Here is a 275,761-nt window from a genome sequence, read left to right as displayed (position 1 = left end):
ACATGAGGAAATGTCCTCGCTCTTGACAGATGTCTTATGCATTATTAGCATATATTAGAACAGTATCTTGGTGAGCATATTTTAAAACTGGCATGGGGAAGAACTGCCTGTGCTCTCGTACTATTTCAGAAGAAGAAAACCCATTTACTTTCACAGTATTCACAGCGTGATGCAAAGTGCTCAGCAGTTAACATGTGCACATGGTCACCGAACATTATTAAATCAGCTATACAGATGCTTGAATGCATTATTTAAGGATATGCGATGCGCTATTCAATAAATAATTTGATGAATATTTAATTGTATTTAGCATCCCTAATTACAACGTGCAAGCATAATGTACTCCTGGCTGTAGATCCATAAATGGTGACAACAACATTAAAGCATATTGAAAATGATGTCTTGGCTCTGACAATGATTAGTGGAAGTACTTCAAAGGAATACTGGTAGCACTGAATGAGGTTGTTCCCACCTACTTATTCTCAAGTTTTGTGCCCGCAGTGCCCTTGATTTGGCTGTACTGCTGACTGGATTGGGAACTAACCTATGTTAAAGGGGTTTTTTTTGGCCAAATTGTTTTCACCTGGACCTGCTTCTTGATGCTTGTGCAGAGCAAGCATAGGAACAAGTGGCATGGGATCAGAAATCATCTCTTTTGGGGGTGTTGGTGGCTTAACCTGGCTGTGGAAAGACAGTCATAACTACACTTTCAGCATCAGGCTTTCTGAAGGAAAAAAAAACATTTGACCTAGTAACTATGCTGCTGCGCTAAGCATAGCAACCGCTGGCACGGTGACTGCTCCTCCTGAAAAGCCACTTCCGCTTTGGGAGAGCTCTGGTTCCATGTACTGGGATGACCGGCTTTACCCAGGCTTTTCTATGTGGTTTGAGGGCACAAACAACGTTGAACACCTTTGCCAAGGGGTTGACTAGCTCATCAGTGGGAGTGAACCCACCCCGGGCGCTATGATTCTCCTGCTTCTGGCTGTTGCTGCTAGTTCCACCCATCACCACTATGCGAGGCGTGACTTTCTGCCTTCAGGCAAGTAGACAGAAATTACGAATTCAGACTTCAGACCAGTTTCCCCAGTGAGCCCTGAAGATCAGAGTGCTGGTAGACTTGGCAATAATTAGCTGAACAGCAAACTTGCTTACTGTGGCACAGAAACTATGACCAGATTATGAACAACTGAGCAAAAGGCAAAGTTCAGTTGTCCTAACACAGTTACTTAAGCATTTGGGGGGGGGGGGAGGGGGGCTTTTCATGGCAAAGTTGAATAGTCTGCAGCCCAGTTAATTTTTTCCCCCAAATCTCCTGTTCTGTTCTTAGATAGTAAGATGTTAAGAGAGCCTATTAGCAAAAAATAAAAGTAGACTGTTGTGCTTGGCATGTTCTTTTAAGTGAAGTGGTTGCTTTCCCTTAGGGACTTGGCCATAGTAGAAGACCCTCCCTGTAAACCACGACACACGCTCAGCAGCACTGGAGATCTAGTAGATCACACTGAAGTTAGCTTGCTCTGATTTTCCAACACTTCAAGGAGGTATTGGCGTAAGTGAAGACATAACACAAATTTTATCAATTGAGTAACGCTGACTTTGAGGGGAAGAGGTGTTTCAACATGAAACAGAGCGCTACCCACTATAGACACTTGTCATTTTTCCTGAAAATGCTTAGCAATAAGAAAGCTTCATATACTGATGTCTGCATTTAGAGAGCGCTGGTTTTTCTACCAGCATTGTGCATGTCACAGCCACGAGCAACTGCTTCCTAGGAACGTGCTCGGTTTCTCCCATCTCCTCCAATCTCCTTCAATGTCATGAAGGGGCTGCTGGCTTTTGCTTTGTTTTTTTCATCTCTCACCATTACAACAGCCTTTTGAGATGGCAATTAATTCGAAATACTTGCCAGGCAATGTAAACACACTTTGCATTTGTGCATTGCCTGGTGGGAAGCGACTGAGTGCCAAGCTGACCTGAATGACTCCCGTCAATACAGCAACGGGGTGAGCAGCCCTCGTGCTCCATGCAGGATCTGGGCTCTGTTTTCCACCTGCTGCCACCCACCGCAGTTCCTCACCGAACATGTGAAATAGGCTGTTACACAGTTTCTCAAGACATCACACCCAGCAGGAAAGGTGGGTATTACTCGGAGCGGATTTTGAAGCGCTCAGTTCAGATTTCATAGACTGCGGCAGCACTAGGGAAACGGCTGAAACAGCCACATGGAAATCTGTGATGGAAGTAAACGCTGCGGCTAATGCAACAGTTTTGTAAAACCTAGGAAATGTCCTGAAACCATTTATCTTAGCAAAACATCTTCACAGCTGCAATAAAACATGCAAAGACTCATAATCCTTGGAGAAGTGTACCCTTCCCAGGTGGTTAATGCTAATGTACCTTTTGGCACGCTGCAGCTTTTTTGCGCTTGTCACGGTTTAACCTGCTGGAGCAGTGAGAGTCCTCTCGTGTGTGGTGTGTGCATTAAGCAGCAGCGATAATGCATGGATAGGGGGTGTCATGTGGCATTTCTATTCACACTCATAAAGGAGAAAACCATTTCGGAAAGTGGAATTAGGGAGTCCACAACCACATTTCAGCAAGCAACGCTATGGGTTTGGAGGGGAGATGAGGAGGGATTATTAAAGGAGGGAGAGTGAAAAGAAAGGAGGGGAGATGGGAGAGGAGGGACACCTTGGATCGGTGGCCAACCACCGTACCCTGGCCAATTCCCCCTGGTACTCTTTGCAAAAAGGAGCTGTTGGCGACAGCCACAAAACCCGAGTCCAGTGCAGCAACGCCTGTTCATTTTTCACTGTTTTAGGTAGTAGGTGCCAAGCTATTTACTCTCTCTTTTTGTAAGCTGCAGCTGACATTTGGTTTCCAAATGGCATAATGTCGTAACCGTGGGGTATGAGCAGCCCAGGGGAACAGGGCTTTGTGGAGAGCAGAGCTGTGAAATGAAGCTCTGCTCGACAGCTTTTGAAGCTTGTGGGTTAAATACAAACTAATTTTCCTTACTGTGAACATAGATCGGGTGGTGCTCAGCTGCAACGGGTACCCACACACTTCCAGGGGTGGAGGTAAAAATAAGAAAAAAACCAACAGAAATTACAACTGCTTCATGCCTCTTAAAAAAACTAAACAAAACAAAACAGCAGTCCATTTCCACACCCATTCGCTGGAGCCGCACAACATCGGGATGATATTGCTGGTAAGGGACAAAGTCTCAGTATACCTTTTTATTGGCTAGAACCACCCACTTTTATCTGTTTATGTGTCTCAGCCGTGGCACAGATGCTGCTGTTCTCAGGACCTGCCCGGTGCAGTCCTTGGATGGGAATTAAATAGCCATGCCATGGTCTAGTTAAGAGCTCCCTCACTGCTTCTCTGAATCATAACCAAAGCAGTGGAAACATGTGATGGAAGTAAGCGCTGCGGCCAGTGCAACGGTTTTGTAAAGCCTAGAATTTCAGAGCTACATCAAGATGACTGTTTTAGTACCACTTAATTTTAAACAGGTTTTCCAGCCTTTTAAAATACACTAGCATATCCAAACACGCAGAGCAAAATGAAGCCGTGCTGACCTACATAGTCATTGCTGTTGCCTTATCCCGGCCGATCCTTCTTCCAGCCGCCCGAGGTGCTGGCTCTCCCCAAGGCCTGCGCTATAATGAGATGCAACTGAGTCTTCTCTGAGAATTAGGGTCTGGTGGTATCTGGGCCATGAGGCACTCCTCAATTTCCGCACGCGACACACATCTGCCTCCCGCATAGCGGCACTTCAAATATTCATCCACGGCAACACGGAAGCCAGCCCAGCGCTGATATGACATTTTTCCCAACCCAAAATGCCGAAGCCACTTGACCCGAGATGCTTGCCGGTCCTTTTGGCAGCGTGCTCGGGCCTTGCCGTCGCTGGTGGGAAAACCGTGCCGCAAACGTGGCGCCACCAGCTCTGCCCCAGCACGGGCCACCTCGGCTCTGCCTCGGTGGGACCGTCCCAAGCACATGAGGGTGAAGGCAGCTATCCCGCTGCCAAGGGCTGAGCTAAGGAAAACCTTCTGCAATCAGATTTTCCACGCAAGGACACTGGGCTAACTGCACAAAAAAAAGGCAGGTTAAGAAATAACGGTGAGGAAGACTTTCTCCCCCCTGCCTTCACTGAGCAGGGTTACTGCAGCACCCTCAGATGACAGCAGGGCAACCGGAGCTGGTTATTATCAACACAATAGTCAGTGCTGCCGCTGCTCTTGGAAAAACCGTGATCAAATATGTGCAGCTGCTCACTTGGAGAGCTTTCCGGCTGAGGAAAGCTATCCACACCCATGAAGAGAAATCCTTCTCCATGAGCCTGACATGCCTTCTAAATTTATGCTCCTCTGTAAGTAGGAAATTTCCATGGTCCTGTCCAACAAACTATGCCATATGGTCTATAAAAACCCCACAATACGAGCAATCTTGATGTGCACATCCCAAGATGTTTAAAAAGTTGTGATAAATATCTGGATAATTGGGCAGTGGACACTGGTCACCCTAGACAGGCAATTGCATTAGATTGCTCACTGTGCCAAGGTAAAGCCAATTTCACAGCAGACCGGATTGTACATAGGCTATTTTCCAAGTCAGAATCCTACAGTTAAATCTTTTGACCGTAAATGAACCTGTGAATGAGAATGGTCTTGCCTCATCAGGCCAAGTGATCCAGAATCAGAAGGCTGCAAACAGATTTTAAAGGTTTTTACAAAGCTAGGGATACATTTCACTGCCTTGCTTTTTTTTCCTTTGAATGACCCTGCACCGATTCCTGGTAGGTATGCCACATCGTCTGCATTTCCGTTCCTACTCTGCCTATTTCTTACAGGGTTTCTGAAAACGATTTCTTAAGACTTTACCCGCTATTGATGCTGCTTCTTTCCCACCTGAGGTCAGTCTTAATCCTCTCATTGTAAATGACATCACAGCCACATTCACACGGATTATCAGGAACAAGCAGCAGGAACTAATGAATTTAAGTGAGGTTTACAATAAAGAACGTAGGTAAATTACCCCTAAGGATCTCCTGGAATGCTCTTCAGGTAGCATTAGCAGTGTTTTGATATTTGGTCGAGGGCTAACATCCTCCGAAGGATGACGGCAGCACAGCATTTTGCTTTTGTGGCACTGCATCAAATGGTGGCATCCCAGGCCTCAGTCTCACTTCCCAGCGCAGTAGCACTTATTGAAAGGTTACCTCAGTGAGGCACACAAGCACACATGTAATAGACACTTTGAAGAAGTAAAACTAATTTATTTTGTATTAATAATTATATAAATCAGTTAATATTTTTTCATAATTTTTTTCCCGTAAAGTAATTGCCTTGTCCCTTGCCTCTATGCTGTACCGTGAAACCCAGAAAGATAAGCCAGCTTTAGATGCAGCAGGGGAACAAGAGAGTTCTCTATCATGTCAGGCAATTACCATAAGATATGAAAAAATTGATCTTCTGAGAAAAGTTAAAAGGGTCACATCGCTCTCGTCAAAGAGCCTCATTTGTTTTAATGAAATAATAGTTTATTTGTGCAAAGGCTGCAGGAACTAAGTCAGGAGAAGGCACAGCTTGTCTCATTAAGGGTCACTTTCCTTCGCAGCCAACTTTTACTTTGCTAAATTGTGTCGGTAAAAGCACTTAGGATCGCCTGGGTGAAGAGAGGCAGAGAACCTCTCACTTTTACATCCCCGCTTCAACTCCAGCTTTTAGCCACTCCTAACACAAACGATGACGCGCCAGCACGCAGGAACAAGCTCTGCCTTCTGCCAGGCTGCCGCAGAGAGACGGTCCCGCGGCTGCGACCTTGGTGGCAAAAACGCCAACCCACACGCCGAAAAGACAAAGCATAACACGCACCTATTTTAGCTATGCACAGGGTAGCTAACGGAGGGATGCTATTTTTGCATGTAGCTCCATGCCCTCACTAGAGATTTGCAGTTCAGGTCTTGCCCTTTTGCTCCTATGGCTGAATGCAAAGCGAATATGGAGTTTGATTGTATGTGGCTCTTTAACTGGCAAGCAGGTTTGATTTTGCATTCATGGGTTATGGGAAGCAGTGGAAAAATCCCAGCTTGCCTGGAGGAGAAAGTGCACAAAAAAGTGTGTGCTGCGGGATAGTGCTTCTTTAAGACGTCAGGCGCACAGTGTGGCCTCCCAGCTGCCCCCAGTTGCAACAAATGGCTGAGTATAAAAGCCAGCAAAAGCCAGGAGGCCTTTGTGTGCTCTCCTTAGAGCAAGCTAAAGGAAAGTTCAGCAGTCTCTATGTTTCCAGGCTCTACCAGCTGTCTGTGGTCAGGTGAGCCTGCCTTGATAGGTGAAGGTGGGGGATGTCTTTGCAGCGGTACCATGGTCATTCCCTGAAGGAGGGAATGCTTTCAGGGCAGATGATTAAGCCTTACAGGTTGGTGAAAATCTGGCAAAGAAGGAGGCATACAGAGGCAGATGCCTCCTTATGATTCAAGGAGAATGGCAGGCTAAATGGTGTGAGCTTGTTGCAGCTGACTGAAAACCAAGGCCTGGCTTGGAACCTTGCAGCAGCCTCCTTCAGAAAGGCCTTGGGTTTCATGCAGGAGTGACTAAGATGCATGATACAGCATGCTTGCTTGTGGCCGCAAGTATTATCTTGTTCCTTGCAGGAGCCCTTGTGCAACATATGTTTCCTGGCCAGCTTGTCCCAACAGCTAAGAGTCTGTGATCTATCCGTTTCCCACAAGATACCCCGAGCAGAAGTTTTTTAACTGCCTTAAGTTAATTACCATGTGCCTGAAAGTTAATGCTACCTTGAATCTACTTTATTATCCTGCCCCATTTCCACTGTGTTAGACCCCATGTTAGTTTGCCAGTGCTCCTCTCGCACATAAAGCAGCCAGGTGAGCGCTAAGCTCTGTCTTCTTCAAAACACTGCACTAGGAGTCTTGTTACCCCCATGCCTACTAACAACTCTGACTTCCCTTGGAGGCTATACCGATGACTTTTTGACTACCAAAGTAGCGTATAAAGGTTTGGCATTTTCTTGGGGTACTGCAAGTATTCTGCGTTCCCTTGTGATCTTCTACTCTCCTTGTTCTTCTTCATGGGTCTCTTGGGTGTAGGTGACACCAACTAGCAAGAAGTGTACTGACACATGGGCTACAGGTTTCTCAGGCTATGCAAGAGGAAAAATGGAACACACTAGACAAAAATAGTGAAGCTTTGTATGGTGTGTGTAGTTTTTTTGGCACGTGACTTTGCTTCCTTGCCATTGCAGACTGCTCTGCAGCTTCCATAGAGTAACCTTAGATGTCAAACCTAGGATAGCCTCATTTCTCACTGAGCACTTGTCTGTCAGTCTTTAAAAGGTCTAAAGTCCTGAAAAAGCAAGTAGGCGAAGAAAAATAGAGTATAATGTTGCTTATCCTGTTGATCCTGAATGCTGTCCTTTAACTTCTCTGCTACAAACCAATTTAAAACATCTGGCTCTGAGCAGAGCAAAGCTGGGATGCCTGCTGCACCCCCATCTGCACAAGTCTCTCTTTCTCTTGATTGCCTCTTTCAGTTGGATTTTAACAACCTGCTATTTCTAGCTCTGTAATGATCTTGGAGCCTTCATTTCCTACGGAGGCAAAAAAGGCAGCAGAAAACAACATCCCCTCTAAAAGTAAAATGGAGTCGCTATCTGATGCGGTGACGTATATGCTGTGTTACTGTCTGCTATATTCATTTGCTAGAGCTTAAATAGAAAATCTTAACTGGCAGTTTCCATGCTTTTCTGCTGGCAACACCATCTCCAGTTGCTCTGTGTCCTCACTTCTAGCTAAGTGCCTTGCTCCTAAGCATTTCTAGCGTGGTCTTCCAGCCAGAGTCTGTGACCTATCGGTTTCCTGCAAGATACACTGAGCAGAAGTATTGTTAACTGCCTTAAGTTAATCACTGCATCAGAAATACAAAGGCTCTGTTGTGTGTCCCTTGAGGCTAGGCCGTATCTCTGAAGACCATACCAAAGAAAGAACTACAGGCTGTAATTCTCCCTCCCCTGGAATGAGAGAGAAACAAGTTCCAACAAATTTATAATACAAGAAAAAAGCTACATATTCTGTTACATTTGGCACTCAGAGATGACATATATATGCTAGGTAACGCTTAAGGGGGAGGGACAATAAAATGAGTAACTTGGACTATTATGCTGTCTTTTTCATCAACGAGTCTGGCAAGTTCTGGATCTCCTTCTCTTGCCTCCTCTTAGATCTGGTAAATAGTTGACTCCCCACTGTCAAATCATCCTTGTTCTTGGACACCTTCCACCTGTTACTTCCCTATAAATAAATTTAAAGAGCTATTGGTGTAAAACCACTTTTATCCTGGCTAGGTGGAGGAAAAGGCCCTTCTGAAGTGGAAGGGAGTACACCGTTTTTGAAATATGCTGTTCAAGAATACTCTACATGGGACAAAACTGTACATGTGCTAGCATGCCCAAGTCTTGACTCATGCTCCAGCCTGGCATTGGCTCTGCTTGGGTGAATGGTTTCACAAAATATTATGGAGTTGGACAGGATGATCAGCCTCAAGCCGTAATGCAGGTCTTGCTGCTGTTAAGCATTTGGCTGTGCACCTTCAACTGTCAGGAGATACCAAGCAGATGAGAGCTCTCCTCCCTGCAGTAAAGCACAACTAAAGACAGTGCCTCATAAAATAAGAGGCAGGATGATCTACATTCCAGATATAGAGCATGAAAAAGTCACATGTTTAATCTACCTATAAAACCTGCTTTCTTGTGCCAGTTTGTAGCAAGACAAGCTTCCAGACATCTGTGCAGCACTGATTTCTCCCCCCCAGCCTCCCACTAGCTGCCACGTTCTGCCTACACTGGTAAAATTAGCCCATTTCTCTCTTGAGCTGCATCTCTTGCAAAACGTGACTCTAGAGAGACTTGAATGAAGGCATCAAAGCAGGAGGGTTGTTATAGCTCTGCTGAGGGTTGACTGCTGAACTTGTGTGTTTGCATTGGAGGCACGTGGCCTGTCTTGCAGCCTCCTCTCCTTCCCGTTCAAGCCTATTGAGACTGCAGCCCCAAGTACTTCTCCCCTTGGCCAAAGCCCTGCCTATGTTGCTGGTGCTGCTGCCTTTCCTTTCTTCATTGCCTTTTTGCTCTGATAGCCCTGTGACTTTGTGTGCTGCTCAATATGGCTTTCCTTTCCCTTGCTTTGGACCTATTTTAGCTGAAGAGACGCTATTTAAGGCTCCAGTAACTGTCAGGCTGGAGACTGCAGCGACTAACTATCAAACGCTACAGAAGCTTGTATCACAAGCATCTTTGTCTTTGCGGCACCCTTGGGGGGTGTGCAAGACCATAAAAGTGTAGTGCAAGGCATATAGTCTATTTTGTCAGCTTTTGACATTCCACAGAAAAGGGGAAGGGGTGGGGAGGGATAGTGAATGAGCATATGGACTGAATGAGCATCTGGAACTGCAATTATTGGTAAGCTTCTCTAGAAGAGATGTCCCATGCTTGTCACATGTTTAACGTAGGTTTTTCATGGTAGCTATGAAGTGCTTGATAAAAGCTGCTCTGCAGAAATATGTAATAGAAATACTTCTGCTACTAATACATCTTGATCTCTGAAACGTGTCCTGGCCTCAGGTGTTAGGGGTATTTCCATAGCTCATTTGGGTCCCATCTGCTATAAGCGAACCTCTTTGGGTGAGGCGGTATCAGGACCTGATGCCCATCAGGGTGGAACTTGATGGGGGAGTTGACCTCCCATACTCCCATAAATTGAGGAGCTTTTCATCAAAGCTTGAGAAATGATTAGATACTTGAGGAAAGATGCAAGAAAGTTTCAATGTTACAAGCTCCTGAATACAAAATGGACTGCAGAGACTCAGCAGTCACACATTGTCATAGATGTACCTCCTACTACTTTAGCACTTGCGCTTGAAGCATTTGTGCAGAATACAGCTTTTTCCTCCAACACCACAGACCTCTTCCGCAGGCAGTGGTGATAGAAATGTGTCTGTTGCAAAACAAACTGCTATATGCATGCAATTCTCTTCCTTATTTTCTTTTTGTGGCCTTGCTTTTTTTAGGTAAGAGTTGTAATAGGAACTGTAGAAGCATGTCATGAGCCCAAACTGGGGACAAAACAGCAAGCTCACAAGGAGGCTGTGAACTCAGCTGCGAGGCTGAGGGTTGTGTGGAGTGCTCAGATCTAGGATAGTTAAGAAAAATACAGACTGAAAGCAGCCCATGGCTACTAAGGCCAAAAAATATCTGTAGCTCAAGTGCTCACAATACAAAGGTGTATACCTTGACTCGAAGAAAAGCCCATAACCATGGGCAAGTACTCTACCATTTCTTTGTTGCTCTTGCAATTGGAGATGGTCAGGCTTCTTGAATTCCCTTTCTGTAGTCCTGCTCATGCACAAATAGTTTTGCCAAACTGAGGCAGGAATGAGCACCTTGAAGGGGGTTTGTTCACCAGCCAGTACCTGTTCAGATGCCTCAGGTGCCACAAGCCTATATTTGGTGTTCTTCTATCTGGGATACGCCTGAGACCTTTGCCTTTCAGGTGGGCTATTCATCTGTCGTATATAGGCATATTCATCCTGATTTGATATAGTATCTATATGCAAGCAAATAATTGCTACCAGCAGGAAAAATGATGTTGCAGTTTGGCTAACATGCTAGGGCACCCATTCATTTTTCTTCCATAATTCCCAGGAGTAAATGCAGGAAGAGTTAGATGCATGTGATTCTCAGACAGTCTGTGGTCAGCTGTCAGTGCTGCTGTATACCTGATGATCCTCACCGTAGACAATTCTGAAAGTGTTGTGGGCATTTTGGGACTTTCTAGGACAAAGTAGCAAGAACACACTGCCACGTATATCTTTAACAGTGGCAAATGAGCCAGAAGGTCAGACACATACCTTGTAAAGTGAGAAGTGGAACTCTTGCGTGTTTTTTCTTTTTTTGTTTGGTGGTTGGTTTTTACTTTGGTATCTGCACTAAGAAATACCTATAAATCTTATTAGCAGTCTTGTAGAATTAAGAAAATTGCTGCCACGTGCAAGCATGAACAGTATAACGTTGGCTCCAAAATGAGAGTAGATTGAAAAGGGACAGTTACTCTGGAGTGAAACTTGGAGTCTGTTTTTGACAGTTTTGGGGACTGCGGAGGAAGAAGAGAAGAGCAAAGACAGGAGCTGAGGTGCATCTGGTCATATAAGCATAACTCAAAGCCAGACCGGGTCATTCTAACCTCTTCTCCGTTTTTCTGCTTTTCCTTTGCATTTAAAAGCAGATCCAAAACACAGCTTAGTGTCAAAAGCTAATAATGGGTTTGGTACGCTGCTGAAGCCTCTTCTCCTGCATAAATCTTCCTTAACTGCTTCAGCCAACTACACCACTTCTGGCAATGTCAGAAAGCTTAAATGTGGGCTGCATTCCTGACTTAGGAGCGTACATAGCCTACATAGCCAGTGCCTTCCCTCAAGGGCAGACCATGCATGCAATAGAAATGTATTAGCAGCAGTCTTCAGACTGTATCTGTAATGTCAGGCTTCTTAATATACTTAAATCTCTCTAGAGGGTGAACAAGGGTTTTAGTGTGGTTAAAACCCATTCACATAGTAACTTTTTTGGTACTGCAATAATGCCTAGAGGCTCCAGCTGAGACTGAGGACCTATTAAATTGGTAGGCTTTGCACACTCAAGGACAGTCTCTGTAAGCTCTCCAGGGGAATCTGAATCAACAAAGCAGAAGAAAAAAATATTACTTCTAGGTGGAAAAACCAAAATACAAAGGAGTATATCTCAAAGTTGAGCACCTCCAGATTGTGGCAGAATCTCCTTTGAAAGAGGCAATGGACCTAACTGAGAAGGATTTCCACAGTAAGAATGTAATCTGTCCATCAGTCCTTAAAACATGTTGCATTTACAGGCTTTATCTTTTCTATACCCTCACAGAACGTGAGGCTCATGCTGACAAAGAACTGACCAACTCTTGCAGTGTTAGATAAATTCTACACTATCACAGGTCTTTCTCTAGGAGAGGTGTACAAGTCCAAGCTTTAAATCGGCATTAATCTAGTTCTCTTCTTTCCATGAACCACCCTACAGGACTGTAGTAAATACAGACAGCAAGCCGGCGGACATCATAGATGGCATGTGCTATAATTAAAAAGCTAATCTAAAGGAAAATGACATGTTTCTATGTTATTCTTCCTTGGAAATAGCTCTGGGGGAGTTTTTCCAATGAAAGAAGATTTCTCGGAGCAGAGTTAGCAAGAAAGGAATTAGATGAGGGGATTTCTATTTCAAGGTGGCTGCTAATATTAAAATAGCCTTTTTTCAGAAGTGTATCTGCTCATATAAGGTAAAATGGGAGTACAAAAGATGTTTCATGCATTCTTGCTAAGCAGAACTTCCTAATGTTTTCTTTCCAACCCCATCTTGCAGGAACATAAGGATCATCTTCATAGCAAGCAAACAAACCAAAACTACTTGGTTTTCCTTTGCCCTGTCCCCTCACTGTATAAAGAACTCCAGTGTGCTACCTTCATCTTTGTCAAAACCATCCAAAGCTGTTGTGTCCCTTCTGACATCCCTTTGCTGAAAGGGAAAGTGCCTGGGGTTTTGGTTAGCTCAGATACAACCATCCATGTAAGGGGGTGGTGCGAGTAAGAGCTATCTACCTCATGGGGACTAGATGAGGATACTTATGGTGTGTCATGAGTCAGGTCCTAAGGTATAAAAGGCTTAGCAGTCATATCTAAATAATGGAGAACATGTATCCAGAGCCAGGAAAAAACCCTTCATAACTGTATTTTGCACCTTAGGTCAACTGTCTGGGCTAGTTTGTCACTGGCTGGACCAAGCCTGTCTAATGCTGAACCTCTCAGCAAATACGGAGCTACAGCAAACAGTAGATCTAAGTGCCCCCATCTATGCAGATAGACAGCTCTCTTGCATATAAAATGCTTGATGGAAGTCCATTGAGTAGGCTGCTCAAACACAAGCCCCTCGAGGCATCTAAGCATATGCCTGGCTATATGTGAATGCACCTGGATATGCATACACTTCAAAGTTGCCAGGGAAATTTTTAGTTACTCCTGGGGGGAGGGTGGAAAGGAAAGGTCCCAAGCACCATCAGCTTTACTCCAAAGCATTAGCTCAGGTCATTCAGTGTTGCATATTTAACATGCCAGTTTTCTTTCCATTCTTGAAGATTAAAGAGAAATAATAGCTTTTAAAAAAAAAAACTGCCTTCTCTCCCTAATGTAATTAGAAATAACTGAAACTATTGCAAAATCTGCATTTTACTGAAATCCAGAGAGCTGCTTTAAGTCTTGCACTGCAGTTAGTTACTAGAGTTGCTACGCTACTGACAAGAATTGACCCTGGGGCATCTAATAAAGACAGAATTCCTCAGAAATTGGGAATGTGGGTGTCTGGCTCCTCCTTGCTAGCAGAATAATGAAAAGGCTGTGGGTCGGAGAACCCAATCACCACTGAGTTATTGCATCTTTGGATGAAGGTATCAACTTTCTGGGCTAAGATCAGGTGCAATAGGTGAAGGAACAGTGATATTCTCACCTAAAATGTCTCTTATTATTGTGACTCCCCAACAGCACTCTTAAAAACGAAGTATTTTCAACATGTGACATAAAAATGGGGCTATTGTGTCTTTTCCCCAAGGCAATTCACTCATGTCACCCAGCATATACTGTCCTCATAAAACTGAGGTGACTGACAGTAAGTTTTTTTGAGCAGCCCTGAACAGCGGTAGCAAATCAGTATGGCTCTAACAGTAGAGGTGGCAGATCCTTTATGTCTGTACACAATTTATCAGAAATATCACTCAACAGAATTTGATCTACTATTTTCCCTGTTGCTAATGAAATATGACACAACACTTAAGAATTAGCAGAAACTGCTGATTTCATGAAACAGCAAAGGGAGGAGGGAAGGGAAACGAGTTTACTCCAAAACAGCCAAAAGCTACAGAGCAAGCTCAGCAGGTAGCAAGAATTAAATCTTCCATGTTCAGTTTTTGAAAAATAAGGTATGTTGCGGTATGTGCATGTGTACTGCAAACACTTTCCCATATGGCTACGGCACTCAAACACAGCAGTCTTACAGACAGAAGATCTAGTAAGGCCTTAAAGCAAGTGTGAATACACTGATGTTTTAGGTCAGATGTTTTAAAAGTCTATCTTTGCACTGTGGGTAGCTTTTTCTCCTTTGCACCTTTTGGTTAAAGAATCTGGCTTAATGTGAAGCAGAAAGCAGAACTCTGCATAGCCACATGAATGTTTTTAGTCACCGAACAATTTATGGTATGTTTCATGGTGGCACATGCAATCAAAGACTAACCCATACAGTATGGGGAGGATACATTTTTAGAAAGGCCTAAATTATATTTTAAAGTTTTGACAACATACTAGAAGCTTGCAAAAGCCATTAACTCTTTTTTTTTAATGCAAGGCAGACGAAAACTTAGAAGCATTACTGTACTCTGTAGCTTAGCAAGATCGCAGAATGCGGTACGGGTATTAATCATGTATGCTGTGCTCTTTTTGCCTAAAGCTACTGCCAAGGGACACCCTGGACCATCGCTGCGTCAGCCTTTCCAAGACCATACACCTTTCAGTCATTCCCCTAAAGACTAAACCAGCAGTAGCATGCGGGGTTGGCTCTTGCCAAGGAACAGGTTGCGGGGCAGGGGGAAGAATTACATGCTGCTACAGCTATGAGAGCAACACCACACTGCAGGAGGAACCTGCTGATTTGCCTGGGATAACAGGAGCATCTTAACGGGAGGAAAGCAATCAAATGAAGTGTCTACCCATAATAGCATAAATGACTATCCAAGCAAAATCCTTTCCTTCTGGTTCTCTTGCTACACAGCTTGTTCTCTCCATGGCATCTGACCGTCTCCATAACTCAAATGCCCTGTTATAAATCATTGCGGGGGGACGGGGCGAAACCTCCCAGACCTGCAGTGTGCTGACTTCAGGCAAAAGAGCTATAAAGATCCAAAAAGTATTGTTATGCTGCTGAGAATTATATAATCACTAGCCCTAGGGGTCTCTGCTTTAGAAGTTCCCCATTGGCAGTAAATCTCAAAATACTAAATAGTAACAGCACTCTGCTGACACAGGAATTGAAACAATTTGGTGATGCCTCTCTGAGCCCTTTGACTTACTGACCTGGACATATTTCTGGCTTACAAATACAAACCTGTGAGGCATCACTGCAGTTTTCCTGGATTGTCAAGCCAGTCACAAATTTCCAATTAACCTGTTGACCTAGCACTTGCAGATAGCATTGAATTGCTGATCAGATAAAGGCTTTGTCTGGGACAGCAAACAGTTATCTTGTGGAAGCACATACAAGCGCTAGCATTAATACTGCATTTCTTCCTTGTACAGGTAAATCAAAGCTCTGGGCAGCACTGCCCGTTGGGAAGGTTTGTTACCTAGCTTTTACATCCTAAAGTGCACATTCTGAAGAACTTTTTAGGTGCTGCTAAGCAAGGAGAGAGCTTGTTTTCTGACAACATACATGAAGGAAGTGCTAGCCTATTAGAAAGACTCGCCACCCAAAAAAAAAAGATGCTATACTGACCTAGCCTGGCAATAGTTTCTTAGGTCAGGTGATAGGGAAGATTTTACACCTACTATCTGTAGCCCATAATTTCAAATAATTTAATGGTTAGACCTTTCCAGGTGATGCTGGAACAGGACTTTTTGTCCTCAGTAGCTGCACAGGGCTTGGCACCTTCATCACATTTACAGTGTGAAGTAGCAATTAAAAAAAGGGAATTGGACTAACATGTGAGGCTTGCGTTTATCCTCAGCGGCACTGAGTACGCATGATGTACTATGCCCTGCTAAATAAGAAGCCCCAAGAAAAGGGCATCTCAGAGTTAAGAGCTCCTAAGCATTTACAAGACAGCCCAACTTCCCAGACATGCAAGCTGTAGAAGTCTAGGTTAGCAGAGGACTCTACAGTTTTCCTGTACTGACTACAACTCAAGGCCTCAGGAGTTGCCCCAGATGATCAGAGGGCACCCCAGCATTACAGATAGAAATGCAGATGATTTGAAAAATTGAGTTGCTTATTTTTAAAATGAAACATGTAATGATGCCACTTGTTTCAGTGATCTTTTTCATTCTGTACTTTCAGCTTGGTGCAGATTTATGTACTGATGACAGGGATTTTAACATAGAAATGCTAAAGCTGGTGCTGAAAAGCATCCAGCTTCTGAGTTTAATATAATGGAAGCAACTGAGTGGCTAAGAGGGTGTTCAGAAATGGGGATAGGAGCATGAATCGGGTATTCTGCAGAACAGCTGACTAAAATGTAAATTGTTATTGACTTCTCAGGTCATCTTGGAGACAAGTGATGCGGTTCACTTGCTTACTAGATATACTGTTCAACTCAGCTTGCAGGTAGTCACAGGAGCAGCTAGTGTCCCTGCTACCAGCCCGTTCCCTGACCTTGTTGCTAGCGAGGGCTCTGCAGATATTTCCTGGCAAGACTGCTGCCAGCAGTCCCTGCCTCCTCATGCTCTGGCGTCTCCCCAGTGCCATGTGCTCCCCAAGTTTTCCTAGCTGCGAGGCTTGTGAAACTTTGAAGCCACAAGTTACCCAAACCAAGAACTGGCCTAGGTTAAAAATAACTTAAAAAAAAAAAAAAGAAAGCAGCAGCTTTGCTCCAGGGACAAATATCCATGGGCCCACAGCTTCCATAGTGGGGATGGCTAAATTGAAAACACATTCTTTACAGACCTACCATTGCTTCCAGCCTGGTGTGTAAATGGCTGCTGATTCCAGCTTATACTATGAACTGTGGAAACTCAGGAGCAGATACGCTCTTGCCAGCTGCTCTGGCAGTGCTGGGAGCAGTAGCCTCTAGTGAAGGCCAGAGGGAGGAAGAAGCAATTGCCCACTGGAAATAAAGCTCCTTGTGATGGTGAGCCAGTGCTCGAGGCTATAGGCAGCAGTATGTCTCTGCTTCAGTTCTGCATGTATTTAAGTTTTTTTTTTCTTTGCAGAAATATCACTATTAAAATGAAATTTCAAATTCTGGAGTGCAGTTCTGTGGCAAGGGCTTGCACAGCAAGCCAAGGAGACTTGCCCAGTAAATTGGGTAGGAGTCTGTGGTTGTTTGCTTCTGCAAATATTCAATTTCCTATCACTTTTGAATAATTCTGGCTTGGTGCTGGGTAGCTTTTACCAGAGTTTTTCATCCCCTTAAAGCATGAAACCAAATTCATGCTAAGCCACAGTGGTGGTGGTGGTTTTCTGTTCAAATTCCTTTATATTAGAATAATAATGAAATAACTCCTCTTTCTCAGTCTAATAACTACCCAGGAGCCTTTGTTTTTCAAGTGGTTAGTTTCACATCACAGACCTGCCAATTAAACATTGCTCAGGCATATGGAGCTACTGTCACTGCCCAGCATAGGTAGGTCAGCAGAAGCCACTCATGCAGACAGCATTACATTGGTCTGGCTTGTTTCTGCAGAAGATGAGGAATGGGGCGGGGGGAGTTATTTTACATTATCATTACCAAGTATAGCTTTGCCAGCGTGGCTACATCCTTGCTATGACCATTTTCCTGGCACTGTTCCACTTATGTTGTGCGGGTCTCTCAGTGTAGATGGAGAGCATAAGCATCAGAAGAGTTTTAAGCAGCATGTATCCCTTTGAGTACTGCCTGATGCCGTTGATACATTAAAGTGCACATTTCTTCTTCATTTTCTTTTGTGAAGCTCTGGTAACTTCTGGCATACACAATTTGAAAAAGAAGAAAAATCCCAAATAACACCTCTTGCTTAATAGCCAGAACTCAAGTTTATTTAAACTTGCCAAAGCTAACCTAATTTTTATAAAAATTACAAGTAATGCTTATGTATTTAACGTCTCAGATCTTATTCTTGGGAGTGCAGCTTTAAAACAACCACCTCTAATGCATGCTGACAATAACACCAGTTAATCATTGTCTGTGTTCATATAATTAAAAAGAAAGGCCTCTACTAATTAATTCTAGTACACTTATGACAAGCTGTTTTTATTTCAGTAAAACTAAACTTGTTTTGGATACCATGTCTCTGACTGTCTCCAGATTTCCCTCTGCTGGGATAACAGCAACATTACTCCCCAGAAGTAAACCACCACAACCTGGTTGGAACAGTTTTGCAGTGAACGCTGGTTTTAAGTTTAGGAAGCTGCCCTATCTCCCTACGCTTACAATGCATGTGAAGACAACTGCAAATAATCAGACTGATCTAATATTAAGTTTCTCTGATGGCTTAGATGGCTGTCACTTTAGTCTTCCAAGATAAACCAGGATGTCTAGGGCCTAAGAGCAGATGCAGCAGAGGAGGCACTCAATGTGTCTCCGTGCTGCCACCAGTTTGAGGATTTTAGCTTTCTTCTCAGACAGGTGTAGTGTTAGCTGCTGCATAGCATGATGCTAAATCCTTGCCATCATGACCAGTCTTCTCCTGTTCCCTTTTTCTCTAGGGCATTACTTGCTCTGAAGGCCTCTTATTCATGTTCCTGCCAGCAGGACAGGCATCAGCAACTCTGGCTTTCATTCCAGTTAATGTAATTCCCTACTGGTACAAGAAGGTAACATTACACACCAAAAAAACCTGCTTGAGCTCAAGAAAATTAATAGGCTAGGTTCTGTTCTGTTTACAGTAACAAGAGAGCAGGGCAAAGGGGCACCACGTACACCTTGTGCAATATGCCGTTGATTCCTCTGCTGAAGAACAGCAGAGGAATGCTCTAGTAGTTAGTAGTGAATTCAGCCCAAGGAGTTTTCCAAACCTTTTTGGCTCAAAGTGATTTTGAAGGCTGATGTGTTAGAGGATGTAACCCTGCTGGGGAGGGAGTAGCTGGCAGTTCAATAAATCCAGCCTGACCGCTCCCATTTTTAAAAAAACTGTATGTGCCCCTTGTGTCTCCGCAACAGAATGAAATAGCTACGACACTGCACACAGGTTGGGAAATTGCTATGCTAATTATTAAACTAGATACTAGAAATATCTTTTTCACATGAGAACATCTTGCTTCCTTGTACTTTGCATTCTCTTTCAATTAATCTTTTTTGCCTCCTCTTGCCTTTGCTATAGAACAAACAGGCAGACAACCAGTTCTGTTCCTATTCCAACGAAGTCAGCATTTTCAGCTCTCCCTTGTACTGCAGCCAGCCAGGACGGCTCCTGAATCGATCTAGATCCCAGGGCAAACTTTACTCCTGCTCTGCTGAATGCAGGCTGCCTTTGTGCCACTTGGAGACTCTTCCTATGTTCACGCATGTGAACAGTCCTAGATTTGCACCACTAGATACCAATCTGATCCAGATATCATATTAGATACCACTTCTTTCTGTTACTTGCTGTCCTAATTTTTGTGTGCTCTTTCAGTTGCTTTCCAGCAAGTAACAGAACTTGCTCCGTTACAAGGGGATATGTTTGACTCCAGGATAAGGATCTATTCGCTCTTCCCTATACTGCGGCCTATGGCAGAGCTATAATATTCGGAAATGCATGTAGAAAGCATTTTTTCAGGTAGTGCTTTCTACTAGCTCCCATACAATGCTCCTTCCTTTAAAAGTGTTGGCTGATGCTCCGTTGGAGTTCAGATATTCTTTTCACAGTGCATTTTACAGGCATGGATTTGTTTTCAGAATTGCCTGGGAGTCTAGTTCTTCTGAGCTGCCTGGGAGAACTCATCTTTCACAAAACTAGAAGGGTGTGAAAACTAAAACAAACCCAGCTCAGCCTCCCACCCTTGACTTGCTGCTGGATTGCACAGCTGATCAAAAGCAAACTTCTTCCCCGTTGTGGGGTTATGTTAACTTCCATGGCTTGTTCAAGCTTCCATTGCTCTGCTCAGACCACCTAGGGAATTAAGCATCCTGATGGTGGGTTTTACAGCTAGGACAACCTATTCCCTTCATATCGGTTACAGGGTGATAGCCAATGTCAATAACTATCCATCGGAGTTTGGTTCATAGCAGTTGCTGATAAGGTATTGCATTTCAGAGCCCCTCATACCCGATCTCCTCTGAATCGGTGTTACATAGTTTGCTCTGGGCATAACCTGGCCACCTCAGGTAGGGCTCCTTCTTACGTTGAAGTATCACTAAATATTCACAGGTACGCTTACTTGTACTTGTCTTTAGTCTGGCAAAAATCAAAGTAAGCACGACGACAATGCCACAGCATGCTTCTGTAATATGTAAAAAAGCAAGCACAGTAATTTTGCTGTCAAAGGAACTGACTAAGGAAACCAGAGAATCGAAAGCATGACCAAATGCTGTGGCGTGTACTCAGAGATTACTTGATCTTGTTCTAAAATTAAAGGCTGAAGAACATTCACATGTCTCCGGTTGGATTTTCTGCAGCAGTGTTCAGCCTTACTTGCCTTTAATTGACACCACGGATGAAACTCCAATTAAGTTTTTTTCTCTGCTCTGCATGTACCCTTTAAAGTCCACATTCTGTCTTTTTTTTAAGAAGTCTGATATAAAACAATTAGGTCCCAGAATATTTCCACCCACAGGCTGTCATTAACGGGGCTGTTTTGTGCCTAGGAATGCTGTGGTAGACCATCATCAGGCAGGGAGAAGTGTGGCAACCTCTAAGCGTGTGGTTTGTGCTCACATCCCAATGTTTGCGCCCATATACATTAGAAAACCAGGTCTTATTTGGATTCCTATTTAAAGCTACCAAATAGGGCATTATTTTATTGTTGCCTCATGTTCAGAGCTCTCATGAACAGAACTCGGTAACTTTTCAGCAAAATGCGGTGCTTCTCCCCAAAGTAACACTGCATACCAGGCATCTCTGCTACAGGGAGTTAGTTTTGCTCTACAAAGCTTCAGTATCCATACCTTCCCTGGCCCCCCGAATTTGCAGCCCCTTAACTCATTAAAATCAAGTCTAAATAGTTTGATGCTGTCTTTCTTCACAGACCACCTCTCCTCACTGTGCTGCTCCACAGCTGAGATAAGGAGAAAGCTGAAGCTATGCCCTGGTTGGTTATAAAGAGTGCGAGATTACCTAAAGATACCCCTCCTTTTTTTTAAGGCACAGCCCCAGCCAAAATAACTTGAATCTAAAATGTTCTGGGCATGCTGCAAAACCCATCTGTTGGAGTGAGAGAGAGGGGGAGTTCTGGTTAGCACTAAAAATCTGCATTGAATGATACAGTGGTAGGAGGAGTAGAAGAAAAGGGTTTGCTTTTGCTTTTGTAATGATTCCTGCATTTTGTTTGCGTTTAAGGGCAAAGCTACCTGGAGTGAAAAAGCTTCTTTTGTCGACGTGGCCATCTCATTATCATACCTAATTCAGGATGCTATCTACAGACACATTGGTACCACAGCTTCACCTCTCGGGTATTTTCTCCAAATAGTTTTCCAGTGTGTTCTTTAGATTAGAAGCAGTCTCTTCATCTCTTCATGCTGGGTCCATCAGTCTCTAGCTTAATGCAGTGATCGGTATTGCCAAGGTACTGCTGGAGTTGTACAACAGGCACAGCAACGTTTCTGATTAGGCTTCTCAAGACCCTCACTATTTTCTATTTATATAGCATTGTAACTATCATTACTGAACCTAAAGCAACAGATAATTTAAGTCCTGGATGAGATGAGCCAAACCTTCAGATGCAAGTAGGCAAGTGTTAAAAAGCAATTTGCCAAATAAGGTCCAAGGTTGCCAGAACAGACCCTATATGTTTTTGAGTATTATGTGCATGTGCACAATCTTCATACAACTACTGATGGATCATGCATTGCCCAGTAATAAGACATACTAGTAGTGAGACGTTCATGTGCTTCCCCAAATCACATAGGCTGGAAATAGCCTACGCAAAATTAGATTGGTATCAAACTAATCTTTTTGATTTGTTACCAGTCTTAAATCTCTTTTTTACACTGAAATGACTCTGCCGGCTGCTCTGGAGTAGCTTATTTTTGCAGCGGTGTCAAGCACAAGAAAAGATTACACTCAAAATTCTCTTGAGGTACAACTAGGTGGGAAAATAAATGTCTTGCATTTTCTGTAGTTACTCCTGTAAATTATTCAGGAAGCAGGACACATTTTAGCACACTAAAACCATCATTTTGTTTCATTTCTAAAAATAGATAGGCTTGAACTAGAATGCCAGATCTCTACAGACATAAAAAAGAACAGATTCCTCCATATAAGGTATCACAGGTTGAGATTATCTCTATGGTAGTAGCAGCTACAACTTGGACTTTGGCGTCCCCCAAACGTTATATGTATTTTTAAGTTTAATCCTAAAAATTAGAAAACTGCATGAAAACTTGTACAACTTGACAATTTCTGGAAATGTACCAGACAACTTTCTGGGAAAAAAAAAAAAAAAGCAAAGCCAAGCAATCTGGCAAACTATTAACATTCTATACTTTTTGGCATTATTTAAGAAAGTCCTTTTCTATGTAGTATTTATCCTCCTGAAACTATTTCAAAGTGCTCTTAATGGAAACAACAAAGAGAAGGTAAAGCTGAAGGCACTATACGTGAAGAAATGTTATAGACCTAGATTTGGATATCAGAATCTGTTAGGCTTTAATTTAGCAAGACACTTCAGTGATGATCCCACTTTATTGCCTTGGGCAGATATTTTGATTTAGGGTGACTCATAGTCTAACAAGAAGCGTTAGACTCATTCTACGCCTTTCAGACAGTGGGAAAGAAGCCTTGCTTTTCACTTAGTTTTTTAGCTTCATCTTTGGATGAAAAATGGGATTATTTTTAAATTAGGTGTTCTCTAGCTTTTTAACCAAACCAGTCTGCCAAAACTGTACCAGTTCTTTCCTTTGCTTCTGCAAGGCGCAGTCAAATATACAGCCTCAAGTCTTCAATTTGTAAAGATAAGCAGGCATGACACCATTAATGGAGCACAAAAATTGGACAGTGTTTTGGAAGTTACAACATGCTACAAAATCCCTCTGGTGGTGCGAGGGGAAACAGAGGTAAAATTGTACAAATTCTCTCACCTCTTCTAAATTATGGAGTTAAGTGCCCTACTGATATTCTATTAGTGGTAGCTTGCCTGTCATAAACAATCTAGAAAGAACATTTTCATGTGTAAATGTTGAGTTTCTTAAGTTGAATCAAGCAAACCAGATGCCAGGGAGAGCTTCATTTCAGTGTTAAGAAAATCTTTACATTTAAAAAGTACCATTAAGAAATAAAGAGTAATTTCTACTTTTTTTCTTTAAAAAGTTATCTATACTAAAACTTGGATTTGGACAGAAAAGTTCAAATGCTGGACATCAATCTGATCGCCTAGTGAAAGACAGTTTCCCCACAGAGGGCTTAGAAAAGACTTGGTCAAGAAAGGAAGTGAGCGGATCATAGGGATGCTGCTATGGGAAACACAAGCCAGAACTCATCACTGAACGTCAAGCCTTGAGCCCACTGGTAAACAGCCAACTGCTAGTTGCAGTATAAGTTCCCTACTAATAAACTAGGACTTAATTAAGTACAATTGGCTGAAACTCTAAATCTAAGCTAGTTGAAGCCTTTGAAGTTTAGGCTTTTTTAATAATAAAAATAATAACAAAACCAACACAAAATTTTAAAACCCAGATAAAAATTCATGGATACTGTCAACTTTTAACTCCCTCATGCTTATCTAAACCCTGTGGCAAGTAAGGCTGTTTTCCAGTGAGGGTTTCCAACTGACATATAATTTGGGGTTTTCAACTGCTTTGGTTAAAATAATATTACATTGACTTTTATTAAATTTGGCAGCCATGGCAAACTTCCTAACCTAATACAAACCATGTGCTTGGAGAAAGTAGCTCCTAAATAGAAGAAGGAAAAAAGATAGTTATATACTAGCATTTAAATAGAATAAAGGTACCTCTAAAAGTTTGACTAGCTGATTCTTTCCATTTGGCTGACAGCAACTACTTTTTATACAGACAGTGAACAACATGAGTCATGTTGAGGCATGTTCATATTACTAAACATGAAAAATTGAAATTCCAGTGCATTTGATATGTAGTTATTACATGGTTTTGGAAATCTGGATACCAATAGAAATGGCTAAGTGACTGATGTCGTCAACTAGTATCCATATGCAAAGTTTTGAATAGGCATCCTCCTGAGAAAGGTTAACAGTCTCAAGAGTTGTCTGGTTAGGTGGATTATCTGAACTAGACAGACAGCCATGGCTTTTAGTCAAGTTCTCAAAAGACATCCCAGCTTTGTTTTGCTTCTTGTATTCTTACCCTGCCTCATTCAGGATCTCTGTTCCTAGAGATCGGACAAAAAGGATGAAATGGGATCCCATTCAGAGGGACCTGGACAGGCTGGAGAGGTGGGCGGAGAGGAGCCTCATGAAGTTCAACAAAGTCAAGTGCAAGGTCCTGCACCTAGGCAGGAATAATCCCATGCACCAGTACAGGCTGGGGGTTGACCTGTTGGAAAGTAGCTCTGCCGAGAAGGACCTGGGAGTGCTGGTGGACAACAAGTTAAACATGAGCCAGCAGTGTGCCCTTGTGGCCAAGAAGGCCAATGGTCTCCTGGGCTGCATGAGGCAGAGTGTTGCCAGCAGGTCGAGGGAGGTGATCCTGCCCCTCTCCTCAGCCCTGGGGAGGCCTCACCTGGAGTCCTGTGTCCAATTCTGGGCTCCCCAGTACAAGAGACACATGGCACTCCTGGAGAGAGTCCAGCGGAGGGCTACCAAGATGATTAGAGGGCTGGAGCATCTCTCCTATGAAGAAAGACTGCAAGAGCTGGGCCTGTTCAGCCTGGAGAAGAGAAGATTGAGAGGGGATCTCATCAACGTGTACAAGTATCTGAAGGAGGAGTGTCAAGAGGATGAGGCCAGCCTCTTCTCCGTGGTGCCCAGCAACAGGACAAGAGGCAATGGGCAGAAACTGAACCACAGGAAGTTCCATCTGAACCTGAGAAAAAACTTCTTCACTGTGAGGGTGACAGAGCATTGGAACAGGTTGCCCAGAGAGGTAGTGGAGTCTCCTTCCCTGGAGATATTCAAAAGCCGTCTGGATGTGATCCTGGGCAATATGCTCTAGGTGACCCTGCTTGAACAGGGAGGTTGGACGAGATGATCTCCAGAGGTCCCTTCCAACCTAAACGATTCTGTGATTCTGTGATTCTGTGATCTCTTCAAAGCCAACCAGCTGGAGAAAGTGTAATTGTTAGACAGTGAATGATCTTGAAGAGTCAAATATATTTTTTTCCAAAAATGAACTGCCTGTGGTAGAAGTAAGCAAAAAAACCCTTCAAAAAGAGATGTAATGCCCTTCACCTCTTCTTACTATCTAGAGTTACTTTCTATAAATACTTCACTTGCCAATTTATATCCTTTGCTTCTTTGGTCCAGCTGCTGGTGACTTTTACAGCACTTCCATTAGGACATAAGAAATACATGGAAGCAGAGTACTAGAGAGCAATAATTCCGGCAATAACAGATATCCCTGATTGGCAGTAAGTCTGTAAAGCTGTCACTGCAAATGAGCAAAGGGCAATGAGAACAGTTGGGCTGTTGGAAAATGAGGATGCTGCATGTTGTTATAGGGTAAGAGGCACCTGAGAGAGGAAAGCTGGATGGCCGTTTAGGGTGGAAAAGATTTGAAGATACAATTCAACCGCATCACACACGTGCGCACACACAGATTATAGGGTTTGATTTAAAATTTCTGTATGAGGAAGGGAAGGAGAAACAGCCTAACTAACCCGTCTACAGCCTTCTGGGATTCAGCTCTAAGTATCATAATGCAGAGCGAGATTCAGGTAAGCTTCACGTTTACTGCAATCAGTAAGACTAGGAGTTAACTCTCCAGTAAAACCTCAGTTGCTCAAAAACACTCCAGACAGCTAATGTCTCACAGGTTCTTACCCCTCTCAGGTGGCTCATGTTATATGACCTTCTGCCTTTTGCTTCAGAAATGAATTGTGACATTTCTTGAAATAACCACCATGACGTGCACTTAGCTTTTTTTATTGCTTAGCTAATGGCTGAGGCAAAACCTAGCTCTAAAACTGACTTTCCAACTTCTCAGACAGTCCTGCTAGACAACAACATATTTCCAAATAACTGCAATGTAAGACTTCAGAAATCTTCTTTCTGAGAAAGCAAGCGTTATGTTTAAAAAAATTGCTTTGCTTTTACAATGACAAATGTTTACTCTCCTTTACGATGGAATTCATTTAGCACAGTCTTAGCTTATTGTGTAGCACAACTCATTGCCAAAGTAAGCAGAGATGTATTATTCTAGAGACCAAATCAACAAAATGAGGAATGCACGTTTGAGATTCCTCATTTTGAGGAACCTGGAAGTTATGTTTGTCTTTTCTCTCTGCTAACGGTTAGAGCAGTTCCCTATATTTGTTGTCCTATGGCAGCCCAGGAGGAGATTAAGATAGATTTCTCTTCATCTGCCCAAGTCGTAGGCTGGTCATATATTGCTTTTCTTCATCCCCAATTCCCGCAAGCGGTCTACATGGGACCAGCAAGGTCATAGCGTTGAGCCTGTGTGAAGGATTTATGCCAAGAAGATTCTCCTCCTTTGCCTCCCCCAGGAGACTAAATCCCTCGGTCCTTGGTGGTTTTTGAAGCAGTTATAAAGAAGGTAACTCTGGGTTAGGAATGCGAAGCCAGCACTGTTCAGATACTTCATTTTGACGTTTACAAATATCCAACACCTATTTTTAAATTACATTCTATTCAGTCATCAGAACTTCTACTGATTCACAAGTTGGACTAATACCCTGCTCAGGAATGGACCGGCGATGTCCAAGATAGCCAACTGAGAGCATTAGCCACTCCATAGCTGTGGCTGATGTTTGAGCAGACCGATCAAGGATGTGTACCTTTGCCTGAGTTATATTAACATGCATTTCATTTAAATAGGGGTGGATGAACGATATGGAAAGTGCACTTGTATAGATTGGAAGCCTATTCTCTTAGATGGCATGATCTTTCCTAGGAGGTGACCTCAAATTAAAGCCATGTTCTTCAGGATTAGTTCCAAGTCAGTAGTAGTCGTTCTTCAGATGGGATGCTATAGATTTTCTCTTGTATATGCCTTCTCCAGTGCTTCTTCCCTTATCTTTATTGCATCTTTTGGTAGAGACAGTCCATAGGCCACTTGCTGGGTCTGACTTCTATCAATTCTTCTGTTTTAGAAACCATTAGAACAGAGTATCTGTGCATGAGATTCAGAAGTCCAGCCTTTTTAGTAGCTGGGGATTTCTTTTCTGATTCACGATCACGTGCACGGACAGGCTGAAAGATATTTTATATTTAGTCTCCTACAAAGTCACTCTCTGCAGACAAAGGCTTACTGGAGTTTAATTGACTTTCTCTCAAATTGTGTTAAAGTGTTTATTGAAAGCAATCCATATAAGACTCATATGAGATTAATTTCTGCTTGTAAGACCTAAGCTCATTTAAAGGGAATCTGAAGCTCTGTGCTTCATCACACAAAGTGGACGTGTTTTGCCAAGAATGGAAACGTTCTCCATTTTTGTCATTATGTGCTATATACAGTGTGAGAAACAAAAATCCTGGCCTGATTCCCACCCATGTTGCTTAAACATCAATATAGCCACTAGGTTCACAGTTTTGTATTTAAGGAAAATGCAGTATTTTTCCACTTTAAAAATGAACGTATGAAGCAATCAACCCCTACTGCTTTAATGTTCATTTACTTCTAAATTGTTACCTTATGAGAGTTTGTAGTAACAAAATCATTCTTTGTAAAGATTCTTTCTCCTGATTTGACTGAGGAAGCTGGAAAGTGGGAGTTTTTTATGGAATGCTAATCTGTTTTCTTTTACAGTAGAGCTAGTGCTCTACTCATGTGATCCAGAGGATTACCTCTAGAATAAGAACGTTTAGGTTGAACTGAAAAAAATCTAGCATTATGCTCCAATATTCTCCTTGTCTGACTCATTATATGAAAAACAGAAGCCAGTCCAATTGTCCAGTGTCAAAGAGGAACTTTTCCTATTTATTGAAAGGTGAGACACATCAATGTAAACTGCCAGTTTATATTTGCAAGTAAATGGGTTTTTACAAACTGTATATACTAACACCTCAAGATTGTCTGGTATTTGGTGGAAACTGCACTGTGTGAGAGAATGGTGGGGACTTCTCTTGTACATAGCAGATTAGCTGATGTTGTGTGGTCATCTTTTGGGGTTTTTAGGCCGATGCTTCTTCAGAGCAACAAAGTTGTCTTCCCACCAGCACTTAGAATGGCAGGGGGCATAGGTGGAAGAAAGACCTGAATCCCTGTCAGGGATTTTCTTGGCACAAGCAGGATTCAGGAAGGGGGCATTTCTTACCTACTAGTTTTACTATTTAGTAACTTCAAAGTAGTTTTGGTTCAGTCAGGGCTTCCTCTTTCCTTTATCTACTCCTTAAGCTTGCTTCCGTGCTAAGCACAGTATGAAATTGCCAATGACATCATCTACCTTTGGAATCCAAAGCATTAAAATGGTTTCCAAATTGGGCAACATTAGTTAGCGTGGCCTTAACGTTAGGTAAAGGAAAGGTGAAGGAGATAAGTTCAGGACTGCATACAGAATATAGTTTGTATTACATATCTGAAGTTAGGGAATGCATGATGTAACTTCTGCAAGCACTAATCCCTTACTTTTATTTGAAGCTGGACACTCTGAGGTTTTAATGGACCCTCCTGGACTGTGTGACTTGCACTATGCGGAATGAATAAGTAGACATGATATGAAAGCAGCAGGAGAAATTGCTTTTTCCTGCATGTTTCATGTTGCAGCATTTAGGTAGAAAAGACAGTAGCTAACTTCCCTGATTTATTCCTGGGAAGCCCACAGAGACTACAAAAAGCAAAGTGAGGAGAAAAGGAAAATCTAAGTAAAATCAGCCCAGCTGAGCTTGTGAACTCAAAATGCTTCAAAATATTGAAGATTTAAGTCCTTGGGGCGAAAGCCTGCAGGACTCCTAAGTTCAGATCTGGAGAGGGACTTCTGAGGGGAATGGTGTGGAATAGCATGCATGTTCCAAATCTGGTGCTGAATGCAGCTTCAAGACAACCCCCCCACCCCAGTCTCTTGGGGTGTTTGGTTTTTTGTTTGCTTTTGTTTTGTTTTGAGTCAGTACCACCCTTCAGAAAACCTGAAAGCTACCATTAGTAGGAAATGAAGAATGTCAGTACTTCTTGAAAAACAGGTAACCACATTTGGCTGTACATACCTTAAACGTTTAACTATGAAACTGTGGTAGAATTCCCATTTCACTGGCATAGATACAAAGTAAAATAAACTCAAGTTTCTGGAAGAAGAAACTGCTCTAAAGGAACAGGAGATCTGTGTCAGATCTATAGTTTCTATCTCTGCAGAACACTGTACATACAAAGTATTCCCTTAACCAATTACTGTTTAAGAGTGACGTTTTCTTTTGGTGGAGAGCAAAACATGTAATCATAGCAAAGATCAGTCATCACAAAATTTGTAAGACTTTTCTAATTCAAGGATTTTTTTTTTAATTGCTTGCTTTTGAAAGTCTTTCTGGTCCTTGTAATTTCAAGCAAGAAATGCTAATCAGCCTTTAAAAACTATTTGAAACTTGACCACTATCAACTGCAGTTTACCTATTAAGGAAAAATACTTAATATTCAAAAAATTAATATGCTAGTCAAAAGCTTGTGTTTTTTCTCCTCAGCTAGCATTACTCAATCGAATAAAAGATATTACTTCACCCTATAAAGCTTTATCTGTAGATAGCATTAGGCTAGAAGCAGTGGTTTCTTGGGAGACTGACAGGTTTTATACCACAAGTTTGCCCAGGAGTTATTTCACTGGGCCTTGATTTTGCAAAGTACTGAGAGATGAAACTGATTTTTAGATGTGGGCGTGGACTTATGCTTAGAATTAGACATGCAGCTAAGTGCTTTAACTGAAGCCCTAAGGTGCAGAAGGCAAAAAAGTTCATAGCAGAATAGTGAGTTCATATCCCATCTAGAAGATCTTAAATTTACAAGTAGATTAGAGATTATTTTTTATTCCAGTTACTTGATACACATAGTCTTTACCTCAGGCGAACATCATTTATGTCACACTTGAGAGAAGGGAGGAAAGAAAAGATACATTGCAGAGCCAGAATCTAATATTAATGGGAGATGAGCAAATCTACTAGAACTGAGTTTGGATACGCATCCAGATAGCTAAATAGTTATTGCAAGCCACTGCAAGATCTTATCTTTGTAATTCCTGTCTCTACTAGGACCTTCTGGGGCACTAGCTCTTTTTGCTTTTCTTGCCACCTTAATATTTCTCTTTGTAGAAACAGGAAGTGGAATGATATATGATTCCAAGTCAGTCACACTTAACTGAATGTCAAGAAAAGTTTACTTTGACTCAGGTTCAAGATCGCAAGGACTTAAGACGGCTCCTATATTTATATGCGCTGGTCAAAATAGCTGTTAAAATTCATTTAAATAGAACTTTTAATTACACAGTTGTGTAATAGGGAAATTAATTCCATACCTGCAGTTCTAGCATAAGCACAGCTCCTCAGTTAATTAGAGGTTTTGCCTAAGAAACTGCAGAATAAGTCTAATCGCATCTTTCATAGAGTCTCCTTGAGAAGATTAATGAACGGGATTGCGAATCCATTTAGCCTTTTGGCTAAGACGTTTTAAATTAGCTAGTGATTTTAGAGACGATTTTGAAGAAGTGCAACTGGTTTCTGAGACAGACGTTTCGAGACTGTAGGTAAGGTGTCCCAAACCAATGCTACTTGAAAAAAATTTCACTACTGTGAAATTTCATGAGATGAACCTATAAACATATTTTCTATGGAAAGTAAACCATTTATGAACAGTTTTACTGGGAATAAAATAACTTAAAATACAGTTGGAAGACAGGTTCTCAGTTGTCACTGTTGAAGCTATTAATATGAGGGAGAAAACAGTCCATTTGAATCTTGCAAAAAATCTGGAATACTTTCACACCATATTATAGAGATAGGTCCAAAGATTTGACATTTTACAATGTTTATGCATCATTTCCTGCATATTATAGTTCTGTGATGAAATGTATATTTAAAAATGTCAAAAGTATAAATGTATGGGAGTAGAGGCACACACCCAACATTTTTTTTTGTTGGTGTTAAAGATCAAATATGAGATCACTACTGAAAATGGTTTATTAAGCTATTTCTTAGCATGCTATTCAAGAGGAAAACAAAAGCCTTTTACATAATCAGACTACATCTTCTGTAACATTCACTAGTTAGCATCTAGGACTTTAGGGAACCACAAGATGCACATAGGTTTTTATAAACTAGAAACAGTTTTGAATTAAAGACCTAAAAATTTTACTTTAATCTCTGTAGCTATCAGACAACATGCACTGTCAGCTAGGCTTTCTATATATTTGTGTGAGAACTGGACACAAGAAGTCTAAGAGTGTAAAAACCGAATATTGGTTTAAATGCTGTTCCCTAGTTAAAGTTGAAAGAGTAATGATGAAAATGTTCAATCCATAAAAACTGAATATTATGATTAAAAAATCCTGAAAGACATGAATTGGATATAACAATTCTGTGTATAATTGCAGGGAGGGGGAATCATGCAAACCTAGCTAGTAAATAAGGCATGGACAGAAGAAAATATAGGATAATGTTGTTCAGTCTCCCATAGGTGTTTTTAATTGCTACATAATATTGCAAAATAATGATGTAGCAGGTTTTTTGCAACACACCTGTGTAATTTTAGTTTGTATCTCAATACAGTCATTGAGTTGAAATTACCAATATTTGTTGTTTGCACACAAAATTATACCATGACTCCACATACAAAGTGAATGCATGCATAAAACATGTAAAATTTGAGCACCTAAATTGAGCACCAACAGTTTCTTATACCATCTTCCAACGATAGTTCCACTTCTATGCAAATTAAGTCCATGGACCTGGAGGAAAGGGGTGCATAGCATAGATTTTTTTCTTTTTTTAATCCACTGCCTGTATAAATTATGTAACTAACATCCTGCCAGACCAGCAGATTTAATGAGAGGTTCCCTATTGCCCTAAAAAGAATTAGCTAACTTTGTAAAGATGACTGATTCACAGATTTAGAGACATGGAACCTGTTAGCCTACATAAACACAAGCCATAAAACTTGCATGCGTTAATTTTTGTATTAGATTTACTAGATAGTTTAGCAGATCTTTTTTTTTAAAAAAGATGCCCAATCTTAATGTTAACACTGCTACATCTTCCTGAGGCAGATGCATGCCTAGAAAGTCTATGTGAATGCGTGTGTTGTTTCCCCCCCCACCCCAAGGAGAGGGAGCACTATACAAATTTAAGGTTGGAGCATTTCCATCTGACCCAATCAAGTCCTTAAATAAAACCTCTTAGAAGAATGTCATTCATGTACTTTGGACCATTCATATATTCTGGACCAATCTGTCCTTCTGTTGCATCAATCTGTTCTGCTGAAGTGCTGTACCTGAAGCAAAAAATTCATCTTGTTACTTCTTACTTCCTTTGTATGTTTGTACCAGGCGACTAAAACTGTTCCACTGGGGCAAGAATTCTCTCACTTTGTTTACACTTTACCACAAATACTACAGTAAAAAGAAGCAGGCAGCAGGCCAGATTCCCATCTATTAAAGCACTGCTTATGTGGAATGGCTCCATTACAGCTGACAGGCTCCTTCTGGATTTTCAGACTTGTCACAAGGATCAGCATCCGGCCGCGGGCCTCAGTTTTTAAGAGAAGGTGAAGCCTGAAATCACCAAAGTCAGGCTTGCATACTGGCAATTAAAATAACCAATGTTTTGCTTGGGGATTCGCAAAACAAAGCAAAAACAAAAAACAAAAAAAACATGGATGAGCTCAATAGCTGCATTAGCCCTCCTGCCTCCCACCATAATTTCTGGGCAGCCTATGTCACTTTCTACAACTAAGTTACAATTTGGGGAATTATCTCAGCATTAAAAATGCTGAGTTGTCTTTGAGGCAGGGATATAACATAACAGTGACAGAATTTGGGAATAACTTGATGTAGCCATTTAACCCTGCATTTCATGTGGTTTGGCTAAGTTGTATAGGGAATCAAATAAATGCAAGAGCAGACAGCCTTGCTCTCTGCAGTACTTGAGGCTGTGGATTGTGTGTTAAACAGTAGTTACAATACTATGCATTGCCTGGTGGGAAAGGACGTGTGTGGTTTAGCTAATAATCCTGACTTCATTCTGTGTAGGAGAAGAGTTTGACTCATCAGTACAAGCTGAATACAAGATGTTCGAAAGCGAGATGGTTGCGTGTTCTCCCAGTTATTGCCTTTGCAGAATTAGTAGGAATTCTGAAATATTCACAGTACTCTGGAATATTTTATCAGCTCTGCGTAACAACTGTTTGTGAAAACAGATACAGGTAACGGACTTATCCATAGTTTTTAATCAAAATCTCAGAGGGACAGAGGCCAATTAATTGCTACAGCAAGACAAGATTCAATTTTGGCTTAGTATCCTTTCAAAACCAACACAGGATGGAAGGCTGCCAAACAAAACACATGTATTTGGCACCCAAGAAAGAAGGAGGTCCTTCAAGTTAACAACACAGTAAACAGACTTTTGATAGTTTCTCAAAGGAATAGGATGCTAAAGATGCAGTGATGATCCTGCTTTCCCTTAGTCTTTGCTGTAATAGCTGATATGCTACTAAAAACCAAGATCTCTTACTTCTTGATGAGTGCTTTCACCAATACCCCATTCTAGGAGCAGCAGACATCACAATCAGCCCACAGCGGTTCCCCTGCTTTTTCACTGCTGAGGATCACTTTCCCCACTGACAGCTATGGTGCATGTCCTGGTTTGGTGTGTCCTCCCTGCTAGCGTGAGCTGCGGTGCTGGGCTTTGTGCACATGCACTGTCTGCGCTTAGCACAGGAGTGGGGAAGTAAGACTAGGAAGGTTTTTCCTGAGGATTATAAAGTTCTGGTAAGGATGGACCCCACTATTTGCAAGGTAGAAGCACTCAGCTGGGCTGACCCTGCGTTTTGCTGTAAACCTCCATCACGCTGCATTAAATATTCTCAGAGCAGGTACTCCAAGCTGGGCTTCCCAGTTCACCTCAACACAGCACCTGAGCTGTTTGGACTGGTGCATTTTCTGAATACCTGTGCTAGTTTTAAAGTTCCCTGTGCCCTAAGTGTGGAAGCAGCCAAATGAAGTCACCTTTTCCCTTACACTACACTCAAATGGAGATGGCGTTGCGTTTTAGCGCTGATTATGTTTGAGTCTTGCTTTAGATGCAATAATGGGCTACAGCATCTAGTCAGGCGTTCTCCGAGATGACAGAACGTTTCAGAGAACTCTAGTTCAAGTGAGCTCAACGTTAAGAAAACGGGGTACTCTCTCCTTCTTTCTAGATTTGTGTAAATAAATCATCATCATGAATCATTAACACTGCCTAAGTGTAAACCATTTTAGTAAGGCAATAACTGTCCATTAGGCTCAGGCTTTTTACAGGTGTTTAGGAGCCTAAAAACAAATTTACAGTGATCTTTCCAGAAGTATCTTTGTAGGACTTGCCCTTTTCCAAAGGTCTCTTCTGGAACCAGTTACTTAGGCAAGACAAAGCGCAGCTGGCCTCAGGACATGCTTAGGTGAGAGAGATGTCTAGAGAAGGAAAAGGAAATCTTTTTCAACTTCTAAAGACACGACTGAAACCCAATAGGCACAGGGCTCTTTATTTCATGTCATCCCTCTTGCCACACATTTAAAAATCTACCATATTTCTTTTAGAAATACCATTACACAATACTAAATACTGTACACGATGTGTGTTTAACAAGTGATGAAAAGAGTCAGAAATCAGTTATACAGACACACGACATTGGAATTGTTGGAAAGGACGTGCCTTTTAAATGTCTTATCAGTTTAATAAAAACTTTATTAGCTTCAAAAGAAAAAGGCCATGATTTCCAAGCAGTTCATTAGCTCCGTGCAAGGTACCTAATACCTTCAATACTGTGCAATTTTTTAAGTCTAAGGTACAGAACAAAACAATGGCTAAAATTCTGTTTTCCAGGAAAAAATGTGTATAGTTTTAAGCTCACAGAAACCGGGGCAGGGGAAGCAATGTGACTGAAAGTGTGCTAGGAATATTTTTTAAGGTAATATTTTTTTAAGTTTGTTTGAATTTGTCCTGTGATGGAAACATTCTTGAGGTATCCTCTAGGAAAGCCTGCTGTTAGTCTTTGAAAGATGTTGCAAAAATGCAGCAGTATGTCAGATAAGCAAAACTCTCGGCTACAATTTTCTTTTTTTATTCTCTTAATACTAAGAAAGTTTGCAGAAAAGATGTGGGTTCTTTACTTCTCCCACTTAATGCAGGTGGTCTTATTTCAGTGTCCTTAAACATCCATTATGTAAAGCTAGAATCATGGTCTTCCCTGTACAAGCTCTTCTATGCAGATATTTCAATTACACAGTCTGTGTTAAATATCTATACTGCTTCTTTAGCATGCGAGTTCCTCAGTCATATGAGATATTACGCCAGTGAGGTAAAATTATGCCCACTTTTCTGAGAAGGAAATGAGACCGAGCTACCTACAAGTATCCTGCAGTACCTGTATCCTTGTACCACAGGTACAAGTATCCAAGTACCTGTGCTGAGAATCAAACCTTGATTTCTCGGGTCCCATGCTAATGCTCCAATTGCCACACAGGAATTAAAAGCAGTATCACATACATGACAGGCCTTTTTCTAGCTAGCATCAACATAAGGTAGAAAAAAAAGCACACGACCAGTACTGTGACAAGGTACTTGCACTACAAGTACACCAACATGCATCTTCCTTATTCCCTGTGCTTCAAGTCTGAAGGCCTTCAGGGGAGGGACAGCAAGAAAGGCTAGGTCCCTCACTGAAGTTTTTACTGGATTTCCCCCCTTGTTTAAGAAATATATTTGGTTAACAACTTTCTACCACCATAGTGAATTTGCATAAATCATATAAGTAAAGTTCTGATTAAGTTTTATCATCTCCAACATGTTTTTTCCTAGTAAATCTATTCCAATGGGTTATATGCAAGTATATTGCTTAACCAAAATATATTTGCAGTTTGGTGTTTTAACAACAGAAATGCCTCAAGATGTCTTTCGTTATTCTAATATTCATTCCTGTTTGAGGGTATTCTTAAAAACTACTACTCCGTGAAGAAAATAAGGGTTATCTGTCTTTAATTGCTGTATCAGGAGGCCCATAAGATACTGTTTCACACTGTGTAACCGAATGTCCTAGGACAGGAGCAGAAAGCCAATGCTATGACAAATTCCTTGCGGATAAGCAACCAAGTGTTGCAAAAATAGGAATGCTAGAAAGAATCAGAAGTCCTTCAAGACAGTTTTCAGCTGGAACTAGGCCGCTGAATGATAGCTTTTGATTAACATTCAAAAGTTTAAAATAACCCCAACTATTTTTTCCCTGAATCACAAAGATCTTTCTGGATAGCGAGAGTTGACATTACAGAAAGAAATCACACTTTCCTGTGAGAGCAGAAGCTTCAGATTGGTTACAGATCTATTTTTCCAGAATCTGTGGGTGTCTGAGCTTGGCATTTCCATTCGAAGCTTGACTCGGAAGGAAAGCTCCGCTGAGGCTGATGGATAGAAGTGTCAATGGAGTGAAAGGCAGAGCAATGAGAGCTCCAGCTTGCTTCAGAGCTTACTGAGGGGGCCCGTCCACTTTCCACAAACTGCTGGATTTCAGTACGTTTTGCATAACAAGCCTACCTTTGTCCAAGGTGTGTAGGTGTATAGCTTTACACGGCCGATTAATCTAGGCTGACATTTCCCCATCGACTGGTAGGAAACGTCTTCTCAGCCTCTACAAAAATTGCTGCGTCAAGTCACCAGAAGTTAATTGTAAAGCTTAGCATATTCACGTCTGTAACATGCAAATATTAGAAAACTCAGCTTGATAGTGTAAGGGAGGAGGAAGTTATGTTCTGCTTCCTTTTTCTGCTGTAATATGAGAAATCAAAATTTCCCACTGTGTTGGTGGCACAACCATAAATAGAATTCCAGTTATGTAGCCTCTAATCAGCGTATGCTGGCCTTCTTGGTCCAGCTTTCTTGTGACTAATGTGAAAAGGGGGAGGAAACAGTAGTTGTATGTATAGCAACCATAGTTAAGCCCAGTAACATGCTGCCTACTCAGCACCACAGCACTGATTTTATTGGTGCACAAACAAATGTTAATTTGTTAAAGAACCATTTTTGGCCTACTCCACACACACTTTTGTACTGACATAAGTACTTTAGGACAACAATGGGTTTTTGATGACTTAGCTACACTTAGGACCAGCTGATAAGCTTTGGCACAAGATTAACGCAAACCATCAGTCCTTTCTGCCATCCTTGCAGTAAGGGCTGTATATGGGGCAAGTAATTGAACCGATAACACCTTAAACCACACCATCTCAATCCACTTGAGGATCCTAACATAGCTGTGTAATGCATAAATAGTCATAAAGTCTGCTGAAGCTTGTCTCCTTCCTTCGCAAGCTTATAGTAATATAGTTCCTTAACAGGAGTACGACTAGCCAGCACCTGAGCTGCTCCACTAACTCTGCTGGCAGCTTTGGAGGCGGCTAGCTCACCCCCTTGCCGAGCCCTAGCTGGCAGCAGCAAGGGTTGTCACTAGGAGGGGCTGGTGCTGGTGCTGGTGCTAGGAGAACTGGATTCCAGTCACAGCTGGAGGAATTGCTAGATAAGGACAGTGACGTTAGCTAGACTCCACTTCTAAGGTGTTTTACAAAGGACAGCTAGGGAAACAAATCAAATGGAATGACAAAGCCAAGATATTTTTTGATGGTTTAGAAAGAATGCAAAGGAGGCATCAAGAACCCTTGGAGAAGCTGCACCTCTTAAGACAAGGCTGAGCCACATCAGATGGTTTTTTTTCTTGCTTCCTTTCTGAACTGCTGAAGAGAATCGCATCTCGACAATCTGCTCCATTATTTATGGTAAGTTTCAACCCCACTTAAAGTGCTATTAGGACATCATATAAACACCATGATTTTTAAATGGCATTGACACAATTGCTATTTATTGTATAGCGGCCAACAAGCTGCATCTTCCTTGGCAGCAGAGATGTGCCTTTTGTTCCCAGTTTTCTTCTTCTCCAGTAACAAGTCAATACCGCAAGGGCAAGGATAGCGATGGTATGTTTGGGAATATGGATGCTGTACAGAAAGCATAAGAGAATATTTGAGTCACATAAGCTTTTATACTTGCAGGCTTCCTAGGACATGCACTAGAATTTATTTCCCAGTCATGTATCACACATATCCTCTCAATATAATTTGATGTTTCCCATGGTAGCCTCAGCCAAAACACAGAATAAGCGTATGGGTGACAATGTGCAGGAACACGTTCATCCATTTTTAAGTTTAACAAGATTAAGTGAAATTAGAGTTTTTCCTCATCCCCTGCATGCATCTCACAGGTGACTAGTGTTTACATTTTAAATTTTCATGGCTTTTATTATGCATGCTACACATTACAGAAACAGCTACACAACGGAAATACAGGCTAGACCCTCTGTATGCTCCTTAGATTCCATAAGGTCATCCCAACTGAGATACATGAGAGATTTAAAACAGTCTCTGTCTGAGATACAGATTCTTTCTAAATCTTCAGAGCTACAGTTCTATCTTTATCAGAGGCTTCGTGTTCGAGCTGACAGAGCCCAGTGAAGAAACTGGAACAGAAGAAAACTTCACTGTTGGAGTTAAGGATGTGAAAAATATTCTGCAGTGCTTGTAACATCATAGGATATTACAAGCTGTGCTCCTGCCCAAGTTAAAAAAAAAACTACAGGTGAAGAACATGTACTGCGTGTTTAGAGTAATAAAAGGAATACATTACAATTTTCTCATGAAACTAGGTTGTTAACATTGACCAGGTCAGTTTGTGACCTTGTTCAGCAGCATTTTTTTCCCCATGCTGAAGCGAGAAGAATAAACCGAAGCATCTCATGCCATCTTTGATGTCTACTAATTGTCCTTTGTTGGGGGATGTAGTAGGTGGAAGAGTGTTTGCTCAATAAGCAGGTAAGATTTGGGGTTACCCCTATTTAAATAACGGATACAGGATTCCACCTCAAATATTACAGCTTTGCTGCGTACTTGGACAACAAACAGGGTTTCTGAGCTGCCCTTTTCTGCCTCCATGAAGTCTTTGTTCCTTTTAGATAACTGGAAAGCTTGAAAGCATTTTACAAGAACCCCTCTCTCCCTATACATATGTGGTTTAAGAGGGGCACTGCTAGAAAAGAGGGATCTAAGCAATCAAGTTGGGCTACTGCACTCTGCCAGATTGTTAACTGTCATGGTACTGGCCACACTGAGCACTTTGAACCAAGCAACTACAGCCTGAATGACGGCGTAGAGAGCACCTGCCCCTTTGCCACACTGGGCCATCTGTTCAGCTGTGCTGCGGGAACTTGTGTGCCACAGGCCTGTGAATCAGTTCAGAGAATTATCACAGCTAAAAATAATCCTGAGGAACTATAGACTTGGAGTACTGCTTTTCCTGAGAACAATTAAAAGCGAATACAAACTCCAGCACGCAACCTTTCTGCATCCCAATGCCTCAATAGCCAAGGGGTGTTTTCAAGTTGCTGCTAAACATGACTTAATGGAATGTCAAAGTAAAGGAAGGTTGATTTAAGGAAGTGAAAGATCTTCAAAGAATTACTCATAAACTAATCATGCTCTATCACTTCACACAGCATTAACCAGGGAAGCATGCTTTAAAAAAAAAAAAAAAGGATCAAGCTTATTTCTTCTGAATGTTATGATTTTCCCTGAATTTTAGGTTAATATGAAGAGAATTGGAAAGTTCCACTGAAGTCCTCAAACAGGTACGTTCTTTAATCATTACAGTTTCTGAAAGCAGTTTACAATAATCAGGACCCAAAGCCCATTGGGGACCAACAAAGAACTGTCATGCACGCGTACCACCAAGTGATTGTATTTGAAAGGTACTATTTTCAGGATGCTATTCCCAGCGCTTTAACATTGCTGGTTGAGCATACGCTCCTCTGTAGTGCAAATCTGCTCTCTAGTGGCAAAAACTTGCACAGCAATTTGATCAAAATCATTTCATGGAAAAATGGAAAACTTAATCCTGATGTAATGAAGTCAAGTCAGTGCTGTTTTGCAAGAGTGGGTAATAGGGGAATAAAACAGTTTAAGGAAATCAAAATTTGAGCAACTGAAACTAAGAGTAGGTAACTGTTTGCATCTTTTAATGGTTCTAGTTCATTTCCCTGTCAGGAGAGGATACATCTCTTGTAATCTAGACTTCACTTACTTGAAATATGTTTGAGGTAGACTGGGTAATCACGCAAAGGACCTTAACAAAAAAGAGCTCATTTACTGCTGGCGTGAACTATGCAGAGTTTTATCAGGTTCAAATCAGGAAGCTTGGAAGCTTGCAAGGCTGGAACGTCAACTCCCAAGTATATGCACGTTGTTACTAGTCAGTAAGGTTTCTTTTCCTTTTAGCTAAAAGTAACCATAGAAATAGGTGATAGCAATGCGATTAAATCATTTTAATCATTTCCCTGTTATATCTTTCTTTGCATAAATTTTAAAATGTTTTGTCATTGTGGGGCTTAAAATTCTTCAAACACAGCGTATTTAGTTGGCAGCACTTCCTGACAAGGAAGCGTTAAGAAAAACTCAGTGACTATTTCTTTTTAATCACATATGTGGAAGATGTTAGTGGAATTAAGCAGAGGCTTCACGGTAGACAGACTGGGAAGAAACATTGCACGATAGAATTTACAGAGCCTAGTCATTTCACTTTGGAGACCTGTAAACCTTATTATTGGTTTTTGAAATCGTGCTTTTGTTCAGAGATTAGCCTGAGTTGCACAACCCTTTCAAGCTATTCAGCTACTTGGTTTTCAGTTTCATAATTCACAGATAAATCGGTGTTTACTCACGAACACTGGGAAATTAAACTACGAGAGCTAAATTGGCCATGACCCCCACGTTTTGGTACTTCATTGAAATCTACACTTGAGTTAAGAATTGAACTGCCAGTTTTCAGCCCACGACATAAAGGCTACCCAAAACTGGCATTTTAATATGCACAAATTCAGCAGCAGTTGTGTGTGCATTTTCAGCTGAGGGCAGAGATGAAGGTGATGACCAGTTCTGCTGTAATCTCCAATGCACCTGAAATTTGAGAGCATATTGACATGATAAAATTGAGTTCTCTGAGAGCGACTGTCTTAAGAGGAAATATTTGGAGTTATCCTTATAGCAATGCATTTGTATAATTGTTGGTAGATTTCTCATTTCACGCTCAGAAGGAGACTAAGAAGAGTGGAAAAACAAGTGAGCTAACACACAGAATGAGGTTGGCCTTAAAGACAAATAGAGCCTTCCCAGAGTACACCGACATTCTTCATTGCCAATCCTCAAATGTGGGAAGGTAAGGCAGACCCATAACTATTGTAAGCTATCTTTCAAGGCACTGCAGTGAAAGCTTTATACCAGTCGAAGACCTGACCCTAGATTTTCGAGAAAGATACCTCTTCAGATGTGCGAATGCACGCAGCTACATAACCTGTTGTGCCTGCAGGGTGGTCAAGAACACCTATAAATAGCTAATCCTTTAGTGCTCTCCCCCACCCACTATGTTTTTGCACTGTGAGAGCGCACAATAGTTTCTGGTTGTGCATTAGCTCTCCTTATACTGTAACTAGGCAACAGCCCTATCTAAGAAACAGCTGATCCTTGCCCCAAACAGCTAGCAATCTCAAGGAGCGATGAGACAACAGCTGAATATAATTAACAGCGTGTGGGAGACAGACAGGCTGGTCTGTATAATAGCAGCAGTCACAGTGCAGCAGCTGCTTAACCAGCAAGAATGCTCCATGTTGGCACTGTGTGGGGGACAGTCCTTGGGGGGGGGGGGGGGACTGAGAGTAGGCAGTGAGGTTGTTCTGTGTTTATGTGGAGCTTCTTGTTCCTTGTATTTTGCAGTACTGGCAGATTCCTACTACAACCAGGTGACTGTATGAAGGCAATAGAAGTTCTGTAAGAATCACTGACAAAGGTATTTGGTTTTGCATACAGGAAAAAAAAGTAGCTGTGGGAAATGAGTGTCTGTGGAAGCAAGCCGTTTGCTCTGCGAGAACAGGGCACCTTGCTGTTCTGGCTCAGACATGCTTTAGGCAGATACTCTACAAGCTGCTGTTCATATTTCTACCTATAGTTTTATTTTATGCCATGAAAAAAGTATCTGCCATACCAAATTCAAATCATTCTCAGCTCAAGATTATGTTAAAACGTTCAAGGGATACCAGTTCAACTGTCAGTCCACAAATACCTATGTCAGGACTGACATTAAATTCAAGACAAAATTGTTTAAAAACAACATGTTACAATTGACAGCACCATCAGTCCCATTTTCTGAGACAGCTATCTTAAATGTTTTTAGGTAAATTACTTAAGAAAAATTGAAGGGTATTTGTTATGAGATATGTACTACAAAATAAACAGTGCAGACGACTTAACTAAATTTTCTAATTGGATTGCCCAGGACAGTTAAGGTTGTCAGAAGTAGATGCACCTGCTGTTTCCTGAGTTTAGTTGATTTGTGTGCATACACACAATAAGCATATGAGGGGAAAAAAAAAATCTCATATTCCACACTCATAAGTAAGACAACCTAGTTCAGTCCCAAATTATACAAAGTCACACTTTTCTATTTTTAAGCAAAGCTAGCCACCTCTACTTGCACCCTCTGATAACGGAGTATTACTGCTTCCTATCATCCCTTGCGTAACCATGAAAGATTTGCCCCAACTAGGCCAGTCCAAAGCTATCACGTTACAAAGTCATTGCTTCACACTTGTAGTTTCCAATAGTAATGAGATTAGTACTGATACTGCCTGATGCTTCTAGGAAACATTTGGTCAGACACAACTGCAACAGTTCCAAAAGGCTCCAGAAAACAGAGGCAAAGTCTATCACTGCGTGGCTAACTACAGAAACTGTTCCCAACATCCTTAGCGAGGGTTTTGCACCAGGTCAAAGGGGAACAGGAATTCGTGTGCTGCAACATAGGTATGTAAATTGAGCTTCTATTTCGGGAGCAAGAGACTTTGTAAGACATCCATATTAAGCCTGGGAGGGTGGGGGTGGTAGTCAAAAAGCAGAAAGAGCATCTGAATACTGGAGGAGGGTGGGAAGGCCTCGTGCTTATGATAACATTGCTCCCAGCAGGACAGTCAGGAGTCCATTACTAGCCACAGAAAGAATGTAGGGCGGTATGTCAGATCCCAGAAAGATACTTTTCCAGTGAGATGGTGTTAGTATTTAATCCTTTCTGGCGTAATTTTTTCTCCCTCCTTCGTCTTTTTAAATTCTAAAATATTATTGAAAAGTCACCCCTGACAGTACAATATAACCAGCAGTCTTGGTCAGGGATAAGAGATGATGGCTTTGGGACATTCACGCTTCCTGTCCTATAAGAAAATATAAAGCATGTTTCACAAGAATGGAAAACCGTCTTGACCTTCCAACCCTGAAAACTGGGCCAGGAATTAGATAATAGCTTGACTTGCATGCTGGCCCCCACTTCATTACCAAAAAAATTTGGCAATTGGAATTTAGATTCCACTTTTCCTCACCCAAGGAAAACGTCCACTAGTTCCTTGACTAGAATGTGGATCAGTGGTGCTAAAAGGAAAAATATCAAACAATTCTTCCCAGCAATTCTGCTCCTGAAAAAAAAACCCTCCCTGAAGCCAAGAGACCCCTTTAGTTTATATTAAAGCTACATATATTAAATACCTACTGAATGTTTGTGGGCCAACTGCTGTAACTAGGATAATAAAAAGAGCTAATGAATGAATTACTCTTTATATGTTAAAAACCCACCTTAACACCTTAATCTATTTCCTTACAACCCCAGCAAAAAAGCCTTCTGAAAAGTCAGCGAGTCCTTCCATTTCAGCATCTTGCATATCCCTCAACAATCACCTGGAGAAGATGACCTTTCTTTTCCATGTGTGTTCTCACTCAGCACCTATCACCACTGTATCTGAGCTCCTTCTACGAAGGTTTTAAACAGCGTGACTAACATCTGCCATATGTTGTTTATACTCTCATCCTTTCCCCAGGGAGGAAATGTGCAGTAAAGAGTTTTGTTTTCAAAGGGATTTATTTTTTTTTTGTTTTGGTTTGGTTTGTTTTTTGTAGCATATGTGAAAAGTTAACTTATCTGAGCTTTGGCCCCAAAAAAGGAAATTCATTCAGACCTCAGCCTGACAAACATTGCCCAGTCAGCAATGTTGCCTCTGTGGGTGGCAAGCACACCTCAAGTGCCTCTTGAGCTCGACTGCAGTGTTACAGTGTGGGCGGGAGATGGTCTTAGCCCTTCTGGTAGGAGTGTTAGAGATCAAAACCCAATACTCTTGAGTTTCATGTGGAAATCCAGAAAAATGCAGTTCCTTCAATGTTGTGTGTACTTGGTGCAAGACACCAAGCACAGACAACACACGCGTGTTTTGAATCCAGTTCAGTTTCTACGCAGTATTAAGCTTTATGCATACTGCTTTTTGTGGCATATATGACTTCTTTGTTTTTCATGACTCATTATACTTTGACAGGAAATACACTTAATCATAGCTGCCATCTAACAAGATCATCATCTAGCAAGAGGTATGAGTCTGAACCTTCTCCTAAAATGGATTTTTTTTTAAACCAAGGCCAGCCACATACAGCCTGGAGCACTTGTATCGTTTCCAAAATTTGACGATCCTTTACTCGTGTAATTATTCTGTCAGCCTTCTCTAAAATTGCTTTAGCTAGCTCAACTTAACCAGTTCTTGACTGCCAGGATATTTGAATCGGTAAGGCATATGTAATGCTTTACTGTATACACTATTACAATGTAATAGTGAATGCACTGAAAGTGTTCAGCTGAGAAGCCAGAAGATGTTTGAAAGAATCCCTAGGGCAGGCCTGAGCAACCTAATTCTTTTTGATGGCTTTTTTCTCTTTGCAGTATCTTGTTTGCCTCTTGACTTTTAGGCTAGCTCTGCTAACTGCCCTTATTAATAGGAATACTCTTACTGAGAGAAAACGCACTTTCTGAGTCCCAACAAAGAGTAAACACCACGAAGAAAGAGAAATGTATTTCTGGAAGAAGTTTTAGCAGTTGTCTAATGACAGATATATAGGAACACATTTTCCATACGGAAACTAACATAACTGTCATCTGAAAGGTATATAATTACAAACAAAAGAGCACCCAGGAATCATTAGTACATACGTTTTCCAGTGAAGTATCAGCATGCCCCTGATTTGAAACCACTCTGACAATTTCTCCCTTTCCAAACTGAATAGAGAACAAAAAGTCTGTCAGTATGATGGGCACTTTTTACATCTTGATATGTTTAATAGGAACTGGGTCAAGACTGCTAGCCAACCCTATACAAGTCACATATACTTTAAAAATAATTTAGTTGTGATGGGACCACCCCTAGGTCAGACTCAAACTAATTTCCTTCTGATCCTTCTATTAACTCACAGGCAGAGATTTTTCAGTGGAGGAGCCTTCTAGTATTAGAAGAGGGCCTTGTTTGGCTGCATGAAAGGGCTTTTAAGATTTTTAGGGACTGCAACAGCTTTACTAAAGAACATAAGCATAACTTGAAAGAGTTGCTGAAGCGTGTGGGTAAGCAAGCCCTTCTTACAGCTCTCAGGTCAATAAATCAAGAAATAAGAGTTGCTTTGGTTTTTCAGCTTCCCTCTCTTGCCTTCTTGCTTCCCTTTCTTACCATAGGGGAAAAAAAAAACAAAATCCCAAAACACCACCAAAAAGTCCTCAGACTTTTCCTGAAATACAGCATAAAATGTATAAGATAAGCATAATGACCTCTGTTGTTTTTACTTTCCCACAGCACTATTGCATGAACTCTAGTGGCTTCAGTGCATTGCCACTCTCTGGCAGTAGAGGTCCCCTTGTGCGCATCCCTTTGTAAGACAGGCTAGTAGTTGCAAAATTTCATGAACAGTTTTGATCTGCTCATCAACATAATTTTCTGACTTTACTCGTTTCCACAAAGGTCTGAGAAAATCAGAATATGTTGCTTCTATGTTTTCTTAAATGCAAGACTGAAGGATTGAGAGGCAATGTCAAAAATCTGTGAATTGCAATTTAGTTTTCATTTTATGCCTTCAAACAAATAAAATTAGGATGATGATTTTGAGTTAACTTTGCCAGTTTCCCATAAAAACCATGAGTCAATCTATAAAAGACACTTCTTCTTGACTGGGGTTTAAGTGCATTTCCTCTCTAACATGAAGCTTGTTTCTCGTAATAGAGCACCTAAATATCCACTCTCACTGCCTGGTTTTGCTAAGTTAGATATATAAATGAGAAAGTAAGTAAAATAATTGCAAAGCTTTGAATTTGATGTCTTTTTGCTCTGTATTTCTGAGGAGAGCAGAATTCATTTCTGGACGTGCACTATTTTAAGTGTGCACAGTTTCAGTTTTGGGTACTAGAATTTTACCGCTCTTCTAAAATAGTGGGAGGAGAAGCAATCCTCTTAAGTCAGTTATAGGGGATGGCCACTGCTAGCTGTCAGAGCTACTTCAGTGAAGTTATGGAAAGTTTACACCACTTACCAACACTTGCCTTGGTGGGGTGGCTGAGGATCCAGCCAGTAATGATGTTCTTTCAAAACCTGCAATGTACTTTGGCAAATTCTTGGGGACAAAAAAAATCCAGTGCAGATGTTTTGCACAAGCTTCTCTATAAGGGGCCTAAGTGTGGTTAAGGGAAAAAAAAAAAAAAAAGCCTTACTTCTGTAGCTAGCCACACATGTCCAATTTTGGTTAAAATATTTAACTAAAAAATCATTTGGAAAATAATTTTGCAAATGTTTTTTACACATTTGTTACTCCATATGGAATAAAGAAATGTGTCTGGGAATGCTGGTACCACAACTCCAAATTCTTATTGTCTCGCTCATTTCCTGATACGATCCATACACAAAAATCCTTGAAATTGACTGTAAACTACTGTTGCACAAGCCACTGGATTCCTGATAAAACTTCCAGGTAATTTAACAGTATATTATTCCTGTTTCCCCAGATGTGCTTGGACCAGGAGGAAACACAAGTAATGTTATAGCATTAGAGAACAGAGTAGAGAAATTTGAGGAACTACTAAAGGAAAAATGTGGCAGAACCTACCTAATGCTTCCCTTTTCTTTTCTATGTAAATACAGACATGAATCAAAGAACTATACCGAGGCATTTTAACTCCCAGGTTCAGAAAGAACTAAGATTTGTTGCATCCTTAGAAGTACCTCGGTATGTTCTTAACGTGTTTCTCTCTTCAATGAAAAGCAAATGTGTTAGAATTGAAAAACACAACAAACCTATCGGGAAAGAATGTGACCAGATTAATTTATCCCTTAGTTTTGACAGCAACTGTCAAAGCTGATGAAGTCGATCAGGTTTTTTTGCACTGAAATTTGGCCAAAAAAACCTTTTTCAAGCATGAAACATTTGCCAGACTTTTCCCTAGCTGTAATCATTGACACCTTCTCCCTCAGATAATCAAGTATTCACATTTGCTTCAATCAGTGGTCTCTGTTATTGATACTAGTGGGAGAAAGTAAGCTCTCAACTCACTTCTCAACTTGGTAAGTGCCAAGATAGTCACCATGTCACCACCCTTCCTCTCTTTTGAAAAAAGAAATCAGACTCTTTGGAGAGCTGGTCCATTTGGTTACTATGTTTAAGCAATGAGCAGCTGGTTTTAAGATGCTTTATCATCTTAAATGTAATTAAGACCAGCATCATATATTTAAATAATCAGTCAGAATGTAACCCAAAGGAATGAGAGTAAAAGTCACAAAGAAGAAGCAGCCACTGAAATTAACTAGCTTTTTTCCTAAAACAAAAAGGCTCAAGCTAGAAAAACTCCAATCCACCACCTTTTTCAGAAGACCATTTTAAGACATCAGCTGTCCTATTTTTAATATGAATTCTAAAGTAAAACAATGGTGTATGTGGGAATTTATATTTAAAATATCCTACCACAAAATTGCAGTCATTTCCTTCTCTCTCAAGACAAGAAAAAAAACTATTAGGATAATCACAGAGCATATTCAGAGAGAGCACAAGCTAAGATGTGCCAGTTTTTTCCTTTGCAATTGCACGAGAACTTCAGCGGCTGACGCAAACAATGGTGTGCAGCAGACTTGTCTTCCAATGCAAATGTATTACAGAAGCTAAGCTACAAAAACATTGGGCATTTCACGATGCTGAAGAGCATACGGGTACATTCTGAAAAGCTTCAAAAAACAAGTTAGTCTCTTCTTTGATTCTAGTAGACGCTCACTAGATTTTCAGAGGTGTCAGAAAGATCAGAATCCATCTTACAAATGCACAAACATTCACCGTATTAAGAAAGACTGCTTTGTTATCGCAAATCCTGTTCAACCCTACTGTTTCAGGTCCCTCTAACAGAAATATTTCAGCACTTACTGTGTGCAGACAAGCAGGGGGCTGGTTTCTCAGTCATTTGATTTTCTGAACTTAGCATTTTATCCAGTTTATTTATCTTTTCAGTGTCAACTGTTTACGATTACTTAGTTTTGTGCAACATCTGGGCCAACAGTGGATATTTAATAATGAAGAACATGCAGTTTGTATTGCACTAACTCAGTTGAAGAGGGTAACTGTATTTTCACTCAGGCCTTACTCAGGTAAATTTATATGGATTAAAAGCCAGGTAAGAATTTCAAAGCTTGAAAGAGTAATGCTCTATTAATTAAAAAAGATATTTTTAGCTACATCTGTTCTGAATTCATAGCAGTTATTTTGCAACTCTCTGGGTAGCAAATATATGCAAGGTGTTGCCTGTCAGACTTAACTAGCTCTGCCAACACATTCACACATGTTTAACCTATAACCACAAAGAATTTCAGCTTGTGTTACGTGGATCTGTAAACACTACAGTGCCTTTCTGAACTTCAGTATAGAGGCAAGAATGATGAGTTGCAAGCAATTATTTTGTGTTTTTCTAGTTGAAATATAGTCGCTTCTTTTAGATGCAATTTTAGAAGTATATCTTCAGGGAAGCAAACTCCTTCTGGTGAAAGCCATGCTTTAAGATGCTGAAGTCAGCATAACTTTCCAAACTTCTCTCTACTCTGAAAACTCCATCCAAAGTCTCTTGTTTTTAAATTCAGGTATGCTAGTAAGAGTTTTACAGGTTTTACAGTCACATACTGCAGACCACATTGTTACCTCTAAAATGCAGAATCACCTAAATAGCAAATGAGGTGAACTGAAGAAAAGGAAAAAAGCAACATCTGTCGAAGGTGTCACAAAGTCAATGAGTGTATTACTAACGAAGGCTCGCTAGAACCAACACAATGGAGTTACTGAGAGCACTGAACATTCTGCAGACCTCAATGAAGAAACTCAGCCAGAAAGGAGGAAAAACAAAGGTCATGTCCTCATAGCAGCTCAGCCTGCTCTCAGAGTTCCTGGAGATGGTTTGTGAAAGTTTCTAGCTTGCTTAAAACTTGAATTAAACATTCTGCTCTGGGCAGTCTGAGAATATTAAGACAGCACTTGATACTAAAATACTTAATGCCCCATGATACTACATGCATGTAAGAAACTACCAGAAATTGAGCCCTGCGTCCCATTATCAAGAGATGCTCTTGCTTTCACTGAAATCAACAAATTCTTACTGTCATTCCATTTTTCCTCAAACTTAGAAAACAGTGATTTCATAGAGCGCAACTCCGCCGCAGTTTTGATGTGTTCTGCAATACTGCAGACAATATTTTTAGATTGCAATGCCTGTAAAAGTTTAATAGCCTTTTCTACTTTTCATCAGAAAGATTTGTTGACAATTAACAATGGAAGTACAAGGAGGATAAATCTGTTGTTAATATTCGAATATGATCTGCTACCTGGACGGATTTAACGTGTATTCAGATTTAACACTTGGACCTGAACTTGTCGTACTCGATGGATCCAATGCCTATTTTTTAAGGTTGGTGCTGGAAGAGAGGTACATTTTGTGGTTTCTTTGTGTGTTACCTGCAGTTATTCCCATTAGAGTGGCTTCAGGTACAAATCTGCCCATCAAGTCTACCTGCCGAGGTATACTCTGGAGAAATAGCTATTAGTCATTTAGCATGAGCAAAATATGGGACAAGAAGTGAAGAACACTAATTCCAAGTTGTCCTATTTTAATACATTTCTAAAAAACGTGATTTAGACCATAACAATTTGGACATTGGTTATACTACTTAAGGCCAGACATCTCTTTGTCCTGCTTTCTCTAAGATCCTGCAATTATGCTCCAATAGAGTCCCCAGGTTCTCAAATTCCCTTCTGAAAAAAAGTACGTTGTGCTATTCTGGTCACTGTACCTAGGGGTCCAATTGCATCTCATTCCTATTTTATTGATTATATATCCAATATTGTAGATACCTGTGCTGGCAAAAATTATCACCAGTAATACCTACCATGTTAAAACATTTGTCTAACAGTATATTATGCAAAACTGCTTTTTGATACTATGATTAAACCGCAGCAACCAGAATGTGCCAGAGGAACACTCTCTTTTTCCCCACAGGCCTGATTTTGCAGTTGGCAAGATGCCCCCCATTTTTACCAACGTAGGCACAACTCCCATAGCACAGCAGACTGAGAGAGAGGAGTTTAAGGTGCAATAATGTGTTCTATCCTGCAACCAGCTTCAAAGTTTAAACTTCTGCATGTTTCTGTTATCATAAAATAATAACATTATCTTTTGTTTGTTTCTTTTACATCAGCGGCTTTAAGCCTTATGAGTGCAGGCTACTAGCACTTCAAATATACTGCAGTTTTTACTTGATTTAAACAGCTAGCATAAATGGTTTAGCCCTTCTATTTGACGTGTTCCATTACTGCACATTTGTAAATACTCGTGACATATTTTGACCAAGGTTGACAAGTTTTTCATTGATTTGTAAGCACCAAAGAGAAAAGTAGTCTCCAGGAGAACCTAGTCCAGGAGAAGGCTCTGGACTGCAAACCCCCAACGTGAATATGCGTGAAGCTTGAATAAGAGACGTGGGATTTAGCCACACAGGATACATTAGCTAGCTCTTCAGTAGCAGCATTACAACACTGCATATGAGTAACCAGCCCTCTCCTAGGCAAATACTCTGTTTTAAGCAGTGTCTGTTCTTTTAGTGGTCCTAGCGGCCTGGCTGAAAGAGATATTGATCATCTTCCCATGTTTGCTGGCTTACATCTTCTGGAGGCTCTTAAAAGTTTCTAATACAAGTATTCTTTGGCCATCTCAGAACTGGGCCTGCCTGTTGTCAGTTCAATTTTAAGGCATTTAATTCTGTCACGTATTGGAAACTCAGGTGCTTAGCCCAGTGCTGCCAAACTCACCTGGGTAACAGGCACTGAAAATGAGAAATGTAAGCATACAGAGTTACTGTGCCTATAGCCCTGTGCTAAGTTAGCTTTTTGTTTCAAAAGTCTACACGTGCTGAAAATGCTTTGAGAAGAGGATATTTAGGATGGTTGCTCTCACACAATTTAAATAGTCATTAACTCCAAACAGTTGAGGTCAGGTTTGGTCCTCACTGTATGCCAGAAAAATATCACATTTTCACTCTATGCCATATGTCATATTTGTTCATGATGCCATGATACAGTTTGGGATAGCTAGAATGCACCACTGCTCTGACCAGGAGGTGCCTTACTCAGACACAAAGCTAGTATCAAAGGTTGCAATTTCCAGGCGTTTCCTAGACAGATCTAAGATAGGTTTCTGTCGATGTAGGTAAACTTATTAATAGCTATTTCACTACTGAACTGGGATTATGCACACTTCCAAGATGCAGTGGCACATGGCTTCAGATAATACTAAATTTATCCTACGTTCCACTTGCCTCATAAACAATTATTCCTCCAGGTGTCAGGTACATTATGGAACTTGATACTCAAGTTATTTTTTTCTTGGCACTTGTACAATACTCTTTCACAACATCTTTCTGCTTCCCACTAGGAGTTGGGACATATTTTTGGGGCTTAAGACAGCTCCCAAATGTGGACATTTTCTGTGCTTGCTGCCAGCATCATCTTGGTTGAGTATCAGGTTTCAAGACAAAAAAAAAAAAAAGAATAACCAGTATTATCCTGGTATTCTCCTTGCTAGTACAGGATTGCTTTCCCAACGGTTTAAGATAAGGCTCTTTGATTATTTTTTGAGGGTAGCCACACAGTTAACAAGTTACAACTAGGCACACTAAAAATACAAGAATATAAGCTAAGCTTTGCCACCCAGCCTGTGTGAGAATGGTGACAAAGACTCCCTTGTGTCCATATTTCCTTTATCATCATCCCTCTTCTGTGCGTGTGGGGAGGGGGGATTGAATGACTCCCAGGATCGGTTCCCACATTTCTCTTCCAACTCTCTCCTCCACGTGCATATCTCCAAGAGAGTAATGCAAGCAGGAATGCCAGCAACCACCGCCATGCCCTACACAATTACGTGAGGTTAAAGGATGGTGCATCCTACTGCCATTCTCTTCCCTTCCCAGCTGGTAAAGTATCAGGTTGAAAGGAGCTGGGGGTGAGCCCCAACACTGTAGAAGGAGGGAGGTCTTTATTCCCTCTTTTCCATCCCAGCCCCTATTCTCTCTAACTTAATAGAATATGCATGAATAAGATAGAGGAAGAGCTAATGGAGGAAAGAGGGAGGAAGATAATTGGTACTGGCTGCCCCTGTGATATTTAGGAAAAATAAAATTCCTGATAGCCCTATTAAGGCCCTTTTTTCTGCTTGTGGAACGATCAGAGAACAACTTCAGATAACTGGCACACAAGTGCTGTTTTGGGGGACCTGAGCTGGAAATTTGAAGCAGGATGGGGGAAACGAGTGGGTTGATGAGGAAGGTCTGGAGTAAGAACAGCTTAGGAATACTGCGCAACTGGAGGATTTGGGGTAAGATGAAATTTGACACTTCAGGAACAGGAATATCCATAGGCTTATCTCAATAGCTTTTGTTAGGGCTTTAAGTCCAGATCTAGACTCAAGACTTTTTTTCTTTCCCCTTGCTTCCTGGCCACAAACTCTGCTACTGCAAAGGACTCCTCCCTTCACCTCCCCCTCTTTTTTCTGTCAGGAGTATACCAGCCTTAAGCAATTAGCAGCAGTTGCTTTGCGTTGGAACAACGAAACTACTGAACAATAGGGATAGGCTCATTGTTAAAAGAGACCCAACCCTAAAATAATCCAGACCAGGAACTCAGATTTCACTGCCAGAATTACTGGTTAGTATGTTACTAACTTCACTGCATTTCAAGATGGAAACAGCTCAGCCAGGATCTCCCAAAATGGCCTTCTTAGTCTCCCAGTCATATACGCACGCTACAAACATCAGAAGTCAGAATCTGATGTGGAGCACAGCGAGTACACCCTAATCAGCAGCCCACCGAGACAGCTGGTGTGGCAAAGACAGCTTCTGGGGGCAATTTGGGACTGGGCTGCATACTGGTCTTATTCATAGACGCTGGTGGCAGCAGCCATCTCCCAAGAGCCCAGGACGCTTGTCCAGCATGATGCAACGGCCTCAAAAGTACTTAACAGTGACCAGAATAATCTTTGTGAAGCTGAAAAAACCAAAGGGACATTTATTGTCTCTGTCTTGACTCTTGAGATAGCCTCAAACAGCCTGTTCTTCCTCTTTACCATGCAAAGCCCAGGATTTGAGAAGGGTATCATTAAGTTCAGAATTTGGGGGAAGAATAGCTATTACACGCTTTAGTCAACAGTCAAAATGAAGTTAACCGATTTTAAAAATTAGCTGCTGTAAAAGTTTAACTTACTGTTTGTTTGTAGTTAGCCCCAGCACTGAAGGTTTTCACTAGTGTCTGTTCTCTCACCAGTTGCTGCCCCGCGTTTTTTTAACCATCCTGATGACTAGTGAGCGAAGCCCCAAGGAGTGCAGTTGCACACTGTGCTCTCCCAGAAGACAGTAAGAAGCCCTCTACTGCTGTTTTCTTTCAGAGAGGTATCTCCCAAATGTCTCCTGGAACAGCAATGTCCTTTGTTCCCTTTTCATCAAACTCACTTGCTGAGCAAACTTCTTTCCAACTCGCCTTCTCTCCAGGCTCCTTCTGAAAGTCCTGTGTTGCTGTGTGCTGGGCCACAAATCAGCTCCCCACATTCAGGTGCAGCCAGGCAAGTTCATGAAGATCTCCCTCTCTTCTTCTTCATGGCAATTATCTCCCTCCAGCATTGTTCAGCTTTTGTGGCTGTTCACTTTGGCAAGGTTTTTAAAGTTGTAAATGCTCTATTTAATTTCAAACTTACTTCTGTTGTACTCCGATTTTGCTTTTGCCATTAAGTTTACTAACCAGTTATCTCAGCAACTGTTTTTTGCAGCATCAAAGTCACCAATTTTATATATATATATATATATATATATACACACACACACATACACACACACAGACATCAAGTATAATAATGTGTGTTAATCAGGTATTGAAGAACAGATTCTCACTCTCAACCAATTTCAATCTGATACAGAATGCAGCTGAAGAAAGCCTGCAGGTACTGGGAAAGTTAAACCAAGATCATACTGTGTTGTTTAATACACAGTACTGCTTTTGAAATAGAAATGCTGGAGCATGTACAAATAAATACACCCAAGTTTATGTTCTCAGGTAAGAAGTTCAGTTTAATTATAGTTTCTTTTTTTACAACACTTCTAGTCCAGCCTCCCTCCTTGATCAAGGCCTCCAAAGAAAAGACAGACTGTAACTTGTGATGACACTGAGGAGAAACAACCGCAAAATTATTTGTTCCCAAGCTCAGATTTACACCAATACTATCAGGAAAAAACATACACTTATAAACCACCATTACAAAAAAGCAACATGAAAACATGCTTCAGAACATGAACATGCTTCAGAAAAGCAACATGGCACGTTCCCCTTGGGATTTCACATGCAGCTGGGGGGCAGGAGGGGCGGTTGTTGCTTGAACTTGTCCGGCAATGTACATGCGCGTGCTTTCTCAAAGCAGTGAAAAGCCTTTTTTGCTGATGGTCGAGACTGGCATAGCCGCTATAACCTTTTTTTTTCCCGTGCTGCGCGGCTTGCGGAGCGGCCTAGACCCCCCCTCCTCCCCCGACCCCGCCGCGGTGTCCGCACAACCCTCGGGTGAAGCCGGACGAGCAGCGGGGCCGCCGAGCAACCCCTCACGGCGCAGCCCGCGCCGCCCCCCACCCGGGCATTTCGCGCCCTTCCTAACGGCTCTGCGCGGGAGGCAACCCCGCCCTCGGCCGCTGGGGGTCCCGCAGGCCCGCCGAGCACGGACACCAGCGCACCCCTCACGGGCAGGCGGGGGGGTGCCCAGGGCATGACCCGCCCGCCTCAGCCCGCGAGGGCGGCCGCACCGTTAACGGACGGCCGTGGCTCGCGCCTAGCCCGCCTGGGCTGCCGCCCCCCCCCGGTGGACAGCCGCCTTCCCCACCGCCCACCCGCGGTCGTGGCGCCGGCAGAGCCGCGCTCGACCCTGCCTCCTTCGCGCCTCCCAGGTGGCGGCACGCTCCGGCCGGGCGGGAGGGGGCGCTCGGCCCTGGCCCGGCGCCCGCGTCCCCGCCCCTCACGCCGGCGTACGGCGGCGACGCTCAGGCGCGCCGCAGACGCGGAAGCGGGCGAGCGCGGCCATGGCGGCGGCGGGCATGGGGCAGCAGTGGGTGCTGGTGGAGATGGTGCAGGCCTTCTACGAGGTGCGGCCCGGCGGGGTGCGGGTCCGGTCCCGTATCGGCCCCGTGGAGCGGGGGGGAGGGCTGTCCGGTTACCGGCGCGGGGTGGGGGACGCGGAGCCGAGCCGAGCCGAGCCGGCCGCGGACGGGTTCACGCGTGCCCCGCGGTTGCCGGAGCTTGGGTGAGGCGTGTGAAGGCGCCTTGCTGCGGGGATGTCTCGTTTGGTAGTCGGTGGGACTGCTTGTTCCTCGAGTAGAGGATAAGAAGGTAGAAAGCAGAGCCCGTGCTTGGGCTGGTGACCGGCGAGCTTTGCTTGGTCACGGGGAGAGGGGTGACTCGGAAGGGCGACGCACCCTGAAACGCAGAGCGTGTCTGTCTTCAGTCCATGTCTTACCTTCGTTGAAATCAGCAGCCTTCTTTGAATGAGAGCCCTTTTCCTTGTTATGTAAAACTGCTGCTGTAGAAGCGTGTGTGTGTATACACACACACTAATACACGTGTTTTCCTATATTTCAGTTTATAAAGTTATACGTGAGGTTTGTACTTGGCATTAAAGCTTGATAAGATGATCTTAACGTACTGCATTCTTTGAGTACAAGGTCTGGGTTGGTAGTTTATAAGTTTTGTTTGCAAAAGAAGAAGAACCTTTAAGTGTTTGTGCTTGAGTCCTCTTGGAGGAGATCGGCGTGACACATTTGTATCTAGACTTTGTTTCAGAATATAAAAAGCATGTCCTAATGATGGGCAGTATATTGTGTCAACAATCCACTGCCTTTCCTTTTTTTCCTCTTAAGTAAATTGACTGCCAGGAAACAGTATCGGCTTTTGAAAGCAGCAGAGATTGAATAAGCCATGTATTTTACTATGACAGACCCTTGGAAAGATTGCAGTCTGTGGTATTGGTGTAGTTTGTGGACTAAAGGAGAGCAGCGTAACTAGTGCTTGACTAGCTTCTAGTTAGAAGCTGTCCTTTCTGAGTCTTTGCTAGGTGGTGCTTTAGATTGCTGTGGGATAACATGTTCTTCTCCTTTTGTTGTCTGTGGTTTTCCCAATCTATAGTTAAGGAGCTCAGCAGGGGTGATTCTAATGAGAGAGTCCTCTATCTAATTTCTCTTTCATCTGCAAAACTAGGCAGGTGGAAAAGAAACAGCAGAGCCCTGAAATACAGTTGGGGGGTTCATGGAAAAGTTTATTCACAGAAAGTTTGATGCTTAATTTTACTCTGTATTAAACGTGATCAGGTAATGTGACTCCTCAGAATTAAAGCTCTGGCTAGTTTTGACGTTGTTTGTAATACTAGGACTAAATGTTGAGTGCTGGCCTAATAGTTCCCAAAAGATGACCTCAGGATCTGGCACTTAACGAAACAGTGTCATTCAAGAACATGGTGCTGACAACATCTGTTCCTCCCACTGAGGTTGCCTTCTCAGTATTGTATTGACCCTTTTGTTTTGTAAAACAGGGTACATTTTTAGCCTGGTGCTCCAAAGGCAATGACTGATAACTTTTAAAGATATTTATACTAGGGTTTGCAATATAAGCACAGAAGTGCTTCGCTACCAAAGCTAGTAGTACAGCCTACTGCACTGAATTCAGGATAACTGTAGGTATTGAGAAGCGTGGGAAGGTAGTTTGCATGGACCTCAGTTGCTTCTCTATTAGATCTGCTTGTGTTATCCTGGAGCCTGTACCACAGATGTATTCCTGATTTCTTTGCTAAACTGAAAAGTGCTCTACAAATGATAATTTTATTGTTTGTAGTCTAACATACTGTAGAACTCTTTACTAGTTTTAAAACTTGATGTTCAATTTCCTTTTTCTTTTCCTGGGTGTGTGATGCATTCCACTTCCTTTCTTTGCATGTCAAATCCTACTAGAAGCTGTTGATACTTGGGAACCTTTCCACTGAGTTTAAGATGGAGTATGCTAATGTATATGCCCTTTGAGTCCTTTAACAACAACTGACTTCCACAGTGTAGACTGGAACCTTGCAGAAATGGAATAACTAAACCAGTCATTTAAACTAGATGTCAAGTACTGATGCCATAGTTCCGCGTACGCTTTAAACTGGCTTGGCTGCCAGAAGAAACCGGCCTTCCTCGCTCCAGCCATTCATAAATGTTGTGTCCACACAAGAGAGCAAGTGGCATGGGGGCAAAACTACTTTCGGCGACCATGCTGGATTAAACCAGCTCAAAGTGGCTATCAGACTAAGTGTTAGAGTGCAAAAATTGGCTCTGTGGGCAGGATGAGGTCTCTTTGTAAATAACAGTAGCTTTTGCTGTCTGTGATCTGCTAGTGGACTATATAGTTGCGAGAATCTGTGCTTGAAGGTGGTGGTGGTGAGACAGACCTTCAAGCTCTCAAAAAACTTTAGTTTGCTATTGTGAAAGTTTTCTGCTTTCACAGTTACTGTTGCAATTTTTAGGGCTTATCTGCAGTACCTCTACTCTCTGTACTCAATTTATTGCTTTAGTGGAGTTGAAACTACTTGTATCATTTTAGAGTAGTTTATTGACAAATAGAATAAATCCATTCAAACTCAAGTTAATAGCTACAGGGAGCAGCTGCAAAGCAGTTCGCTTTTAGTGATTCAGCAATATGTATCAACAGGTGCAATGCAACCTTGTTTGTTTTAGAAGTATAATCGGTGAGAAAACTGTTGCAAAATATCAGACCTATTCAGAAGGAATAGTTTTATTTTTATGCTTTATTTCCAGGCCCCAGCTTACCATCTCATTTTGGAAGGAATTCTAATACTGTGGATAATCAGACTCCTTTTCTCCAAGACCTATAAGCTTCAAGAACGATCTGATCTGACACCTAAGGTATGTTGGAAAAATATTCTTCTTTAGAGTATCAGTTTATAGCTGTTCGTGTGTTTGGACGTCAGTGAGTTGAGCCACTGTTGCATCACAAATTGGCCTAGAGTTTTTTTGTTGTTGTTGTTTGTGTGTGGTTTTTTTTTTTAATGAGGCTTTCAAAGAGTTTCTTACTTTGGAGTAATTAACTGCTTATTACTTAAATACTTGAGATCTTGCTCTTAAAGTAAACGCTGTAGTGGACAACTTAAGTATAAAAGAATGGATATTACCATAGAAGGACTGCTGAGCTATGAAAACAATAACTCTTGGAATTTAAAGTGGTAAGTGAATTCCAGGGATCTTTTGTAGTTTATTAGGGGGAGGGTGGTGGTCCTTTTGTAATGCAGTTGTCTCAAACAAGGCTGTAATAGTGGGTGCAGACTGAAATTTCTCCCTGAGTTCTAGCTGGAGACTATCAGGAATGAATAGAAATTGTTGTCGAGATTTCCCAGGACTAGTTTGTCTGGGGCGTGGTCTGCAATTTGGCTTGCTGCATAATGTCAGAGGATGCAATTGGGCATATTTGAAGGATGATTGGACATATTGTCTTAATGTGAAAATACTGAGATGAGTAAAAAGTCATTAGTTTTCTCAGTGACAGATGTACTATAGGAATGTACTGCAATGTGATAATCAAGCTGTTTCTGTGAGGTATTGCTCCAAAGTCCCAAGTAACTAACAGCTTAATTTACCAGAAATTAAGAGACTGGTATCCTTCATGAATAGCTTAAAAGACTGGAATTTCTTTGTGATGCAGAGGAGGATTTGTGAAACAGATTCATGGAAATTTTACATCAGCACTTTTTATACCTTGTAATCCCTTGTAATATGTATGTAAGCACTTGCATGCTTTGATGTTACTCACACTAAAGATATATGTTAAGCATATGGGCTTTACAGTACAGTGTGTTTCAGGATCATTGAGTAGGATGCAAGGTCTGTAGACATAGGGCTGCAGAGGTGAGCAAATCTGCAGGAAATGTGCCCCTTAGAAAAGGAGTACTTACTAAACAAGCTTAGAGTGTCCTAGCACTGTAATGTGTTTTTATATTAAAAAAAAAAAAAGGTAAGAAATGAAGTGAGTGGGAATTGAGCAAAGGCGATTAAGTTTTGTGCTTGAAGAGGCTTATGAATTGATCATCAGATTCTTGATGTTGCATTGTTTATTAAGAATGCAGAGGAGGAGTGAATGCGAGGAGAACTCCAGCCTAGTGAATCACTGAAAGTTTAGATGATCTAGGAGGACGTACTTCAGCTTTTTAAATAGCCCCTGATTATCTTCAGATCTACTAGGGAGAAGGCCACTCACAAACTAGGCTAGTTCATTAAATAGAATCTTCTTGTCAGATGGTTTTGATATCTAGTATTTTGGAGAATTACTTTTTTCCTCTGAGAGAGTCATCCTCTTTGCTGTAGGTGGTGGAAATAAGCTCTTTGCTACTCTTGCATCCAACTGGATTCAATAATTGGTGACCTGAGCAAAGCTGAAACCTGTCTTTTCCCTGCAGCATTGGGGATTATACGCGAATAGTTCTGTGTGTGTGTTGAATGTTATCATCTGGTTGCAGGTGATTTCTTTCATGCACTGGCAGACCATTTTACTGAAGGTGTTCACAAAAGTGCTCAGACAAATCTGGAACAATGGTGGGGGGGGGGCGGAAATTTTGCTCTGCATCTTTTTAGCTGTGTGCAGTAAGCAATTGGGAGATTGCAAAGGCAGCTTATCTGTTACAGCTGAATGGCAACACGGGCTCAGAAGTGGGGGAAAAAGGAAGGAAACATTTGGAAATGACTTGTACTTAATCCTGTTTCTGCAGGGTGGTGAGAGTGAAGTCCACTGGCAGAACAATGATAGCAGGCTTTCTGAAGAATAGAGGCATGCAGGCATATTATTGCTGTCCTATTCTGATGAGATTTATGTAACCTTTTTTGAGCCCAAGGGGTGGAAAGGAATGTGAATGCTAGCAAGAAACTAAAGTGATCAAGAGTTGGTTGTACAGATACTGGATGTATTAACTCACAGTCGCAAGGCACAGAAGAAAAGAATATGCAGTATGCAAAGAGGTGTATTACAGCAGATGGTTTGACTTAAGATGTTGGAAATGTTACCACCCCTAGCTTCTTGTTTTCTGTATCTTGGTAGTGAAAAGAATATGAGGTGAGCGTTCTTTAGTCTGATGGCATGGTTAAGCTAGCGGACAATCGATGAAGCTAGATTTAAGCTAGTCTAGTTGACTTTGCTTCTGCCTTCAGAGCTGTGAGGTGGTAATTTTTTCGCTAGGAAGAACAGTGTTTGGAAGGAAATGTCTTGTCTACAGCTGTTGTTTATTGAAAATAAGCATAAATACAGCAGTGCAGTGAGTGAGTGTGTGAGCAAGTCTATTGCAATTGGGGAAAGAAATAAGGAGAATAATATATAATACGTTAGAAATGTGGAGTGAGTCAGTCCCTTTCCTTGAATTAAGGTTAGAGCTGTAAAAAGAACTTTTTAATTTTAGCAGTGGAAACCCCTTAATCTTCACTAAAAATCCTCCAATAGGTGACACTGGTCTGTTTTATACAATATGGGATCCCACATAGAGGCTTCTGTGTGCATGTTGAGCTGCGTGTTGTAACATGTCAGCTGCTCAGCAAGGAGAGCCATGTAACTTGTTTTAGTTTGATTAATGCTGTGGTGTCCACTCTCTGCCACACCAGAAAGAATGACTGGGTTGTTTGGGTACAGGCATTAAAGATGGGCCAGATCACACAGCAGAGCTCTGACTACCTTTGTGTCAGCCAGCCGTGTAATAATATTTGGAGTTTTTCTGTGAATTATTGTGGGGGATGCTGCCAGAGCAGAGCTGGATCCACGTAATAAAAATTGCCAAAGAATACCACTGTTGCATAACATGATCTATCAGGACCAGCCTATCCTGGGGAACCAGAAGTAGGTGATATATTGTGCAACCTAGTGAACCAGGAGTCATGCTTCTAAGACAGTGAAGAAAACCACCCTAAAGGTGGGTTCTGAGTTTAGTCAAATGTGTAGCAAGAGTGCTTCCAAACCTGTCATCCTTTAATAGAAACATTTCCTGAATCGTTAGCTAGAAAGGCAGAATGCTTCTCTGTGACTGTCAGTTCTTGATAGCTCAGGATTTCAGGAGGTACAAAGAGACAGACAGGATGCTACTTACTTAGATTCTTATGGACTTCTCATCCAAAATGGAATCTCTAGCAAAGTAGCCAAGTGCCAGTGAGCAGTGGAATGGGTTACAGGAGACAGCTTGTAGCAGAACGGTGCAATGCACGCTCTCCAGCCACCAGGCATTTGTATGAAAGAAGCAGCCTGCCAGACGTGACTTTTACTCTGAAATAAATGATACTGAGCTGCTCTCAAAATCTCTGAAGTCCTAAGAGCAACGTCTTATATTTATGTATGGGAGGAAGAGTTGTTTTCTTTGGTTTCAGAATTTCCATTACAGCAGTAGTATGAGAACAGTTTTATTACACCAATATTAGTCAGGGTATGAGGGAGTTCCTGTCAGAGAAAAATGTTTAATATATAGCCTAGAAATGTTGCAGGCTGTGAGAGCTGTCTCCTGTACACATAGTGTGCAGGCATTGGATGTTCTGCAGAGAAGAACAGAGGTAGTCTGTTCTTGTAAAGGCTTTCATTTGCTTTGAGACAAGGCTCCCTACATAGGTAAAAATCCTTTTAAATATTAGTGCAGCTTGAAAGAGAAATGTCTAACTAGTGTGCTCATTGTTTGTACCAATTTATGACATGCTGGTATATTATACTATGATTCTGTAAATACCAAATTAAAGACCTATCTTTTGAGGAGTGCAATGACTGCAAATAAAAAGAAAATATATGCATATTGACATAGATATGTGTATTACACTGTTTCAGAGTGCTTGTGTTACCTAAGAGCTGTCTTAATGAAGGTAATTATTTCCTTGTTTGAAAACCAGGGTCAGCAAAGCAACTTGTTTAAATAATTTGTCTTGGGTGTGTTTGCACCCAAGTACTTCTCTTACCCTAGGTATCTGATATATGTTGAAAATGTCACAGTTGCAAAGTAAAAATTGATTTCTTTGTCTACTTGAAAATTAACATTCTTATTCTTTATATTGATCTGAAGTTTGGTGCATCTGTGGAAGGTACAAGACAGAAATGCTGTTCTAAATGTGAGGTCATTGGAGTAAAGGCTTTCCAGGACAGTCACACTATGAAAGTCTGTTTTTGCTGTGTCTTAAATCAGTAGTTTTTGGTAAGCGAGAGAGACGCTCATAAGCATTTACTCTGAAAGATCAGCAGAAAATGCCAGCTGACTGGCCCAGCTGTCATTTGGATGGCCTGTTTAGGTTGAGGTTGGCACTGATTTCAATCCTCAATATCCCCAATGCTTCACCATGATAAAGATGTTTTTGTCATAGAACTTTTGGTACCCTACTGCCTGTGCACTACATGCAGAAATACATATGGAAGGAGAAGACATAAGACAAGAAGGTGCAGATGTTTGTCCTTTATGTCCCTGTGTCCCTTTAAAAGCAGTGATGTAGCAGATCAGGGAAGTGAACGTGAGCTAAAACTAGTGAAGCTTTGTTTTTGAGAATGAGGTTTACCCTTCTCCTGTGTATTGTATTTTGTGTTGAGGGGAAAAAAAGAAGTCGAGGTATTGCCACATCTTGCCTGTGATTTGTCACCTATGCTGTGAGTTTCTGTGTGCTCCACGCGTTTCGAAGAATTAATCAAAGCTTCTTACAACTTAGTATGAATAGGAGAGAGAGAAGTACTAATTAGGAATTGCATATTACCTTTATATTCACACATCTCAATTACAATTTTACTCTGCTGATTTATTGTAGTTATAGTGTCTTTCTAGAAATATCATTTTTCTTTCTACTGAACTCCATATTAAAAAGACTTTAATTGAATTTCTGCATTTAAATATTTAAGCTATTCAGTGCTATTTTTATACCTATAGTTCAATACAACTAAGACAAAAAGAAAAAAAGCTAAGTACTTGCTTGCTCTGCTCAGCTTTAATTCTGCCCTCTCAAAAGAAGAGGTACGTTATATTGCCTAGCTCTGCCTTTGAACTACGCTATAGAAAAAAGCGTTTAAAACTTCTTTACTTTCAAGCCTTGAACCACCTCCGTGGAACAAATGCCACACTTCCTAAATCATTCCCCTTTAGGTGTTTGATTTTCTTGTTTATCCTTCTGTAACTGACAGGCTGCACCGTTTCCCACCTGATTTCTGCATTAGGAAATGGCATAAAAACTTTTTTGTGCTCTAAAATGAACACAGAACTGTTGATGGGAGCTACGCAGTACCTCAGGGATTTGAGGCAGTTGAATGCCAACTGTAGGGGAGCAGATTGAAGGCTGTATGAGCATGTATCCTGACATCCTCTTCTGGTTTTTCAGAAGTCTCTTTGGACTCTGTTGCGGACAGGTATAGGATACTACTGGGCAGCTGTACACAAGAATATGTGGGACTTTTGCTGGATTATGTTGAACGAAGTTTGATTGATAATACAATGCAGTAGTGAAGAGTAGTCAATAGTATTCACATACAGCTTTGTTTGTTTGGTCAGTTCTCCGTGCTGTTATTTATTTTGATTGTTTTTAAATGAAGCAGTCAAATCTGCTATTCGACATGCGTATGAGTGGCATTGGTATAGAGCAAATGTGTAACCCCTGCCTTAATGCTTAACTGTTTCCTGAAGAAACGGAGCAGCATTCCAATGCACGTGCTGCAGCTGCATGCTAGGCTCAGTGGTCTGTCTACAGTGGATAAAGGAACTAAACACCTCTTCTAGCATAAGTGTAGCCACTTCAAAATATTGAATATATTTAAATTTAATTCTGTTGCACATATTAATGGCATGTATTTCCTTCCAAATTTATGCCCCTCGAATAAAGTTCTAGTAAAAAATCCAACATAAAAAAGTAAAATAAAAAGGTATTTAAAGGACATCTGCAAAATATTAGAAATATAAGTGACTATGCTCCCATAAAAATTATCTTTCCTGAAATACAGGACTATTGAAATTTCAATTTGCATTTTGAAACAGACCTTTACAGAGCTCTTGAGATATTAATTTATATTGCAGAAATACTTCAAAATGAAGTTATTCATTAGCTTAGTAAAAGGAAAGTGATGAAAATGCAGGAGAGTTCAACATTTATTATTGCCTATAGTTTCCTTTCTCCTTTTGATTTCTAACGCCCCCCCCCCTTTTTTTTTTTTACTTTGAAGACTTTGAAAGACATATTTGAAAAAAATCAAAACGAGAAAAGTTATTGCTGAGAAGTTTTTAACAATCAATGATAGTATTAATATTTAGATATTGAAATAAGCAGCCTTAAAGGTTCTACTGTTTTGAGAAGTAATAGAGAAATGTAACACCATTGTAGTCATAAAATTCAAAGTCAGCATGTTAACAAATATTTTATCAGAGGTGTCTTGTTATACTGGTAAATAATCCTCTGAAAAAGTTCTTTCATGTCATGAAGAAAAATTTGGATGATCTGTCTTAGTAATTGCTGATGTTTTTTGTCTTGTATCTCATTTCTTAAGAAAGTAAGCTTATGTGCAACTAGTCTAATGTGTCTGGGCTGCTGGTCCTCTGCATGTCCTTCAGGAAATTATTGAACTGAGCTTTTCTATATATTTGTAAAGCACTGTGGAAATGAATATGCTTTTGCTCTTCCTCCGTGGTTAGGCAGGGATATGTGGATTAGTAGTAGTGGTGCTCTTTTTGAGCATTTTGCAGTCTATATTCTCCACCACGTCCTGCCCATATATGTGTTACCTGGCTTAGCATTTTAGTACCACAGTTGTTTACTTTTGAACATTTTAGAATATGAAGTGAGGCAATTTGTATTCAGTTATTATTCAGTTTGTATTCAGTTACTTGCATATACTGTAGAGGAGGATTTTCATAGTTAATAGACTGAATGAAATAGTACTGATTAAAATTTGGCAGGGAAATCAAGTTAGTTTCTCTTCTTTTGATTATCATACCATAAGATCTTTAATGCGCAGACTGTTGGGTTGTCTTTCTTTACATCTCATTCCCTTTGAAGAATGCAGAACTGCTCAGTTGAACGTGCTGAGATAATACCAGTCTTAAGCATCTCAGAAACGTGTCATGTACTAGTGTGTTCTCATATATCTATTATCAGCTGTTTATTAGAATATAATACATTTTTCTAATGGAAATCTTTTCTGAGCAATATATTTTTTTCTATTCTGCAGGAAAAAGAAGAATTGATTGAAGAGTGGCAGCCAGAGCCACTTGTTCCTCCTGTATCGAAAGATCACCCAGCTCTCAACTATAACATTGTTTCAGGGTAAATTTAACTGAAGTGAATTATGTTTTTATTTCAGCTCAAACACTTGATAGCCATATTTTTAAATGTGAGATTTCTAAGTAAGGATTTCAATACCCTTAAAAGTTTTCATGAATGAATTGCCTTTATAGATAACAGCACAATGGATTTGCCACTGAAGTTAAGGTCTCCTCTGTGCAACCTTATCAAGGCAAACTTTTTAAGATAATATTTCTTAATTTATATGCTTTAATTCAGCAGTTTTTAAGATATTGGTGTTATCTTTGTGTTTATTTTGGGTCCATATTGTTTGATTTTAATTTGTCTTGTTTTATTTGAATATTAGCGTAGGCTTAGAGGTCCAAAGGTGGTTACCGACTTTTGCAGGGTTGGGATTAAGGGGACCGTATCATCACAAAACATTTCAGAAGAAACTAATTTTGTGGCTAGCCATTTGGTACATCATCATCAGTAGTTCCTTTTAAAGGTGGTAGATTTGGACAATCCAGATGGAGATGCTTGACGGCAAAGTTGTTTTGTAAGGAAGTTACGGGTCACCATTATTTTCTTATGTGTTTTGAGGCTTATAAAAGCATCTATTTTAGCCAAAAGCCATGATTTAGCCACGAGTCACAGAATTTCAGAAATTGCTTTGAAATTTCTTTCCCAAGCTTCAGCTTTGTTTATGTTGGTAACTTAGAAAATGTAAACATTCTTAATATCCTGCCAGTCACACTAATATTTTAAAATAATCTAGTGACAGAGCACAATCATTTGCTCTCACAAGGAGCTCCATTTTGATGGCTCAGCCACCACAGTGAAGAAATGCCTACTGTGAAAAAAGAATGCCTGTTTTAATTGACTTCTGTTATATGAAGAGTGGATTCCCCCCTTCCACCCCCCCCCCCATTATTGTTCAGGATTTTGAAGCAAGCAGTACCTTAGAGTAAAAGGAGGGTTTCGATGTTCTGATCTTTTTATTGAAAAAAACACAAATAAATCTTTTATCAGAAAATGCGTAAATTATTTAGAACCTTCCAGTGCAGGAAACATTGCGATAGAAGGTTAATATGCTGTGGCTGTTAGACTTAATAGCAGCTATGGGGACAACTTGGCATCTGTCTGGTAAAGTTTAGTCTGCCAGCTAACCACCTTCCTGTAAGCTGCGGAACAGCCATGAGTTTGAAACTTGGCCTATAAACTTAGGCCCCATTTCAGTTAATACAGAAATGAAAGTTTCTTTATTCTAATTGCAACTCAAGAGCATTTCTGTCCCCTTTTTAATTAGCGTTTTAGGAGGAACCATATTGATGCTAGTGAGGCAGTCCTCTTTCCCTGATTATCATGTGTTAGTATCTTCTATGAATGGTGACTTAGGTATGTCTTAATTATATTAGTTTGTGGTAGTTTAATACTGTGTATTTGATGTAATATGTGAATTTGGTTTGTATAGGCTCGTGACTACTCTAGGAAGTATTAAATATTTTGGTAAAATCTTAAAAATTATTTTGACCAACCAGAGGGAGGGGACAGACTTCTTCCTCTCTCAATGTGTAAAACACCTTATGTCTCGTGTTTTATCTGTTAACATGCTTTTTTCTGCTCACCAATTTTTTTTTACTTAAACAAGATTCCAGTGATGTATGTTGCTGAATGATAAGCAAAACTGTGATAATACAATGATGTCTTAAGAAATATGTTATGCTTGGGGAAGGGAGATGAGGGAAACTATGAAGAAATTCATGTTTTTTCCTCTTGCAAAGACTTGTTCATGTTGTTTTTGAGATTGCGAAGAAGGCTTTATGGTATCGTTAGCATACATATTTTGGGTATAATTATTTACTGGACTAAATTTTTCCATCAGTGGTTTCTGTCTAACCACAAACGTTCCTTTAGAAGACTGGGTAAAAATCTGATAGCGAAATATGGCCATGTTTTGATGAGGAGTGCAGCTTTGTCCTGGGCAAGTTGTTTGTGAACGTTAGTATATGTTCTAGGGTTGAGAAGCAGTGCTGGGGAGGCAAATTACTTTACATTTACCAGGTTAATAGTGTTCTGGGAATATACTGATCCTTGTGCTAATGCCCAAATGCATAGGTATAGACCTACTCTAACAAGCATCTGTGAACCTAAGGAGCTGTTTGACTTCAATAGGGCATCAACATGCGGTACAGCTGATTGATGAGCCAGACTGAGGAACTGATGCAATTTTAATTTTAAAGGCGATTGGCTCCCCAAGTCAGTTTGCTGCACATTTGTATAATGTTACTGCTGTGCAGGAGGTGCATTTTAGTAATGCAGAACTGCTTCTTTCAGCTTTGTCAGTTTAACGTGATAGAATGACAATGATAAAGGTGTATGGCACATTCAGTACATTAGCTGAAAATTTCCTGAAGCTGTTTCGCAAGGTTTACGGTTGCTTGGTCAAAGCAACATATGCTTAATCTTCAAAGTGAACAGGTTAAAAATTTTTTTGTGTGTGTTGTTTTTTTCTATTGATGTTCAGCCTCTTCAGCATTGCGAGTAACTTTGGCTTAAACTTTGTGTTTACTTGGCACACATTGACCAAATGTACCCATTAAAGTATTGTCAGCAACTAGATTTTGAGCAGCTGTGTGCAGACATTTGATATTTCACAGAATCACAGAATGGTTGAGAGGTTGGGAGGGACTTCTGGAGATCATTTAGTCCAAATCCCCTGTTCAGGCAGGGTCACCTAGAGCACATTACCCAGGATTGTATCCAGACAGCTTTTGAATATCTCCAGGGAAGGAGACTCCACAACCTCTCTGGGCAACTTGTTCCAGTGCTCAGTCACCCTCACAGTAAAGTTGTTTTTCCTCATGTTCAGATAGAACTTCCTGCGTTCCAGTCTGTGCCTGTTGCCTCTCATCCTATCGTTGGGGAGCACTCTTTAGTTTTGAGCAGCACTGCTTAATTTTGATTGTTTATGAGAACTGCATGATGCCACTTTCCACATAGGAAAAACTTGTTGAAACTATTGTTTTTGAGAAATACTATAGGAGCTCAATATTTGACAACACATTTGGAAATGGGCAGATGTAAGGTTTTGCATTCAGACATAGCTTTGAGACTTCTCAACACTTTGATTAATTGAGGTTTTGAAGTTTGTAAATGTTAAACTGCATAGTTGTTGAAACAAGGTTGGTGTTGGAGTACAGAATATGGGTGTGATATTTATATTTAAAGGGGTAATAGCTATTTTTCTTTATTCTTTAAGTCTTGAGTAATTGTTTATCTAAACCATAAAGTAACTCTTCACTCATAACTGTAGATATCTCTAATTTTTTTAGTCCTCCCACTCATAAAATCACGGTTAATGGCAAGGAATGTATAAACTTTGCATCATTTAATTTCCTTGGACTTCTGGATAATGAAAAAGTGAAGGTGAGTGCTTGCTGTTATTGTGTGCTGGTTCTTTTAGTTTGTGTGCTAACTTGAAATTAGGGATGACTTCAGAAAGCATAAACTTTGTCAAGGAACTTCTTGCTACTTTTAAAGTAACAAGAAAGATTATAAATCTTGTAATTTTGTGCTATTTACATTTGTCTTTTTTTCTAAAATTTTATCTGATGTGCCTGTTTGGAGTTGTCAGTTGTCACGTTAGATTAGTATCTACTGTCAGTTGTCAATAGAGCACAGTGAATGATGCTTAAACATTCATGTAAAGTAGCTGTGGTGTGAAATATATTCACAGAATTCAGTACACTATTATACTTTCTGTGAAACTGGTTATGTTACAGTGCAAGAACTAGTACACGTACACTAGCATGAAGTTGTGTGAATTGTATACAAGCGTTGGAGATCCATTTTAGGAATAAATATTTCATGTATTTCTCTTCTGTTGAAGAATGCAGCCCAGGCATCCCTGAAGAAGTATGGTGTTGGCACCTGTGGACCTAGAGGATTCTATGGTACTTTTGGTCAGTTACTTTTTTAAATTTACATTTAAAGCTGTTCAGATTGGGTTAGTGACTTGGACCAAACAGTCCTGTATATAGACAGCAAATTATTCCTCTCCCTCTGAAGAGCAAATATCCTCTAACAGTGTGGATTTTGTTTTTACTGTAATGGTAATGATTGGCGGCATCTATCACTGATAACAATGTTTTTTATTGATTTCTATGCTTTTTCTCACTCTGTCCTTTCAGTATTGCTCTTGGAGGAAATTTACAAAGTTAAATATAGTCTGCTTTAGTTTTGACTGCAGCAGTAGAGAAAAAGAGTATATTAGAGTCTAATCAACTATGATGAATTTGTGAGTGCCAGTTAGTAATATGCTTTTAAATAGGCCACACGAGGGCAGTCTGATCTCTGGGTTCTGTGATAAAGCTTATTAGTTAAGTTCATCTAATGCTGTAGTAAGAATGAAATTTTCTTTTATTTGTGACCTTAATGTTTTAACTAAGAGGTTTTTATGGTGCAAGAGGGTGTTGCTGAAGGTTTTTTTGTTCTTATTAAGAAGAAGCAACTTAAATATCAGCCTCTGGAAATGATTCTTTATAGATGTCGGTATTTTGAAATAGGGACTGGAAACCGAACAGTAATAAATGAATAGCTGCACAGCTGTGGGCTAAAAGCATTGATTTGTTGTCTTGTGAGCTTTCCTGACACTTCCCAGAAGTGATGGAATTTGCAGCATGTTTATACTCAAATGATTTCATAGAGCTAGACTTGACCTGAATTCAGCATAAGACTAACTTGGATTTTTTCAGTTAATCAAGCTAGTCTTTTCCATGGTCATGCTACATCTATTTTGATTTGATAACTACTCTATATATCGGAACAAAATTGAGTCTTTGACCATCAATCTTAAAGACCATTCATTAGTCTGGAGGTATAATTCTTTTCTAAACAGGGTCATGGTAGCCTGTTGATTACTAGTGAGGTTTTAGGAAGCTAGGTTCCCTCAGTTGATCACAGTTCAGCAGTAATCTCTGGGAATTCATTCAGTCTCTTTAAAAAAACAAACAAACAAACAAAAAAAAACCTGAATAGCTCAAGGGAACTTGTGGACTAATGCTTCCTGCTCTTTAAGTGCAGCCTGATTCTAAGTTTAGTGGAATCTTCCACTTTGGTCCTTCTTTTTAGTAATTATTTGAAATAGATTGTGATTAAAAGTTGATTGTCTCTAGTGAATGAGAGATTCTTCAGGTTGTTTCCTGCCTCTTAGTACTGTTCATTGGCTTTTGAATTCATTACGTAAATGCCTCATTTTACAAAGCGGGAGGTACAATCTGTGGTATTGCTGCATGGCGTCACTAGACAAGAAATGATGTTATTGACCACTTTCTGATACTGTGTTTTACAAATAAAGTAATTGAGAATTGGTTTCAGATTTGAGACAAACACCCACTACTCTGATTAGATCCCAAACTGGCTTCCCATTTCTCCTTGTCATTAAACATTAAAGTATTGCAGGATTATTAATCCTGGATATGAAACACTTGTTATTTCCATGATGTTGGACCCATCAAAAGCTTTTTTGCAATTATTCATGCATTCTGACTTTGGTAAGTGAGTTATGTTGTGTCTAGAGCTACATAGTTTCACACTTGCTCCCAGTATGGGATTTAATTGATGACTGTCAATAGTTCTCGCTCGGAATTAGTCCCTCTTAGGGGCTGATATCTCATATCTCACTAGCAGCAGTCTCTTCTTCTTGGAAAGGTAGATACCATGTTCTAATTTATTCTGAGTGGAAACTTGATTCTTTGTATTGCTGCCTGTTTGAAGAGTTTTCTTAGATATAGTGGGATCCTATTAAGAAATTTTTGCTTTTTACTCTGCTGTATCCCTGAAGGCTGCATTCCATGCCTTTATCCCATGCTAACCTTGAAATGTCACCATATTCACGCATGACTCTGAATCTGTATGGTAATTTTCTCCATATTGAGAAGGTGAGGGTTTGTTTGAGGGGGAGGTCTTTTTTTAAACGTTTTTGTAGGTTGCCTAGCAGCCGTCACTTCAGTACTCTATGAAAATGAGGATAAAGATGGGCTAGCAGAAAAGGTATATAAAAGGAGATGTGGGCTTTGGTCTCAATAGTTTTACTCTTGGCTTGAGTGCTAGCGCATGCTAAACTCTACACTGGCACTTTTCTGCAGTTGTTGACATTACTAGCTATATTAAGGTTTCGTAAGTATGCAGAAGGATCTTCTACTCATATCTTGCTCTGTGCAAATATACTGTAGTTAGTGATTGCAGCTCTCCCGTTAGGTAAGCTAATGCAACTAATGTAACCTGACTGAAATAACTAAAGCAAATTATTTGATTGAAGAATAGATGAGTTGGATGGTATCCTGTTTTTATTATGATGGAATGGCAGTGAAGCCTTAACTAATGTTGCCTTAGGCTTTTTGAATTCACAAGTTTAACAAAGCATCCGTTTTCTTATTTGATGTTGTATCAGCTGTATTTATGTTGTATCTTGCACTTACCTGCAGTTTTTGCCTTCAGTAGACTTAAGTATTCTTATTCTTGGCAAAATTTACCAGGCTTGTAAAATTCCTTTTTTTTTCCTTAGTAGCATCTGATTATATTTGCTTGCTGGTTGTTGCTTGCAATATTTCTTTTGCCCGCTATTTTATTCTAGCCCCTACTCAGTGCGGTGTTTGTTATTGAGCGAAAGCACAGTGAGGAGCATGCAAGTTTTCATTTTTAACTGGATGATGATCTCTTCATCTTTTCAGATCAAGTATATTAGTTGAAAGGTGTAGGTCATCTTTTACTCTCAAACAAAGTATTTTTTCCCATTAGACACCAATAACTGGTCACTCAGAGTAATAGGTTAGTCCTTATTCCCCTTGATTTGTGATTCTCAGCTGACAAGGCTTCAAAAAGGAGCGCTTTGGGGTGAATGTTGTTTATGCTACATGTTTTATATGCCATGTGGCCCGCCTCCTTTTTTGGTGCTTGCTGCCAGAAAAAAAGATCCTTCCTGGGCTTTTGGTTCAATAATTGAATCAAATTTCATACTTTTTAAAGCCTGGCTGGAGATTCAGTTTCAGTTCATAGGTCCTGAAGTTCGTATAGAAATGAAGAAAAAGATACAAAGACTCTCTCAGAAAGTAGAAGATCAGTATCCTTCCTTTTAAATCTTTTGGAGAAGAAAAGCTATTTTAGGTTTCTCTGAATGTATTTAGTTTAGCTATTACAGCTGGATCAAAGTGATAGGTAGAAAAAGAAAACGTTAAAAGAAGAATAGGTGATTAAACTTTTGCTTTCAGTTAAAACAAAATCAGAGAAAAAACAAATAAAAATTCTTCTTCATTCCACTTTTGATGCTCAGCTAAATATTAGGAGAAGATAGTTAAAGTCTTACAGTGTATAGACTGTAGATAAAATTGCTCTCGACTGTGACTGGGAGTCTGATGTTTCAAGATATATCCTTTGCTGTTGTTGTAAATATACAGGTGAATGTGCCCTTATGGGGAAGCGATATGTTATTTGTGTTTCATATGGCAAAGTTAAGATTTTTACAAAACCCTTTCTTGCTGCACCCCTACTGGCTAGAAATAGCAACACAGGAGTAACCATGCCTCATAGGCTATTGAAGGATCTGTATGTTCAATTGGTGTTTGTTCATTTGAACTTAGTTTTGATGCACTTTGGATAATTGCAAAAAGATAACCTTTGGCCGGAGGTAATCTTACAAGTCACACTTGATCTATTCTAAGGACCTCTATTGGCCCGTAAGTCCCCCGTCGTTTCTGGTTGTTAAAAGGTGTAATTCCGTGACTACCATGTTTGATAGTAGAAGCGCCTGGTGGCAAGATAGTTGCATAATTAAAATAAGTTTGGCTGATGTAGGTTGTCTTGCTTAGGCAGAGTACTTAAGTCTGTGGTCACCTTTCTGCTTCTGCCTGCTTCTGAAGTACCTCCACTCACCATATGGTATTGCCCTTAATCTTTTGATTCAGTGTTTTGTTTCTAACCTGGATCATTTTGACTGAATTGATTTGGGAAATGTTTGTATAATTTTGTCAATTGATCTTAAGGGTGAGTAATCTCTGGCATTCGGATGATGACCTCTTCAGTTAGCTGAATTGCATTCAGGACATGGTATGTGATTGCAGCCTGACAAGAGCAATTTCCAATTATAGTGATAGCCATGCTAGGTGCAGTGAAAGCTTCAGCTTGGAAAAACTGATGGTCTGCCAACAGGACCTCGTTAACTGCTATAAATTAAACTGCTGTTTATTGTCTGACTGTAGTAACTGTGCTCCCTAGTCACAGACCAGGAAGCCTGCCTCATGTGCTTGTGGTCTAATCACAAATAGACTTTTAATTACCAACGTGAGAGCACCACATTACTTAAATATTTTCATATCTATCAGAGCTTCTGATTAATAGTGGTTTACTTGTCAGTTTAAGTAAGAGTGGATTGACTGTAGCTGTTTTTTGGTAAGTTATTTGTTGTAATGCTGTTACTACAATTAAACAATCATTAGATGATTATTGAAGCAACCATAATTAGTCTTTCTGATAGAAAAGCAATTCAACTGTCTAAGTTTGCTTTAATTTTTCTCTCAAATAGATGTGCACTTAGAATTAGAAGAACGACTCGCAAAATTCATGAGGACAGAGGAAGCTATTATATACTCATATGGATTTGCAACCATTGCCAGTGCTATTCCTGCATATTCAAAAAGAGGAGACATTGTGTTTGTGTAAGTACTGTTTTCTTCTTAAATTCCAGATTTAGGAGTCCTCTTTTAAATTTTTTTTTGATTACTGTGGGTCGTATTAATTTAACCATTTAGAAAATAATGCTGTTTATATGACAAAATACTTAAACAAAAAGCTCCTTTTTTTTTTTTTTTAACCAAGTACTCCAAATACAATTCAGTTGCTGCTTTTTCAAGGACGAGCAGACTTGGACCCTCAGCTGGAAAGCAAGGTCTGTGTATACAAGGGTGTATGGAAGTCTGATAGTAACTTTCTTCTAAAGAAAATGTATAGTCGTATGTGCTTTTCTCTTATTTACTGTTGGCTTTTCACCTTTCTTGCAAGCCAATTGTTCCCCTCAGGCATTTTTGCAATGGACTAGTTGGATAAATATCACTGTGGATTAACATAGTGATAGAACAGCTATACTGGGTCAAATCAAGGATTCAGCAAGCCCAGTATCTGTCTGGTTGCTGAGAGTAGCCAGTAGCAATTTGTCTAGGGAAGAGTAAAATACCAGGAGAAACAGAGTGTAAAAACACTTAAAACTTTCTGAACCAAAGGGGAGGTTTTTGGGTTCAATAGATCTTCATGGATTTTTCTTAATTTTTCCTATTGTTTTTGAACCAGTAGAAATGTTTACTATCCAGAGTGCGCCTCTGGCATATAATTTCACAGTTGAACTGAGCATTGTATGAATAAATATCTTAATGTTGAATGTAACATCTACTAGTTTCAACTGATGTGTTTGATTTTTATAAAAAGAGACAGCGAATAGTTGTTGTTTGCCCATCTTCTACATACCACAGATACTTTTATAGTTGTCTACCATAAAACATTTTCAGTTATCTTTTCTAAGTGTAAGATTCCTAGCTTAGTAGACTTCTTGTATAGAAATTCTTTCATAACTTTGATCATCTTTTTTGGCCATCTTTGAACACCTTCAGCTTTTTTTTTTTTTTTTTTTTTTTTTTGAGATGAACAACGAGAAATGCACACAATACTCGAGATGCAGGTGCATGCTGGATTTAGCTGTCGTCTTATTGTTTCAGTTTCTCACTAGCAAAAAGATCTTCTTCCCTTGTTTAAGAAGCAGCTTGGTTGAAATTATTGCATTTAGCATGTGCAGGAGGTTTGCTTTAGTTGCCCCTCTTAAATAATTATTGGGTGTATGCCGCTGTGAAATAGCCACTTCCCCCACCCCCTTCCCCATAGGAATACTGAGATAATAATTCCCAAAGAGTATTAAAAATCAGGTTTTGAATACTCTGAAGACCACTGTAAATGTTATAGGCACATCCTTGTGCTTTTCTGCTAAGACCCAGAGCAAATGGAAAGAGAGCTTTTGGGATGATTACCAGGGAATTGTACCCAGTCCACGGAACGTTGTACTCAAATGAATTGTTGTCACATACAACCAAAGGACCAGTGCACGCTTCAAGAAGACCTCTGGGTTTGTTTTCAGTAGTTATAGTGTATAGAAAAGTTGAGAAGCTTTGGAAATAAGTTTTCAGAATGTAAATAAAATATACAATGCTTTAACAGATCTGGTTGTAACTACACCTGAGTATAGGTATTAACTCAAAAGAAGAACAGTCCTAAAAAGATCATTAGCCAGCTTTCTTCTTTGAATAAATGCTAAACCGAGTGCAAACTTAGTTTACTGTATTTACAGAGATGAAGCTGCCTGCTTTGCTATTCAGAAGGGATTACAGGCGTCTCGTAGTAACATCAAGTTATTTAAGCATAATGATATGGCTGACCTTGAACGACTGTTGAAAGAACAGGAGACTGAAGATCAAAAGGTACGTTTCCTTTGAAATGTTTGTGCTCTTTTGTGCCCTATCACCTTTTCTTTTTTTTTCTTACTGGGTTCTCTAATTGAATGGACGCAGTGCTTATAAACAGTTATCTCATTTTCCTAAATCTCTGTTGAACAGCTGATGTTGCTTATGTAATTAAGATCATTTTTTACATTTGTCATTATAACTACTGGAAGTAAACTCATAGGCTTTAGCGGCAGGGGACATCACTGTGGGCAGATGACTGAAGTATGGAAATTCTTTGGTACTCTTACATGGTTTTTGTCCTTTAGATACTTGTATAACTGCTTTTACCTAAAAATTGTACCCATATTATCCGTTTGAAAGCCATACAGTAAAATCAACACAGAAGCAGTGATGCTAGTCACTGTGATTTAAGTGTGATTTATAGAAGGAATGTAATTTTGTTTGTTTGTTTGTTTTTTCTTTCACGTCTCCTCAGGCAGTTATCTATCTTGCACTGAACTCTTACGATGTTTTCTCTCTTTAAAACCTATATTTGGGGTCAGCTTGATGACTGACTTCATACTCTGGCAGTAATACAGAGGGGTATCCAAAAGCAGCTACTAAAATCAGCCTCAGCAAGTCCAGATAACTTGTGTGTACGAGTTTTAAAAGAATCTGCTGAAGAACTAGCTCCGTTACGTCCCTCAGTCACAGAATGCTGGGGAAGTTGAAGACGACTGGAAGAAAGCTCATGTTGTTTTAACACTTAGAAAAAGTAAACTAGATAAAGTGGATAATTGTAAGCCAATCAGCTTAACATCAATCAAAATCAATAATAGATCTGATTAATAGCAAATTTAAAGAAGCTAGTCTACATGCGTTTATGGAAAATGCATCTTGTTAAATAATCTTTACATGAGATTTTAGATTTAGTTGACAGAGTAGTGTTGTGATCTGTCTGCATAACACACTTGGTTTGTTGGAGCAGAGTGCTTTGGCTAAGCTATGTGATTAAAGTTTCTTAATGTAGCTAGCTGAATGTGAACGTAAGTTGGGGGCCAGCAAGCTTAATGTAGTCCATATGTGTATAATCAAGACATCCTGAGTAGGAAGGGGTAGGTCTTACTGCTAGAGGTGGGGCAGCTTGAAAAGTGGGCTGTACCTGGTTTTGGTACCTGCCACTTAGGAAAGACAAACGTTCTTTAAATCTTTTCCCAGGAACTGGAAAAGGTGATAAAGCTTAAATCCTATTGGTATTTTCTGATCTAGGGCATTAAAGTAAGTAACAAGGGAACCATAATTTGAACATCCTTTCATTTTATGTAAAGGTTTAGCACAATCAAATGATAAGAAATTAAAACTGGGCAGTGCTGAAGAAATAAGTGGTGAATATTAATGCTGAGGGTAGTGTAACCCGTGGAACAACTTACGGTTTTTCCATTGCTAACAGTTTTTGAATAGAATGTCATTTTAGAACAGCAAAAGTCAAATCCTACGATCACAGTTTAAACAGAAACCAGTGCAGGATATTCTTATGGCCTTTATTATCCAGAGACCAGACTGTGACTTGAAAGTTATGAATACTTCTGGATCTTGTCTTGTGAAGTCAACTGCTTCTAAGAGGATTGTGCTGCATTGAGAATCCGGTTGCATAAACCAGTTGTTGAAAAGCCTTCTAAATGCTCCGACTAATGAGGGAACAGAGCTGTTCTGAATGTAGTAGAGACCTAGATTTGCAGTATTTGTTCTGTACTGTATTGTTTCTATTTTATGCGTAATGTTCAAATTAATTGTTTATGGTTTAAGTTTCCTTGTTTTGTAACAAATTTTGTGTAAGAGTTAGAAGTTTTAAAACTATTAGAAAAATGAAGAAAAATAGTCCAGTGACACATTTCAACCTCTGTTACAAATGATAAATACTAAATTTAGACTAAAGTAAAAACTGACTTTAAAAGGAGACATTATCTTCCTTCCCTTCCCGTTACCTCCTTCCCAAAAAACCGTCAGAGCTTCATTTGTTAGTAACTGTTGATATGAACTGAAACCGTATCTTTCTCTGAAGAATCCTCGCAAGGCCCGTGTAACTCGAAGGTTTATTGTGGTGGAAGGATTGTATATGAATACAGGAGATGTCTGCCCTCTTCCAGAATTGGTAAGTGGTTTGAGTTTGCTTTTTAAACTTTGTGTATGAACACACATGACTAATAAAACAGTAATATTGTGCAATTAAGCCTACAAAGAAAAGCTTTGGATATAATTTTCAATTTATCTCCTTTCTTTCTCAAACATTCATGAAATGGGGATCCCAGACTGACGTTTTATGGAAACTCCTGATCAGTAAGTAGTAATAGACTGGGAAATAAATATCAAGTTAAGGTCTTAGTTTTCAGCCTGTAAAATCTACTATATTCTCAAAAGCTATGTGAAACGGAATTGTTAAACTAAAATTATATCAAAAAAAATACAGAATTTCAAAGAAATCTTCACATGGCGGTAATAAACAGTGACTCCAAGGAACACGTTTATTATTCAACATAAATTGGCTTGTTATGCAGCCTGTAGGTCAAGAAATGCTGTGAAAGCGTATTATTTTGAAAGTGTTTGATAAACTTTGTTTCTTCTTGATAGGTTATTTTTTTGTACGTGACCTTTGGCATTTATGAAATGTACTCTTTCTTTAGTGTTAAACAGCGTGGGAACGGTTAGAAAACTTTTTCCAGGTCTTAACGACAGAACTCAACTCTAGAGCCGACATCTTTGCAGTATTCAGGATACTGTAGTTGCCTGTATTTACCTTGTCTCCCCCACCCATTTTGTTACCAAATTCTGATGGGTTTGTCCTGTGTTTTGTATTATTTTCATTGTTTTAGATAAAACTGAAGTATAAATACAAAGTTAGAATTTTTTTGGAGGAGAGCCTTTCCTTTGGAGTCCTTGGGGAGCATGGACGAGGAATTACTGAACACTTTGGCATAAATGTAAGTGCCATTTTCTTGCATTTTTTTTGTTGTAAACAAGAGACCTGTAGAGAGGCAAATTCTGCTACTGGTTTCTTGTGGCATTAACAGTATTTACTAGTGTATGACGGTATCCTTAACATGCTTTTCCCTCTGTCCAGTTATCAGCAGTAAAGTGTTCAGGGCTTGGCACTATTTTCTTTCACCCACTTACTTGAAATATTTTTTTACAATATGTATCTTTAGTGAGGAAGATAAACAAAGGAATTTTTACAGTGCATAATTTTATACTTTTTTTTGGTGCTCAGTGAAATGACGGTTGTAATGTTTTCCAGCTCCATATGTCTTTGGGAGTTAGGGGTAAGTCAGAAAAGTCTTCTCAATGGCCACTTCCCAATGCCCACTCTGGTCTACTGCCTTGACTCCAGGGTAAAAAGAAATGGGAGAAAGCTTTTGTTAGTCCCTTTTTGTTAGTCCTTTCAAAGGTGTTGTCCTACTCCTTTACTGGCAGATTCAGCCAAAATATTTTCCCAACACAGCAAGTGTATCTTTTATGGTTTTTCTTCTGCTGAGGAGTATTGACCTAGAATGATTTATATATTTTGGAATCCTTGCAGTTCTTTTCTGCCACAACCACCTGAGCTGGGGAAAGAAGAAATGCTCTTTTGGCAGCCAGTGTCTCCTCAGTGTGGAGCATCTTTTACTTGCCTCCTCAGGGCAGTGTCAGAGTGCAGCTAAGAAGTCGCATATCTAATTATGACATTTCATCTTCTCCCTGCTTTATACTCCTACTCCTTCTTTGTTTTCACTTTAACTGATCAATCCAGAGTGTGAAAAAGTGAAAATGAATGATAAACAGCTTTAGAAAAGGAAACAAACAGTGCTGCTGTGATGCTTGCCAACCACAATCTGATTAATTGGCTTATATGTAAAATACTTTCACACACACAGTCTTTCAGTCTTGTCTACTGAAAATAGAAATTTGTAGTGATGGTCATCTGTATGCATTACAGAGCGTGGCAAAAGTAACTTGTTTGTTTGCAACTAATGAGTGAAATAAGACAATTATGTCTCTGAGGTCCAAACTCTGATTTAACTAGGCTTGTGCTCAGTTTTAGTCACATAACTTATTGACTTCTGTGGGACTACTTAAATTTTTAAAGGACACCTTGCCAGTGAGTGCTTTGGAAGAGTCGTGGTCCATATCCATATAATTTTTTTTTTTCTATTTGTGTTCTGTACATTGCAAAGCCTGAAAGAGTGCTCTGGTGTAAATTATATACAGAGCTATAAATGTTAATTTCTAAAGTCCCTTTTGTATAGTTTGAAATTATTTCAATTGCAGCTGCACTTGAATATGTGATTTCATGCTGGACATTCTCTAGTATTTATGATAATACGAAATAAGACACGTTTGAATGTATTTTATAGTAAGTCTTGATTTGATCAAAGCCATTTCTTAATAACTTGTTAATTTAAATGGCAGATTGATGATATAGATCTTATCAGTGCAAACATGGAAAATTCACTGGCTTCTATTGGAGGATTTTGTTGTGGAAGATCTTTTGTTATTGATCATCAGGTAAGCCAAGTCTTATTTTTATATGGCAGGGCAGGATTAGTTACTGAGAAATAGGAGTGGTTTATTGACTTACAAGCTATGTTATGATACAAATTATTACACAGCATTTGATTCTATATAGAAACTTTCTTGTTCTGCAAAACTTTATAGACTGATAAGAGACCTACTTTAAATTTAAATACATTTACTTGTAAAACATTTTCTATATTGTTATATTGTTACAAACAAAACAGTGGATTTTTTTTTCCCCCCCCCAGCGGTTGTCTGGTCAGGGCTACTGCTTTTCTGCATCCCTACCTCCTTTGTTAGCTGCTGCTGCTATTGAGGCTCTGAATATTATGGAAGATAATCCAGGTACTTAATTCAGGAAAATCCTATTCTTCAATCTTTTTTTCACCCCAAACTAATAAATTGTATTTCTCTGTACTTTGATTCTTTACCTTTCTTTGTTTATATGTTCTCTCTCTTCAGCTAATCAGTTTTACACTTATAATTATTTTTCTTTTTATAACTTTCCCTCCTGCTTTTCTTTTTAATAACTTTTTTTTACCTCATCCTTCTCCCTGATGAAAATGAATTACTTGAGGCCAGAAGGGCCAGAGAAGGCAACTGTTGAGCTCCAGATAAGAAGTTATTGTTCTGCTTTACAGACTTATTGTCTGCTCCTTCCTTGAAAATAAGCGTCTTTAGGACAAATGGAGAAACGGAAATTTAAAGACAAAAGAGTAGGGAAATATTTCTTCAGAATTAAAAGACTCTTTCCTTTCCGCTTTCACTCTGGTGGTGGTGATTACTGTCGTTCTCCAAGTGAGCATCCAAGCAAGTATCTCAGGCAGGATTATGGCATAATCACTTCACGTTTTGACAGGACTAAGTACAGGACATTGGGATGAAGTTGGAAAGCTCTTGTTTCTAGAAGCTAAGAATGAATTTTGGGGGAAAGCGGTATAAGCAGAGACAAAACTGGCCAAATTGTGTTTGGTTTTTGAGATTTTTTTTTTGTCCTCCTTCATTACTACCAATAGGCCAAAGGAGATCTGCAGGGAGCTGCAGTATTTGATTTGTCACAAATAAAAAAAGAAAGAAAAATCCAAGCAGAAGGGTCCTCTGTAGTCCCTGCCTCGTCCTCAAAAGTTAAACAAAAAATTGAGAGTAGGTTTTGGGATTGCTAGCTGTGGTGAAGGGCTGACTTTTACTTAGGGAAGGAACCACGGTTTGCAGATACAGGAGTCAAAATTTCCTGTTTGAGAATCAGCAATAAGCAGGTGAAAGGATCAAGGAGCAGAAATCTGCTTGGCTGTAGATATTTTGTACAAATGTATAAATTGGATCAGTCATTTCAATCCCCCTGCTAAGTGTTTGTGTCATCCTTTCCCCATGATCATGAATGGGGAGCATTCATGCAGCAGGAGCAGAGATAAAGGGAAATAACGTGTCTGTCGGATCTTAAAAAGCCTGCCGTTTCATGGCAGAAATGGGAGTTGAAGAACATTATGAAGAGTAGTGAAGAGAATTAGTGCTTTAATAAATTAATTTTCTTTCCAAATGTTTTTCTAATCTTAGACTTACAGAAATGTAAAGCAGAAACAAGGTCTGAGTTTTTGGGAGTTTTGTTTGTTTGTTTGTTTGTTTTTTGTCTAGACATTTTTCAGATTCTCCAGGGAAAATGCAAGCGAATTCACAGAGCTTTACAAGGGTAAGCTGTTTGTTTGTTGTTGAGGATGGGTTTGGGGGTTTTTTTTGTTTGTTTTGTTGTGGGGGTTTTGTGCTGTTTATGGGAGTTTTGTGCTGTTTTATGGGAGTTTTGTGCTGTTGTCAATCTGTCCATCCCTTTATAAGCCCAACTTTAAAGAACTCTCCTTGCCCAAAAGTGTTTCTGATGTTACTGATGCTTAAACTGGAATTTTTAGATGTATTTTCTAAATCCCTCTATGGGTATTGAAATAAGAAGTGAAGAAGATGTTTACAAGCTCATAGATATTTAAGTCTTCAAGAAGGTGCAGCGATTTTTTTGATGGTGCTAAGTATTGATAATCATGGTAAAAGAAATGTGTAAGTAAAAGCATTTGATACGATTATAGTTACGGGCATAGCTTAGTTGATACTATTTCAAATGGAAAAAAGCACCTTGCAATCAACTTATATACGATATTGTTGTTAGATATGAGATTTGAATGTCTAATAGTATCAGAAGTATTGATTATTCTGAAGGCATAAAGCAAACTGCTAGCGTTTATCTGAAAAATAGGAATTCTGTTTTAAAAGGTGGCTATATTGACTAATTGTATTTTTTTTCTGACGGTATTTGATAGTAAAAACTATGGACTTTTCCCTGTCTATTCAATTACTATAGTTTGCAGATTAGATATATAAAACGCCTATATTTTACAATTATTTTTCTTCAACGTATATATTTCTGTTACATATACAGAAATGCATAAAAACTAAACACACACACTCCAAATCTATAATGCATTATTAATGGTACTGGCTTTTTTTTTTTTTTTAAACACATTGTTCAGTTATTCAGTATGAGTTACTTGTTATCTCAAACAAGCATCTGTGTTTTGACAGCAGTTTACTGCTTAGCCCAATTTTTATGTTTGCTTAGCCCAATTTTTATGTTAGAACTTTTGTAACTCTCTTTAGCAACATTCAGTTTATAAGGAATAATCCTGCCATAAAATAATCCTAGTCTCCTTTTATTATGTTTTGTTTAAATAGCGGTTTGAAAACTCATAGACTTCCACATCAAAAACATACAGATGCTCCAGAATTTGAAATATTTTACAGTCAATTAAAAATTGTTAGTGTCTTTTCTTTACTAGTAACAGCATCTTATGAATGAGGTGAAAGGGAAAGTAATTGTAATGTTCTTCTATACTTGCCATTGTAAAGTGGTAATTATAAATACACTTAAAATGCAAGAGCAAACCGTGTGTAAGGAAATGATCAACCTTTTATTTGTTAATATCCACTACAAAACAGTACTGGATAACACATGGCTAACGCTTGATTATCCTCTGACTAATACTATCTTTTTTCCCTTAAATTCTTTCAGTGATGACTATAGTCACAAATTAACGAGTGGACAAAATAAGTGTCCTTAACAAGTGCCTAAGTGTCCTATAATAGGATTTTTCTATTTCTGCCTTATGGAAAATAGTGTGATAATACACAGGTCAAATTGCAGAAATTGCAAAGGGAGTTACTTCTTGGTCACGCTGGAAAAGAACTTGTAGGATTCAATAATATCAGATGATTGGGCGGCTTTGTAGCAGGTGAACTATCTCAGCAGGTGTATAAAGCAATATTGGAGGGAATGTTTGAACTAATATTTGCATGATCCAGTGTGATGTAGGCTTTTGTTTTGTTTTTAATTAGTAGCCTTGCTGCAAAATATGTGCAACTGTTTAAACAGAAAGCAAAGTTTTCAGAATATGTTTTTTTTTTTAATGCAGTTACATTAAACACACTCTTCTCCCTCAGTAATCCCGGCTACTGTTTGACTCCAGTTTTTGGTTGTGCTCTCCCTGAGATAGAATAGAACTGTCAGTTTAAAAGGGAGCATAAAAGGAGAATAGAACTGTGCACAAAGGAAGTGAAAAAGAATGCACAGCTTTTCTTTTTTCTCATAATAAAACAAGTGAGAGGAATAAATTAAAAATAAAGAAAATTTGTCTTTAGCCAAAGTGTAACAAACCTGTATGTTTTAGAGCTTAGTGTGTAAGGATGGGTTCATGAATAACCCCGCCCCAAATTTTGATCTCTGTATGGGCAGTGGAAAAAAAATAGTGTTATAAGTTAAAAGAATGACTGGTGTTTCTTCCCATATTGGGTACAAGCCAAGTGCTGGTTTATGGAAGGAAAACAGTTCTTCTCAACCCCTCAAAGAATTACTTTCTTACTGTCTGTGGCAGCTTATATAGCATAAGAAAGTACAGCAAGCAGTGGGATGCTCAACTAACACAAGTTAGGGATATTTCTAGCTTTCTAAATAGTCATAAGTAACGTGGCTGTCTGTGCTGTACTTAAAAACCTGTAGGATCTTTGTAAATAGAAATGAAGCAGCTCTGGTGCATGGGGACAGGATAGAATGGGGACAGGATTTTGTGCTTGCTTAAAAATGTATAAAAGCAGTAAGTGATATTCCTTAAATAGTTCATAACTCACTGCATATCCTAGACTTGGCTGAGAATTTTATTGGAGAATTCTCAGAATTTTGCAGAATTCTTGAAGGCTAAGACTCTAGCCTTGTTGCTCAGTTTTGAGGCTCAACCTCCGAACTGAGGTGCGGAGAGCTTTGAGGTACACCCTTTCAGGGAGCTCCGTGAGGTTACATCTAAACTCGTAAATTAAGGCCAGGAAACATTCCTGGGCACTGGAACTCGATTGTCTATACTATTACATTGTTAGAATGGTCTGTGGCATGGTTTTGGTCCAGGCCAAATAGCACTCTTTGAAACAATTCCTGGATACAGTTCAGAAGTTAGCATGAGCCAGGAACCACTCCCAATAGACAGTTTAGATGTGGCCACCCTGACTTGGCGACTCGCATCTTGAAAGTATGGATGTGAGTAATTCCATACCCATTGGCCTTGGAGCCAGAGAACAGTCCAAAGCATGTTTAATTGACTAATATAGAAGTAGCCTTAAAAGGAGCCTTGCAGTTCAGGAACCCAGTTTTGTTCCTTTGTTACTTAAAAAACAGATCTTTCAGACGTCTTTTGTTTTTGCGTGACATTTGTACATTTTTCTTTCAGAATGAAGCCTTTCTTTTTTTGCAGCCTTTCCTGTGGAAAGGGAATTGTGATTTCAGGAAACTTAGGCATGCGTGCATTGGACTTCAGAATATTTGTTTGATTTTAATTTGGCAAAGATTCAGGAAAACATAGTTAATGCTCTTTGTGAATGTTAAAATACTGTCATCAGAAAATGTTATGTTAAGCTCTTGGTGTTTCTTCAAATAGTTAGATGGGAAGAATTATATAGTTCGGTTTACTACAGCTGTGGCTGACAGAAGAAGTTTTTAGATTAAACTTAAGTTTGAGACTTGTAAGCAGGCTCTATGAGGAGGTGTGTAGCTAATAAAAAGCATGTTTGGGCAAAGGCTTGGAGTTTGAACGGAAGTGACACAAAGCTTGCTTCCTACCCATCTTTTCTTGTTTCTTCTTTGAGGGGTGGGAGGAGGTGGGAGGGAGATGCTGTTTATGATTACCTGTTTTAATTGAAGACTGCATGGTGTATAATTACAAGCTAATAGTATGTCCATCTGAAACAAAACCTAATTGTAGTGAGTAGTTTCTGATCTTTGTAGTTTATCAAATGCATATTTTGTCTTAAATTCATTTGCTGGAGAACAGAGTTTAAATTACGATAAAGCTTTGTGTGACTTTTACTGTCACCTCCCTACTTTTAGAATTATACTACTTAAATGTGAGGTCACTCTTAGAGAACGTAACAAATAACTGTTGCGTTATAGTGAATATTCCGTTTGTTTTTCTACTTTGTAGATGGACCTTGGACTGTTTTTCCTGGTTCCTTGCATTATCAGACTTTGTCTTCCCTGATCACTAGATATGTACTGTTATAGTGGGACACTTGCACTGTATGTGCGTATGCATTAAAGAAATTGCTTCCGTTTTCTTTGTGTGCAAGTGTAGGTAAATGACACCAGAATGTTTGCAATTTTGTAGCCAAAGAAGAGGATGCCAGTTTGACCTGTCTTTCTGGACTGGACTGTGAACTGACATAGTGTTGTAGAAATAATGCAAGATGCTTTTCATGTTAGAGTACATTTTTGTTTTTTTTTTTCAAGCTTATAATTGTTTTAGTGTGTTTGCAGTGTCCATTCTTTCTCTTGTAGGCTCCAGTTTTACGTTTATGGGTTTGACATCTTTTCTGTTCTGAGTGGGTTTTGAGCTTTGTGAAAGTAAAGACTTACCTGAAAATAAGAGGATAAATTTACGTGTGTCTGTGCGATGCAAGCTCACCAAAGTCAGGAAATCGAAATTATGGTGGATGGTAGACATGTGCATTTATGGGATCCGCTAAATTTTGAGCGTGGAGGTCTTCCTTTAAGAACCTGTATCTAACACCCAAGCGAGTAGTTCAGTCCTGTGTATCACAGAATCACAGAACAATTGAGGTTGAAAGGGACCTTTAAAGATTATCTAGTGCAACCCTCTTGCTCGAGGAGGGTCGCCTAGAGTATATTGCCCAGGACCCTGTCCACATGGCTTTTAAGTATGTCCAAGGATGGAGACTCCACAGCTCTGGGCAGCCTGTTCCAGTGCCTCTGTCACCTTCACAGTAAAGTTTGTCCTTAGATTCAGAGAGAACTTCCTGTTTCAGTTTGTTCCCTTTGCCTCTTGTCCTGCCGTTGGGCACCAGGGAAAGGAGTCTGTTCCCATCCTCTTTAAGTGTTCCTGTCAAATATTTAAATGCATTGATAAGATCCCCCCTCAGTCTTCTCTTCTCCAGCCTGAACAGGCCCAGTTCTCTCAGCCTTTCCTCAGAGGAGAGATACTCCAGTCCCCTCATCATCTTTGTAGCCCTCCGCTGGACTCTCTCGTACTGGGGAGCCCAGAACTGGACACAGTACTCCAGAGGTGGCCTCACCAGGGCTGAACAGAGCGGGAGGATCACCTTCCTCGATCTACTGGCAATGTTTTTTCCTAATGCTGCCCAGGATACCATTGGCCTTCTTGGCCACAAGGGCACATTGCTGACTCATAGTCAATTTGGCCCCCAGGACCGTCAGGTCCTTTTCTGCAGAGCTGCTTTCCAGCAGGTCAGCCCTAAGCCTGTACTAGTACATGGGGTAAACAAGCTGTGGGGTGTAATGAGGTCGTGTTTCAGCACTGTAGCAATCAAATTCTAAAAACCTAATTAACTGCCGTTTGCACATACGGACATGGGAGTTGTTCTGTTAATGTAACTGGTTTTTAGAAGAGCTTTTGACCCAATAGTAGAAGATATTCTAAAGATTTTCTGCAGAAATAATTAAAAATCAGAAGTATTGCCAAAAATAGACCTTATTTCCTCTCATCTCATAAGTAGGCAGAAAGATTTATTATTACTGATTTTCCTAATGCAGATTCCAAAGACCTGAGTTAGGTAGCTGTATTGTTATCAGCAAAATGTAGGCCTGGCATTAACAATTCTCCTAGATTTTGGAAAAGATCCTTTCAAAATCCTTTATTTTGAATCCTTGATCTGTTTTGCAAAAGGAGGAGTTGGCTGTTGTAATACAAAAACGTACTATAGTGAGATTTAGTGAACTCCTTAGGAAAGACAAGTTTCTGTGGGATATCCCTCTCTTCTCACTCCTTGCCTGGAAAGTAGAAGCACTCACTGCCTAGAACTTTAACACTTTGTTCAGGTAGGATGTATGTTAAAAGTTTCTTATTTATTTTAGGATTTCTGGCTTAAAACTAGTGGGAGAATCTTTTTCTCCAGCATTGCACCTACAATTGGAAGAGAGCTGTGGATCTCGAGAAAATGATGTGAAGTTACTGAAAAGAGTTGTAGATTATGTAAGTGTCCCCACAGTGTTTAAAATATATCATTGCCTTTTAATTTGAATAATGAATCAAGTGTATATGGGTAGAGTAGCCACCCTAGTTTTTGGGTAACTTGCTGGAATGTCTTGCAGGAATGCCTGCCCTGAAACCCAGTTTCTTTGCTATCTATAGGGCTGTATTAAATGCCATCTTCTAACCATTTCTGGCTGCAGATGGTGTATCACTCGATTAAAAAAAAATATGCCTTTGAACTTTGTACTGCAGAAAATGATTATTTCCTATTATGTACTTCAAAGCTCAGGTTAAATTTACGTTTAAAGCAATTGCTTAGGAAACTGATGGTATTTGTGGGAATACAGGCTATCCCTTGAACAGAGTTCTGTTGGTATATTTGAACAGTTGGAGATGTAATTTTCTGTAATATTGCTTGTTTGAGTCCATGGATATGTGAAGAATCTTGTTACATTTTGTACTTAGTATTTTTTCCATCTTTCATACACAGTGGTTCTCTTTCTCTTATGTGAAGGAGGTGGAGGTTGATGAGAATCAAGTATATTTCAGGTGGCAGGTAAACAAGACTACACTAGAGGAAGAGTATAGTTGATTCACCTTTAAAATATATTCAAATATGATTTAATATTCTAATGAAAGACTTTTTGTACAATCTTCAGAACCTCCATTTGGGAAAGAACTAATGATTTTTCTGATACCAAACTCATGAAATCTTGGTGAATGTCTTCAGTGATCGCAAGGATATGTCACCTGAAGTTCGCAGATTGATGACTGCTGTGTTTTCTTTATCTGTAGTGCATGAATAGTGGCATTGCATTAACTCAGGCCTGCTATCTGGAGAAAGAAGAAAAGTGTCTTCCCCCGCCTAGGTTAGTAGAAAGTCAGTATATTGTTACCTTTTATTGGATATGACTCTTTATCTCTCTTTTCATACAATGTTGAGGGTGGTCTGTTAAGTAGCTTAGATTGAATAGTATGTTAGGTGGGAAAAAAACCCTGCTTTTTGAAGTATATTTCCAGTGACTGTTATAGGATGGCTAATATGCTGAAATAACTGTATGAAAACTACCCAAATCTTAGATTTCAGCATGATATTGTCCTTGCCTGTTTACCAGGCATATTTCCATGAACTGCATGTCTGCAGGTGAGAAAGAGACCGGTTAAAATTACGTGTTTCTTGTGTGTTTGGAAAAAAGTAGTCTGACCATTTTTGTTTAGTCATATATCTGGCTGAATTTAAATTCATAATCCTTTCCCTGGAGTTAACAATTTTAATGTGTGTTAAAATTAGTACAAGAAAAGCCTAAAACTAAGGACTGCTCTGTGTTTTTTTTTTTTTTTCTCCTAGTATTCGAGTAGTGGTAACAGTGGAACAAACAGAACAAGAACTGGACAAGGCTGCATCACTTATTAGGGAAGCTGCACAGTCTGTACTGAATTAGACTGCTGTTTTGGATACCTGTTTTCCTCAAATTATCAGGACACATTGTTTTACACTGTATAGCGTCTTGGCTTCCACTTCAGATATTCAAGTTCATCCACTGATGGCACTGAAGCCTGACTGAGTAACAAGATTGTTCCAGAATAGTACAAATGCAGTGAGGGAAAGAATGCTGAATTTCGGAATTGGTGAATGACACAGGGTATTTACAACTTCAAACTCTACCATTTAGTAGCTCTCCTTAAAATGTAATATCGAAATCGCACACAAGTTCTTATAAGTTTCATCTTAAAAAGCCTTAAATATATTTTCTCACACCATTGGATGTTTTCAAAAATATGTGTAAATGTTCATTTTTTCCCCAAAAAACATTTAAAATGAATAATTTTCCCTGAATTGTCTCAGAATATGGGAACTGAAATAATTTTCAGGGATTTTTCTTTTTCCCCAAAAGGAAGATAGCTTGTTCCTCATACTGCCGAAAGGGAAAGAGTAACACGTTAAGAGATATTTTTCAGCTATATTAAGTTCATAGTGGGAACTTCAGTTCTTATTAGTTAACCATTTCCGGAAGCTAGTTTTTCAGAATCTCTGGCCGGATAATTCCATTTTCTAAATGACAAATTCATATTAAACACTATTTGCTTACTGTGTTTCGTATGTAAATATATGCATGTTTGACATACTATGGGTAAGGTTTTTCTTGTTTTTAACTTAAGTACTTAAAATGAAACCTCTAAATTGTGAAATTGGTGCAATTTCATTATAATATGTTCAGTCAGGGCGACTTTGCACCAGTCTTGAAGAGGAGGCATAAACAACATGAGGAAAGAACCAAAGTTCTGAAACAGACACTGAATATCAGCTTATTCAAACAGCGTTGAAGGACTAAAATGTGTGTGCCAAGTTGCATCTCTAAACAGCTATACCTTAGAGGGGAAAACTCACAAATAGATATTAAGATTTTAGGTGCTACAAATACTACTGAAATGCAACTCAATATATACGCCTAAAATCCTCACATCATTGGAAAATAATTATTTGCAGGTTATGCTATAAGGATTTTTGATAAGCACAGATGAACAGAGACGTTACACCAATCCCAGAAAAGTGGTAAGGGAGAATGACAGTAAACTGTAACTTTTTTATAAAATGGAAACTATAACTGTGTATTTCAGGTTTTTTTGTTTTTTTTTGAGAATACCTGTTGAAAAACTTTGTATTCTATCTGATCTGTATTCTGGGTTGTTTTATAATTATGTGCCTTTTTGGTTGCTGCTACAAGGACTACAGTACTATTTTTGCGAAAGAAAATTGTTAAAATAAAATGTTAAACACGTTTAATTCAAATCTTCATGTATCATATGGTTGAATCATGCTACCAAATCTAGTTATATTTTGTTGAATGTTGTGCATTAGATGCCTATAGTCTGTGTTGTTTCCTTCAATTCGTAGTGACCGAATTTGTACTGACTTTCCAAGCTTCTCACCTGTGTACATTCAGGTAAACCAGCTAAAGTTTTGTTTAGGCACTTTTGTGATTGTTGCTGCTGGTATCAGAAATAGTGACTCTGAAATAGTGACTCTGCTGTCTGTGCAGCATAAAGAAACCTTCACCCCAATGTGAATGAGTATTGCTATTCCGTTGACATTTATGAGTCTCTCTCCCTTAGGAGAGAGAGACTTTAAGAGCCTGTGAGAAGCCAACAATTTAAAAGAGCAAAAACATGAGGAAGAAAGCTAATTTCCATTTTACAGGTTGGAACTGAAGTGCAGAATAATTGGCTTTCTCAAGGCCCTCAAAGATTATGACAGCTGGAAATGAGAGCTGCTCTACTTTGTGAAATGTCTTTGTTTTTGATTATGCAAATCGAATTGTCAAAGACAAACTCAAGCCTTTAATGTATAAGTTGGGGACAAATGAGGTGCTTGGACCCTAACACAGCTTAGTAAATGGTTTTGGAGTTCAGGGTAAGCCTATGAAGGCAAACAAATCACTAATTAACAATGAAATATTAGGTTGCAAAATCTATGTTCACTGCTCACATTGTGTTTCAAATTGTCTGCAGACGGGGAGAATTTTTGTTGCTGCTATTGAGAGCTAGAAGCAAACTTTAGGTGTGTGTGTGTGTGTTTGGTTTTTACTTTTTTTTAAATGAAGTGATGGCACCTAAATTGGCAGGAAGCAATGGCATTTTGGGGAGTTTCAAAGCCATGACTGAGTGGTTCTGAGCACACAAAAGTTCAAATAAGTCATTAAGAGACATTATCCACCAATTCGTTTAGCAAACTTATACCTAGCATTAAAACATTGGTAAAACTGCCTGTGTCTACTGATGCCGCGTATAGTGCTTAGAAAATCAGCGCTTAGATCACAGTGAAGTATAATGACTTATGGTTAATAGCAATTGAAGTATTTTCATAATGTGTGTTCTACTGATGGGCTGTATACACGGTCTCTGGTAGAAATTAAGAAGCTCAGGCAATCTAGCTGGTGGAGAGAGATATTCCATGTCAGCTTAAAGATGTCTGGCCCTCTTCATTTTGGCTCTTTTGAGAAATGTCTCTGTTTGACATGGCAAGCAGATGAAGGGAATGATGGCTGTGGGGAAGAAGGGTTGGCTGGGGTTAGAGAGACAGCAGGTGATTCTGTTTAAACTTTTGACATTAGGAAGTCAGACTGGAAGCCTGTTAGAGTGCTTAGAATCTCAATGCTCTCTCTAGGCTGATAAATGTATGAATAAGCCTGTTTCAGTTGCTTTGTGGTTATGTTTGGGTGAAGCCAGACTTCTTCTCGCATTCCATCAGATGTGGGAGCGAGGCTGGATCTTGGTAAATAAATGGAAAGCTATTCAGCAAGATGCTGTGAGGTGGATCAAACCGATAAGAGCCTGATCTTGAACTTCAAAGTTTCTATTTAAAATAAAAGTCCAGATTCTTGATTTGAATTAACTAATCTATGTATTTTACCCCTGCCAAGGACTGGGATCAAAGTTTCAGCTAAGTGGGAGCATCAGGATGGTAAATAGTGATCAACAATAAATGTTATTAATTTTTTACTAAAGATTAGTATTTATTACTTGAGAAGCAATACATTCTAACTGTGAAGTGGCTGTCTGTTGAAATTGTCCTAATAAACATAGTAGTTTGCAATACATAAGGAACTGGAATAGACTGGAAATAATGTATACTTTGAAGATATTTTTGCGTGAAGAAACATGTCTGCATTGGTGTGTGTGTGTGTATATATATTTTTTTTTAAGTAGAGGACATATTTTCCTTGAACATTTAAAAATAATTGATTGTCATTTGTGTAGGCTCATTGTTTTTTTAGGAAAACCTACAAAATGCCTTTTCTGTTTATTATAGACATCACTTTTTTTGGATAGGAGGTGAAATGCATAAGGAAAGTATTAAGAACCAAGTGGAGGTAAGGCTGAATAACTTTGATTTTTTCACTTTTGAAATACGATCCTGGTCACTGCACAGAATGGTGTACTGTCTCCTTTCTGTCATTCCATCTGGACTTTATTATTTTAAACAGGGTTGTGGAGTGTTGGCATTCACTGATCTATGAAGCTGCTACCGCAAAAGTATCTTGCATCTTAAGATGACTCAAGAACTATACATGAGCTGTAAATGCTGCTTAAATAGAGGAAATATTTAGAACTAACACAAAGCCTTTGTGCATTTAACTTTTTCAGTGTCTCAATAAAAGGAAGTGTCTGGAGAACGTTTCTTGTTGTGTTTTCACGTTCTTTGGCAGTTTTCATGCTAATAAGATAACGAACTTCATCTGTCTTGCTATTGATGGACTGTTCAGACATTAGTTTCCTGTCCTGTGAGTGCTCAATCATTCCAAAATATGCATAATAAAAGTCACATACACTAATAAATCAGCCAAGCTACAGACTGGCAGAAGCTGGAAGCATCTACTAGGGAAGAACGGCTCTGTACATGACCAATTTCTGATACTTAGGTAGTGGATACTTAAGGAAAACTGCTGTTGGAAACTGGACACTGGGCCAGATACGCTTTTGCGGTGACTTAGAATGGAATTTCTGATGTTTCAGTAAGCCCTTAATTCCAGATGAAATATGCCGTAGACTTGAAAGACCTTTACAGAAGAAAATAATGCAATTTTCCCTGTCATGTTGTGTAGATAATATTTCTCTATTTACCCTTGATAGTAAAGGTGTTATCACCTGGCTTTGAATATGCTTGGGATAACTGAGCTGCATTTTCCAGCAGGGGATACAGTGCTGGTAAAAGCCAGTAAGTGTTGGATTCAGAGGAGGAACAAAAGTAGAATTGGAAAGATAATTTAGCAAGTGGATTACACATTTGATGCAGAACCAAAACGAGAACATGTATAGCTGCAGAGACTTAAGATATGGGAAGACAGGAGACTTAAGGTATGTAAACTAAATTCTTCAAGAGATATATAATAAGATCTAGGTGGAACCCCTATTTTTACCTGTTGGACTACAAACTCTTAAGCCTATTTTCTCTTTATACGTTTGTATACCTGATACTGGCCAGGACTCTGGTTCCAGTGCAACATAACTGCTGTTTCTATTACATGAATAGTTTGGAGGCAACTGGAATGCTGAAGAACGCTCATTACAGCGTTACTGATCTCTAAATATAGTATGACACCTCTTACCTTGGTATATGGCCTTTAATTTTTGAACGTGGGAGTATTTGTTAAAAACAAACAAAAAAAAAAAGTGATGATAACAAAATTACTGCTTATGACTGTTCAAACAGGAAATCTTAGTTTTGAGAGAGAATGCCTGATCAAATAGGTCAAATTTTGATCCACCTTTGAATTTCCACAGTCAAGCTACACATAAAGAATTGTTAGCAAAAGGTAATCGACATCTTTTGAATAGTAACAAATTTCCTGAGTTTTTCATGGGTGTAAAAACTCTTCATGGAAGAAGTTAAGCTAATAGACATAATCGTACGCAAATTGTTTTGCTGAGATGTACTAATTTTTCAAACTTTTTTTGTTTAGCAAATTTTGAATACTTTCTACTTAAATTGCTATCTTGAGGATACCAACTTTAAAATGTTTAAGAATTTGCAGGCATCAGAACTCTTACCAAAAAAAAAAAAAAAAGTTACTATCATGTTCTTCAAATCTTTCATCATTTCATGCATCTTTCTTTTTGAATCTTCTGCCTGCTGTCTTATTTTGTATTGGGTAGCCACCGAAAAAAAAAAAGCCTTGCTTACATAGTTAATTAAGCAGCAACAAGTGTTTGATATACAATAGACCTTGTTTTCAGTGATTATGTCCACATCTTGTAAGTGTGAAGGCATATTTTTGTCTACCTGGTGTGAGGCAAAGTATGTGCAGCAAGTGGGATTAGATTAGGGTGATATGATGGTCTCTACAAATGAGTAAGTTGTATGAGGTGATCAGTCCAGTGAAAATGGTATAACTTGGTATCAGTCTTTGTTCAACTATTTGCTCAACTAATCTTATGTGTATAATGCTGGTGAATGCTGTGCAATTTACAATAAATATATTTAAGCTTTGAAGCATAAGCTGAAATCTGTGGAGCCGCATAGTGACTTAAGTGTCAATGGTCACCTTTAAGACAGAAAAGGCAAAGGCCAGTTTTGTAATTTCAGTCGCTTGTCATTTGAACCCATATAATTGAGTAAGTAAGGGTGAAATATCATAGCTGCGATATCAGACGTGCTAGAATTACAGGTTAAAAAGGAAACATTTTTTGAATGACGTTCGGTGAAGATAGGAAGGTTTTGAGAGAGGTGACATTTGTTAATAGAGGAGGCCCTTGGGCTGAACAATAATACACAAAACATAAAACACTCATTAAATGCTTGTTAAGAGTAATACACTATATGCAGATAAAGAATGTAAAGTGTTCCAGTGGGAGAAAGTGGACAGCAGGATCCTAGTTACTGTTAGTAAAGAGGCTGTGGTTATAGAAGTTAATTATCATCAAAATTGTTACTGCTTGTCTAGCCCAGTCTAGCGAATAACAGTGCAAGTGGGAGAATGGTGAGCCTGATTCTGAATACTGGAAATTGTTGCATGTCAATAATCGTTTTTATTCTTAAGAAATAATTTCGTTCCTAGATGTGGTGGTAGTGACTGAGCTCATGGCAAAATTAGATGCAACTGTGAAATCAAATCGTATAGAAACTACTAAATGAATGAAGTATATACGTATCTGTTGCAACTTAGAGGCGGAGTACAACATATGTGATAACAAAGGGAATTTATTATGTATCCAGACATCTCTCTAATGAATACAATTGCTATGCTGGGCTAAAGAAAGAATTGAAAATAGCTAAGTGAAAAAATAATTGACCTCTACACAGTTCTGCGTGGATCTAAGAGAAGGTATCAGGTGGCGAGGTTTGAACAAGTTGTGGCTGCTTCAACCCTCAGAATTAAAAAGAAAAAAGGTTCAGCAGACATAACTGCTTTGACCACATAAATTCTCTGTGCAATCAGCAGGGCAAAAGAAAGGTGCAGTAAGCCAACTCACGGGTGAAGGAGTTATTGTTGTCAAGATGGAAAAATTGCAGCAAAATTTGCCTTTGGGATGGTTTGTTGTGGAGCTGTTGATGGACAGCATGAAACTTGCCCAATGCCTGATCTGTTTAGTGTTTGAATTTCTTGTTCTGTGACTGAAGGGACTGTGACAGTCCTTTGCTTCTAGAAAACAGAAGTAGCCTCAGAACAAAGTCTTAGGCTGCTAACAAACATTTACCTCTGTGTGTTTGTTTATTCTCCCTTAAGGCAGGCAGGCAGTATTGATGGATTTAAGGAGACAGAGTGATCTCCTCCTCCACTTATGTGGTCTGTCTCTATTCATTAGTACACAGTCCCAAAAGCCCTTGATTAATCCTGTTCTCTTAGCTCTCTGCAAACATCACAATATTGCTTTTGCCAGACATTAATGGCAAGGAAAAGTGTGGAACATCTGTATTACAGGTAACACTAGTACAGCAACTTCTAGAAGAAAGGATAATTTCATATGGATCACTGCCCATGTATTTACTGCAAGAACCTAGAGATGGAAAGAGATTAACTTTCAGGCTTTCCCAGAAGATCCAGGTGTGGGTCCTGCCTGCTTGTTACCGCATTAAAAATGTCTACTGCCTTGACATTATGAAATGATCACTGAAGTTCCTGCAAGAGCAGGCTGTGTTACTGAAATAGCCTGGGAGTGTTGTGCTGTGTTTCGGAACAGTCTTAGAATGCATGACCTCCCTACTACCTGCAGCTTTCTGCTCACCTGTTTCTGTAAAGCACTTCCGATATGCCAATTTCCCAAGAACTATGTGTAACTAGGGGATGTTCCTGAGCAGTTAATCAAGGAATAATACACAATATAACCGTGAAATCAGGCTATGTGATGTTACATAGAACTTCTTAATTTAACAAGGCAATAACTTCTTTCTGGGCTGCTCAGTAACTGTGTTTGTGATGTTTCCTGCTTGACAGGCACTAGAGGCAGTATACTTGGTAGTTAACACAAGCATTTTGGTGTGGTCTTCTAAAAGTACTCATTTTCATGAATCCTACATCTACTTGAAATGTCTTAGCCTGAATGGACATGTGAATTAGTACAGAGGGGTGGTGTTTGTTATTCATCACGTTGTGTCGGTGTTTAAGAAAAGTATTTTGCAACAGACAAGATGTTAAAGCTAGTGATGCTAGTAAAGCTAGCCATTGCTAATGATAAGTAAAAAATAAATAGAAATGCATATTTCTGTGTATGTGAGAGAGAGAGAGGAAAAAAAATACTTTGTTATTGTTGTTTGTTGCGTCTTACGTTTTTCTTAGACCAGTAAGCGTGTAAGGCATGAATGGCCATTATGCAAAAGCATATTTAGCGTTGAAGAAAGTGTAGTTAAAACTCTACCTGCCGTTAATAAGCAACTATTTTCTGAAGACTTTGATTTACATCCGTATATTTTGTTTAGGGATCTGCAAAAAGCAGCATATAGTCTCAAATGTTATCAATGGCTGAAACGTCTTTGGACTTCAACCCAACTCAGGTGCATAAGTTTGTCAGAGAAATGTATCTTCAGCAAGAGTTTGCAAAGATCTAGCAGGCTGTCAGTTCAATCATAAAGAGAAAGAGAAACCTTTAAAGCCAATAATGAGATTACATAATGTTTATTCAATATTTATGTTCACCTACAATTGTAGGGTTTGTGTTTAGATGTTGAAAGTCAATAAGTCAGTTTAACATTAGCCTTTAACTTAGCTTGTGTTAAAGTTTATTTCAAAATACCAAAATAATGCATGTCATTTGTTTGGGGGAATCCTTAAAACGCAGTATAAGAGAATTCTTTGATGTTTTGAAAAAGTTTAGATTTATTGTTTTTATGTATGTTTTGAGTACATGAAATACAACAATGACCAGCCTCATCACATAGTTGAGTCAACGGAGCATACTGGGGGATCCTTACTTCTAAGTATAGTATTGATAGCATTTTATTATTTTATCTTTGTAGTTTATTCCATTATTCCCAATTCATTTTTTGACTATATGTTCATTGTTAACTTTTTCTAATAATAAAATAGGTTCTTTTTATTAGACAGACAAAATATTTGACTCATCAGGTATCATTATCTTTAAAATTCAGATCCTGGACCGCTATTTCTGTTTGACATAGCAGTACTTTTCTCCAGGTTTTGCAAAGAGCTGTGCATCACAGTAGAACTGCATGAAACTGTTGTTATAAGTGTATGTATTTATGAGCCAGAAACGTTTTACTTATTTCCAGTGTTAGCCAGTAGCAACTGAAAGAGCATCAAAATAGGGTGTCCCAGGCCACTTTGGCACACTGCATAAGGATGTAACTAAGTGGGAGTGTGGGTTGTTTTTTTTTTTTTTTAAGTCATGATTTAACAATCGTGTGCACTTAATTTACTACTGCTAATACTCACCCCTTAAGGAAAGTAAGGTAGTGACCTTGTGGGGTGTATAGATTATTGGTGTTGATATATCTGTATACCCTTTTAACTAAGTATACTCTGTATGACTGTAATAATGTAGGACCAGAGCATTTTTGTTGATATTCTCGTCCTAATCCAAAATGGTAGCTAAAACTGATTGTCTTTAGTGTTAATGCTGCTTTTTCCCATCAGCCTACAAACGCATCTAATTCTGACTGGGACGTGTGAACCAGCATAGCCTACTGATCAGTGCTGAATCTTTACTTTCAAAGGTCTCTCCAGCCTCCTTGTTTCCTTTCTCCTTGGGTTTTGGCCTGTTATTGTTATTTATCAGTCTAAGTTAGAATAGCTTTTCAGTAAAAGTAGGCAAAACCAGATTTATTTTTATGAGGTGTGTCAAAGGTTATTGAGAATCTTGAAGGCTATGAAGCAATAATTGATGTTGAATATTTTGTTGAATCCTGTTGGTATTAACTGTTGCATTGATTGGCTTAAGAACTGTAATATGGAAGGCAACTGTAGTGTAATAGTTAGATCAAGAAAGCAATACTTTTACCCTCAGGCAGGTGGTTATGTTTTGACCCAATATAGCTTCTTTAATCATTTAGCTATACAGCAGATCTGAGAAGGCTCCAGATGGAGGCTGAACCTACGACCCCCTAACATAAAAACATCTATGATACCAATTACACCATCTGTTGGTCATAAAAGCACATTCTCTATCTTTTCTTGGCTCTTGTGTTATACAAAAGCTAAAGGGTGATATTTGGGACTGTTCTAGTTTATCCATGCACTTTAATGCAGAACACATTTTCACAGAGAGAGAGAGAGAGAGAGAGAGAACAAAGCACAATAGCACTAAAGTTTAATTTACATTCTCAGTCAGTGAAAACAAAAATGAAAATAAAAAACAGTTGTCTGAGTCATTATTTATACCCAAACTGTGGCTTTAATTGTACTTTTTTTTCCAATGCTTGTGACAACCCCCCTGCCAACAAAAACAGAAAAAGCTCCCCAAAAAACAAAGAAAAACCACCAGCCCACAGCTTCTGAAGGTCCGGAGTAGAAAGATGATCTGTAATGATAACAGGAAATTATGGCATTATTGAGGGTTATGCAGATCACGCTCATAGATGATGCATGCCTAATACTCTTCCTAATTTTTACATTTGGTGATTTGTGTTTGGTGGTAGTGATCGGGAATGTAGTGACTGTGAGTGTGGATTTGGAATATTGTTATGCCAAAGATTCACCTGGTCCACTACAATTACCCTCAGAATCCCTCGGAATTCACATCTCTCCCCTTGTAGCTCATTGTGCAGGCTCATCAAACGGGTGCTGAAATGACTGATAGACTTTGAAGCTGGATCCCAAATTTTGTCCTCCTGTAGGTGCAGCATTTAGCCTAGGTGATTTATTTGCATGACCTCTGGTACAATAACTGATGGTTCTGCGCTCGGTGATCAGTAAGGTCCCTACAATGTTGTTAAAAAAAAAAAAAAAAAAAAAAAACCTTATATTCTTTAACCTGCTCTTTATCTGTTTAACGCCAAAGTAAATTACCATTATAGTGGGTAAGTAGCCTAGATAGAGTAAGTGGGGGAAATATTTCTTAGGAGAAAGCCTAGAATCTCCAAACCTTCTGTGTCCTTTTGTGCCTTGGATGCTGACCTCTCAAATTGAAAAGGAGGCATTGAATAAAGCAGTTTAGTTTACTGTTAATACATTGTTGTTTTCTTACTGTCATTCTATCATTACTTTTTGATAAACCATATTTTTCTTTCGTAAAAATAATATCTAGAGAAATCGAAAGGAAAGAATTGAAAAATGGAATTGAAAAGTTTCTCTGGAATCTTTGTCATTAAGGAAACTGAGCAGAATATTTCTGTTTTCTATTTTGATTCATCCCTTTTGTGTACATCTCTGTAGGATTATACCACGGATTTGGCAATTAAAAGTCACTCTGTAGTAGCCAGAAGGAAGAGGAAATGAATAAGTACATACCAATGAGCAGGATATATAATGTGACAAAAACACAATTCAGATGTTTTTCTTCTGCCACCAGAGTAATCAAACATACTATCACCAGAAACCTTATGGTTGGCTAGTGCTAACATGTCCCTTCAAAAATGAGTGTTTGATTTTCATGATTGTGATAGAATCTATATTCTGAAAAGTAATACTGACCACAGCTTATAGCAGGAAAAAATTATATTTTATAAATTGTCAATTTAGTCTCAACTTTGTATTCATTTTCACAGATAAATTTAGGTACGTCAGTGCTTGTTCATCTCTGTGAAAAGATTGTATTTCATGTGGCAGAATTTAACATTTCATGGTAGTCACATTTTCTTAATACATTTCTTTGTTTTTAATAGTAGTACCCATCCTGCTGATTTAAAAAAAGGCGGTCTTAGAAAAGATCTCAGAAAGTCTTATAATCTGTTCTGAAGCAGAATCAGGTAAGAGGTGCTCTCATGCTTCTTTATCATTCTTTATATCTTTTTGCTTCTGTTAAATACTCTCATTAATAGCCTTTTTTGGTTTTTTAATTCATTACCAAATAAGCAAGATCTTTACCTTTATTTGGATCTCCTCTTCTCCTGTCGAGAGACAATTGCATCAAAGGTTCCGAAGAGTTTTAAGATGAGACGCACCAGGTCATCTTCTGCAATACACAATGCTTTCCAGAGACCTTCTCATGCCTTTGGCAGAAGTGTTGTTGCTCTGGGCTGGCAGTATTCAGGGATAAAACCTAACGTTGTAATACTGGGATTCTGTTCAGCTTTTCCATCCAGGAGGCTGCTGCAGTTGATAAATCTCCTCAGTGCGATTCAAACTCAGCCCAAGTTTTGAAAGAGGGAAAGAGGCAAGGTCTCTTGGCACCTCTTACCTTTCTTGAGAACGAAGTACAGAATTTTGCCCAATGTAAACCAACTTCATATTGGTGCTTTGTAATAACTCTGTTATTCTGTATTAGGTAGCTGTTGTTATGAGTTCCAGGCATAGAAATCTCAACTGAAAGTATAAACTGAAATTGTACAGTGCAAAATTATGTGCTTCTTTTCCCATGCTTTCATAAATTTCTCTAGCTCTCAAGATGTTATGAGTAATGCAGATGGAGTTCTGAGTTGAAGACTTTACTTCTGAAATAGAGAAGAAAGGATTTTCTTAAAGATGAAGGCTAGTCTTCAGCTGAAGCACCGTGTGAAAGTCAAAATGGTATGAGTTTTTTATAACCTGATCTGAGATGCAGGTTTTATTTCCAGTACTGTCGTAACTTCTGTGAAATTTTGGTCAGCATCCCCATGGGTTTAGCTTCCTCCACTCTTTTTTTTTTTTGTTTTTTGTTTTTTTTAAAAGAAGCTAACATAGCTACCTTAACTTAGGGTTAAATGCATTCATGTTTCCATAAGACTTTAAAAACGTCTGAAGCAGGAAGTTATGTAGTACAAAGTATTTATTGTAAGGCAAATCTCTGTTTTCAAGTCTTATGTCTTCAGTTACTTTCAGACTCTGTGCTGTCTAATTTACAGTAACACTTTAGATGTCTTTGGGAAACAACTTTCTTCTGAACTCCATCGTAACTTCTGACAGACATGTCTAAATACCAAATTAAAGGAACATGTGTAGGCATTAATATTAAAATTTTTTAAATAAATTCTGTTTTGAAGGTTGTAGTCATCAGTGTATGTGTTTTGGACAGAAAAGTCGCTCTTGAAGCTTCAAAAGACCAAATAAAGCTAGATGAAGTAAAGCTGATAGAACTACATCGTAAATGTTAATGTAAATATAGTCGTCTTGGCGGAAAAGAGTTAGTAAAAGATGACCTGATAAACAGATATGTATTGGAAATTGTTCTGTTAATCTGCTATGCATTTTTTTAAAGTTCAAGTGCCGTGAGATTGCACCAAGTATTCCTATATATGGTAGTCCTAAAAAATTCTGACTGTAATGTTTAATCCCTTTGTTGGAAGGTATGCATGTTTTTGTTTATACAGAATTTAGTTATATTACTTTTGTTAGACATGTCTGATTAAAATTTGCCAAGAAGGTTGTAGAATAGTTCCCATGTGGATACTAAGTTTCTTTTTGTAACATTTCAGATTTTATTGTTTCCATAAGTTTTCAACTTCATTCAACCCTTTGTTTCAAGTCTTCCCAACAAATTTTAGTTATTATTGTTCAAATCTTCTTTATAATATATTGCACCGGGTTTTAAAGCAAATGCTGACAGCAGCGGTATTAGACCCTACATACCAAGCAGATACCACATGGTTTGAATAAGAGGCACCCCTGTTGAGCGTGGATCAAATCAAAATCCTTGCACAGTCATTGTACAATGCACTGATAGAAATCTGTCTTTAAAACTGCTTTTTGATGTAAAAATGGATTCTTCTGGAGTTTATCCTGTAACTGATGCGTGCATGTAATTCCCACTAATGCTAATGCAAGTTGCAGACGCTTATGGTTTCAAGTAGTCCTAGAAGTCACCTTGACCTTTACTTAGTACCACTAAGTAAATAAAATGAACCTCATGGAGTTTACTATTGGTGTCTGGAAGGCTAACTTTAAGATCTTAAAAATCATAGTCTTGTCTGCATTATTATCGATGCTAAAGATGTAAGGGTTTTTTGGATAGGGTTTGGCCCAGAATTCTTTTCCATTCAGTTCCATTTTTTCTCCTATTCAAAATTGGATGGTCAAAAATAAAAAGAAATAGCAAAAGTTTAAGTTTCCAGGAGTAGCGTTAACTCTGTCGTGTTGTGTAAGAGGAACATATCTGTTTGTATTTTAGTTAAATTTCTGTTGGAATATTATTGCCTGAAAATGCAATGATAGATAATTTTATGAAATTGCAAACAGAAACAAGCAATATAGTCCATCTATGCAAGTTTCCTACTCCTCCTTACGTTACTAATTCCACCATCTTTGTTTTGTTTTAATGAACTATTTTCCTGCGTTGTTTCCAATGAATGTAAACCAAAAGGAAAATAATGTAGATTTGGGACACTGATGGCTGGTTTCATTAGAAGATCTTGTGAAGTTCTTTATTTCAGTAATATCCACATATAAGTGCTTAACCACGTGTGTGGCATATCATTAATAAAATATGCATACACCCAGTATACAATTTCCATGTTCCAATAAATCAAGCTCTTGTTCACAAAGAAACTGCCTGAATGGGGCTAACATCCAAGGCAAGCTGTAGGTTTCCCATTCAGCCGCATTGGCAACAGTTCCATTCAGACATATTCCAACTTTCCCCCCTTTTTACAATGGAAAGAATGATTCCTCATGGTTCAGTCCTTCCCCCCCCAGATATGTTATTTAGTTGGTTTTATTTCTAGTGCCATGTGTGGTTCAGAAATCTCCCGGTCAAGCAGTTTGCAGCATTCAGGTTCAGTTCAGTGCAAGCAGCCCTGCGCAGTGTATGTCACTATATAACAAAAGTCTACTGGTTCCTTTCATACCCTTTCAACAGTGCAATTACCTATGCTGTCTTTTCCCCTACCCTGTTTGATTAAAAGCTATACATGTTTATAAATAGACCACCTTCTTATGTTTTATGCTGTAGATTAAACAGGGGCTTTTAAGATAGCACAAAGCTTTTTCTGCACTCTGGTCTATGCCTTCTTGTCCGACTTAACTGAAACTACTAAAAATACTGAGTACTTCAGAGCCAACTACAGTCAGAAATGATATTATCTTCCAACTGTCTTTATTTTTCTTATTGTCTTTCACTTATGGAGAGAGAATAGTGTTCGGACTTTCCCCAGTTGTCTTTTTTTCCTAGTGGGCTTCAGCTCTAAAAATGGGGTGTTCCATTTCTCCAAGTGCTGTTTTTCTTAGCTGGGTTTATTCGTAGCGCTGTATGTTTGTTCTGTAGTGGCTGAGAACCTGACAGAGGACAGTTTTGCCCAGGGTCTGCGTTTTGCCCGGCCTACGTTGCATAATGTCAGCTGTTGCACAGTGCAACAGCTGGCACATGCTGGGGCCTTTTAAATGAACTCTTCTCCACAAAAATGACACTGGTGTTTCAGAGATATCATCAAGTCTCTGCAATGGCTCAGAGCATCTGAGTCTAATTTAACTGTGCTATTTAATGTAATTACAGATTTGTTGCAAGTACTATGTTAAAGTTGACTGCTGCTGCTGTTATAGTTGGTTGGGAAAGAAAGATGTCAAGAACTGTTCATTTAAGAGGCTCTCACATCAGACAGGTAGACACTTGCGTAGCAGAGCAGCTGATGTTATGCAAGTGATATTAAACTCCATTAAAACCTTTGGCGCAGTGATTTTGGAACAATGGAGGAACCAAAGCAAGTTTCCTCTTCTGCTTGAGCTTGGTCATATTACAGCTGTTACGGGACAGCAGTAATGACTGATCTAATAATCCATTCTTGCCTGTCTGTTCAAAGTGAGAAATGTAAACTGATACCCATACTAGGGGTAGCGAGCCTTGCAAGTGGAGTCTCAGACTAGGCAGACATTCGATTGCATAAATGGGAGTCAAAACTGGAAGTGTGTTCTCTTGATCCCTGAAATGAAACAGGAAGTGATGCCACCAACGTAGCTGACCAGGTACAAAAATTTAATTCCTTAAAAGGTGTAGCAGCTTACTTTCCTTCAGTCCCTTTTCTTCTCTCTGTGTAGTATATGGAGATAACTCTCCTGAATAAAAATGTGTTATCTGATCTGCCCTTAGGGTGGGGCGATTACCTATCTGCTCTTGCAGATCGGACTGAGCCTGCAATTTAAACCTAAGAGAAAAAATAAATCACTTTTCTAATTGTTGCTAGTCTCCAATCTTGTCATGTCTGTTTTGTGAACGAGAGATGGAATGTCAAAGGGATGATAATGAGATATTCAAGGAAAAAATATATTTGGGTAACATTTTGTTTCCTGTAGCATTTAAAGAACACAGCCCTACAGTAGTGGCAAGATAGGTATTTAAAAATCCACTTTAATAAAAAACAAAAGTTCTAGAAGAGAATAAAGTGATGTAGCTTTTTTTTGTGTAGTTGCGTAGTCTATTTTAATTGCTTTTTAATGAAGAATAGCTAGCTATTCAGGTAGTTTCAGTTCAGTAAAGGGAACACGCAGAGATATAGATCATATTTAAGTGAAGTGTCTCACTTTTCTATTTTTTTTTTTTTTTTTTTTTGTAAAATGCATGCTTATGGGCCTGGGGCGCAGACGAGGAGAAGGTAAAACGAAGGAAAAGTACAAAATATTGGGTAGCAGCACTGCAATATCAAAACCATTGAATGGCTGACTTGGATACAGTACAAGCTTACAATTATATATAACAAAAAAAAAAGTCAATTTTAAAATAGTTCTACGTGTTAACATTATGTTTTTATTTAATAGAAGAGCACTTCAAAGATCCCTATGGGAGCTGAGGATCCAGTTTCATTTTCTTTCTAACTGATTGGCTTTGCAAATTCTTTAGAGAGAAAAGGATTTATATAGTCTTGAAAATGTTTTAAAAGTAGAATCCAGTGTAGTCTCATCTTCTTCAGCAGACTTCTCAGTCTGAAGTATTCATTATCTGTGCTGGTCATTAATTTTGTGCATGTGTATGTGTTAAGTAGTTTTATTCATGCTTATAGATCTATTCGATCTCATGTCACTCTGAAGTTTTTATTCATGAGCACAGAGGTCTGAGAATGCTGTAGAATAAATTATTTGTTTAAAGTATCATGGCTAATTTAAAAATGATCAATATGTTGAATTTACTTTTCACAAGCCTAAAATTCAGAACTCGGCTACAAACTAAATAAGGTAAGTAAGCTAAATAAAAGAGAGTGAAGTCTGATGGGGGGGTGGGGGAAATGTGCATAATGTCTTCCTCAATGTTAACAGACCCAAGGAAAAGCTCACAGGAACGTATACTGAAAGCCAACAGTACTCATCTGCTCCAGCACCATGCCCCAGAACACAGCGGCCCTGAATGGATTTAACTTGTATAGATGTTCCCATTACTGTTTGTGTGTCGTCTTTGAAGTTTTTCCCATGGTAGCTATCGCTCCCTTATGTGTGTACGCCATATGTGCCCGTGTGTTGCGGAGGGGGAAGGAATTTAGCTTTACCACACAACTGATCCCTAGTGCAGGATTGCATGTATTTAGTTTGGCTTTGCTGGACTGAGTTTGTTGTCCATTTGCGGGCTGCTTTCTGACCCTGAGGAATTGCGACAGACAATGTCTGTGGCGTAAGAAATAGTAGCTTGGGCTGCCTGCTTCTCGTTTTCTCCCAAATTTTGCCACTTTCTCCAATATATCCATCTATTTTTTTTTTCAAAGCCAAGACATTCTTTGCGCTTTTGACAAGCTACTAATGAGATGTCTCCCATCTGGAGACCTCTTAAGTACTCTTGAAAGCAGAGCATACAACTTTCATTCCTGTTTGATGGGGCCCTTAACTATGATGTGTCAGTGTTGAAGCCTGCCTGTCCCTTCGCTAAGACCAACTTTAAAACAACAACAGAAAAACCCCAAACCTCCACACCTCCTCTTTTTCACCTCCCCCCTGCAAGTGTCACTAAGACACTGACATTCATATCAAGTCTCTCAGAAGAGCGTTCTGTGTAGTCCGTATCCTTTGTTGCTGGCACCTCCATGGCCAGGTGCTTTCAAAATAATACATGGTTTTGAGGTGACTTGCAAAGATCTAGTACATTTTTAAATTAAACTGGTTTTTAGCCTGTCTTACGTACCATTTTCTAGTGTCTAGAACCACTGAGATAGTTATATCTTCCTTGTTGAGATAAATGTGAATTTTTGGTTTTGCTTTGTGTACTGCAGTACTTAACTCAGTGTCCCAGTACTGAGGGAGATTTTGCATTATGGCTTTATAGCTTTTTCTGAACTGAACAAGTAATGTGGGGTATTAAGATTGCTTAGATACCTTTTTTACTTTCCGATCTGTGGGACTGGACAACCAAATATGTGAATGATTTTATGTTCAGGCTTACTAGCTACAAATAGAAATACATTGTTTTCAGTTTAGTTTAACAGTTATGATTCTAATTGTTTGGATGTTATTTACAAGACGGAAGCATTCTAGTGCTGTGATGATGGGAGACATGAACAGCTAAAATGACTACACAGAAGTATTTCAGTACAATTTGCAACAAACGATAATAATTGAATTAAAAACATACTTCAGTTTTATTTTAGGGGGTACAAGAGAATAAATGCCAAGATCATTGCTTAGCGTATTGATAACAATTTCAAAGATTAGTTTAGCCCTACCTTAAATTAATTCAGACACTTTAAGCTCTTGTTTTGTGTGTATAGAAGAAGGTAAGCCCTGTTCTCTATTCAGATTCTAAGCTTCAGCAAGTCACTCTCTCTCATTGTTTTACCTAGAGGAGTAACTGATGGAGAGGAGGATGAAGGTTTTCCCTACTTTCATATTCAGGTTTTATGACTGAGAGGATTCAGAAGACATCAGTCTAAAGACACCTCATGTTGTTCGGACCCTCAGGTGAGCATGGTTTTTACAAGTTAGGCGGATCAGCTCAGTTTTTCAGGGTGCTGTCTGAATCATACTTTAAGAAATAAATGGAAAGCTGTATGATTGTTTCTTGTGCTTTTGGATATGAGAAATGCCCATGGTGATCTCCTTTTAAGAAGAGCGATGATGATGTAAATGCTTGACAGATCTGTTGATTCTGTCTTTGGCCAGCTTCTGCAGCACTACTATGTGACATATTTCCCTGTTGGGGATAGGGGGAATGCAAGAAAAGAGATGCCTTGTGTGCCTATTTGGAAAAGGGGGGAGGCAGAATATTTCCCACAAAATATTTATTGCCACTTACTATTTCAATAGGCATATATATCTCTAAATATAATGTATATTTAAAGCATAAGAAATAATGATCTAAAAGTGTCGATCTAGGAAACTGGCATTATTTTACTTCTATAAGAGAAAAAGGTTTTGTGATGAGTATGTTTTTAGCTTTTTTTTTTTTTGATAGCTACAGGTTTTATTAAAAAGTTTGGAAACTTGCAGATAGACTATGAATATGGAAATAGTTCTTTATTCCAGTGCCTTCTCCAAAGTTCTTTTTAATTCAGTGATTGTGTAACTGTAACATTTATCAACATGTTCTGACTTACAGACTTCTCATACCTTGGTTAGTGCTCTAGCCATGAAGTTGAGCTTCTTGTGCTTTTTTGTTTCCATTCCAAGACTTACATTTTTTTTTTTTTACGTACAATGGAACAGCTTCAGTAAGAGGAGTAGAGAGTCCTGCTCCTCTGCATAGCGCCGTGTGGCTAAGTCAGTCTCTAAGAGAGGATTTGAATGCCTTCATGCTGAGAAGATCCAAGAGCCTAGCTCTTCATCTCTTATGCCTCTAACTGCTGGACTGATGCATAAAATTGGCCACCATCAAAGCTGTGCCTTTCAGGAGACAGCAACTAACATTCTTTGGGTGGTGAGAATTGGGCATGCACTAAACATTCGTAGAGGATTTGGGTTGTCAGAGTTGTCACAATGCCTTAAGCATTGTGCCAGTTAGCTTCTGGATCTCAGTGGAACTGGACATCTAGCTGCTGTGGCAGGGGCGGTTTTAATCACGTATAAAGGTTCAGGCATATAAGGAATTTTTAAGCAAAACCGGAGGCAGCTAATGACACTTTCCAGATTAGGTAGATACTTTTGGAGGGTTACAAATTCAGACGTGGGTGTCTGAAGCCTGATTGACTCCTATTGTAGATACCTAAATCCCTTTTCCAGTTTTTGTCCTTAGCAGAATTCCGTGGGATGTACTTCACTGTTTTTGTAATAAATACTGTAAAAGAGAGACCAAGGGTTGAGCCTCCAAACCTGAAGCATGTAAATAATGTTTGCAATGATGTTTGCAGTCCTGCTTTTATCACAGGAATAGAAAGATCAGATGTGAAATGCCTTTTTGGAGTAAGGACAGTGCACCAATTAAAACTTATCTAAGCTTATAAAGTGATTATGGGAACACTAAGACCTTGAAGTTTGACCCACATCAGATCGTACTATTTCTTTAAAGTTATTTCCATTATATGTTTATTATGAAAGCAGATAACACATGGTAAACAGAATCCAAAATCCAAATTCTGTCAGGAATTCCCAAACAGGTTCAGGCCAAATTCCAGCTTTGCCTGTCGCTTTCAACAGCTCCTATCAGGCACGTACCATATGGTCGTGCAAACAAATACACGGACAGCTTTTTCTTTGACAAACAGTGACAAAACAGTTTGGGACCATATGCTACAGAACACCAGTAAGCACTCTCATGGCTTACATCAGTAGGATGAACAAACCGAGAAGAAATGTATGCTTGCCCATCCTTCTCTGCTTGTTGTATATATTTTTCTACAATCAGCGCAAGAATTTGTTCTGTGGTTTCTTCACTGTAGTGATTTCACCTCAGCTCTGCCAACTGATTCTCCCTGCATGCATATTCATCAGTGAAATATGAAATGGAGGTTTTTGCGGTCTGTGACAAAATCTTTTGTGGCTATGAAGGAGACTTCAATGTTCAATATCTGACTTGGTCAAGTACTTTAGCCTTCATAACCTCAGTTTCCCCTGGCAAGTCAGAGTAATAATTTACAGCTTAAGTTTCTGTCAAATGCTAATTAATTCCCAAATGCAAAAATTGCTTAGATCCGTATCCTAATTATTTTGTAAGATTCTTCAAGAGCCTCAGAGAAAAAAAGCAAAGTATTATTTTTATGGAGGATTGTGCAAAACATATACTAATTTTATGCAAACAGTTTTATCCACTTACCATGTTTGCAAGGTAAGAAACTCAGCTGAACAATCGTAAGTGCCAGAGGAACACAGACTCGGATCTTGTGAGGCTTTAGGCAGGTAACTGCTGTGTGTGTTTTACTTGATTAAACTTTGCTGAAATAGTCACAGGTTGCAGCACTCTCTCTCAGCCTCCTGAGCACACTCCTTTGTGTACTGAGTTCATCAACTGCCCTGCACTAGAACAGAGGCGACGATGTCCTGTTGCCCTAGCTGGTATTACTGTGGTGAGGAGTAACCTGGTTCATCAGATCTGGTGTGAAAGGACTTGGCGCTGCAGGTTATAGCCAGCTCCGTGATAACCTTTAAGGAGCCTTTCCACTAGCACCTAAGAAGCAGCATGCTTATCATCACAACCAAACAGCAGATATTGCCAGAATTCTGGAAGAAAATAATGGGGGAAAGGAGAAGCAACGCATTCAGTTGTAGGCCTGGTTATGCTTTTTTGTTTAATTGATTTGTTGTTGTTGTTGTTGTTGTTGTTTTCACTAATTAATCTACTGGAACAAATGCAGTACCAGATAACTGGAAAGTAGCAAATGCAGTGGCTACATGTAGCTAGTGTCAAGTATGGCAAAATAATGACCGGGGGTGGGAAGAAATTGCCAGGCCAGACATTTAGAAGTTTTTGCAGTTATTCTCTGCTGTTAGGTATACATTGGAAACAGCAGAGGAAGAAAAGGATGCACATTTTCTAGCTGATCAATCTGTAAGTTAAAAAGGTGATGTAATCTTCAGGATGTATCAGAGAGTCTTGTCAGCACAGAAAGGAAAATACAAGTGCTTTGCGAGGGAAGTTATCTCCAGTGCTGTGCACAGCTCCAGCCGTGCATGTTCAGAAAGATTAAAAATCAGACTGCCAAAAATGCATGGAGAAAGACTAAGGTGATCAGGGAATGAAGAATCAGTAATTTCAGAGGAGATTAGAAAATTTAGGCTTGTTTAGTGTAACAAAATGAGGGCTGAAGAGCTACTCTAGTCACTTTATGCAATAGAGAGGGTAATTGGGAAGCTGCTTATGCAAGAAGATAATAGTGGCACAAGAGATAAGGGACATATACTGGTCATGAATAAATTTAGGCTGGAAACTAGGCATAGGCTCCTAACTGTCAAAGATGCAAGGTCCGGAGTAGCCTTTTAATCAAGAGTGGAGCTTAAAAAAAGATCCTCACTACTCCTAAATTAAGTTTCGTGTGTTTATGAAAGGGATTATAAAATGTGTTGCTGTGATAGCAAGGGACTGGATTCAGTCAGATAGTCCTACGCTTCTACCGAAGAGGGATCAGGGCCCCCCTTTGTCATCTGTAGGTGCCAGAAGAGTTTTCAGTATGGAACTGGAGACCTGAGAGGCAAGAAACTGGATGCAGGAGCGCAAAGAGCTGCACTGTTTCCCTTTCTTTGAGGTAAGGAGGAAATTTCATTCAAAACAAATCTTATTGCAAGAAAAGTAAATTTAGAGATTGATTTAGGGAACAACTTGTATGTATTCAGCACCACTCAGCATCAAATCCTTAGAAATAAAACCTAAGCAGTTAGGAACATTGTGTTTATATAGAAAGCCTCTGACTGCATTTTGCAGTATAAATACATTTACATTTAAATACAAAAAATATTCAGGTGTCACTAATATGGCAGAGAGATGTTTTTGGAGAGTTTGGAGAGTCTGTTAGCGGTAGCTAACAGATGGCTGCTCGTGGTTCTGCATTATCCTAGTGGACTGATTTCTTCAAACTGCAAAAATGTGAACTGAAAAGGATTTCGGAAAGCCTATTTACGCTGTGCTCAGAATGTCCTTCTCTCACATGAGAAATTTAGGGTAACAGAACCATTTCCTACCCCGTAAGGATAGAAAGGAAAATTTATTTTTGATATTTGATTGTAATTAAAAAAAAAAAAAAGGCAGCAGCAGGGGGCTCAGGAGAGGATGCCAGCGGGGCCGTACTTGCCTCTTGGAGTAGGTGCTGCAGTGCTAAGGCGTCGGGGCGTTTCGGGGGCAAGAGAAAGGGGTTTCGATCGCTGGCTGCGGTGCGGGTGCAAGAGGCGTCAGTTTTGCGGCGAAGAGGAAGGAGGCGAGGCAGCAAGAGGAGGGGTCGGCCGGTTTTTTGGTTTCCCCCCGCCCCCCCCCCCGGGAATTTTTTTTGGGATCGTTTTCTGAGGAAGCTGGAAGGCTCCCGCAGCTTTCGGAGGCAAGGCTCGCTCCTTCGCGGGGGGACCACCGCGGCTCCGACCTGCAGCCCCTCTGCCCTCCGTGCGGGGCAGAGGAGGGCGGGGGGGGCTGCCCCGGCCCGGCCCCCCGGCAGAGGGTGCCGGAGCGCAGGGGCCGTCCGCGCCTCTCCCCTCCCCTGTGTCGGATTTGTCCCCAGTGACGTTGGGATGCTGGGGGAGGAGGAGGAGGAGGGGAAAGGAGGGCCGCTCCCTCCGCCCCCAGTCGGGACAGTCCGCTAGCGGGAGCGCAGGGCCGGCGGTGCCAGGGCCGGCTGCACACGCCGCACCTCCCCGCCCGGCGGGGCCGGGGCCACCGCCAGCCGCCGCCGCCGCCGCCCGGGCGAAGTTTGCCGAAGCGCCGAGCCGCCGCCGCCGGGCCGGCACCCCGCTGGCCGCCCGCGCACCCTCCGCCAGACAGGCACCGACCGCCCCGCGGCGGCGGCGCTCCCTGCCGCGCAGCCCCCGCCCGGCAGCATGGTCTCCGCGGCGGCGGGGCCGGCGGGGCGGCGGGGGGCGGCGGGCCGCCTCCTGGCCCTGCTGGCGGCCGCCTCGCTCCTGCGCTGCCGCGCCGCAGGTAAGGAGCGCCGCCGCCACCGGGCTGCGCGGGGCGGGACGCGGCATCTGCGGCCGGAGGATGCTGCTGCTGCTGCTGCTTTTCGGAAAGGGGTGTGCGGGGAGAGAGGAGGCGGGGAAAGCTGCGCTTGTTTCCAGAGTCGTGCCTATCCCTTCGGGGCTGGCGGAGCCTCCGGCATCCCCACTTGCTGGTTGATGTCTTTTTTTTTTTTTTTTCCCCTTCCCCCCCCCCTTTTTTTTTTTTTTTGTTCTCCTTTGCAAAATCGAAACCTGATGTTGCATTTTACGAGGGGGGCGGGGGTTGGCAGGGGCGAGGGCAGCGGTGGCTGCGCTGAGGAGGGCTCGCTAAAACTCCTGCCCCAAGTGCATCGCCGGCTCTGCTGTGCCTCTCCTCGGCCGCCTCTGCCCGCCGAGGCTGGTTGGTGGCGATCGGCGTGGGGGTGGGAGCGGGGGGGGGGGTGGAAAGGGAAAGGAGGAGAAAACAAAGGAAAGTTCGGGGTTTTGTTGTTGCCCAGGGTGGATAGTACTGAGTGTGGAGCCTCCCTCCTTCCCTCCGCCCGCCCTCCAGCCCTCCCCTCGGAGTGCTTATAATAACGTGTTATTATTTGGGCTGTTGAGTGTTGCCAGAATCCCAGCGGGAACGAGGAGGGGGGGGAGGATTAAAGTTGAGTGGGCGAGGGGGCAGCCACGGTGCTTGCTTGATGGAGGCTCAGCCCCGAGTCTCTTGCTTGTGTGCTTTTGTGCTTCGGAGGGTCCCACGTCCCGCGGGTACCTGGCCGACCCCCAGGGGCAGAGGAGGGCAGCCTTCGCGCTGGGGAAACGCCAAGGCTCGGCTCAGGGAGGTCCGCGATGGCTTTTAGGGCTAAATAAACTGCCCTTATTAACATCTGACCTTGCGCCGTGGCAGCGGCGGCTGAACAGTGCTCAGTCTTGCTCGGCATCCCCGGGTCCCGCGCCGTGATTTAGAGGGACCTCGGGGAGCGGGCGCGGTTGGAGAGCCGCGATGCTGTAAGAGTTACAGTTCCTGCGAAAAAAGCCGCATAAACTTTTTTTTTCCTTTTCCCCTCCTTCTCTCTCCACGCACGTTTAAGCTATGTGGTGTTTTCAGGGCAGAAAGGGAGAGGTTTCACTTTTTCATTTTTCCTGGGATGTGAAATGCGCTGGGGAGGTAGGAGCTGCCGGGTTCAGCTCTTTGATCTGTCGTGAAACCATTCTCTGGAAAATTGCCCTCTCCTCCTTTGCAGCAGATAAAACTTTGCTCACAGGCTCCTTCCCGGGGCGCTTTGCCCAGGGCCTGAAGGAGGAATGACAGGAGGCACCACTTCCAGCCAGGTTTGTGACCCTTCCCCTGCCCCTCCTCTGCCGGGCAGTGCCAGAGCCCGGCGGGCGAGCGGGCAGTTCTCCCTCGCCTTTCCTGCCTTTAACTTAATTGCGCCGAAGTGCAGGAGGAGACCGATGATGTCTTTAAGGAAAAACAGTGATGCTGCAGATTAGAGGGGACTTGTTAATCAATTGCACGTTTGAAAGGGCTTTTCTTCCCTTTGTTGCTCTCGCTAATCCATTTACCTCTCCCCGGGAGGTGACAGATGCCTATATTTCCTGTTATTCAGCTCCGGGGTCCTGGGTCTTGCCATTTGTTGCACTACAGTGAAGAGAGAGAGTCAGCAGAAACCTCAGAGGGGTTGGGGTTTTTTTTTGTTTGTTGTTGTTGTTTTGGTTTGGTTTTTTTTTCTTTCCGGGGGGAGGGCAGGCCGAGAGCGTGTTACACCTCGCGGATTTGGGGGCAGTTCCCGTGGCGTTTATTTTCCTAGGGCCTTTATGGCTCCCTTTGAAGGGGGCCCCGCTAACAAATTGCACGGCGTGCCCTGCCGCGGGGTCCCGGCCGCGGGGGCTCCTCGGCCGGGGCGGGAGGGGGACGGGACGGGGACGGCGGGCAAAGCCCGCGGCTCCTCCCGCGGCCGCCGCCAACCTGACGGGCTGTAAAGTGAGATCCCGTCCCCGCTTTTCTTCCCTTTTCCCCGAGCAGCTGGATGTGTTGTCAGGACTCAGCGGGACGGTGTGCGGGATTGCCAAGGGGTTTCTGCTCTTGCAAGGTTTTCCTCAGATCGGGAACCGAGCCTCCTTCACCCCTTTTTTCCCCCGGGGATCGTTTCCCACCCAGAGCAGTTCGCTAGCAACGGTGAGACCCGTCCGCCCCGCAGGCGCTTGGCCCCCCCCGGCCGCCCATGCATACACAGAAGTTTAGGCGTCTGCCATTTCCAGCTCCTTTCTGCCCTCCCAAGTGCCTGCCCCCCCGGGGAGGAAGAGGAGGAGGGGGGGGCTCCCCGCAGGGGATCCGGGGCGGGGGGGGGGGGCGGCGAGGGGTAGCGCCCAGCGTTTGCCGCTGAGGCGGCGGTGCCTGGTGGCCGCGCAAAGGCGGGAGGCGCCGCCGCTGGCAGCGCCGCGTCCTGCGGGGCGGCGGGGACCCGCGCAGCGCCGAGGCCGTGCGAGCAGGCCCGCACCTCTGCCCTCCTCCTGCTCCCCTTGCCTTGCCGATGCCCTTTCCTGTTTCCTCCGGCTGTAGCTATCTGCGGGAGAGATGCCAAATGTGCTTCAAGTGCCTGAACCTTCCTGAAAGAAGTATAACATCGCACACTGCCCTTAAAAGAGGACTTGGGATTATTATTTCCCCCCCCCCCCCCCCACGGTGCTCTCCTGCGGGTGGGTTTGTGCTGATCGTCTCAAGCACCTGTGAAAAGTGTCGATTCGCGGTACTTTTCCCTACGCATGAACTTTAAAGACTTTTTCTCTCTTCATATAACGTGGAGCAGAGTGATTGGAGCTCATAATCACAGTAATAAATACTTGTATCGTTCTATTGTTAAGCAGTAGTCTTCTCTTAAATTAGATTTGCTTAATGCTAAACAGAGTATTTGCTCATCTACGTTTTATTTCAGCGTTTATTTTTGAAAAGGTCATTTGCGTCTTTTCAGCGACCACTTTAAAATACAATTTTTCGGGAGGTTCTAATGCAACAAAAATTAGGATGGTGGTTTGTAGAAACTAGTGGTGCGCAATTTACCACGTTTACAGACTACACATTTAGATTTACCTAACTCGCTTCACCCCCCTTACCGTTAAATAGGGAGCGACGTTTTAGTCAACCTAAAGTTAATACTCACATGACTTGCAAAGCACGCAGAACATTTTTTTCTAAGATTTCTGTCAACAGTCTGTGGGAGTGAAAACCTAATGGTAACCCTGTGTTATGATTTTGCAAACCCTGTGGTGTGTTAACATCTAAGTGTTAAGAAGAAAAAAATAATTTCTTAGAGTACAGTGTAAGTGGAGAATTGAGTGAAGTACAAAATGCTCCTGAATCCCCTTAAACGCCTTACAACAAAAAGTAGTAAGACGCTTGAATCTTTAAAGTTGCATTGCATTTAGCTATAGCCCTCTGCTGACTTTCGTAAATGTGATTCAGCTCTGGAAATTGTATTCAGGTCACCTGGTAAAAGCCCATACAGCTTTGAATATGAGAAATCTTAATACAGCTTTTAATAAATGCCATTGACTACACGGCCTTTTTTTTTTAAGGTCAAACTTGAATCAAGCCTTTTCTTGCGATAATTAAATTGTCAAGTAGCTAAATGGTGAAGTTTATCCTTGGGTCAAGAATTGCCACTGAATGTCTTTTTTTCCCTCCTTGAGTGTCTTGATTATGTTAAGTATTTGTAATGGAATTGCTGTTTTCTCTGTAATCCCTTTTCTGCTATAAATAGTATAGAAATGCAGGATGCAGGGAGAAAAGGACCAGTTGACAGACCTGGCAGGTTAATCCTATTCAGTGAGCTTCCAGTTGTTTGCGAGAAAGCTGATCTTTTTCTAAACTCACTGCACTTTGTCTAAGGTGTTAATAGCTTTCAGAGCTGTTGTTTGCATGGAAATATATTTGACCGTTATCAGAAAACTGATAGTCTTAGCCCCACTAGCCTATGAGAATGGAATTGAAAAGGAAAGAATGATATTAAATACTGACTTTTTTTGGTAACTGTGTGAATCTTCTATATATAAAGACGTGTAGCATCCTCTTCACAGTTTATCTTCAAAGCCTTCATTCAAATTTTGTGTGCAGTAAAAAGTGCTAGCTAAAAGCAGTCAGCATATGAAGCTTTTAATCATTCTGTTGGCTAAGAGAGGATGTAATTTTCAGAGCCTCTTTTTATTATTTTGCACATTGCAGGCAAAGTAAAAACATTAAGTCAAGAAAGTTCCTTTGGTTTTTATACATAAATATTCCTGTGGAAGTTCTGTGTTGTCTTGTGCTGTTACTCAGAGGGGAGAGATGCTACTTAACAGTATTTCACCTAATTTATAGTATCTGTCACTATGTCTTCTGTGCAAAGGATGGTTTGCCATTTAAGTCATTCATTGTGAGGCTGTAGCTTTGTAAAGGAAGTTGTCATTAGGCTCAGCATGTCTGGAAAGTATGCAGGTTCTCAAGTCTTCTAATCCAGTGATTACAAAGTAGTTAAAGCTACAAAGAAAAGGAATGGCAGGATTTTGGTGCACTGAAAGAAGATGCATTGTTTGTTAATCCTGTTTTTTTTTTTAATTGTTATTATTGTTACTTATACGGCAAGCTTCTGCGGCATCACCAGGAACCTTTTGGGACAAAAAACAATTTAACTTAAATGATTGTCTTTCCTCTTGATTTTGTCTGAACGTGCAAATAGTTGGAAATGAAGTATCCTGTACCATCTTTTACATTTGCTTTTTCTCAAGCTTTTGCCATGCACCAATATTCATTTGCAAACATCTTGCAAGATAGTTTTTCTGATGTTCTCTGCAGACCTCATGCACAAGCAACCTTTTTTCTCTGCATCTGTTTGTCCTCCTCAAATAGTTTGGGGAAAGATTTCCACTTTCATTTCCTAGCGATGTTGATTGTTGTTCTTTTTTGAAACCACAAATAGCTGCAGGTTTGAAGTTGGCTCGTATAGATCTACACGAGCTGTAACATACACACAGCACGTCAATAGCGTGCACAGCTTCCTGAAACAAAGGAGCTCTACCGCTAGCTGCAGATTGAATTGGTCTTCGCATACACCAAGGCTTTCTGCTTTTGCTGTATAAACCGTCACAATGCATACCTGTGTGCGACGGTGAAAAACTGTGGTCTGTAACAGTTGATCAAAGATGAAGGATGCCACGCTATTCGTGATTCAGTAAAAGGTATGTGAAGCATGAGTGTGGCGTTATGTGCCTCTTCCCTCTGAGCGCCGAACAGAGCAGGGCTGACATCTCCTGGCATTGTGATTGTTAGGGTGCAGTTTCATGGGCACCTGAACCTCTGTGCTGCCATGGAAAGAACGACTTCCACCCTCTTCCTTTCCCTGGCCAGGCAAGCGTGTTCTCACCCCCTTTCTTTGTGCCATCCTTAATGCTTCCGCCACTGTTCAGGCAGTTAAATCAGCAAGCTGAATCCACTGAAAACTAACAGTAAGGAAAAAGGATTGCGTGGGAGTGGAAGACTACATTGGGAGAGGTAAAAGCAGAATTAGCAGGATGGAAACAGATAGCACCTTTTCTGTCTCACTATGTTGATTTTGCTGTAGCATCGTGAGATTATTTTCTGATGGTACTGCTTGCAGGAACAGCAAAGCAAAGCAAGCCAATGGGCTACTGTTCAGACCTCAGTTTGCCCGGAGTGTGGTTTTAAGCATGTGAGTAATACAGTCAGGAATTTGTATCTGGTCCCCATAAGTATTTTGTCGCTGAAGTCTCCCACCAATTTCAAACAGGAGCGATGCACATAAATACCTTTTAGATTTGCTACTTCCCCTTCAGGTACTGCAACTATTTAAATAGCAACAACAAAAAAACATTCAGCATTCTCTCTTGTAAGAAAAATCCCTGTGTGTATACTGGCATATCTATGCCACCTCCTCTGAACTTAATTTCTGTCTAATTGCTCTGTTTGAACACTTCCTTTAATATCTGTAGGATAAACATTTTATTCCGTAACTCCAGGTTATTGCTTCTTGTCCTCATCAGCACTGCTCCAGGCCGTTCATTTAAGAGTTCCTCTGGTAAGTATTACTTCAAGATGAAGTGGCTTCTATAACAGATTCTTCTAGCTTTTGCTAGTATAATGCTTTAAGGTTACCTTTCAGCAGTATTGTGAACATAACTAGAGGGACTTGACTTGTATGAAGAGAAGATAAATTCCATTAGAGTTCTGCAAAAAATTGTGAAGGCTTACTTTTTGGCATGACATACACAGCTGCCCATTTGAATCATAAATTAAACTATCAAAGGAATAATTCCTTATCAGAGAAATAATACAGTCAAATATTCAGTTGTAGGGTAGATAGAGGACAAATAACTTACAGAGAAAGACAGGAAGAATTTTATCAATGTTTCTTAAGAAAAACAAAGTACAAAGCCTATGGTTGTAAAGAATATTAAGACTTTGGTTTTCACGTGTCAGACATAGAAACACTCTGTTCTTCTAAATCATATGAACGGTCCACCAAACCAAATTCACTGTATGTAAGTCTGAAAGAGGAATCATGGAGCTATACCCTAATGCAAACTGTAGTGAGACTGGTGGACTCTTGCGTGGTGGAAGAGCTTTCTTTCTCTGCTGTCTGCCACAGAATAGGCAGATCTCATACTTCTAGTTTGGGTGCACAGTGGACATCAAGGATTTTTCTGAAGACCAAGGTTCAGGGGCAGTGATGACCTGCACAGAAGAATTTTAGGAGCAGCTTAACTCAGAACACAGCTCAGGCATTTCAGCTATCTTTGACAGGAAGATCTTAGTGTTACTGCTTTGTGTATATATATTTTTTTTATTTGTAAGACATTAATCTTTCACTTTTAAGGCCCTTAACAAGCTGTAGATGTTGTAATTTTTTGTTACTTGTGGACGGACATCTTCCATATCCACCTGCACTGGTAAAAGAGGTTATCTCCTTCCCCATCCCCAGCTCTTCATCATTTCCCCCCTGCCACCTTCCAGGTCTGCTGTCAGATCAGAGGGTGGATATTCAGCCATCTGTTTCAGGCCAAATTAGCATAAGTCCTGCGGTTCAGTCTGTCTAAGCTAACCTGTTTGATTTTGAGTTAGATGGATCAGAGATCTCTCACGAGCAGCTTTGCTGATAGGCCAGAGGAGGCTGTAACCTCCGCAGTCCTGGTTGCTAAGCTGGGATTTAGCAGAGAGGTCACCTATTTCACTAGCCCACCTAGTGGGTTTTGATGAATGGATGGGAAAAGGATGGTAATACTAGCATCTTCCAAAAGCAGAATTAATGAATCTCCACTTAGCTCACAGTGTCCGTCTCTGCTACGCACTTTCCTTCCTATTTGCCTTCATGCTTCATAGGATCTTCCCATAAATATCAGAAAAACTACTCATTATCCTTCCTTTCTGTCATGTCTTTAGAAATCCTCATGTAATGGTTAGGTTAATTGCGTCTTGTCGTGCTGGCTGGTATCGTCCGTTTCTTTGTGTGCTCTGTCTTAGATTTGTCTCAAATGGCAGGCTGCTTTATACCCCGTGGAGGACGGAAGAACCCTGGTCAATGACTGGATTTCTAGTATGGCACAGGTATATAAGGAAATAACAAACTGTGACTAGTACAGTAAGTCCATGTAAGAGAACTACATTAAAACTGGTTGTCTCTGGGGCCACCAGTGCTGGCACAAGGCAGGGAGCTGGGATGCGCAGTGAGGTACAGGAGGGGGGCTGAATCGCAGCAGCTCCGTCTTCAGGCAGATGAAGGTGCTCTTGAACCTCTCTGATCTGTCCTTTTGAAAGGAGAGCAAACAAAGGTCTAATGCTAGAATAATAAGACATTCTGAATTTAAAAAGTCAAGAAGGACAAGTCTGGGAACATTCAACAGATTTGTCTGGATTTGCCTAAGAAATTACTCTTACAAGCGTGTCAAAAGCATTGCTGAATAGAAAAATATCAGAAAAAGAAAAAAAAATTATTAGTGGTGCTTCTTGGCAGCCTGTAACAGCTGAATTATTTTAAAATAGGTTTTGTGAATCTCTCATTTGAACTAATCTAATAAAAACTGTTTGAAAGCTTAGAGGTCCTGAAGATATATGAAATTTTCTGCATATTTGATGGTAGTAAAGTTTCAGAAGGAAGTTACACAGTTTAAAGCAAGCGCTGAGGTTTCGTAGTGTGTAAAATGAGGGAGTCTATGTAGTGGGAAATAAATTAACAAATGGTTTTGTTGTGGTTGACACAAAGTAAAAAGTCCAAAGAAATGTCTAGTTTAGAAAGGTGACATAGCAGAGTTATATTGACTGCAGAAAAAAAGAAAAACACAACAACAATATTAAACCTAGTAATACAGCATTGATGTTTCTCTATATATTAATCTTTATCTGTTCTTTAAAAAAAAAAAAAGGGTGACAAGGAAAATGAAGATTGTGCCAATAGATTTTAGATATCCGATCCAAATATAATGTAGTATCCTGTTTTATTTTACATGGCAATGGTCATGGGTGTTCTGATTTTAAATGCACATTGGTTTGTACTCTTTGCTAATATGTTAGGGAGGCGTTTTCCTTTATGAACGATTACCTTGAGGTGCGTCTGCCCTGAAGTGATTGTCACGTAATGTGAAGTTACCCAGACTGGATATCAGAGAGCCAAATGGCCGAAAACTAACCCTACAAAATCTAATCTGTTCCTGGCGAGGCTGCCTGAGTTGGCTTACCTCCCAGGCGCTAGGAGTGTGAATACTGGCACAGGGAGGAGGTGGGACTGAATGGCTAGAGGGCTGGGAGAGGGAGAACAGGGTAGCCCTGGCTTAGCACAGCTTAAATTGCCATGGGATTGTACTCACAGAGATAGAAAATATGATATGCAGAAATATTTACATAATTGTATGGGCTAGAAATTTTGAAACATTTTCCAAAATATTCTCATAACTGGTGGCTATCTCGCATTCAGACTCTGCAGAGCTGAGTCTTACTCGTGTCATTCAAATAAGAAAAACCTCACCTGCCTCAAAAGCCTAATCTACAAACAAATAGTTAATTAATTGCCAGTTAGTTATTCTTGCCCCAAATACCCTTTTTTTATTTCTTTTTGTGTTCTAGCAGTGGAATCGCCAGCAGTCATTACTTAAGCTCAGTTTTAGGATTCCTATGAGTTTTGTATTGCATTGTACTTGGTAAGAACGATTACAACTGCATTAATATAATAAGAGGTTTTTAATACAGTAAGCACATGTGAAGTTGGTGTGAAATACAGTTTTGAGAAACATATCAAAGCTTTAACTATGAAAGCCCACTACAGCGCTCAGTTTGTTATTTGAATGCAACTATTTGGATATACTGAGTTCAAAATAACAAGGATTTTGTAGTATCAAGCCATAATTACTCTTTTAAGTCTTATGAGTTTCTGATGAAAAATCATACTTCTTTGGAGGGCACTTGAAACTTTTTTCATGAAGTTGAAAAGAAAAAAGGGGGAGGAGTCTCTGCCAAACCAGAGAATTACATTCATATAAGGATTTTCTTTACTGGGGAACGGGAAATAAAGATCAGTTGCTGTACCCTTGGAACCCAATAGCTGAAGGGTGACCTTAAACATTAAGAACTATATACAAATATTCTGTAGTTATATTGGTGGTTAATGATGACTCCTTTCATGATAGACCAGAATCCCTTACAAAGGGGAAAGTGATATTATATAGATAAAATTACAAGCTTGGACAGGATTTGAACCAAACCTACATAAGGAGACTATATCTGCTGTTGTTTTAATTTTAAAAATAACTGCTTCCTAGCACTGCCTGGAAGCAATTTAAGGCAACAAGTTGATTTTTTTTTTTTTTAAAGTATTTCCAGCCAAACCAGGAGCAGCAGTTAATAAAAATCTTGAGAAGGTGAGTCTGTTCCTTATGCTTGGTTTTGCAGACTCAGTGGATTTGGGTGGTAATATCTCAACTTGTAGATAGTTATCCAACCTGTCTCATTAAAGCTGATCTCACATTTATTTTGTTTTGTCTGTGTCAGTGTAGAAATAAGATTCAGATCTGTTCCCTCACATGTAATAGAAAATCTGTAACAAAGTCCATTGTCTACCTATTGTGGTTTTCAAAATGCCAAGGAAAAGAAACGTTACTTGCAGATTTTGTGTCTAGAAAATGTTTGCATAATGTTCCTCTTCACAAAAATATGCATACTTTTGTCAATGTATTATTTAAAAATATATTCAACGAAGGCAATTGTTCGTCATACAGAAGATGCTTTGAATAGGATCACGCCAGTTGAAGATAAGAAGAGCATGTAGAGAGAGGAAAAACAGATTTCAGAAATTAGCCTATTTTTCAATCCAAAGCATGTAGAGCTAGAAACAGTTGTGATTCTAGAACTTGGGGATGGATGTGTTTACTCAGGCAAGTAAAAAAGCAAAGGTGTAAATTTACAGTGCATTTTCAAAATTGTGAAAAGTGGAAAAAGCTACTTAACATTTACTGAGCGCTTACTGTGTTCGCTGAGGTAGTTATTAGCATGTACAAGTTCAGTGTGAAACCACAGAGTAAGCTAGATGTAGTAACTTCTTCCTGCAGACAAGCATTTAGTGATCAGTGAAATACTTGAAACGTCATCTTTGTTTGTGTTGGTCATTGACATATGATTTAACGTTTCTAGAAATGAACTGAGAAAATCAAATTGCGATACGGTGCTGCTAGGCTCTCTAGAAATTCAGCAAGTGCTTTTGCATCCGTTTTATTCGCTAGAAAGCTCAAGATTTTTTGTAATCACAGTATCATTAGGAAGGAAGAGTTTGAAGGGACCTTGAGAGGTCAGATTATCCGTTCCTCAAGGCAGGATCACCTCTGTGGAGCATCACCTGTTCTCAACCAGTGTCAAGAACAGAGTTTCAGCGACTTCCATAGGCAAATGTTCAAGGGCTTAATTATCCTTGGTTGTAATATGAATTCATTACTTACTGTTACAGTTTATTCCTCTATGCTTTGTAGCTGTCCTTTAGGATTTTTTCAACTTTTGAAACATCTTCTGAAACTTTGAAACAAACCATTTTCAACAATTTTATATTGTTTCCTTGTAGATACTGCTCCTTAGGGAGAAAAAACCCTGTTCTCTCAGCCTTTCTGAATCCCTGCTCATGCTCACTCTTCTCCTCTAGACTCGCTCCAAAACATCCTTCTTGAAGTGTGCTAACTGATACTGGCATATTCCAGCTCAGCCTGCACAGAACTGAGTAAAGGAAAAGGATTATTTCCTATATTTAACAGATGATATTTTTATTTTCCCAAAGTGATGTCTGCCTCTTTTGTAACAGTATGGCATTGCTCAGCTTATGATCTACTCCAGACCTTTTATGCAGAACTGTTGCCAAGCCTGTTAGCCCTCATTCTGTATTGATGTAATTGTTTAAGCACAGAACCCTGTGCTTATCTTTACTGAGTTGCACTTTTTTATCCCCCCCCAACCATTTTTACTGATGTTTTCTCTCATTTGCCAAGATCAGTGTATTAGCAGCACATGACACCTCAATGTTGTCTGCAGAGTTCAATAAACAAGATATCAGTAGCACCGAAACTTGTGAAACTCCACTGTTATCAGTTAATCATTGATAGCTATTCTGAGTATAGTTTTCTAATGAGTTTGCACTTACCACTACATCATGTTTTCATATTTTGCCTATGAGAATATCATGTGGGACAGTTTCACCTCAAACTAAATACCACTACCATTTCCCTTAGGTGGCTCAGCTTCCTGCTATCATTCAGTGCAGGATAGGAGCTGTCATATTACAGACCTTGGGAGGTAAACTTCCTCTAGCAGAAACTTGTGTGACATGTCTAAGTCTCTGCTTCAGTCATTTCTGCTTAAATAACTTGCCTTTCTTTAACTTAGTATGGTATGTTGTCATAATTGTACCAGAGAAGGAAATTCATCAATTTGAAAGGCAGAGTTCAGGCATGGCTATTTCTAAAGATTCGGTTGATTTTTTTTTTTTTTTTTTCCCCCTGAGTTCAGGCAAAGTTCATAGAAAACTTTTTTCAAACTCTTTCTCTCTTAAAATCATGCCTGCACCATTTTAATGGATTAAAATGCTATCCTTTAATCTTATACTGGTTAATGTTCTCCTGCTTTTCCTTGCTGTTTAAAAATCCTTAGTGTGTGAGTAGTTGCATGTTGCGAGACCATGCAGTTAATTAAAACTACTGTGCCTATTGGAGCATATGGTATAATCTCAAAGTTAAGTATTAGTATTCATTTGAAATAAGTTATGGACTTGGATATATCAAAATAAGGCATGAGTAGATCGATACATTTCTCACTCTATTTACAGGACTTGTCTTTGTCTGTTCCTGTAACTCCCATCATCTTGTCTCCTTCCTTCATTTTACTTCCCTGTTTCTGTACTTCCCCCCCCCCCAGCATATTTTATCCTAACAGTTTTGTTTTGTTTTGTTTTTGACTAATCCTTTGCCTATGACCTAGCACTTCAGATCATGGGAGCTCGCAAATATCTTGCCATCAATGGTGAAGCGCCTCAGAGTGATCCACCGTGGCTGCTTCTGACTGTTTGTAAAAAAAAAAAAAAAAAAAAAAAAAAAAAGTCACCTGAACAGCAAGCAGGGTGAATACCTCCAAGCTGATGCTTTTCTGTGACTAACCGAGCCCTTAGTGCCAGTTGGCGGCTGCTTGTTAACTGATGATGCCCCAGCAACTCCACTGGTATCAAGCATTTGCACTTTTTTTGCATAGGATGCCAGGCATAAGACCAGGAAAGGTGAAACGGGGAGCACAGCAGTTACGAGGTGGGAGTAGGTGGGGGAGTGTGAGCACGGCTGAGCAGAGGATTTGGGCGGGAGAGTGAGTCAGGAGAGGGACTGAGCCAGTTTGTGAGGATGGCAGAGGCCTGTGGGGTGAGGAACTGGGATTAGGGCAGTGAGGAAGTGGGATGGAAGCATTGGGGAGGCTAACTAGCTGGTGTGCGTGGACTTGAGAGAGTTAGAAACTTCTACGACCCCTTCTGCCCACATTACCTGTGGTGCAGGTACCATAACACAGTACTAAGCTGTATTTGGAAAAATCCTTACATTTGGATTACTTCTCTGTTCAGCTGCAGCTCTAAGCAATGGCTGTGTCTTTCACCACGTGAGCTGTAGAGCAGGTCCTACTTAAGGATGAGAAGGGAGGTGAGTTTGTGTCTTATTCTTAGTTAATGGCTACTGTGATAGGTGGACATTTCAAATATATGAATGCTATGCCCAGTTTGAAATATTCAGCGTTGACAGAGACATGAAGGAAGTTGTATTCTGTTACCAGTTTTACCATCTGCAGGCTCTGCCACTTTGAAAGCTACGAGTAGTAACAATAGTGGATGGGTTTCTTTGAGAGAGACGCGTTCTTTTTTTTCTTCAAGTTAAAACTATAATTATGAAATACTGAAAATCATGACCTCCTTTATCATTCCACAGTGTCTGATATATATAACCTCTTTGTGAGGGCTGTCTGTCTTTTCTCTATACTGTTATCCTAGTGTTTTTCCTCCTTGAACTGGTGAGGCAACTCTCTCTGGTAATTCTGAGTCCATTAGGTCAGACCTAGGCTTTTCTCTGCAGAGACTGCCAAGTTTTTCTAAAACGTGTGGTGGTTTAGGGATTTGGATGAATGTCCAGAAGGGACTTGCGACCACCAAATGTCTTTAAATTAAAACCATAATTTGGAATAAATCCCTCTTGGTCCCGAGAGAAAGAAGCCAATACTTTCATTTGTACTAGTAGTTATCATTCTCCCCACCATCAGGGTTCCTCTCCTTTCTGAAAGAGCTACAGTTTGTTTTGCTGCTTTAACAAAAATGAGGTTGGTTGATTTAATGTTCTGTTTTGTGATGAAGTGTCTTACCTAGGTCATAGTTTAGCTGTTAACAAGATATTTATGAAGTGGTAAGATTGCTCTGCTCTGTGGTGAATTTAGTCTCTGGAGTGGGGCAAAATGCTGTTTAACTAGCAAATAAAATAGTTCAGCTCAAATTATATGTTAAAATCAAATGCAACAATTTTAATCTTTTAGTAACCACTTAAGTGGAATATCTGGAACTGCGCAGAACTGGTGTAATTTGACCTCGACTATAGGAAAAGCTAAAGCTGTTTTGATAAATTAGTATTGCAAGTGGCTATTCAAGGAAGGAAAATTCAGATTTAGAAACCAAGTTGAATTCATATTTTTATTCCATGTGTAAACTATAAAAATATAACAGAGGACAAAAAGGTGATTTTTGTGTTTTTTTTTTTTTAAGGGTTCGAGGTTTATTTGATTGACTTGCAAGAGATTTTGCACAGTATTTGATAAGTGCTTGAAGCTGGCATTTCTGATATTCTGCTGGGAGTGGGTTGTGTGACCGGCAACCACTTGTGTTATCAGCAGTATGTTTCCCTTTTGCATAGTTTTGGTTGGTGCTTAACAGGATTAAAGCCATAGTGCTTAAGTTCCAAGCGGTGGGGACCTGCATGTTCTAGGTATTCCCCAGGCACACAGTGTAAATATAGTTATTATTTATAATAAGAAATCTGATGTCAACTGTGGCTTCACCAACAGCAGTTTTGAAAATAACATTGGTTTGAATCGCAGCTGCATCTGTGAACGAGTAGTGGTTTGTCTTTATGCCGCTCGCATGCGCTAAGAAATTACAGATGTGCTCCTTTTCTTCCTATTTGTATATTAGCAGATTTTTTCAGGCTGCGATTTGAGATGTATTGAGTTTTATCCTAAATAATAGAATAGCATTTACATGGTAAGTAAGTAGTGCCCTATGTCACTGATTACTTAAACGTTACATTAAATATTGACCATGTTTAATTAGCTCAAGAGTGTCAGCCCAGCTTAGTATAAACCACTTTTTTTTTTAGCTTCTCAGAGACCTCATCTTAGTTGTACTTCAGTTTTCAGGAACATCCGTTTCTGCAGAGTCCCTGTTTCTCTTTTAGTCCAGGCAGGCCTTTGTATATGATTTGTGTGTGTGTAGCGTGGTATATAGTTCCTTCAGCCCCCATTATTATTTTATATTTTGGCTTGTATAATTATAGCTCAGACTGAAAAAGGAAATTTGTTTTCCTTACGCTAAGGTGTGTTTTTGCATTAGGATGGGGTCTAGTTCACGGTACAGTTTTATTGATCTCCCAAACTACATGAGCAGACACAAACCATCTAAAGCCAAATTTTGCTTGTCTCCACAAAACTGCACTGTGAAGGAAGTACGTGAACCAGGAATTGCTCAAAAGTGAGAACCTATATAACTGTTTTGGTGGAAAAAAAAAAAAATCTACAGACTGTTTCGCTGCCTTTCCCTAAGCAGCCGTGTGCTGAGCTGAAGTTAAAAAGGCCTGGTTCCATAAACACATTTTGCGTTTTACTTGCTTGTAAACCAGTTATCATCTATTGCTAACACTCTTCTAAATATGTTAATCATTAATAGTGCCACCACAAGCCACTGGCAAAATTGCTTTATTGAAGATGATGGCTGCATACAGATTATATGAATAATGAGAAGCCTCTAAACAATATAGGAGTCAAGAAATTAATAAAACCATGGTGCATAAGAACTATTTCATCACTGTTCTTTAATGGAATTGGTGAGGTTCATCTTTCCCGTATGTAATGGTGTTCTGAATCACATGAGAAGCAGTGCCATTTCTTAGGCAGTCTCTACCTCTTGTATAAAACAGATAGGAAAACTCAATTTTCAGTGCACAGCTGTGGCCTAATCTCACCCGCTGGTGTTCTCCAACATGTAGCTGGGGAGACCAGTGTCTCTGTTAGTTGTATTTTTTGCTTTGTTCCATGAGCTCCTTACTGGTAAAGCCTTTTTTTGATAGGAGTTGGACTAATAGGAAAATAATTCAACAGGTAAAGCACAAGGAGTGCACAAAAATGTGCTTTTTTCGCTCTAAAGATTACTATATATTTTTTTCTACAGCTTCAGTAATAGCAGACCGCTGTTCTACAAGAAAGCGAACAAAGTCAGCATTTAAATGTCTTTGTTGAAGGTGATAATGAGTTTTGAACTTTGCAAGAAACCAGATTCTTTCAGGGAACATAAAGTCATTTTTTACCTGAATAGAAGATCTATTAAAAAAGAGCCAGACCTATATCATTATAGTATGGCTTTATGAAATTGGAACTGAAAGGCGTTTTACTTGCCAGATCTGAATTTCTGTGTTACTCCTTCAACTATTAGTGTCCAACACCTAAAACAGAGCAGGGACTTGTAATTCTTAGACACAGCTGTAGCTGTTAGTGATAGCGTGTGTTGTGGAGTTAGTAACACCTCCAGAAACTCCTGTTGCAAAGAGCAGCAACTTTATAAATGCTGATTAATTTTTCAAATTGCGTGAGAAAGTGAAATGGTCTCATTTATTTTATAAATAAGGAAACTGAGGCAGAGGGCCGTTCCATGGAGCATGCTGAGATCCAGAGAGGTTTGTCTGCACTGTGATTGTATTTCAGGAGTGTTTTGCCTTGTGCTGATCCTAGTCTCAGAATGGAAAGAAATATTTTGAAGCGTGACCTTCTGAAATGCGTTTGGTAAGGTTAGAATAATACCAGTTTTGCTTCTGTTGAGGAAAATAATTAACTTTTTTGTTTTGTTTTGTTTTTCCTGAGGGAGCATCAGCCTGTTACTAAATTATTGTGTTTGAAGAGTTAAGTGGGAGCACCTCATGTTTTAAGAAGTCTGCTTTAACAACACATTTTATTGATTTTTTTGCTATCAAATCTTGACTGATTCAGTTTATCCAGTTTATAGGTGGAGACTTGAGTAACAGTGCCTGATATTAAAAAAGGAAAATGCGCCAGTTCTGTGGACTCCTGTAGATTTGTGAAAGCAATTAGGAAAAAAAAAAAAAGTAAGAGTAGGGTGAGCAAAAGAGCTGATGAGAGACTGGCAACTTAACAGGCCCTTGTGTCTGATTTTTAAGAAATAAGTTAATCAGATATAAAAATTTCTGAGGATCATTTAAAATTTTAATATAATGGTGTAGGCAGTGGATGGTTTCCGAAGGGGCCATAAATCCTCTAATCTCCTCTGAAGAATTTTTTCAGGCAATTTTACATTACAGATGTTAATCCTGCATATTGTGTAAGGAATATGTAGACGCTATTTAAACATTGTTTTATGCCTTAGTATTGTGTTTGTGTGCATGCTTATGAATATGTGACCCCAGGCAGGATTGCGCATACACATAATATGACGTTTAACGGAGAACTTGCTAAAGTCGTAAGAAGAAAAAGTAAGGGATGAAAACGCTAAAATAGAAACCCCGTGTCAGAAGTTCTTGTTGTTCATTGGGATTCAAATAGAAGTAGAAGCTACTAGCTTACCGATATTTTTATGTGAAGGAATATGACGTTGAAGCTCTTCTTATAGCATTTAAATTTCTTGGCATTTAGCTACCTTAGTGCAGTTAGGTAACTGTGGGCTACCACCATGGTTCTCTCTTAATGAGCGCTGGCTAGAGAAAAGGGGACAAGCAACACAACATAAATAGCAAAACTTATGAAGTTTGTTTGCTCTCAATGTGTGGGTATACTTTTTGAGTTTACGGGAGGAGGTGCAAACCAAGAAACAGGCGTACCTTTAAAAGAAAGAGCAAGACCGTTCCTTTTCTCCAAGTGGGTTTTTTTATGCAGACTACAGAAAGAAAGCTCTATACTGTTAATAGGCACCTTGTCTGTACTTTCATTTTTAAACTTATTCTTTATTCTGTTTTTATGAAACTACCAAAAGTGTAGTGCCTGGCTTCTGCTGGTGTAAACTGGTGTGATTCTGCTACAGTGAATGAAGTGACACTAAGGATGTTACTAAATATTCAAACAAAGAAAATTTAGGGTCTCTTAGAGCTGACAGATGATGTTGCTAATTGCTAAAGATGTTTTAGATTAGAAAGCCTGTGTTCAAGCCAGCTGGCCTCCCCTTGAAGCAATATAGATGTTGTAAATAACAACATTCCTTTGGCTACAGATCAAGATACAGGAACTGATTTAATCTTGGATTTTTGTGTGTCTTTGCAGTTGCTTATTATTACATTTCAAAATAGCTGCTTTTTTTCTACTGTTAAAATTTAGTTAAGTGATGCCTAGATGCTATTGTTTGGTTTACTTTATTACCATTTTTAACTGTTCATTATTTGCTTTGGTTTTGGAAGTGTAAGTCAGAAAGGTGAGGTATTTTAGATTGCCAGCAGGATATGGACTCTCTTTGATGCTAAAAGCAAACTGATTAAGATGAAAGATCACTTTATAAATTGCTTTATGCCTCTATAATTTGTGCTATCCTGGTAGATATGCTAATGAATGTGTGGATTTTTGCAAACATAGGATGGGGTCCAGGCTTCCCTGAAGTTCATGGTAGTTTTCTGGTACAGTTTAGTAATATATTGTTCTGTATCTGTCACTCTCAGGTTCGTGCATCAGTCTGAGGATCGTGAAGACAATGTTTAAAGCTAGATTTAACTGTTGCTTTTTATCTTACTGAAGGAAGGATCACAGGAAATTTCTGTCTTGAGTCTACGTTAATTTACTGCAGTGAGCTTATGTTCACATTTATCTCGGCATTTTTGCTGAGGAAACTATTTCTGAGAGCCCTAGAGCACTTTAAATTTAGAGCCCGGTCAAAGGTCGCATGTGGGGTGATTCCTGACAGACTGGATTCAAAACAGTGGTCAAGCAGAAGGGGCAGGCGCTCAGCCGTGAGATGAACCGATTACGGTATCTAGTAGCGAAAGGAATGACAAAGTTAAAACAGAGCATTGCTTAGACTGGCCACGAGACAGATGAATGAAGTGGTAATATGCATCATCTGGAGAAAGAGAGATCACAGAACAACTAAGGATGGATAGGAAAAACAGGGATTTCACGAAAGCATTGTTCATTTCTTTTGGTGGGTCTGCTTTTATCTTTACTTTCTCGGTGACTGTTCCAAAAATCCTTGAGTTTAAAAAAAATCCGTGAGTCAAACTTCTGACTATAATGCTCGATGTGGACTGACTTGACAGCCGAAGGTTGCCAGGTACGCTTTACTCTCTCTATCTGCATGATATGAAAGATACTTTGACTCAATGGGGAGTTAGCATCCTCACTGTCCAGTGCTTTGAGGATGGAGAGTTGCATAGCTCTCGTTACTAATACTGCCTGACCTCAGCCCTTTCCATTTAACAGGCAATGTATTTTTTTCTAATTTCTTTTATTTGCACTGTATATGTTTCAGAAACTATTGCTAAAGAGTTCCTAGTCTTGAAAACTCTTCTCTTTAAACTGCTCTTGTTACCAGTTGCCGTAGAGCTGCAGGGCCTGAGCTGACATTATATTTGCTTAATATAATATAGGCAAATACCTTGCTACCGTCTGTTTCTTGGGAAGGCTGGCAAATCTGGTAATGGTTTCAGGTGTATTACTCTAGTCTTTGATTTTTCGTAAGAGTTCTTTTTCCATTTTCTGTTGTCAGCAGAGAGTGTTTAAGGACATGCAGTTTTGAGTGTAAGAGCAGAAAGGAAAAGCTAGTTCCCTACATTGCACTAAGTATGAGCTATTGCAATGGGCTTCTTGGTGCATTTTGCACAAGCAAGAAGCATTTCTGCCTGTATGCAGTGCAGTTCAGCCAGAATTTTCTAACTTGGATGTTCAAAATTGCTTCTTAAATGTAAGTGCCTGGATTCTTAGAATTAGGGAATAGCTGCAGCTTTCATCGGAAAAAGTATTTATCTATGGAATTTTTAAGTATCCTTTATGGCTTCCATTTTTTCCCCTCACAGTGTCACATTATATGTAAGAAGAATATTTCTGGTAAAGGAGTCTCCTCTGGATAGCCGTGAGCCTTAAGAGTCTCCCATGAGAAAGCTGGCTCTCTTCCAACATGCTTTTATTGTAACTGTGGCAGGCATAAAAATTAAACACAAATTAAACAATCTTTTTCCAGTGTGCTTACAATGACACTCTTTTGATTTTGATTTGCAGCTGGGTTAGGGGCCTAGGATTTTAGCCCTGAATGTTCAGGCTCACTTGGAAATCTGTCTTGCTGATTCTTGGCCAGTTAAAGAGTTCCAAGTGGATGCAATTTAATAACCCTTGTGCTGTTTTGATTCGCCTTCCACACCATCTGGTCTATGTCTCTCTCTAGCTCTCTCATTTTTTTTCTTTTCTTTTTTTTTTTTTCTTAAAGGATAGTATTTTTTCAATAATTTATACTTCAGGCATGTCATCTTAAAATGTAACGTGCTCTGAAACTTCCCCGTATGATGCGTTTTTTGTGAAAGAAGGCTCTCTATATACAGGGGAAAAAAAAGACAGAACATGAACAGGAACCTGTGGACAGGTTGGAATGGCAGGAATGTGGTGCACAGTAAAGATGTCTGTTCCTTCACACTGAAATATTATTTAACCACCTTTCAAAAGTAAAATTAATTCATGGCTCTGAGATCTCCTGGATGGCTCTCAGTATTTCTCTTCTGGCCTCTTTAGCATATTTAATTATTGGAGAAGGACAAAGAGATGTTTTAGAAATTCAAAGTTACTCAGCCTTTGCTGATCTGAAAGTTAAATGCTGTAATGAAGCTTGTAGTCTCTTACCTGGCCTTATTTATGCTTGGTTTAGTGATGATAACATAGTGTGGTGCTGCTTGAACATAGCTCTGTTTGTCATGAGGTTTGGAAGTACTGTGTCAAAAGATCACTTGTGTTGTGTGAAGGCGTAAATACTTAATGATACGGTTTTAAATTCTGAAGGATCATTTGCCCACGTAACCTGGATGCCTGTCCTTTAGTCTTTCTGCGTGTTTTAAACACATTGCTCTATTGGGAGTTTAGATCCTTTCTGATTTATGGCTGGGTTTTACTGGATCGATGTCCGTGTCACGTAAACCAGGACGGTTCGAGTGGCAGCTCGTGAGATGATATTGTTCGGCCGGCCGCCGGTGCTTTGCAGGAGCCGGGCAGTAGCTGCTGGGGAAGCCCGCGCAGCCCTGCGGGTGAACGCACCCACCTCGGCGGGACGTGGCCCAGCGTTGACAGCGCCCGGCTGCCCTGCGAGGAGGCAGGGCGGAGCTGAAGGGGCCCATCACGCACCTTCAGCCCCAGGGATATCATCCCTCCACATAAAGGTGACGGCGGCAGCAGCACGCAGTCCCTGGCGCTGCACAGACGTGGCGCAGGTGTTGGGTCCGGAGCTGGCCGTGCCGCTTCGTCTGCCCGTGCGTGCGCGGGGTCTTCCAGCTCTGAGCCGCCTTGTGTCCCGGCGGCCTCTGAGGCACTGAAGCCCCTCTGCGCCAACGCTTTCACCAACCGGTGGGCCTGCTAGTCCCTGTAGATGCCCTCTGGCATCGCCACCTCTGCCATTCCAGCTTTTGACACTGATGTGAACTCCGATTTTTGTTCCCTGAGGGTCTATGGCTGTTGTCTCAGAGGAGGAGCTGGCTCTTTTGCAGTAAGCTCCCCCCCCCCCCCCGCCCCCCAAATCGCAGGCTCATGATGCATTCATGAACTGAAGTCTCAGCATGACTTAACACTTTCTTCCCCCTTAACAAGTCTTAATGCTGTATTTGTTCCCAAGTCAGATGGGAAGCTGTGTGTCCCTGCCCTACTGCTGTCCCTGTGATTAGAGAGGTACAATCTTAGGACGGACTGTCGGCGTACACGCGCTGTCTCAGCTCAGCCGTTTTCTCCAGCGTGCTGGATGTCTGATGACGTTTTGGCACGGTCCCCTCTATTTTTTTCTTTTTTTCTCTCCAGTGGCCTGGCTTCCCTCATCAAAAGCCAGTTCTTCGTTTGCCAGACTAGTGCTCCTGTCTCATCAATCAGCTTGTGCTAGATAAAGGCTTGGCTCCCAATACTGCCGCAGTGAAGTCAGTTTATCCTGAAACACAGATCTGTAGGAGCCAAAAATTCTGTCTGGGTATGTGCCATTGCTGTAAATTTGACTGGGATTTATTCGTACAAATTATTTTGCCATTGGAATAACTTAGCATTTTATTTTACTTTTTTGTATGTGTCATGAGTTTCTGGCATGTTAACAATATTTTAAAAAATCGACCAGGCTTACTTTCATGTAAATATATCCTGTAATTTTCTCAAGTCTCTTTTATGTGCAGTCTCTAGTTGTTATCCCTGTTTTTAGCCAAAAACAAAAAAAAAAATTACATAGCTAATGGAATTTTTTTAAATGCCATATGTACTACACATTACTTCCTGCCATTTTCTCCTGTACCCAGGACTTTAATTTCAGTTTGGTTGGGAAGGAATTCCTATTAAATCTTTTCAAAGACAAGTTTTCAAGTTGATTCATCAGGATAGATTTCACCAGCTAGTCCTTATTTAAGAATAGAAATAGCTTGGGTTTTTGTTTGTTTTGTTTTTTTTCATTCTGTTTTGCAAAGAGACTTAGGAACTTGGTCTTTTCTGTCTCAGTTTTGTTTTCTTTGGGCAATTTTTGTACTTCTGCTTTTCCAAACAATAGGTTGTTTGACTTTTATTCCATATATGTGACCTGGTCTTTGTAGAAAATCTAAGAGTTCCTTTTCCACGCAGATTATATTAATATTCTGCTTCTCTCAAATACCTAGTAAACATTTAGCTTGAAGTATGCGTAACACAATGTGCCTCTGTGAAATGGGATTTCAGGAGAAGCTGTTTTGAGAGGCTTGTAGCCTTACCTTAAGTTAAATTTGACATTCCAATTTATTAAGTAAAAATGGATCATACGCTAGTAAAGGACATTAGACCTTTCAGTTACTTTCATGCCTCTTTCTTTTGCGTGGATGTCTTTGAGCGATGATGACTTGTTGTGCATTGCAGGCAGGTGCATTTCACGATGTATCTGTGCGTTCTGGTCTCCAGATGTGCATCGCAGGGTGTCCTGGTTCCGTGTCGGAGTTGAGACCTGATGTGCACTTTTCCTATATAATCTGTTTTCTTTTTGGAAAGAGACAGGACTGGGAAGAAATCAAGCTACACACTATCGAGATGCACGCTAAATTCTCTGCTCTGGAGACACAGGGTATTCTGTAGAGCATCCATATCCTACAGTGCAGAGGAGAGAGTCACATCTCCCTCCTGTGAATCGGCTTCCTTCCAGGGGCTGTGACATTTATGATGTGATTGAGAGCCACAAAAATATTTTAGGGTCTGAAAGACTTGTTGAAACAAAGGCATATAGGAGCCCAAGTTTGATTTTGGTGCTACATTTATCATCATGATATGCAAGGATGGAGCTGCGGTAGCAGCGGGCTATCTTCAAGGTAGTGAAGTTAAAGGGAAGTCCATGAGTAAAAGAGTTCTTGACATTGTAACTTAAGAGCAACTGCTTTTTTTAAATCTCACATATCTCTTATAAAGAAAGCTTTATTGATCATTTATTGATGTTCCATCGTCCTTCTCCATCCTGATTATTATGAAGGGATCAGCACTTAGAAAATATTTAGCAACAGAAGTTCTGTGAGGTTCACCTGGATAACCAAGGTGCCCTACTCCTTATGAACTCCTGGCTGCAATTCATAATTTCAGTGAAGAATATTATATGGCAATAGATCAAGTTAAAATGGAGTGTTTTGAAGAGGAAGCTCATTTCATGAGTTCTGATTAAATTGGCTTGCTGGGGATGCTGGAGTACTCTATAGAAAATAAAGCAAGTCCCTGTCCTTTCTGTCTGGTGAAGCACTGATTCCACTCTCTAGAGACTGTCATGGCCTCCTGTTAGTAGGGTAGGTGATGGAGGAGTGCCCCTCTCTCTTTGGCAGGCTGTCATTTGAGGCTGGGAATTTTGCCAACTAGTGACCTACTGTATCCAGTTTCTAATTTTGGGGAAATGTTACTGAGAAGGTGGTGGCCTGACAGCTCTGGCATTTCCTGGGGTTCTCAGATTACTGTGACACCATCTGATTGGTTTTGGGGGCTGGTATGAGCTTAATGCAGATTCAACTAGTTGTATTGCTTGATCTGCTGAGAAATCACCCACGATTTGGAGTCTGGTAATGTTTTAATTGTTGCTGGTCATGTATTAGTTTTGTTCTTGAAGTCTTGGGGAACATTTCAGTGTTTATAAGTAGATATGACAGCTCAATTTCTTCTCTTCTAAAGAACGCTTCACCCTGCTTGCCTTCTGAGAGCCCAGCTCTCGAAAGTTTATATGACTTTTTTTTTTTTTTTAACTGTTTCTGTGCATATTATTTCTATGCCAGTAGAGCATATACTGAACTAGATGCTTTTGAAACACAGGATTCCTCGCCATCTTCTTGATTAGAACATCGTGGCTGTATGTAAACCTCCAGGTGACGAGCCTGACCTTGGTTTAAAACCTTACTTTAAAATCTGATTCCTTCGTACTTGGAGCTGAACATCTAACAGGTTGCCCCTTTCCCTGTGTAGTATCACTTCCACAGTAACCATTATAGATGCTTGGAATGAAGCATTTTTTGTTTAAAAAAAAAAAAAAAAAAGGCAGTGGCTTCTGGCACTGTGTTCTCTACAGCTGAGCCTTATTTTAAGAACTCCTTCCCAAATTTGTTCAGGAATAGTTTTTTTTTATTTAACTTCCTGTACTGTGATGCCTGATTATCCAGGCAGAGTGTCTGTGGCCATGTATAGTGGCAGGAAAGCTGTTACCTAAAGGGTGGATATGGTCAGCAGCCACTTTAGTATTTTTTGTTACTAGGGTGAATGTTAATAGATGGCCTACCAGAGCTGCCTGAAAGGCATAGTCAGCCTCCAGCGTTCTGCAATAGGAGTATAAACGGGCTCAGGGTCAAAACGTAGAAAGCCTGGTATATTTTCTGTGACAAATGTGTGTGTGTGTTTGTGTAAATGGTGGAGTACTGATGGTTTTGTGAGCTTGCTGGCCATTTCCATTCTCAAAAATACCCTAATACCAGCTGGAAACACCAGCTGGGTGTTTTAGCTGGCATTTTAATATTAATTTTGACATTCCATATTCTGAAATGTATTTTAAAGACCCAACTCATGCAATGTTACCTGGGAGTATTTGAAAATAATACTTACTGCAATTTGAAAGTACTTTGCCTTCTAAGGGGAAAGGAAGTCTTGAATTGCACAGAATCTTTGTGGAAGCCGTTGCTTCGTTCCATCTCAAATAACTAGCGTTGTCCTTAATTTACGGTGTGCATACTGATATAAGAACAGTATAAGCTTGATTCAGTTTTCTTTTTCTTTCTGCTGTGGTGGCAAAACAAAACAAAACTTTTGCTTTCAAAGTAAGGAAGCAAAGTTTCGTCTTCAGGAGAGAAATGTTTGGAGTCAGTGTTGATTCACACTGACTGCCAGAGGCCAGACTCTCCTGCTGGGATTTAAAAATATTACAGGGAAGACCTGTATGGGTACATAACTTGGTTATTTTACAATGAGCTGTGGTACAAAAGGTGGTTTTTAACAGAACAGCAAAACCTTTTCATTAAATATATGTGGCTTTTCAGTGTTCTCATCTACGGTAACAGTCTCCTATTCTGTAAATGCCAGTTTCTTCTACCTTTTGATATGGCAAAAGCTTTTAAAATTTGTTTCGAGGGTGTTTTAATCAGAATTTTCAGTGGATTTCTTGTAGTCCATGGCAAATATAATAGAGCTTTTATTCTTGCCTTCATTGGCATTTGCCTTCATATAAACTTTGTAACAAAGTTCACCTGAATTGGTGAAAATTATACACGTAAATCCTTTTGCTAGTCCTACTGATTAAAGTCGAACATCAGGCTTGGAATTTTGATAATTTATCTGAACAAGAACCAGAAGGTTTATCTTCAACCTGAGTGAAAAATGTTATCTCTGACAACAAAGCAAACAAAGTATTAAAGATTTTCCTAAGCAAAAGGATTTAAGTGTGCCTTAATCTGTTTATATAATTGATTGAAATAAATGAACCCCCTTTTTTTCCCTAGATTCCTAACTATTTACAGTTGTTTAACAGTATTGATAAGATTGTTTTTATTGACTTCTCAAGGCAAAAAGCACTTATCATTCTTTTTATTTTCTCAACAAGAACCCATAATGTGTCAGTTACTGTGGAAAGGCTGCGATCAAAAGAGATTTCCATTAGGCAGCAGGCTGAAGTTTGATTCGCCAAGTATTGAAGTTACTTTATCTTGGAAAATGTTACAAGTAGTGCTGCCCTTGTAAGGCATGGCGAGTCCTGTGTTTTGGTTTTTTTTCTTGTGCAAATTGTATTTGGTTTAAAAAATCCAGGCACCAGGCGATGAATGTGTCCTAGTCTGACCAGGCTGCCTGACATGCTGACTCAACATTGCTTTGTTTGTTCAACTAGCTACTGTGTCTAATGTGCAAATGAAGTACCAACTTCACAAGACGTGTGTGGCTGCCAGCCTGTCTCGAGGAGGCCAAAGACGTTTGCGGCTCAGGAACAGGAGTTCTTCGTCTCGGGCCCCCGTTGCCTGGAGGTGGGTTCGGCCTCACCTGTCAACAACTTTTGGTGTCACAGCTTTACCCATCTGCTTGGTGTATTATTCATAAAATGAGCCTGCTCTATCCTGTTGGTGACGTGCAGTGTCTGCTGCTGCTGCAGTAATGACACGCAGCCCCGAGCGTGCTAGCGACCTGCTTTGAGAACATGAGGCTCTAGGAGCTTTGGGAACAGAATTCTGTTTTCTCTTGCGATTCAGAGAATTCTGTATTGGAAAAACACCACTCAAAACACAGTTGTATGAGAGACATCTAATTTATTGATTTCTACAGATCCTTAAGGGAATTCTTGGATTTCTCTTCCTGCCTCCCCTCAATCACTGGAGAAAAATGTTGTATAAGTGTTAGTATTCTTGACTCTCTGATCCCACTTTTTTTTTTTTTTTTTAATAAACACAAAATTACTTCACGAACAGCACTTCCCAGGGGGATTAAGACCTTGTGAGTATTTCAAAGATTTTTTTTTTAATTATTATTCAGAAATAGAAGTATGAATGCACTGTTTATAAAAATCAGAAGGCCCGTGTAAATTTGGTACCTATTACAACCATAAAGACATTCCAGTGTAGAGAAAGAAAGGATTAATAGCACATTTTGCATTCATGTCTGGGAGTATTCACTGCATTTTACAACGCTCTGTAAAACTCTTCAGGCCTAAGGAACCCTACAACCGGTTCTTTTCTTCTTGAGCTGCCCAGCATGTGACCTGCGAAAGGGATGGGTTGTTTCGTGTGCTCGGGACCGGCGTTCCTTTGCATAATAGTGCCCAGGATCATGTCGTACTCTGTTTCTGTACGAGTTCATAGAGAAAGAGATACGATTAATTCCCTTAGTTCTCCTCTTCTGCCTCCGCTACTGAAAAAGATGTTTCAGGTTGTTGCAACATTTGAGAAAATATTTTCAAAATCAAAAAAAGAAAAAAAAAGTGAGTCACCCCGCTTTAGATCAAACCATAACGGATAGGAAAGCGATATATAGCTTTCGATATTCCTGTTCTCCGGGGTGGGGAATCATATTTTTACGACGTAGAAGGCTTGCTCTCTGATTAAAAACTGCCTCTGTAGATCATTATTAGTATTATTAGAAAAATTCCTGTGTGTTTTTTTTTGTATTGCCAATAGGATAGTACTCATACACTAGAAAATCATCTCTCTGTTCTTATGTATGATCATACCTGTGTTGTGGGGGCTGAATTCCTGAAGAGTGATATGTGTAGCACAAGAGCTATTTAAACTGGATGTTTTACCTGTTCGCTTTGTAATCGTTTTGTTAAAAACAATGTACGAGATGATAAAGCTTGGGGAATCGTGGATCTGGGGCGTTCTGTCCAATTTAGGTGTTTTAAAATGTTCAAAATACTTTAATGACAAGCTAAGGCAATTGACTTGCCAGACTAAAGCTTAGGTTTGCAGCTGGTTTGGCCAAAATTCAGATTGAGCGAGAGCAATATTTGTGAACCAAACCAGAATTCTGCTTGTGCACCAATTATTCGACCTCTAATTTAACCCTTACAGAAGCCTGGAGTCTTGCTCTGTAGTGGAAGGTATGTTTGGAAATGAAGTATGTTACCCAAAGGAAAAGAGAGGTTATGGAGAGAAATGATGTGTAGTAGAGCACGACTGTGTTTGCTGGGGCTAGGCCAAGTAGAAAGTAGATGCGTGTCGGGGCTGATTAAAGAATTTCATATTGTAAGAGAACAGTATTTTAGGATGATAGTGGAAGGATGGGAAAGTAGTAAGAAGATGGAAGGTTTGGACAGAGCATTGTTTTGTTTTAATCAGTTCCAAGTCTAAAGAAAAGTAGAATTGCAATAGGATTAAAACAACATTTAAAAAAAAGTCCTCTTAAGCTAGTTTGGTTTAGATTCAAAGTAGCTTAAAATAATACGGTATTTCTTTTGCTTCTTAAGTAAAAATAACAATAGTCCAGATGATGGGGATGGATGGGGGAAGTCTGGGGACTACCTGAAAGTAAATGTTAACTCTTTTATAATTGTATTTCCCAATAGTAATCATAGACTTAAATATTAGTATAGATAGAATGCAAGCAATTATTAGAAATTAAGCCCTCTTTAACAGCTATTATGAGTAATATTATTAAAAACGTATTTCTCATAAGAAAATTAAGGGAACTAGCACTGACCTGTGATTACAATAGAGGTGTTACCTTTGATTTTATATTAGCAGCCAATTCTATAATCATCCCAGAGCTTTTTTTTTTTTTTTGCCAGAAAACATGTCCTCCTTTTAACATTTGTTCCTTAAATACAGCTAGTTGTCCACTCAAAAAAAAAATAGTAGTAAAGAAAAGCTTTTTATTTGGTACAAAAAGAAAGGAAGCCTTGGTGGCAATTGTCCAGAGGGGTTGCAGCAAAACTGTACCCTAAGTTCAGTAGCAGATCTTTTAAATCTGTACAGGAATGTTTTGCTGAACAGGGAAACACAGCGAGGTAGCCAAGGAAAAGCATTCTGAGGAGTCGTAGGAAAAGCATTTCTGCTAAATCAAAAAAAAAAAAAAAAAGGCAGAGGGAGCAGCATAAAGCTTCACTTTTTATTGAGTGCATTTTAACCGCAATCCTGGTGACTAAACTAGCAAACATGCTCAGTTCTTTCAAGCTTGGTGCTTGCAGGAGTTAGTCATCTGCTTGTTTCAGCCCATGTCTTTCTCCCTTCCCTTTCTGTGTACTTTGAAGACTGTTTGCTCAGTGCGTGTGTCTCTATAGCAGTATAGCCTGCTGCATTCATTTGTTGCAAACTGCTTTTTCCTTCTGGAAGTAGCTCAGTGAATCCCTGAACCAAATGCAATCACCTGGAAAATAATGTTTTTGAAACATGACTCACTGAAGTTGCTTCTCCCTGTACGTTTGAAGCTTTCAGAAACACGTGTTATGGGTAACCCTCGCCTATTGTCCGTCTTGTTCCCCAGATTACCCACCTCATCATCTAGCCCTGAAGTCTCTCATTTTATCACGACAGAGGTTTTTATACATATAAAGCAATTGATAGCACAGGTTTTTTTCCTTCCTAGCTGTAGATATAAACACGCACACAGAGCTGTGTATATTCCTCCGTGAGAGAGGGAGTCTTTGGGATGTCGTGGGCTCACGGCCTCGGTTATTTTGAGCTCTGCACCCACACTGGTGTATTGACAGGCGATGCCTTCAGGAGTTCAAAACCTGTTGTGGAAGTTGTGGCCTAGTTGTAGGGTATGACTTGCTTTTGGCCACAGAGCACTAGTTTTTGTTCCCTGTTCCCATGTGACAACCGTGGCGTTTGCAAGCACGGAAATTGCTGTCGGAGGAGAGCTGCTAACACGTTCTCCCTGTAAATTCCCTTCAGGCTCCTTGGCTATCTTTTTCAGGTTATATGTCAAGTGCCCATCCCTGAAATAGTGTTTTGAGTTGTTCTCGGAGGCCTTCATTTAGCGGACCAAATGAACAAGGCCGACAAATCTGCTGTCATGCCACGTTATTACCGCAGTGCGCGGCGGGAAGCAACTTAAGGGGCTGGTGAAGAAGGACCGATGGCCTTTCGGGTCACGCTGTGTCGAGTGCTGGAGCTGGCCGGGGCTGGTGGTGGGCTCTGCTCCTGCTCTAGTCAATGGCAGAGCCCCTTTGGCTCCCCTGAGGCCAGGGGCAGGCCACCAGCTCGGAGGGAAGGCTCAGAAAAATCTCGTGCTGTTCGAAGCCTGCAGGAAACAGTGTTTGGAGGAGATTTCTCCCAAAAGTGTTTTACCCTGAAAATTAGAGGCTGCGATGGGAGGACGCAGGCAGGTCCAGGAGTGCTTGTGCTTAATTTCAACCTTGGAAAGTTTCAAACCACCCCTTACTTCAAATTAAAAGCAAGGCTGCAGGGGCCGCAAGGCTGTTTGTGTTGTTTCTTAGCCCAACTTGAACGTCGTACGATAACAAAAAAATAATTTCACATTTCATTTTTAAATTGGCTTTGGGATTTTGGAAGCCTGCAATGAACTTTCTGTCATATGCTGACAGCCTGCGTTCTGCTTTGAAACGTTACTTTGGCAGGATCTTAATTACAGCAGGAAATGGAGTTAGAACATGCATTCCTGGAGAAGTCCATTATAGTTAGCAAGCTATTGCAAAAAATAAACTAGGCCTCAAAAAAAAAATGGATTTATAAACCTCCTGCAGCTCCATTTTTGTTTCCTTTTCCTTTTTCTTTTTTGAACAAGAAAAGTAACAGCTGATTTTTGTGTCTATGCAATTACCAGTATCAGCTGAAAAGTGAGTAACTCAGTATTTTGGGGATGTAGAAGAAGAAGAATTGAAGGCTCATCTGGAGATTTAGGACTATCCTAGTGTTTGTAAGTTTTTTGTTTTGTTTTGTTTTTGCCTTAAGTGCTGTCTGACATGGACGTAAGAATGTACTTCCGGGCTTCCACGTGCCCTTGGGTTAGTTTACTGGCTATTTCTAAAAGGTGTTGAAAGCATTTATTTTCTTTAAACTGAAATCCTATGGAGTCGCAAAATCATGCCGTAGGTAGAAACATTGAGATATTTTCAAAAGGAAAACTATAAACCTTATTTTGGACACATTTTAGGGAAGCTTCTGTGTGCTGTTTTTTTCATACAGTCTTTGCTTGCAGGAGAATTTTGTTTTGGGTAGTGTGAGACTACTTAGACATGTTGGCCCGAATACTTGAAGAAAAATTGTTTGTTTATGTGAGGCTCTAACCTTTTTCAGAATAGAAATTCCTTGCTTGAAAAGGGTTCAGTAAGATTTAGCCCAGAAAGAGTATTTTGGGGCTTGGAAGTATTTTCTTTCCCTTCATTTTGCTGCAGTTCTAGCTTTCCAGATATCAACTGGTTTCCTCTAGGCATGTGTACCTACCCATTTTATGTTGATTCCTTCTTTGCTTTTTTTTGTTAGTCCTCTAAACTTTCAGCTGTCAGAGTGACCATCGGGCAGCCAGTGTGAGTTTATGCAGTCAGAATTAAGGCTAGTGCTAGAATCTTTATTAACAGTTTTTCTCTCTGTGTAGGGGTGTCACTAAGTCAGTTTAACCTTTTTTTTTTCCCCTTTTAAAAGGCGTTTTAATTTTCTACAGTCACTGTGGTGTGTTCTTCTGTTTACTTTGTAATCTATGTGTTTTCTTTTTTTCTGGAAGTGTTGTAATGTCTGCCATGTGCCATGTGATGTTTTGTTGTTGTAAGCTTTTCAAGACTTCTTTTAATCTTCCAACCAACTGAGTTGAGGTCAGTTAACTTCAGTGTGTTTAGGAGTGTTTTATTATATACTGTGCTATACTTCTTTCATTTTAGCATGTCTTCCTAAATATGAAATACGGTGTTTTAGAAACCTTTGAATGAAGTCAGTCGAATAAACAGTGAGGCCTTTGTGATTCTTGTCAGTTGTAAATAACACCTGGAGCATACATTTAAAAAAAAAGAAAAAAGTTGTTCTATAGTGAACCTTTCTTTTCTCACTCCAGTATGAATTAATGAGCAGTATGTTTGATGCTTTTTTTTTTTTTGAAAAAAACACTACATCGGAATAGTTGGCTTGGAGGCCCTGGTAAGTCTTGCACCGGAGCTTCTCTTTCTTTCTCTCTTGCTCTGGCTTTCTCTCTTCCGTTCTCCTCACCCCTGCCCTCCTTTTTTCCTTTTTTAAAATGAACTTTTCTTTCTAAATACCTGTGAACTATCAACTATAAATACCGAAAGCTTGTTTATCTGATTTGATTGCTATGGAGCTGATTGTTGCTGTGTCCAGGGAGACGCATGTAGTTGTTTTCCAGTATCGTGAAACTATCTTAGATTGTTATTATGAACACTTATAAGTTGAACATAAATATGTCTAGAGTTTTGAAAACATAACTTGATGACCCTTTCTTAATTCTACGTAATGAAAGCTGTTGTTTCTTGGACAGTGGTTAGGAGATCTTTTTTGAGAAAGGGAGCTCAGCTGTGAAGTGATAAGGGCCCCAAATTGCTGCAACATACAGAAAATACTTAAAAATAGGGTTTGTTTATATGGAGTTAGAGAGAAATCTTGAGCATCAACGGTAAAGAGTTGAATAGTGCGAGTCTGATCACTATTTACCCTCATGTGTCTGAAGGTAGTTCAGTTTTTAGAGGCAGGGTGGGAAGGATGCAGCTGAAGAATAGTGCCTTCCTCTTCATCTCTCCCCTCACCGACACTTCCTTTTGCTTGGATGTGGCAGTGCACTGGTTTCCTAGCAAGATCGTAAATGCTCCTTTTGGCTACCCCCTTTGGGGCAGCAGCTATGCATCCATCAGGATGAGCAGGATGCTGTGTAGCTCCTCAAGTGTGATTGACTTGTGTAGGATATTGATGAGATAGATCACACAGAAAATACCTTACTACTCCCAGGCTGTATCTTTGGGGTGCTTCTCCCTAGAGAATAACTCAAGCTCCTGATTTCCCACCTCTTTGCAGCTTTTGTAAGCCATGGGAAACTGATTAGATTCATGGTAGTTTTACTGCCCGTGGTGTTGCAGGCAGCAGCTGTAAACTTACTTGGAGTCCTAATATTGCATTACCTCAGTTGTGAACTTGGGATGGAAGCATTGCATTTGTTTCTTTGGAACGTAATCTTTGCAACCATAAGGGTTTTGTTTTGTAAGCAGAAGGTGGAAGGAGAAGGAACAGGCAATGCGCTTTAAAATGAAGGCTTATAACAGGAAGAAAAATTTTGCTTTTCAGGCTTGGATAGCATATTGGTAAGTCTTCTTTTTTTTTTTAACTGATGTGAAGGATTTTCAGGACAGAAGATATGCATGATTCGGTGTTTTAAGAAAGCATGGATTGCTCATCTTTTTTGATGGCTTTTTGGAATGATGGGTTTATGTTTTCCATTATGCGCTAGAAGTGTCTTTTTTGGTCCGGCCATGGATTGTGAGTGTGTTTTTCATTGCCAGCGGTCAAGGCTGCTTCTGCTGCCAAATGAATTGTCAAGGCAGTATTAAAAAAAAAAAAAAGCTACCACCAGCAAAAAGGCAGAGCTTTGCTTGCTTCTAGATCCAACAACTTCTCAGCAAGCAAGAGTATTATCCCATTGAAATGCTAGTGTAATCTTTCTTCTTTTTTCCCCATTAATCAGGGAATTAAAAAGGTGGCAGACTGGTTATTTCTTAATATTAACAAACAGGAATTTACATTAGATGATTACTATCTGATCTTTCAGAAACCATTGCGGTAAAACATATTAACTATGTCAGGATAATTGAAAACATTGCTTCCTGACTATTCTTGAGAATGGATCCTCAGCAATGTCCATTTTGGCCATTGCTCCTTTTTGCTTTTTAATGCAGTATTTCATTTGTGGGTTATAATCATTACTCTTTATGCATCTGGCTTCTGGTGAAGTAAGCAAAGTTTCTCATCTCAACCCCTGATATCTGATAAATCTAAAAAAGTGGATGAATAAACTTGTGAGCTCTTAACATCTCCGACTTCAACTGTCTGTCAGGCTTCCAGCCTTTAAGCAAAATTGAGAGGTAAGGTGGTGAAAAAGTTAAAGAGTCTGATGACTCTCACTTTACAGTTCTTGGTCCTTCTGCAGCGTTTCTGCTAGATGTTTTTAACAGCATTCTTATTAAAGGCTTCGTCATTTCGTATGGATGCAATAGCTTCTGCCCCACAGGTGGTGGTAGTCTGGATGGAGTCTGAGTTTTCCCTCTCTCTGCTGGGTTAGTCTCCTAATACTTCTTTAGGCAAGTGAATTATCAAAGATTGTTCACTGTCACCTCCTTCTCACTTCTTCCAATTTTGCACTTTTACCCTAGGGATTCTCACTTTTATGAAAGCAGCCAACCTACTTAATTTTTCTACTGCCAGAGTCTGAAATTAAAGATCAGGAGTTAAATATTCATATGTTCTCTAAAAGTTGGTGCTTCGTATTTTGAACCTACCATGTCCTGACTCCCTCAATCCAGTGTGTTCTTCCACACAGGAAATGAAGAAAGATATCCAAGAGATCCTGTTCAGCAGTAAATCTAATTACATGATCTTCCATCATCTTGTTTGGAAAATCAGATGTGGGGACTGTCTCTAGTTTTTCTTTTCTCTATCCACTTCTACTTAAGCTGCCGCACTTGTGATCCAGTAACACAAATCCACTGAATGGCAGTGTAGAAACGAGTTTTGTTTCCAACTCTGATGCCTAACCCTGAATCTCCCTCCCAAATACTACTAATCCAGTGAAGCCTTGTCAAACAAAGTCACCTTAGAAAAAATAGATCAAGATTTATTGTTCCTCACAATTAATTTGGGCTTCCAAAAGCAGCTGTGGGTCAATAGAAATGGATAAAATATTTTCAGAAACGCACTGATGTGAAAGCCATTTTATAAATTTAAAATTGCCTACAATGTTTTGTAAATTAGAAGCATAATTTAGAATAAAGTCTACTTTTATTATTCTCAGGATGCAGTGTAATTTCAGTGACTAAAGGTTTGTTTTGGTTAACGATATAATAGTATAAAAATGTCTTTGGTAATAATGTTTTCAAGTCTTTTCATCCTTAATATTACATATTCCCGAAGATTATATTCCCATTGAGATAATCTCAGTATGACTCTATGTCTTCTTCAAGGCTCCTCAGAAATAACAGGGATTTTTGGTGGTGGTGGACATGCTGTTTTTCTGTGGTTTTTTTTTTTTTTTTTTTTTTTCAAATTTGCCCCTCACTATTATAGAACGAATTGTATGACTATTTTTGACAGTTTTTGTAGCAGAGTTCTTGTTAGCTTTCCTGGCCACGTTGTCATTTTCCTCTTCCTCAGCTTGGGGTGCCTATTGATGTAAAATATATTGCAGGTCATAAGCAATGAAGTATGGTTGTATACTGGATCGAGTGTAGTCCAGGCAATGTTCACTGGGGGACAAGAAATAATGTCTTTAATGCAATCTTAAGTGGCATCTCTGGTCATCTTACATTAGAAGACCAAATGAAAGTCAATTTGTCAGAGGTAATTTATAGTTTGGGCTTTTTCGAGAAGCAATTACTCCAAGGAGCATGTGGCTAAAGAGGAGGACAGCACTGATGATGTGCTGAGGATGCTTTTTGACGTGGCTTGAGGCCGCTGTGCTGCAGTGCATAAGTCACAGTTCCATCAACAATTCACCCTTTACTGTTTTTAAGACAAAATATTTTATTTACATAGGAAAAATACCCATTGCTTCCCGTGGAAACATTGTAGATGCCATTCAGAATGCAGAGTGTGTTTCAGGGAACTCTTTATGGATTTACTACCTTACTACCTTAGCAGATTTTCATTACCTCAGGATTAGGAGGGAATCTGTATGTACTTCAGTAACAAACAGAGCTCTGTTAATGAGGATGAGAGGTGAGGAGGAGCATAAACCATACTTCAGCTCTGGGTACCTCTGAAGTGGCTGTCATACATTATTGCAGGAAAGAAATATAGTCAGTGAGCTGTACTTTAAATGGTTCAGATTAAGTCTGCATTAATTACAATTAATTCTAATTGTGTCAGATAGTCTAGTAGTAAGATGCAGGAGGGAGCCAGACCAATATGAACAGGGAGAGAAAAGTGGGAACTGTATTGCAGCATAGGAATGTATGTTTATTTATATATTAAACTTTCCATAAACGAAGAATGTTAATACGTTTAAATGTCTGCTTTCCTGATAAGGAAGCACTGTTGATTCCACTCTTGATTCTGTGCAGCATCACACACCCTGAAAGTCCAGCATTTGGATGTTGAGTTACTGCAAAGCTAATACAACATATCATGGATGCTTGTTCTGGAAAGAAGCGTTGGCGTGTATAAATAAGTCCATATGTAACTCAGAGAGTAGGTTTAAATCAAGAATATTAAAACCATAATTATATGTTTACATCTTAAGTATATTAAACACTTAATGGGGGAAATTTAATTACAAGTATGAGGTGTATAAATGTAAATTGTCATTGTAAAAATCATACTGAAAAATATACCATGAATTTAGCTTTGTAGCAAGTTTGACTACTTTATGTGACTCTCTTAGGTGCTAATTCAATATAATATTTCTTTTGCTAAGTTTTGCTCATGAAGTTTAAATAGAAGCTAATATAAATATAGTAAGTGTCTGCAGGTACTTTCAAGGATTCCGTTGAACATACTGCAAATACGTCCTCAACACGTTTGGTGGCCGCAAATCTGAATGCTGCTTGGATAAATATTTTCTCCAGGTGCACAAAATATTATGCAGACCAACACCGGTTTTCATTTAAAGTCTACTCCATAACTACAGCCAGAGGCAGTTCCCGGCTGCCTGATATAATGTACTCCAGATTGTCCAAAAAAAAAAAAAAATCCACCCAAGGGAATTCTCTTCTTTTTGACATCTGTAGTTTGAACGTTCAGCATTTTATTCAGCTTTAAGAAGTGTCTTTAAGCAACCAAACACGTTTTTCATATAGATAGTGACAAGGTAGTCCTAAAAACTGCTCTCTTGGTGCTAGTGATACAGAGAAGGTATTAACTACAAAACAGCCCCGGCTAGAAAGTCTCAATGGGGAGCTCAGTGTGACGAGTGATGGACCTTGTCATTTTTAATGGCAGCAACCGCTACTTACCGAAAGAAGAAAACGCTTGTGTGTTTTGCAGGGTCTCACACCCAGCAGGGTCCTTGTGTGGGGTCCTCCCTTAGACTCTCTTTAATGGGGAATTTGTGCCTCGGTTCCCTTTCCCCAGTGTCCATCATCTTTTCACACCCTGAAGCTCTGGCTACGTCCTTACGAGGTCTGGGTGGACGCTCGGCCACGGGCCCGCGCCTGGCTGGGGCTTAAGGAGGAGCGTTATATATTTTGAGAATATTGATCCCATGTATGTCAACTAACATAACCGGAAAGGTAGCATCTTTCCCACCTGCTGTCCACCCCAACCTTTTAATTGTTTTCCCGGCTTATTTGGCAAATTGAGGTGCTGGTCTCTCCAGAGTTTCTGAAATAAACGGCGTCTTACAAAGAAAATGCTGCTCTAGGAGCAGCTATGCATAGGGACAGGCTTTGGGAGTGAAAGTCAAGATCACTTTATAACTGAATAGTTATGTTCTAGGCAGCGCACGTTAATGAAAACAAACATGATCTTAGGTTTATTTAATTCGTCTTCCCAGTCTGTGATGCTAGCGCAATATTTGAGGAATGAACAATTTTTCACTTGTCAGTGCTTTAGTGGTATATTATCTAGAGTAGTAATTGAGAGGAGGTCACATGCCTACGTTTTGCCTCCAACGTTAACCCCTTTATTTTCTTATGTTCAGCTGCACAGGATTTATGCCTGATTAAGTTACTGTCTTTTATCATAATTAAAGAAAAATGTTGTGGAGAGTGAACTAAAACCTCCGTTCAATGAAAAACAGATTGTTGTTCCTGTAGCGAAACAAAAGGGACCCTGTCACACGCAGTGCCTTCCCCTCCTCCTCAACCCTCCCAGAATAATCAGCAGTCAGAAAGATTTATCTGCTGTGAGAATGACTCAACTGTCCCGAGCTAAGGGTGTGGGGCAGAAGGACGCTTATTTAAGCTTTTCAGAAAGGAAGCAACACGCTGCAGAGTTTGCCTGAGATCACAGGAATGGCAGCTCGAGCAACAGCGCTTGTAACCTGCATCTGTAAAAACCCTCTCGCCCGTTTGCAGTCCATGCCAAAAATGGGTTGGTAGATTTTTAACAATATCTCTCTTTAGGACTGTAAGTGAATTACTGTGCACACAGTGCCCTTGATTTATAAAAGGTTTCTTCTTGTGGTGCCTCAGAGTCTCATTTTAAATAGCAAGGCCTGCTTGCAAAAAAAAAAAAATATTTTTTTTTAATGTGTATTTCTGGCAGAGTTAACTCTACTGTTGTTGTCAACTTCCACCAATTTGTAGTTGCTTTCAAGCAATAACACGTGGGATGGAAATTTGTCAGAGAACACTGAAGAGCAGAAAAAGTATGGAGGCCAATCGCTGTTGGATTATGCAAACTTATAGGCAAAATATTATATTCACCTTTAATTGAGAAACTGTAACAGAACTTTGGCGGTTGATCATAATTTGTTTCGGTATCTTGAAGAAATTTGATCTGCTACTATTATTTAAAGTTGGAAATAAGTTTCTAGTTCTACCTAAGGAAAAGTGTTTCCAAATGTCACATCAGAGAAAATAAATTACAGATTCTGAAGCCACCTTCAGCTTTGGCTGCGTTGTGTTATTGCTTTGTACTTTTCTCATAGTACATTGAAAAATAAATATAAATAAATACATTTTATATATATATATATATATATTTGTGTGTGTGTAGATATATACATATATATATATATATATATATATGTATGTAAGTGATCTAATCTACATGCAGTGTAACAGAGAGTAGGAAAAGCAGTATTCTGGTCCAGGCCATAGAGGATTGTTAGTTTGAATTAAAGCTTTATCAATGCTGTGCTGACAGTTGCGCAGATATTCTTGGTATAATGTGAGCTATTTCATGATCAGAAATTATGGCTTTGGTACATGAGCATATGCTAAAAATTATTTTTAAAAATAAGCTATATTTCTCCTCTTGAATGTGCCAGCGAGGACTGTGATTTGGGCTTTTGTTCTTACGTGACTGAAATACAAGTCAAATTGTGAGGACCATTGCTGATGTTTTTCTCTTGGTTGCTGCAGTTTTTGCTTTGTCTTAGGTCTTTGGTTCGCCTGTGAACTGGGGACTTCCGAGCTCGTGCTTCGTGACCAATTCAGAAAAGATTGTCCAAAAAAGACAGGCAAGACGCACTATATAGTATTTTCTCAAAATTTCTAAAGCTGTATCTCGGCACATCTTGTCTTCTCTTCCTATAACAATAGTAGCAGCTTATTAGTATTTCATATTGAAGTCGTTCCTTGTTTTATAGCTGAGTCTTGTGTAGCGGTAGGGTGAACGGATCTGATTGTATGCCCAAGGATTTCAGTGCTGTTGCTCCGTCTCTCACTGCCTAGTCTCTCGGAGACCTCGAGCCAGGAGTGGTCCCCTCAAGGCAGAGACGACACTCTCTTCTGCCTTGGTAGGGGACAGGCTCATCTTTTAGCTTGCATATGTTGAGAAAATTTTGTTCCTTTTGTTTTCAAGCTGGTGGAGAAGTCTCTATTTAGCTATCTGGTTCGCTAAAGCGCAGTCTTCTGCAGTAGGGGCGTTTTTGCTGTGAAGTGGTCACAGCAGCGGGGCAAGATGTTTTGGAGAAAAAAGGTACAATGTTATCCAGTGCTAGCATACTGTTTTTAGATGGGGAAAAATCCTCTGGTTAATAACAGGAAAGTGATGGATTTTATTTCATGTTTTGTCTTGTTCTCAGTAATACAGAAATATTATCAGGGCAGGAAATGAGCAATGGGAAAACAGCAGGTTTTTTTGCAGTTGGCCTGGTTTATTTGGTATTTATGTTGATTGGGAAGCAGATGGTGCACATCAGTTTCTGAGTCATCAGCTCTGACTATAAAACACAGAAATTTCACAGGTGTCAAGACTTTTTTTTTTTTTTTTGAGAAATTGTATATGGCAGAAAGGGAGAAGGACATATTCTTCATTAAGCATGTCTTTTGCTATATATTTCACATGAAAACAGAATCTGCACTTGCACTTACTTATCAGCCCTGTACTTTAGGTGGCTAATACTGGAAATTATTTTCATTTGCTGGATATGAAACTATGCGATACTGATAATGCATGACTTGTAATAAAAAGAAAGGGTACTATATATGTTACCAATTTTTTCTTGATACTGCTATCTTGAAGCTGCAACTACTTAAACACTTTCATAATTTTGCAAATGCATAACCCCATTGGTTTCATTGGGGCTACTTGCATTTGGCTGTCCACAGGAGTCTATAAAGGTCTATTTTAGGCGTTTCAGGAAAGGGTCATCTTTTGCTGAAGACTAGGTTTACTCAGTTAATGAACTTATAGGGAGGATACCTTCTCTCTTAACTCAGCACTTAGAGTTATATTTCTTGCCTTTATTAACATAAACTTGTTTATTCCCTTTTCTCACATTGGTCTTTTATTGAGCACAGTTGAGGTCTTGATGGGGGGCTAAGGCACAGTTAAACATCACAAACTTACCAGATTTTAACAGGTTATCACATTTTGTCTGAGACCCTGATCTATGACTTTATAGTCTCAGTTGCGAGGCAATGTGATTTGGCTTTAAATTGGTTTCACTGGGGTGTAAGTGGTGGCTTTGCTTCACCATGGGGGTGAGCTTAGGATGCAGCCACACAGTCAGTTTGCAGAGAGCTGCAGCAGCGTGCTGACTCCACAGCACCCAAGCGGGGGCCACCTTCTGCCATGGAACGTGTCAGCATTCCCTATCCGTTTTGTCTAAAGTCATGTCTGTAGCCCCAGCTGAGCTTTTGGAAATGAAACTTGGGCTGATGGGCATCATTGAAGATCTGGAGATGATAATGTTTCAGCTAAGCCTAGAAGAAGACATCTATCCACACTAACACACAGTTATGATGGTAACATGCGAAGCCTGCAACTCTGGCATGCATCTGAATTGATTTTATGCCTCCTTATGATTCATCTCTCATCAGGTTTGCGATCTGTGCTGTGCTGTTGGAGATGATAGCATTTCAGGAGTGTCACAGATGGCAGAACTTCGAGTATCTGCATTCTTGATTTTTCTGCGGGGAGAAAGTCATTCAGTTTGGAAGTCCAGTACTACCAGTACTGGACTCACTAGGTCAAATTTGCAGGGCTGGAATGTAAATTGAGCACATTTGCTTTGAAAATCGGTGAAGCAATAAAACCAGGAAGCCAGTGATGCCTTTTACAAAGCTGCTCAGAGTGGAACCTTTATTAAATTGGAAAGTCTTAAACGAAGCTGTTCTTAAGTCCTGACTTTTTTTTTTTTTTTTTCAGTGGGTCCATTGATTTGTTGTTGTTGTTAAATTGCCTTTCAAAGTTTACAGACAAGAAGTCCCATCAGATTTTTGGAAGAGTTCTATCTTTAAAAAAGCTTTCTTTTCTTCTTTCCCCGCATACGCACAGTTTTAATATCCATACTGAGGTATCATTCATTAGTGGGGAACGGCAGGTGATATGTCACTGTTAGTTCCTAATTTGACTGAAAGCTTCCATGATATAAATAACTTTCTTTTAAAGCTCATCTGTTTTGCATTTAGCAGGGAGTTTATATACTATCATGAGATTTTAGCTTGGGAGTTGCAATGGAATATGTGTGCTTCACTTCTTGTGAATTAATTGCAAAGCAGGTTTCCATCAACATCAAAAGAACTCTGTCCCGTAGAGGACTAGCCTGGTCATTTTGGGATATAACTGGTAGTAGCTCTTAGGCAATGAAAGATAATATCCTGCTGGTGATGTTTTTCTTTAAGTATTTGAATTAAGTGGGGTTTTTTTGTTGGGTTTTTTTTTTTTTTTGGAATGTGTTTTCTCAGGCACTGTCATGATCAGATATGATAAAATGAATCCGTTTCATTTGGGGGGAACTCTTCTGGCTTATCTTTGGCTCATCCACCTGTGTAAACAAAAGAATCTCTCTTAAGACAAAGGAGAAAGAAAAAGAAGGGACCTCCTGTTCCAGGAGGATAGGAACTTAACTGACTTTCTTCTACAGTTCAGAATTATTTGACATGGAAATGAGAAGAAATCAGTGATTAGAACTGCCATTCAAACTTTTCATAATATGGATGAAAAATATTGCTACGTTAATAAAACTTTGGTCAGGAGGTGGATGAGTTTTTGGAAGGATACGGGTAGGAAGGCCAGTCTGACAGTCTCGCTTTCTCCTCCCGCTTGCCTTGTTCAGTGGCTCCCATTTCCAAGTAGACTGGTCTCAGTGTGAATGACGGGGACAAGAGCAGGCTTCTCCCCCCAGGAATTCTACTGGGAGCTTTGGGATGCGGCTTTCTCTGCCGTGGGCTGTGGGATTTCACAGTCCAGCCTAAACCCACGTTGCCACCGTTCGCCTCCAGCAGCCCAAAACCTCTCCCTGGCCAACGTGCACTTCACTTCTCTGCCTTTTTGCTAAAGAGGGAGGGATCTCTTCTGGAAAAGGTGGAGCGTAGCTACCTACCTTCAGCCCTTCCCCTCCTCTGTGCGGGAGCAAAGGGGCAGTCCGGGAGGGGCTGCAGAAGCCAAGGCAAAGCAAGGCTGAGTGGTCCAAGTAAGGCACCAGGTTAGCACCGAGGATACTGCTTAGCACCGTCACTGCCTAGTAACAGTGGTAACGTGGGTTTAGAATTAGATAGAGTTTTGACTGAAGAACGTGGATTTTTAAGGTCAGCGTGTTTGTGTATGTTCTTATACTGGCATCATTCTTTATAGCATCACTACTGTAGTGGAAATGATTAATAACTTTCCTAGTGTTCTTGATCATATTAGAATAACAGACATTTTAAAATGTATGGGTAGGAAATTTAGAGGCAATTAAAAAAAATCTTGTTTTGCTTTATTTGCGATGTATAGCCAGTCTAAAGAGTAAGTTTCTTTATTGAGAAGAAAATTACACTTAAACATTGCTTAGCAGGGACTCTGCAGTTTCAAACCGGAACTGTGTGACGCTATCAGTTGTAAGCAGATAAAATGATCAAACTAGTAATAAATTCACCTTGGGGCAGGGAAGAGAGGGTGTCACTATCAGGAAGCCCACACTGCAGATTTTAATTATTCCAGAGTTAAGTGCTCATGGCAGTGAGCCATGTGGATACCCACTTTGATAAAGTAGGTGAGGAGAAAAGTGGGGCTTAAAGCTAGTAACTTGAAACAGAGCAAAACGTAATGTTTATTTCCATGTAACACTGCTTTGCTTCCCCACCCAGTGAATATTATTATTTTCCTACTGAACGTTTTTCCTTCATGATAAATGAGGTCTGTATTTAAATTTACCATAAGTTAGAGAATTTCAAGTGAAGGAAGGTCTGGTAGCTCATCGTTCTGTGTGGGTAATAAAAAGCTTTCTGAAAAGAAAAAAAACCCCAAAACCAGAACTGTTTCCTACCCTGAGATTCACCTGTGTTTCATTCTATGTTTCTTAGAATTGGATGTGCTTCCACAATGTGGTTTCCGAGTGAGATCTATGCCATCTTTAGAAATCTCAGTTGTTTCCAAAGAAAACTATCAGAAAGTATTATAAAAGATATGTCAGGAACCAGCAGAAATAATTTTTACAAAAAAAGAAAAAATACCGAATGGTCCCATCTTTCCAGTTCTGGTCCCCTGCCTTCCAGTTAGGGGGCTTGTCAGCTGTGGCAATATGCTATTGTATAGCTGGACCACCCAATGATCAATGTGGTGTGTAGAAAGCGTGTTGTGAGAACATACAAGGAGAGTATGGATTTCTTTATGTTTGGATCACTTAGGAGAGAAGCTTCTTAAGGTTAAGTAGCAGCGTAGCATGTTTTCAGTGGAGATTTGTGTCAGGTTAATAATTTTAGGTGAAAATCACCTAAAGCTGGTTTCAGTGCAGAAACACTGAAATGAACTCTGCTTTACACTCTGTGTTTTTGGCAGTGGCTAATGTATTTTGGTGTTAATATTGAAAACAATAAAGTATTAAACTGGATTGTGGAGGAATCTGAGCTATAAAACAGATGATAGAATAGTATTGGCATGTGAAAGAGCACTAATGTTAACAGGATGTTAGGATAGAAGTGAAATGGCCTCAGGTCTAATAATTTGAGGAGAAAATGTCTGTATAATGACTGCAGAATTTCTGCTGTGGTGTGTTAGATCAAAGTGAATTTATTTAAGTTATATAACAATTTTTGGAGGAGGGATCCAGAATGGCAATATGTCATCTATCAATGTAAGTGCTGGTTAAGCATATTTAAATGTTAATCTTTGTCTATTTAATAACATATGTCATTTGATGCAAATTTCTGACCACTTATCTAGGAGAAAGCCATGCTTATTTTATTTATACTTTACCATTTGTTAGTTGCATCACCTTGGGAGATCATCTGTATTTGTCAGTGGAAAAATTCTCCTGTAAAGTACTGGAAACAAAATATTCCACTGTACTGCTTTCTGATAATAAGAGACTTTATGATGTATTCACTTTTCTATAGTGCATGCAAGCCTGCAGTTTAAGACTGAGTTCTTATTCTGAAAGCTAGGTCATGTGCTTAAACCTGGTTTTCAGTAAATTCACCCATCTTTAAAAGATTTCAAGCCTCACCTCTTTTCCAGTGCAAAGATGGATGGAAAAACTAAGTTCAGGAATTAAACACACTTATCTCCTCTCCCTTCTCCCAGATTAAAACATCATCTGGACTGTAATCAGAATTTACTTTCTTCTCTTGTCAATATGACTTTAGGCATAATCTAGGCTCTCTGGGTGTCTAGAGGTGACAACTGCATCTTTGCTCTTTTAGAGAGGGAATAGGAGTGAAGAGACAACAGAATATTGCTCATTGGAAAAGGCGTCTCTTGACAGCAGCTCTTTAACCGCTGCTAACGCCAAATTCAAGCATGTTAGATCAGGAAAGGCTTTGGAACGTGTTACTGGCTTCAAACATGGAAAAAAATGAATCCCAGGTTCTTACTAATTCTGTAGTTTTCAAGCGCTTCATGTCTGCTTGGGCCACACAAAGATGATTTTCCTCATTGTTTTGCTTGTGGCTGTTAGAGGAAAACTTAATCTGAGTTAGGGCTTTCCTCCAGGATCTGAGGAACAGTATCTCCTTACTGCCAGTATTGCAGCTTCCTTAAATTAGGCATAGCTACACCCCTATTCCGTCAGAAGCTCCACTGTCTTCATTTTGTCTTTTTTTTTTTTCCTGTGAAATTCCTATTTTGTGTGAAATATTTTCTGTATCTCTTCTCTTTCCTCTTCCACTAATTTAGACCCAAAGTTTGGTAGCTATTTCCTTTCCATCAAGCTTGTACCTGGGAGGAGGAAGCTGGTAAAATAATTACCTAGGAATTTTTGAGGAATGAACTTTTAAAATATTAGGAACTTAGGCTATGCCACTTCCATTTAAAAGGGAAAAAGTCTAGGTACATTGCTGATATTTCAGTTGTGGGATAAAAATGACAATCAAGTGAGTCAGGGTTTAGAGAAAAGTGAAAGCTTAAAGTAAACAAAAGGTTATGCTGTTCAGGCCCATGCTCAGAAGCAGGATATGCGTACTTAGGCCATCTCTGACAGATGTTTATCCTGCTCCTTAAAACATCCAATGAATACATGGCCCGTTCCTTTGCTTAGCTATCCTCAAAGCAGGATATATTTTAATGGCATCTAACATAAATGCTCAGTGCTTGAAATAAAGCTGATTTCTCTTTTTCCTTCATCTAGCAGAAATGAAAAATGATTTTTCTCTGTCCTTTTTGTAACTACCTTTTACACATTGGAAGAATGTTTACTTATGCCTTATCCTTTTAGACTTAAACCTGCTCGTGCAATTTTTCTTTATAACTCATTTCCTGTTACTTTTGGAACTGCTAGTTGGTCATAGTTTTTTGCAGTGGTGCCCAAAGTTGGACAAGGACCTTGGCACTTTATCAGCAGAATAGTTACTTCCAGTCCTCACCAACATCCAGTAAAGCAAATTAATCCTCTCCAGTATCTCAGTATGACACCTCCACTAAAACTTGCTAGCGTAAGATTTCCTTGGGTTGTGAGTGTTAAGGACTCATATTCTACTTTTTGGTTGACTGTAGCAGCCTGATGTTTTTCTGCAGAATTGCCACCCAGGTAGTTTTCCCTCATTTTGTACTTCTCTATTTCCCCCGCCCCCAAATCTTCCTCCATGTCATATATTTCAGAAGCTTTTTAGAGTACATCTTTTTGATTTTGGGACCCTTCCTCCTGTTTATGAGAGTTATTTTGAATTCTGAGCTGGCCCTTTAAAATGCTTATGGTGCCTCCTGTCTGGGAGTTACTAGCAGATTTTGTACTCTAGTCTGTCATTCGGGTTATTAATTAAAATATTTTGTGGAATGAAATCCAGGACAGTAGACCTGCAGCATGCTACTGCAGATGCCCTTCTGGTTTGACAGTGGAGAGTTACCCTTGTGAATCCACCTTATGGTGATGTTTTGCCTAGGCTACAGTTCCCTGTTTCGGAGAGAAGGCAAGAAGGTGCAACTTGTCAAGACGTACGACGTTTTACGATTTCCTCCTGCGTGTCCAATTTTGTTGTCCCGGGCAGGTCACAAATGCTTCCTAAAGGTATTTGAGAATGCCAGTTCATGGTCTGGGGCCATGCGTGTGTTTCTGCTGTGCCCAAAAGGGTGACATGGTTCACCGCATGCCTCCTTGCGTGAAACGAGTTTTCACCTCATTACGCGATGTGCCCAGCACATCCCGCGGCTGCTGCACCACTGCCGTTCAGAGGTGCGTCCCCAACTCTGCCGGGCGCGATCCCCTGCGGACTCACAGCCGCCGGTCACCTCGCCTTGCGCACGCGCGCGCGGTCCTGCCTCGTGACCGAACGCCCGTCTGGCTCTCAAGGCACGTGGAGGTGAGGTGGGAACTTGGGGGCGCTGCCCGTCCCGGTGGGCCCTTGAGAAGGAGGGTGGTGGGAGGATGGCTGGGGGCAGACGAATCGTTTGGGCCCGGTGGGCTGGATGTGGCCAGGGAGCTGCGGAAGTTGTTTGATACAACTTGTTCTTAACAACCGCGCGTTGGCTGTCCCTCTCGCCTTGTTACTGAGAGGCTGGTAAGCTGATTTTTCCTATGGATTTCGGAGTCAGAAGTTAGACTGACTTGTTTATAATTTCTTATATTCCCTTCCCTTTTCTCTTCTTAAAGACTGTTTTCCGTATTTTATCCTATAGTGTCTTCTGGGATTTTCCCCTTTTCCATGAGTGCTTAAAGGTAACGCTGATGTTTCTCCCCAGATGTGGATTTTGCCAGGGCCTGATGATGACTTGAATAATAATTCCAATTTATATAACATTTTCTTGTTCTTAGTTCCAATTTATATACCCTTTGCTTGTTCTCTCTCTGTTCAAGCTTGTGCTCATGTTTCTTTGGCGAAAACATAAGTAGTTTGCCACCACCAGTTTTTGAAAACAAGTTTTTGAAAACAACTTCTGCCTTCTTTTCTTCTATTGTTTGCTTTCTTTCCCAGTTAAGTATCGACTTTACTTTTGATTATTTTTTAAATATATGATTTATAGAGAACATTTTTCTAACTGCCTTCTACATCCCTGCTGCCTGTAACTCGTTCTGTGCTTTGGCCTTTCTGATTTCACCCATATGTGTTTCAGTAATTCCTCTATACTATGACTAATCATTCATCATATGTCCTATTTCTGGATTTTTTTCTATATTTCCTTTTTGATTTTCAGATTATAATGAAGCCCTTGTACAGCTGGGTTGGTCTCTTGCTGTGCTTCTTGGTTTTGTTTTTTTTCTTCTGTTTTGGGATAAATTCTCTCTTCACTTCTTTTTTACTTAGATTTTCATCCCCAGAGACACTGGTGCCCTCAGCATGTTATTGTAGCCCTTTCTGAATACTGCATTCCTTGTTGCATCTTTTCTTTCCTTGTTCCGTCAGTCTTGTTCCTTTCTTTCCATAGAATAGGGAGTTTACGACTTTGTGCTGGCTAAATTGCCTTCTGCTTCCTGACTCAGCTCTCCCTTAGTTAGAATTAAATATCAATCAGCCCCACCTAAGACATTTTCTCAGCAAAGTTAACTCCAGTATGTTCCAAAACCTGTTGAACTGTCTAAATGTGCCTCCCCCCCCCCCACCCTGCCCCCTCTCTAGTGGCTTTTGTGGTGCAGTTCCCATTAGTACCAAACACTGTAGTCTGGATGCCTCTAGTAATTATTTAAGAGAAAAACCTCATTCATTTCTCCCTCTGATTAGGTGGCCTATAGCAGATCCGTAACAAGACCTGATTATCCTTGCTCAATTCAATAAGTCTGCTTCTCACCTCTTCCTGAGCTTCAGACCAAGTACATACATTCTTGATTTACCATGCAAGACCCCTTTCCCCCCCCTTTTTCTGTTCCCCATCTCTGTTTCATCAGCAAAGTCTGTGTACCCTTCCATACCAATATGCCAGCCCTGCGATTTCTCCCAAGTCTCTGTGATGTGGATTCAGTGGTAATTTTGGTCGGTACTAAGGACTTCAAAGTTCTTCCTGTTTATTCTTCATACTCCTGACATTTGTGTATAGACATCTCAGATGTTTGGCACGTTGCCCTGTTATTCTCCCTGTTCTCTCTCCTGTGACCCTCAAAATCTTGACTGAAAAGTAGTTATTTTGAATACTCAACTTCAGGCACTTCAAAGGCACCCAGTTTCATGAAACTGCTGAGCGCTCTTTGCCAAAAGTCAGGCCTATGTCATGTTGACTATTCCAAAGTGGAGACGTATCAAATCATTAGTTCTGAAAATATCAGCTACAAATGTAGAGTGAACTCTGGTCTTTTGTTTTTAGTTATTAAGACTATTTTGTTAGTTCCCAGCAAAACAATTACGGTTTAAGGATCCAAAGGCACAGTTTAGTGTGAGTCAGAATGGAGGCAATAGCTAGAGCTTTAATGGTAAACTATTTTAGTGATTAGTGGCTTTTAAATATCTACTAGGTTCAGATTGAATGATTTATGTTCTGTGACACGTTTTCCATATTTTGGTTAACATAGTTGCTTATGGTTTTCTGGGGTATGATGTTAAGTATTCCCATCCAGTGTATATGGTAAGCTGCCAAAAAAGGAGAACCAGAGAAGCCAGAGCAACGTAGGTAGTACTCTAGCTCCTGTCCCAACTTGCCTTCTGGGCAGGGGGGACAACCTTTCAGGGGAATGATCAGTAATTTGCCAACTGTTTTCTGCTGACTCAAAACCGTTTTGAGGCTTATTTGTTGCACAACTTTGGAAAGCACGTTTCTTTTTTTTTTTTAACCCCTCTTTTTTTCCTCTCCCCTGATGTACCCTTTGGAGGGAGGGTGTGTGGCAGTGCAAGCTAGAGGTCTGGTATGTATGCAAGTAGGGGTGGGTAGAAGAATGGAAGCCAACAAGGGTAATGGTAGAGGTCCAGAAAGTCTGATTACACAAAAATAGTACTTCTGCTAAAGGGCAGTTTTAGCCTTTCAGCTCCTAATAGCAGACTTTCAGCCTTACTCATGGGGATGGGTCTGTGTGGAACCTGGAAACGATTACTTAAATGGAAACATGAAAGGACTATATTTGTCCTTTTTTTAAAGAAAAAGAGAAAGAAATGGAAACTTTGCAATACTTACAGTAGCTCATGCCAAGTGGGCTTATTATCAGCATTTTTTTTATTTTTTTTACAAGAGAAGATTTATGAAAGTAGGGATTTAATGATAAGTCTCTAAACAGGATAGCTGTTTGAAAATGATTTCTGTTGCCTGAGTACTCCATTAGAACAAATATAGATTTTAAGATTTTTCCTCTTGATTTCTGGATGGTGCTAGTTATTTTTCAGCATGTTGCCTGCTTGTGCCTTACTTTATTCTTCTTGGGAGTGCTTCTTTCTCCTTGTCAGGTTGCAGAGGGTATATCTTAACAGTTACTAAGGCAGCTCAGGAAGCGTGATACCTGTGAGGTTTTCAGACATTTCGTTGCATTTGGTTCCCTTGTTGCTCCAAAGCTTTCATGAAGGTCTTAAGTACCTGTATTTCTATGTGCAAAAATACCTCTTAAAATGTGGCTATAGACGTCTTCTGTTAAACACCCTCCCGTACTGCCCTGGGAGAAATGCTGTGATACAAGAGTCCAGAGCTCCCTTCTGGGAGGCTTTATACAGCAACCAGTGAGAAATTATTTTTCCTTTTCTGTTCTTTACATCTCTGCTGGAAAATGGCCCCATTTCTCTTCCTTGATCTCCAAGCTGGATCATTTTACTCCTTTTTAAGGCAGTTTTATGAGCAGTTTAGGGGATTTCACAAAGAGGAAATTAATACAGAGTAATATAAACAATGTAATGAGAAAAATAAAAATGTGAATGAGAAGCTTTATTAAATGCACGTAGCTGCAATGTGAAGTGACTGCGTGGGGTGGATTGAGGCCTCAGTTTACAGAAAAGGCTCCTGGCTTTTGCAGCACAATTTGGAAAGCTTGCTGTAAATACGCTATGCTTGTGGTTCCTTGCTCAACCAGTGGCGCCAGGAATCGGTCCAAGGCGGGGGGGGGGGGGGGGGGGTGTCTTTTTTTGTTAAAAAAAAAAAAAAAATGGCTTCATATCTTATTACATTAAAATTTTAAGTTCTATTGTTCCATATTTGTATCATCATGGGCTTCAAGGTGTGCCTTGCTCTAAGAAGCATGGATCTCATCAGGATCCTATGCAGTGTGTGTTTTCTGTATCTTTATTTTAATGTCATTTTTGACTTTCTGCCCAGGATTTAGTTATTAGGTTTTCCTCTCTGCTGAAACAGAAATGAATCTAGTTTTCACTTCGGAGTGCACAAAGAAGCCTTCTCTTTAGTTTTGGTGAAATGCAGCTATAGAGTATGTAGCAAAGCGGAGTGTTCTTGTTCTGTGATACATCTCTTTTTTTTGAAAAGCACAGCATTTATGAATATTTCATTTACAAAAACAACTTAAAGGTGCATTTTCTGTAACTAAAACACCAAAATGACATTGACCATATATCCACTCTGTTCATTTTCATTTTTCAATCTGTAAGGTATTCTTCATGTCCACACTTCACTTCTAAAGAGAAATTTGTTGTGTTGTGTCGTGCACAACAGTCTATTCCAGGCTAAGAATACCTAAGAGGCCTCAAATAAAGCTGCTGGGAACCAGCTCCTAATGGACAGAAGGAGCCGAATCTTCCTGCATCTGGCGGCACAGAGCTGTGGATCTTGTTGCGAAAGGATTTTAGGAGCACTAAAATGTAGTTTCAAGGGGAGACTTGGTCAGGTTCGTGGAAGAGAACTCTGTTGAGGGTTACATGAAAACTACATCCAGCTCAGGAAGTTTCTGGGCCTGAAAATAAAACTATGTAGCTGAAAGAGTATTAACGGGAAGCATCATGCCTGAATCTACTTCAGAGTGTTCTTGGAGATAAGATGCTGAGCTAAATGGTTATTTAATATGATGCAATGCGTCTGGTCTCGTGTTCTCATGTCTTTGTTATCAAGATCTTTTACTTCAAAGATGTTAGGTGGAGTAAGCATCTTGTTCTAGTTCTGCACAAGGCCCATTACAATTTGCAGAGGCTGTTAAACACAAAGATACCACCTTTAGCTCAGAAAGTCCTTCAGCTGCAGTTGGCGGAAAGGTCTGAGAATATACTGGAGATACCATTATAAACTCTCCTGTGTCGGTTAATTCTCTTTCCTAGGTAAATGCCCTTGGCCACTGTGAGAGACAGGGTACTTGGGCAGATACATCCCCGGTCTGGCACAGCCTGGCCGTTCCTATTACAGTGTACCTGAGCAGCGCCTTACTGATGGTATAATTGTGTGGGTTTCCAGGTGGGTTCAAGGCTAAGAGTTACAGTGTGCACTTTTCCATACAAGAATCTGTAGTTTTCCTTTGTGCTTGAGAAACATCTAACGCATTTTACGTTCTTCCGCAATAAAGAAGGATGAAGAAAGACAGAGTGGTGTGTAGCTGGAGTGATGAAAAGGAAAGAGATTCTTCTCAATATCTGGATGCAAAATTTGCTGGAGTAAGTGTTTTGAAGATGACAGTGGTCTACGTTGCCTTTGAAAAAATTCTCCCTTTTATGTCTACGTTGACCCTTAATTTCACTTTCTGATGAAAAAGTTGTGTGGATAGTAATTACTGCCCACCTTCCATGAGTAAAAAGTGACATTGTTATCTAGTGATATTCTTTTTATAGTGGTAACTTTTAAGTCTGTTACTCTTCACTGTCAATATTTCATTTCTGAACACTAATCGTAACTTTTTTCCCCTTAGACTTTGGGGACCCATATCACAGCCGATGCTTGTGCAGGGAAACTCTACATTTGTTGAAAGGAGGAGTGGTGCTGATCTGTTCTTTGCTTCTTTATGATGGATTAAGAAGGTCTGGAAACTTATCTCCATTTCTCTTTCTCCACCAAAATTGCATTAGGGTTATTTTATTGCTTCATTTCAACAAAGAAATACTTTGAAAGGTGGATGTCAACTAAAGAAAATAATCTAAAGCAACATTTGCTCGAAATCAGCATGCCAGGTCCATGATCCTCAATATAAGGCAAAATATAATAAATAAGCAGTATTTATTTTGCAATATCTGCAACAGACCAGTAATAAAAAAATCAGCAATATGTAAAGCGAATACTGGCTAGTTCATATCTCTTGAGTCTAGGTGAAACGCATATGAAGCAGTCCTATTTCTGTGTGTTGGTTAGACAGCTGTTGGCATATGGATAGCATATAGTTTCACTGCATCATACCTCCTCTGACAGAAGAGACCTTTTTGCACCTGGAGCTCCTTGAGATAATGCTATGAAGTAACACTAGTTAAAGTGGCTACAGGTGCTCTGGCCTATGGTAAACATCCTGTCCCTGTCCTTATTACTTACCAGGAACTGCCTGACAACTGAATTCAGTTAGATGCAAAGCAAGATAGGGCGCACTTTCTTCCTTCTCACTGGGGTCACCGATTGCTTGCCTCTACCAGCTGCACTTTTTGGTATATACACGTTTTGATAGTTCTCAAGATGATGCAAGTAGAGCTAGCTGCTGAGAGTTACAGTATAGTCCTTAAGCTTGCCCCTTGCACTGTGCTAAGAGTCTTGTAGCCATATTTTCAGAAATGCATCTCCAGTTTCAGATGCTCTGATTTTCTTCCCCTTGAAAAATCACTGCCTTGGTAGCAGTGCTGCCTTTAGTGTTGTCTTTCACTGTCTCTTTTTTTCCTGAGTATACAGACGACCTCTTCTAGAAGCTGAAGATCCTGCTTTCATACTCTTGTTCTCCTCTGTGCTGGAATATTCTAGTGTCTTGTTGAATCTTGGTGATTTTTTCATTTGATATGTTTAAAATGTAAAAGTAAAGCTTAACTCATAATATTAAGTGAATTCAAATCCAGACATTTCTTTTGCTGTGTATTCAAGACAATGTTTAAGAAAACTGTGGCTTAATTTAAAATATTTTGTAGTAACGTCTCAGTTGCATGGTAGATGGCAGTCTAATAAATTAAACGAGAAGGCACAGCATAAGAGCTTCTCAGAAGACAGTTCTTCTTTGAATATGATAATGCATTATAAAATGCTGAATTATAAAATGACATCACTGCTGGAAAATGTAGAGGATCCCCTTTCTGCATAAATCCAAGACTAATGCAAGACACTGGACTGAGAAATCCCTCTCAGAAGTTGGCAGTTCACTCCTTATGCAATTAAATAGATCAGTATTAGTGGATGATGTGTGAATTCTTATCTTGTACAGTAATGAGTTGTCTAAATTTATGGTTAATTCTTTAGATTGTGGTGAAGTAGAAGTCATAGAAATCCCAACGAACTCTAGCTTTAAGTGTGGTCTGTCAAAGGTGCCTATTTGAAATTGGACTTCTGTGTTTAAATACTATGTTCTATTAAATGCTATATCATATGTGCTTGGATTATATAGCATGTGTGTACACATACACACCCCTACATCCCTTACCTACACATACACACACACGCACCCCGACAGCCCCTACACACAGACACATTCCTACACACGCACACCCCTCACACCACTACACCCCTACCTACACACACCCCCTACATACCCCTGCTGTGCACCCCTACTTACATACACCCACACACCCACACACACACACATCCCCCCTTTGCTACGCACCCCTGCTCACGTGCATGTAAACACATGCCCACCTGCACATGCCAGCTTGCACAGCTGTGCACCCACACAGCTGCACACACATGCACCCACACGCCCCTACACACTTACATGTGTGCTTACGCATGCCCTGATACACACGTGTCCCTGCACATGCGCATCTACGCACAAGCCTGTGCCCCTATACATGGGTGCACCCACACATCCCCCACAAACACCCACTGCGCACTTACACGCCCACCCACAAACACCCTCCCATAAACAGGTGTGTGTGCATGCTAGCTCTGTAAACTAAGCTTGGGTTTAGAGTCAAGCTTGGGCTTTACATTTCACATGCTATTAGAAGTGGTATGTTATGCTATGACTCCATCTGTATAACTCTGCTGCCTTTTAAAGTTTGATGCAGGTTTACTTATTGCCAGGTAGTAAATAAGAACAAAATCCATCCTCCACCTTGGCTTTTGGGAATAACTTGGGCTGAGTCATAGAGAGCTTTTATATTCCTCACTGAGGTGAGGAGACCGGGCTTTACGTGGCTGCAAAGCGCAACCTCGTGTCACGTCATGCAGAGACACCTTCAGCAGCCCAGATGGCCCAGGGCGGTGGTATTCTTCTAGCTACTTTTGCCCATCGTTGATGTGAACTATGCCGCGCTAATATGTAAAATTTTTATACGGGTCACTGTGTTGTGTTGTTTCATAAGCACATCTTTGATCACACTAAGAGCTAAACCATTGAAATTAAAAAAAGAAAACCCTAAAGCTGTTAAGGAGGAAAAAGCATTTTTAGGTTCAAATTTAGAGTAGAGCCATACGTAACTCTTTGCTAATGACAGACCCTAATCAATTATATTCATGATCACATAGAAGGGTTCAGACAACAGTTTAATAATGTATATAGAAAAAATAGAACAAAGTACAATGTAGTTCTTTATGTCAACCGAGGGATTCCATTGTAAAATGTCGTCACTTAAAATATGGTGTCTGGTGCTACACAAAAAGATATTTTACCTTTCTAGCGGACTGTGCAATTTAAGGGTCTTAGGTTTTGAGTGCAAGTCAAGAAGTATTTCCTGCTCCTTACCCAGGTGCAAATAAAGAGCAGAGAGCTGCGAGTCTGACCTTTTGCTTGCCTTCTTTAAACATTAGGCAGGAAAATAAGTCCTTGCGTCCTGAAATCCTGAATGCTGCTGCTTTGTTCCCCCAGTCCTACATGGTGTAGCAATCTATTGTACATAAGGAAAAGTCAGGAGAATATTTCTCTAGGTCTTTGTGATGGTTTATGGAGGGTAGTTGCCCCTCAAAGGAGAGAAGCCTGTAGCTTGTTGTGGACTGTACCATTGGGATGGTCCCTTACAGGCAGGGTGACACTTGGAAATATCTGGCAAGTCTCATGTTCATACAATATAGTTCTGCACAGCTGCTCAGCTGGGGAGCCATGGCCTAAAGTCAAGCAGAGGAACAGGAAAGACGTAAACGTTTCCATCTTAGTTTTGGGTATTGCGTTATCCTCTTCTAGTTAGTGAGAAGGAGTAGAATGAATGTGATTCTGTGAATAGGTGCTTTGAAAATACCCCAGGTGTACTCTTGCAAAGAACATCCATAGGAGGAGGAGGAAGGGGGATCTTCTATTAAATACCCTACACTTTTGTTTGAGCAAAAAGCTGTTTTTAGAATAAAAGCTTTAATTCAAAAGGCAACCCTTTCTGACTATGTTCTGCTATGACTGGCTTGAGCGACTTTTGCCAGTGGTACAATTACTTCATTCTGGATTGCTTGTGCTTTTAATTTTCACTGGTACAGATGGAAGTGGTTAATACAAACTTAAATTAAGCAGCTATTGTTATGGTATACATAAACGACCATTTTGTGTGTATTCTCTCTCTTTTGCTGTTTTTTCTTTGAACATTACGTTCTAAACGCTTTTATGATATATGAATACAAACATGTATGTAACGAACGGCATAAAAATTTGTGGAAGAATTCAGGTCCCAGTCCTGCAAACAATTACTTTCATTAGCTTGTGTATGTGAACAGATATTGCAGAATAAAGGTCTCTTTATGGATGATGGGCTGGAGGTTGTACTGAGTTATTTATAGTAAGTCAAGTTTTAAAATAATTCTTACTATCAGTTCCTGTCATGCCCTGTCAGCACAATAAACTTTTCCTTAAAAAATAACGAAACAGCCCCACAGATTATGAATGTAAGTTTTTTTGGAACAGTAGCATGACAGAAATTTTTATCTAAATGCCTGCTTGTTAAGCTTTCCTTTCTAAAAATAATTTTCTTGGTCCTAGATTTAGATTCAGCCTAATCTTCTCTGAAACAAAAGAAAAAAATCAATTATTCCAAAAGAGAAAAGACGAAGTGAGATTATGAAAGAATAACTGTATTCTTTTCTGCTCTGGTTTGTTTGAAGTTAAGAATATAGATTTACAGAGACTTGTTGCTAATTGTCTAGTTTGTTTATTGAAGACCTGGTCATGTATGAAATATCTGTCTTGGAGACCAGGAAATACCAGAGAACAGACTTCTAACTTAGGGAAAAGCAAAATAATTCAATGTAAAAACAAACAAACAAACAAACATATTTCTGTCTTACATTCTTCCTGTGAGATCATGTATTTTAAAATACTTAAAATATTGTTTAAAGACACTTAATTTCACTGTTATTCAAATGAACTGATATTATGTACTAGCTTTGCACCGCTTCTTATATTAGAAGCGTGGGATAACATCCCATACAAACATCACTCCCATGGAGAGTTTTACATTTCCTTTTCTAGGCATCAGCATGCAGTGAGATAGCATTACTGCAAACTTTGTGGAAAGAATTCAGCTACTGTAGTACAAATAATACATTTGTGTAGAAGGAGACTGCAGAGTGCGGTAGGATGGGAATCTTTACCTGTTGCCTACTCTCTCTCTGTCTCTCCTTCAGCTGAACTGAAGAAGCTGCTCAACTGTTATGTCACTCAAAATTAAAGAAATCTGGATCTGTAAAAAATGCAACGGTCATCTTTAATTTCAGTGTTGCTTCCTGGTTCAGGTTCAGAGACTTCATCTGTGATTCCCTCTGCTATGAACTCCTCTTTCCAATTGTCTTGAACATCTCCCAGTGTCAGAGCTTAAAGCGCAGCCCCACTCAAGTTGAAGAAAGTTGTTGAGGAGGATCTTTACCCTGAAAAGATCTTCAGCTGCTGTGAGTCTGGCGGAAAGCCTTGCTGCAGTTGATAGGCCCACATCAATTAACACAGACTGGAAAACATGGAATGTGTCTCTGTCTCTTACACTTTCCACATATGTTCACTGAAGCACTTTTTCTACCTGTGAAGGAGCCACCTGGCATCTCCAGTGTGTTGTCTCTCCCACCTTTGTGTCTAACCACAGTCGCACAAATGAAGTTACAATGAAATATGTTTTAAAATATTGCAGCCCCCTTAACTCTTGAAGTGTGTCAAGTAGTGCATATGGTCTTTCCGTCATGTTTCTTTGGAGGCTCCTTCCTCCCTACTGTTTGCCCCAGACTTTGCTTGATTTTGATGAGACAGCATTATAAGGAAAGGCTTTATAAAAGAGATGACTCTTGTACTTAGACCTGATTATGATATAACTACCTGATCTCCAGCAGCTTGGAGTTTTAGAGGTAGAATTCAGTTTCTTATGACCTTTCTCTAGGTTAAACTCGCCTTCAAGCTTTTCAGAGAGGAGAGTAGGACAGGACTTCAACTTCATCCTAAAATGAGTAAGCAACACATGTGGCTCAGGGAGCACTGTGCTACGTGTTCATAGCCATCTTTGCTGGTAAGTGAATGTGGCTCATGAGTTTCAGATCCCTCAGATGAGTTTCATGTTTGTTCTCAGATAAACGGTTAAATAATCTGTTCTGGAAATGAAAAACCTGTAGAAGACAGCGGCAATATTTTCCTTTCAGAGCAGAGGTTATGTTTTCTTTTCTAGCAGAAGAGAAATAGAAAGTGGATCTTTGTCATTTGTGAAATCTGTGTGGGTTGGACAGCAAGATTCAGTGACAGCTTAGTCATCAACTCTCTTGATGGTCTGTGCTCAGATGGGCAGGTGACACCTTAGCAAATTTATTGGATATTTTCTTCTTCAAAGCAGTTTTTCTGCTTTCCTCAATTTAGTTTGAGTAGCTGCTCTTAGTCTAAGAGTGTATGGGTCCCATGGCATAGACAGTTTGTTTATAGTATAGATTGTGTTGGTGGTTGAAATAGAGCTGTGTCATCAGGATATCGCTCACAGCTCAGTGCAAATTCATACCTTGGAAATATTTCTAGACCCATGAGTCAGAAAAATAATATCCACTTTCACAGGACAATACACTTGAGGAAGCTAAGCATCCTTTGAGTGGAAGGCATATGTGAACATGATGATTCCCATGTGCTATAGGCATCAATGCAACATATATATGCAGTTAGAGGAGTTCATTTTCATATGGTATTTAATGTTCCAGCCACTTTTGGTAAGCACTTTAGGTGAATAGGCACCAAATCTTTATATAGTGGCTGGCTGCAGAGATCAAAGTTGTGAAGATGGACATGAGATGCTTGACAGCAATGATCAAGCAGGATTTAGCAATGTATCAGTAAAGAGCTGAGATTAAAAATACAGGTTTTCTATATCACAGGTTGTTATATTGACTCTGACTTTACTGAAGTTGCTGGTGACTCCAGGGAGAGCAGCCCTGGAGCAATAACATTCACTTTTTCAACATCTAACCTACTCACCTTAAAGTCAATACCTCTTTAAGAAAAGAAGAAAGTACAGATCCTTGTATCTCCGAAGGCTCTGTGTAAATACTCTTGAAGCTTTCACATATTTTCCTGCTTAAGAAATGTTTGAGGTTACAGTTTTGTACCTACTTTGCAAATACCTTATTTGTTACTATTGTTAGTATGCTCATCAGATCAGATGACTTCTGCTTCCGGAACTGAGCTTCTGACGTCTCTTCTGTCTCTCCCTTTAAAATTGCCCTTTTAAATTGTCTAAAATAAACCTCAATTTTTCCTTCTTAAATCTCTATAATGTCTTTTTGCGGCTCACATTTCTACTCTTTCTCTTCACCTCTTAGTTTTGGCTTTAAATCTTTCCTGGTCCTCCTCTGTGTCTCATTCCAGAGATATTGCTACATTCTCTCTTTATAGGATGCTGAATCTTAAGATAATACAATTTCTACCTTTTTTTCTGAGTCCGTTATTTATCTTTCAGGCTAGATTGAGCAGCTCTTTATCTTATTGGCCCTACATATGCCAGAAATATTGCTACTTCTGCCTTTATCTTCGTGTGTCTAAAATGTCTCTTTGTCTTATGTTATTACTCTGTTTTTTTTTCCACAAGTATACTTTTTGACGATAACATTTTTTATCTCATTGCTTGAGATAGATAGTCTCATTTCATTCTTAGCAGTTATTCTGTATGCAAAGCCCTCTGAAAAAATACACTTGATGTATTAATTCCTCTGGCACTTGTGCTTCCTTTAACTCTCTACATCTTCCATTTTCTGAAGTGATTTGTGTAATCTGTCTATTGTCTTGTATGAAACCTCGAGCTCCTTAGGTTAAGTCTCTCTTGTTTCTTTGTTTTGCAGACAATCTTTTTACCCAAAGTTAATGTTTTCCCTCTTGTTCATTTGCAATAAAAACTTTCTGTTGTGCAGAATAAGTTGCAAACAATTAACAAAAAAATCTAGTGACGAGTGAGACCGGATGCAGACAGAATTGTGTCCAAGAAGAGCTTGACTTTAAAAAATGGCCCTCTCCCAAGCCTATATGAGGATGGCTTCCCAGAGGTAATCTTCATTACTAAGTTGAATATCTGGGGGACTTGGAAGTAAAATGTTTTAGCTAAATAAAGGCCTCCAAATGTCTATGAAATTGCTTTGAGGAGAGAAATTTAAGAAGGCTAGTCTTAGTTTGGTTGTGTGTTAGACATTTATCTCCAAAATGTCTGTTATGTTCTTCGTATTAGTCATTCGGGAATCTAATTTCTTTCTGGTGCTATTTCATTATAAACACATTTGTTATAAACCAGCTCAATTCTGTAACTTGATACAGATTTGTCATAATAGTATTCTGGTCCATTTTGATTTAGTAGAACTCTGGACTACTACTAGTAGTCTTCTCAGTTTAGGATAAATTGTTAATGAGGCATGGCTTCACATGTCTTTCTGCATTGGTATTAAATCGTAGGAAGTGCTTCTTTCCAGGTGTAGATTAGCACGTCTGCTCCATTTGTGAGCAGAAGTGTGACCTGAAGAGCTGTGGGGATGGAAAGATTACTCTGTTCTGCTTTCCCTGCTGAAGCTGTTGGAAATTGTTGAAAGATTTGTGATAACGCATGTTTTTTTGCTCACGGTCTGAAGGTGAATGTTACTACCATGGGCTTATTTTAACAACTGAGTCTAATCTTTAAGAGACCCAGGGACAAAATTGTTTTTCTGATGTAATAGGGACATTTCAATTTAGATGTTCACATCTTGCTTTTTGTTTTCAGAAGTTCAGAGGTTAAGCTGTTTTCCCTTCCTCTGTCTTTCTTCCTTGGACATTTTCTTTCTAAATTTTCCATAACCACATTGGTTGCCGATGACTATTTCTCCCATCCATCACTGTTCTTGCAACTGTTCTGGCATTTCCTCCTGAAATGAGTCTGCTCTGAAAGGCCCTGTAATGGAAGTATGTCCAGACTGTTACAATGTTAACCCCTAGCTGGGCAAATCCCAGTGAATTCGTTGGAGGCATGTAGCTTAACGGTGAGACGCTTTGCTTTTGTGTGCAGGAAAAGGTGAGATTTTCATTGTAGTCTCCACTCCCTGTGCTGGAGATACCGAGAATACTGGCAGCACGTTGCACGCACAGGCCTCACTGGTGAGAGCGCTCTGCGGTGTCCTGCAGCTATACCGCTTGGCTAGTTTGAGTGGCTTTCTCCTTTGGGATGAAACAATTTCTTTTTCTTAGCGAATGATGCTGTGATACATTATAGGGAAAGCTGGAAGGCTCTTACCATTTGCAGGACTGGTTTTGTATTGCATCAGTTAGGAAGGATCTTCTGCGGTAAGGTGAAAAGAGTTTTCCTACAATAAACCACTGAGTGTATGGTGATTTTGACAAAGAGAGTACATGGCAGCTTTAACATTGCATAGACAGTTAAATAATTCATACGTGATTGTGGTTTGATTATTGCAAACCTCGTTCTGATTTGAATAGAGATGTACTAAGTTAAGTGCGAGCTATAAGGGGAAGAAAACAGTAGCTTAGCAAACTTTAATATGTTACGGTACCTTCCTTGTTTGTTTGCTGCTCCTTAAAAACTAGTACAACAGGTATGGCAAAATCTAGGACCAAATCGTAATCCTAGCACCATTATCTGAGGCCTAAACTTAGCCTTTGAATCCTCCCATTTTAGCCCACCCATAAACAGAGAAGTTGTTGCCAGCAGACATAAGGCAGAGCAACATTCTTGGGTTGAACTGGAAAAGCAATCATTTCCTGGCAGAGAACACACTTGGTCAAGTTATAAAGTGGTTTCACTTGAACAGAGCCCATGCTATCAACTTTTATTAGGGCACTGTTTATCTTGGGCCTTGTGGGAGTCAAGAGAAGTTGCTCAAATGGAAATTTTAGGTAAACCTTTATGCTGCATCTAAAGGTTCGTGCCTTTATGAAGTATGGGGTTGAGGAGAAATGTTTTACTTACTTTCGAAATCACTTTCTTTTCCATTCAGAAATTGCCCTTTGTCAAAACAGCTTGTTAAAAAATAGAACAAAAGGAGAGTAGTTCTGTTTCAGAAGTCCACTGCTGCTTTGATAGATGGGCTGGCAAGAATTATGTGATGCTTGTATCCGAATGTGAAAGGTAAGCTGCGTGCTTTTAAAAAGAAACAATGGTCATCTACAGTTTTCATTACAACACTAAAATATGTGATCTATGTGGTCTAGGGCAGTGTTTGAGGTTCACCGAGTCCCATCTCCTCATCTTTAGCCTCACCATCCTGTCGCCCCCGAAGTCGTCACATCCAGCCAAGGACTTGCCGTGTGTCCTCACTGCAGCTAGGTCTGGCACCATGAGTGCTGAGATTAGCTCCTAAGCTCAGCTGGACTGTGTGACTTTTCAGAGCACTGTTTAGATGTCTTCAGATAACACTCCCCAGAGCCCCCAGAGCTGTAAGCACAGAGCAGAACCACCCAAGCTGGTCTTAAACTGAATTAGCCCACATCCAGCACAGCGTGTTTAGATTTGAAGTGGCGGTTAAGCTGATGTTATGTTGCTGCTGCTAAAAGGGGCAATCGCATTCCCCTCCGGCCCTGGCTGTGTTCCCTTGCTGCTGTTTTTGGACGAGCATTGGTATACCAGGGTCACATTTGAAACTTGGACGAACCAAAACCCTGCGGCTAGGGTGACATGCCTGTGACCTTCTCAGTCAGGCAGGACTCATCTGCGGTGTATCCTGCTTGCTTCAGTCCACATCTGCAGGATGAAGTGTGAAGCACATTGCTGGCTTCTTATTTCCTCCTCATTGTGGCGTTAATCTTTGTGGCTCTTGGTGGTCTTATTCGGTACTGTCTCAGGGACTCTGTTTTCACAGCCAATAAGTTGCAACAGGGATCAGCTGGAAGGGAAAGAGTGGAAGTCCAAGTTCTTTATGAGCTATTGAACCCAAGAGGGAAAGAGCAGGCTTCCTAGGACTATAAGGAACCTCCTGCATCCCTGAGCAGTTTTCTGCTGTTGGAGGCACTGTGCCATACAGCTCCTTCCTTAAACTTATCAAGCTCCACATGAGAAGCAGCTAGTATTTTCTTGCCTCTGCTACTCCCATTGGAAAGGCTGTTCCAGAACTTGATTGCTCTAACAGCGAGGAATCTTCAGTTCTGAGCATATAAATTTACCCACTGCTAGTTTCTATGTATTTACTTTTGTGCAGTTATCTTTCATCCCTGGTTTGCTTTCCTCAAACTTTCCATGGACAGCAGACACGTATTCTCTCAGGTTTTTTTGTTGCGTGGAACAGGGTAATTTTTTATTTCCACGTCTTCTATGAATATTGTCTCTCAATTCCTTTTTCTGCATCCATCCCATTTTCAATTTCTTTCTTTAATGTATGCAATCAGAAGTTAAATCAAGGTTCTAGATAAGGCATTATACGGTTAGTTGTTCTTTATTGTTACAATGCCTAACCTGATATGTTTTAGGATTACATTTTCCTATTTCACACTAGTGTTTGATTAGCGCATTCAGACCCATCTTCATCTCAGCTAACTGATGAGCTCCCGGTGTACTATGGAATTTTGTCAGTCCCTAAACTCCATGATCTCCTGCTTTTTAATAGTGCTTCATTCCATTTTACTGATTCAGGGCTCGAGGTTGTTCTGAAAGATAGGCTAGTCATCCTTCTTAGGTATTGTACAGTGTCTACACATTGCCTTGTGGTTAAAGGGATTTCAGTATCCAACTTCTGATATCTGTTTCAGCATTATCAGTGAAAATACTAAGCAAGGTTGGTCCAATAAGCAATCCTTGTGGCACCTGGGATCTCCTGTCAGTCTTATGCTCTTCTTGTCAGTATTTCTTGTCACCATCTCTTTTTTAGCTTGCTCTTGTTATACCACATCATTAGTCTGACACTCCTCATAGATTTCCATACATCAAATGCTTTGCTTGAGCTCGGCTAGAAGTCTGTGTTTGTACTGTCTAGAAAATCAATGCTGATGTTAAAGAAGGCTATCAGGTGAGTGTGATAGAATTGTTACAGATTGTTGTAATTTGTTGTTGTTCGAAATTCACCTGCATATTAATTATTATTTCCTTTAAAAATCTATTGCAAAGCCTTGGACATTACTGAAATAGTGGCCTAGAAGCGTCTGGATCATGTTTTTTTTTTTCTAATTCATCGCACCCTAAATCCTACCCATATAAAGCACAGTCCTGTCAATTACTTGTTTCACATATCCGATTACTTTTCCTGTTCATATTAGAACTTTCTCCTTGCTTTCCGTCCTCTGCTTATTGATATTTATCTATTGCTGTACTATTGTTTACCTAATTTATCTTCTCTTTTGTATTATATGCAGAAGTTACATATGCATCCCTTAACCTTTTCGCTGTTGCTTAATGCAAAAGTCATCTGATTAGTCCTGCCAGGCTTACTCACAGAAGGCTGTTTCCCCAGATATTCAAGTGGAGCTTAACCTCTAGTTCTGCTTATCTTTATATTGCACCTAGCTACTGGTGACTGACATCCTGAAAATAGCTAAGGTAAATCCAAATCAGAGGCACTCTCATAGAGGTAACTCTCCTTCCTGTAGCATCAGTTACAAATTGGTATAGGAAGGGTTATTTATTGTAGGGCCTGTCTGCAGTTCCTCCTGATCAGAAAGGGCGGGGAAGCAGTAATGACCACCAGAATCGATTTGATCATAAAAATGGTTTTGTTGCGCTATGACACCCTGCCGTTATTGTTTCGACAGCTCAAACTGCTTGCTGATTTTTGAGCTGCTATTTTTCTTTTCCCCTGTCCTTTAAAGACAGGAAGGAAAATGCCCAGAGTGTAGGTAAACCCGTCAACCCACAATTTCAAATTGAATTTTCACTAATTGTAGTAAGGCAAACGTTGCCCTACAGAAGTGTGATGCTTTGGGAAGAAGCCACACAGAATGAGATCTTAAATGTTTTCTTAAGGTATCAAAAGAAGTTTTCTTTATATTATCAAATCATACAAGAGGGAGCACAAAAGAAGACGGTAAAGCTGCCTTTGCTGCGCCAGCAATGAAGCCTGTGCAGCCATTTATTTAATGCAAAATTGGCAGCAATACGATACACTAGATCGGTACTGGCTGATTCATCTGGACGGCATTATGTCCATGGTGCATAACATACCCAAGGTTTTGCAACAGGCACAGGCAAGTTTTTATGACATAGTCTGCTTTGTACTAAATAATCACAAAGCTCTTTCCATAATATTCTTTCATCTTTGGATGGGCGAGAATATATTTCATGCCTTCATTACCTTGAGGGTAAGCTGTTTCTGTGTGCTGTGCTTGAATTAACTCTGAAGATGATTGTTTCAGTTAGTGCAAAATGTTTTGAGGATCTAGAGAGAGGAAATTTTCACTCTCTGAAAGAGAAAATAATTTAATTCTCTGATCTCTAACATAGATGACATACTTCAGAATGGTTGCTTGTTTGATTATTCCATGTGAAAGCAAACACAGTCACAATACGGTCAAGTCACAGAGACATTGGAATCATATATTATTTTGCTTTTACAAATAACAGTATTGGAAAATTATAATTCAAGTTGCTTTCTAATTTTCCTATTATTATTTTAAATATTTGCATCTGTCTACAGGCAAAAGAAAATAGCATTAAAATGATGCAAAATAGGTCTTAATGACGTTAATTAGCAATGCAGTTACTAACTTGTATATTATGGAGTGAAAAATACTCAATTTTCCACTAAGAAGTATTTTAACATTTTGGTTCCATTTTCTGAGGAAAGGTGTGAAGGGCAGACTGTGTCCAATTACTGCATGAATTAGGGCCACAAAGCAGCCCGTAAGCATTATCCTGGATCAGGAGACTACTGAGAACGTACCGCAGGCTGTGAGGAGAAATACACGTCGTAAGATGCCGTAGTCAAGAAACCATGAGAAGCTAGAAGAATGTATTGCAGAGAGTAATGAGGAAAGCAGGAAGAGATTAGAAAAGGGTAACGTAAAGGGAGAACGTGGTGGCTAGAGAAGGAAGAGACAAGTACAGTATATGGGGTCAAGAGACTTGAGGTGGACAGTATGAACAGGACAGCTGCCTTTCCCGTCCGAGGAGGGCCTGGAGTAGGAAGGGGGAATGGCAACCTAGGACATCTCAGAAGAAAAGGCATGTAAGTCGCATCCCCTTCCAACAACAAATTTATATTTTGTGGTTTTGAGGGGGTTACATTTTTAAACTTACAAGGATAACACACAAGTAAAGGTCTGTAGGTTCTCAGAACACAGTTAATAAAAACAGTATGATCGGTATGAACAGTATGATTTTCAGTCTCATCACTTGAAAAGATAATCTTGAAAAGATAATTGTATCCCATGTGATCCATAGACATTTCTGAATCTCAATTAACATAAACATATACATATTTTAATGAATCAGTGAGAAAGCTTTTCTTTTTTTCTCAAGTTTTTGTTTTGTTTTGAAGATCGTAGTTATTAAAAGATGTGGTTTTAAATAAAGAACCTCTTTTTTCAAGTGAGGGATTTTTCAGAGTTACCATATCAGTGATCCTGCTTACCTACGCACAGCCGAAGTGACAGAAAAATGTTCCATGAAGAGGAAGGGGAGAAAATCTTACGCTAACTTCACCGGTGCAGAGAATACACTGCCTTCTCCTGCATTTGCAGATAAACATGGCTTTATTTGGAATACGGAATAAAAATAGAACCTCTCACCTGATTTGGTCCATATCTCATTTGCACCAATTACTGTTTCTTTACACTTCATCACAGTGCAGGGCTCCGGGGCCAGGAGAAGCGGGAGGGCCCTTCCAGGCACTCTCTAATAAGATGTCCCTCACATATAATTTCATGACCTTATCCTTTTTTGGCTGTGCCATTTTGCACAGCAGCCAGCTCAGGACGGAGGAGAGGAGGACTGTTTAAGTCAGCATAGCTTCTGAAAGAGAGGTCTCTGAAGATGCTCGAGAAGGGCTGGACTGGCAAATGCACTGCGCAGAAGTAGTGTTTTGTGTGAAATGATCCTTTTTCTTTTTGGTGAGGTGGGGAAATATCTGATTTTATTTATTTATTTATTTATTGAGGAAATGAATTTATCATTACTGAAGAGGTATTAATGAATTGTAAGGATTTCAGAGAGGAGCAACAGAAATGATCCAACCCTGTGTATATGTATGCACGAGGAGAAACGGCTAGATGTGAACGTTATGAGATGATGATTGCATGGGAAGGTATAAGCGCGGAAACATTTGCATGGCGTAAGCACTTCTGGTAGTAAGCGGTGTATTGTGGTATGTAGTAAAATAATGAGGAACAATAGTAAACTTAAGGTAGTGCATTTATTTTTCGCTATCAACGTAATGTATTTTACAATCGGAAGGTTTTGTCACTGTCAGGAATACTTTCTCAAAAGACATCCCGTTACTTGGAACCTGTAAAGCTAGGCTGCATTAATATAGAAAACATACTGTCTGCAGTGATTCAGTCCTGGGAGAGAGATGAATGAGCGATCTGTTATGTATTTACGTTTCTTAGCAACTATGAATCATAGGTGGCAAATGCTGTTGAAGACCACAGCTGAATTTTGGATGAGAAATTCAAAATAGATGCAGATACGCTCTGCACCATCACATTACTGGTCATGCTCATTACTTTATCTGCTTGCTGGTTCCTTCAGATTGCAAGCAACTGTAGCTGAGATACTGTGCTGGATGCCAGTGAGGTTTTAAGCTTATAAACTCTGGAAAGCTGTTGACATCAGAGGCCAGTGTGTTATAAAAATGTTAAGCTACACTATCTGCTTATAAAGGGAACCTTCTCAAGTAAACAGAGATGGTGGTGATGGAAAAATTTAAAGGCAAGAATTTTCATCTAATTTCCTGGATGACGATGAAAAGATCTGTAGCTTTATTATTTTTTATGGTAGCATGGATACTACAAAGCATTGCCCTTGTACTGAACCAGTGATACAGATTTTTACACCCTGTACAATACAGTTACTGATCCCTTCTGGTACTCTAGGGCTGTAAATAACTGATAGATTATGACTGATCTCGCCAAGCAGTCTGTGTGAGGATCTCATTCTCGTGCTGTTTTGTTTTCCTTGGTTATGTATGTAATCAAGGCATTTGCAATGGTAAAATACTATAAAATAATACAAATTCCCTTGATAGCCTGTACTTCTGTTCCCATTTGTTCCTCTCATGTTTTTAATAGTAGAAATATTAGAGATGAACTTGAAGGGTGAATCTGAATTAAATTTCACCTTTAGTTTGAGTTCAAGCTCAAATCCTAGCTCTGATTGGGCCTGGCTTTAATTATGCTGAATTCCTGGAAGCTGCTATCAGACCATTTCATTCCCAAATGGTAAAATTATCATGAAATCAAATTACCTTGTAAGATTACGTCTGTATCTGACTCAGTTCTGGAAAAAATAGATTGCATTTGGTTTTTGGATTGGACTCCCATTTCCTTCCAGACGCCAAAGAGGTCTAGATGTTAGGCTTGCATTTTGACCCATCTGTATTAAATATATAATATGAAGATATGATTTGAATGTAATTTGGTTATGGTTTGTGTGCAGCTATGGAATTTGAGAATCATCTAATAATTTTCTCTTTAAACTATGTTATGTTTAACTACCAACACGATATGTTCCCATTCCCGGAGACTGCGTAATTTTATATTCCTCGCTTTTGTCCAACCCATTTCTCATCCCTCTTGTGTGTTTGCTAATCCTGACATTTTCTTAACATGAGGCCTAATTCTACAGTTCTTAACACGAGTTGCACTTAGTCACCTGAATAATCCCACTGATTGTAACTCAATGTGAAAGCTTTTGGTAGAGTCAACCCTTTTGACTATATTCTCTTCTGATCTTTTTTCGAACGCGCATTTGTGGATGGTTCAGTAAGAATGATTAGCTTTATCCTCTTTATGACAACATGTTAGTGAGTCTGGCTTTCACGCAGGAGGAGGAAGGGTAAATGTATTGATTTTGTTCTGACTTTGATAGTTCCAACAAGACTGTTTCTCCTAGTTTGGTATATCTTAAATTCCCTCCAATTTCCTTAACAAATTCTAATGTATATTTAATTGTTCTTGTCACAAAGAAAATCACACATGTTAACTGCTGTGACTCTTGACTGTGCAGCTGATGCTTGATGTTGACTCAGTTGCCTTCCTCTGTAATGCAACGAAGAGGCAGACTGTAGCCATAGCATGACTTGGGGAAGAGATAGGGGCATGTGTCAGCAGTAGAAGTTAGGTTTACTCTTGTCTTTTTTTGACTGGATACTCTTGCTTATCAAAGGACGATATTAGGAGAATGTCAGAGTCACCTAATCAGATTAGATTGTAGAGCCTGCATTCAGTACTTATTTTACTGTAAGTTTGTGAGCCGCGCAAACCATAAAAGGTGTCAGGAAGTCCTCTCTTTAGTTACAGGTATACTAATAACCCCGTAAGAACTTTTTCCTGGATTCCGCCCAGCTTTACTCTGCGCTTGTTTTTTTACCTTTTGTATCCAAAGATTTTTAAGTAAGCACTACATTTTAATTTCAGCAAGCAATAGAAACTGAAAAATGCAAGAGTCGTTTGTGATATGTTACTCAATTCTGTTATATATCTTTATTCTGTCCGACCTCAGTATTGAATCCAAAACATTCCCTAGTGGCGTATTGTGAATGTGATATCCTTAACTACTGTGTTTGGTTCAGGATATTTGCCAGGCATGGTTATTTGGCTATTGTTCGTATAACAAGCGGCTTGAAATTATGGTGCATAGCCAGTTAGGTTGATAACTGAGGTACTGTCTGACGTAAAACAACACACTGAAACGTAGTATCTTGATGTACGTGAGGTAAGTCATGCCACTGTGTGCCAGAAGGCCTCAGTGATTTACTCCAGTAATATGTGGGCTGCATCTTTATCGAGTCTTCAGTTAAAAAAAAAAAATACCAAGGCATTTCATTTCCTGTTTCCTCCAAAGAGAGAATGAATATATTTCGTGCAACTGGTAATGCTTTTAATGTGGTAAACACTTGTAGATTTTGGAAGGAGACATGTAACAATTAATTCCTTAATTAAACAATGACTGCAATTAAATTTCAGATCAGCAGAGGCTGAATCCTTCCCCATGCTCAGCGTGCTCTAAACACTGCAGCAGCTAAAACGAGCTTTCTCAAAAATCTTCTGCGCTTTCCAAGGTTTCTGTTGCTAGTCTTAGGTTTCTAAAAGCAACACAATTTGTAGCCCTCTTCATTTAAAGCACATCCAGTTTTTGCAACGGAAGGCAGATGAACAATTCCATTTAAGGTGGTTTTGATACATGCATATATATATACAGGAGCCAAGTGTTTGGCTGTGTTGTTATTAAACATGCTAAGATTGAGCCTTAGTTGTGCAGGAATTAAAAAAGCCTGTCTGGAAAACAGCCTTCAATAACCTTTGCTGCCAGAGTAGTCCACTAACTAATTGCAAACACATGGGAATATTTATAAAGAGCAGGGCACGGGCTCGGAAAGTGACTGATCTCCTGCTCTGGTTCAGCATACGTGAATGACAGCCCTTGGTAACCCTGTGCCCTGTCAAGGAGCTCTGCCCCACCAGCCTGTGATGAAGTACAGCTGCTGCACAGCCAGTGAGCACCCCAAAATATTTCCGTGCAAACAGCTGATGCTAAGGGGAATATACCTTGAAAAACCCATTACCTTGCTAAGAATCGAAAAGGCCAGTCTCGTTTAAGTTTCTATCCTCTATCAATGCATTATCTGAGTTTGGAAACCTGAGGAAAATGTGAAAGCCTTAAAATATTCCTATTGTCTGTCTGCCCAGTGATGCTTGATTCTTAGCAAGAATAACTAACGGTTGTAACACAAGTGTTGGCTCCTGCGCAGCAGGGCCCTGACATCATAGCTTTTAAACATCTGAACACATCATTCATTTTTTTTTCTTACCCCGCCTACTCTGCTCCTTCTGAAAGGCTTGTGTTTAGCATAAACAGAATTTGGCAAATCTAGAAGAAGAAAAGACTGTCAAGTTTCTAACTCTTTCCGTATGAATAATAATTTATTCTCTGTGCAAGAGCTGTTTTTTTTTTTTAATGTAAAGTGGCGAATATGATGATGTGTAATTACAATTCTTTTGCAGCACCACTGTTTTAAGGTAAACAAAACTTCCATTTTTAGCACTGTTCAGTTGGGTTCTGAGGATTCTTTTCATTGATTTTGGGGAAAGTCTCCCGCGTGCTTGCTGGTGTTTTATTTAAGCCAGTGTCTCAAATTTTGGGGTGCTCTCCTGAGCAGTAGTCCAGCTCTGTAGAGTCCTTGGGTGTCTAGAGAACGCCTCCTGAAATCTCTGGAGGACTGGAGATTTTGAAACAACTTTTAATGGTATTTGGCATTTGTTCAGCTATCTCTGTCATCACCAGCGAGTACAAAGTTACTTTCAGGTACTTAACAAGAAAGGTTTTGAGAGAGAGGTCCAAGCTGTGGTTTTAGAGTGAGGGCTATTTTATTTTATCCTAACTGGAGGGGGGAAAAAAAAAAACACCATGGGCTATTACCAAATTTCCTCACAAGTTAAAGACTTGTACATCTACTGGGTTGTTTTGGAGATCTGAGTGTATGGTTTGATCGATCAGAAATATGAGTGCTCTAGTAACTGGCGGGCACTTTCCTTCTTGCTTCTATTATTGCTGTTATTCCCCATGGTATGTGTGATACCTTGTAGCGGAGGCCACAGTGCTTGCAGGGCTGATGTGTTGCAGGAAAAATTACGGGTGGGAGTTTAGGAAGAACAGAAGCCCCGTAGACAAAACTGTGTCTGTAGCTATAATAACACCTCCCCAAAATTTGACTTGGTATAGTTAAGCTTTCTTAAGGTTGGACTTGAAAGTTTCCCAGTTTTGTTTGCAGGCCCAGCTCTGTCATGACTTGAGCCTGGGACCTTCTGCCGTAGTCAAACGGAGTTGGTTTGCAGAGCATGCCCCGAATTACTGCTCACATTTCCAAAGCTCTGGAAAGTAGATTTTTTTTTAAAGTATTAATTATAAATATCTGAGCTTGGGAACTCAATTTATTCACTATATGATTAATCTGTAAGTTTGCTTTACTTATTTTTCTTGTGATTTTTGAAGTATTACCTTTTTAGACAAAATGGCATAAACTATTTTCTGTAGTGTTAGGAATTCTAGTCTGCTACTTATTGCCAAGACTCTGGTAGTTTTTTTAATTTTAATTTTTTCTAGATTTAACGGGAATGCTTGTATTTTTCTTCTTTACAGGTGAAACTATTTTTCTACCATGCTAGGTATATTTAGAGTAGAACATAAGCTGGTTACACTTGTGGACTGTTAGTGGAGTAACAGGTTTGCATAACCTGTTTTGCAGGCTATTTGCAGGTCTGGATTTGTATCTAGAGTACCGAGATACTCTGTGAAAATCAATAAAACGTAGTCATATTGCTTTGAATTACCGATAACTGAAACATTCTCCGTGTTATAGAAATTGTATCTCTCTTCTTTCTGCTTCTTACATCTAATAATTGCAATGTGTTATCTTTAAATACTTAATTCCGTTTGTTGAAATTGTTCTGTTCGGGTTTCATGCAAATCCTGTCAAAATCAATAGGAAGTTCCCCGTTGGCTTTGGTGCCTTTGGGTCAGATCCTGAGTTTGCTGGAATATGTCGAATATGCAAAGTTTTTATCAGGATGCTGGACTGTGTGGCCTTCACAAAGACATGGCTTAGTCTCAGTTTACTCACAATCGGATAAACCTCCTTTCTGCTTATTTAGACTTTTGCTATTGCGTATGCAGTAACTAAACAGATCAGGTGTGTAGCAGAGAAAGAAAAAATAAATAATCTTCACAATCTGAGCTTGTAAAAGAAACAAAATACTGCATTTGTTGAATGGAAACCTGGGGCACAATTTGTATTTCTCAACGCAGCGAACATTGGTAAAAGCAGATTAAAGCATAATCAAATGAAGCGAATGAATAAGAGAAAAGGTTAAACAATCGTTTTTATTCCAGTAAGGGCTTGAAATTGAAGCGAACGAAGAAACTATCTGGAAAAGATGGGACATTTTGTTAGATTTTGCCAAAGAAAGTGTCCTGTTTAGCCTCTGAGATGCCGTTCCTCTATTAGAGCCGATTTCCTCCTCATCCTGCACATAAATGGCATCTGCACTGGGAATCCTCACCTGAAGAAAACCTCCCCAATGGTCTATGGGCATGGTCTACTGATACTTTGACCTTTGTCATTTTGAAGGCCTTAGATGCAGCATGATCTCTTTTCCTTTGAAAGTAACGCATTTGACTGATTTTGCCACATTGCAGTCCAGTCGACTACCGTTAATGGTTTACTAACGCTAGTTTCTACGACGAGCACCGTCACCGTGCGCGTAAACATGGGGCCCTACCCAGCAAGACTTTTTAACCTCATCATCTGCAATTTATCAGTATACTTTCCCAGTTGTTGTTCTGTGCCAGACTTCTGTGTTTTCTTACCTGCCTGGCTTTATGGCTGTTAAAAACTGGCTACCGTTTTTCAAGACTTTTTTTCTGAAGTGCAAGAGACATGGGGTTGGAGATGAGGAAGCAGAGCAGGAGGAATGTTATCAATGTATAATGTAGATATGGAAAATATGGAAAAAATCAGAAATGGATTAGTTTGGACCTTTAGAAACAAATGGCTTTTGCATTTTTTGTGAAGTGAATTTTTCATTTTCCTTCTACCTTTTATAGCTTAGATAATTCAGCAGATATATAGTTTTATGGGGAAAAGTGAAATTTCTCCCTTTCTTATAGAAAGGCCTTCTGAGCTACGCTATCATTTATGAAGTATGTTAACACCTTCTGAGTGGTTTAATATTTTAGAGCTCTTCAGGAGGGATAGGAATGTTTTATTTGGGAATCCGTGTTCCTGAATCCTTTACTCTTACATTCAGGACTTTACATAAAGGAAATGTAAGGCATGTCAAATACCTGTCTTGTTGGAGAACTGGAATGCTCTTTGAGAGCATGGTTAACTTTAATTTATTCATTAAGGAAAACACTCACAAAAGCAGTTTTGAAAACTATTTTATAAAATTTGGTAATATTTTAAACTGCTAAGCAGTATTTGAATTTCAATGTCAACAGCTGTATGATTGTTACTTGATAATGTCTTTGGCAAATTGTAAAAAAAAAGATTACAGAATATGGGTAGTGCCACTCCAGAAGAAATGAGGGGCTGTTTTCCTAATTACAGAGTAAAATAAATGTATTTATGTCTGAAAGTTTAACATCTGCAACTTTGTAATGCTAACATTCTGCTGTGTGGCATACATCTGAATAATTAAGGGGAATTCATGGTAAAGGAAGAAATTTATATAAATTTTTGTTGACATTCTTGGAAAAAAGTCAAACAAAGTCTGACTGAGAAAAATTACAATTTTTTTAAAAGGTTTTCAAAGGCTGGATTCATTTAGTTTGGCAAAAGCTACAAAATGAACATGTATTTTAAAAAAGCAAAGACTTAAGTGATCACAGCTTTTGGCTCTTAGAAAGAAGGAAATGCCTTTAAAAATTCCATAATGCACCAAAGTTCATTCTCTGCCTCCCCCTCTTTCTAGCCCCAATTTAGTGTTGTGTGGAACATCTGTGGGAAAAAAAAAAGAAAAAAGAAAAAGGCCAGAAACAAAATTTGTGACTCTTCAACTGGTAAATGTCCAGGTTTATTGTGAGACGGTTGCTCTCTTGGGGAGCTAGTGTATTTTGGGTGCCTTTTACTTTTACTTAAAAAAAAAAAATTGCCTTTCCCTCATCTTTTTTTAATTTAATCTGGGAAACAGCAAAAGCAAGGGAAGGAAAACAGTAGACATTGGAGAGTCTTTCATTGCTTGAGGGGAAACAGGAGAGAGCAGGAAACTTCTGAGAAATAGGTGCGGGTGATAGTTCTCCCCTCCCTTCTTATCTGCCTTGTAGGGATAAAGGTCTATACGAACTCTTCCGCATCTCAGAGTTGCAAAGCTGCAACTTTGTGTGTATATATAGGCATATTTTAAAAGCTGAAGATGTTCAGCATCCAGTGTTGTAAGCATGAGTCATCCCTGTAACCTACCAGATGGGGATTCGTAAATAAGAGATGTGGCCTTCCAGATCTGCAACCTCTACTTCTTTTGTCCTAAGCTGGGAATATTCCCAGCCATTGCACAAATATTTCCAATTATATGTATATCTTCAACCACAGTTCCCTGTCCCGCAGCCTGCTCCTGTATCTTTTATTTCTGGTGGCCAGAAATAAAAGACCCTTTCCCTGGAGTCTGTACAATGTCTCCTGCTGCTGTTAAGGTGATAAACCTGAGCCACACAGCCAAACTTTGGCCCATCCAGAAGGATTTCTTTGTGGCAACTGAACGCTGCTCTTCCCTCCCCTGCAGGAACCTGAGTTCCTCTTTAGCTAATGTCCCCTCTGACGTGCTTTTGGTTAATTCTTCTTTAATTCTGTTAAAATCCCTTTTTCCACCCAAGCCCACTATTGTTGACTGGCACTACAGATTTAATTAAATTACTGTGTCTGGGACAGAACTAATGAGGTATGCTCAGGAAGAAGAGAAAGAACTGGATTAATGGCATGCCAGGGCTGTCTCTCTTCATGTGACTCTAGACACCTCGCTTTGGCTTCTGAAGACCATTTTTAGTCTATATTTGAGAGGGGTTCTTTGGAAATATTTGCTTAAGTGCATGAGAGTTTAGCCAATTTGTTTGCCTTCAGCTCACCTCCAGAGCTAGCGTAGCACAAGATTCATAATGTTTTGCTAGGTCTTTAGAAAACAAATGAGCAGAAAACTTTGGTTAAAAAAGAACAAAGAGTTAAGAATAATGTTTTTGTTTAGCTAGATGTCTACTTTGTCTGTTAAACTGTGGGTCTTTTTAGGCAATCTCTAATGAATCTTCTAAAATTGTTGAATATCAAGGTAAATGTGTTATAACCACCAAGATTCTAGTCTCTATTGATGGAGCATTCTTGAGGTTATAAATGTTAAAGGTTATAACCAGGTAATGGGTAAAGAGAAGACGGTTGTTTAATTTAGATAAAGCTCTGTTTAAGTTATCAAAACATAAAATGAAAGTATAGAGGAGAAGAGACAGAAGAGGCATTGCTGACTCTAGAGCTCCAAGAACCTCAGGCTTGCACCAGCCTGAGCCGTTAAATCCATCCTGTACAACGTCATCATGGCCTGCATGCATCAGCGAAGGGCAGGAGTTAGGGCATGGGTTCATAACCTGGACTATCTCCTCTGCTTCTCTTCAGTGGAACTTAGTCATAAGCAGTATAAATTTTGTATTTTTGTTGGAAAAAAAAATATTTCGCGGTAGCTATATTTATCGCATGTGTTTTAAGTACTGTAGGCACTATGAATTTAAATTCCACCCTTAGTAAGATAGTCTAAGAATTGGATGTAACTAACTACCTGAATTTTTTCCTTTGCTTTTATAATTGTATTAAAAAAAATAGTATTTTACAATTGAAAGTAAAACTTTTATTGTAAGACTTCACTAAATACTCGATGCTCAGCAGCTGTTGTCAATTCTACAAAAAAAAGAGTTCAGGGATGCTGAATTCTGTTGCAGATCTGGCCTTTAGCTTTTAATCTTCATTTTGTAGTATACACCAAGGGTCAATTTTCGTGTTTATCTCTTAAGAGTATTCTTTGTATAGAGAGAAAGAGAAGGTATTTCTGTTTAACCAGTTAATTTAAAATATCCATTAGATACCTCTAATTGATGGTATTTAGAATCACTTCTACTGAGTTATTATGGATTGCGATTGCACGTTCTGCTCAGATGAAGGAACAAGATAGGTACTATATGTTGCGCTGTACTTACTATTTGATTAATTACTGATCTTTCTTTACCATTCCTTTTTTAAACGTGAACTGTCCCTGTATCATTGTTACTACTATAATTATAATGTTGCTGCTGCATAATTACAATACTGCATGGTTTAACCAGTACTTACCTGCTTGAGAAAACATTGAGAACTGAAGTGTGATGATCCACTGATTGTTAGTCAGACCAGTGTGACATCAGTTGTGGACGCTATCAATTTAAGTCGCGTATGGAGCAGTCCTATGCAGGACAAGGAAGCCACACATTTAAAAAGAAATATGATTAAAAGTGTATTAACTGTTAGAACACGTCACAGATGATGTTTCTATTTCAGTTCAAGAGTGACTTTCCTTGGTTTGTCTGGGGATTGTGGAAGAACAGTTATTGCCACAAAACGCAGGCCGTTTTATCACTGTAAATTGGCTTCAGCTGCCGTATCTGAGCTACAAAGGTTCTGGGATCAAGTCACTATTGCTGTTACTTCTGGCTTGTGTTTGTTTATCTGTTCCATTTAACCGTATTTCTGAAGTGATTGTGTAAGGCCCGTTTCGTCTATACCCAGCTGAAGGTGAATTTGTCCTCCCCATCTGATTTCAGATGTTGCAAGATCCATGTTCCCAGGTACTTCTACTCCTTGCCTCCTTTTTTTCATCTAAGTGGTGTCAATTTCTGTTGTTCTCTGCTGGATGCATAAGAAAAATAATCTGTCTCGTGGTACCAGGAAGGAAAACTGCTGTTGCTACCTCACTCGCACGTGCTAACTTGTGGAAGCCAGGTTCAGTCATACTCTATTTGGTCAGATGTCGTTTCACTTAGTACTGGGTTGTCAGGGCTGTGACCACTGAGGTGGTCTCTCAACTCTTAACATATTCCTGCCAACCCTCTAAAACCTAATGGTGCCGGTAACCGCCTTTCCTGGCACCAGGGGTGAACGTGAGTGCAAACCTTTTGCGTCAGCTGAGGTTCACGTTATATAAGCTCTGGTAAGCCAGTGTTTTCTGACTTGAAATGCCAGCATGAGGTGGGAGTTGGGTACTTGAGGGCTAGGATTTAGCTTACCATAGTGTCAGTTTTGGAATAAAAGCCATTTGAATTTGCTCAGATTGTATCAAGCTGAAAACAGCTAGCTAACATGGGTGCCGGAAGGAGCCAGCTAGAGACACCACGGAGGTAGGAGTAATCAAGGTGCAACCCTGTGGTGGCACAAATGGGGTTAGGCAGAGCCATTATAAGCGATGGCCTTGAGATGAGCAGAACCGGTGCTTTGCGGCATACAAATTGGCAGAAGCAATGGGAGCAGTGATAAACCAACAGCAGGCAAGAACACACGTACCAGTTTAATCGTGGCAATTTAAGCAAACTAAAGCAATTTAAAATTGTGCCATCATCTCACCTACCTACGTCTTCAGACATAGCTCTGGCTGCCTAGGGGCAGTCGATGCTCTAGTATCCTGTATCAGAGTAGCTGCTGGTCTCTGCAAGAGCCTAAGATAGGAAGATGTGATTGCCAAGAACACGTTTTAGGGTATCTGCGTTGATCTTCAACATGTTGAACATAAACTTGAGGGGACCTTTGCACTGGGTTCTGTGTTAGCACAGATCTCATATATTCACGTGCCTCTGTCACATATAGGAGATTTTGTTAACTGGCCTAGTCATGGGAGTGTCCAGAGCAGAACCTCACTGCAGAGGGAGAGGAGGTCCCTTGGAGATGATGATCTTCTCCTGTGACCTATCTGGATCACTGCAGGGCCAGCCTTGGCACATAATGGCCAGTTTCCTCTTCGTAGCTAGATTCTCCATCTGGTGAGCCTTGAGCCCACAGAGGGCCAAAGCGTAGACCATCCAGTCCATGTACAGGAACACAAAGGGAAGGATGGGGCTGAGGGGAAGACTGGCTCGATGGGGGCAGGCGAGCAGCCAGACTCCGCAGGGAGCAGCGCTCAGATCTGTGCCATGTTCTTCCATTCTTTCATCCCATGTCCCAAATAAAAGTTCTACCCATGACCGATATCCTGCTATTGTGGAGGTTAATGTGGGACATCTTGCAAAATGCCTCCTCCTGGGAATGGCCAGGGCTGCATGCAGTGCGTGCTAGGGTCACATAGTATTGCTGGGAGGGAATGGCTTGAAAAGCTGAAATACTGATTAAAAGGAGAGGGTTCTTGCTGTGGTACTGCATGGTCTTCATATAGCCAGCTGTGCCTTGGATTTCCTCTTTTGCTAATCCTGCGAGCAAGTAGGTGGGCCACAGAGGTGACTGCCCGCTGACAACCAGAATGTCTGCAGGGAGACCATGCGCTGCCGAAGCTAGTGGTGGGCATGTATTCAGGTATCTGCTATATAAAACCTGATCCTTTGTTTTCTGCATTATCAGATAAGCTGTCTGAATACATTTTCTTCACTTGAATGGTAATGAAAACTTTATATTAAAAAAGATTTTGAAGGTGTTTGGTGGAGCTGATGAGACTTTAAATGAATTGTGTAATATCACATGCTCTATGCAGTGGTCAGATCAAAAGTGTCAACAAAACTTCTTATGAAATATATGCCAGTGAGCATTGCAACAGGAAAATAGATTAGAATTCAATATCAAGCAGAATAATCTAGGAAAGCAATCTTAGAAAAGAGAAACTTGATTAAATTTATAATGTAATGGGGAAAAAAACCCACAGTAGTGCTGTGTTTTTATTTGAGAACGACTAAGTTGTATCACAGTCTGCCTTTTCCATTGTTAAAGAATTTATATTTCTGCTTAAATGATGGCACTGCCTGGTTGAAACCAGTCCAGGCCTTTGGACTGGAATCAGGGACACATCAAGTTATCTGAGCCAGTGTTGCAAGTTTTTTAGTAATTACAAAGCTGACAAAGCTAGTTCTGCCTGTGGTGGTTGTGGTGGTTGCCTGGGTATTCAGATGGTGAAATATAGATAACATTGATTTACTTCTTTACTTTCCACAAAGGTATCCTTAATACATTTATTAGTGTTGTTTAATATCAAATTCTTTGAATCTGGAGTGTTAGCTATACCGGATGCTAAGGCTAGACCAGTGGTTTGAGTTGGTCTGACTTCATTTGTGCAACTCGGCTACTGCAGAAAACACCTCCTTGTAGTCTAAATGGGCCCTTTCAACTACCTGCTCATTCCCCTCTGGCAGGAAACTGTAGATAAGTTCATAGCATCAAATGGCTTAATTATGCCTGCCCTTCAAAAACTTGACAGTCTTTTCACTGTACAATTTCAGTAATTATGGAAGTGTTGATATATATCAAAGGGGTGATTAGGCTCCCAGCCCTAAGACTTTAAAAAAAAAAAAAGACATTCTGTGGCCTCAGATGAGGTAGATTACTGCCTCCCTCGTCCTTTTTGCTGATACATTTTGATTTTTTTGGCATTTCCTCCATCCTTTCTCATAGAGACAAAATGCTCCGCTATTTAAAGGTGGAGGGCAAATATTGCTTCCATGGCACCAGGAGGGGAAGAAATTTGTTTCAAAACAGAACGAAGCCCTTTTTAATTTTTTTTTTCCAGATAATGGGGAGTGGAGAGGTAAACTAGCAATTCCCGCTGTCAGCTTTTTAGATCTCTTATATCTAGCACTTTGATTTTATCAAATGAAGAAAATGAAACGTTGTACTCTCTTCCCAACAGAAGCAATCACTGCTCTGCCTCAGGACTTCCTTCTACTGCTATGCAAAGCAAGAAACCTGAAACGCTTTTAGCAGAGGGGCTAGGCTGTTTCCAAGGATTGCAACTGGCTAGTCTTTCCTCCAGGTTGTAGGCAAAGATGGTCACGGCAGCTGAATTTAAAGTAATGTAAGTGCCTTTAACTGTAACTTAACCTAGAAAATGGGAAAACCTTTGGTTTTCTTCTGTTCATTTTTTTTCTCCTTAGGGAAAGATTGGTTTTCTTAGATAATAATTAAAACACTGAAGTTGCCTCAGTACATTACTGGTATCTCTTTTTGCAAACTGGGGCAATGCACTTTGGCAGTAGTGTAGCTTAACACACATTGATCCATTTTTCTCATTTAGCACAAAATTTAAAAAGTGTTAGCCTAAAAGGTGGACCATTTATTACCTCTGGTTTATGCTGTTTGGGCACAACAGCCATAGTAAAACAAAATCTATCTTTAACATGCATATGGAAGAGGAAATAACTTTCTGAAAGTATGTTTTTAATTTGAAACATACTAACTTAGTAAATACAATATTATCTGTAGTAGTGAATTGAACTGATTGTTTCTCTTTACCATGGGCTTCAGGATTTTAAAACTGGATCTCAGCCTCTCACCTCATTTTTATTCATGGGTTGTAAGAGGAAAATAAGGTTTCCTGCCTTTTAAAATCCCAGTTGGTTTTTCAGCTTTGAATGAAGTAGTTGAAATTTGAAATGAAGCAAATATTCTCTATGCACCTGCGGAATAGTCTGCTCCTGTCAAAAACTGGTTTAGCGTTTCAGCGTATTCTGGCTCCAGCTGCTTTGTCTTTGGCTTCTGCATTTTCAGAGATCTGGCTTTTCTTTAACACTTCAAATACTACTGAATATTTTTGTGGTTTGAATTAGCTGCTTACTAGATTATTTCACAGGATGTCATAATTTCGTATTTAATTGTAAATGGATTGTTTTAAAAGAAAGCATCTCTAAATAAACCAAGATCCAGAAGCTAGTTATTTTTTAAGTTCTCCCACTTTTATCCACCCTGCGCAGATCCATGCAGAGAACTGGAAGCATGGCTATCTGAGGAAAGCAAATTTGATAGAAAGTACAGATACATTTTTCCCATTTCACTGAACAGTTTTGCGTGCCGCTTGAAAAGCAGACAGTTGGCAGGGGGGTGATGTGTTTTCATTGTGTTGACCGACCTTTTATACACATTAATTTTTTGTCCAAGTGTTAAAATAGGAGCTTGAGTTCGAACTACCCTGCGACCAATGTCTGCCTTGTCGGATTTTTTCACTCTGCCCGGAGCTGTACACACGCTGCATTTTTGCCCCACAACCTGATCTGAAGCTGACCTGTCTGTTCGATGAATACGTGATCTAGGGCGTGCGCCCAAATAGAAGATTTCTGCCCTGTCAGGCAGCGCAGGTGTTGTTGTTTCGTGGCCAAACGCAAGGGAAGCCCCCGGCCGCGAGGCAGATGCTGTAGTGCAGAATTGTGCCTCTCACTGGTGACAAACTGACTTTAACGTTAGGCATCTTTACAGCCTGTTAAGCGAGGGATGGCAGGCTTCGTTTTGTTCTGCAAAGTAATTCCAGCTTCGTGTAATCCTTCTTCCTTCTTTCACAGTGTATTTTTGAAAGCGTTTTTCTCCCTTGATCCGGAGCATAGAAAACTTTTAAGGTCTGCATTGCTAGGTAGAGTTTTTGTATGTTTATGACTTCTATCACATAATTTTTCTTTTAAACTGTGTGTTTGTATAGAGGCGAGCTGGAAAATTGAGTGTTTCTAGAAGGCTGCCTGACAATCAAGGTAATGTCATATTTTCCAGCAAGAATACCAGATCTATGTTGTGTGTGATTTAACCAGCAGTTCCTGCATGCAGAACAGTGTTCACTTTGTTTATTGGAGGATTACTGAAAATCCTATAATTCATCACTAGTCTGTCAGAAGCAAGTTTTGGCTGATTTAGTGCCTCATTCTGAATTGAAATGTACATATTTTACCTTAAACGTTGAGTGTTCTGTTTCAAGTCCTACCTTCTAGCTTTGTGTAGAATACAAATAGCCTTAGTATATTTTTGTAAAATGACAAACCTTATTAATGATAGAAAATGCTTTGGGGCGTGTTGCTACCAGGATAAAACGTACTACTTGCTTATTATAAAGCTGTTCTTCAAAAGAAAATAACGTTCTGGACTATATGGTTATTATAATGAGTGATGAGGGACTGTAGTACTTTTTCACATACACACTAGCATGTGTAATATTGGAGATCTGGAGTGGTCGATTTAAAGAGAAGAATAAATGCCTGTATTTAATATCCTATTTCTTACATCAGTCACACAACTCTTGCTAGGCAGTAAGCATAGGCTGCTAAGAATCTGGCGTTTGAAATACTTGCTTCCTTAAAAACCTCTTGGCTCTGCTTGCTCTCTGCTGGCACTTATTTTCTTTAGTTGTGTAGTATAAGCAAGAAGATGAACGTTTGTGGGCTACTGGTATGGCTGTTTTATCCAGAGTTATTCTTTCATTTTCCATAGCAGGAGAAGCTCCGTTATTCTGAGTGTGGAGCAGTTGAGTTGCCATAGGTGTTTTAAACTTGTGGGTTATTTCTGTTTCATGCTGGCACAAATACCTAGGCACTCTTTTTGACTAGAACATAAATTGTTGTATGTACAGATTCCATTTGCTTATGACAAAGGCAAAGAGATCAGGTATAAACCATTTCCACTTTTTCCTTTCTCTGTTTCGGGGTCCTCTTGCTGTCCGTTTACCCTCCTAATCAGGAACTGAGGGATGCTTTAGATACGCTCATGTTTCCTCACGTTACTAGCAGGAATTTGAATGACTTTACAAAACTAGATGGCAAGCTGCTCGTTCAAAACCTGTGGTTTTTTGAAATAGCTTAGCCTGGCTAACCGCTTCAACAAAAGATGAGTTGCAGCTTACCACCTTTTCTGGTTATTAATTGATAAATTTAACATCTCCAGAAAGGGATTATCCATCTAATGTTTAATTATTCTTGTAGTTAACAAGTATTTTACCCAAATATCTGTCATTCCTGGCTGTAAATTAAGCTATTAATGTTTTCTTCTAAAAATAAATCTATTGCAATTGCTCATGCAGAATCAGTCTTTTCAACCTGCGGTAGAAAAGTAAAGCAAAGCAGCACTTCAAATTAGGAAATGTCCTTGAGCAAAGTGGTTGTGTACTTGATGATGTATATCGTATCGATCAAATGCTTTCAGGTTGGAACCACCAAACTTTATTTCAAATGTCACAGATTATTCCACTCTAACTTTTTTTCTTAAATCTTCTAAAGACCTTTCCAAGAGTCTTGTGTTCCTTTAACCTTCCCTTCTCTGATCCGTGAGAGTGAGGTTAGAGTAGTTCAGGCTGCACAAGCCAAAACTGGATGCTTAGGTGATGTGATTGAAGGAGATAGACCAGGCTTAAATTAATCAACTGAGTAGATACTTAGCTGAGCACTTCATTCACCAGCTTGCTTGCGGCTGCCTCTGCAGGGGGACCTTTGCATCCTAACACCCCCAATCTGCCCCCTCCAGCACCCAAGCATCCCCTATTGCCTCCCTCTGTGCCCATACCTCTATGTCTGTGTTTTTCTCCTACAGCATCATGCACTCCCTCCCTATCCCTTGGCTCCTCCTTCCCTTCTGAAGACCTCTCCAAACCTCCTCAGGTCCCCTGCCTCCCCTTCACCCTCCTGCCTTTCTTTTAATTCCTCTCGATATGGAAGTCCTCCTATTTTTCTTTTGCATTTGATTGGGTTCGCCAGAGCAAAGTTGTGGCACGTGTGGCTCGGCAAGGGCATAGCTGATCCGGCACAAGAGGTCCACATCCACCCTTCCTGGCTCACCAGCTGGCAGTCAGAAGACCTGCAGGTTGTGAGTGCCTTGGGCCAAACAGCAGTCTTCCTCTCAAACGTGGTAAGGCAGGATTTTAGCTTTGTGGGCCACATATGTTGTAAGTCTGAGATGTGTCCGTTTACTTAATGAAGAAACAGTGAATGACAGAAGGGATTAAAAAAAAAAAAAACAAGAAAAACCCCGCACCTTCTGTTACCCAGAATACTAGATATCGTTTGCTTCATGGTTGTGTGTGCTTCCTGTATTTTTCTGGTGCAAAGTGTCCTGAAAAAGATTAACCAGATTGCAGGTATCGTCCTTGTCTTGTTCTGGTTGTGCAGGTCTTCCTCCGCGTTGCCTGCTTCCCCCCTTCCTCCACACCTCCTTTCCTTCGCTTCCGCAGCAGCAGATGTATTGTCCCAGGGGCTGCTCCTGTGTAAGCGGGCGTTAAGAGTGCTGTTCTGATGTCGTGGCTCATTAAAGGAAATGGAAATCCCATCTCTCTGAGGTCATAAACACTCACCTTTGTGCCGGGTACGTGGTCACTACCGGTGTTTTCGTGTGAAATCCCTGACTTCTTTCTTAAGAGGCTTTTGAAGTCTGAGACGTGAGATGCAAATTGTTGTTTTATCAGCTTTTTGAATAAGCTTTCAAGAAATCACTTACATTCCTACATTTTGGGGTTTCTCTTAAGAGATAAATTCCTAAAAGATGTTGGGAGAAGGGAACTGGAGGGAGGAGAGCATCCGAATTAAAATTTAGTGTATGTGCCTATGCAGGCACATACAGTGTATACCCACGTACGTTAACGCTCTCTTTGCAGCATAATATGGACTACGTGTTGCTCGTACAAAGCCCCGGCTTCCACTTACCTGCAAAGCACGATCGATTCTGTTAACGCTGTCAGCCTCGACAGGAAGCGCGCGCTCAAAAGGCTAGAGATGAAAAGACGCGCAAGTTCCAGCTACTTCTGTGGACTCAGTGAGTCGGGGACTCGGGCGATTCGCCGCGTTCCCAGTGCTCCCAGTTTGAAAAGGTTCAGCCGCTTCTATTTGTGAGCGCTTGCAGAACGTCAGCCTTGGTTTTAAGTTCAGGTAGGGGATTGTTTAGGGGGTAGGTAATAACTCTTCCCTAACGCGTTTCTCCGGAGCTGCTTTTTACACCTGGGCAAAGCTACACCTTTTTCAAAATGAACGCAGACTTGAAAATGTAGCAATGTCGTCTTATAGGTTTAACAATGTTAAGATTTAACAGTGAAGCAACATGACTAATAGAGGTGAGAAATAACTTAATCCACATAGTTTGCTTGCTAAAACCATTGCAAAACATTTTAGAGAAAAATGCTGTACTATTATGACTGTGAAAATTTGAGTCAACTTATTATGGTTGCTGAAACTTGATTTTCTTCAAATACGTAAAATGCACAGCCTATCTCTGCACAAATGTGCAATTCCTAAAACAACCCTGTTACTGTTTAAACAGCTAGTATAAATAATGAACCACTCCATTACCAAGAATATAAATAAATGCAGACAAGTAAGAGTTCTCTAGAGCTGAAAGTTTAGGTTATGCAAAAACTTCGACAGCTGTAATTTGTAGGTCCTTGTAGACTGAGGGGTGTGAGTGATGTAAACTCGAGAAAGCCGACATTTAATGTATGTCTATTTTGTCATTTTGCCAAAAGGCAGTCTTTCGCTGTGTACAAATTTTGAATAGGGCAACATCTGGCAGAAAAAATTCCACAAAATGCATTAAGCTGTGCAGTGCTGTAAACAGAGCATAGTGCTGTCCTACATTATGAGCGATGAGTCAACATTTTAGAGAAGTCCGGTCATAAACATCTTTTCTCTGGGTAAAACTAACAAAGCAGAGAAGTAGGAAAGCAACCATTATTCGTTAAGATGTATTGCTTCACATGTTAAGCTTTAAAGTTAATTGAATATTAAAAGCTGGTCAAGTCAGAAGCGCGTTTGTAATTGGAGCTTAATCTAAAAACGTTCATTCTTACGCTTAGCCAGTTGAAGAGACATAAGATTTTCAAATCCGAGTCTTTAAATCCCCATGTTTGAGGACCTAAATGGAAGTGGCTCGGCACCATCCTAAAGCAACCACGCACCTGTAACTCCAGCGGACCCCCGCGGAAAATGGCTTAACCAGCACCTCAGCGACTGAGTCCATTTCTGCTGAGCACTTAACTTTTTAAGACCTGACTTTAAGCACACACATTTAAATATTTTTACCAGGGTTAGTGCAAGCCTGTTGGCTGAGCTCGTTAAAGTGAAAACATGGGGAAAGTTAAGAACTTTCCTTTGGGGGAGAGAGGGAGGGAGCGAGAGCGCCTTGTGAGTGCGCCAAGGTGAAATGTGTCCTTGGTTCAGGGAATTTTTTATATAAACAGAGAATGGTTCATACTTTATGGCTCTTGTCCAGAATATTTACAGAAACACCGTAGTCTATACTGTCAGTTAGTCTGAGATGATGACCACACAAGTAATCATAAACGGCCCATGCGGTACTACGTTAGCGAGGGGAGATGCAGAGTTAAGGCATGGTGCTGGTCTTAGCTGCGTGATTTGAAACGCTAACAGTGAGGATCTCCATTAGTTCACAGGATTTTTTTTTTTTTTCCTCCGTAGATGTGCTAACTTTTTGTTAAACGGCCTATTTTGATCAGCCTGCTGAAGCTTCACTTCTGTTTATTTTAATGCGACAGTAATGTTCTTCACTCCAAGCAACTCTGCTGTTTCTGAACAGACTCTCCGCTCAAGTTTGCAGGGACAGGGGCTTTCACTCGGGCATTCAACCCCCTAGAAAAAGACAACTAAGCGGGTAAATGGAAATAAGAAGCTCCTAGTAATGATTCAGGCGGTATCAGGGATTTAGCAAGTACTTCTGGGATGCCGAGTAGCAACTCCAGAGGTGCCTTGAATGAGGATGCAGTGTTGCTGTCCCCTTCGATAATCCGTACCCAAGAGATGCAAGACTTGCGGCATGCACAGAAGAGGAAAAAATTGGCTAATAGGGTTCCTCCCCGCCCCCGCCCCCCTTTTACATCTTCCCCTTAGAGGCTTTCTGGACGGTCTATAGGGGAAGCATAGCTAGGGGTGGAGGGGGCCGAGCGGTTCCCCCCTCCCGCCGCTGCGGCTCCGGGGCGGCTGGCGCAGGAAGGCGGTGGGGGCCGCCCACACCAGGCTGTCTGCCCGTCGCTGTTGGGCTTCAGCCCGTGCTCGGGGCTCGAATTGTGACGGCTGTTTTTCCCCTTGTCCTGCCTGGCTCGTGCGCTCCCAGGCTTTGCTCGGAAACGTTACCTAAGACGGGTGTGCCTACAGTGTTTTGGCTATTCGGATTTCTTAATCATTTCTGTGCGGAATAACGTCCAATTGTTGGGAGTCTTTGGGACAACACAATGACCTCAGCTGTAGCTAGGGGGCCAGAGGCACAAACAGGAGCTAAAGCATTTTTGTTATCTGGATTGAAATCAAGACTTTAAAAAAAAAAAAAAGAGGTGAAAGAATGACAGAGGCAAGAATTACTGCACCAGATTGTCCTGACAAGCTTCAGCCTGGGGTGAATGGATATACTCTGGTTAACGCCTCCGTTCTGCTCCCCACGAAGAAAAGACAAAAGTTTGTAACGAAAAAGATTAAACCCTCTCTTAACTGTAGCAACTGCTTTATGCTAGCTTAATATCAAAAGGCACGTTTTCAAATGCTCGGGACGTGCTATTTGTAAACGATTACATCTTAGTGACATCCAGCATACAGTGTATGAAAGAATATAAATACAAGTGCTTTTCTGAAGTTGTCTTATTTTGAATGTTTTGCTAGGTGGATATGAATTTTTTGAACTACTTTACAGTACAAAGTGCTTCTCACTTGAACAACTAAGGCTGGACTTTCATCTTCCATCTTAAAGACTTACTTCTGTAGGCCCCTGACACAGTGTAGACCAAAGAGTTAACGCATAAGTTTTTGACACAAGCTTCTTTGTTTCTGTGCCTGAGCTCTGTAACCTTCTTCATTTCTCAGTTATGCACAATGTTTTAGCCTTTAAAAGGTTTCCCATAATTAAAACATCTGAGTGTAGTTGGCAAATTGCAGCATTTAATTCTAATGCTACTAAAAAGACTGAAATAATGCTGAATTGAATAATTCCATTCTTATTAGTATTGAATTACAGCTTACTCTGCAGACATTCTCTGAGCAAGTCTTAATTTTGGTCAGCTGTATTTATACACTAATTGACTGAAATGGGATGAGTAGTAACCATAGCCTTCGATCCCGCTGCTGTTTGCCAACCTGTGGTTGTTCTCCCACAGTTCTTGCTCTTGCCTAACCTTGGTTAGAAATTTAGTGAAGGGGACTTTCAACCTATATGGCAGGCTTCGCCGTATTTTCTGGTACTCTCTTTGGCTTTACTGCACCTAAAGAGTTTCTCCTGAATGTTCAATAACTGGAACGTGGGAAAGCCACAGAAATTGAATCATCCTTGGACCCAGACCTGCGACAAAAATTTTTGGTCGATATACCTGATTAGGCACACTTTTGTAGTGATCTGACATAACTAGGTCTTATATTAACCTAACTGGTAGACTAATTATAGCTGATACGGTAGCACCCTGATGCTGGTGTTGAGTGTTAGTTTCTTTATTTCATAGGCAAAATACATCTGGTTATTGATTTGCTTGTTATCCTCACACTGCAGATCTATTGAAAGCACTGTATGAAATCTCTTTCTGAAAATAAAAGTATGGACATCAGAATGCAATAAATCAGAATGTGATCTAGCATGGTGTGCTAACTAAAGCAGCAATGGACTATTGCACAAGTTAAATTTTCACATAAATTATGAGTCCACTAAGAATTACTGTTTTATGACTCAGGCCAATAAGGTCACTTGAAATCTGCTTAAAAGCCTTGCTACAGTAACATAATACAGTGTATATGTTGCCTCTTTTGTTTATGGAGTAATTTCATAAAGTCCTGCCAAGCCCAGTGACTGAAAGTCTGTTGTGGCCTTTGTGCCATGAAAAGTAATTGGTAGAAAGGTAGAGCTGGATTATGATAAGGGAATTCAATCCTTCTGTGACCGCTAAAGGTTGAGTTGCTGTGCTGTGGTGAGGATAGGTATTTCTCAAAGCTGGCTTTTGCAGTCTATGAATCTCCTGCTTTGTCATTATTATTTCATTTTACTTTTGCCATTTTGTAGACCTTTTCCGGGAAGGGGATTTATGCCAATTAAGGACTCAATCTGTTATTGTTCTCAGACTACTACTAGTAGTTTTGAGCATGCAAGAATTGCAGTGCCAGGTACTTCAGACCTCTGTTATGCATCAGTTGTGAGATTTAGATCTTTTTTCAGGTTTGAGGGGCGAGAGCTTGAATTTTTGTGTAGTTATTTTTGTGTGGAAGAGGAAAAAAAAGAGAAAAGAATACATAAATGAAGTACAGCTGGTTTTGTTTCCTCTATACACAAATTAATTTTGGTTCTGTTCATTTATTTTCTTCAAATTGGTATGTCATGTTCGTGTGTTCCAGTTTACCACTGCTTCCCTCTGTTACCAAGTTTGGCTTGTGTTACGTCAGTGAGCCAAGCATAAGGAGAAAATGGAGTTCATTTACCTTTCATTATAACTAGGGTTTTCCTGCAGTACAGAATACAGAATATATTTCACATATTTCCTGCAAGATAGCATACAGAATATTTTCTTTTTTTGAAGAATAACATCATTTACTGCCATGTTTTCCTAAGTAAGAGAGATTGAGTTGCACAGGAGAAAATGCAAATAATATATTTTCATTTTAAGAACAGACCGACTGAAATTAAATACTTTAAAAATATGTTTCAAATGTGACTTTCATTATCTTAGTAGTTACCATAATAGGTTCTTCTACTGATATTTTTCTTCTGACAACTCCTACTAGCAAAAAATGACGTCTCAGACATGCTGCATAGCCAGAAGATACTAATGGACAGACAGGTAATTGAGCAGAGCACTTAATAAGCTATTATACATCCAGTGCTTACTTTATCAAGCCAGTGAAGTTAGGAATTTCAGATTAATATATACAAAACACAATACAGAGACAGAGCAGAGAAGAACACACTAGCAAAGACTGACAAGGTCGAGGGCAATATATCCATGTGCTGGCTTTCTGGGTCATAGTAGTTTTAAATATTTGAGAAGCCATTCCAAGAGTAATACAGACTTCTTTGTTTTGTGTTAGATCTTCGACCAGATCTTATCTACGTTCATAGTGCTGGACTGTAAATCACTGAGTCTCTTTCATGTTAGCTGCCTTGTAGAAAATCTAAGAGGCAGCGCATAGCGGAAGGTCCAGAGAAGCTTTTCCCTGGTGCATTCTTAATTTGATATCTAGTGATAGAAAGTGCAGGGCCTACAAATAGGCACTCCGGTCTTTTCGAAGGTGCGTTTCTTTAACTGTCTGTTAGGCCGCTGATGTGTTAGGTTATGGTTACCATGTTGCTTGATGCTTAGAATAGAATTTCCCAAGTATTTTCCCAAAGGATGCAGGTAACATACCAGGAAAATGAACTTTCCGACCTTAGTACCACAGTATCAGTGACCTAATGCAGGCACTCTCTGTTCCTCTCTGAATAGAAGGATTTTAAAAATTGGCTCTAGTTGAATATTGTTACAGGAAAATGTAAAAATTCTCATATATACCCAAAGAGTGAGAAGGAAACAGCTGGGTGCTCACAGAAGCAAATGTTGGAAATAAAAGGCGTTTTTTTTAAAGATAATTGCTGAGAAATTCATGCCTAATAGAACTAGAGAAAAAAATTTCTGTTTCCACAGTTACAAAACTGCTGGCTAACATAATAAACCTTCCTTGTCATCTATGCCATGATGGGTCCCCTCTGACCACATTATTGACGGCATCTCTGTGAACGCTAGCAAGAATACCTAGCGGTTGCTAATTTTTACGGTAGTCTTCTGCGATGCAAATTTTTTTTTTTACTAGAAGTAAGGCTGAGCCCCCAAGCAATCATCAAATGACTATTTCTAGCTCTGTGAAGCCGTGGCAGGTTGAGCTGAAGTGTGACCAGGCATATTTCATAACAGGAAGCCTATGTTTTTGATGCTGGCTTCGTATTAATGTTGGCTAGTACCAGCAGCAAAATGGTCAGATGTGGGAGAAGAAATGCACTCTGCTTTGAAGTCATCTCGCCAGCTGACTGTCTCACGCTGTCATGAGTTTCCCTCTGTGGCACCACTTGCCAGGGCATGCTGCTCTCCCTGCAAAGACTCAGCTCCTTTTGATCTCGACTGAGCCCCGGCTCCGCGTGTGCCAAGCCTGGGCCGCCGTCACGTCCGATTCTGGTGGTTCCCTCACTGATTCAGCCGCTCTGCCAAATGCTGCCGGTCGCAGCCAGTGCCGATAACTACGTGACGGACTCGGTGCCTGCCAGACCTAGGTGGACTTAGATAGCACAAAGTGGCCTGGTTATACGTGATCACAAGGATGGAAAGATGCGGTTGTACTTTTTAATGCCCGGAAAACCAGTTATCTCGTTTTCTGACATCTGTTTCCCAAGAAGGCACTGTAGCTAGCTAAACGTCTCTGCTAGATGGATATTAGTAGTAGTTTAGGCTAAGTAGGAGCATTTGCAGTTAAAACGTAGCCTGTGAAGCTTAGTAGGTCTTTCCTTGGCACAATAGGTGCCAACAATGTGTGCGCTGTGCCTATGTACATCACGCAAAAGGGCTGCTGTGCTGAAGCTTCGTCACCAACAGAAGTCTTGGCACGGCCTACAGGTTCTTAAAATGGTCCATTAATGTTATTCCCTGTTATAATGGCTGCTGTACTGGCTGCATGTAAAGACGTGTCTCTGATTCTGCGTGCTTTCCCGCTTATAGAGTTAGCAGTCTGTTGCTTTGCTTTGGAGCTAATGCCGTTTTCCAGTCGTCCACAGGTAACGTGAAGGAAGGCAACTGCTTATACACTTGGAACAATTTATTTGGCAATTGCTCATGCTTGTTACAAAAAGTTCACGTGTGAGGACGTTTAGATTGTCATGGTTGGCTTTTGCTTGCAAAATTTGATGGTAATGTATAACACAAGAAAGTAATACCTGTGCAAATATTTGCTTAAGGATAATGAAAACCACAGCTGTCCATTTTGATTAAGTAAACAGTGGTTGCAAGGGAACGTATCAAGTACAAAAGTAACATTTGGATCTGTGCAGAGTACCTGCTCTGTATATTTTGAAACCTTCAATTGTAATGAAATGCCTTAAAATAGAATACATATTTTTTCCTAATCTGAATTCTCACTGTAAGGAGGAATATTCTTCTTCCCTAAAACACGGTCTCTCGCCAGTGCCAAAGCTGAGGGAAGCGCGTTCCAAGTCAGAAGCGTGAGGAGTAATGGGCAGCGTGCTCAGCAGTTGCTTGGAGGAGCCGTCAGCTTTGGTGTCCTCCCTGCTTTAGGAGTGGAACCAATCAATTTTCCAGCAGTAAATATCGGTGGTTGCCCGCAGCTTGTTCCACTCCTGTACACGATGACACCTGGAACAGTTTATTCACAGGCGAGAGCTTTTTTGTTGCCCTTGTTAAAAATAAGAGGCTCTCACTTGAGGCGTGGGGCTTTTTTTGAGGACGTGCCTCGGAAATCTCAACTATGTTCGTCTGCGACTTTCAAACAAGATTTGTTCAATATATGGGTAAGAGTGTAGGTGGTGGCTCAGCTCCATGTGTTGACCCTGGTATCTAAAAGTAGGCTGTGCTGTTCCTAGCTTAGATGTCACGGAGAGAGACGTTTTATAGTCCCATTTTCATGGTGCAGCAGCAGAACTGACCCATGTGATCATCCAGAAACGATGGTAGCCCTACCAGTCACGACAAGTAAGTAGGAAAGCTGTAAGTTTGTAAAACAGGAGTTTTACACACGCAAGATTCAGAGCTTTCCAGTGGGAGAACGCTAGTTTTAAAATGACGTTCTGCATTTTGCATGACCGTGGTGTCTAGGATTTGTTAAAATGGCAGAGCGGCCGTGGCCTGAAGCGCTGCTGTTGGAGCTAACTCATAGTAAAGTGATTATGGCGATTAGCACCAGTTACAATTGTTAAGCTGGATGATAACAAAAGATATTGGGAGCTCAGGACGTCCCTGGCTGGCCTGGGGGAAAATGCAGCAGTTTGGTGCCAAGCACCAGGTGCTTTGGAGCTGCCCGCTGGTGGGTGCCACGGCTGTGCTGGGTGCTGCTGCTGTGCTGGGCGCTCCTGTGTGTCTTTGTGGCCTTCAAAATGACCACGTTGGGCTAGTGTCAGTGGGACGGTGTCCGGGTTTGCGCTTAGCTGCTATGCTATCCACCCGCCAGAGGCTGCGTGGATTTACTTTTGGAAGCACCCTGGCCATTCTGTTTTGTGCCTTGGGGCTCTCCTCCTTTTTAATTACTATTTTTAAGGAAAGAGCAAACATCTGATATGCCATCTCTTCTCATGCAGGGAAGTGTTGCTTGGCTCTGTTAATTAAAAATAAATAAAGAAGAACAACTACGTCAAAGAGGTCAATTTAGGCAGTGGAGCTAATTTTTTTTTTTTCTCCTGCACCAGTTAAGGTAGTTTCAATAACAGGAGAAGGAGAAATGGGAGTTTCTTTTAAGGTAGGCAGCCTCTTCTACTTTATGCACTCAGTTACAGTCAAACAGATTCTGCAATAGAGAAAAAAGATCTAGGTCCCATCTAGACCAGGTGAGCAGCATGTTAGCAGAAGTATTTCGTGTTTTAGATGCTCTAAAGTGGAGAGTATAAATGAATAATTCCACTCCATGAAAGTCTGGAAAGAAATAGTAAAACAAATCAATCAATCTTCTTTTAAAATTGTAATTAAAATAACTGGATTGTGCTCTTCAAGCATTAAAATGTAGACCAGCTCTTTATTTCCTATAAATCCTGGAATCCCTCCTTGTCTTCATTCCCCCCCCTTTTCTACACATGCACACGCGCACACACGTGACAACGTTTAGGTTGTTGATGGCTGAGCAAGCACTCACAGTGATCCCGTGTGCCGTGCTCGGACGCAGACCGACCCCCTCTATACTTGCTCCTTGGCCATCAGCGCAAGTTGAACTGTTAGTAGGAGGTGGAGAGAAATTCCTCTTTTTTTTTTTTTTTTGAGCACATAGGCCATAAATAATTACTAGGTATAAAGAGGGCTTTCACTAGAAAATTAAGGATTTTAAGAGGCTGATCTAGCAGCTGGGATACTTTCTTTTTCTGTGTATTAAAAATAATTTTGCTGTGTCCAAGAAATGAAACCGTTGTGTTTAACTTTATGCCAACTGGTCATGAGCAAAACCTGTAGCTGAAATAATGTTGACTGAAGAGCAGCTGCTGCTCTTTGAATACCGTATTCAGTGTTACATGCAGCATAACTTTGTAAAAGCATGTTCTACTATGACTTAGTGGAGACAAATCCCAAAAGGGTAATGCTCTAGAGAGCCAGAAATGTACTTTTCTATCTACCTAAGATTTTCAGAAATTGTGGTGCTAACTGAAGCTAAGAGTCTAAGGCTCTATTTAACCAGTGAGTCTAAGCCTCTATTTAAGAAGTGAGTCTAAGCATCTATTTAACAAGTATTATTTAATGACTCCTTTGCCAACTTTTGTTTCTCAGAATCGCGGTGAGCCACCAAGCTCTCCTTTAGGCACCAAAGTTTCCTGAATTAGTATTTAGTATCAAGCCCATGCGTCTGAGCATCAGTTATGCATTTGTCTCCATTGCACCCATGTGTCAGGAAGGGGGAGATGATAGTGCTTCCTCCTAAGTACTTTATCATTCAAAAAAAGCTCTGATATTGGTCAATGCGAATGTGTTATTTGCTCTTGGTATTTTCAGGAGAGCAGGGTGGCTAGAAAGAGCCCTATCTGCTAAACCTGATGTTGTGTTTTCCACTTTGAAAATAAAACAAACTGTAGGAAGGATTTTTACACTCGCTGTAGTTCCCCTGCCCCTTGAGGTCAACCAAGTCAGAATAACCATTCGGATACGTAGTAGCAAATTTACTTCATGTTCTCCTAAACTCAGTTGTGACCTGGGCTATTTTTGTATTACCTGGTAGACTGAGGTGGATTCATGTTGTTTTGTTTCTAATACTGGAAGGCACTTAAGCGCGCTTGGAAATAAGTATATTTTCAAGCGTTCTGCCTGTCTAAGAGTGTTTCTCTGAATTGAAGTCTTAAAGATTTCAGCCTAGGGCTGCAAACAGAGCTGGTATTTTTGGTTTATAAATTATTTTTCAGAGAGAACTAGAGAGAAAAAAAAAGAGCACTGTGAAAATCGTTGTTTTTCCCAGTTGATGGAGTGTTATACTCATAAATCATGATTATTTTCAGCCTTTTGGTTGAGACTATTTTGTTTTCACAGCCAGAAGCAGTAAAATAATCAATCATGTAATAATGCCACGGATAATTATCATGTTGCCTGGTGTTCTTTGAGCTACTGCAGGTGTGTTCAGAGCCTCTATTGGTTGTGTTTAAACGGTGATTTTACGGCTGAGGTGGTGAAGAGCTCTGGTATGTATATACAATTGCTTTCCCTTTCTTTTTTTTTTTTTTAAAACATAATGCATAACCACCGAAGACTGTTTGTTATGAAATCCAGAACCACTTGTATTTTTTTTTCCCATGCTTCAAGGCTTTTTATATGCTCCTTAACATATTGACTTGGACTGCTTAGCAGGGAGACGGTTGTGTGGAAAAGCCATGTTTGCGATAGCTAGGGGGCTCGATTGCGTGGTTGCTAAATGAGAAATGACGATGAAATGAGTTTGTGGTTGAAAAAGCCTCGAGTAATTTCTACTGTAAAACCTGTAGGGTTCTTTCTTATTTGTTAAGCCTTCAGAATACTTTCATTGGCCCAATGATTTCTCAATGTGTTTCCAAATAGCGTGTTGATCTCCTGCCCTTCTTGACCGGGCGCGAGGCTAGTGCTCTGCAGCAGGCTGTGGAGTTTCTCCCCGTAGCGCGCGGGAGCGCAGTGTAACCCTGCGACTGCGTGATCGGCTCGAAGTGGCGGAAATGATCGCAGCCATCCAAAAGCCGTGCCTCGCCTCCCCTCGGCCCTGCCCCTCGCTGCCGTGCCGCTCCCTTCCTCCAGCGGACGCAAACGCTCCCCGTTTTTTTTTTCTCCTTAACGTTATGCGGCGCCGGGAACCACATGAGGGAACTAACCTTTCCCCCCCGGGCACCGGAGGTACCAAAGATGAAGGGATGTATTCTGCAGCCGTGCGATTGAGGTGCCCGCACGCTTTTGAAAATCCCCGCAGACATCTGTCTGCATCTTTTGGCATCGGATACTTGGAGCAATCTGGCCTGGGCTGACTTGGCCAGGACGTTGCAGGAAGTCCCGAGAGCTGAGAGTCGGATTTGGCTCTTCCGCAGTGTAGGCTGGGTCCCTGTTTGATGAGCTCCGCTCGGTGTCGCGAAACAAGAGCGGATGGATTTTATCTCAGCTTTAGGAAAAGATTAGTTTGGCTGCGAACTGGTGCAATAATTTGTAGTCCGTAGGTTATCTTCTTGAGAAGCTCGTCGGGTGCTGAAAATGGTGGCTTCAGAGGAGCATCTTCTCATCCGCAGAAGCTGCTTGTTTTTCTGTAATGTAAATAGCTGTTAATGTGGGGGGTCCTCCGTGAACGGAATGAGTGATCTCTGAACAAATTTTTATCTTTAGTTTTGTCTCACTGATGTGTCTGCATTCCCATTGTTAAGTAACAAATATGATTTCAAGGAGAAAGAATCTAAAGTATGTAACGACTTAGCTCAAAAATTAGAGAAAATGAAAATGCAGCTGTGTGGTTAATGCAAAATATGCATTAACAGTATGAGGCATACAAATAAATCAAAGTATTTGCTGAACTCTCTGTATGAATCCCTGGTAATTTGACTTTTTTAATGACTTATCTGATTTGGTTCTTTTAACGCTGACTTTGTAGTACTTGGGGAGGCGCCTGGCTGATGAGTCAGAGGATAAACTGTACATCTTCAGTATCCTTTTTTTTTTGGTTTTGGAGGTTCACTGCGGCTCTGTGGGGAACTCAAGAGCCGTCCCTTCTCTGCAGTTTTGTCCGATGGCCAGCTCATTTCTTTTGCTGCGTTTTTAAGTGGTATGATGCCAGGCTCACAGGGATTGTTTTATTAAAGGAAGAAGTTCCTGCAGGAGCTTTGTGAAGTCCATAAAGCAGCTATTTCATCATGCACTTGACTACAGGTTTTGCGACACAGGCAAACCACTGTATCTCGCATCAGTCTGGGAACAGACATTCACACCGATATAGATTAATGCAATATGCAGATTCCCTCTTTATGAATTTAAGTGACACAGCGTTATCAAGTTGCAGGGTTTTGAAGCCCTGTTAAGGTGTGTTTGACAAATGAGCTCTCACTGTTCACAATGAAGATGATTTTGTGTGTTTGGAATTTCATTTTAATTTAATGCAAACTTTTCTATCCAAAACAAATAATAAAGCCCTTTTCGTTGCCACAGCTCCTAAACCTCAGATCTCCACCCTTGTCCCCTTACGTAGTTCATATGTTTTGCCATAGTGCATTTTTCCTGATACTTACTGAAATTAAACCATTTCCATACAGCTAGTAGGTAAAATAGACCAAAATCTAAAGGGAGGAAAGTTTACAGTAATGAAACGAGAGATGTGCTTTCATAAGGAATGCTTATAAATTGTGGGAATTTTTTCTATGTAACTGAACCTTGGCTCTTGTAAAATGGTTTCTTGTTTGCGTTTTCCGCCAGCTTTCAGAAGGCTCTGTTACTTGCATGTTAGTGTTGGTCTTACTTTAAACATGTTTGTTTAATGTTATTTTGGTGGGTTTTTTGTTGTTTTAACGCAGCAGACGTACAAAAGCTGACCCCGCGTCTAACTGCCTCCTAGTCAAAGCTTTTTACTGTGATGAATTTAGCAGACACTCGTTTGAGGGTGGTTTCTGGATGGCTAAAAATTAGATTAGAATAGTTCAGGTGTCTCTGCGGTAGCGATGTCTATATACCCTGCCAATAGCACGTTTTGCTCCTGCCAGCAAGCCAGGCCATGCCCATTTTTAAGACTGCACACTCGTCTTGAGTGGAGCAACTGCAACAAAAAGCGCAGCTCATTTTTCCCCCTCACCTTCAACTATTTTCATGTGAAACTGCGACAGTCAAGTGACGCAGGCCATGGAGCTTCCACGCTGCCACCGCCGGGAAAGGGCCGCGTACTGATTTTGTGCTCCTAACTGCATCTTTTGTGGACTGTTCACCCGCCGCCCCCTTCCAGGTTTGCCAAGCCCCCTCTCTGCAACTGGTTGCCGGGGGCTGCAGATGTTGGAAGAGCGGAGCTGCAATGAAAGGCCCTGATTCAGCAAGCCAAGTAACCGGCCTCCCCCCCGGCCAAAGTAATCAGATTGGCAGCCGAATCAAAGCGTACAGTGAGCCCTTTGTCTGGGCGCTCCAGAGGTTCCTAATTGACAGGAGGTCAGCACAGTTTTATGAAGAAAAGAACAGAGTATTAGGAGGTATTAAGCTGAAGAGAGTCAGGGAGTTGAGTGGGTTTTTTTTTTTTTATTATCGGAATAAAGTTAGAACCTGAGCCGAAGGTTACGGCAGCGAGAAGCAAAGGCTGCGCGTTGCTGTTTCAGTCGGCGCACAGTTTCAGCTCCAGGCGTAGCGTTATTGGTAAGTGGAAGGAAGACAAGTCAGTGACTTCCCTAACTGTGGCTGAGTGCAATTGTTAGGGTTGAAAGATTTATTCCTAAGCTTTGGCAGTTAGCGTGCAGTGACAGAGGAATAGTTGTTTTTTCTCACAGAGTTGTAAGACGGCAAAAGATCTTAAGGGGTCCTGTTTCACCCTAGGAAAAAGAAGAATTGATGGTGTCTATGCAATATCCCATGCAATAGAAGCTTGCCTAAAGGCTACCTCGTCTTTGAAGACCTGTAGTGTTGACTTTGTTGCCTGTTTGTGCAATCTACACCAGTGCTACACTATTCATAACGTTAGAAAGCTTTTTCCTGATGTCTAGCAGTAAATCTTCTTTGCTACAGTCTAAGTGCATTACTTCTGGTATCATGCACCCTGGAAAATTTCTTCCATGGGGACCTATGTATTGGAGAATGCCAGCTCTCAGTCTGGACTTAATTTTCTCTCCTTCTGGCTAAGTGGTCTAAATCATTCATTTTTCCCTGTGTGTTGGTCGCGTTTTCTAGACCATCCTCATGGCACTAGTTGTAGTCTTTCAGTTTGATCCAATATTCTTTTATACTATCTGAAAATGTGGTACGCAAAACCTGGAGAAAGTGCTCCAGGCCTTACTAATGCCGAGTAGATGGGAAGGATGACCACTGGGTGCATGTCCCAGTATGAAGTTTGCCTTGTTTACAGTAACTTGTGATTGTTGACTTGTGTTCAATTCTAATCCATGTAAGCCAGTTCAGTGTTGGCTTCTATGTTGGTTATTACTCATCTCTTTGTTTTAGTGTAAATAACTTATTTTTCTATTGTTTTTCCCAGGAATTGATGTTAAGCTGATGGGTCTATAATTGTCTGGCACTCCATTTTACCCTTTTAAATAAATAATAGGAACTATTTGTGCAATTTCCAGTCTTTCAGGATCTCATCTGCACTCTGCAAGACCTGAAAGACAGCTATTAACATTGCATGACATTGCATCAGCCAGCTCTTAACTGCTCTAAATTAATCAAGCGCTCTCTTCTTGAATATACCTGACTCGCTTATTCTCTTTCTGCTTGAGGCTGAGGCCTTGTCTTGTCCTTGCTAGCAATTATGGTAACAGCCCGCTTGTGACTGGCTTTTTTAGTAAAGATTAATGCATTGTTTTTATGGCTGTTTAGAGCCATGAGCATTTGGAAGTCTTGTTCATTGCAATTACCTCTCAAATACCAGATGATCTCTGAACTCCTAACCATTTCAGAAGGAAAAAGTGAATTATTTTATGGTGAATGGTGTATGCCCTGTGAGTTGACATTGTGGTCATTTGGGCAATTTAGTTTTTGAGTGTGTGAAAGGACATGCCTGTCTCCATAGTACACGATGTGTGGTTGTGTGCGTCACCGGTTCTCAGCGCCCAAAATGCGGCAGTGGGGCTGCCTCCCCTTGGTTCCTTCTCCGGAAAGAAACCTTCCTCAAATTCTAACTTTAAAATGTCTTTTTTTATTTTTTAAGAGAAGGGGATTGACAAAAGAAGGGATAATTATTTATATTCAAATTTGGAGAAGAGTTTGCTATACTGCTTGTTTTCTTGCTGCAGTTTGCTGTAGTAAGCCAAAGAGACAGAATATTAAAATATGGGATGACGACTTGAAATATGCTTTCTCTTTTAGTAAAATTAGTCATTTAAGTTTTTCTTTGAATTCAAATAGCTTGCTTCATTGCCCAGAAAATTTAAGAAAGTTTAAGAACAGGGCAGGCTTATATAATACTTCCTCTGAGATTTTTCCTAGCCTCTAACCATTTCTGTTTAATAATATCTGTTTGTAGCTTGCTGATAATTTGTGCTTATTGCAGTTTGCTCACTTGCAAGTTACCTTTTTTCCTTAGTATTGTATGACAATGCTGTAGTTGTCATGTATATGAAAAAGATGCAGGAGAGCATGTAAAAATGCCAGGAAAAAAAATGAAAATAGGAGGAAGAAAAGCAAAATGGGATACCCAAGCTGGAAACTTGGAAAAAGGGAAACAGGATTTAAGTTAAGAATCAGAGATGTAGGCAGGAGCACAGTGATGTAGGGTCCTTTAAACAAGTATGAGGGTATAGACTTGTATAAGTCAACGAAGGGTTGGTGATGGCACATGATAACAGGGTGATATCTGCGCTACAGTTAGGGGAATTAAGGAGAGGAGGCAGCAAGGATTATTATCTACTGGGCACAGCACCATGGTCTCACTCGTAGCAGGAAAAATTGCACTTAAGTTAGGAATTCAAAATCAGAAAGACTAGAGAAAATTATTCAACAGGAGCGGACAGGACTTTTCCTCTGAGCAGTGCTTTGACTGCAAGATTCCTTTATACTGGTTAACTGAAGAGGAAGCAGCTTTCTTTGGTTGTAGTGACATTTTGGTAACCTGATCTGATCTGAGCAACATTTATAGGGTAAAAGACTTGTAATTTTTCATGTTGATAATAAGTTTGTAGTGTCCTAAGCCGGAGTTCAGAAACTTCAGGGTTAAGACTGAGAGTTCAGAATAAATGTGGTCTAAGTGGAAAGTTTAGAGTGTAGAAAACATAAACATTTCTTTCATAAAAAACATTTTAGGCGAAAGACCTTTTTTGTATTTATAATTTACAGAATGCACAAAGGATTTTCAATTTTGATGTTGCTTAGTCAAGACTTTGCTGGTAGGTGCTGTCTGTGGTTTGCAATTATCCTTTCTGATAAAGCACATCTGGAGATAAATGTTCCTGCCAGACACAAACATAGCAAAGCACAAGAATGAATCACACAAAACTATTAAAACATTTTTTCAAATCAGCAACTGCTTTTGTCCCTTTCCATCTTTAACTGAAAAGCTTTACATAATCAAGAGACATGGGCCTGAGAAGGAGGGAAAAGAGAGGAAGAACTTTCTGTGTTCATTCCTCTGAATTTTGAATGTCTTTTCCTGTTAAGAATACCACTAAATGACTGAACCACCATAAAGCTGAGCATGTGGCATTAAAGCAAAAGTGGCACTCCGACTGTGGGCAGCTGGGAGTCTGGAGAAGGACCGAATCTAAGATAGTCAGATGTCCTTGAGAATGGGTTTCTATAAATAATGTATTATCCTGGAAATCCTGGTGGATTCCGATCGCCTGAACGTCCCAAGCGCAGGTGCACGTGGCCTGAAAGAACAGTCACGTGTCCTGCTCTGCTGGTTGTTCCAAGGTCTCATCTGAAATCTTGGTTTTCTCTCCACTGCGTCTGGTAAGTGGTGATATCCCATTCAAAACTCCTTGTGGGACTTAGAGGAGGTCAAGCAGAAGCAAGGGAATAGATGTGAGCTTGCTGTGCTGCCCCGCAGTGAAAACAAGAGGTAATTTTTCTCTGCTGGAATTTGACAGAGGTACCCCTATCATGCATTTATCAGTTCACCCCAAATCAAACACATCAGCAAAACTCCTGTATAGAAGAGACTCAGACTTTGAGCCTGCCCCATGCCCTGCACTTCACTCAGGGGTAAAGACCAAGTGGGACAGAACTGGCAATAGCAGTTGAAGGTGCCACTGCCTTTGGCCACCCATTCCCATTTCCCCCTCCCTTTTTGCAGCTGCAGACTTCTGTAGCCCAACACCAGGAGTGGTAGATGATGTCTGCCCGTGGCTCAGCTGTTCCAGTTGAAAGGAGCTTGTCTTACCATGGGTAGAGCCCCATCTTCCCAGCTCGGCTGGGAACGAGCTCACTTTCATTTGACATCAATAGTGTGGGGCTGGTAGCCTCAAACACTGGGAGAAGAAGGGAGAGATGGGGTAATGACAAGGTGGCAGTAATGTCACAGAATAACTTCAGACCCACCGCACAGTAGAGGATGTCTCTGCTTCCAGTGTTTCACCTGGTAAACTTGAAGGCAAATTGTCTAAGCCTTCTGTTCTCAAATAATGGGTACAAGTATAACAGGAAGAAAAATGACAGTCTCAATTATTTTCTTCTTTAACGTTTTGGGGGGCAAGATAGAGATGGGGCTACCTGTGTGTCACTGCTGTGACTTTGAGTCAGAACGTCGTCGAAGGGTTTATTTACTCCGAAGGAAGGGGAACGGGCACAACAAGAAGAGTGAGAACCTTTTATTTAGTTCCAGTTTGCACAAAAATATCGCCATGAACACACCTGCCTAAATGAGTTTCAGATTTGTCACTTCGGGAATCCTGCCGACCTTAGATTTGCATGCTGTGTCTTAGTGATTTGCTGAAGCAAGCAGGAACTTGGATGTCTAAATCTTGCTATCTGCACCCACAAGCAATTGCTGCTGCAGGACAGCGAGTACAAATTACTGAGGATACAAAAATACAGGCGATGTCATTTGAGAAGTTGTTTCAGTAAAAGCAAGCCTGTAACTTTATCTGATTTATAAATTGAGCTCTATTGCTCATAGAATGGTATTTTTAAAAGGAAGAAGGGCCAGGCAAACCCGGAGTTTATAATTAGTCCAGTTTCTGTAGGACCTGCAAAAGCAGAGGACCCTGTAAGTGTTCTCTGCTGGCTCTGCAGGAACTGCGAGCTAGCAAACACTGTTTGTAGTTTGTGCTGAGATATTTTAGATACAACTAAGCAGGACAAGCAAAAAGAAATTTATTTCATCACTGTTAGGAATGCTTCGGATGATGGTCATGAGTTCAGTATAGTTCAGTTTATGCAAAAGTGGTAAAATCATCAGGGAGAAATATTAGATTGTTAAGCTTACATTTGTGGGATATGTTGTTTAGAAGTGTAGCTCAGCATAGGATAAGAAAACCAGCAGAGATGACGGGTCTAACCTGTGAAAAAAGAATTTGAATTACTGTAATGTAAGTTCAATAGTATATTTATGCCCTTTTGTACTTGGCGATTGTCAGGAAGGTTCTGGAGCTGCTTAGGTTGCGGGGCCACTGCTGCTTCAGGAAATTTTTGAATTCTTTGTAAAACTGTGAATTTTATTTAGGTGAGAACTGGAATGTATTTTATAATGCTGTCCGCCAAGCACAGGTTGTTCCACAGAACTAAATTACTGAGAAGTTTTCTAATCTGCAGTGGATAAATCCTGATCTCCTTGTTAGTAGGTGGGACCAGGATTTGGACCAAATGAGTCGCACAACTCTCCATCTTAATTCTGTTAAAGAGGAGAAAGACCTAACACCTAAATTCAACAGTTTTTTTCCTTCCTAGGTGAAATGGAAATTCCAGATTCAAATGACCCCTTAGGTCAAGTGGATGGACTTGAGAGACCAGTTCCAACACCCAAAGGTAAAATTAAGTTCGCATAATAAAATTAAGAGTTCGCATACTCTTTTTTTTTTTTTTTTAAGTGTAAACATCCTTTGGAAAGCACCAGCAAAATCCTATTACTATACATTTATTTGATTTACCTGTGAATAAGTGTCTGCAAGAAAGATAGTCTCACGTGACTTCATACTCTTGACTCTAAGCAGGGATATTAACTAGGTTTCAGGAGTCTATAAAACTTAATTTTTAAGCATGTTCTTAAAGCTTAGGCAGAGGCAGTAGATGATTGACCCAATAGAGAGGGCTGTTGTTATTACTTGCCATACTGTCTCTGCGGTGGCTGCCGTGAAAAGAATTTGATTTTTTTACAGTACCACATTTGGTATCTGTGTATAAATGTAAAGAATCGGTATATCTATCTTTGTTTTAGATAATTAAATCTAACCCATGACAACACAAGAATGCTTACTTTTTAAGTCGCTCTGAGTGTCAGCGATTTTTTAAAAGCACACTGTAATGCCAAAATTTCTAGTAAGTTGTTGGTTAGCATGAATTATGTTATACTTTGTCACACTTGAACCATAGGTCCAATTTCTATTCTTGGTTCTGTAAGTTTTCTCATTAGCGAATGTGCATCTTCACTGCAAACTGTGATTCCAGTTAAATGGTGCAACTTCCTAAAGTAGAAGAATTTCAGTGTTTTACCTGAGAAACATATGTGAGACAGAAGAAATCCAAAATTAGTTTTTAGTTTTCTTAATTGTAATACAGATTTTTTTTAGTATGGATGTACTGTCATAGGAAAGTCACCCCTTATACTTAGCAAAAATGACAGATAGTTTCGTTAGCATGAAGAACTTGACCTGCTTTCTGCCTTATCATTAGCTGTCTCAGCAAGATGAGAATATGTTGAGGCCTAAAAAGCTCTGCGATGCTGGCCAGACTTTTCTCTTGGAGTTTCTCTTTCAGAAGAACGTAAAATTTTGAGAAGATTTTGGAATACAGTTGCTGCTCTCGTAGTATCCCATATAATGTAATCCATTTTATTGTACTTCACCTTAAAGCTGGTTGGACTGCTACCTCAGCTATGCCTATTAGAAGAGTGTTCAGAACCTTACATTAATTTTCCATTACTTTCTATCCTTAATTAGAGAGAAAAAATAGCATGGATTAAAAAAAATGGCATGTTTACTTTTGCATATCTCGAACTTGGTTCCTAGTGGTTGTTGCTGTGGGATGCTGGGTCCCTGCCATGTGGGAAGAAGACTCATTGCACTCCTCTTCCCAACCCTCTCCCCGTTCGTGAAGCTCACAGATTGTTTTAAACTGTTGTCCTCTGTTATGGGAATAAATTTAAATAACACAGTCGTTTCTGTCAGCAGCATTGCATACTATAGCTGTTTTATCCACTCTGCACTCAAGTACCCACTACTTCTGATGGAAAAGGGTCCACGTTTAATCTGTAACTGTGTCCAACAGGCTTGTTTACTTGGCAAGTTAATCCCATTTTGCTCTTTTGTTATGTCTGGACTTTTAAGACTGCAGACATGAAAGAAAATGATTTTTTGTGTGACACTGCTTGGTAAAATTCTTGCCCAGAAAGGAGTTACAGTTATTTCCTTTTTTTATGTGGAGCCACAGGCAATACCTGTCTGAGGAAGTGATTAATCACATCTCGAACATTTCTACATCATAAGGATTTTGTATTTCCTTCAGAAAAAAAAAGAGACCCTTGTTCTTATATGACTCATTGCTATAGAATCACTTGCTCGTTTCCAGCATGCATGGTCTAGAAATGGTCTCATTTTGCTCCACTCTGGCTTTTGGGGCTACAAAATTCTGCAAGTAAGCAAAAATCCTTTGGTTCATATTTGTTATTTCTTTGGTTTGAATCTTAACCTGTGAGTTTCTATATCATACCACTTTTGCATGAAGGTTTTGTTGTAAGAATCATTACATAGTTCTATTTCAGACTTTGTGCATACCATGAGACCCTTACAGAGTCCTACAGCTTCTTACGTCATGCTTCTTTCCTTCCTCCTGCTCGCTAGGAACCAACACAAAGCAATGAACTTTTGTTGTAGAAGAACTCAGGTGTACCGGATATGCTGGAATAAAAATAAAGAGATTTGAAAACAAATCTCCTCCCAGACGAGTGAATCCTTGCAAAGGTGGTCCTTTCCTCAAATCTTGATCTCAATGCAGTGACTGTTAGTGGCTTTCTGTGTTGCAACAAACTCTCCCTGGTTCCTAAAAAGTCTCTTCCTACCTGCTCTGAGATGGGACCGTGTCAGCTCCCTGCTCCTCTCTGGAGACATCACAAGCTAAAGAGATGTCAGCTGTGTCACAACTGGAAGCCAGCTGGTTTTTTTGGTAATGAGTACTGCTGGTGTGCACAGTGTTACATAGAACATTGCAGAGGAATTCACCGCTCACAATTTCATACTCTTAAAACATGCCCAAGGAAGGTATTAAAGGGTAGAATACTGACTCTTCATGCATGGATGAGCTGCCAGTAAAATCTTGCATCAGCAATGATGTCTGGTGGCAGATGTGTTGGAGCAATACACTTTAATGGTTACAGAAATGCGTGACTAAGGGCAACTTGCAGCAGCTGAGATGTTCAGATGAGGTGAGATGCTCTGGGAGACAAGATGCTTCAAGCCTCTGACCTTCAGTGTGTGGCTTCTCCACTAGTCTGTCCAGGAACTCTAGCTCCCTTGGAAAGGCTCTGTCTTTTCATCTCTCTCTCTCTCTCTCCCTCCCTCCCCCCCTCTCTCTCTCTCTCTCTCTCTCTCTCTCTCTCTTCTGGTTTTGACTAAATCAAGATGTTGAGCTCTTGCTCAACATACTACGTTTTTCTAGTTACAGGGTTCTTTTCCTGGTCAAGAAAAGCACTTAAGATAAAACCCACTTATGACTGGACTATCTTTGTTACTTTGATTTGAAATGAGGTTACATGTCAGGAGTCATTTGTATACATTCCATAGGTTTCATCTGCACACCTGGTGACTCTAAGGACAGTGCACGCCCCAACCGCGCAGTCGTGCCCCCCCAAGATCTGTCCCTAAATGGGCAGCAGCCTAGGACAGAGAGTAACTCTGTGTTCACAATCTCCACTGTGAGCTCAGACAGCAAGACCATACTACCCAGTAGGGTTAGAAGCCTGGCCTAGGAAAGATGCTCAGTCCTTTAAATACAGGAAAATATTGCTCAAAAATAAATTTCTTTCTGCAAGTAAGAGAGAGCTAATGCCACTGCCTACACTAGTTTTGGAGATTATGGCAGACCATGCTCAGATTGTGACAATGTTTCAATAGTAATTCTGCTTCATACCTCAATTGGCTGTAATTTGTTCCAAAGTACATCTGAAGTGTCCAGCTGCTTGTTTTAAGTGCATGTGACCCAAATCACTTTATTTTACATGCTTGTGGCTGCATTTTTATACATTGAGATCACATATAGTATGGAAGACCGGGTGCAAATAAGGTGATTAAATTACGCTATAAAGGTATCGCTTCATCTGGAAACACCATGTGGCGATATGTAGTTCAGTGCAGTTTCCTTAACTGCTCCCATGTACTTTGGGAGGGCTGCCAGCTTCCCTTCCATCTGCCAGCCTGGCTCCAACGTGTGGCTGCAGATTGCTCATCTTCATGTGGTGGTTCAATACAGAGGGAGAAGGGTGAAGACTTGGGAATAAGTAGTGTTTAGGAAGAGGGGCTATGCAAGAAATCAGGAGCCTTTGATATCTTTCTCCCCTCCTTATTAGGATGGCGTCTCTCAATGTTTTGCCAGAAACGGTTTATTTGTGGAAAGAGTCACTTTACTGCACTCCAGGCAGGAGCTAAGACGTGATGGTTTGACCCATGCCTCCTAAACTCTTGTACTTAAAGCAGTATTGCTCTAGAAAGAATGCTTTGAATTTTAACAGCTTTTACCTTTGTTTCCTCTTACGATTGCATTTGATTCTTCTGTAAACCCAGAACACTGTGGCATGCTTTGATATTCTTTATATTCTACCAGTCAGTTGTGTGAATATTTTATAGTTGTTACTGTATTTGTAAGAAGCCATTCCTTGCCCTGGTAAGATTAATATTAAATATGTTAATATTCTGCCATTCCATAGGCTAAGGTATTTTCTCTCTGTGTGTAGGATTTTTTGTACTTATTAGCAAAAAAAAAAAAAAGTCTTCTTATAGGAAATGATTGAATTGTTTCCTGATGGAAATATCATTACTTGAGCTACTTAAAATGGTTTCCAAAAAAAAAAAATCTTTTTTATTGGAAATGAAATTTCATTAACCTGAAAAAAATGCCCTTACTGAACTTTGTCATTTGAGAAAACTGGAGTGAGAGATCTCATGTTCTTTTATTGATATCTGAGAATGTGAAGAAAGGGTTATGTGAAGGTAAAAAAATGAAAAGGAACAAGGAGGGAGAAAAGAAAGGAAAAGCAAGGGGCTGAGGAAATGAAAATACCACATTGTTTTTTAAACAAATGGTAATGTATGTTTTTTGTTTTTTAATGATTTTGAACGTTGTATCAAAATACTTGGAAAGTTTTGACAGATGATTCTAAAAATGCTCCGGATTTTATGCAGTTATGCAGACGAAAAGTATTTCCTTCTTTTTAAGCAGCTGAGTTTAAAATTTTTAACATTTAAAGCTAACAGTGTTGCAAGCTGTGATATGTTCTGTAATCTTGAACAGAGGGGTTTATGGATTTTTTTGGATTAAATTATTTAAATAGATATACTTCTTATCTAGAAAGATGTGCTCTTAAAAGATGATAAAATACAAGTGTAATTATTATTATTGCTTCCTCAGAAGAGATTGTATTTTCAAGCATCCAGCAATTTTAGACTCAAATTTTCCATCCCTTTCTCAAAAATTAGACATTTCGTATGTTTGTTTCCCTTATGTGGTGCAGGAAGAAAAGGGAATCAACTCTTCCACAAAAAGGCACAATTGTCTCATTCCTGTAGCTGGGCAGGAACGTGGGAAGACATGTAACTTGGAACGGTGTCCTACAAATTTACCACTTAGTCTATGTGTAAATTTGGCAAGTCACAGAAGCAGTTCTTGCTTTAATTTCCACTTTTGGAAAATAAGGTTGATGATATTTTCCCACCTCATGAGACGCTAATAGTCATGAATGATTTAGAAGTTCCCAGATAAAGAGAATTACAAGTTTTTAATAAATTCTATGAACATATTCAAGGAGATTATCTTCAAGCTGTTTTGAAAATCACTAATACATATTTATTTTTAAAATCAGTAATGGCAAAAAGGAACAAAAAGAAGACTAGAAATCAAAACTCAAAGCAAAATCAGATAAACCAGAATTAATTTGATTCAAAGTAGCTGACGAGATTAAAAAAGAATTTTTTTTTTAGAGGACAGATCCAACTTGTAAATCACAGCTAAGATCTTAAAATAACAGGAACAAGAACAATCATTTTGTGTTGTGTTTATGCTATGCTTAGCACAGACGGTTTGAGCTTATAACTTGGCCTTCTAAGTGCCAGAATAATATAAATAAAACTAAGAAAAATAATATGCGTGTGGGGACAAAGTGATAGTTGCGTCCTTCATATTTTTAGCCTAATACCTGTACTTGAGCGTATGACAATAATTTGACGTTCTTATCGCGTGTGGGAGAAGTTTACTTTCATATTCTTGCCAAAACACACAAAATGGTCCTTTCCTCTTAATCTGAATTTGCTGTGGGATTCTGTTTGATATATTTATATCAAATTTATTCCATTTGAAAACATGAAGGATTGGCAAGCTAACAAAGGCACTTCAAAGTATGAAAGAGTTTTGCCAACGTCAATGTCAGTTATTTCCTTCAACTACTTTTATTCCTAGGGTACATTAGGGTGTCATACTATAACATAATATATAGATTAAGTTGTATTATCTTTTCATAACATCTTGACAGAACGGTCTTTACTCTGTTCAAGCAAAACAAACTGTTAGGATCGGTTGTAAACTATGTTGGAAACCATAACAGAAGAGAAATTTAATTTAGAGCATCTCTGCCCGCAGCAAATGCAGAAACATCCATCAGAGGGCTTTTCCCTTTGAAATACTTCAAGCCTACAGATGACCAAGCCAAAGACCACTGAAGGCAACGGAAGCGTTTGCCCTTACTTCAGGGAGCCGTGGAACAAAGGCCACTCTTGAAAGTAGTCTATAACAATAATTATTGCGTGACAGAGAATACTGCTGCCTGTTATACTCTCAGATTGAAAACAAATCTATTTGAATATCCGTATCCCAAAGGCAGTATAATTGTTTGTAATATGACATTTACAAGTTTAGTAATACTGTTGGAACAGAGTGAGCCCAAACCATTTTAAAGAGAGTATTTATTCTGTGCTTCCTAGTTAAGTCTGTATTAAAGCAGACTAATAAATCTGTGCCAGTTTTAAAAAAAAAATCCAGTTGTTTGGTACAAAACGCAGGACTCTCTCAAACAAGTTTTAGCGCTTTAATATTTCATTCTCCTCCGTGTCTGGCCAAATGGATGTTTATTGAGAGAGAGAGAGAGAGAGATTCATTGCAGAAGTTTGCTTTGCGTGTTGTTGGGTATTCTTGAGGTGCCCAATTCAGGGTAGGAACCAGTTTGTTCTTACCCCAAATCATTGCATCAAACTGGAATCCGCACAGTGTTTGTGGTGTGCCATACATCATAAAAAGTAACTGCTCATTAGCACCACAGAAATTAAGTAAGGAAAACATTCTTAAGAATACAGTCGGTTAAATTTTCCACTTTGTTTGAAAGATTTGCAATTATGGGTTATCTAAAGTGGACTCCAAATAACAGGGCAGCTTAACAAATAGCTGGCCGCTCTGTCCTGCAGTTGCTTCAGATTTAGTAAGTACATAAACACCAGACTTGGGTATCATTTCTCCAAGAGGAAATGAAAGTCCCAAATAAAGCCGGGGCACTTGGGGGTATTGACCCAGGCGGAGGATAGGTAGCGCGTCGCGCTAACGTTTCTGAACTTCTCTGCCCAGCTTTGAAGAAAACACCAGTGCTTCAAAGTTCAGCGGGTTGCAATATTTATTACTCAATTTGTAATAACAGGGTAATTTAAAACACTGCAGAAAATGCCTGTAAAAATTGGCAGGAGAAGTAATGAACCGAAGCCAAATTCTGACCTGCAGGAAATGGATTCAGTTACACTGACTCCAAGGGAAGTGCATCTAATCACACTGGGTCTGAATTTGGCCATAAACCTTTGGCATTGCTTTCTGCGATAAGAGTTTCATTCTAGTTATTAACAGGATCTGATTCATGAATTCATCTGAAATATTTTGGTTTGCTTCAAAGCTGTGGACCAAATTACTTCCTGCAGTAACTCTAGTTTAATTGGAATAACACCGAGGCTTAACATGGGGTTTGATCTTGAATTAATGACATTACTTGGTCCTGATAAGTAAATTTAATAGCTATTTTCAGCTATCTTCCTCTTCTCTTCCTGGCCCTACTCCATGCCTCGACTGCGCCATTTGGGAATAAACTACAGATCATGAAAAAGTGGGCGTTTCTTTCTTTCTTTTTTTTTTTTCCTTAAATAACGAGTTATGGGTGAAATAGTTAAGGAAATTCCTTTTCCACTTTGCGGTAGGACAGGTCATGCTTTCTAATAGAAATGCTGATGTATGTAAATTATTAGCTTAAATAAATAAGCTTTAGTAAATTATTTCTGTTCCATGTAACAACAAGGTAATTTGCTGATTTTGTGTTACCTACAAGAATGTCATCTTACCAATTCTAATTCTGCGGCTGTAAAAGGTGACTGTAAACCACAACAACTAAGCATGTCATTTCAGAAGACATTGGGGTACTCTTTCTCCGTTTTTTTCTTTTACCCGGAGTTGAAGGTCTCTGACAAATAAATGTCTTTTGTGTTCTGTCAAAAGGTTTTAAATTCCACTAAAGATGTGTAGGATAACAGCAGGGAAAACTGAGGTGAAGTTACATGCAAACTAATTTCTTTTATGAGAAAAGAGGACAACAAAATATTCTCCCTGTAAATTTGCAATGTCATATGGCTATTTTATAAGTATTTTGTTTTTACTTCATTTTCTGTGTGCATACTAAATTTACCCTTGCCTGCAGTATATTTCCCTGTTGTCCATCAAAGCAGGATTTCTTTTGAAAGGCCACTTGTAGACAACAGGGTAGTGCCCAGCAAGACCCAAATTTCCAGCAAAATGGGATTTTCCCAGTTCACTGTATTCTCATGTTTCTTCTACTACTTGCTCTGCCGTGCTGTACCTAGCCGTTACAGAGGAATTGATGTTCATGGTCAGGTCAAGCACAGATCAAAGCCGAGCATCAATTTTCTCCAAGTATTTCAGCAATTAGACTGAGAAAGTTGACCATTACATTTCTGGTGCTGGACTCTAGCATAATAAAATGCTGTTTCCTAGTTAAACAACTGCCAAATAGTCTACCTGATGGGAAGTGGCACGTGTGGGCGTGCATCAAAGCCTTACCACTTGTAATGTTTTGGTAGCGTTTTGCATTTTTGGATCCAGCTGACATAAAAATGCAGAGTAATGTAAACTATGCTTAACGCTCTGTGCCTAGTTAGTGTACATTCATCCAAGCAAACCTATGAGCATGACAGCTGGATGCTATTCTTAATTGTTTTGACTATCTCGTTATTATTTCAATAGGACTGTATGTTTTCAAGCTTTTGACGTTGGATGAGAGTCAGTTGCAAGGCTTCTAACACCAAATTAAATTTTAAAACAGCAACTGATAAAAAAAATTTTGCTTGCTGAGTTTTTGACGGTGTTCTTCCATTTATAATTCCTTTTTAACCACTTGAGATCACCAATACAGCATGCATGTTTTTTGACAAGCCTTTAGCTTTCTACAGCTCACAAATTAGTAGCTTTTGGCTCCCATGTGTAAAACTAAAACCCGTGAAACCTGATTACTCAATATCCATACAGTCCTTTCTTTGTCCAATTTAGCATTGTCTTGGCACTTGCTGTAAAATATGGCAGGCTATAATTGATTGAAAGTACCATCTGTATCCCAAGTTACTTATGCAATTAAGACATCCTTTCTGTCAATTTGTATATGAACTTTAAAATTGACTTGCAGGACAAACCTGTCCAAATCAGGGTCATTTTAAGGTTCTCTCATCAGATGAATATCTGGCAAGGCAAATCAATAGTATTTAAAAGCACCTTTTGCAATTTTTGTAATTTGTAGGACAAGCACGTGCCTGTGCAGGAAGATTAAGTGGTAAAATTGTAATGATATCCTACTCTACTTGCAACTAGGATTACTCTTTGTACAGAACAAGAGTGAGTTTTTCTATGATGGCATAAACTGTTTCCCAAAATACTTACAAACTGGCTGGAAGAAGTCACTGTTACTCAGGAACAGGTGCCCGTGAAGGCAGGTAGAATTGTAAAGGTATTAATTCATACTTTATATTATTATACTGCATGATGTGTGTACGTACCTGACTGCAGGTAAGCCTGATGTCAATCATGAAAGACAAATTGGAGTGCGATGCTATTCTAGAGCTAGGAGAACAAATTGTATTTCTTCGCAGTGTATGTTTGAAAGAAAACTCAAAGGGTTTCCGAAACCAAGATCCGCTCATAAAAATGTGCCTTTGGGCAGTGCCTTATCACAGCCCAGCTGAAGTTTAATCTTTTCTGACCTTTTACCCTTTCAGGTTACTTCCTGACCTTTTTGGAGCCGGTAAACAACATCACCGTGGTCCAGGGGCAAACAGCAATCCTCCATTGCAAGGTAGCAGGAAATCCCCTTCCAAACGTCAGATGGCTGAAAAACGATGCCCCGCTGGTTCAGGAGCCGAGACGGATCATCATAAGAAAAACAGATTACGGTTCGCGTTTGCGAATCCAGGATCTCGACACCACCGACACGGGGTACTATCAGTGTGTGGCTTCCAACGGGATGAAGACCATAACGGCAACAGGGGTCCTGTTTGTAAGGCTCGGTGAGTTCATGGCTTTTATAATTACTCCGATTGCTTTATAGACTGGGTGTTAGCTTTCACAAGGGCACAATGAGAAATGAATTTGGCGTTTTTTGGAAAAAAAAAAAAATTCTCAGCGTGAAAGGAAGGGAATAAAGCCACTGCCAGGGGCCTCTCCCCCAGCACGCGGCTTCTCGGTTGAACTCGATACCCATTTACTGGTAATAAAAGAAAGTAAATACAGATGGAATGGTCTGTAAATACATAGCTCAGAAAAAAATTATGAAGAAGTGCCAGCACAAAATACACCAAGGTAACGTTTCATTGCTGGGGGTTTTCATTCTGCTGCTGACCTCGGCCTGGAAAAAACTGAACAGGAGGCGAACGGGGAGCAGTTTTCTGGGTGGCGTCCCCGTGAAACCTTGGACGTCCGTGCTGCCGGGGGAAGCCTGCCTTCCTATTCTGCCATTCGATAGCTGAAGATGCACCGCACCGTTCAAGAAGTACCGATACCGCGTTTTGGAGGCTCGGGCATTCAGGCCGGGAGCCAGGCTTTTGTTCGTTTGGTTTGTAAGTGTTTCTGAAGTGGTGGGGAAAACAAGCGAGAAACGCTTTCCAAAAACTCCTTTTAATTTTATGATTAATACTAGTCAACTCCCCAGTTTAGTTTGTGGTGATTCATTAAATGCGAGGCACCGTATCTGGTTCCTGTTACGACAAAGGCTAAGGGCATGCCCTTGCCATATCATAAACTCTGATAGTAAAGCTCAGGTGGATTTAATAGGGCTTGGTGCGAGGTGAGCGATGTGTTGAGACAGCATGTTGTCAGGATAACACACTGTCTTTTTAAAAGCCTATTTTTTATAGCAGGAGACGTTTTCTGACAAAAATTAAGTCCATTCAAATTGCTGACTGAAAGGACAGAAGATGCATGTGATTTTTATTTGTGGCTTCAAAAATAGCAATATGTAATTATGTGCAGGAAGCCAGAGGCTTTTGTTTGCATCTTGAGGCAACCCTTCCTTAAAGAGACACCGTTTGCCTCCGGTCGCTCTTGGCTTTTTTTTTTTATGCTGCCGTCCTTGAGTCAGACCTGTCAACAACGCTTATTTGTTTTATGTTTACAGGTCCAACAAACAGCCCGAATCACAACCTGCAGTAAGTACTTTTTGGAGATTACTTAATGAACTCTGACCAATTTTGTTCCGTAGGAATTTCATTTGTAAACACAGTAAACACTGCCTGCAACCACCGCGTGTTTGCTAAAAATATTTAATTTGATTGGAAAACTCTCCGAATGGCCGAAGCCGTCTCAGACAAGGGTAGCATTGTGTTACAGTGGGTTTTGGTTTGATCGAAATTTCTTGAGCAACTTCTGCTTGCATATTTCATATTTTAGAGAAGCAAAATACCACAAAGTCATCATGTTTGAACAGTCATCGTTTACAGGGCAAGTAGGAGCTGGACGAGTGGTTGAAAATGAATGGTCAAATGCTTCGGCTGCTGCGGTTGAAAATTCACCCATGTCATATTATTGTAACTGGAAGGTCAGATAAAATGAGACTAGGATCCTGGTTTCGAGTGATCAGGTAACCTATATTTGTTAGTGTAATTTTGGCTGTTTTAGCGGCCACTTGGTGATTTTTGCTAGTTGCCTGGGCTCACGCACTGATCCGGTTATGAAGATGAAAATAGATCGGTTCTGTTTCATCATCGTTGCTTTACATGTCAGTATTGATTGAATTCCCGTATCTTGTATAATTTCTTGAGATGGATTCTGCAGTGGCTCAATTAACAGAATGAGGAATGCTGTCTGGGACCTCGTCTGTGTTAACTGTTTAAAATCAGCGTTGGTGATGGAGGAATTAAAAATGAGAGAAAAAGCAAGTTTGTAAAGGCACAGGGATGTTTTTCAGAAATAGCCTATTGATCAGTGTTTGTGACCACTGAACTCCCAATGGCTTGAATGGGAACAGAATTAGGCCAGCGAGGAATATTCTTAAAAGGCCTACTCAGAAAATTTCACCTGCTTTGAAACCTTAAGCGCTTTAAGTAACTGCAGTGAGGTGGGTGACTGGTGTTCACTAATCAGTCCATCTTATCTGTACTCCACGTATTAGTCTTACGTATATAAAAATAATATCACGTGGTGTACGTTCCTATATTTTTATATGCACAGAACATGTCAATGAATTTAAAGGGTTTTGACATCGTCAGGCTTTCATAGGTTTCCATATTTTTCTTAAGATCGATTGCTAACTATTGAGGATTAAAAACAGTTGTTGGTGTGACAGATTACAGAAAAAGTAATCATTTTTGTAACCGCTGAAATCCTACTTAAGGTCTTACAGCACTTCACTTTGGAAAACTGTTACGCACCTGCTCTGCAAAAACAGTTAGCTATCAGGAAGCTATCTGATCTTTTACAAGGTCAGAAAGTGGGGACTGGTACAAGAGGCAGGAAACTAAAATATGCACGGTGAAGCACTTGACAGCAATTCAAAGCGCACAGCCTTCGAATGCAGTTGAAGAGTAGTGAGCTGTGAGCACAAGGGGAGGAGCTGGCAAATCTAGTCCCAGTTTTTACATTGATTCACTCCATGCTGTTAAGCGAAGAAGTCACCATCTTTCTATTGGTTTCCCTCATATTTGATATTTCCCAACCTTTTCTGCTGCCCCGAGGATGACTTTGTTAATATATATGAATATCGATGTAAGCAAAAAAAGAAAAATGCAAATTGATAAAATAAAAAAAAAAAGGTATTGACTTAATTTCTTTATTACATACACATAAAAAAGGGAAGTGAATTAAAGTTTCAGAGCTGTCTTTACTTCTGACTTTTCCTAGCTTTTGACTGCTTGACAAAGCAACCTTTAGTGGTTTTGAAAGACAGGTTTAAAAAAAAAAAAAGAAAGAAAGAAGTGCAAAAAACCCAATCAAATTCCTATGTGGAAAAAATACTGGACGTGTCTTTTGGGCCCGAAGCTAATTTGGGATCATTACACCTCTAAAACTGTGCTGTACCAATTTTATCAGCAGTGTAACTGGAAGCAGCGGAAAGCTGTGTCATAATCTTTTTGGAACTGCTATTAAAAGGTGAAGCGGAGAATATCCTCGCTAGGAGAGACTGAAAGGAAAGCTGAAACTTGAGGAAAACAGGTTCAGCTCTGCGTTCTAGGGAGGAGTCTTCAGGGGTTTAACATATCAAGTTTTCGAGGGTTTCTGCCTCATTTTATCCCTGCTCGTGTTTCGATTTTCTTGTTTCTTCCTACTTATCCAGGCTTTGTCTGCCTTTCCCAAATTCCTATCCTTCCTTCTGATACTCTTTGTTTCATTTTTACTCTTTTCATGCCTCACAGTTGTTCCCATCTTCCTCTGCTCCTCCCACCTAATCTTTTATCTAAAATGCCGTGATTTAGTTGCGCTGGTTTGGTTTGGTTTAAGGACCTGATTAGGGTTTTTTACTGAATATTTTGTGTTAAATAGTGCAGGTTGAATTGTAAGCTAGGGAAGAGGAAAGGGGGAAAAGTGGGCCGAAATTGCTAACGGCTAGCAAGAGCGGAGAGCCCAAGGAGCGGGTGGGAACAAAGGGCTCTTTCTCTCTGCCGCCCGCCCGGCACAGCCGCGCGTTGAACCACCCGGGTGCCGTTTCTCTTGGCATTAATGCTTCCCGAAAGATATGCTTCGGTGGAAGCACTGAAACCTAAAACCATTGTATCTTAGCTTTAAACTACGCCTAATGAATTATTAAGGGATAAGAAACCTTTGCCTATGTAGATACCATCTCGCAAGGCATTTTTATGTGAGCCATGTGCTCTGCTGTGGGTTTCTAGAAATCATATAACAATTAAGGATTGCCATAGATCAAATGCCACGTTATGCAGTCAGACTTGCCAGTGCACAAAAAGGCCCTGACTTTCAGATAATGAAGTTGAGACATTTCCATGCAAATGTTAAGATAGAAATTTAAAACCAAATACCGGGTTTTAAACTGGGGTGCGCTAGGTGGAGGATGTCTTTATGTCCTGTTCTTACAAGATGATTTTATTCTAAAAGACGAGGTAGGTGTCCCCTACTCTAGCTCATTTTTCTCTTGAATTTTACTGTAAGATCGGATCTCACCCCTTGTGCAGCTTCCTGACTTGAAGCTGTGGCTGGCGTTCTCATTAAGGCTCTGTCCCTGTAATGGGGCCACCTTGAAGAGGACTTGAGGTGGAAGATATCTAAATGTTTGCTGGCCCCAGGGCTTCTGGAAAATCTGATGAGGCTTTAGGAGAAGTGAGGCGGGCACAGCAAAGACAAAAGAAGTAGTTATAACTTAAGCCCTTGCAAAGCGCAGCTGAAGAGAAGCTGCTCTGTTACAGTGCTGTCCATTTTCCCTGATGGACCTTTCTGCCATCTTCTCAGGGCGGATGCTGGGAGGTGAACATCTTCCTCCAGAGCCCTGAGGAGGGGAACCCGGCTGTCTGAGAAACTGTGTGAATGAACTATGAGAAATCCCTGTCTTATCAAACCCTGACTCGTACCTGTTCTGAGCTGAGTCGCTAATGCCTATATGCTGAATCCTTAGCAGGAGAAACAGGTGGGAAGAAACACTCTAGTCATGGCAGAAGTCACTGCTGCTGTAGGTAGGGATTTCTGCTGTACCAGCCATCCAGCACCAATCTGCATTCTCCCATCCCTTGGTTCATTCAGGTAGTTTGGGGCAACAGCAACAATTTAAAAATTCAGTCCATTGAATAAAAGTGTTGAAGGAAAAACAGTTCTTTCAAACAAAGTAGACTGTCTTTAAAACTATAGTAGCACCTCAGAGTTAAAATGCTGGTGAGGAACCTGTAGGCTGGGGTAGGCAATGTAGTCCCTACGGGCCTGTATTGCCCCTCACTCCCATCACATAGCCAAAGTGCACCTCTCCTTTGAGCCCAGTGGGGGCCTTCCACATGACATGACAGGTGCTCCTACAGCCGTATGATGGGGACAAGTATGTTTTCGTGTGACAAATGTCCATGTAATTATAAGATGGGAAAGAGGCAACAGGGCCCTTGGGAAGAGGAAGCAAGAGGAAGTGAGTCATCTGAGCGCTTCACCCCAAAGCCACCTCTCCGCTCATGTCTGAGGGGCTTCCAGGGAAAAGGCAGTAACTGTGAGGGAACTTTAAAATGTTTTTGTAAGCTGGATCTGGCTGGCAAGGTGAAGGTACCCAACATTGTGTTAAAAAGGAAGAATACTTTCCTTGCCTTCAGCCAGCAGCACAGCTCTTACCTTCTCCCTCTCCTGGGGTGGTATAAATTCTCACCTCTATTTTCAATCCAGTTCAGCCACTGATAATAACGTTTTCAGTGTTGTACAAGTTTTTCTTGAAATTCACGTAAACAAATATTTTATACGAAATACAGCAAAGTTATACCAATTCAGAAGTTCCTTTTTTCTATTCAGACCCATAAGGAGCAGGTGTTCAAAGGTGGCGCTCCTGCAGAACGACATGCACGCCTTTTGTTTCATCAAGCTGTACTCTCGGCTGAGATGAGCATATCTGAAGTGGATATATTTTTTTTCTAAGATATTTATGGTAACATTTTGAAGTTATAGAATAAATGCATACTTTGTATTCTGGTTTCCGACTTTATTCAAGGAAGTAGTAGTATTTTGTGATTAAAGTGCTGGACTGTGATTTTAGAGATCCGGATTCAATTTCTGGCTATGCCCCTGTCTCCATGTGTGATCGTGGCAAGCTGTTCAACCTTTGTGTCTCTGGTTTTTTTTTTTTTTTACATAAAATGGAGATGGCCAGTCTTAGGAATCGCTTTGCCTTCCATTATCGTGGGACCAGATCGTTTCAAAATGTTTAACGTACCTTCTCTCTCTGTAAAGCAGGGAATATTCTTCCTGTTTTATGAATGAGGAACTGAGGCACAGGTTATCCAAGGCTGGATCCTACATTAAGCAGGATGTGTTTGCCTTGGCAGATTTCCTGGCTCCCTGACAATCCAATTTGGGATCTGGCTGGAACATGCTGCAATTCCCTTCTAGCCTGTGTGCCTCGGTTTTGTGAACTTCCCTCCTCCCCTTTTTCTTTTCCCCCAGCAAGGCATGAGGATGGAGGGCGGCTGGATTTGAGCCCGGTGTGGGACTGGGGCTCCTATCAAAACACAGATATCCAAAATCTCAGAGCTGCTTCTGGGCCCATCACTTTTAATGTCCTTTGACAAGTCGTTCAGGCTGAGACGGGGAATTTGGAGAGGAAGGAGGGAACCGAAACCAAGGCTTCCATGCTGCTGCACTGAACCAGCCACAGCACCTCATTTTTCATACTCCTTTTCTACCTTACCTATTTTGAGTACAGTGATTGTTTTTTACTGTGGCTGTGTATCACCCAGCCTAGTAGGGCTGATGCATGTACTGTCTGACAAATAATATATGTTATTGAAAATTTTGTCTGTCCAGAACCACCAGAGCACACTCAGGAGAAGCTGAGACCTATGTCTTATTATGGAAACCAACAGAGAAGATTTTCCCTAACTTCCTTTTGTGGGAATAATTTAATTTTGCTCAGGAAAACCTAGAATATGTGTAGTTTAAGGTAGAATTAAAGAGCAGGGGAAGTACTGATTTGGGTTGCTTTGCACAGTGCTAGATTGTGGCCTCTTCCCACATTACCCTATTTCTTAACGTTGATCTTCCACTTAAATCTTGTCTAGTCTTTAATGAATAAATGATAAAGGATCTAGCAAACTTTATGTTATTTAATGTTAGAAAATTAAGCGTAGGCTTTAAAAAGTGACTAATTTAAGTTCCAGGTGTATATTTCAACGAACATGCTTAGCATCTTGGAGTAGGTGCAAGTGTGTGTATTCCTGCAGCTTGTTACCTGGCAATGCTGTTGCAAGTGGTAGTCTTTTTCTTTCTTTTACAGGAATGAGAGAACAAAGGAAGGAAACCAGTGGGGAATATTGGGAAAAGGTTGTTGTAGTCTGTCATGCTCCCTAATCCATATTGTCCAGACATCCAAAAAACAAAGGGGTGCTAAACATGCGTGTAAAAGATGATTAAAAATAGACCTCCAGGAAGGCTTTACCTTCTCTGTGCTACTCTGTAAGTCAAATGCCCCAGCTTCTTAAGGTGTAATACAGCTGCTTTACACTGCGTTACCTGGCTCCAAAGCCAAGAAACCAGCCTTATGGGACTCCTACTGCTGCGACAAGGTTTCCAAACAGCATAGGCCATCAGTTACACTTCTGTATAATATTACTGTTAAGTTAATATAGGGTTAAATGTGAGGCAGTACCTTCCCACTTGCGATAAGCAGTGCCACCAAGGTACTATTTAATGGACTGGGTAGTGTCTAATGAATATTCGTAGGGCTTGCAGCTTTGCCTTTTTATATGTGGCTACAGCAGGCAGCGCACCAAAGCACAAGACTGTTTTTCTCTCCTGGAAGTTCTGCTTTCCAAAATTTAGAAATTTAGCTTGTGGATGGATATTAAAGAAAGTTGATGGTTTCTGTCAGGGAGGACCTAGGCGCAGCTCCTGGAAGAGCCTCCTGCCTCCTTTGCAGAGCAGTGCCTTGGTTTTTCAGAGCCGGCAGGCTATCGGATCGGTCAAGGCGTAAGGTGTAACTCTGAGATGTGCCACGTAGGGCCGAGAGCCAAACGCGGCTCTGACTTTGTGAAAAAGTGACCCCACCATGCTCTCCTCCAGTGAACACAAGCTAGCTGATCAGCAGCAGGTGCTTCTGTTTGGGCAGCTCAGGGAAACAATTTGTATTAATCCACCAGGGAAGCTACAAGCAAAATGGGGCATTTGTTGTTCCTTTTAAGGATATATGTAAATTGATATTCAGAATAGTAATGGCCCTTGGGCTTTTGGCAAGTAGCTAGTGCAGCTGTTGGACATCCCTGATGTAGCAGCGATCTTTAGTTTGTTTTCATTTTACTTCCTCCCTCTCTCCCTCCCCCTCCTTTCTTCGTTCAGTAGCTGAAACGGTTTTCAAAGTGTTTATTGTATGTCCTACAAAAGGACAGTTATATGTCCCTGTGACTTCCTGTCATCATTTGATGCCACATTGAGTTTAATTAGAGTGCCTTAGGATGCTGAATAGCCGTTAAGTACATGCAACGAAAGGGTGAATATTTAGTTAGGCACAAAGGTAAAGGAGCGCCACCCTAGTGAAAACCGGGTAATTCGAAAAAATGAGTTAGTGTTGTAAAACTGTGTCACAAATCTTCCTTTCAATTTTTATGGCTTTATGGTTAATTTTTCCTTACTTTGGTATGACTCTTCTCCGCTTCAGCTTGAAAGAATCGCAGAAAATATAAAGGCAGCTAATTTACTGTGCCTGAGAAAAGGTGAAACAAATTGTACAAACTTTAAATTTAAATATTTCCCTTCAAAACTAAATAGCATGAAGAGTGATAGAAGGTAGGATGTAAAAAAAGGTGAAAGAGAAAAGTAAAAAAGGTAGTAAGGAAATCTGTTCTTTTAAATTGATACTGCTCTTTTAAGGCTAAAATTTGAGGTGTTTGAGGTAATATAGCTCTAAAAATAAAGTAGCAAGAAGCACGTCCCATCAGCAAACTCCCTCACGTTCTGCAAAAATATCGTTCACAAGTCATTTTGTTAAACCTGAGAATAATGTGAAAGAGGCAAAGGGTTAATTCACACGGGAGCCCTAATTTTATTATGGAAATATTTGGTGTACAGCACAAGTTTTGGGTTTACACCTACGCGCACAGGCGCGTGCCCACCTTGCACGCACCCCCCACACGCACGCACACACTGCTTCTCAGAAGATTTTCCAAAAATTCAGTTCGCAAGCCGGAAAGAATTCTTCCCCCCATACTTTCCTTCAAGTCGGAAAATCAGTCCCGCTTTAGTGCGGTGGGACGCGGAAGTCTCGACAGGGTGGCCCGCATACAGTCCTGGTATTTTCATCTGACTCAGTCCTGCAGAATGAGCTTTAAGCTCCAGTTTTTAGCCCACCTACTGCCAATAAAGTCGTTTAGGGTTGTAAAACAGTGAGCAGAGGACTAAAAGAAACACACATGATGTTACTTCCACAAGCATCCCAAAAAATAAGTGAGGCTGTCTCAGCGGTGAGCAGCATAAGAAAATACTGTTTCTCGTAGGAACAAATCCTGTATTCTTTCAACAAGAGCAGCACAGGCATCTTTCTATTTTCTCCTGTAACAGATTGCAGTTTATTACATTACCTAAATACATATTCGTAACTGTCGGATCTGCTGAGTCTGAGTCGCTCAGGAATCTGAAATTGAGGTCAAAAGCATTCCTGGGCATATTCTGCCTTAGTGAAGTTCAGGTACCGGAGCTGCTTTATGACTCTGAGGTTCGGAAGGGGTGTGATAAGTCCCCTTTTACTGTTGGTATCTGCAAGGTAGCGTGTTCATTACGTGTTTGCTAAATTTACGTGGCAAAGACAGTCTCAGCGGGTTATGAAGTTTTACTGCGTTTTTTTTTTTTTTTCTTTCACCGTTGGTTTGAGGAGAGAGAGAAGCAAAAGCTTATTATAGACTCAATAGTTTCACGCCTGGGGCACTCCAGCAAGATTGTGCAATGGGTGATCTCTGTACATTTTAATCCACCCTTGCCCTGGGAGAGATATCGGCGTACACAGCATCCTGGTTTTCAAGCATTAGGAACTAAATGCTGACATGCTAAACCTAGGAGCAGCATTCGATTTCTTAATTGCGCTTCCTAAGTATTTGTTTAGATTAATGAAGAGGTTATTAACTTTAAGCGTGATTAGATTAATTTATGGAGTTGCCATGCTGGTACAATTGCTACTTAGTACCTATCAAGCTAATAATATTTGTGTAGCATCGCGTGTGTGTCAACTGAAAGTAAATTATAGCTGTGATTTTCAGTGATGTGAGCTATTTTGCTTTGCCTGAGATACAATGGCATATCCATTATTATATTGTAGGAATGTTTAGAGGAAAAAAAGGGAACATAAATTTGGCACTAATAATAATGTGGCAAATATGTGGCACTAATAGTAGTGTGGCAATAATGAAGAACTAATTAATTCTGCAAAGGAAGAAGGAAAAAGAAGAGCCTTTAGAAAAAAGATGTGTTAAACACTCAATAAGGGGCTTTCAAGTCAAAAGGAAGGGAAGTAAGGGGAAGTAATCGTTTGGGATTACGTGAGCATTGGATGAGTGCAGAGGACCACCAGCAGTCTGGGGTGCCTTGGGGCGCTGTGCCACAAACCCCAGCAAAGGAGCCCTGGCCCCTGCTCGGCCGTTGCAGCCACACATTGCCTGTTTCTACCCAGAGGGTAAGCAGTGGCTGGCAGTAGCAGAGTATGTTTTTATTTCTACTTCTTGAGAACTCCGGAGGCTTTGATTGAAACAGGCATAGAATTTCCTGTGCAGGAAAAAACCTAATCTGCCTAATTTGGAAAAAAATAACAATCCAATTTGGTGTGACACCCTTACTTTGTGAGGGCTGGATTCCTCTGTTGCACCACCCAAACCTTGTCACTGGAGCCACCCAGCATGCGGAGAGCCCTAATAACAGGCTACTGCCTCCGGTAGAGACCAGCCCTACAGAGGAGATGCACATCTGCTCGTTTGCTGTCAGAAAGGAGCAGTGAGACCTAGAAAGATTATGTCTTGGTCCAGGTTCTGGGGGACCTCTGAGTGTAACCTCTTCTGTGCTTTGCCATCTGGCCTGGTCCTCCTGTTTGCATGACCCCGTTCCCCCCAGGCGCTCAGCCTCCTCCCAGCACCACGTTTAACCTTAGGTGCTAGCCCTGATGTGGGTGCTAAACAGTGTTATTTTCCCCAACGTATCTGCAAAGCTTGCTGTACATTGGATCTTTGGAGAACATATCAGCTACGTTGTCATGGGCCTGAACTGACCATATGAGGACGGAAATGGCTTAAAGGTTGGACAACTCTGGATAGTATATCATGGCACCAGCAAAAATCACCTCCCAACAAGTCTTGGATGTCTACTCAATAGCAAGGGCACGCTGCAGCATCACACCCAAGTGGCTGCTGGTGTTCGTAGTGGTGGATTTGCTTTACTTTGTGGTATTTTTAGGGTTTTTCTTTTCTTCTTAAAGAGCGAGGTGGTAATTTTGTCTGGCCTCGTTTTTTGAAATGTCTGAATCATTTTTTTGAATTTAAAAATAAGTTAGCTTAGGACTGTAGAAAATTTCAGCTCAAATAAATTCTACAAAGTTAACAGCAACTGTGACGAAGCCTCTAATGTTAGGAAGTAATCAGAAGCCGTAACTCTGCAACATTGATATGTATTCAGGAATTCATACTATATGCATATTAAATAGCAGAGGAGGTAGCAAGTTGCTGGGATACTTCATATTGTTGCTTAGATGTTTTAAGGTCATTTACCCTGGGATTTTCTGATAAGTGGAATATGCTAAATTTTTCTTAAGACTGGAAAAATTTCTGTGAAGCCAACATTTTAAGATTTTATGACTGTAAATAGTTTATGGTTTTGATAAAAATGTTCTGGGAAGGACTTTGAAGATGAGCACTTCCATGTACATATAACTATAGAAGCTTGAACTTCGCTGATGCTATGATAAATTTTGGCTGTGTTACAAAGAGCCCTATGCTAGCAGACATAATCTCTGAAATAGCAAAGCCACCTTTTTTAGTTTTTATATTAAAAAAAAAAGGAAGAAAAAATCATACTGACATGGTTTCTGTCATTTTTGCATTTACTCAAATACTTTCAGAGGGGAACACCTTTTTAGTGCTACAGTCAGTTATAACATTTTAAATTACGAAACAATTTTAAATACGGCTCTTAAGCATTTTGTGCAAAAATGTTTGGACCCTCTGGCCTCTGATAAAGAGCTAGAAAGCACTTCACAGAAAACTGCTTTATTTTCCATCATTCAAGAAAAACTCGGAAGTGGAGAAACATGGGGTACTTCCATAGGATTTGTTTTGTTTTGCTTTGATATTCCTGTCTTCCTAGTAACCTCGTTCTTGTTGAATTTGAAAAACTGGCTATGTCTGACCATGCCTTCTTTTCCCTTTGATCCATCTACCTCCTACCTGACAAAGAATTTTGCTTTCTTCCCGCAGTGGGAGAAATAGAGAGCTGCTTATCAGCCGTTCCCTAGAAGGCTTATTGGGCTGCTGTTCTTCCTTAGAGGTGCCAGAGGGAGGGGATTTATTAGAGAATCCTAACACATGGAGAGGGAAAATTTGCTGTAGCCTTTAAAAAAAAAAAGAATAAAAGCAAGGGGGAAGGCGGGTGAAGGTGAGGAGGAGGACTCATACTACTACCACTGGTGAGCCAGAGGCTGGAGCGTGACAAGGTCAGCCCTGCACTTCCATATGCTGAAATTAGCTCTCTGATATTTAGTTATTCGGTGACCCCGATTGTGACAAGGATGTGTCTGTGAAAAATAGCTAATATTTAACAAAGCTGGCTCACAAGCTTCCTTGAGCCTGCTCATCGGATTTCAAGATTTCATCCCAGCATGTTTGCACCAGTGCAACAGAGGGAGAAGTTAGAGAAATGCCATTTCAGTAAATCAGAAGAGATAGTTTGCAGACAGAAGTAACATTCGATCGTCTGTTTGAAGTTACGTGTGGTAGCCAGAGGAATTTGTAAGAGGAATGGCTGGTAATTCCTCCAGAGATTATTGCTCTGTTCCTTGCAGAAATGTAGGAAGTAAATGCCCTAGTTCAGTTGTGCTGCTTTCATCTTCACGTTGCATAATCTCCATTTCAAACGACAAAATTCCTTGTCTTCTATCTGCTAACACCATCTTCATTGTATATGAATGATGCAGTTAAATGGATATATCCAAAGCCAGACTTTACACTGCTCACTGAGTAACACGATAGTGGCTAAGTGGTAGAAAAGCACTTAGTAACTTATATTTCTGTAGGGCTGCTGCTGTTATTTTACCCAGGTAACTGTAATGAGGGTAATAACTCTGGCACAGGGCTGATGCAGGATGATTCTGTGAAAGAAATGAAGGCAATGCCATTTTCAGTGGATTTTATCCACTTAAAAGGTTGACCGTGGTATGCTCTATCAAGGACGTGGATGGGCAAGGAGTGCCAACACCTGCTTCAGGCCTATTGAGTAGAGCAGTCCGCTTCGTGGTTCACTGCAGGTGTATGCTTGAATTTAAATACCTTTTACATACCTTGCATTACAGGCATCCTCCTTTCATGAAAATGTCTGACTATACGCCCAGAGCATTAGTTGGACAATGTTTTGAAAACAGACTTTGGGATCTGACTTTTGTGTTCAAAAGCCCTGCTGTTATAATCAGCTACGGAAATCAGGCAACAGGCTAAAAATAAGGTTCTTGGTTGCGCGTTGCTGTTTGTCAAACAACTTACTTTTCTCTAGCTTGTCATAAACACCAAGTTGCAGTTGTGTTTTTACTAATGACAACTCAATAAATTGCTTTATCTGTTACCAGGGTTAAAATGATGTCTCAAATACCATGATTAAAATTAAAAAATGCATCATGCCTCCTGCTTTAAGCAGCAGAATAAAGACCAATTGCTATTTACTGTTAATTTTAGACATCAAATATGGAGTTTCGCTTAACAATGTTTTTTTCAGGAAGAAGCAGATAAATACTCAAATGAAATTCAGAAATAAATGCTCTGTTCAGTAAATGTTACTGTAAGTAACTTTTTTAGGGGTTCTCTGAAGTGTTTTTTTTTTAATTTCAAATAAAAAGCAGCAAAACAAATGCTATTTGTTAATGTTTATCCAAATCCTGTGTTAGCTGTAAGGTATTCTTTCTTTTTTGGGACTGCTGTTGCACTCAGTGAGCATCTGGTAGCAGAAGTCATGGGCCATATCCCTAGTGAGTGTAAATTGTCACAGGTCCATTGACTTCAACTGAGCTATGACTATTTATACAAATTCCCCCGCCTGTTAGTTTTTGAGTATTTAAGACTGGACTCCTTTTCTTTTCTGATACTATTTATCACATTCCTTTAGTGAACGGGAAAAGTTTTTACGTCCGTCTTCCGCTTTAGGGAAGCGTCCAAGGCGTTAACTATTTTATCGGCTATCTTCCGACATGCTAGTAGGTTTGATCTTCAGACACTGGTGAAGATGTGCAAACAGATGATTTTATGTGCAGGCGAGGTGGGTCATTTACAGCCGAACCTTTGGTCGGAGAGCGGGAGCAGGCGAAGGAGGAGTTTTGGCGTATTGGTTATGGGCAACTTTGGCAACAAGTGGCATTAGCACAACCCTTCTCGGTGGAGGAAGAGTTTGGGCAATGCTGCTTGGGGAAAATCCCATTCTTTCCCTCCAGCCGTTATTTATACCCCAGTCCTGTTGCCTCAGCAGTCAGTAGTAAAACTCCCGTTGATGTCCTTGGTGCGATGCGACAGAAGGAGCGATTTTATAACCTCTTGCCAGACACCGGCAATGACTACTTCAAAAGGCAATTCTCCTGACAAATTTTAATCCATGGCAAAATGAGAGATGGAGTGAGAAGCACGTTGCTTTATTTGTTATTTTTCCTGAAAGGTACATGTACTAGCCAGACCTCAAAACACCAGTGGAAAAAGGGGGAATTAAATTTTTCCTCTTGCAGATTAGATATGATGTAAGAGAGAATTTCCACATAAGAATTTTTGTATAATAATATTAATACAGATTCATTATGTTTTTGTCGGGAGGCAAATCTGAGAGGAGTGATCGCTGCAGAAGGGTAGTATGTTCCTGTTCTCTCTAGATCCTCCCTGTGACCTGTTTCGGTGGGAGGGAGCAAATACTAAGTGATGTGAACTCGTTTTAGCCATGGAAAAGTGATCCCCTTGTGTGTCGAGTTAGCTCCTCGGCACTGGTGTGATGTATGTTGAGGAGGAGGGGGAACAAATTACCAGGGCGGTCGTGCCAGTTTATATCAGTTCCTGGTTTGAAATGCAGTATAAGCAAAACAGGAATAGATATTTATATTAAAGGTAAGAATTGCTGAACTTTCATTGGTGCTCTCTATAACGTGCTTCCAACATACTAGTGTGATTTGCCTCCCCTGGACCAAACGTAAGCCCTTTATTCTTTTAATTCCACGTACTGCAGTTCATTTAACTTATGTCGTTCTTGTTTATGAAGTAGCCGCATACTGAGTTAAGTAAACTTGGAATCTGAAATATGCTGCCTGTCCTTTCCCCTCTGGTCTGATGACTCTTGATTATAATCTCCCTCTTTACACGGCTTCTGCCATAAAAATTCTCCAGCCAGAACTATCAGCAGCTCTAGGACTTTCCCAGAAGATAAGTGACCTTTTCCCAAATTCCCTATTTCTCCACCCATAGCAAACAGGACAATATAATTTTTTCATCCTTTCCTTAGCCTGTCACTGTCTAACCGTGTTGTTTCGCACACCTTACCTTGCTTTGTCACTCCGCTTGCGGAGAACATGAGAGGAGTCTTAATATCCTCTCTTAGAATTTAACATTGTTTAATTCTAAGCTATTTACTATCTGAGCAAGATGGAAAAAAGGTTGAAACTTCAGCTTTGATATTTATTGTGGGAAAACTTATAGGTGATTTTAGCAGCCCTTGTAAGTTTCTTTATGGGAAAATCCTGTAAGATAACATATTTTCTACTAACTTTTCAGAAACGAACTTATGGGGTAGCCTGTTATATTCTGTAAATTGGCTGAATATCATTTACTTTGGTAGAGTGTAAGTTGACGATACATCCCTCTAAATACCTTTGAGGTTTATTATTTGAATGCATTGAAATAAATTGTCCTCAAATTACAATTTTAAATAACCCTTTTGTTCATTTTCTTATAGGGAGGATTGCTAGGATATTTTCAAATTAGTTTTAAAAAAATGTATTACATCTAACTGTCTAACTTGATCCTTTTTACTGAGTTTTGTCTCAATATTGGGATTCAAACCAGAAAGTGGACTACAATAGTAGGTATTCAGAAAATAGATCAGATTTGGGGTTTTGCCTGAATGTGAAGAACCTATTTTGCACAATTGGATTTTCCTTTTGTATACAGACTAATGAAACACCAGAAGATCTGTCATGTTCCTGAATCCCTAATCTCCATCTCAGGGAGGTACTCAAGTATAGCTTTCAGGGCTTTCTTGAATAGGTGCAAAAAGTGCACTCTTAATTGCTTTTCCTAACTACTGCTTTATTTATCGCGAGTTGTTTAGTCCTCCCAACTCTAGCAGTCCTGCGCCAAGGTGGATTTCTAGTTACCTAATTTTCAATGTTGGCCATTTGGAAGTTATTCGTCATTATTACAAGGAACACTCTGGAACTTCTTAGGTTTTAATCTGAACCTATATCATACTTGTGTTGGCCTCTCTTGTTTAAACGCCAACACTGAATTAACTAGAGAATGAAGAACATGAGTTACTTATTACATTGTAACACAGGCTCTCAATGTGTACCATATGTCAAAAAAAATTCAAATTTTGCTTTACTTAACTAGTTGTTATTCAATTTCTGAACACTCAAAGTGACAAAGTTCCTATTTATAGCTGATGTGCAGTATTGCATCTCTTCTGTCATCAGGAAAATGGTTTTAACTTATGGCGGGTTTCTCTTTTTAACTGAAATTTGTGGGATACCATCAGAAATAAGGTATCTTAATAGCAAATAAATATTTGGTACCTTTCCACTTTACTTTCAAAATCCATTTCATGAGCCATCACATCTAAGGGCTAAAGATTTTTAAGTCTTCGTGTGTTTCTGTGCACGTTCTGTATTGAACTTTATGGTGTCGTATGTCCCTGTATCTCCTTTCTTAACAACTTTGAAGTGGAAATATTCTCTGTTTTCACATAAAGCTAACAGGTTTGCTCTCACTGCATTTTTAGGGACTGCAAATGTATACTGAAAGCTCTTGTTAAGACTTATTCTTATGTGTTTCGCAATATGATTTCAGTATAGAATAGACTTTCCGCGATTACTGTCTATTTACTGGCAGTTTTTTGTTTCATATGCCCTCCGGACTGTTCAGCTGTGACAGTTGCATACAATAGCTTGTGTTACATAGATACCATATTTTATATTATGCCCAGATATATTCTTTCAGCACTTCGGTTTTTCCATTAAGAAAAGCCTCTTTGTTTCCTAGGTATTTTCTTTTGTAGTCTTTTGTTCAGTGTTCTTTGTGTCACATGTGAAATTAAAGTAATGCTTAGTGCGGGGAGGTGGGGAGCTGTGTTCAGTGTATTTTGCAGGGTATGTGGTACTCCTAGAATTCCCTCTATATGCTTTTAAATGAGGTATTTACTATGTAGTACTGTTATGCTACTTCAGCTATGGTTGATGTTATGTGATTAATGCCTATATGTAAAGAAAATCATTAATTCTGAATAATATTTCTTTCAAGCTGTCTAACCTGGAGCTGCTGCTTTTTGTAGCCTGCTCCCAGGGGCTGGGAGGCATCTGAGCAGAGGCCACCGTGTCCTCTGTTTTATGGGGAGGGAAGGGTCGATCCCCAAGGGGAATTTAGGCTTCTAACCGTCACGTTTAGATGTCTAAACTAAACACTGTGATCGGGTCAAATCCTGGTAATGCCTGATTTCTGTAGGTCTGCTAGCCAAGCACAGCGCTTGTGTCCCGGGGCATGCACAGAGCAGCTTAATGGCACTGTGCGCCCACCTCGGGCTGAGATCCCGCGGCTACTTTCCCGGGTGCCCCAATCGAGTATGACGTTCCAAGACCCTGTAGGCCTAGTGTATCTTGGAGGTGCCCTGTGTTGTACATAAAAGTGGTATCAGTGCCTCAGTGTTTTGGTTTTATTACTGTGCCCTCTTACTCTTGCTTCTCTCTAAATCAAAGGTTCTCCTGTTGTAGTTTTATAGGAGAAATGTTAGTTCATAACGTTACTGGTCTTGCAGAAGGTCGGTTACCTTATGGGTCTGGAAACACAGAATCACAGAATGGCCAAGGTTGGAAGGGAGCTCTGGAGATCATCTAGTCCAACCCCCCTGCTCAAGCGGGGTCCTCTAGAACACATTGCAGAGGATCATGTCCAGTCGGGTTTTGAATATCTCCAGGGAAGGAGACTCCACTACCTCTCTGGGCAACCTGTTCCAGGGCTCTGTCCCCCTCACAGGAAAGAAGTTTTTCCTCAGGTTCAGACGGAACTGCCTGTGGTTCAGTTTGTGCCCGTTGCCTCTTGTCCTGTTGCTGGGCACCACGGAGAAGAGACTGGCCTCATCCTCTCGTCACCCCCCCTTCAGATACTTGTACACATTGATGAGATCGCCTCTCAATCTTCTCTTCTCCAGCCTGAACAGGCCCAGCTCTCACAGCCTTTCTTCACAGGAGAGATGCTCCAGTCCCCTCATCATCTTTGTAGCCCTCCGCTGGACTCTCTCCAGGAGTGCCATGTCTCTCTTGTACTGGGGAGCCCAGAATTGGACACAGGACTCCAGGTGAGGCCTCCCCAGGGCTGAGGAGAGGGGCAGGATCACCTCCCTCGACCTGCTGGCAACACTGCCTCATGCAGCCCAGGATACCATTGGCCTTCTTGGCCACAGGGGCACATTACTGGCTCATGCTCAACTTGTCATCCACCAGGACACCCAAGTCCTTCTCTGCAGAGAAACGTGATGGCCTTCATCCTAAGAAATGGAAGTTGAGGTTTTAAGAATAGGAGGACTGTTTCGTCAGATTCTTTACAATTTTGTGTTGAAATCCAAACTGTGCTCAAGCATCTGACAGGTAGCTGGGAAGAGAGTTTTCTCAGTGGCAGAATATACCTTATCTCCACTCCAGCTGAATGCTGAGAAAATTCGTGTTCCAAGTGTCCCATCTTCGAGACAGTCCTCCAGCAGAGATGGAAGAGGAAACTCAAGACGTAGGATGTTCCTGACTCTGTCTTGTTAAAAAAAAAAAAAATTATATATAAATGGAAGAAAATCACTAATGGGAAAAAGTAATGCCGTCTTGAAACATTCAGCAAGAAACAGTAAAGAGCAAAGGTAAAAAAAGATCTGTGGCAGTTCGCTTGCAAGGCTCCTGCAACTAGGACACATTGAACTCTTCTGGATTCCTCCCATGGAGTCAGATTTCTGCTTCTCCCAGGGTTCCTGAGCAGAGCAGGCTTTCCAGCCCAAGCAGCGGCCATTGAGGAGTCAGTTTTTCTGCCCGTTTTCAGCAGCTGTTAACTCCTGCTCTGATCAGCAGCTGAGTTACTGGCATATGGTTTGGCGCAAGAATCAAAGCTGCCTGTGAGCCCAAGGATTTCTGCTGGAATGGAGAATGACGCCTCTCCTGTTTTATTTTATTGGCTTCGCCCTTGCCTTGCTTTTCACTGCAAACGCGTTGCCCTGCGCTAGGTGTGCATGTTGCAGTAGGGGAAGAGTAGTCAGGAAGGGGACCGTACATGCTGCCATTTCTACAGCTTTACTGAAATCGACTATTTTGCTAAAAAAGACTCATTTTGTCCCCTCCATCACGAGTACTGGCGAAGCTCTGTGCACTAAGGACTTGTGTGACCTGACAGAGGTATGTGCAGAGCAAGAGCCCTGCTTCTCTCGGAGTCTCTGACATCGGATTACTGTTTACTTTTGCTTGCCTCCATGGTAATGGTCATATCCAGTTTAGTTTAATCAGCAGTTGCCTGTAACATACGACAGGGGAAATCTGTATTAACGTATGTGTGTATATATAGTATATAAGCTGTATTGGAAGGTTATGACAGAAATAAATAAACGGAGCTAAGTAAGAGATCACACAGCTTTTGTCACCAAAACTATGTTGTTTGGAGTACTCTTTTTATACTTTTGCATGTATGTGTGTGCGCGCTAGCAGGGGAGCCCTGCGCTGAGAGTTGAAGCCCGAGGTACAGTTACACGTCGATACATTGCGGACTTTGTTCCACAGGATAGGGCTATGAATTTACTCTTGCGAAAGAGGTCACATAGGGGTTTCCTATTCATTCAGGCCCTTATGGGAATTGCTGACTTCCTACTGAGGTGGTCAGGGCTCGTAAAACAGGCACAGACAAAACGCTTTGATATTTTCGTCCCTTCGGGCATGATGCAATTGTTGCAAAATTAGGGGTTTTTGTTACGAGTGTGAAAGAGTTGGCGCTGCGGCGATTAACTGATCCCGAAAGGCTCCACCTTAGCTTCATCCTCCGTCATAGAAAAATTACATATCTTTGTGGAAGCTCATCTTGTTTTGGAGCATATAGACAAAATACTGTTTTATAACTATGGAACGATCACACTGTGATAGGAAACGACGGCCAGATCTGGACAGCAACTGCGTGAGGCACTCCACATGCAGATCACAAATCAGCGTGGTCCGTGTAGCAGCCATGTGATGCATCAGGCCCTTCTGTTAAGTGCTCATCTTTCCCGGAGGAGAGGGAGAATTGCTGCTCGGGTGGTGATGGATGGTGCCAGTATTGGACTGCGCGGTTATAGGACAGTCCTGCCCAGCCTGCCGCTTCCGAAGCGTTTTAATCTACGAAACAGTGGTGACCTTTCCTGGAAGAGATGAGCTTTGTCAGGGAGACCTAACAAAGGAAAAATGAAGGGGGACCCTAAGGCAGGATGAGACACCAGAAGCGATGGGCTGCGCTCAGTGCTGCATGGGTGTTGGGTGAGCTGTTCACTGTGGCTAGCTCTTGTCGCGTGGCAGGTTTTAGTGCTCTTCTGGCCCTGCTGAAGTTTAAGCAGGCTAGTTTTACACATTTCCACCGATAATTTTGTCTTGCTCATATGACAGACTAATGCAGGAAAGGTGGAGATATTTGTAAGAGAAGTGGATAAATGGGTGACCAAAGCAGGTATCAGAATCTGAAGATAATAAATAAGGTACAAAGCACAGGAGAGTATTGAAATAACACCTCCAAAATATGGAGGGGCACTACAGACTTTTGAACTGTCTGCTTAGTTAAGAGAAAGCTGATTAAGCTTTTGAGTATGCTAGTATTGCTCTAGAGTTATGGTTTTCCAGATTACATTATATATATTTTTCAGTCCATCATGCAGTAGCGGATCCTCGCACAGAGGCTGTGATGTGCCGGAGGAAGCACATGACATGCTGGATATTATACCTGAGAGCGCTCTGGCTGGGGGGGGGGGGGGGGGCTTTTCGGTGCTCAGGCAGTTACGATCTACAGACTAGCTCTGTATTATTTACCAAGGCTTTGGGGAGGATATGTTGAACCACTGGGCCTTTAGGCTAGTCCTTTTATCCGAAAATATTTACGCTGAGGTAAGGAGAGCAGAAGTTAGTCCAATAGCTGACCTGAGCAATGCATTCAAATATATGTCGGAAATGGAATTTGGCATTGACTGAACAAGGAGAGGAGGAAAAGAAGTTACACCCTTGATTACTTTTCATTCTGTGTATCTAACTCATGGTTCTGAATTATTCCATATTTTAATTAAATCTTGGCATGTTCTCTTGTGCTGTTCACTCCAGGAAATGAAGAATGGGAGAAAGAGGTGAGAGAAGAGAACCAACTGTTTGCCTACTTGTACTGAATGAGGATAGATGCCAAAAATGCGTGAAGACAAGTAACATGATCTATGTTACTGTCTCAGTCTAACAGCATTTTAATAGATTCATGTGTCAAATCCCATTACTGTTAGCATATGATTTTTAAGTTAATCTCAATTTTTGGTTTACTTCTTTCTCTAATGAGCTATTTACAGGGTGCCTCATTAATACTTCCAAGGTAGTGTAAAGAGAGAATTGGAGGAGAAAGCTGCACCTGGGGAATTAACCCATTTCAGATTTACAGCCTTTTGTTTTCTTTCTCCTTTTATAAGAGTATGTTTCCTAAAAATTCATTGGGGACAGCTAGACATCTGCGTATACAATCCCAATCTGTCTTTTGCAGAGAAGATTACCATGAAGACGGGTTCTGTCAGCCGTACCGGGGAATTGCGTGTGCACGAATCATTGGAAACAGGACCATTTATGTGGATTCCCTCCAGATGCAAGGGGAAATTGAAAACCGAATTACCGGTAAGATTATGTGCTTTTGTAGTAGGACAATAAGCATTTGTGAAAGTATCCAATTCAAGTACAAACGTGTTATCATCCTTTTCAGTTTTATCAGCTAATGACTGAGCTCTCCTTATATAAAGGTTTAGAGTAGGTGATCCAGTTTTCCTCTCCTGCAGTTAGAAACATTTGGAGCAAGGAGGGTAAAAATTGCTATCATGCATAAAAGAGTTTTCCATTTTAAGTGAAACGTCAGAGTCTTGACTTTTTACCAGCTCGTAATTTGCATTGGAGCTTTTTGCATGATTGATTCAAATATAAAATTTAAAAAAAAAAGTAAGTGCATTCTGATGTAATGAAAAAGATTGCGTTTTGGTTCTCTTGAAATAAATATGGTAGTTATTCCCTTGGGTTTGCCACGCCTACTGCATAATCCCAGCAGAGTTTGGCTTTCACATTGATTTATATAAAACAAGAGCTGACCTTCTTGCGCTCTGCCCCTGCTGATTCTTTCTCTGATCATCATGTCTGTACACACTTGCAAATGTGTCCAAAATCTTAATGACTTTTAATGGGCTGTACGTCAACATAGGTTTTCTTCACTGGCCCTCCTCAGAGTGATCGCTGATGTTAGCAGCTGTGATTCGGATGCACACAACCAGAGCAAGCAAATGAATCCGTGGAATAGAGCAAACTGTTTATAGTAATATATGGCCAATTAACTCAGCCCAGGAGGAGGTTATTCACATCTGGTCGGATATAGCTAGCTAATTGAATCTATTATTTAAACACAACCAGTTGCCAAAAAAGCTGGACTTCACTCATCGACTCTATTCCCTTGAAGATGTTACTTGAAAGAGCCAGTGTCAAGCTAAAAATTCAGGGTTTTTTTCCTACTCCTGGTGTTGGGATATGGTGATCAGATACTGGGTTTGTCAAAGACTTCTCTGTGCTGTTAAGACTCATTCCCCTCCCTCCTGTCTCTTGCACTCTGTTACAATTCCCACCTCTTACACTGTTCTATCATTAATTAATTCATACTTTTAAGTATTTGATATCGTTTCCTGTGATGTCATCTCTGTCCTGTTTAGATGTTTTTTCAAGCAATGACTAAATTTACAATTCTGTGAATTAGATTCATAAATGCCCTTTTCAAAATAAATGAATAAAATTAAACAGCAATATCTTCCAGAAAATGTTTACTGATCAAGTTATATTTATTTCTGGCATATACAGTATGGGTATTCACGGTGAGACTGCATGTTCCCTAATACCGCTGATTATCGGTTAGACTATAGAGGCTGGAGGCTGGCTCCACCCTGGCGTCGTGAAGAATTTCTGATCGAACCATCCTTCACTGGGAAAACTTGACGTTCCACCACATGGAGTGCCATAGCGCCTATTGAGGCAGTAATAATAACACAGAATTATATAGCATTTTTAAGGTCTATTCATCTAAAGGACATACCGAAAGTGCTGTGCAAAGTGATCACTGAGGACTTCACGGCATACTTGCTTCTTGCAAATTTTAAATGCACAACTTAAGTATGCAAGACTAGGTGTTCTCTGCACAAATGCCAAGATAACTTTGAGACCGAGGTGTTTTGTTAGGTGAAAAACCAGCTGTATAACTTTGGCTTATATTCTGTTTATATTTGCTGTGTACTTTTTAAGTATAGTTTTTGGTGGAATCTCCCTGTACTCAAAGGCCTACAATATTTTAAGTGGAGGCTGTGCATGGGAAATAGTGACATCTACCGTCCAACACCAAGAACCTATTCAGAAAGGATCCAGACAGTATCTGTGGAGAATTTTCATTCTGAATTTTCATGTCCCTGCTGTGCTGATATGTGATATACACTCCCTTCATCTGTGCCACCTGTGGTGCTATTTGGTCCTCGTCATGCAGTTTGATGAGAATCTCAGCCTTCTACTACAGAAGAAGGGCATTTCTGGAGAAGAACTTGAAACGTAACTTAAGAGACAAAAAGGCCAGCAATAAAGAGTGCATGGGCCCGACCCCTGACCTGTGAATATGTGTGATTTGCAATGTTTTTACTGTGCTGTTTAGTATCTGTTTGACTGAAAAAATAACCCACATATAGACTCTTAATTTTTCTCTTCTTGAAAGTCCCATTTCCCATTTATTTCATTCAGATGCTCTACTGAATTGATGCCAGTGTTCAAGGCTCCTAAGTGCCATTTGTCCACATATTTGTGCTTGTGTATTTGCTCTCATTCTGATAAATTATCTAACACAGCAGATCTTTAAAACTTCAACTTTTCCCCTCCTTTTAAAAGGTTTCAGCAGCTCTATGCTTTCCTGCTGCTACGTGGCTCATGAGCCTTATAACTAAGAGAACTGGGAAAGAGGCTTAGGAATAGAGTAAGTTCTAGGGTTTAACATAGCTTTATAGGAGCAAGCAAGCTTTGAGAAAGGAGCTTGGAAAACATGAGTGGTTAATTGGCTTTCTGGGCCATTTCTGGCATTCTTTGGAGACCAAGGATTTTAGCAATGGGCAGGGCTTGTGGTGAAGAAGATCTTTGCATTTCTGCACCCAGGTGTTTAGATTTTGGTGACTGCCCTGTTTTCACAAGGTATCACTGCTGATTAGAGGCTCCTCCAGAGGCCGGGGCTGCTGCTATTTTGCTCTCAGCATTGCTGCCTGCTCTCTGGTACCCCGATAATCACCGGGTCCCCACATGTCTGCCTCTCTGCATGTCTTCTTTGAGGGCTACACTGTCACCACCCAGCCTTGCTTGCTTTTGTTCCTCCCGTCAAACAAAGACATGCTGATCCAAATTCTGGAACACCTTCGCAAAAATTAATATGGTATTTCAGATAACCAGCAGTGAATAGTTCGCTCCTTAAGGTTTATTTTAACTTGTTAGTCCTAGGGACAAGTGCATCCCACAGCTGTTGTTCAAGGCCTGATATCATTCTTATTTGTGCAGTATTCACAATGGGATTAACAAAAGGTTACATTCCTGCATTAATAGTCTTGCATTAATATAAGCAGAGCTGCGAAGCATAGGCAAGGCTAGAGCAGGGGCTGCAGCATGGATGGCACTCAGGAGAGGAGACTGGTAGAGCGGGAGGCAGCGGAAAGCGGGTGGTAGCTGAACAAGAGGGAAAGAACTGATTTGTAGCTTGTAAAAGGACTGCTCAATAGCTTGAATTGCTCATTTCCTTCCTTCTTACAGCGTGCGTTGGTGGGATGTGCAGTCTAGCAACCTTCACTCACAGTTAATGTTTTCCAGTGAGGGAATGTTCCTACATTCAAAACTTGCTGCATCCCCAGATACATGGTGCATGTGCACATTTGTCTTTTCTTGCAAACGTGCAAGAAAACTCCCAGATAAATGTTAGCATGTAGGCACTGAGAGCTTAAGGGGAGGATCAAGTGCCTAATTAATTATGACATTCATCTTAATGTGATCAGTATGCTGAGATTAATGACATTCATTTTTCCCCAAACTGCTGCCTGTTAGGTTTCCCATTTCTATTAACAGCAATATCTCTCTGAACACCAACAGCACATTTCCCTTTGCATTTCAAGGCTTGAAAAACACATATCTTGTTTACTGATCAAAATGTCTATGGGAGGAAGAAGCTAAATGATTGTCATCGAGATTTTACCTGCTTAGAAATTTTAGAAGCACAGGTTAACATCCTGGCAGGTGCATCTTGAGTTAGATCTTTATTCTTTCAAGTCAAAATCAGTCAGGTGCCACACAACTTGCTCTGTGCCAGTCACCTGGGTGACTTCTGAAGAAATGAGATCCTGCAAACGATGTGCAGACCTCCGACAGGCAGTGGAGCGGTGGGTTTGCTTTCTGCATTTGTCATCTGTCCTCTGCAGCAGCAATGACCAAATGTCCTTGCTGCTCAGTAGGCTTTCAGATCCTCAAGAAAAGGCAGAGATGGAGAAGGCAACTATATAGAAATTGTTTCTTGTACTTACTGTGATTTGGTGCTTAACCATGATGTTTATTTCTTTCCAGCTGCATTTACCATGATTGGCACTTCCACACATTTGTCCGATCAGTGCTCGCAGTTTGCCATACCATCTTTCTGCCACTTTGTGTTTCCCCTGTGTGATGAGCGCTCCCGGACCCCTAAGCCGCGAGAGCTGTGCAGGGATGAATGTGAAGTCCTGGAGAACGATCTCTGCCGGCAGGAATATAACATCGCCAGATCAAACCCCCTCATTTTGATGCAGCTACAGTTGCCTAAGTGTGAGGATCTCCCACGACCTGACACCCTGGAGGCTGCCAACTGCATAAGGATTGGGATCCCTGTGGAGAGACTCAACCGATGTAAGTCTTGATGCTTCGTCACAAGGCGAAAGTGGAGTCTGGGCCTTTAGCGCTGGTCAGGTGGGGAGTGAGAGACAATAAATTATCAGTGGCTCCTTTTGCACAGAAAATACTGCTGCGCTGGACATCATTATTACTTTTTAGGCTGTTAATACTGAGCATAATCTTGCATTGTTGTAAGGTGAGGGGGGTGAGGAAGCTAAAAGGTTGTTGTTTAGCACTGAAAAGAGTTATATCGATGACCTTAGGCAATGCAATTCTGTGTCCACACATCAGTTTTGGCACAGATTTGCTAGGGGCGGCAGTGCATTGCAGGCTTCCCTACCCACATGCCTTTCCCCAAACTCTGGCTTGAGGTCCTTGACCAGTGAGAATACGGTTCATTTACCCATCTTCCTTAGGCCTTACCTTTCTGGATGAGTCACCTCGTACAACTATGTGTGAGTTCTGTTTAAAAGTCAGTAAGCCTTAAATAACCTGAAGAAGCTTCACTGGGAATGGTTGTTAAGTAATTACACATTTTAGGATATTCAATGCTCGTCCTTTCTATATAGAAATCCACAAGAATACTAATCCTGTAAATCAAGCTTGCAGTGTGGCTATCCTGTGACACGCAGGATAGGTGAAACATTCATCCTGCTTCTGTGGATTTATATTTGCCCCCAGGAGGAGAAAGGCTGTCCGTTGTTAGTGCCGGCATTTCTTCTGCCTACTCTGTTTCCCAGGAACTGATGACCACCTCCTTACACGCTTCCTTGCGGAAGCTGCATGACAAAGAAAGATGTTGAAGACTCCAAGTGTGTTCGGCTTATTCTGAATATCCATTTTCTGGACCCACCATTAGGAGCATGGGGGCATGGAAAACTAGTTGTGTGCCAGTAGGGCATTAGTGCATTGGAGCTGAGAAGCAGAAACAGCTGAGAAAGTGATGACAGAGCCAGGTCAGCCAGGCAAGAGGTAGCAACCCCAAGGAATGAGAATAAAAACAACCAATCCAAAATCTGGCAAACAGATTTGAAAGCGCAGCTGTCTTTGGTGCTCAGAGCCGGCGGTACTCCCTCTAGTGGAACAGCTCCAGTTAAGTACCCTTGATTTGTTTAGGAAATGGAAAGCAGAAGTTTTGAGAGGGTTGGATTCCTGAAGGCTGGGGAGGGAGGTGCAGGAAAGCGGAGATTGTGATGTTTCAAACGTGTGGGGAAATGCGTGATTCAGTTCAGGCGCTGTGCGTAGCAGGCAAGCATGCAAACAGGATTTGAAGAGAAGATAGCAGCAAAACTGAGACAGAATAAAGATAAAACCAGAGTTCAGCAGATACAAGAGAGTGGTGTATGTAAAGAAAAGAAAAGCTTGAATTCTTTTTTTTTTCCTGAAAGAGAAATGAAGGAAAAATCAGCAAGAGGCCTTACAAAATGCAATGCTAATTTCTCTAGGAAGTGAGCAGTGTGAGAAAATAGGAAGATTATGAGAATTAAAAAGCGATAGCAAGTTTACACTGTTGGCATCAGGAGACTTCTGCTGAGGTGAACCTCACATTTCTAATTTAGTTGAACTTCTTTTACCTTGTGTCTAGAGGTGCAGTCTACATGCTGCTTAGTACCAGCTTGCGTTCAGAGGTACGAAATGATTTTGTGTGTAGCCATAAGATGGAGGTACTCAAGGGCAGAATTCAAGAATATCCACGTGTCAAAGAGGACAGATAGCCACAGAGCTGAAATTGCAAAAAGCACAACTTAAATCCTAGTGTACTTCATTTTATGCTTACGTGGTGTCTGCCCTTCAGCTGTTTTGGTTTTGCTGCCTCTTGACTATTCTGTGATTTGTAACTTTTTGTCAAATCCTGCCTTACAGATCATCAGTGCTACAATGGCTCTGGAGCGGATTATAGAGGGACGGTCAGCGTCACCAAATCTGGCCACACTTGTCAGCTCTGGGACTCGCAGAGTCCCCACAACCACGATCTGACAAGCGCGCAGTTTCCAGAGCTGGGCGGCGGGCATGCATATTGCCGAAATCCCGGAGGCCAGATGGATGGGCCCTGGTGTTTTACAAAGAATAAAAACGTACGCATGGAACTGTGTGACGTACCTTCTTGTAGTATGTATTCTCTTTCTTTTTTCCCCCTACGACTGGCCTAAATCCTTTGCGGTTTTAAATGTTCCATGTTGTTACGAGCGTGCTTCACTTAGCAAGTTGTGCTTTCAGATGTTTCTCCTGCTGTAGTGCAGCATCCTTGTTTTGTGTTGCACTCATTTAATATTGGCTTGAAAGCAGAGCTTCTAACTGAAACGCTATGCCACTTTTTTACTTTTTTATTATGTGTTGAAGGCTTAAGCAGAGATAAAAGTTCATGATACTTTTCGTGGTTTGGTTTCAAACTTGTTAAATGTCATGCCTTAATGTCCTTATCACCGGTATATGTTTGGTTTGCTAGCACTGCTCAACGGTATATTGCTTTCACTCTGTGTGCCATCTGACAGGCAGCAAAGATTTTCAGATCCTGTAGAGGGAGATACAGCACTGTGCTTGGTTGTAAGAAACCCAAAGCACAGAAGCAGAGATGTCAGGAAAGAGGTGATTTTATCAGAAATGGCCTATGCTATCTGCTTCTGGTTCAGTACTGGACTAGTGTTAGCAAAAATAAGCAGCAGCCTGTCACAGCATGTTAATGCAGTCCCATTTACTTCCCATACTGGTGCAGACTTCATTCTAGAGCTGTTACAGTGGTAACAGTCTTCAGAGACCACAAAGCAACTTAATACTGTGCTTATTAGGAAGAAAAGCGTGTTTCCTGCAGCACCAAATGCACGGTGGAAGCCATACGAGCGGTTTCATTGCAGATTTCCTGGATATCTAAGAGCACTCAAAACTGATGTGAAATTTCTGAGTTACTTCACTTTTTTACAGTAACAGCATTTGACATATAGAATACATTTCTACATTGCATGTAACATGATGTCAAAATTACACGCTGGGATGTGGTTGTGGTAAAAGCAGTAGTCACAAGTAGCAAAACCATGGATTGCAGAAGACAACGCAGGCATTTCCAATAAAACTTTTGGGTGTCATTGTGCTGTCCTTTAGTCTCTAAACACCAAGAAAAATGTATTTTACAAAGGTTCCCAAACTGTCCTATTAAATGTATCAATGGCCTTTTCATCTTTGTTATCCTGTAACTTGTGTTAACAAGAACACCTTAATTCAGTAGAATTAAGTACACCACGTCCCTGCCAGTGAGAGGTGACGTTTCGGTTTATTCTGGGCAGAAGTAGTACCAGTGGAGGTAAATTAGAGGGCAAAGTGCTGATGAAATGGCTGAAGGTGAGTGAGAAGGCCAGACTGCCATGTTGTGCTGCGATTTATGGCGCTGGGACTTTATATACTATAAGACTATTCACTTGCTTTATATCACTGAACAAGTTTATGCAATGGTTCTGAAGTCTATATTCTGCACTTTCTCCTGCAGGAAACCTCAAAAATAACGTAAGATAAACCATGCACTAGTACAGTCAAAGCAGACTGTGTTAAACTTAGGAGTCCTATCTTATCTTCACACTTCTTGCTGCTGTGTACATTCAGATTTCTTTGAAACATTACAGGAAAATTACTGCGTGGGAAAAAAGCGTGACTTCTGTTTTGAGGTTACAGAAGCTTATTTTTTGTTTAAAATTTGGTGTCAATCAACACACTCTAGCACTTTTTGTTTTTCTTTACTGTTTAACCCATTAAAAATGCTTATTGTAACCAATGACTGTTTCTGTGCCCTACAGGCCCACGTGACAACAGCAAAATGGGAATCCTCTACATCCTGGTTCCCAGCATAGCTATCCCTTTGGTTATTGCCTGCCTTTTCTTCTTGGTCTGTATGTGCAGGAACAAGCAAAAGGCATCTGCTGCTACACCACAGCGTCGCCAGCTGATGGCATCTCCTAGCCAGGACATGGAAATGCCACTCATCAATCAGCACAAACAGGTATTTCTTGCAGAACTTGCTTAGGCCTCAGTTTTCCAAAGTGTCGTGACTTTCAGCATCTCACATTTTTGGTGTTGAAATTGAGCCATGTTGTCAGGGACCTACTTTTTGTCATGTGCTAGCCACTACTTCCGTGAAAACCAGGTCTTGCAGTCACTTGTTGTACCTCAAAACCCTGGCCTCCAGCAATAACTTTCAGTACAAAATATTTTTATGGCATCTGCACTCACCTGCCAATCCCCATTTTGCGGCTTGTCTCAGTGACTAGAAATGTTATTTCTGATCCAGTCTTCAGTTTGCAGCTTGATTTTGCTCCTGGAAGTACCACTGTGGTTTGCTAGTTTCAAGCAGAACGCATGATGGGGTTTCTTTTCTAATCTGTCTGCTTAGTCTTCTGGTTATCTGAGCTACTGCCGAGCTGGGAGTTGAGTCTAAGCGCAACATGTTTCTAAGTGTGTATATCCCAAAGGACAGTGAAACAAAAATGGCTTTGAACTTCTGTCTGTATTCTCAGCTCCTGGAAATACTTTTCTAGGTTAGCTAAATGATCTCCATGTTAAAATCTTGTTCAGATCTGCTGCTGAATTTTTGATCATAGCATTTACTAGACACTGATTCACAAAAACAATACTCAGTTTGGAACAATTGGGAACATCTGTTCAGGAAGCTGCAAAATGAACGGATCTTACCGATTGTAACAAATTGCATTGATTTTGTGCTGTAAGGGGGAGGTTTGGTGGCCAAGTCTGGGCTATGCTGGAGACTGTTTGGTCCAGTTCACAGCCTGTTCGCTACTAAAATCCCAGCGTGTCCCCAGATCACCTGCCAGAGCCTCTTTCCAGCCTGCCCTGCTCCTTTCTGCTGCAGTGCCCTTTCTACAAAGTGGTGGCTCAGCTGGGGGCTCCTCGGTCCCACGGCTGCTCAGGCTGGACCCATCAAATCCACCCGTGCAGACTCCCTTATTTCCCCCGCCGGGCTGCAGGAGCAAGGACTCTCCGGGGGTTTCTTACTCTTGGCTTTGCCCCCTTTTCCTTCCTGTAGCAGAGAGCAGCTTCTTCCCCCTTTAGCTTCTCTGCCTCCCCGCCTCAGTCAGATCTGGTTCAGCGTTTCTCAGCAGTTGTATTTAGTGTTGCTACCCACAGGCAGGGGCCATGCCTGCAGTGCAACGGGGGAGAAAGGGCATATCTAGTACTGGGGAACTACAAGAAAGAGGGTTTATTCCTCCTTCTGCCAGGAGGGATATTTCAGTTCCCCCCCGGGGCAGCTGTCTCCTGGGCCTGCGCCTACGGCTTTTCTAATGGATCTCCAATGGGCAGTGCATCTCTGGGCAGACCTGTAGGGCAAAGGCAGTTGCCACTAATAGGTGTCATTATTTGCCAGATTTTCTCTGAATTGATCATTCTTTTAGCTTGCAGGAAATACAGTAGCTGCTTGGTAAAAATAATTATACTCATCCTCTTGCAGCGTAATTCAATTTACGCGTCTGATAATGGTGTAACTCATTCCAAGGTTAACTGTAAAATCAATGTACTCTTGTGAGTATACAAAAAGCGGGAAAGTCATTTTGACCCAATTTATCTTCCTTCCGGCATCTAACCACTGGAAGCTTTTCTTTAATAGAAGATTCTGTTGTTTAGAAAACACTGTGGTTTTTTAACACTTTTTTTAAAAATTTCTTTCATTGCAGGCTAAACTTAAAGAAATCAATCTGTCTACAGTGCGGTTTATGGAGGAACTAGGAGAAGAGAGGTTTGGCAAAGTCTACAAAGGGCATCTTTTTGGTACAGCACCAGGTGAACAAACCCAGGCTGTTGCTATCAAGACGCTTAAAGACAAAGCAGAATTGGCTCTTCGTGAAGAATTCAAACATGAGGCAATGATGAGATCACGATTACAGCACCCAAACATTGTTTGCTTGCTGGGCATAGTGACGAAGGAACAGCCCATCAGCATGATTTTTAGCTATTGTTCCCACAGTGACCTCCATGAGTTCTTGGTGATGAGATCTCCCCATTCGGATGTCGGCAGCACGGATGATGACAAGACAGTCAAATCCACTCTGGAGCCAGCAGATTTTTTCCACATCGTGACTCAGATAGCTGCAGGAATGGAATACCTTTCGAGCCACCATGTTGTCCACAAAGACTTAGCCACTAGGAATATATTGGTGTTTGATAAACTTAATGTGAAAATATCTGATTTAGGCCTTTTCAGGGAAGTTTACGCTGCTGATTACTATAAACTGATGGGAAATTCCCTTCTTCCTATCCGATGGATGTCCCCTGAGGCTATTATGTATGGCAAGTTTTCTATTGATTCGGATATCTGGTCATACGGAGTTGTGTTGTGGGAAGTTTTCAGCTATGGCCTACAACCTTACTGTGGTTATTCTAACCAGGATGTCATTGAGATGATCAGGAATCGACAGGTTTTGCCGTGTCCTGACGACTGTCCCACATGGATATACACTTTGATGCTGGAGTGTTGGAATGAATTTCCCAACAGAAGACCGAGATTTAAAGATATACACAACAGACTAAGAACATGGGGAAACCTTTCTAATTACAACAGCTCAGCACAAACCTCTGGGGCGAGCAACACCACGCAAACAAGCTCTCTCAGCACAAGCCCCGTTAGTAATGTCAGCAATGCTAGGTATGTTGGACCAAAGCAGAAAACTCAAGCTTTCCCTCAACCGCAGTTCATCCAAATGAAAGGGCAGATGAGGCCGATGGTCCCAGCTCCGCAGCTCTACATTCCAGTCAATGGTTATCAGCCGATGCCCGCCTATGGCGCTTACTTGCCCAATTTTTACCCTGTCCAAATTCCAATGCAAATGGCTCCTCAGCAGATGCCTCCCCAGATCATTCCGAAACCAGGCTCCCACCACAGCGGGAGCGGATCCACCAGCACGGGCTACGTAACGACAGCGCCCTCCAACGCCTCGGTGGCTGACAGGGCAGCTCTGCTCTCGGAGGGCACGGACGACACGCACAACGGGACGGAAGATATTGCCCAGAATCCCGTCCAGGAGGAGGAGGAAGAGGAGGGTTCTGTGCCAGAAACAGAGTTACTGGGCGATAATGACACACTTCAGATGGACGAAGCAGAAATTCAGTCGGAAGCCTAAGGAATTTGGCCTTTTTACTAAGAGTTTCACATCACTTCAGTGCATGGAGACTGTAGATCCTTAGACTTGAGATCAGTGATTTTGATCTGACTAAACGAAACAAAACCAAAAAATCCTACACCCATATAAAGTGCAGCAATAATGATATACCAGGTTTATTGACTGTTATCACCATCAGATTTTGCAAATATGATGGTATGGAATTGCTGGGTTTAGTCTTTTTTTTTACTGTCCTACAGTTCTTGAGGGAAGCTGCTTTTCAGTAATGTACTGTTGCTGTGCAACATATTGCAGAGTAGCATTGCACATCATGTATATCATGATATGTGAGTGTAATGTTAGTGAATTATGCTTAAACCAGTAACACGTAAAGGAATCAAACTGCAGTTACAGAATTGCTCTGAGCATAAAGGAGTGCCCTGGATGTGATGGACAGCTTAGTATATAGTATTTATCTCTTTGATGTAATGGACACGAGATTGTGTTTGCTTTCTGAGTCTGAAAAAGTAACAAGTTGAGAATACTGATCCATGTTTGTATTACAATAGTCAGAAAAGTAGGGAAACAGCATAAAAATTGCTGTGCTGAGTCAGACTGTGGGTCTGTCTAGCCCGGTAGCCTGTCTCCAAAGGCAGCTGGTAGCGACTGCCTAGGGAAGAGTACAAGGACAGGGCAAACATGTAGTGGTATTTCCCCAGATTATTTTCCCAGCCTCCAGCAATTTGTGGCTTAGGGACTTCCCAAGCCAGAGGTGGAATCTTTTTTTTTTTTCTTTAATAACCCTTGATGGAGTTTTCTTCCACGAATTTATCCAAATGATTTTGAACCCACGTAAACTTAGAGCATCCACAACATCCTGTGGGATAACTTGAGAGGACAGAGGATGTCTTTCTTTCATCTTTCCCGATGAATGACCGTGACAGAAGCTTCCAAATGAGCGTGGCTGACTGCATTTGTGGATGAAAGTACTCCTCCTCTGCTGCGTATTTTTAGCAGCAAGCAGCCTTAATACACTGTTAACCGAAAGAAGAGACATGGTAGGTGTGCACTAGCTTAACAATCCAACTTTAATTGCATGTTGGTTGTCAAATGTAGAAAAGGGCTCCAGATACATGTGCCTATGTTATAAAAGTTTTGGTTTTGTGCAGGGTTATAAACTCACTTGATTTACTGCAATTAGTGCTGGATTGCATGTGAAACCATGCTTGTTTCCTGCCTCTTTAGTGAAAATGAATCTTTGAATTTTAGAAGACCAAAATAAGCAATATTGTACAGAATGCTGGTTTTGTGCTTCTGTTTGCAAGATGAATCATGTACAGACCTTTAAATGTAATTTATGTTTTATTACATTTTATATACTTTTTTCATTGAAATATTTGGATTTTTGAACAAATGACTTTATAATTTAACCATTTACAATATTCACAGGTGGTGAAATGTTATTGTATGGCTGGTTCATTTTGTAAAACGTGCAGACAGGTCCATACATTTCATGACTCTTTCTGTAATACAAACAATACACACTCTCATTGTAGCATTGTTGTAGCCAACACACACTATAGCCATAAGTTGCAAGTCCAGCACATGGAGTATTCAATAAAGTGATGCAAAAAGTATGATTAAGTATGTTACCTTTATAGTTGCTACAGCTGTTGTTTTTGTTATGGTACTTTGTGGAAATAGAAATGGCCACCGTTCCTTGTGGTTGCAGGTTTCATACCAAAACTACAACTTATTTGTTATTGCATTGGGATTCACTTACAAATCATGCATCATTGTGACCTATAGCCTGTGTCGAAGGCATGGCAGCATTACTTGCTTCCAGCGCTTCACTTGGATTTGGAAATGCACTGGTAGGAAAAAAACATGAAAGCTTTATTGCTTGTGTTAATATAATGTAGCTTTGGGTGCTATTAATAAATAAAGAATAAATAAATGTGAGTTCGTTTAAGTCTTTATTTTGTTTCTTCCAGGTTTCTCATGTTCTCAAGTTCATGTATTCCATTTGTCAACTTCTTTTTGCTTCCTTTTCTAACTTACTGAAAAACGGAGAATAGGCGGTCCAGTTACACCACCAAATTCAGAGAAGAGATGCAGTAAGTGAACTAGTGGCAGCCAGCGGGAGCTTCCTGCATAGTTTGGTCTAAAGTTTACCCCACTTCCAACAGTCAAACTACATTAAGACTTTTGGTGCTTAGTGCAGTTTGGGAAATTCCTAATTTGCCTCTTCAAGCCTCATAAATTCAAGCCCGTGAATCACAACAGTCAGAAAAAAATAGCCCAGACTTTTACCCAGGGTTTCCTGTCCCCACTAAGAGATAGCTTCGCTCTCTAAGGGATGGTGGAGGAGAAGTATCCGGTTCTCTAGGCCAGCCTTGGTGATCTGCAAACTACTGCAGAGATGTTTTCTCCCATCTGTCGGTAGGGATGCACTTCTCTGAGCTGCCGCTATCTGACCCAGGGATCAGTAGCTTGCAAACGCCTTGTCTGCGGCTCAGGTAAGCACCTTTGCATGAACCAACACCAACTGGTATTAGTTAGTGGTTGCCCTAAGTCATGCAAGCTGGTGGTGACTCAGTCAGTACTCTGTGGCCGCCTAGGACACTCCCCTGGTGATGTCTACCGCAAAGCCCCAGCCAGCACTGGGACCGGCCTTTCCTCTTCAAGCTTCGGGACCAAGGCCAAGAAGGAGAGATGTAGGGAACGTGGGCTGCTGACGCAGAGGTAAGTGGATGGGACAAGGCGGTGAGGTGGGACATGGGGAGGGAAGGGTTGGGGTTGGACCCCAGCACAATGCTGCTCACTAGAGTGTGCAAAGTTAGCGTTTTTTTCTGCCTTGGGTAGCAAAGTTGGGGTTTGCGCTGGTGACAGAACAGCTGTCCCAGGCAGCAAATATATGGTTGGTTAGCCAGGAGAGGGCAAGATGGTTTTGTGGGGATTGTGGGAGATGTCAACAGCTTTTTATTGTGTCTTTTATTGTGTAGTCCCCTACTCTGCTTCAGGCCATCTGATCTTTCTAAGAAAGAAGACAGGAACTGACTCTGGAAAAAGTGGACAGAGCCCACGGTGGCATTGGTAGTGTCCATGGCAGCCCGCGGACGAGGCAGGAAGTGGTGCCTGGTGAGGCCTGTCTCCTCCCCATCTCTGGAGGTACGTGAGCATCAGGACCTGGAGCACGGTTCCCCTGGGTCATTTAGCTGCCAGCGCTCCAGCCCAGCTTTCTGATGAGTGCAGGTGCCTGATCGTGTCAGCCTCTGTGCTGAACATCACAAGGATTGCAGGGGGCCTTAATTTGGGTGCGGAAGTTATTGATTGTAGATGTGCCTGTCTCCTGCTCCGTGGTAGTGCAGCCTGGCAATAACACTGCTCTGAATCCAGTCCTGGTAAAATCTAGCACCCTCTAGAGGCATTTGCCTCTTTTCAGTATTGGGACTATAGGGAAGAAGAAGCCAAAAACGGTACAGTATAAATAGATGTGTAAGAAACAGAGAATTCCCTACACAGTGCAAACTGACAAATACAGATATACCCTATTATTACAAATTTTGATAGGCAGCTTCATTCCTTCACCACCATCTAAATGTCACTATTTTCAGTTTCATCTAATAATTTCCCTAAAGACTGACTTAGAGGGACATGCTTCCCAGGGAGATATGAATCCTTTGTTTCCTGCATCTGCCATGGTTATGAACATCACAGTAATTTTCAAAGGGAAATTACTTCATGGTAACATCACCTCAAACTTTATTACTGATATGAATTTGAATCATGTTTCTCCGTTTTCTGAGGAGCTAATAAGATGTTACTTCATCCTACATTCAGAGAAATCATCTCACTTTGGCAGCGTGGGATTAGAAGGAAGAAGGCTGAGGCTTACTGGGAGAGAGCTCAAAGACACCGTCTGAGTTGGAGTGCTCTCAAAAGATGTCAGACTCAGACCTCAAAGTGTTTGCCAAAATAAATGTAAGAATGAAACACCCAGCTAAAAGCATGGTTACCTCTTCAAATAACATCATGCCTTACTCTCTTTTAAGTCATAGTCTGACCTCGCATAACAGTAACTCACAGTTTCTAGGCAGGCCAACTGTACCACAGACTGTTCTCAAAGACAGCACTCCGGTTACCCAAACGTGAAGAAAAATCCACCAACAAAGTCTTCTGTTTGAGGAAAGGGAGTAAATGGGTCAGACATCCTTCCTGGAAGGAGCTTCTGTTGTACGCTTCTGTTGTATAAATAAGTAAGTCTACAAAATGTTAGTGGAAAGCCAGAAATCAAGATTTGAGGTTTTTCTCAGACAGTAGGAAAGGAGTATTTTGATTAGAAGAGTAGCAACATACAGCATGAGCAAGGCACGTGAATGAGGCATGACACAGCTCAGTGAATGCAGTTTGGTTCTGTCTTACTAGAAAACTGAATTGTCTTCTCATTTTTTTCAAATGACCTTATGCAATCTTTCAGTTTGTTGCAGCTTGCAGATAGGACGAGCTGTTGGCTCCTTCCATCAGCAATATGAGGTGGGAGCACTCTAGGGACTATCAAGCAATATTTAAAAATGCTCAACTAGAAAGATGAACCAAGCCCATGATATCCTGCTCAGGTAGATCTTTCTCTAGTCCAAAAAGTACTGCATCTACTCTTGAGTAAGTGTAGAAGAGTTGATCTGGCAGGGTATCCGTTCCAGAAAAATGTTGTAAAAACATATTTGGTGTGGCAGAGTGGTAGTGCCGGGACTCTGTAGCTGCTGCTGTTCCTTCACAGAGATACTGTGGGGGCGAGGAGCTGGAGGCATGTCTGCATAGCTGCTGGGCCAAACTATTACTAATAGTAATTTTTGCTGCCCGCATGTTAAAGCAGTGCTGGAGCTGTGCGTTCAGGTCAGGCACTGGCAAGCAGGAGCCCGAAGGGGCTTGTCGGCACCCCAGCTCCCTCCTGTGGGATTGCCCCAGTAGTGGCTGGCAAGATAGGCTTCCCGCTCCAGAAGGCTGCGTCCCCTGGCCTTGTACGTGACCTCAAATATAAGGCAACCCCTGGGCGGCGTGTCTGTTTTCAGGGGAGAAAATAGCCTGGAATATACAGCAATTGCTCTGTGTTCGGGGTCAGACGTATGTACGCACACACGTGTGGATGCACAGGCACAAAGCAGCAAGGGGAACTGCATAATTTCTTTACTTTGCGGGGGACAGAGCACTGGAACAGGTTGACCGGAGAGGTTGTGGAGTCTCCTTTGCTGGAGATATTCAAAGCCTGGCCATGTTCTAGATGACCCTGCTTGAGTGGGGGGGTGGGGGAGGGTTGGACTAGATGATCTCCAGAGGTCCCTTCCAGCCTTGGCCATTCTATGCATGTGATTCATAGTCAGGTAAATACAGTCCTTTGGGGGGGAGGAGGGGTGCTTTTCCCTTCACCACCTCTGCAACATGTGGAGGCTCTCTTTCGCAGCTCTGAGTCCAAAGGGAGTTCCTCTGAGTGCTAAGTGAACTTTTTCTTTGCCACTGGTTTCAGTCTGCTACAGGACTTGGGTGCGCACCGCAAAAAAAGTGCCTGGCACAGGGAATCCTCTGGGAGCCGCCCCGAGGCAGTATCCTCGGATAGCACCCTGGCAAAGTCGGTGTGGAGTAGTCTTTGAGGAACCTGGAAAACATTTCCTAGGCACCTCCAAGAAAAGATACTTATTGTCCAACAGGTCTATGTGAGTTGACCCAGGAAGCAAAGTCAAGTCTTGCTGAAACTGCGTGTTTGTCAGTGTGGCGGCGTGAGACGGCCAGGCCACCGCACGTCCAGGCACACCTTCACTGAGGCACTGCAGCGCTTGGGGCACTTGGGGACCTGAGGTGTCCAAACACGGTGAGCCCCTGCACGTTAGGGTGAGCGGCAGCCGCAGCCATCGCAGCTCTGGTCCGTCGCTCCCGCAGACCCTCCGGCTCCCGTGCCGAGAGCTCCAGCGCTCTTCCCAATCCAGGCCCCACATAATTGCTTGAAAATGAAAGACACAAAAAAACATGGCTCTAAATCTTAGCTGAATACTGCAAGATTGCACAAGCAGAGGGAAGTAATATAACTGAGGTTATGGCAGGAGCTGGAAATAGTATGGGGTTCGCAGGGTTATAAATCTCCAGGAGAGTCGGAATTTAAAATAATACTGAAGGAACTCAGAATCAGATGCAGTTACTTCTCATTTCTATTGATCTGAAAGAGGAACTTTACTTTATCTCATATACAGTGTACCTGATGGTTTAACTGTCCTTTTTAAGACCTATGACTAAAATTGGAAATAACACATCTGTTTGCAAGGTTCTTTTGTTAACTCTAAATGTCATGGGATTAGAAAGAAAATAGATTAAAATTACTGCATTCATTTAATTAAGCCAAAGCTTGTTTCTGTGCACCAAGCAATAATTAATCATCATGGGGATTTACAGTATGAAAGCATTTCTGTTGCCGTATATTTTGTATTTGTTACTTAAAAATATACTTTCTGTAGAAGCCACCCTTCACATAACCTTTCACATGTATTTTCAAACTAGTAAGTAGCCAGTGGAGATTTGGGGAACTGTTGTAATTTTGATTCATAACAATCCATTTTAACTATCTTACCAAGGAATCCAACTCTAATTCTTAGTGCACTTTAAAAGCAACTATTTGATGTATATCACCATTAGCTAATTCTGCAAGGCCATCGTAATTGACAGAATGGATGGTGGCTAGGAAAATAGGTAGCAACCTAGAGAGGTAAGTGACCACACAGGGAATGTCTCTAAGTCCTTTAAAAGCAGAAACACTTCAGGTGCATAGCATTGATTAGATTTGGATATTGTATGATTTCAGCTGAGGCTGATTTTTCCCAAACATAGGCTGAGGTTTTACAGTTCTGGTAAAGATCTTTGTCTTGCTCAGTTGTTAATCCTATGAATACGTTTTTCATCATCTGATGTGGTTTGCCATTTAATTACTTTCATATCAGATTTAAATTAAAATATATTTGAGATGCAACCTAAAGTGGACAATACCTCGCAAAAGAGCTAGTAGGCACGTGCCTTTCATACTAAGGAGGAGATACTGCATTTCAGTTTTTTCCCACTCTCTTGTTTCCGCACTGAACATGTGTGTCTCCTTAGTGCATCTTTCCGTTCCCAGCACAGTTAGGTGATCGTTTCTGACTGAGGAAGTATTTTATATTATATGCTGTTCGCACTGTGAGAATAGGGAATAAAGAATTTGTTTCTTTTTGGGACGTTCTAACTGAAAGGGTCTATACTGAAAAGTCCATGTTGAAGGAGTTTTATCTTTGCGTCCTCTGTTCCTTGTTCTTTTAATATCTTTGTTGCCCTTGCCCTCCTTTAGGTATTTCTCAGAGCACGGCCACAGCACTCGCTAATGCATTTCCTCTACTTGAAATATGGTTGTCTAAAGGCAGACTAGAGGACCCGGTTTTTATATTTATAAATAAATATGCTTGCGAATGAAATCAGTCTTGTCAGGTTGAAAAGCATGCAACAGTAAAAGTGCAAAGGCGTTGCTGTTTATTAACTTGCAAATCCAAACATTCCCAAACAGAAGGGGATTTGGAAGCAGGATCTTTGGTTTTTAGCACGCGTTCACCTCTACCTTTGCTGTGGCCTGCGCTTTTACATCTTCTGTAAAGTAGGTACTGGGTTTTCATTGACATTTTGCAATGTCTTTGTTTGCAACTAGTGAATACTTTTGTAATTTCTTTACTCATTCTGTTATCCAGATATCTGACATGAGGAGTTAGACTCTAACAATCCTCCACATCTTTTACATAGGCAAATCAGCTCTTTCCATTGCAGTCAAATTCTGAATCCTCCCTGTAGATGAGAAGCACAGTAACTACTCTTTGTAAAATTAGGTAGGGGAATTAAAACTGCCTTTCTGCAGCGCAGAGGTTTCTAGTTAAGCGTGGGAAACGCTGTTCCGACACAAAAGACTACTTGGACAGATTTCTAGCTTCGGTAACGAGTATACTCTGGCTGGATTTGTCGGTATGCCTTAAATCCAGTGACAGGGAGTTGCGCAGACAGAAAGAGGGGCAGCGAACGAAGCATCGCATGACACCTCCTCGGGCGACACATAAAGAGATGATGCTCTGTGGCTGTGAGAAAGCCGACCGTCGGCATTAGGCTGTGGGGTGGCGAGGTGCACGACTGAAACCCGGTAGGTGATACGACACAGGGAGCGAAATGTGTCCCCAGTTATCTAAAGAATGATGCCCAGGTGCCCATAGCAGATTAATGCTTCTAGCTTTAGGGACGTAAGCATATGTCCTGTACTCCTGTTTCACGTGGGCGGGTGACCTCAGTGTCTGTAAAGGCTGCTTTTGTGGAAGGAGCTACCCTCGCGTTATGCCAAGCAAACAAAATACTAGCCGCACGGCAGCCTCTGCAGACACAGCTGGGCTGCTTTTGGCTCAAGCTGCCTCCCCGCAGCTGGACACCAGGCAAAAGCCCCCGCAGTGAGCGGTGAGGGCCCTCTGGTACCCGCCTCAGTGCCGGCAGTCGCTTTAGCTAACTCCCTGTTGAAGGTGTTTTTTGCTAAGCCAACTGACTTTGCGCTGGCACAAATTAGAGTCCCAGGATCACTTACAGGGCAGTACCCTCACACTGACAGCTGGTGCTGATCAGCCGCAGCTGGTAATCCTCTAAACCACCCTAACTAGACTCAAAACAGCGTTTCCCGTTGTGCTCAGTGTTCATCCTAGGAGCATCCCTTGAGGAGTGGGAGGTCTGGGCTGAGCATCCGCCTCTGCCACTGGGGCCCTGTGGGACTCTGCGCAAGTTATTTAGCTTCCTCTTCTTGTTTCTTCTTCTGAGAATAACAGTATTTTTGTGCTTCTTATGGGTCCTGTGTGGGGAAACACATGAGGCACAACTTTATCGGTATTGCAGGCGAGCTGAGCAGCTGAGTGACAGTGTCCACGACGCTAGAGAAGGCCTGAAGGCATCACAGAAAGGCATCTTCTCCCCAAAGGACTGCTGTATAAAGTGGCTGAGAGGCTCTTGGGCTAGATCTAGACTAAGTATCTGACTACAGACATGCTGTGTGCAGATGTAGCACTTTTTTGTGGGATATTGGGCTGAAATGAGTAGGTACCTCTTATAATGACAAATGGTCTTGAGGCCAGAACCAAAGCCCATTGAAGTCATGGGGAAAAATTCTTCAGCTTCAAAGGATTCTGGATTAAGGCCATAAGAAACAATCATCTTGTTCTTTTAGATAAATACTCCCCAACTTATAATCACTATGTTATTAAAACGTTTTTTTTTTTCTTTAATAGCTTCTATTGTACAGACTGAACTCTGTATTCTTTTCTCAATGGCTAAAAAAGCTCAGGATTTTTTTTAAATGTGGCAATGTGACATTAGAACACCTTAAATTGTTCTACGCATACCAAAAAGTATTCATGGTACATAATGTATTTTCTTGTAATCGTTCTTGTTCGCTAATCTATGCCCTTGGGAAAAATATTTGCCAAAATAACTTAGCATGAAAACCGTTTTTTTCCCTTTGTGGCTTTGCCTGGAAACCAGAGTACATATTTGCAGTAATCTGCTTTTAATAAGTGAGAGTTAATATACTTACTTTGAACATGCATTTTAAAGCTGGCTAGCAGAAAATGTTTTATTGAGCAAGACAGCTTCTTTCCAGAGCCTGATAAAACAGCTGATTGATCTGAGGATTTTGGGTGGGGTTTATTACCAATGGGACCTCGCAGGTATGTCAAACAGCTCTGAAGGGCCCCCGCTTCCAGCCCGAGGTTCGAGTCTACCAGGCTGCGCCTGAGCAAAGCAGAGAGTGGCCCAGGAGCGACATGTTGCTCTGCCCTTTGGTGACATTTCCGCAAAGCAGCCGACCTCGGTGTGGGAGCCTGCCGCGTCCTGGCCGGAGGGGATGCTTCGGGGGCACCCGGAGCCCCAGCCTGAGAGGAGGACGGCCGCTGTCTTCGAAGCTGGTGAGCTTTTGCCCAGGCCTTTTCTGAAAAAGCACCTCCAGCGAGGAGACATTCGTCCCGGGCCTGTCGGGAAGCTGCTCTAGCAGCAGGAGCAGCCGTGAAAGTTAATGAAAACAGGCTTTCAGCCTGGGTTGCTGGGATTTCTATTTAGGACGGAAGCATGATGCAGCCGACCTGCTTGTGCTGTTTCAGCACGTCTGCGTCTGGCCGGCCCCTGAGAATTGGGTAGACGCATGATAACCGGCCAAGGGAAGCTTTTTGGAGGCCTGGAAGGCACTATGCACAAGTCTAGTGCAGGTTTTAGATTAAAAGTCAGTTTGCCTGGTTTTATAAAAATCAGTTTGCCCAGTCTTCATGCAGGTTTAATACACTGGGTTTATGATTGTCGTGCTTAATGTGACAATTTGGAAATACCGTAAATTACACGTTTATGTATTGCTTTGCTTTCATCTCGTGTTTTTCGTGAAGTTGTTATTAATATAGGTTCTTGTGCATACACTTGCATCCAGTATTTCTCCTTGAGCGATTTCCCTGTGAATAGTGGACTGCAAGTTTGGAATTAGGCCAAATCTCTCTAATGCTGGGATTTCGTGTTGCTATTAAACATTGCAATGCAGTGTCAAAGTAATTACGGTGTGAGGTTTTCCTAAGAAAATCCCCAGTTTTCATTGCTCTGAGGAGGCCTGATTTGTTGAGAGTTTTTCACAGAAAATCCACTGAAGACTGAGCAGTTTTGAGCTTGAGCTTGAGGTGAATTGCACATACTTCTGAATTAATACCTGTCTGCAAAAATGGGCAATATTTCCCAGTGTTTTTGAAATGGTGTTAAACAAATGGAACCACCTTTTCATGTAACACAGTCCAGCAGAATGCTGTTTTGGCAGCAAAGAGTGCACGTTAAGCAAAACCTATTAAAAAAAATGCAAGAGGATAGAGAAATTCTTATCACTATTTTTAAAGGCATTTTTAAAATAATGCTTTTTATTTAAGAATAAAACAACATGTGAGGCCCTAGCCCTTGAAAGCGCTTCAGAGGAAGTCACTGAACTGTGTCCCTGTTTCAAAGGTGGAATACAGCAAACAGCTGTATTCTTGTGTTTGGGGAAGTAGGGTGACGCTCAGTCTTGTGTTATAACTTCTTATAAATGAAGAAAGCTATAAATGAAGAACTTGGTCTTTTGCTTTTATGTGTGAGAACCTCTATTTCTGGGGCAGGTTTGCTGTACTGCTCTTGATTAGAAGATAGAAATTCACCCCGCCCAGTTCAGAGTCGTTCTCAAGAATATTTTCCTTTCCTAGCACATCGTTTTGCTCGTGCCGTGGTTCCAACCCTGCAGGGAGATCCCGGCCCCCTCGGGAAGCACAAGCGAGAAGCGGCGGTGAGCCGACTTGATCAGCTCTGCTGTACCAGTGCTGACTTTGCTCGGGAAAAAACTCGGGGAACTCGGGGAAAAAATGGAGTGTTATCAGTTCCTTTGAGTGAAGCGTGGCTATTGTGAGGTAGATCATTGCTGGTCTACTTGTAATTTGAAAGTCTTCTGCTTTTGAGAACAGTTTCCTTTAGAATAACAGCATAGTGGAGAGAAGTTGGGCTGATTCACTTCCTTGCCATTCAGGTTCCAGCTAGTGGTGAAAACAGAGTAAGAAAGTTTAAAACTGGTTTACTCTCAGTCTCTGACCTTGGCCTCTTCTTTGTCTTGGCTTTCACTTATCATAGTAAAACAAACAAACAGTTGAACAGCAGCACTTCAAAATACATCTTTACTAGGGGCTCAGACTTGTAAGACATCTTGCATTTGAGTCCTACAGGTATAAAAGACCTGTCAGGGAGCAGACAGTTTGAGCTTTTCAGTTTACTCTAAACAGGAAAAATCCTGACATACAAAAAATAAAATAAAGCTAAGAGGTATGATAGAAGCATCTTTCAAGAGAGGGAGATTTTACTTTTACTGCGTTAACATTACTGCACAACCAAATCCATGTATATGTCTCATTTTACAAGGAGGAGGCTATGGAAGGAGGAGATTCCTTTTTATGTTTGACGTTGACTCCTTGCTATTTTTTTTCCTCCATAAGCCTAGATCTGGTAAAACTTGTAATTATATGTTTAACATCAGACACAAAAATAGTTCCAGTGACTAATGCAGAGGCCATAGAAACGAGAGTTGTGAGGAGACAGCAGAGTGCCCAAAGATTCGTAAATAGATTCGTAAAGATTCAAATATCGTTAAATATCTGCGATATGTGGATTTTTGCAAATATAGTTGCAATAGGATAGCACTAGGTAATAAAGCACAGAAATACTTTTAAGAAATACGCTGACCCTTTTCATAAAAGTGAGATGGGACAGAATAGATGCCTCAGGCAATTCAAATAAAAGGTCTTTACTGTTCATTGCTGGACTTCCAAAGTTCGGTTTGTGTATATGGTTTCACAGCACTGAGAACATGCGAACTTGTGTTTTAGTGCATTCAGTCATAGGTTTTGGCCACTATTACAAACATGCATCAGCCAGTCTTGACTTTTCAGTAGTCCTTCAATAAATTTTCTCATGTGCTGAGGTCTGTGCATTTTTCTCGTAAGGGTGCTTCTGTTGCCAGTGATCCTGAAACCAGGGACTGTTGTTAAACAAAATTCAATATTTATATGCTGCTCATTCATTTCACAATCTTAAAAAAAAAAAGACCAGTTGGAACCTCTAGGGCTTAATAAAGTGAATGGCACTGAGCAAGGCAGATGCTTTTTGGAATATCCCAGTGAGTTGTGATAGTCAGGCAGATTTGCCCATATGTTTCTTTTCACACTTTTCGCAAAGGTTTTTATTGATTTGGTTAAAGTGTTATATGAGTACAGCATTGCCAATAGCAGAGTATTAAGATGTGTTACCCACAATGGCACTGTAGCTATGAATTTATTTGGAAGCCTTCACTATGCAACAAAACATCTTGTGTTGACAACCTTATGGAAAACTAGGTAATTGTGTTGGTCATTTGCTGTTTAGTTCATTGCCTTTGAAAGGCAGCTCTTTGCTTGGGTAATACATCTATTTGAGCAGTCATTTTGATTTACCAAGCCATCATTCTTCCAAGCTTCCACCTTTGCACTTTCCCTCTTGTGCTAGTGACAGCGCTCCTGCTATTGCAGATGGCATTTCAGTATATGTTTGTTTGTGTTCCCACTCCCGTAAATTTAATTTGCAGCTATACTTCTATGTTATAATTCATATATGATCCATTACACTTGATGCGTCTTCTGCAGGTTTGCTTGTCCCCCGGTAGATTTACTTACAAGGCATTGTTTTTGCCGTCAACTTTTGCTTAAATTAAAAATTTGTGTTTGTGCATCTTGATTCTTTTTTTTCTTTAGTGACAAAGGACCATTCTGTTAAGCTGTTTTAGTACAGATGGCAAGTGTAACTACAGGGAGATAAAAGCGTAATCCAAGTGAAAACACAGAGAAAGGAATAGCTGCATACATATACAACTTAAGTCTATAGTATTATCTGTACATTGCCACGTACTTACAGCATTGTCAGAGACTTTGGTTCACTTCTGCCTTGTTGCTGAAATACTGTAGCATGCGGTGCTCCTTCTTATGTATATTCACATCCATTTTAACTTCAGAGTAGGTCACTCATAACTCCATGTTATTGAAATGAATTTACAGCAGAGGTAAGTGTGTGATGCTGCCTTTGTCCAGCGTGGTGATTAAATAGCACAAAATGACCTTAGTGTCGCTGAACTTCTTGTTGTACAGAAACTTACCCTGGCATGGTAGTCGTGATGGGAGACGGTGAGGGTGTGATGCTTGTTAGCTTTCAAAGATTCAGTCTTTGAAAGTCTTTGATTTGTACCTGTGTTCATAGACTACACCCAAACCAGTCTTCCAAATAAGTGCATATTGACTCATCCCTGTTGACTGCAGCCATAACATGGTGTTTTTCATGCCTACTTTCATAAAGCATTCATTTTTCCCATTATCCATGACCGGGTCCTGCATTTAAAATAATTCTCCAGGGAGGAACAAATTTAGACACTTAACAAAGCCTCTTTCTTTCAAGCTCCATTGAGTCAGTGTTTTCCCTCTCTCCTCCCTCTCTGCTTTGGAAAAGCAGGTAAATATTTGTTTTGGAGCAAAATGAAGGCAGTCCCTCCACCACTTTTTTTCTTCCCCCTGGCAGATAGGGTTGGGGACAGCTATGTTGGGGGTCTTTTTTTTTTTTTGGTTTTGGTCTGGGGTCATAAAATATTCCTTTTGTAGACCTTTGCCTAGTCAAGTAAACATAAACCAGCTAAGTAAAACAAACCATGTAAGACTCTGCTGTGCATTAGTATTTCGTGTTCTCAGTTTTTGTCCAAGAAATGTCTGCTCATGTGTGGCAAAATAAGAACATAGAAGAATAAAATTCCCTCTTCCTCAAAACTTTTTATAATGAGGATACATTACAGTGAGTCCATCTAGAGACTTCGTCGGTTTATTGCACCAAGTCTCTTGCCAAGAATTCTGAAATTTCCCTGAAATTTGAAAACTAGCTGAATGAAAATTGTAAACTCTTCACCCTACCTTTATTGAAGTCTAAGAGTTAGCTTGCGTATAAAGTTTAAATCTAGGCTA

At 40.5% G+C, this 275,761-nt stretch overlaps 2 protein-coding genes and 2 long non-coding RNA genes across 12 annotated transcripts; all 4 read left to right on the top strand.

The window, feature by feature from the left end:
* Positions 1 to 37,875: 37,875 nt before the first annotated feature.
* On the top strand, positions 37,876 to 43,172 carry LOC138064020 (uncharacterized). Its single transcript, XR_011137230.1, has 5 exons — positions 37,876 to 38,054; positions 39,910 to 39,955; positions 41,394 to 41,538; positions 42,093 to 42,165; positions 43,017 to 43,172. It is a non-coding gene; the product is annotated as an uncharacterized lncRNA (long non-coding RNA).
* A 12,603-nt stretch (positions 43,173 to 55,775) lies between these two features.
* On the top strand, positions 55,776 to 93,784 carry LOC138064019 (serine palmitoyltransferase 1). Its single transcript, XM_068924490.1, has 15 exons — positions 55,776 to 55,903; positions 58,601 to 58,708; positions 66,000 to 66,094; positions 69,388 to 69,481; positions 69,945 to 70,017; positions 74,634 to 74,766; positions 76,440 to 76,569; positions 78,596 to 78,685; positions 79,404 to 79,511; positions 80,977 to 81,072; positions 81,330 to 81,426; positions 82,714 to 82,768; positions 88,493 to 88,610; positions 89,406 to 89,479; positions 89,959 to 93,784. The coding sequence occupies exons 1-15, from the start codon at positions 55,841 to 55,843 to the stop codon at positions 90,050 to 90,052; spliced, it is 1,428 nt and encodes a 475-aa protein (XP_068780591.1). The 5' UTR covers positions 55,776 to 55,840; the 3' UTR covers positions 90,053 to 93,784.
* Positions 93,785 to 113,496: 19,712 nt separating this feature from the next.
* Positions 113,497 to 263,120, top strand: LOC138060850 (tyrosine-protein kinase transmembrane receptor ROR2). Of its 9 annotated transcripts, none has more exons than XM_068925436.1 (10): positions 132,287 to 132,654; positions 139,903 to 140,035; positions 217,773 to 217,850; positions 227,552 to 227,839; positions 228,946 to 228,976; positions 249,653 to 249,780; positions 253,765 to 254,079; positions 255,928 to 256,173; positions 257,847 to 258,049; positions 259,737 to 263,120. In XM_068925436.1, exons 3-10 carry the CDS (start codon positions 217,778 to 217,780, stop codon positions 261,177 to 261,179), a joined length of 2,727 nt encoding a protein of 908 aa, XP_068781537.1. In that variant the 5' UTR covers positions 132,287 to 132,654; positions 139,903 to 140,035; positions 217,773 to 217,777; the 3' UTR covers positions 261,180 to 263,120. The 9 variants fall into 9 exon arrangements, with proteins under 9 accessions (XP_068781536.1, XP_068781539.1, XP_068781537.1 ...); XM_068925437.1 differs by having other exon boundaries at positions 132,410 to 132,525; XM_068925435.1 differs by lacking the exons at positions 132,287 to 132,654; positions 139,903 to 140,035 and adding an exon at positions 113,497 to 113,591.
* A 49-nt stretch (positions 263,121 to 263,169) lies between these two features.
* Positions 263,170 to 264,288, top strand: LOC138064093 (uncharacterized). The gene is made up of 4 exons (XR_011137338.1): positions 263,170 to 263,275; positions 263,605 to 263,677; positions 263,780 to 263,903; positions 264,164 to 264,288. It is a non-coding gene; the product is annotated as an uncharacterized lncRNA (long non-coding RNA).
* Positions 264,289 to 275,761: the final 11,473 nt, after the last annotated feature.

This window comes from Struthio camelus, chromosome W, assembly GCF_040807025.1.
Source record: "Struthio camelus isolate bStrCam1 chromosome W, bStrCam1.hap1, whole genome shotgun sequence".
Classification (NCBI taxonomy): Eukaryota; Metazoa; Chordata; class Aves; order Struthioniformes; family Struthionidae; genus Struthio; species Struthio camelus.
This window is presented reverse-complemented; position numbering and strand designations above follow the sequence as displayed.

Bases quoted from the DNA above. Each gene is read 5' to 3' on its own strand.
- LOC138064019 (XM_068924490.1), top strand. From the start codon at position 55,841: ATGGCGGCGGCGGGCATGGGGCAGCAGTGGGTGCTGGTGGAGATGGTG. The intron at 66,095-69,387 runs GTAAATTTAACT...TAATTTTTTTAG, and splicing joins AACTATAACATTGTTTCAGG to TCCTCCCACTCATAAAATCA. The intron at 81,427-82,713 runs GTACTTAATTCA...TTTTTTGTCTAG, and splicing joins TATTATGGAAGATAATCCAG to ACATTTTTCAGATTCTCCAG.
- LOC138060850 (XM_068925431.1), top strand. From the start codon at position 151,621: ATGGCAGCTCGAGCAACAGCGCTTGTAACCTGCATCTGTAAAAACCCT. The intron at 227,840-228,945 runs GTGAGTTCATGG...TTATGTTTACAG, and splicing joins GGTCCTGTTTGTAAGGCTCG to GTCCAACAAACAGCCCGAAT. The intron at 258,050-259,736 runs GTATTTCTTGCA...CTTTCATTGCAG, and splicing joins TCATCAATCAGCACAAACAG to GCTAAACTTAAAGAAATCAA.